We start from the raw sequence: 254,986 nt of genomic DNA, 5'->3' as shown, positions 1-254,986 counted from the left end.
GTATCAAAACATTAGTCCAAGTGTCTGACTCCACTTCAGCTATTTGTGTTTGAAATTTTGTATTTGCAAACAGTTTGCTCTTTAAAGTTGGTGAACATTCCTTTTATAATTTGTTTACACTGTTTGTTGGACAAGCTACTAATATTACTGATAGAGCAAAATTAAAATTAAACTAGCCTCACTCTGATGGTTGATTATAAATCCCAAATTAGCGAAGTCCAATTAATGAGGTTTTATTATCTACGTATATATGTGTATGTATACAGGGTTACGTGTATGTGAATTAAGAATGATAGCAATTTAGAACTAGAGGGACACAGAGAAATGAATTCTATTTAAAGCCTACATTTTTGCAGATGAAGAGATTTGCAACTGGTAAATTGTTCTTCTTTTACCCAAGAGACTAGTTCTATATTTAAACACAATCCAGAAATACCCTCCTTTACAGACGTAACTTGCTATGACTCCACAGCTCCACTGAGCACATACATATTATGTAATGCTCTCACTTCTATTAGCTGTGTCTTATCACCTCCCATAAGTCTCCAGCCACTTTGAAGACAGAGATTTTATTGTCTTTGCACAATCCCCACAATACCTGTCCCAGCCCATCCCCATGTCTGATACTGGATTGAGCATCAATCAAACCAGTAGGCAGCCATGATCCTGCACTGAAATCAAGGAAACAACCATTAAGGTGATAGATCTCTTGTGAGCTTTGCAAATTTTCTTCTGCTCCAGTACATCTGACAGTTTCCGCAGATAACCTTGTTTGCTATTTGGAGTCCTGTGGTCTCTACTCTTCTCCTGATAGTAGGAAGATGTGCCCTTATGCTAAGCCTCTCCCATCTCGTTGTTTCCCTACTCTAATACCAACAACTGCAGTGGGCTGCACTGGGTTTGCCATTCTCTGGTTTGGATGCAATTTAGAATTGCCGCCACTCCCCAGTCCCCTTTTTGTGGTGCCCCTCAGCTCAACCTCCTCCATCCCGGCATGCTGGGTGGTAAGTAATGCAGGCAGCATGTGTAATCCCACCCTGAGATCTAAAGCTGTTGCTTGCCTGGCACTGTTACATAATATAAATGGATATTGAATAATTCAAAAGAGTGAATTTGGACATTAATTATTCACTCAACAAATATTTATTGAGTACCTAATATATACCATACCAGACTTTTTCCTGGGTGCTGGAGATGCAGCAGGTAACAAGATCAAATTTCTGCCCTCATGAAGGGCATTCTAGTCAAGAGGGATACAATAAACAAATAAATTAATAGATAAATAATATAAAGTCACTGCTAAAGAGTAAGTGCTGTGAAAAAACAAGAAGCAGGGAAAGGGAATAGGAAATGACATCACTAATCAACATCACTAATCATCAGGGAAATACAAATCAAAACCTCAATGAGCTATCACCTCACACTGTCAAAATGGCTATTATCAAAAAGACAAGAAATAACAGGTGTTGGTGAGGATGTGGAAAAAAGGGAACCCCTGTGTATTGTTGGTGAGATTGTAAATTGGTGCAGGCACTATGGAAAACAGTGTGGAGGTTTCTCAAAAAATTAAAAATAAAAAAAAAGAGGCATTGCCGCTGAACGGGAAATCATTATTATTGTGACAAATGTTTCTGAGAGGTCATAGTTCATTTATTGAGTGTCTTTCATTTGCTGGGTACTTGTTGGGCATTTAAGATTTAGAGATGGATACGACACAGTCCCTGCCCTCAAGAAGCTCCAGGACCGAACTGTGAACAAATCAAAATGTCATGGAACGAATGCAACAAAAGCATTTACAACTCTCCAAGCTTGCTTTATTGTTCCCACTTCATACATTAGAAACCAAGACTCAGGATGAAATGATTTGTTCTGTATTATACCACAGACAAAACTGAAATCCAACATGGGGATAGGGAGTTAAAACCTAAACCCTTCCTGTCATTCTATACAACCTTTCTCAGAAAGTGAATGCAGAGGTGATCCAGTCCAATACCTCACTGGAGGCTGGAATCCTTGTAATCTTAAGTAGCAAAAAGCCAACATCTTAGTGAATTGGGCCCCATGATAATGGATGTAAAATGGATTACATATGCTTTGTCCTGCTTTATAATTCTACCCTTTTTACCCATTGACTTAGATTGCCCATCAAAATAACATTTATAACATTAAGTAGTGAGTTAGATTTGCATACCTATCCTGGGCTAGTAGAAATCTGAGATGTCCACTGGAGGATACTTTGGTCAGTTTTTAAAATATCTGAGTCACAGGACATAGCCTTTTAGTGGATTGAATTTTTGTTAATATAAACTATTTTGATGATAAAGGCAAAACCGAATAGATCATTAGGTCATCCATTCCTGAGAAGTTAAAAGGATTGTGGACAGTAATATGGTATCCCGAGGGCTGGAGTGTATGTATAATTACAACTTTCAGCTCTGTTAGCCACTATGAAGCTATTACTATAATCTTCTATATCAGTATTTGTTAAGTGTGTCATAACAGTTCCAATATGAAATGGCTCTTCATATCTGTTCAGAAAAAATATCTGTGAGCTAATTTTTGCAGAACATTTACCATAACTCTGTTAAGACAAATTATAGGTACCCTACTATTGTTCCCATGTTAAGAAAGAGAAAGTAAACTAGAGCAGGAAATAAAAAATATGCGCTTCACTTGGGTACAGTAATAAGTCATTCGAAGAGTCCAAGATAGGACAGGATTCTAGTGGCTACTAGTGTGGATTAATAGAGTTTTAGATTTTAAAACAAAACTTTTGGGGAATGTTAAGGGCACAAAAACAAACCCACCCACTAAGGCTTAATTTTCTGTAGCCTATCAGAGAGAAATTTAATGAGCACATTTAATGCTCAGGCAAGAACTGGGATAATAATGAAAACTAGAAAGGATTAGAAAGCTTGGTGAATCAGAACAATGTTTCTGTGCCATCATTTTACACTGGAGGATGTTTTCATTTTGTTCATTTCTTATAGTGAGTTTCATATTGGCTACTTGAGGTCTGGTGTTTGGTTTACTTCAGTTCCAGTTAGCATAATACTGAACGCCAATGTTTCGTTACTTCAGTTTTCCCTCCTTTCCCGATTCCCAAGCTTGTCAGCACTAGAGGAAGACCTTCCATGGAAGCTCAGTATTGAAAGTCTGTCTCAGTATTAAGGGTTTCTTACACCAACAGAGACCCTGCAGCAAAGCTGCAGATGTTGCTTTCCCACCTTGGTGGTGGAGCATTGGAGCTGAGTTGGGCCTATTCTTCAGGTAGCCTTCACTGCTGAATCTGCTAGAAAACACTTTCAATAGACCTCTGGTGGAATCTGGAAAATAATGACAAGAAAAAAAGTCACTCAACTGCAGGTCTAGATACTCAGAGAATGTTTTATTTACAGTGGGCAAATATCCTTAAGAGAGTTTTAGGAGCTGTTCCCACATGTGTGTTTGATACAGAAACAGGATCTCAGTTATTTCTATCTCTGGAGGGGATATTTGTTTACACAACAGAAGGGTGAGGTTTTAGAATGTTTTGTCTATGAACCTATGTGAGCAGGCCCCTAGTATAAGGAATTAGGTCTATTAGGATCTATCCATTATTACTATCTAGCTATTAGGGTCTATTAGGAATTGATACATTTTCTTTTTATTATTTTTCTTTTTTGTCTTATTTTTAAAAAGAGAAGTGGATGGAAAAATGTATTGGCCCTCTTCCTTTGGATCAGAAGGTAAACATTCTCTCGTTATGGAATAAATTATTTGGAAAAGGGTAAATTGAAGAGTTAGAACAATTTGAGATGGGAACACCCAGCCTATTTCTCTGCCAATAATGGACATTACCTCATGACTATGTTTGAAATTTTCCTCAGCCTGCTTGTAAGGGCTGGAATTGATCAATTCAAGCATTTCCATGACACCAACTTGATTTTTCTCCATCTGAATTTCACACAGTTTTCTTCTAGCTAGAAGGTAATTTGTTTGGCTCATTATAAAAAATGTTGAAATGGCAAAAGTTTCCAAGATAATGTCTATTTTTTTCTTTCTTTTGGTAAAACCAAACTGCTTCAACAGTCAATTGCCTAGTTAAATGATTAAATTCTTAATTATTCCCATGGCTTGCAGGATTATGGTTGTAAAAACATTAAGTCCTACAGAAAACTTATGTAACTTGTACTAACATCTTTTGGAAATGAGATCCTTTCTTCTTTAAAAATTCTGCCATTTTTCTCTTCCATAGAGATTGAATTACTTGTTTACCCTTTTTGTTTAAAGGCAGACTATTCGATTTCTCTCAATTATTACATCCTTTATTATAAATATGACTCAGCTGAACATTATTGTGACCTGTTTTTTAAAAATATCTTTCTTCCCTTTATTTTGGGGAATTGAGTTGGTGTGCTAGTGCTTTTCTTTCCCGTGAAGGAGCCTTATTGTTCTTGTGGTGAAGGCTTCTAATTTACTTGGACATCTTAGGACATAATTTGATTCTTTTATAGTGGTTGGACTTTTCTGTCCTTTGGACCAATACCTATTCTGTACCTTTCCCTTTTTGTACTTTTTTCTACTCATTATTCAGATGGTCTTTCTCTTCTAGTATCATATTATTTTAATGATTGTAGCTTTGTAATATATATTTTTAAACATCTTTATTGGAGTATAATTGCTTTACAATGTTGTGTTAGTTTCTGCTGTATAACAAAGTGAATCAGCTGCTTGTACACATATATCCCCATATCCCCTCCCTCTTGCGCTTCCCTCCAAACCTCCCTATTCCACCTCTCTAGGTGGTCACAAAGCACTGAGTTGATCTCCCTGTGCTATGCAACTGCTTCCCACTAGCTATCTACTTTACATTTGGTAGTGTATATATGTCAATGCTACTCTCACACTTCATCCCAGCTTACCCTTCCCCCTCCCCGTGTCCTCAAGTCCATTCTGTACGTCTGCATCTTTAGTCCTCTCCTGCCGCTAGGTTCATCAGAATCTTTTTTTTTTAGATTCCATATATATGTGTTAGCATATGGTATTTGTTTTTCCCTTTCTGACTTACTTCACTCTGTATGACAGACTCTAAGTCCATCCACCTCACTACAAATAGTTCAGTTTCATTTCTTTTTATGGCTGAGTAATAATCCATTGTATACATGTGCCACATCTTCTTTATCCATTCATCTGTCGATGGACACTTAGGTTGCGTCCATGTCCTGGCTATTGTAAATAGTGCTGCAATGAACACTGTGGTACATGTCTCTTTTTGAATTATGGTTTTCTCAGGGTATATGCCCAGTAGTGGGATTGCTGGGTCATATGGTAGTTCTATTTTTAGTTTTTTAAGGAACCTCCATACTGTTCTCCGTAGTGGCTGTATCAATTTACATTCCCACCAACAGTTCCCTTTTTTCCACACCCTCTCCAGCATTGATTGTAGATTTTTTGATGATGGCCATTCTGACCAGTGTGAGGTGATACCTCATTGTAGTTTTGATTTGCATTTCTCTAATGATTACTGATGTTGAGCATCCTTTCATGTGTTTGTTGGCAATCTGTATATCTTCTTTGGAGAAATGTCTATTTAGGTCTTCTGCCCATTTTTGGATTGGGTTGTTTGTTTTTTTGATATTGAGCTGCATGAGCTGCTTCTAGATTTTGGAGATTAATCCTTTGTCAGTTGCTTTGTTTACGAATATTTTCTCCCATTCTGAGGGTTGTCTTTTTGTCTTGTTTATGGTTTCCTTGCTATGCAAAAGCTTTTAAGTTTCATTAGGTCCCATTTGTTTATTTTTGTTTTTATTTCCATTTCTCCAGGAGGTGGGTCAAAAAGGATCTTGCTGTGATTTATGTCATAGAGTGTTCTGTCTATGTTTTCCTCTAAGAGATTTATAGTGTCTGGCCTTAGATTTAGGTCTTTAATCCATTTTGAGTTTATTTTTGTGTATGGCGTTAGGGAGTGTTCTAATTTCATTCTTTTACATGTAGCTGTCCAGTTTTCCCAGCACCACTTATTGAAGAGGCTGTCTTTTCTCCATTGTATATTCTTGCTTCCTTTATCAAAAATAAGGTGACCATATGTGCGTGGGTTTCTCCCTGGGCTTTCTATCCTGTTCCATTGATCTATATTTCTTTTTTTGTGCCAGTATGATATTGTCTTGATTACTGTAGCTTTGTAGTATAGTCTGAAGTCAGGGAGCCTGATTCCTCCAGCTCCGTTTTTCTTTCTCAAGATTGCTTTGGCTATTCGGGGTCTTTTGTGTTTCCATACAAATTGTGAAATTTTTTGTTCTAGTTCTGTGAAAAATGCCATTGGTAGTTTGATAGGGATTGTATTGAATCTGTAGAATGCTTTGGGTAGTATAGTCATTTTCACAATATTAATTCTTCCAATCCAAGAACAGGGTATATCTCTCCATCTGTTTGTATTATCTTTAATTTCTTTCATCAGTGTCTTATAGTTTTCTGCATACAGGTCTTTTGTCTCCTTAGGTAGGTTTATTTCTAGGTATTTTATTCTTTTTGTTGCAATGGTAAATGGGAGTGTTTCCTTAATTTCTCTTTCAGATTATTCATCATTAGTGTATAGGAATGCAAGAGATTTCCGTGTATTAATTTTGTATCCTGCTTTACCAGATTCATTGCTTAGCTCTAGTAGTTTTCTGGTAATATCTTTAGGATTCTCTATGTATAGTATCATGTGATCTGCAAACAGTGACAGTTTTACTTCTTCTTTTCCAATTTAGATTCCTTTTATTTCTTTTTCTTCTCTGATTGCTATGGCTAAAACTTCCAAAACTATGTTGAATAATAGTGGTGAGAGTGGGCAACCTTGTCTTGTTCCTGATCTTAGAGGAAATGGTTTCAGTTTTTCACCATTGGGAATGATGTTGGCTGTAGGTTTGTCATATATGGCCTTTATTATGTTGAGGTAGGTTCCCTCTATGCCCACTTTCTGGAAAGTTTTTATCATAAATAGGTGTTGAACTTTGTCGGAAGCTTTTTCTGCATCTAGTGAGATGATCGTATGGTTTTTATCCATCAATTTGTTATCCATCAATTTGTGGTGTATCACACTGATTGATCTTCATATACTGAAGAATCCTTGCATTCCTTGGATAAACCCCACGTGATCATGGTGTATGATCCTTTTAATGTACTGTTGGATTCTGTTTGCTAGTATTTTGTTGAGGATTTTTGCATCTATGTTCATCAGTGATATTGGCCTCAAGTTTTCTTTTTTTGTGACGTCTTTGTCTGGTTTTGGTATCAGGGTGATGGTGGCCTCCTAGAATGAGTTTGGGAGTGTTCCTCCCTCTGCTATATTTTGAAAGAGTTTGAGAACGATAGGTGTTAGCTCTTCTCTAAATGTTTGACAGAATTCACCTGTGAAGCCATCTAGTCCTGGGCTTTTCTTTGTTGGAAGATTTTTAATCACAGTTTCAATTTCATTACTTGTGATTGGTCTGTTTATATTTTCTATTTCTTCCTGGTTCAGTCTCAGAAGTTGTGCTTTTCTAAGAATTTGCCCATTTCTTCCAGGTTGTCCATTTTATTGGCATACAGTTCGTTGTAATAATCTCTCATAATCCTTTGTATTTCTGCAGTGTCAGATGTTATTCCTCCTTTTTCATTTCTAATTCTGTTGATTTGAGTCTTCTCCCTTTTTTTCTTGATGAGTCTGGCTAGTGGTTTATCAATTTTGTTTATCTTCTTAGAGAACCAGCTTTTAGTTTTACTGATCTTTGCTATTGTTTCCTTCATTTCTTTTTCTTTTATATCTGATCTGATCTTTATGATTTCTTTCCTTCTGCTAACTTTGGGGGCTTTTTGTTTTTCTTTCTCTAATTGCTTTTGGTTAGGCTCTTGATTTGAGATGTTTCTTGTTTTTTGAGGTAGGATTTGTATTGCTATAAACTTGCCTCTTAGAACTGCTTTTGCTGCGTCCCGTAGGTTTTGGGTCATTGTGTTTTCATTGTTATTTGTTTCTAGGTATTTTTTGATTACCTCTTTCATTTCTTCAGTGACCTCTTGGTTATTTAGTAGTGTGTTGTTTAGACTCCATGTGTTTGTATTTTTTACAGTATTTTTCCTGTAATTGATATCTAATCTCATAGCGTTGTGGTTGGAAAAGATACTTGATACGATTTCAATTTTCTTAAATATACCACGGCTTGATTTGTGGCCCAAGATATGATCTATCCTGGAGAATGTTCCATGAGCACTTGAGAAGAAATATGTTCTATTATCATTTTCTTAATTGTTTTGGGTTTGTTTTTGTAGGTCTTTTCCTTCGCTTGTGTTTCCTGCCTAGAGAAGTTCCTTTAGTATTTGTTGTATAGCTGCTTTGGTGGTTCTGAATTCTCTTAACTTTTGCTTGTCTGTAAAGGTGTTAATTTCTCCGTCAAATCTGAATGAGATCCTTGCTGGGTAGAGTAATCTTGGTTGTAGTTTTTTCCCTTTCATCACTTTAAATATGTCCTGCCACTCCCTTCTGGCTTGCAGTTTCTGCCGAAAGATCAGCTGTTAACCTTATGGGAATTCCCTTGTATGTTATTCGTCTCTTTTCCCTTGCTGCTTTTAATATTTTTTCTTTGTATTTAATTTTTGATGGTTTGACTAATATGTGTCTTGGTGTGTTTCTCCTTGGATTTATCCTGTATGGGACTCTCTGCACTTCTTGGACTTGATTGGCTATTTCCTTTCCCGTGTTTGGGAAGTTTTCAAATATAATCTCTTCAAATATTTTCTCAGTCCCTTTCTTTTTCTCCTCTTCTTCTGGGACCCCTATAATTCGAATGTTGGTGCATTTAATGTTGTTCCAGAGGTCTCAGAGACTGTCTTTAATTCTTTTCATTCTTTTTTCTTTATTCTGCTCTGCAGTAGATATTTCCACTATTTTATCTTCTGGGTCACTTATCCGTTCTTGTGCCTCAGTTATTCTGCTATTGATTCCTTCCAGAGAATTTTTAATTTCATTTATTTTGTTGTTCATCATTGTTTGTTTGCTCTTTAGTTCTTCTAGGTCCTTGTTACACGTTTCTTGTATTTTCTCCACTCTATTTCCAAGATTTTGGATCACCCTAACTACCATTACCCTGAATTCTTTTTCAGTTAGACTGCCTATATCCTGTTCATTTATTTGGTCGGTGGGTTTTTACCTTGCTCCTTCATCTGCTGTGTGTTTCTCTGTCTTCTCATTTTGCTTAAATTACTGTGTTTGGGGTCTCCTTTTCACAGGCTGCACGTTTGTAGTTCCCGTTGTTTTTGGTGTCTGTCCCCAGTGGCTAAGGTTGGTTCAGTGGGTTGTGTAGGCTTCCTGGTGGAGGGGACTGGTGCCTGAGTTCTGGTGGATGAGGCTGGATCTTGTCTTTCTGGTAGGGCCACGTCCGGTGGTGTGTTTTGGGGTGTCTGTGAACTTAGTATGATTTTAGGCAGCCTCTCTGCTAATGGGTGGGATTCGTTCCTGTCTTGCTAGTTGACTGGCATGGGGCATCCAGCACTGGAGCTTGGTGGCCGTTGGGTGGATCTGTGTCTTAGTGTTGAGATGGAGATCTCTGGGAGAGCTTGCACAGATTGATATTACTAGGGGCCGGGATGTCTCTGGTGGTCCAATGTCCTGATCTTGGCTCTCCCACCTTAGAGGCTCAGGCCTGACACCAGGCCAGAGCACCAAGACCCTGTCAGCCACACAGCTCAGAAGGAAAGGGAGAAAACAGAAAGAAAAAATTTATTAAAATAAGAAGAAAAAAAAAAGAGAGCAAACAAACCAATAAACACACCCACCAATGATAATAGGCGCTAAAATATACTAAGATAAATACAAAAATCAGACACAAATCAGTCATTGACAGCCGACCCCAAGTCTACAGTTGCTCCCAAAGTCTACCACCTCAATTTTGGGATGATTCGTTGTCTATTCTGATATTCCACAGATGCAGGGTACATCAAGTTGATTGTGGGGATTTAATCCGCCGCTCCTGAGGCTGCTGGGAGAGATTTCCCTTTTTCTTCTTTGTTCACACAGCTCCTGGGGCTCAGCTTTGGTTTTGGCCCCACCTCTGCATGTAGGTTGCCCTCAGGCATCTGTTCCCACCCAGACAGGATGGGGTTAAAGCAGTGGCTTATTAGGAGGCTCTGGCTCACCCATGCTGGGGGGAGGGAGGGGTACGGTAGTTATAACTGGAATGCAGGGTGAGCCTGCAGCGGCAGAGGCCGGCATGACATTGCAACAGCCTGAGACGCACTGTGTGTTCTTCTGGGGAAGTTGTCCCTGGATCACGGGACCCTGGCAGTGGCAGGTTGCACAGGCTCCCCGGGGTGGGGACTGTGGATAGTGACTCATGCTTGCACATAGGATTCTTGGTGGCAGCAGCAGCAGCATTAGCATTTCATGCCCATCTCTGGTGTCCGAGCTGATAGCCATGGCTTGCGCCCTTCTCTGGAGCTCATTTAGGTGGTGCTCTGCCTCTTCTGGGCAGACAGGGAAGGAATCCCCTCTCCTCACGCACCCCTAAACAATGGTCTGTTGCCTCTTGCGCAGGTCCAGAATTTTTCCTGGACTCCCTCCCAGCTAGCTATCGTGCACTAGCCCCCTTCAGGCTGTGTTCACACAGCCAACCCCAGTCCTCTCCCTGGGATCTGACCTCTGAAGCCCAAGCCTCAGCTCCCAGCCCCCACCTGCCCTGGCGGGTGAGCAGACAAGCTTCAAAGGCTGGTGGGTGCTGGTTGGCACTGATCCTCTGTGCAGGAATCTCTCCGCTTTGCCCGCTGCACCCCTATTGCTGCGCTCTCCTCCGTGGCTCCGAACCGTCCCTCCCGCCCAACCCCCATCTCTGTCCATGAAGGGTCTTTCTAGTGTGTGGAAACTTTTCCTCCTTCACAACTCCTTCCCAGAGGTGCAGGTCCTGTCCCTATTCTTTTGTCTCTGTTTTTTTCTTTTCTCTTTTGCCCTACCCAGGTATGTGGGGATTTTCTTGCCTTTTGGGAAGTCTGAGGTCTTCTGCTAGTGTTCAGTAGGAGTTGTTCCACATGTAGATTTATTTTTGATGTATTTATGGGGATTAAGGTGATCTCCACGTCTTACTCCTCTGCCATCTTGAAGGTCCTCTCTGTAATATATTTTGAAATTAGGATGCCTCCAGCTTTATTCTTCTTTCTCAAGATCTCAAGATCAAAGTAGCTTTTGGCTATTCAAAGTCTTTTGTGATTTCATATGAATTTTAGAATTATTTTTCTATAAAAAATGCCATTGAGATTTTGATGGGAATAGTATTGAGCCCTGTAGATTGCTTTGGGTAGTATGGGCATCTTAACAATATTAAGTCTTCCAATCCATGAACATGGGATGTTTTCCATTTACTTGCGTTTTTAATTTCTTCTTTAATTTCTTTCTTCAGTGTATTACAGTTTTCGATGTACAAGTTTTTCCAACTACTTGGTTAAGTTTATTTTAAGTATGTTATGCTTTTTGATGCTACTGCAAATGGGATTGTTTTCTTACCTTCCTTTTTTCATGGTTCATTGTTAGTATATAGAAACGCAACTGGTTTTTGTATGTTTTTCTATCCTGCAACTTTACTGAATTCATTATTAGTTCTAAGATTGTTTTTGGTGAAATCTTTAGGATTTGCTGAGTATAGGAACATGTTATCTGTAAACAGAGATCATTTTACTTTTCCCTTTCTGATTTGGATGCCTTTTTTTTGTTGCCTAATTGCTCTAAGACCTTCAGTACTATGTTGAATAGAAGTTCACTGCTAAATTTCAATCAATTACAAGTCACAGTGATTCAATCTCTGAAATATATTTTCCTTTTCTCTCTTTCATTCCATCACTGCTGCCACTCTGGTTTTTGTCACTTCTATCTCTGCAATAGCCGAACTGATCTCTTCTTGATCCTAGGTTGCTCCTTTCAATTCTTTTTCCACCTGCCAATGGAGTGAACTTTCAGCAACAAAAATGCTCCCTTTCTTAAACACATTAATGGCATGTATTCCTATAACTTTTGGGACAAAAATAACATTTTGTTTTTTAGCTTAGCATGTAAGGCCCTTCACAATCTGATTTCCACACACCTCTCTAGTTTCATCTTTTACCAGTCCTTCATACAAACCATTTACCAAAAAGAACTCCTATCATCATCTAAATATTGTGCACTTTCCTACTTCTGGGCTGTGGTGCAAGCTCTGAACATCATAAGATCTTTTCTAGAATATCTTCTCCGAATCTGCCTCTTATCCTTCTACTCATTCATCATCAGTCAGCTCAGTGTCATTGCCACCCAACTTCATTCAATGTCCTTCTTTTGTGCTCTTATAGTGTGCATATCATACATTCGTCTTTTTAACTAGATCACATGCTTCTAGAGTTGTTACTCTATGCTTTAATATATTTTCTAGTATAGTCATTGATTATTTTTACATTCTAACAAAATAAAAGAATTGAGGGGATATCTATTGAGGGAATTGGTGATGTTGAGCTGCAGAAGAGAATGGTGTGGAAGGGTGAGGTGGGCAACAGAGGGGTGGTGGATCATGATACCTGTTTCCACATCTGAAGTCTTTCATAATGAAGGGTTTATATGTCCATCTTGGGGAGATTGCAGGGGAGCAGATTTTCTCTTGATGTAAGAAAAATGAACAGAGTTTTCTGAAGAAAGAATAGGCTACTGGGTCAGGAGGAAGTGAATAAATCACTTCTGGGTCTGTTTAGAGAAATGCTGGACTGTTTCTCCTGATTGAGTAATGTTTCTGTTGAAGGAAGGAATTCAGCCTCTTCTGGAGGGTTTGATCAGATGGCCTATGACATCTCTTCCAACTTTTACATTCCACCATTATTTTCTAAAAATAAATAAATAAATAAATAAAAATTACAGCTTCTTTAAAAGAACAACGAGATACCACTATATAGCCAATAGAATGGCCAAAATCTGGAACACTGACAATACCAAATGCTGACAAGGATTTGAAGCAACAGGAATTCTTATACATTGCTGGTGGGAATACAAAATGGTACAACCACTTTGGAAGACAGTTTAGTGGTTTCTTACAAAAATAAACATACATCTCCAGTAAACATATAATCCAGCAATTGTGTTCCTTGGTATTTACCCAAATGATTTGAAAACATAGGTCCATATAAAAAACCTCCACACAGATGTCTATAGTAGTTTTATTTATAATTTCCCAAACTTGGAAGCAACCAAGATTTCCTTTAGTAGGTGAATGGATAAATAAATTGTGGTACACCCAATCGAATATTATTCAGTTCTACAAAGAAATGAGCTATTAAGCCATGAAAGATACAGAAGAAGCTTAAATGCATATTACTAAGTGAAAGAAGCCAATATGAAAAGGTGACATACTGTATGATTCCAACCTAATGACATTCTGGAAAAGGTAAAACTATGTAGACCATAAAATGAAAAGTGGTTGGGAGGAATGAATAGGCAGAGCATAGTTTGTTTGTTTTTAAGGTAGTGAAAGTACTCTGTGTAATATTATAGTGATGGATATATGTCCTTATACATTTGTCCAAATCCATAGAAGGTATAACACCAAGAGTGAAACCTAAGGTAAACTATGGACTGTGGGTGATTATGATGTGTCAATGTAGGTTCATCCTTGGTAAAAAAAAAAGTACCATTCTGGTGAGTGATGTTGATATTGAGAGAGGCTGTGCATGTGTTGGGGCAGGGAACATAGGGGAAATCTCTGTACCTTCCTTTCAATTCTGTTGTAAACCTAAAGCTGCTCTAAAAGATAAAGTCTTTAAAAAACTAAATAGGGCTTCCCTGGTGGTGCAGTGGTTGACAATCCGCCTGCCAATGCAGGGGACACGGGTTCGAGTCCTGGTCTGGGAAGATCCCACATGCCACGAGCCAACTGGGCCCGTGAGCCACAATTACTGAGCCTGCGCGTCTGGAGCCTGTGCTCCGCAACAAGAGAGGCCGCGACAGTGAGAGGCCCACGCACCGCGATGAAGAGTGGCCCCGCTCGCCGCAACTAGAGAAAGCCCTCGCACAGAAACGAAGACCCAACACAGCCATAAATAAATAAATAAATAAATAAATAAATAAATAAATAAATTAAAAAAAAAAAACCAAAACACTAAATACAGCTTCTTCACACTTAAACCTTGAAAACAGATTGACCTACATGGTACTACTTAGAAGGTTACAGTGAAGCCAAAGGAGCACAGGCCCCTCTCAGAATTCAGGTTTGAACTTATTTATTGCAAAGGTGTTTGATAGTGTGGCTTCCTGATTTCTGTCGTTCACCCTTTTCCTCATCAGTATCCCATTCCTGATGGCCAACATCTAACAGTACAATGATCAAGGAACAATGTTTTATGTATCCTAAGATACCTATCTTGTGTTACATTCCTTTTTGTGCTTGAATATCTACCCAATTAGATTGTGAACGATGTCTTAACTTTTTACGTACCCTCTGTAGCTTTTATATCTGTCCTTAGAGAGAATTCCACAAATGATTGTTAAGCTGAATTGAATTTAGGCTACAGGATGAAACAGATTCAGCTAATCCATTCTAAAACATTGTAGTAATCTACCAGAGGGATAAAAATAGGGGGGGAAAAAAAAACAAACCATGAACATGGGACCTCAGGATACTCTGGCATTTCAGTTTCTGAAATGTGGCAATTTGGTAGTACTGGCAAGTTGGGAAGAGAGGTATGCCAATTACAGGGTGAGGAGGTGAACAGTACAGCTGAGAGTCAAGAGGAGTGACACGGACTGAGCACCTATGTCCTGACTTAGCCCCAAGTGGTCCTCAGTAGAATCTAACAGGTGGACCCTCCTGGGGATCCAGGAAATACTGCAAACACAGGGAATTCAGTCCATTGTTAATGTTGGCCAGATCACAGACAGTATGAGTTAGGAAATACCAGAATTCACAAAGCAAGAATGTTTCTGTCTTTTTCATACGCATCTAAAAATGGAATTAGCTACCAAAGAGAAAGAAAGAAACAACCAGATTTTTCAAGAGGAGGAGGAGAGGTTTTAATTCCTCTTTTTTTTTCTTACAGATTTTTCTATGGCTGGCAAAACTATGCTTGTCAATCCTTTGGTGTTGACAGCAAAGTATCCCACAGTATCTGCCAGGTAGCTGTTGATATGTAAATCATCCACCTTTTCCCAGACTTATTGCCTCTGGAGGGCCCCTGTGGGACAGCATCCTGCTTGAAGCTGAAAATAATTGCTGATCTTTATAAAGGCAGAGAGAGGCCTGAGGGAAGGAATACTGGACATAGAGACTAGTGGCATTGGGGAAAAGGGAGCTGACCAGTTTGCAAAGTAAACTTTTCCTCAAAAATTCAATTGAAAGCATTCACAAGTCTGCACATCCAGCCTTGTTGGCTGGTCATCTGCGGCAGCAGAGTTCAGATATGATGCCAGAGCTATGTGAATCCTGTGTGGAGAGACGTTCCTGTGATGTGCCCTGTGGGACCTACTGCCTTCCCGCTGACAGCATCATCTGTTCCAAAAAAAAAAAAAAAAAAATTATGCTTCTAATTAAGACTGAAGCTGAGAAATTTTCCTGACAGGGGTGGAAGTCGTAGCATGCATGGCCCATTAGATTTGCATTCTTTGTTCAGTGGGACATGAAGTCACTACTTTACCAACAAATTGAAACACCGAGGATATTCTCTCTCTCTGACTTTCCTACATACAATCACTACACCGCCCCACACACATGCATGAGACACACACATCCAGTTGCTACTTTAGAGTAAGCTCTTTTTTTCTTTTATAGTTTCAGGTGGAATCAATCAGTCAATCAATTTCTCTGTGTGTCTCTGTCTCTTTCTCTCTTTCTTCAATATTTCCCAGACTTGTGGGGGACTTTCCCTCCAGATTTGGTGGTTTTAAATTCAGGACAACCCTGATAGAATAAACACTTTTTACCACTAAGGAGATTTGAGAAAAATATGCCTCTGTCCCTAAAGGAAATAGCGAAAGTTCATTCCTAACAATTTTTTGAATGGGCATTAACTGCTGAAATAAGTGAAATAAGTTGACAGTTTCCCACAGTGGCTAATTTGAAGGGGACAAGAGGTACCTAGAAGTACAGAGTTTGGTGCATTTGGTAAAAGTAAAACAGCCTCCTTACTTTATAATGACAGCTTGTGTTATAGATTTCTTCCTAAAGTAGAAATGTTGCCAAGGCAATACCTTGGCAATCTTCTACATGGCTGCTTTTTACATTAATCCACACAGGCTTCATGGACGTTAATCTTTACAACACACCTATGCAGTCCAGAAAGGCAGAATATATTGTTTTAGTCTGTTTTTCATGAAGGGAAAGAATAATAGAAGACAAATGTTTCTGGTCTCCACTCGCCTTTCCAGGACGCGCTGTCAATGACCAGACCTGGGATTTTGAAATGGCCTTAGGACCTCAGCCCAGGACTGTGGAGAAAAGAGAGCAGGAGACCTAAAGAGAATGAATGCAACAAGCCAGATCAAGGACGCAGCTGATGATCAGAGCTGGAAGGTCTGCCACTGAGACAACGTGGAGGCCAGGGGGCAGAAGCCCAAAAGGAACCAGAGCCAAAAGTCACAGTTAGCAAAGCTCAGAGCCAAAGCACAAGACAGGAACCAAAGAAGCAATCAACGCTGAGCAAGAATGTCCAGTGTCAGCATTCAGAAAGTGCCCTCGTGACCTCCCTTGGTGCAGTAGCACTTCCTTATCCCCAGTGTGGGCAGCCCCTCTGGAAAGCAGCCCCTACAGCTGGGCTTGAGGAGTGATTAACCTTGGAGTCAGGGGGAGCTGTTTCAATTTTTACTAGCCTTCCACTATGAGGAGACAGAGACAAGATCTTTATGCCCAAGATGTCTCTGGAGTCATAAAGTTCACCAAAGTGGTATCATAGGGGCAGGGCTTAGACTAGGGTGGGCAAGTGAGGTGCCTAGGGTGCCAACCTTAAGGAGGCATTCACTCGTAGTGTCAGACAAATGCAGGTCGCTGAGCCTCAGAGAGGGGAACGATGCTTCCCTACCCAAGGCTGGGCAGCACTGGCCTTGACACCCGATGGCCTCTGTTTCCCTTTGACATTGGTCCACAAGTCCATTCTGAATCAGAGTCTGGGGACCCCATGGTGTTTCTTGAAACAAAATATATGATTAATATTTAGCTTCTCCCTGGCATTTAATAATGTAGGATGGATGAAAATAAACTCCTAAATCAATGTAACAGAAAAATGTTGGTTAACACCATGGTAAAGACATTTTCTGTTATCCATTGGCTGGCCAGGAAGTTCTAAATACTTTCCCAAGAGTATTTGCTTCAGAAAGAACAAAGAAAGTTACTGAGAGACCCCAGCAAATGTTTGCTGAATGAATAGATAATGAATTAGAACTGACAACAGGGAGAATAGGACTCACATGAACCCCATGAAAATATTCAGTATTCTTCATTTTAGTTCCATCTGGTGGTTAACAGGCTTGGTTTATTTTATATACTAAATTTTTTCAAGCGATATCTATATTAAGTGCCCACAAGCTTTTCCTCTGAAACTTATCATTTAAATCACTTTAGTTGACTCTGATCTCAACCAAGTAAGATGTTAAGGAAAGAACAAGTACAAGAGAAATAGTATAAAACTTTATCCAAGAAGACTTGTTGGTTAATTTTGCTTTGGGGTGGTTGTGAAGAGCTCCCTCAAATCCATATTCTAAATCTAAATAGGAGTATCTTCAGTTTTTCAGTCAAGAGTGATTTTCTTTCTTTCTTTTTTTCCACTGGGCTCCACAGATTGGGCTGTCTTCTGTCTGCTTCTGAGGCTGTCATCCATCTCCAGGGTTTATAGTTGCTGACAATGTGCTTCAATAATTCACAAGGAACAGGACCCGTTTTGTGTTCCCCCTTTTCTCAGTTGGCTCAGTGATGCAAAGCAGATTAAAAGCATGCTTTTTGTCAGTGAAGTAAGTCGAGAGGTATCAGAGACACCCTACGAGGAATAATAACTGAAGGAGTTACTGCTATTAAATGTTTTCCACCAAAGCACAACTGGATAAAACCAGAAACGCACTGGGGTCTGCCCGGCACCCTTGAATCCTGCTCGCCCGGTGACTGTACTCAAGACTCCCCTGTCTAGCCTCCAAAATGTGGAGTGGATTTTTTCCAGCTCTCAAGGTTTAAGGAAGGGAAATCTAAGGACAAAATGAAATTCTAAATTCACTCACTCAATTTATATAACCTGTGGCATTTGTTTGCTAATTATCTTGGTAAGATGTTTAAGTAGCAACTATTATGCATTCTTTCCATAACTCTCTTCCAAAGAAGATGCCTTTTATTTCTGGGTAGCCTCAGACAACAGAGCAGGAAAGAGAAGGCCACACAGCCATGACTTTCACTCTTCAGAGAAGAAGCCTCCTGGGGACGTGCCGTTGCTCGTGTGTCTTTAATATTAGATGTAAAAAGTTCTGTGTCAGGCTGAAGTCCCCAGACTGGCTTCATCTCAGAGGAGGCCGGAGCCTGTCAGGGCTCCCATGTCAGGGCTCCCATGTCCTGACTTTGTTGACTGATTTCTGCTTATTGAAATTCAGCAGCAGCAGCAGCAGCAGAAGCTGCCTCCTCCCTGTTGCTAGCTCCTAGCCCTGTGCAAATAAGACTGTGGCTCAAAGGCTTTGTAAACCACGATTTCCAGGGCCAATTCCAATACCCTGGTGCCTCTCTGAAGCCAATAACCAGACACACACCAGAAGGTGGACACACCCCTCCAGATACAGAATGGACTTATTTAGGTTCATGCAGAAACCAAAGAGGAAAGAACAGGGTGGATGATGCAGTCCTATACTGGCCCTTGCAACCGAGCTGAGGGCTGCTTCGTGGCGCCTGGCTGACCACCGCAGCTGCTCGTGTACACATAGCGCGCCCTCTGCACGACCTCGGCCTGCCTTGCATCTTCAGTTTGATTTTGGCATTAGTGGTTTTCATAGATTTTTCTCCCTCATATTTTCCACATATCTCATATCATTATTAAAAGTGTATTTTGGATAGACTGGTCCTAGCCATTGAGTAAAAAATTCTGCTTTTGAAAAGTATATTTGTAATGGAATATTGCAAGGCTCACGATCTGGAAATCAGCTGACATCTGCTATGTCCTTATATGTCAATACATATAAATGTACACAGATATACAGATAGATAGTTCTACACATAAAATATTAACTATATTTACATGCGGTTTTCTTTAGGTAAGTAAATACAAAACTTAACCTCAGTTCCACTTGGCTTTTGGCAAGAAGTTGGCACCTAGTTTTTCATCCAATTGGCAAATGCACATAATTAATAAATGAGTTTAAAGGATACAATTTTTCCTTTTGTTTTCTTTAAAATGCAATTTGAGATTGGAGTAAAACAGAATAAATATCAATGGAGGCCCAAAACCTTACAAAAACTTTAATAGGATAAGCCTGTGGTAGCTGGAACCATAGCCCTTGAGGTCTACACTGATCCAGAAATTCCAGTCATCAAAACCTGACTTTTTTTTTTGTTTGTTTTTGCTTCTTCATCATATTCTGAAGCTTGTGGTAGCCCTAAAAGGGTTGCCAGTTCACTCTTACAACTTTGCCCCAGGCTGAGGAAAGAACTGACTCCAAAATGTGTTCTGACAATGACACCGTCACAAAGGTGAGTCTTCTTGGTGTTAAAACTATCATGGCTGCAGATACAGGGGATGTGCTCTTAGGCTTCACTGCAGGGATGCTGGGAGCAACTAGCTTCCCCAGGTGGATGCCACATAGACACACCAAAACGCAGGAGTGGGTACGTGACTGTGAGAGGCACTGGTCCTATCACGTACTGCACCATCAGAGACTCTGGCTCAGCAGAGCACTGGAGTGGTACATTCAAGGCATAGCTGAGGCAGCAGCTTTGAGATTAGGGTAAGGAGGTGGGGGTCATCAGCTAGGGTGCACTGTGTACTTGATATCAACGAATATTATATGGTGTGACATCCTCAGTAGGTAGAATACATACTTCCAGGAGTTAGGGGTCGGGGCAGCAATGGCCCTGCTTACCATCACTCCGTTACCTGCTTGGAGAATTTCTCTTCCTCTCCTTGTTTCTCTGGGTTCTGTCCTGGTTTCTTGTCCTGGTTCCCTCTGGTCCTTCCACCAGAGGACACAGAGACCGATTAAACTATAATCGACAGCTCGGCACTTTGGGTTCCTTGTGCCAAGGGACCAACAGGCAAGAAGGGGGTGACTCGTGGCATCAGGAGGAGATTGGGAGACTGTCTGTCATACAGCGGAAGCAGAGAAGAATATATTTGGCACCCAAGTGATTTTTTTAGGTGCCTCTTGGTACTACTTTGCCCAATGTTGACAGTAATAGGCCAGTTCAGAAACCTTAGTCAGAGAAGGACGTGGTGACTGGGAGCTCAGACCCCTCTGGTCAGGTTCATGCCACCAGGTAAGATACCCAGACCTGTGGAGGTGCTAGGTGAGGTTGAGGAGAATATAGAATGGAGGTGGAGGAGGAGACAATGAGTTTCACTTGTGATCCCAAGACTGGCTGCTCAGCTGGGGCTGTGTTTCTTGCCACTAAACCTCAGTAAGTTTACCTGAGGAAGAATACACCACTGTCTTAACAAAGCTGCCTCCAGAATGTATACAGAGCAGTGGATTCAAAGGGTGGACTCGTGAACTCCATGAAGTGCTACCTAGACCCTCATTCAGTACCAAAAATACCTGTTCCCCAAGCTGCTGGGAGTGCTGCAGACAGATAGCTTTTGCTGTCAGCTTACTTTGGGAATTGTCTCAACTGAAGAGAGCCACTGGCATCCAGGAACTGGTTGACCTGGGGATGTCAAACTCGTTGCCTCTTGCTAAAATGGTATATCTCTATATCTTGCAGCTTCAGAACTCAACTGTGCGGTTTGCTGAGGTTTTTGTTAAGACTGCAGTTGTAGCCCAACATCTTCACGTACTGCACCATCAGAGACTCTGGCTCTGATGTATCTTCATCCACTCCTCTTATTTTCCTTCTTTCCTCGGGTGTTGATCAAGAGAACCTCTAATAAACTTCCTACATGCAAACCACTCCTCAGTCTCTGGCTCCTGGGGAACCTAACTTGCAGCAGTGTTAAGAAAAAAATGAAACAGGGAAATGGAATAAATATCAGATATCAGGAGGGGCTGCTCTAGTTAAGATGGTCAGGTAGGACTCCTCCAACAAGTTGATATTTGAGCCGATGTGTGAATGATGAGAAGGGGCACAGAAAGATCTGGGGGGAGTAGCCTCCCAGACAGAGGAAAGTATGAAGACCCTGAGGGGAGAATGAGTTGGACATGTTCCAGAAAAAAAGGAAGGCCAGTGTTACGTGTGATAAATGAAAAACAGGCCGGTAGAAAAAGCTGCTGGATCATGGAGTTTGAACTTTATTCTAAATACAATAAGGAATTATTAACAATAATTTAAAATATTACTTTGACTTCTGTGTAGTGAATGACTTGCAGATGTTGAAAGGAGAGTCGGGACGAATGGTGAGTTATAAGGTCACCCAGGAAAGAAATGGGGCGTTTTGGACGAGGGTGGTGATGGTGGAGTGTGATTGATTTTTGCTATTTATTTTGGAGGTGAATTTAAAAGAAGTTGTGACGGGTTACACGCGGGACAATGAAAAAAGAATAATTAAAGATGACCCCTAGCATAGGCCTGAGCAACTGGGGCCACGTCCCTAATTGGGATCTGAAAGACTAGCAGAGGGGAATGTTTGAAAGGAGAAATCTAAAGCAACCTGAGGATGGGGTACAAAGTTCCCAGAGAAAAGAACAGATTCAAAGGTTATATTACCTAATTAAGTAGTGAATTCAACTTTGTCAATCTTTTCCATCCTTCTGTGCTTCAGTTTCTTAGTTTTCCAGTCTTTCCTAGGCAGTTAAGAGATTTTGCAGGCCTCAATCTATAATTATCTATAAACTGGTTTAAGTTTCTCAGAGATTTTGCATTTTCAGCCACCTCCCAAGTGACACTGATGCTGTGGTCAGAGGACATTTTGAACATCAAGGTTCCAGTCAGACAGACCCAGTTTTGAGTTATTTCCCAGTCAATTATTAGTTGTATAATACTGGGGAAGTTTAAATCTTCTCAGAACTTTCATTTCTTTCAAAATAGGAACAATATACCTACTTCATAATGTTACTGAGAGAATTAAATGATGTCATGTCTGTAGAGCATAAAGCAAGCAACCCAGCTCCTGACTCACAACAGGGTTCACTAATTTAGTCTCCCTCCCACTCCATCTCAAAAAGGGTGTCTATTCACAAATTATATTAGAATTAAAAAAAAAATCATTATAAGGCCATTGGCATTCAGAGAATTAAGATGTGTGGTTTTGACTACAGCTAAGTAACTCCAGTGGTCCACAGAATGTAGTCTTTTGAATTTTGCTGAACTACATATGTAAGTCCTATACACTGAGGTGACGGTCATTGGCAGTAGTGAGTCACTTTCCTGGGGTGAAACCTATCCAAGGTCAAGCATCCTCATCTCAGACCAACTTTATGGTTCTTAGCTCATCGTCCCATCCATGCACCTTTTGTGAAGCAAGAAAATCTCTGTATTTTATGGAAAATGCCCCTGCTAAACAAAGGCACAAACAGAAAAAAACAAACAATTCGAACCAACCAGTGAAGAGTGTTGGCATGAAAGTGAGGAGAAAGGTAAGAAATCTAGGAAATAGATGATGCTTATACAGCAAAATAGGAGTTTGGGATAAATTATGGAGTGGGAATGCCACATTGGCGGTGGTTTGGATTCACGATATGAATGCTTTTACCGTGTGCCCCATAAGGAAATAAGGAAAAGTAATTCACAAACTATTTCAATAAATTTTCCAGACAGAATTCATACTATTTGCTTTATAAATGAGTCTACTCCTCTATTTATAGAATTATGAAGGTCTTAAGGGGTCAATTAAAAGTTTTTAATGATGATTGACTGAACTTTACAGAAAAAATTCTATGCTACAATGGTATCTGTGATTTGGGGAATTTGTAAATTGTAAAGTAGAAATTGTTAACCATCGGATTGGTAATCTCATTGTAAAGAGAGAATTGGCATCTTTAATTTCTTGATTTACAATAAGACCATGGTGTTTGTCAATAGATATTCAGCACCATGTACACAAAGTACAGGGGCAAATAAGACATGGATACTGCCCTCTTTTGAGGAAGGGAAAACACTGGCTCCATGATGCAAATATAACCCTGAAAATTAGGAGGGTAAATTGTCTTGGGGAAAGAATATTGGGATCTATGACTGGCAGATGCTCATAATATAGGTGCATTTAAAACAGCTGTTAATCCCCTGGTAATCAAAGAGACAAAAGGGAGATATAATTTATTATGATACTAAAGCACTGAGCTAGCTCTAAGAAATCTGACACATCCTAGAAGTGATCAGCAAATCTCAACACTTTTGCTTTCTCTCAAGTCACTTAACTTTGACTGGATACTCTCTGTGGTAGCTAGGGCTAAAACACGCCTAAAGATAGATATATTTCCACAAAAAAATAATTTTTATACTCACATCCATAAAAAAAGAAAAACCAGCAGTCTCACTTTCACAAGGCTCCGATCAGTCTCAACACCATGGTGTTCCTTTCATTTGAACCTTGTAATCCTTGTAGGATGGATGATCCCACATTCCATGGTTGTTTGAAGAGTCTTGAGTTGAATTCTGTGGACGTGTTGGTCTGTGTTGCAGAAAGACTGGTATTTCCTAGGTCAGGTTAAAGGGAGTGAACCACAGGATTGATTAAAATTCAATTGGACACTAATTCCTTTGTATTATCTTCTGGAATCCTCACTTAAAATGCAGATGTTCTAGGGAGGGTAATACATTAAAGAGCATTAAGGAGTAACACTATCAAGAGAGCTGCCAAGGTCAATTTCCATCCTAATAACTTCCACAGAATGTCACTCATTCTTAGAAGGCTGTTCAAGACTTTTTCAAGAATTCACTTGAAAGTCTTATCAGAGAGTTCCTGGTCTCCTGAGTGGAGACAGGCTAACCACTTGTATTGCCCCAGTGAAATGGGGGGAAAAAATGTAGTATGGTATACAAGCAGTCTTAATCAAAGGGGGGAAATAAACTCTTGTGAGTGTCTCCCATTTCCCGGGCTCTGTCCTATGAGCTTTTGCATATGGCATCTCATCAAATCCTTTCTCCAGTGTCATTATGCTCTTTTTTTTTTTTAACATCTTTATTGGAGTATAATTGCTTTTCAATGGTGTGTTAGTTTCTGCTTTATAACAAAGTGAATCAGTTATACATCTACATATGTCCCCATATCTCTTCACTCTTGCATATCCCTCCCTCCCACCCTCCCTATCCCACCCCTCTAGGTGGTCACAAACCACCAAGCTGATCTCCCTGTGCTACGCGGCTGCTTTCCACTAGCTATCTATTTTACGTTTGGTAGTGTATATATGTCCATGACACTCTCTCACTTTGTCACAGCTTACCCTTCCCCCTCCCCATATCCTCAAGTCCATTATCTAGTAGGTCTGTGTCTTTATTCCCATCTTACCCCTAGGTTCTTCATGACCTTTTTTTTTTTTTTCTTAGATTCCATATATATGTGTTAGCGTACTGTATTTGTTTTTCTCTTTCTGACTTACTTCACTCTGTATGACAGACTCTAGGTCCATCCACCTCACTACAAATAACTCCATTTCGTTTCTTTTTCTGGCTGAGTAATATTCCATTGTATATATGTGCCACATCTTCTTTATCCATTCATCCGATGATGGACACTTAGGTTGCTTCCATGTCCTGGCTCATTATGCTCTTATTTCTATCAATCACCGTTTTACAGATGGGAAACTGAGGCTATGGGAGGTTAAGTAGCTGCCATGAGGAGCTGATCTTGGAGTCAAGGTTGCCCTATCTCCTTTCAAAGCTCATTAACCCAGGAAAAGAGATCTTACCTAGGAAATTTGGTCTAAGGCATTTTGGTTCTCTCCCTCACCACCCAGGTCCATATAATTCTGACTTGTACAGAGGCTCTTCAAGAGAAGGAATGTAGAGGATAAAAGGTTAACATGTTAAGTATTATGAGACTTATTATTGAGCAGGACTGGAGTAGCAATGGAAGGAAGGCTATTTCCCATGTCCTATTTTGAAGAAATGCCTCATTTCTTTATTTTTAGAATGTTTAGAAAATTATTCTGTGACAAAGCTAAACATAATCTTACCATATGATCCAGCGATCGTGCTCCTAAATGAGCCAAAACTTAGGTCCACATAAAACATTGTGCACACATTTTTACAGCTGCTTTGTTCAAAATTGCCAAAATTGGAAGCAACCAAGATGTAATTCAATAGGTGAATGGATAAACAAATTGTGGTACATTCAGACAATGGAAAATTATTTAGTGATAAAAAGAAATGAGCTAGTGAAAAAGACATGGAGGAAACAGCACATATGGCAAATGAAAGAAGCCAGTCTGAAAGGCTACATACTATATGATTCTCACTATATGACATTCTGGAAAACAACTTTAAACAGAGTAGAAATATCAGAGGTTGCCAGGGGTTCAGTGGGGTTGGTGGGGTGGCGGAGGGAGCTGAACAATTGGCACACAAAGCATTTTTGGGGCAGGGAACTATTCTGTATAATACTATAATGGTGGATACATGACTATGCATTTGTCAAAACCACAGAACTGTACAACACGAAGAATGAACCCTGATGTAAGCTATGGACTTTAGTTAATAATAATGTGTCAGTATTGGTCCATCGATTGTACACACCAATGTAAGATGCTAGTAATAGGGAAACTGTGGGCAAAAGATGGGGTGTCTTGGAAACAGAGTATATGGGAACTCTCTGTACTTTCTGTTCCATTTTTCTATAAACCTAAGACTGCTCTAAAAAGTACATTAATTAAAAAAAATCATTCTAGGTCTAGACAATAATATTGTACTATAATTATGTGATGTGATAAATAGTGCTACAATGGCAATCATATTACAATACAAAAGTGTATCAAAGAACATGTTGTACATCTTAAGTTTATACAGTGTTATGTGCCAAATATATTCAATTAAAAAAATCATTCCAGGACTTCCCTGGTGGTCCAGTGGTTAAGACTCTGTGCTTCCACTGCAGGGGAAGTTGTTGGGGAACTAAGATCCCGCATACTGTGTGGCATGGCCAAAAAATTTTTTTAAAAATTCAAATATTTAAAAACAAAACTTCAGGTGGATACAGTCTATGGACCACCACTTTGTGATCTCTACTGAAAATGTTTAGCTTGGTTTCCAGCACTCAATAAATGCTAGTGTTCAACAAATTAAAAAAAAAATAGAAAGTAAAAAATTAAAAAAAAAAATTCCAGAACTATTCCATTCTTCAAATGTCTTATTAAACTATAACAGATATAGGTAGAGAGAAAAGAAGGAATAAGAATAGTGTAAAGGAAAGGAAGAGGCAGAAAAAATATGAGAATTATAATAAGCTAAAAAGAAATTTGTGCCAGCAGGGGGAAAAAAACGAGATTAGAAATTTATAGAGCCTTCTCTTTGTAATCTTCTTTCTTCTTTTCTTCCTTTGTTCTTTTCTGGGGTATGGGCTGGGTAGAAAGACTTCAGCAAGCTTAGAATGTGGAATACGATGACAGCATAGACTCGTAAAAATAGTCTATGCACATTCCCCCAGGCAGGCATTTTACTTAGGGCTGATGGAAGCCTAGGATATCTGGAACAGTCTATATTTATGAGATGATTAAACTTGAGATGGTTAAACTCTAACTTCTGGGTGGTTGGGGGAAGAGAATGTATAACGTGCTGCCACTGGAAGAATCATGGGGCTGAACAGTGGGGAACCAGCTTTCAGCTTGGACTCCAAGCGTAAATAGGGCAGATGGGGGGGGAGGGGTGCAGGGTGCTGGAAATCAGCGGTAGAGGCGATATGGAGGCTCAGAGTGAGTGAGAAGAAGGAGCTTAGAGGATTGGAGAGGTTCTCTTCCAAACAACTTTTCTTTTCTGTTGAGGAATAATATTGCTACAATGGCATATATATATACACACACATATATATATATAATAGGTATTATACATATATTAAAGTGCATGAATCTTAGGCATATAGTTGGTTGAATTTTTATCTGTGAACATACTCATGATCCACAAACCGTATCAAGATACAGAATATTTCCAGTATTTCAAAGAGCTTCTTTGTGCTCCTTTCCAGTCAATACCTCTGTCCTCAGAGGTAATCACTCCGATTTTTATTATTAAAAATAGTGCTACTATGAACATTGGGGTGCATGTATCTTTTCAAATTAGAATTTTTGTCTTTTCTGGATATATGCCCAGGAGTGGAATTGCTGGATCATATGGTAACTCTATTTTTAGTTTTTGAAAGAACCTTCATATTGTTCTCCATAGTGGCTGCACGAATTTACATTCCCACCAACAGTGTAGGAGGGTTCCTTTTTCTCCACATCCTCTCCAGCATTTACTATTTGTAGACTTTTTGACGATAGCCATTCTGACTGGTGTGAGGTGATACCTCATTGTAGTTTTGATTTGCATTTCTCTAATAATTAGCAATGTTGAGCATCTTTTTGTGTTGGCCATCTGTGTGTCTTCTTTGGAGAAATGTTTAGATCTTGTGCCCATTTTTTGAGTGGGTTGTTTGTTTTTTTGGTATTGAGTTGTATGAGCTCCTTTTCTTCATTTGTTTAGTTCTATATACTGTTTACTATCATTGATTCATTCTTGAACTGTGCCAGAAATACAAATCTCTTTAAATATATTCAATTACAACAGGTAACTATCACATCATTTTTTTTTTTTTTTTTTTTTAAAGACATCTCTCTATTCCCCTTCTAGTCTGGACTGGCTGATCTCTAGGCCTGCCACACCAATGTTGCCAAGGAATTTTCAGTCATTACCATTTTTGGGATTCCCTTTGCCTCTCTCCTATGTTGGATCCATTGTTTCCTAGATCCTGTGTCTTCTGCTTTCTTGCTTTCCTCATTGTTTTGATGGAGCACACCTTGCAGCTTCCTAGGAAAGAGTTCATAGGAGATACATTTTTTGAGAACTTGTCATCTTTATTCCAGTTTTATAATTAATCAATCATTTGGTATCTTGTTACAATGAAAAGCATTTCCCTCAGGATTTTGAAAGCATTGCTCCAGCATCTTCTAGATTCTGATATTTCACTTTATGTTATTTTGCAGTAGTTGTAACAACATGATGTAATCAGTGTGAGTTTGCTTCCTAATCTTTGTATATTTTTCACTCCCTGGAAGGTTTTAGGACTTCCTATTTGTCCTTCGGCTCCTGAAATTTCCTGACTGTAGGAACTGATGTGGATCTTTGCTCAAGTATTGTGCTGGGCATTCTGTGGGTCTTTCCATTTGGAAGCTATTTTTTTTTTTTTTTTTTTAGTTCTGACACATTTTCAAGTTATTTCTTTAATAATTTCTCCCTGTTTTATTTTTTTCCTGTCTTTCTGAATATTCCATTAAAAGGATGATGGACCTCCAGGTTGATTCTCTAATTTTCTTATCATCTTTCCTATTTTCTCTCTCATGAACAGATATGTCATACTTTGTACTTGATTTACTAAACTTTGTCTTCGATCCCTTCTATTAAAATGTTCATTTTTGCTCTTTTTTCCCTTATTCCCAAGAATTTGTTTTTGTTCAATAAATGTTGCTTTTTTACAGACTCCTCTTACCTATTTTATTTTTATGAGGATTAGTTACAGTTTTTTTTTTTTTTTGAAGTTTTCTTCTGTTTCATTCAATGCCTCTCTTTGTTTTGTTTTGGTCTGCGTCTTTCATATTGTAGGTCTTTCTCAGATTTACTGTTATTATTGGCTGTGTGTTCATTATTATTATTAATGAAAAAGGTTGCTTCTAAGTTCTGAATGAGTAGGGCGCCTTGCTGAGTAGTGGGCTTCACTCTAAGATAATCTGGCTGAGTGTTTTCTTAGAGGAACCCCAACTGTCAATATCTGCAGATCTTTTTGCTGAGTCAGTTTCCCTAGATATGAATCTTCCAATTTCACGCCTGAGGGTTATGAGTTCTTGCAGCATTCTGGGACTGAGTGGGAGAAAGTGCTGCAACGGGGGTGAGGAGGGTTCACCTTTCAGAAATTTCACATTTGGCCTGTTTTCCCTGTATTTAGTAGAGCTCTCTAGCGAGGTGAGGCTATAGCTCACCAGTGAGCAAACCTTTTGTTTCCTTTTACGGCGGGGGAAGAGGTGGTCTGAGGAGGCTGACGAGGGAGATCTATGAGGTTAATTTTTTCTTATACAGATTTTCAACTAAGCTTCTGGTTTTCAGCCTCACCTGAACACCCCACCTTCAGAGGTAATTGATACCCCAACTACTGAGGCTTTCGGTGGTTTTTGTCACATGCACCTGCTTATTTCTGGAGCTACCTTGAGGCTTCTCCAGCTCAAACCACTTCCAGGCTTTCTCTAGTTTCCTAAGTTAGTAACTACTCATCCATAAGACTTTCAGCTTTCAAACTTTTATTGTCATTTCTTTTCCTGTTCTCTTTATACTTGTGGATTTATATGTTTTATTGCCTTTACTGCCTCCTTAGTGAGGTTTCTGGAGGGAAAAGAGTAAACATTTGTGCTCAATCTACATTTTAACTGAAAGCTGGTTAGTCAATATGTAAGAATTTAAAGTCAGTTCTGGATGTCTCTGAAACATAAGTAAGTATTGCTACTTTTTCACCATTGTTCTAACAGCAGACTGATAAATAAAAGTGCCCATACTCGGTATGTCCCTTGGGGAATGTTATAGAATGAAATGGGAACCAAGAAATGGATCATTGCCAAGGAGACATTTTGGGACTGACTTTTCTGGTCATATTTAGGATCAAATCCCCACAAAAAGGTGGCAACATTATAATATAAAACTGCTGTTCTGGATCTGTTGGCTTGACTATTACAGGAAAAGAACAAAAGAAATAACAGAATATAATAATTATCAAACGTGGTATATTTTTAGGAATGATTATTTTACTCATTTGATGCAAAGACTAGAAACCTAATCTAAGATTCCAATGGAACGTTCAGATTTTATTTACCAGAAATCCTCCAAGTATGTGAGCATATTTTAAATACATTCTACTTATGCTTTTTAGTCTTCATGGAATTATTTCTATATTTTACAGATAAATGTCCCTTGTGTTACAACCAGTCATAGGTGATGATTCTGGTTATTCAAAAAAATACACATCTGTTAAGAAACCTGACACCAATTTGTGATAGTGGTTTCTTTCTTCCATTTTGCTTTGTGCAGCTGGAAAATTAGGCTACTTTTTCTTTTTTTTCTTTTTTTTAAAGAATGGAATAAACCCCAGCAATTGAGGGAGTTTACTGACATGTTCCTCACATGCCATCATTCCAGAGCCTGATCTTGGATAACTACTTTATTAGCCTCCAACACTATGAACGAAGATTTATTTAGCATCAATAGTTGATAGTTTGCCACTGCCAGATTTAGATGCTGCTATAATATTACATGGCCAAGAAAAGTACGAGATAGGAAGAAAATATGGGAAAGTATGTTTGAGCCTAGCAAAGTAATAGGGTAGATAGAAAACTCCTCTAAAGAGACTTCAGAAATTTTGAGTTTTTCAGACTATCCAATTACATGGAGCATTTAAAGGTGAGGAATGTGGAGAGAAGCTGAATGGAAATTATTATTTCAGACATGTGAGGCTGTATGCAGGAGTTGGGAGTGAGAGAAAAGAATGAAGGGAGTGAAGATTAAGTAGAGGAAGGAGATGCGTAAAGTGTGCTGAGTTGGGTGGGGAAGAGCCTAGACACCGAGAGTGTCTCGTGCGTTATGTATGAACTGTGAGCTTTTTAGTGAATGGCAGCTGACGCTGTAGCAGAAAAACTGACGAAGTGCTGTAGAATTTAGAGTCTGGAGCTGATGTAATACTTAGAAAGCTGTGACGCACGTGATCCAATCCCTAAGCCGTGTCACTTTACAAAAGTGCAGTAGAAACAGGCAATCCAAGCTTTAATATAGTTCTCAAAAATATTTGAGGAAGCACAAGTATGTGACCCAGAACATATTTTACTAAAGTCTTTTCTAACCTGCAGTCTCCAATTCCCAGACGGTTATGTGTGCAGGGCTATTGACTCATCTGTCTTTATTGAGCAAATTGCCTAATAAATGAGAATAGAATCTGGTTTCCAATATTATTAGCAGGTTTTTGAGAAAGGCATTGGTATAAATATTGTTCAAATAGCTTCTGGATTACAGAAGGCTTTCTGCTGGCTATCCTTTTCTTTGCATCTAACCAAGTTTAAGGGGAAAATGAGCCACCTGTGTTTCTTGACCTTCCCACAAATAGTCTGAATTCCATTGGTTGCCACAGCATAGCCTGTGTCTTTGTGATAGAAGCTTTACTGGAGTGATAACCGTTGTTACTGAGAGAACCATGACGCTCCAAGTCCTTCTCCTTGAGTTATTATCTGCCCAGGAAGGATGCTGAGTGGAGGATTTAAAGAAAAAAAAATGCTTTTTTGAAGGATCCACAAATCCCTATTGTGTATGCCCATGTGAACACCAATCCAATGGAAAAAATTTACCATGTTGCCCTTTTTAGCAATAAGGGCTTTTGTAAAGTGTTAATTGAATGATTAAAATCTGTACTAAAAGTGTATGATTAGAAAAATTCCTCTAAAAATCAGCACATCTGAAATAAACCAATTGATTTAGTAATTCAGCCTAAGGAAATTTTATCTTGATAAGTTACAATTGTGAGAAAAGTTCAAATTTGTTTATCACAGCAGACTAAAGGGCAGATCCATTTCATTTTTATATTAAAGAATATTTTCCCAAACCCAGGCCATAAAGTCATGTATAATTAAAACATAAAATATGGTTGAGAAGTCTACAACAAAAATTATCCTTTAATTTTTCACCCTTGAGAAATCCTAGAGTAGATTTATAACTCTTTATAAAATCAAATCAGAAGAATAAATATTCAGTAAGCACATATGATGGGTCAGGCTTTGCCTTAAATCTTATGGGAGAAACAAAGAAAGTTCCTGTCTTCTTAAAATCTGGTAGAAGAATATCGTTAAGAACTGAAAGTTCGGGGCTTCCCTGGTGGCACAGTGGTTGAGAATCTGCCTGCCAATGCAGGGGACACGGGTTCGAGCCCTGGTCTGGGAAGATCCCACATGCCGCGGAGCAACTGGGCCCGTGAGCCACAATTACTGAGCCTGCGCGTCTGGAGCCTGTGCTCCGCAACAAGAGAGGCCGCGATAGTGAGAGGCCCGCGCACCGCGATGAAGAGTGGACCCCGCTCGCCGCAACTAGAGAAAGCCCTCGCACAGAAACGAAGACCCAACACAGCCAAAAATAAATAAATAAATAAATAAATAAATAAATTTATTAAAAAAAAAGAACTGAAAGTTTAAATAACATCATAATATATAAGTAATACTTTAAGACAACAATGGAAAAGCACATACAAGGCTAATTGTGAATACAAGTCAGATGTTAAAATTCCTTTGGGAATCAGTAGTTCAGCTCTTTGACTAAAGAATAGAGTTTCTTTTCTTTTTTTTTTTTTTTTTAATTTTATTTATTTATTTATTTATTTATTTTTGGCTGTGTTGGGTCTTCGTTTCTGTGCGAGGGCTTTCTCTAGTTGCGGCAAGTGGGGACCGCTCTTCATCGCGGTGTGCGGGCCTTTCACTATCGCGGCCCCTCCCGTTGTGGGGCACAGGCTCCAGACGCGCAGGCTCAGTAGTTGTGGCTCACAGGCCTAGTTGCTCCGCGGCATGTGGGATCTTCCCAGACCAGGGCTCGAACCCGTGTCCCCTGCATTAGCAGGCAGATTCTCAACCACTGCGCCACCAGGGAAGCCCAAGAATAGAGTTTCTAAAATGGTAGAGGAGACAGGCCCAGAAAGTAAAATTGTGTTAAAATTATGGGTCTTAGATGCCACGCTAAGATTTTAGAACTTGATTTTGTAGGGAAACCACTGAAAGATTTTAATTCTAAACTTAAATGGAGAAGTGACAAAATCAGAGCAGCATGTTGGAGCGGTGACTCTTTCAGTTGTGTGCAGATGGGACAGAGAAACTTCAGACACCGAGATGGCTTAGAAGGTACTGCCATTGGGACTTCCCTTGTGGTCCAGTCGTTAAGACTCTGCACTCCCAATGCAGGGGGCCCGGGTCCAATCTCTGGTCGGGGAACTAGATCCTCCATGCCGCAACTAAGAGCCCACATGCTTCAACTAAAAGATCCTGCACGCGGCAATGAAGATCCCGTGTGTCGCAACTAAGACCCTTTGCAGAAGGAAGGAAGGAAGGGAGGGAGGGGGGAGGAAGGGAGGAAGGAAGGAAGGAAGGAAGAAACTGCCATTTCCCAGGTTGTTTAGGTCCCTCTGTGGAAATGGAATGGACCTGCCATCACCCCAAGTTTAGTTCAGGGGTCTAGACTGATGATGCCACACACACACTATGAGAGCCTGAGAAGCGTTATTACTCACATAATGAGACTTTTAAAGGAGAGCAGGACAAACTCCCAAGCAGGTCCAAAGGCTTGGGAGATCCGGAAGGGACGACTGGGTTGGCTTTTTATGATGGTTAGAGTGTAGGGATGGAGTGAGTGTCCCCTCACATGTGCTGAGGCTTGCGTGACCTGAATTTCCTGCTGGTACCAAAGGAGGGAGCACCCAGGCCTCTTATCATCTGGCTGTGGGGCAGCAGGAGAAGAGGAACGATGTGGCTGGAAAGTTGTCAGCAGACATCAAAAATGGAGTCCGATTCTTTATAACGCACATATAGGGCGGAAAGAGTGATAGAGTGTCAAATGAGGGTGCTCTGTCAGTATTACACATGAGCTCTAAGTCTCCACCTGATAGAACCTGCACTGTGGGAGGGCAGGTCTCTGGAAGAATGGATTTCCATACGCATGTGGTTATATGACTTTCAATTTACAGGCCTATCGAGGGCCTTTGGAATGTCAAAGAGGAGGTCTCTAGGGCTTTGAAATAAATATCCCAGGAACTCTTGACCTTTTGTTCATTGCATTTCTTTTTAAAAAAAATATCTAATATATTGCTTATGTTTGGAGAAAGATTTTTTGAAAGATGCAAAGCTGAATGGGATTGTTTGCATCTGAGATCAGTCGTAGATTCTGTTGTTCAATAAATCAGTCTGTTTTGGTTTGAGCACCAGTTCCATGCTGTCAATCTATATGTACAGTAATAACTATCTAGAAAACTTGTTTAAAATGTCTGTTTCTGCTCTCAACCCCAGGGATTCTGGATGAGAGGTTTTGCGTGGATCTCAGGAATGAGCCTCACGACAAGTGTTGCTGATACAGGGGTTTACAGGCCTCACTTGAGAAGCACTGCCCCATGGTATACCCAGGACGGCACCAGGTATTGCAGAGGCTTCAGGCAAAGTTTAGCATGATCAAAATCAACAAGAAGCTGACTGCTTTGCCGGCTCTTTCTCTGCTTAATCAACTTATAACTTCTGCACCTATTAAGTTGGTAAAAGCAAAAATAAAATAAAAGCCAGGACTACGGTTCTGTTTAATTACTGTTCAGGAGTTAGCAGTGCTTGAGTGCTTACTATGAGAAAGGACTCTATATGCTTTTTCTAATTTAGTTTTCACAAAGTCAAATAATTATCACATTACACTGTAGGAAAATTGCAGCTCGTAGGATTAAGTGACTTGCCTAAGTCACACAACCACTAAGTGGTAAAGCCAGGTTTCAAACCTAATTTTGTCTAAATCAAACTTGTGTTATAAACCGTAACACTCTATTTACTGTCAGGAGCCCGGGTCTAGCTTTGCAGTCTCACCTGAGTGATGATGGTGGGAGGTGTCCCATGGCACTCAGAGCAGGGGGAATATTAGGCAGTTGCCTGCTTAGTTTTCCCACTACTGACAGTAGAATAATAGATGTTGGTTTGGTGTCCTAAGGGTCTCTGTCTCCCAGGGTAGAACCTTCCTCATTGACTGGCACATCAGCCCTTTCGTGAGCTTCTGGAAGACTTGAATTTTGTAGGTTGCTTCCCTGTAAGCACAGGTTGTCTGGTTTAGAAGAGTACTTTTTGGACCACTTTCAAGAGGCTGAGAGGAACTAGGGTGGCTACAGGACAGTGAGTGAGGGAAAGGGTGATGGGATTTAGGGCTAAGAATGTATACAGGGCACAGATCAGACAGAGTTTGGAGGTCATGGTCAGAAATTTGGTTTTCAGTCTAAGTATGGTGAGAAACACATGGAGTGTTTCACACAGGGGATTTAGTTCTCTGATTTTATGTCTTAAAAAATAGCCTTTTGGTTGCTATGCAGAGAATGGATGAGAGGGAACAAGAGTTGAAGTGGGAAGATGGGTAAGGAGGTTGTTTTACCTTTTTTAAAAAAATTTATTTATTTAATTTTTTTATTTTTGGCTGTGTTGGGTCTTCGTTGCTGTGCGCAGGCTTTCTCTAGTTGCTGTGCGCAGGCTCTAGGCACACGGGCTTCAGTAGTTGTGGCTCTAGAGCGCAGGCTCAGCAGTTGTGGCTCATGGGCTTAGTTACTCTGAGGCATGTGGGATCTTCCCGGACCAGGGCTTGAACCCATGTCCCCTGCATTGGCAGGCGGACTCTTAACCACTGCGCCACCAGGGAAGCCCACCCTCTGACTATTTTAAGTGTGGAAAAGTTCCTCATGAAGGAAAAGCCAACAAAGAAAGAAAACTGATAGTTCTAGGCTTAATGCAGCAGGAGCAGAGTAGAACTCAGAAAGAAATTTTTAGAGGCTCCCCCACCTCCTCCCCAAAGTAATTTTGGAGAGAAGGTAAGAAGAGGGAGAGAGAATCAGAACTTGAACATTTCAGATTTCATTTTTTGTTCCTTTTTATCCTTCTAAAATCCACCCCCGCCCCCCAAATATTTTTCTCCTCAACTTTAGCAGTGTTGACTCTGACAGCCTACGTGTCAGGCAGGTGTCTAAGATGATGATACTCTCGGTAGGAAATTACATATGTAAATATTCTTCCCTTGGAGAACTGAAGAAAAATATGTTTCTTGACGGTGGCTAAGAACCCAGCTCTGGAGTCATTCTCCATCACACAAATTACTCTGTAGTAGCTTGAAGGTGGCACACTCGGTGTCACAAGACAAGTGTCTCCTTGTCCAAGAAACATGACTCAGACTGCCATGAGACCAGAACAGAGTGGTGGTTTCATAGATGCTGTGCTTTTTCCACACATACTACATAGAACTCCTTTGACAGCAAGCTATAGAAACCCAACTTGAATTACTTTAATGAAAAAGGGTATTTATTGTACGCATAGAAACATGTCTCCTGGAAACTAAGGTCAGAAAAATGGCTGGGCTTCCGGAACAACTGGATTAGGCTCTTGAAAACCCTGACTCCTCACATTCTTTTTTTTTTTTTAACAGTTTTATCTACCTGACAGAAAGATAGCTGCTGAAAGCCCTCAGAACTTTAGCCACTTAGACAGAGAGAGAGAATGTGATGCTCCCAGTCCCAAGTCTAAAACTCCTGAAAAAAGAGCTTGTTGGCTTTGCTTGAGTTAGGGTCTTACCCCTGTGAGTAAGTGTCAGAGGAGGGTAACACTGGGCTAACAGAGTGGACTCTACAGCATCCATGGAGGTGGACAGGAGCAGCTCTTCGAGGAGAGTTGAAGAAACACATTTTCTTCAGAGGTCTCCAATGATAGATAGAAAGGTACTAGGTAAAAAGCCCCATACGTATCCACTGCACAAGAAATTTTGTGTATGTGAATGTTGATGGAACTAGTTCTCTTAATTAAATTAATGACCGACCTAAACTATCAAAAAGCAGGAGAACACTCAATCCAAAGAGATATCTAAACATCAAGAAAATAGAATGAATAACAAATAAAGGTTGGCATTGTATTTTTCTGTTAACTGTCATCTGGGTAAGCCATTTCAGAGAAGGATTGACCTCTTTGCCTTCTATAATTAAATGGTATCTTAATCTCCACGAGCTGGATTTTCCTACAATGAGGTAAATACTCGTTTACAAAGTATTTATAAAGTTTATAAGAGGGCAAAGTCCCTCTTAACCTCTCCCCGATCTTCCCAATCTGATGGGTGAAGACATTTACCTCCGTTAACATATAAATATATGGATAATCTACATAAATAAATCATGGACATTTTTACATGTCAATAAACAGAAATCCTACGTTTTTAAAAAATAATTTACCTTGAAGTAATTTCAAACTTAAAGAATACCATATCCCCCCATCCAGATTCCCCTTTATTAGCATTTTACCACATTTACTCCTTCATTTTCTGTCTTTATATAGATATAGAGATAGATATACCCATCATCATTAGTTTTTTCTGAATCGTATGAGGGAAAGTTGCAAACATGATGCTCTGTCATATTTAGATCCTTCAGTGTATATTTTTCCACATCATGTCCCCAAACAAGGACACTTTCCTACCTTTCACCATACAGATTTTCCAATCAGGAAATTAGCACTGATACAACTGATGACACTGCTCTCCAAAGCACAATCCACAGACGCCTTTCACATCTCCTCAATGGTCCCCAAAACATCTCTTTCCCTTTCTCATTCAGGACCCAATCCAGAATCAGGAGTTGCATTTAGTTGTCATATCTCTTTAATTTCTTTTATTTGGAGTAGTTCCTCATTCTTCCCCTGTCTTCCGTGGCCTTGACATTTTAAATTCTGTATCTGTATTTAATTCTATATTCATTCTGTATAATGTCCTTCAACCTTGGTCTGTGCAATGATTCCTCAGGCTCAAACAAGAATGCCCATGCATTCTTGACAGCAAAACCCCCAGAAATGATGCTACCTATGCTCTTCTCAGGGCACCACACAGGAGAAAATATGATGTTGACCCATCCCATCATGGTGATGTAAACCTTGATCACCCTCCCACCCATTTTAAGAATCACTTCTACAGGGACCGGGATGGCTGATGAAAGTGTGCTGCTAACCTCATTTTTGTTGTGCTGTGGAGGCGTGGGAAGAGGGACAAGGACTCTTCATTTAGATTTTAATGTTGGACAGACCTTCTGGAAGAATCTGAGCAGCAGGAACTCAAGATAAGGGCTTCAAGAAACACAGAGAATGGTCACAAGAGTGTCAAAAACTTACAAAACTAGAACTAACCTGTAAATTTAATGATTGCTCATAGAATTATAGAATAAAATAAAATTTTAGAGCTGGAAGGGACTGTCATAAACATTTAAAACAGATCTCTAGCCCATCAATTGTTATGAATTACTGATTGGTTTTGTTGATGGGCTTCAATGTTCCTCTCACCTCTTTTTCCTGGCACTGCCAGTGGGGAAGTTCCCAGTGAACCGCTGCTTTAGGCTGGGTTCTCCTGAGACTCCTGAGACTGGGAGGGTACAGAGATGCACCTGCCTCCTTTGGCCGGGCCCGAAGGGAAGGGTAGATCCAAAAGATGAAAACACTGGAGACACAAGGACAGTCCATCCCCATTCTTAAGGTCATTTATTCATGTTTTTTGTCCTTTGTTTCATTCCAAAAATTATTTAAGATTCTACCTGAAAACATTTATACAATGCTACAGGATAACTGAAGGAAACTAAAATAAAACCAGAGACAAGATTAACACACAAAATCCTTGAAATACATTGCCTGAAGAGGTCCCAGATTTGGTTCTGAGCTTCCTGGCTTCCAAACAAAATGAAACATGATTGATTACAATGTTTAGAGTGTCTAAAAATGAAAAATCTCTTTTTTCAGAGATGCACAGCTCTTCCTGATATTGAGAACTGAGAGAAACATCTCCTGTGATTTCCCAAGGAGAACGACATCCTCAACAATAATTTCTGTGATAAATAAAATGGCAAGTGTAGAATGACTTCCTCTTCTTACCTCCCTGGATGAAGGTCAAAGAGGCCCAATGCCAAAGCATAGCTAGTGTACAAGGGACCAAAGCGATGAAATCAAAAGCAATATTTTTCTTCCTTAGCTCTTTTAGATTCAAGAGGAAGGAGTGGATTCCTATAGCCTTATGGTAATCTTCCGTGAATGACATTTCTTAAAACTAAGCTTTTTATTAAAAAAAAAGTTCCACAAAGAACTTCACAGTATATTGTCTATTTACCTAACCTCCAGGTTACTGACAAAGGGAAGTGCCCTACATATATTTTAAGAATAAACTGAGAGAAAGGCAGGTTTGACATCTCCTTATGGCATTTTATGAATAATATGGGGTCTAACCAGGGCATGTGACTGCCCCAGGGCCAGCCCCAGCTTCACACAGGGGTTGGGTAGAGGATGTACCCTTAGGCAGGGCCAAGATCTTCCCCAGAAAGTAGTTAATTGTTTAACTTGAACACACAGACAACTCAGGCCTAGAAGCATTATGGGTTAATACATGTTCACAAAATTTTCACTGGAAAATGTTGCCATTAAGTGACATGCATCACCTAAAGTGTCCATTAAAAAAAAAAACACCTCAAAGACATAGTTTAATTTAAAGAACTAATATAAAATACTATTTAATACAAACTAATTAAAATTTAGGATCTCTGAGCTCAGAATGATAGGATTCTGGAATGGTCGATGTTCATTTGTTCTTTCTGGTTATAGAAAGCTGTTCTGGAACAGCTGTCCAGTTTATGACACCAAACTATGTCATCAATTTCCAGCTATGATGGAATACCTGTGTTCCTGCTGGAAAACAAAGAGCCATTAAAAAAAAAAGTCTTGTTGCAGCCCTGCCAAAGCAGTCAGGACCTAAGGACCTAAGAAAAGGGAACAGCAGAGAGGCGTTTTCTGATTCTCGATCTAGAGCAAGACATGAGACTCTGGGCAGAGGACTGCTACAAGGCACATGATTAACCAGCTAAAAACATTAACTCTTATAAAGAGATAATTAAGTGAAGAAAAAGTAAAACAGAGGCATATAGAAGTCACTAATCATATATAATTATGATATAATTATATGATATAATTATATATCAATGTCCAGCCACTGGATCAACATGTATGCCCAACTAGGGGGCAGGGAGATCAATCTCCCCTTCCCACAAGTGACCCCCAAGGGGCTGTGACCTTTGCACCCCAATGTACACACAGTACCCGGATCAGGGGTGGGTGAGAGGCTCACCCCCCCTAGAGTCATCTGCCTAATGCACTGTGGTACAGCCAGCCCAGGATGCCACCCTGGAGTGCACATCCTATCCCAAGATGGTGTGGAGCACATCAGTTCTACTTTACTTCTTCTGGTGGGAAGGGGCAGGAAGGGGAGGCTGGGCATGTCCTGAGGCACCAGGGAATGAGAGGGTGGGTGGTTGAGAGCCTGTCTGAGGGAGGGCAGTTGAGATGGGCCCTCCTGTGGGCCAAGCCTCCAAGCCATTCGTACATGCTCCATTGGCTCACTTATTTTTTTTTTTTAATTTAATTTATTTATTTTATTTATGTCTGTGTTGGGTCTTCGTTTCTGTGCGAGGGCTTTCTCTAGTTGTGGCAAGCGGGGGCCACTCTTCATCGCGGTGCGCGGGCCTCTCACTATCGCAGCCTCTCTTGTTGCGGAGCACAGGCTCCAGACGCGCAGGCTCAGTAATTGTGGCTCACGGGCCCAGTTGCTCCGCGGCATGTGGGATCTTCCCAGACCAGGGCTCGAACCCGTGTCCCCTGCATTGGCAGGCAGATTCTCAACCACTGCGCCACCAGGGAAGCCCTGGCTCACTTATTTTAAAAACATAAGTCAAAGATAAAATTAAGAATTTCAAGACAACACCATTAACCCCAAGCCCAAGACCCTTGTGAACATGGGGCTCTGTGACTGCATTGGTGGCATCCTTGGGAAGCAGGCCTTGGTTGGAAGTGTTGTCTCCAAGGTTATGGGGCCTGGTCATCATGTTACTTGAGTCCTCTTCCTGTGCTAACTTCTTTCCTGCTTCAGCCTTTGGTTTTCGATGTTTTGTGCTTTGTTTTAAAACACATCATTCTTTTTCTTGCTAGTAATTAGTTTTACCAGTTCCCCATGTCTGAAATCTTCCATAGAAAAAGTTGAATGAATGTGCTGCTAATTTTCAGGGATAGTCTGTCAATATTCTTAATTTAAATTAAAAAATACGTCTTAATTGATTTTAACTGGGTTGGGTTTAATTTTGTCTCTGTGATTCCCCATTCTTCTTTATTTTGATCATCAAAGGCACTATTTAATTCTCCAAGGGACCTCTTCTAACATACTAGTTTTCATGGTTTAAGTGGAAAATTAGAATATCACACTGGTTTGCAAATCTGGATCTGACGAATGAGAATATTGTAAATCGAAGCTCTACTTGGAAAAATACATTTCAAACTCCCAAAGAGGTAGATATGATTTTTTGTTGGTTGTTTTTATTTTTTCTTCAAGACTTCTGATAAAGAGTGAAGCCCAGAGCCAAATACTCATACTAAAAATACTTTGGGTTAAGATTGACTAATGCCTGTAAAGCCCCTCTTCTAGAAACTTGTATGAGATTCTCACATGGGCAACCAAGACAAGATCTTGAAATTATAACTTTTCATGGCACAGCTGACACTCTTTGTTTCCTGGCTCCAAAGAAAAGTATAATCTTAACATGTATCCAATACCTCTTAAAATACACTCTGACTCATCTCTCAAACTCCAGGCCCTATATTCCTGCTGTAAATTTGATATTTAAATACACATTGAAGCCTCAGGGGATGTGAGCTTGGTTAGCTGGGAGCCCTATTTATAATCTGCAAAGTCCATTTGTTTTTCTTATCTTTCTAAGAGATTTCTGGCTCAGTCAACAAAGCGGAGTTGGAAGCTTTAGTAAAGAACTCAGCAGCTTAGGCAATGTAATGAGGAAAAGAGGCCTTCAAGGAGGGAAGGTTATAGAATGCAAGTCCGTGCGCCCCACACAAAGTGAGGCCAAACAATAACAAAGTTTGGAGCAGAGAAAGGTTTATTGCAGGGCCATTTCAGGAGATGGGTGGCTCATGCCTTAAAAACCCTGAACTTCCCAAAAGCTTTCAAGCAAAGCCCTTTTATTGGAAAGGTGAGGGAGGGGCGTGGTTAGTTGTTGCACACTTCTTGGTATTAGATCCTTTGTTCTTGAGGTCAGTTCATGGTCAGGTAATGGTCAGGTCATGATGTTCCTGTCAACCTCCACCAAAACAGATGTTATTCTCTGTTCTGACAAGAAAGGGCAAGGTCACAAGGCTCAACTTTAGCCCTCCAAGGTCCTGGCCAAGAGGATGGGGTCCCTTGGCGGGCTGGTTACCCTGCCCAGGAGCGCTCGTCCAACTCCCAGTCTGGGTCCTCCCGCCAGTGTCCAGGCGCAGATGAGGAGGCAGATCTCAGCTGGTGGCACCCTCAGGGCCAGGCCCCCAGGCCCTGCCCAGCCGACGTCACTAAGGGAGCCAGGCACCCAGGACCCAGCCGGCCCTCAGGCTTTTCATTTAAACTGGAGAGAACCATTTGTATAGGATCAATAGGAATACACTTTGTAGCAAATATCAATCAGGTTAATTCCCAGCTCGCCACTAGTGCCCTTCTTTGACAATAGCCCCAACCATAGAGGTGGACCTGAAGTAATGACGTGCAATGTCCCTGCAACTTAACCCTGACCTCTGGCCACCTCCGAGGGGTAGACAGTTGATCTAAGCTGGACCAATGTTTGAAACTTGAGCAGAAAGACTGAAGCTTGTTGAAGCTGTTACCTTAATGGCAGTGTCCATATACTCCGGCTGCTGAGGCCTCCATGGACCACGACCCTCGGAGACAGACCCCGCCATTAGGTCGCGGAGGTGGGGATGGGGGAGAGGTTTGCTGCTGCTTCAAGGCCTGGGCCCGGCCAGTGGGCGGCTGTGGCGAGGGCTCTGGAGCTCTGCGGGACACAACGCTCAGTCTTCCCCGGGGCTCCCTAGCTCACCCGAGGCCAGAGGGCCTGGAGGGCCCCGGGGAGAAGGCCGCGATCCACCTCTCACCACACCCTCTGCCGCAGGGACCACTGGGAGCTGACTGTTGGCTGGGCAGAACCTCTAATCACTGCGCTCAGGGTCTCGTCCTAATGGTCTCGCGAGAATGGCTTCGCTCAAGGTCTCCCGCTGACAACCGTGCACCCGCCCCGCCCCTATTACAGGAATGCACACTTTGAGGGCCAGCAAGACCGGACATGAAGCCTGGACAACTGGACAGGGCAGTCAGAAGTCATTCTCTAATGACGCCTGACTTTTGCTCAGACCTCCAAAGAATACTTTGTTTTACCTGTCTAGTGCATGGGAGGGGTGGCAATAACTGAAATAATGTGGTATTGGGAGGTCGTGGTGACAGGACGAGAACGGGAGTTTCCAGAAGCTTGGCTGGGATGCCCCGATTCAGTGTTACGCTGGAGAAGGTTGTACTGGCTTGAGAGAATTGACCGTTAAATATTCTGGTAGCTTGAAAATGGCCACGGGAATTGGTATATACTATAAATCAAAGTCCCCCCACCCAACCATCCACTGGTCCAGGATTTGGTTTACCAATACTGGAGTGTCTGATTTTAAGCGTATACTGTTTTCTGGAAATGTTCTCTGGCTCCCTCTGATTGCCTGTGGTTCTTCCTTTGTGGCATTCTGACACCCTTATCTCCATTTATCACCGTTATTTATGCACCTGCTTCAATTCCTGGCCGTATAGGCCATAACGTCTAGCACATAATAGATGCTTAACAAATGTCTCTTGTATCAAAGGACCCATGAAATGCATATTTTCAGACTCACATTAAAACTAAGAAAAGATAGATCTTTACTAGCAGCATTTTTTTCATTCCTTTTTTCATATATGTAACATTTAGTGAGCTCCTATCATGTAACAATGTACCAGGTCCTGAGGATTTACCGCAGAGTAAAGCATGTTTCTTTTCTTCAAGAAGCTCACAGTTTTTTTGAGGAAGACATATATAAATAACCACACTGCACTTACATCTATATATTGATAATAAAATATGAACAGAGTCATGTTCAATTTTAAGAATGAGTGTGTTAGAGTATGAGTGTGTTTTTATAAGAAGTGTGTTAAGCATCACTTGTAATGACATGAAACTTGAAACATTATAAGTATCAATCAGTAAGGGACTGGTTAATTAAATTATGAACTGCCAATAAAATGGAATGGTATGCAGCCACTAGAATCAGGTACAGTTATGGATGCCGATATGGAAAGAATCTCAAAGATGTATTTTTCAAAGGAAAGAACAGCACAGTGAAAAGTTGCATGTATATAATAATCCTTTTTTTACTAAAAGGATATATACATAAATATATTTGCATGTAAGAATGCTATTATATGCATACACAAAATTTTTAAAGGAAATACAAGGTGGTTATCTTTAGAAGAGATTGTAGAGAGGTAGATTTTTTTTACTTTTTAGTTTTAATATTTACATATTTCAATTCTCTATTATAAATTTCAGTGGAGACTATGAGACCGTTTAGTTTTCTTCTTCATACTTTTATATAATAAATAACTCTAAATGTTGTTTAGAAAACAGTGAGGGACGCCATTAGTATGTTTAAATTTTATGTAACCATTTGGTAATACTTATCAAAAATTTAGAAGTGCCTACCTTTCATTCCAGTGTTTTTACTGCCAGGTATGTATCCTACCAAACAAGAGCACAAAGGTAGATGTACAAGGATGTTTGGCCCATCACCTAAATTGGCGAAAATCAGGAGTGAAATGCCCATGAAAAAGAGACAGGTTGAATGAATTATTACAGTGCATCTAAGCAATAGCATATCAGGCAGTGGTTAAAATAGATAAATAAAGTCTTGAAAAAAATGCTCCTGGTTGCAAAGCAGTGTATTACACCCTCATTATAATAGTGAAAATATTATATTCATATAGATAATAGAGTCACATCCAATGAGGGGATTCGGTCTTCAAGCAAATTCATCAGCTGAGAATCAACTACAATCAAACCTGCATCTACAAGCACTAGGACCACACTCAGCTGTGAGACGTTCACCCTCCACAGGCCTGGAAGCAGCTCTCCTGAGGGTCAGCGGAGTCCCAGGCTCTCTCAAGGCTCTGTGCTCCACGGAGTAGAATAAGTAGCCTGAACTTCTATTTATGCTGCTTTCTCTTTGCAATTTTCTCTCTTTCTATATATTTTTATTATATGTGCATCAGTTGGTTTGGTAGGTTATAATGCAACTCCAATACATAAAGGTTTATATAGAGTAAAATATCTGAAGGGCTCCACGGCAAAGCATAACCATTTACTTCTGAGAAAGAGGTGGAGATAGAAAAAGAGAAAATATTTTTTCTTTGTGCCTTTTGTATTGTTTGAGTGTGTATTATTTTATACATGCGAAAATATATATTTTATACTTAGTATTTTATACTAAAAAGAAATTTTAAAAATTGATACGGCTAACAAATTTAAGGAAGTGTGGAGGGTATGAGACAAAGGTGTGTTGGGAGATTGAATTTGATTCTGTAGATAATGAGAATCACATGGAGATTTTAACCTCGAAGGGTGGTGATATTCCAATGGATATTTTTGGAAGATAACGTATAGGATTGAAAATTATAGGTGGCACTGGTGAGAGGTAGACTGAGTTTATGAATTAGTTATCTTTTGGTTTTTATCTAAATAATGAAGATATTCCTCTACCTAGTTTTGCACTGGAAGTTCCTAGGGTACAGTATTTAAGTCCCTATGTGGCTATAAGAGAGACAGATGGTCAGACATTCAGTCCCCAATTCTATCATCTCTACTTTCATCCTCATCGTGTGTCCTGGCATCCATTAAGTGTTTATAGGTGTCTTGGCAAGAGGGAAATTCAGGCTCCTTCTGAGTCATATGAGTGGACCAACAGTGGTGCAGGGAAGAAAGCTCCCAATAGAGGTCAGCCTTGCTGGAAATGCAGAGATGGACAATCCCTGTTCCTAGAGTGGTCAAGGGTGTCAGGGTGCAGCTTGAAAGTTGTCATTTGAGGGTGACCTGGGTTGTACTCAGTGGCACTGACTCCCGGCTAATGGCCCAGGGCTCTTTGAGTTATAGTGATTTCAGTTCCTTCCCCTGGTGACTTTCGTAGGGTGCTAATCTCCTCCAGGGCAGGTTCAAATGAAAATCCCTGTGTGAATGTTAGGTGAATGAGAGTTCAATGGGGTACCAATCATTGGATTTGAAATACTTCATGTTGGGTGAAGTGGCCCAGAAACCCTCCAGCAGAAGAAGAGGCAGGAAGGGAGGTTATGCCTCATCTGAGTATTGATTTGACTCCAGAATGTTGTCTACTCTTGTTGGCAAATACTGCATGCTGTCCAGGAACATGGCTGTGAGGCTGGGTGAGGTCCTCTGCTTTGGCAGAGCCCTATCCTAACCCCAAAAAGCTTTTGGGGGAAGGTCACTTCCTGTCCCTTGTTCAGATGAGGTAGCTTTAGTCTATAACAAGCCTGAGGCCCGTGTTGATACCATTTATAGAGAATGTTTCTTTCATTATATACCTAGCCAGTTCCTAAGACAGGCCTTCTGAGGAAGGATGGATCAAGACCATGTCTAGTGTCTGTCACATCATAGAAATTAAACAACTATCCCCTTTTCTGTTTCTAAGTCAAATCCAGTCTACTGGCTCCATTTCTTTCTACCTTTCTGGTAAATTTATTTTGGACTTTTGTTATCCTCTTTGCCACTTACCTTGATTGGTAACACCGTAAATAGATCTTTCCAACTCATTCATTCATTCATATCTTCATTCATTTATTTTTTTGACAAGTACTGTGTTTGTTGAGTGCTTGTGTGGGTCAGACTGTGTGAGGCATTAGGAATATAATGATGAACAAAGAGAGTCTCGGTCCTTACTCTCATGTTGCTTAAAGCCTAGAGCAGGACTGAAGTATGAAACAAAGAATAACAGTAAAACACAAAGCCACGACTGTGAGAAGGCAATGATGGAGTGGTACAAGGTGAGATTACATAAAAGGAGAATCATCTGGTGAGGAAAGTCAGAAAACGCTTTGCTGGGGAGGTGACTCTGCTGAGCTCTTTTTTCAGAAAAGCCTGGCTTTTGGCCAAGTTGATCAACTTCGTACCAGAAGGTGAAGCAACATTTCCAAAGTCACTCTAAAAGAATGAGAAATAAAGGTCAATGGCACTTACTTGGCCATATTCACAGAACTAAGGGCCATTCAAGTGACTCTGAAGGACACAAAAAAAACAAGAACAAAACAAAACTAAAGAAAGCAAACAGGTACCCTGCTCTATTTATTAAAATGTTGCTTAATATTGATATAATAACGCTGAAGGATATAGTCCCTTCCTGACACCTGAATCTGTGGAGTTAAAAAGACAACCATTTTCCACTTACTTTGGACACTTTTTCCCTCTGAATGTTCTGTTCTGTCACCAGCCTATTGAAGCCCATTTCCAGTCATGTTTTCAATTTGTCAAGGTCCTTCAGGATTTTGATGAGCAGTTATTTCTCTCCTCCTCACAAAGAGACCTGCTTTAAGTTGTCTATGACTAGAACAGATTGAGTTATTTAACTATCATGCTGAAGAAACTTTGAGAGGTAAATACAGGTGTCAGCAACACATTCTGCTTTCTGGAATCACAGGATGGAATTTCCAGCCATAAGCAAGGGTGCTAGTTAGCATTTCTGGTTGGAGAGTCTGACTAATGAGCTCCTTTCCCAGGAAACAGGAGTGCCAGTCGCCTGGTTATTAGCAGTTGTAAAACCGGGCCCCACGGGTGATGTGTTACAGACCTCTCTTCAGAATTCCCCCATCTAAAAGAAGACTCATGAGTCAGAATTTTGGGAACTGCACAGGTAGCCATCTTGAAATTTCGGGGAAATTTGTCTGGCTTACAAATCATAAAAATAAATAGATGCTATATATTTTGAAAGAGACACAAGGCTGTCTAAGTATGGGGGAGATTGAAATGGATACAAACATACATATACTAACTTCCTCTTCCTCAATGAGATCCTGAAAGATGATGGCTTCCAGGGCATCATCTGGACGAAAATGATCACAGTTAGTTTGAAGTGTTTAAGTCATTAGATGCTGTACAAGTCACAATGCAGTGGACTCACAAATTAAGCAGGATTGATTGGTAGTAAAATAAAAAATTAAGCAATATATGGAAATGTTCAACTGTTAAGAAACTGACCAACGCTAACATGTAGCAGTAATTAAAATAATTCCAAAACAATAAAGCTCATTAATGTTTAAAACAGGGAGAAACAGTTCATTTAAAGTGCATATATTTTGTACTTAAACAGTGTACTTATTTTTTCACATCCATTATTCCCTGTGAGCATTATTACAATCCCTTTTTTACATGCTGATATGAGTTTATTTCTCATTTCTGATTATAAAGAAAACACGTTTTTCATGAATAATTCAAAGAGATAGAAGAAGTGATATAAAGTTAAAAGCAAAATTCACAGGAAATCCCAACTGAGATCACTATTGTTAAGGATTTTGTCAACATCCTTGCAGACGCTTCTATGTATATATACAGTAGATACCCGTGTAATAATTTTGCATTTGCTACCAGGTTGATACTTTGTAGTATATACACAGTCAATAAATATTTTCTTCCTACTCCCTGGGAAGGAAATTTTGTTCACTTAGTATTTTCTTCTCTCCCTACCTTATTATTCAGATTATGGTAATTACTACCAAAGGAAGAGGGAAGAGGGACTGGAAGAGAAGGAGATGATCAATTTGGGAGCAAAGTTTGTGGATGAGACTGGAAAAGCTGTTGGGGAGAGAGAGGCTTCAGGAAGGAGCTATAATATTACAGCGTGAAAGAGAACAGGATGAAAAAGGTGGGTTGCAAAAGATATTTTAAGATATGGTACTGTGAGTTAGCAACTGTACGTCCTTTAATGTTTTCTGAAAGTTGAGAGCAAAGACTGAAATTGCTTGGTAAAGCCTTTTGTTAGCTGAGCTGTTTCTGTGAAGGTCATGGTGCTGAGACTGGATCTCAGAGGGATATGGGATTTATTTGATTTATATACAAAGGGGATTTTATCAACTATGCTGCCTTGTAATTCCTTTTCTCTCAAAAATACGTCATGGCGCTTCTCCTCAAGTCAACAAATATAAATTTCCATGATTCTCTTTAGTGGATTCTCTGGTGGGAAAACACCATATCTTTATAAACGGGCCCATGTTGGTGGATGTTTAGGTTGTTTCTAATGGTGATGAACATCTTTGTGCATCTTTACATGTTTATGTGACTATCTCATTGGAATAGACTATTTATTAGATATAACATTTTACATTTTAAATTTTATTACATAATGCCAACAGAAAGTCACACTAACCTATACCCTCACCGAGTATAAAAGTCCCATAGCCACCCAGATTCATTCTTATCATCTTATTTTTTTGGAGAGGATTACCACAATTTGGACAATATATCTAGAGCATACATCTTAAGAAGCTGAAACACAGAAAGACTGAGGGACCCTCATCTAAGATGTTAGAACTGAGTAGTTCTAGTCTGGTGACCTCTCTATAGGTGTCTTGTGCCTGGAAAAGCCAAATGACAATGACGTCTGTTAGGCCACACGGAGACTAATGCCACCCAGAAGGTAAAGAAAGATAGTGAAAAGTGGCGAATGAAACTATTTTCAGTTCAACTCATCTGTGTAACCGGGGTGCACACCATGGTGATGAGATGATGTGTATAAAAGTACTTTGTACATCGCTAGACATTGAGGTACCACTTGGGAAAACAATTGCGCCCTTCGTCTGTACAGTTAGGGCTATGTGTGTTTAGCTAATTGAAAAATCATAAGCATTGTGGTTTGACCTTGCATCTCAGTGTCATTTTTATCTTCTGCAACCTGATATACAAATTCCCAGTAAAAGAAGCATTTGATATTACAAAAAAGTGCTGACAGGGTCATTGCCAATCTGGACCATGTTTCCTTGTGATATCCTGCTGATTCAAAGCCAGAACGTCCAATGCTGTGCTGTCTTGTAGCAAATGTACTATAGACAGTATCTTTCTCTGTCAATTTGTGTCCCCAGGTTGCCTCTGACCTTGGCCTATATTGATTCTATGCTTATTTATATTCATTTTGTCTCTAGAAAAGTGGGTCCAGACAGCCCTCTCTGAGTTTATTTTACCAGCTCAGATCTTGCCTGACTTTTAAGGATTCCAGTCACCAGAGCAGCTGTGTTTAACCTTGTCTGTTAGTCCCTGCCCAAGAAACCCATCCGAATTGGCAATACTTCTGAAAACACAAGTGAGACTAAATTACAAATGGAGAAAGCGTCTGGGTTAAAATAAACAGTCACCAGACAAAAGCTATCTGCTTCCATGTTCTTTTTTCTGTAGGAAAAACAAGGAACCAGATCTGATTTTATTCTTAGGTGAGATTTGTTGTTCTATTTAAAAGCACTTATCTCAGAATTTCTGAGTAGCAATAAGAAGTGGCAGTGGGAGGAGTGGTTTGCAGTGCAGTTGTCTGCTTGTAGTAATAAAGATTCAAATCTAGTTTCTGCAGTTCTGCCTTTGGTATCTTTATTTTGAACTAGAATAGCACAGAAAAAATGGATTGAAGACCTTGTAATTGGAGCATGTCTTATGTTTCCTAGTTACAGGGACCTTCAGAAGATTAGACTTTTCAGGATACTTAAAAGCACAGAAAAGCAAAAAAAACCTCCTACCTCGCTGGTAATTCCTCTGTGAGGACAGGACAACCTCTAAGGTTGGAAACCTAGGTGAGGGGAGAAAATCATTTCTCTTAGCAGAGGATAATAAATAGTAATTATTTTCAACTATGTCTGCCCCTAAGAGATAGTCTCACCATCCCAGAGACATGGTCAATGGGAAGTGGTCTCACTCAGTATGATGAATTGCATTCTGCTTTAATTCTGGGGACCCTCAGATAAGTACACACTGGCCTGCTTATCTTCAAAAGTTGCCCATGCAATCTGCAAGTTAAGAGAAGAGGGCCAGGAGGCCTTCAAGATGGTGGAGGAGTAAGACGTGGAGATCACCTTCCTCCCCACAAATACATCAGAAATACATCTACATGTGGAACAACTCCTACAGAACACCTACTGAACGCTGGCAGAAGACCTCAGCCTTCCCAAAAGACAAGAAACTCTCCACGTACCTGGGTAGGGCAAAAGAAAAAAGGGAAAACAGAGACAAAAGAATAGGGATGGGACCTGCATCTCTGGGAGGGAGCTGTGAAGGAGGAAAGGTTTCCACACACTAGGAAGCCCCTTCGCGGGCAGAGACTGTGGGTGGCCGAAGGAGGAAGCTTCAGAGCCACGGAGGAGAGCACAGCCACAGGGGAGCAGAGGGCAAAGCAGAGAGATTCCCGCATAGAGGATCGATGCCGACCAGCACTCACCAGCCCGAGAGGCTTGTCTGCTCACCCGCTGGGGCGGGCGGGGGCTGGGAGCTGAGGCTCGGGCTTCAGAGGTCGGATCCCAGGGAGAGGACTGGGGTTGGTGGCGTGAACACAGCCTGCAGGGGGCTAGTGCGCCACAGCTAGCCGGGAGAGGGTCCAGGAAAATGTCTGGACTTGCCTAAGAGGCAAGAGACGATTGTTTCAGGGTGCGTGAGGAGATGGGATGCAGAGCACCGCCTAAACGAGCTCCAGAGATGGGCGCGAGCCGCGGCGATCAGCGCGGACTCCAGAGACGGGCATGAGACACTGAGGCTGCTGCTGCTGCCACCAAGAAGCCTGTGTGCGAGCACAGGTCACTCTCCACACCGCCCCTCCCAGGAGCCTGTGCAGCCCGCCACTGCCAGTGTCCCGTGATCCAGGGACAACTTCCCTGGGAGAACACACGGCGCACCTCAGGCTGTTGCAACGTCACGTCGGCCTCTGCCGCCGAAGGCTCGCCCCGCATCCGTACCCCTCCCTGCCCCCAGCCTGAGTGAGCCACAGCCCCCGAATCAGCTGCTCCTTTAACCCCGTACTGTCTGAGCGAAGAACAGATGCTCTCAGGCAACCTACACGCAGAGGCGGGTCCAAATCCAAAGTTGAACCCCGGGAGCTGTGCGAACAAAGAAGAGAAAGGGAAATCTCTCCCAGCAGCCTCAGGGGCAGCAGATTAAATCTCCACAATCAACTTGATGTACCTGCATCTGTGGAATACCTGAGTAGACAATGAATCATCCCAAAATTGAAGCGGTGGACTTTGGGAGCAACGATATATATATTTTTTTCCTTTTTCTCTTTTTGTGAGTGTGTATGTGTGCACTTCTTTGTGTGATTTTGTCTGTATAGCTTTGCTTTTACCATTTGTCCTAGGGTTCTGCCTGTCCGTGGTTTTTTGTTGCTGTTGTTGTTGCTTTTTATTTTTTCTTTTATTTTTATTTATTTATTTATTTATTTATGGCTGTGTTGGGTCTTCGTTTCTGTGCAAGGGCTTTCTCTAGTTGTGGCAAGTGGGGGCCACTCTTCATCACGGTGTGCGGGCCTCTCACTATCGTGGCCTCTCTTGTTGTGTAGCACAGGCTCCAGATGCGCAGGCTCAGCAATTGTGGCTCATGGGCCTAGTCGCTCCACGGCATGTGTGATCTTCCCAGACCAGGGCTCGAACCCGTGTCCCCTGCATTGGCAGGCAGATTCTCAACCACTGCGCCACCAGGGAAGCCCTTTATTTATTTACTTATTATAGTTTTTAGTGCTTGTCATCATTGGTGGATATGTTTTTTGGTTTGGTTCTCTTCTTTCCTTTTTTCTTATTATTTTTCCTTTTTTATTATTTTTAATTTTTTTATTTTTAATAATTATTTTTTAATTTAATAACTTTATCTTATTTTATTTATTTATTTATTTTTTCTCTCTTTTCTTCTGAGCCATGTGGCTGACAGGGTCTTGGTGCTCCAGCCAGGTGTCAGGCCTGTGCCTCTGAGGTGGGAGAGCTGAGTTAAGGACATTGGTCCACCAGAGACCTCACGGGTCCACGTAATATCAAACTGCGAAAGCTCTCCCACAGATCTCCATCTCTACGGTAAGACCCAGCTCCACTCAATGACCAGCAAGCTAAAGTGCTGGATACCCTATGCCAAACAATTAGCAAGACAGGAAAACAACCCCACCCATTAGCACAGAGGCTGCCTAAAATCATACTAAGATCACAGACACCCCAAAACACACCACCAGACGTGGACCTGCCCACCAGAAAGACAAGATCCAGCCTCATCCACCAGAACACAGGCACCAGTCCCCTCCACCAGGAAGCCTACACAACCCACTGAACCAACCTTAGCCACTGGGGGCAGACACCAAAAACAATGGGAACTACGAACCTGCAACCTGTGAAAAGGAGACCCCAAACACAGTAAGTTAAGGAAAATGAGAAGACAGAGAAGCACACAGCAGATGAAGGAACAAGGTAAAAACCCACCAGAGCAAACAAATGAACAGGAAGTAGGCAGTCTACCTGAAAAAGAATTCAGAGTAATGATAGTAAAGATGATCAAAAATCTTGGAAATAGAATGGAGAATATACAAGAAAAGTTTAACAAGGGCCTAGAAGAACTAAAGAGCAAACAAACAATGATGAACAACACAATAAATTGAATTAAAAATTCTCCAGAAGGAATCAACAGCAGAATAACTGAGGCACAAAAACGGATAAGTGACCTGGAAGATAAAATAGTGGAAATAATTAACAAAGAGCAGAATAAAGAAAAAAGAATGAAAAGAATTGAGGACAGTCTCAGAGAGCTCTGGGACAACATTAAACACACTTACATTGAATTATAGGGGTCCCAGAAGAAGAAGAGAAAAAGAAAGGGACTGAGAAAATATTTGAATGGATTATAGTTGAAAAATTCCCTAATATGGGAAAGGAGAGAGTCAATCAAGTCCAGGAAGTGTAGAGAGTCCCATACAGGATAAATCCAAGGAGAAAAGTGCCAAGACACATATTAATCCAACTATTTAAAATTAAATACAAAGAAAAAATATTAAAAGGAGCAAGGGAAAAGCAACAAATAACATACAAGGGAAGCCCCATAAGGTTAACAGCTGATCTTTCAGCAGAAAGTCTGCAAGCCAAAAGGGAGTGGCAGGACATATTTAAAGTGACAAAGGGGAAAAACCTACAACCAAGATTACCCAGCAAGGATCTCATTCAGAGTCAACGGAGAAATTAAAACCTTTACAGGCAAGCAAAGGCTAAGAGAATTCAGCACCACTAAAGCAGCTTTACGACAAATGCTAAAGGAACTTCTCTTGGCAGGAAACACAAGAGAAGGAAAAGACCTACAAGAAAAACCCAAAACAATTAAGGAAATGATAATAGGAACATACATATCAATAATTACCTTAAAGGTAAATGGATTAAATGCTCCAACCAAAAGACATAGCCTGGCTGAATGGATACTAAAACAAGACACGTATATAGGCTGTCTACAAGAGACCCACTTCATATGTAGGGACACATACAGACTGAAAGTGAGGGGATGGAAAAAGATATTCCATGAAAATGGAAATCAAAGAAAGCTGGAGTAGAAATTCTCATATCAGACCAAATAGACTTTAAAATAAAGACTATTAAAAGAGACAAAGAAGGACACTACATAATGATCAAGGGATCAATCCAAGAAGAAGATATAACAATTCTAAATATTTATGAACCCAACATAGGAGCACCTTAGTACATAAGGCAAATGCTAACAGCCATGAAAGGGGAAATCGACAGTAACACAATCATAGTAGGGGACTTTAACACCCCACTTTCACCAATGGACAGATCATCCAAAATGAAAAGAAATAAGGAAACACAAGCTTTAAATGATACATTAAACAAGATGGACTTAATTGATATTTATAGGACATTCCATCCAAAACCAACAGAATACACTTTCTTCTCAAGTGCTCATGGAACATTCTCCAGGATAGATCATATCTTGGGTCACAGATTAAGCCTTGGTAAATTTAAGAAAATTGAAATTGTATCAGGTAACTTTTCTGACCACAATGCTATGAGACTAGATATCTATCAATTACAGGAAAAAATCTGTAAAAAATACAAACACATGGAGGCTAAACAATACACTAGTTAATAACCAAGAGATCACTGAAGAAATCAAAGAGGAAATCAAAAAATACCTAGAAACAAATGACAATGAAAACACAATGACCCAAAACTTTTGGGATGCAGCAAAAGCAGTTTTAAGAGGGAAGTTTATAGCAATACAATTCTACCTCAAGAAACAAGAAACATCTCAAATAAACAGCCTAACCTTACACCTAAAGCAATTAGAGAAAGAAGAACAAAAAACCCAATGTTAGCAGAAGGAAAGAAATCATGAAGATCAGAACAGAAATAAATGAAAAAGAAATGAAGGAAACAATAGCAAAGATCAATAAAACTAAAATCTGGTTCTTTGAGAAGATAAACAAAATTAAGAAACTCTTAGTGAGACTCATCAAGAAAAAAGGGAGAAGACTCAAATCAATAGAATTAGAAATGAAAAAGGAGAAGTAACATCCAACACTGCAAAGATACAAAGGATCATGAGAGATTACTACAAGCAACTCTATGCCAATAAAATGGACAACCTGGAAGAAATGGACAAATTATTAGAAAAGCACAACCTTCCAAGACTGAACCAAGAAGAAATAGAAAATATAAAGACCAATCACAAGTACTGAAATTGAGAATGTGATTAAAAATCTTCCAACCAACAAACGCCCAGGACCAGATGGTTTCACAGGCGAATTCTATCAAACATTTAGAGAAGAGCTAATACCTATCCTTCTCAAACTCTTCCAAAACATAGCAGAGGGAGGAACACTCCCAAACTCATTCTACAAGGCAACCATCACCCTGATTCCAAAACAGGCAAAGATGTCACAAAGAAAGAAAACTACAGGCCAATATCACTGATGACATACATGCGAAAATCCTCAACAAAATACTAGCAAACAGAATCCAATAGCACATGAAAAGGATCATACACCAGATCAAGTGGGGTTTATCCCAGGAATGCAAGGATTCTTCAATATACTCAAATCAATCTATGTGATACACCATATTAACAAATTGAAGGATAAAAACCATATGATCAACTCAATAGATGCAGAAAAAGCTTTCGACAAAATTCAACACCCATTTATGATAAAAGCCCTGCAGAAAGTAGGCATAGAGGGAACTTACCTCAACATAATAAAGGCCGTATATGACAAACCCACAGCCAACATCCTTCTCAATGGTGCAAAACTGATACCATTTCCACTAAGATCAGGAAGAAGACAAGTTTGCCCACTCTCACCACTCCTATTCAACATAGTTTTGGAACTTTTAACCACAGCAATCAGGAAGAAAAAGAAATAAAATGAACCCAAATCAGAAAAGAAGAAGTAAAGCTCTCAGTGTTTGCAGATGACATGATACTATGCATACAAAATCTTAAAGATGCTACCTGAAAACTACTAGAGCTAATCAATGAATTTGGTAGAGTAGCAGGATACAAAATTAATGCACAGAAATCTCTTGCATTCCTATACACTAATGATGAAAAATCTGAAAGTGAAATTAAGGAAACACTCCCATTTAACATTGCAACAAAAAGAATAAAATACCTAGGAATAAACCTATCTAAGGAGACAAAAGACCTGTAAGCATAAAACTATAAGATACTAATGAAAGAAATTAAAGATGATACAAACAGATAGAGATTTATAGCATGTTCTTGGACTGGAAGAATCAACATTGTGAAAATGACTCTACTACCCAAAGCAATCTACAGATTCAATGCAATCCCTATCAAATTACCAATGGCATTTTTCACAGAACTACAACAAAAAATTTCACAATTTGTGTGGAAACACAAAAGACCCCAAATAGCCAAAGCAATCTTGAGAAAGAAAAACGGAGCTGGAGGAATTTGGCTCCCTGACTTCAGACTATACTACAAAGCTACAGTAATCAAGAAAGTATGGTACTGGCGCAAAAAACAGAAATATATATCAATGGAATAGGACAGAAAACCCAGAGATAAACCCATGCACATATGGTCATCTTTTTTTTGATAAAGGAGGCAAGAATATACAATGGAGAAAAGACAGCCTCTGCAATAAGTGGTTCTGGGAAAACTGGACAGCTACATGTAAAAGAATGAAATTAGAACACTCCCTATCACCATACCCAAAAATAAACTCAAAATGGATTAAAGACCTAAATATAAGGCCAGACACTGTAAAACTCTTAGAGGAAAACATAGGCAGAACACTCTATGACATAAATCACAGCAAGATCCTTTTTGACCCACCTCCTAGAGAAATGGAAATAAAAACAAAAATAAAGAAATGGGACCTAATGAAACCTAAAAGCTTTTACACAGCAAAGGAAACCACAAACAAGATGAAAAGACAACCCTCAGAATGGGAGAAACTATTTGCAAATGAAGCAACTGACAAAGGATTAATCTCCAAAATTTACAAGCAGCTCATGCAGCTCAATATCAAAAAAACAAACAACCCAATCCAAAAATGGGCAGAAGACCTAAATAGACATTTCTCCAAAGAAGATATACGGATTGCCAACAAACACATGAAAGGATGCTCAGCATCAGTAATCATTAGAGAAATGCAAATCAAAACTACAATGAGGTATCACCTCACACCAGTCAGAATGGCCATCATCATAAAATCTACAAACAATAAATGCTGGAGAGGGTGTAGAGAATAGGGAACCCTCTTGCACTGTTAGTGGGAATGTAAATTGATACAACCCCTATGGAGAACAGTATGGAGCTTCCTTAAAAAACTAAAAACAGAATTACCATGCAACCCAGCAATCCCACTACTGGGCATATACCCTGAGAAAACCGTAATTCAAAAAGAGTCATGTACCAAAATGTTCATTGCAGCTCTATTTACAATAGCCAGGACATGGAAGCAACCTATGTGTCCATTGACAGATGAATGGATAAAGAAGATGTGGCACATATATACAATGGAATATTACTCGGCCGTAAAAAGAAATGAAAGTGAGTTATTTGTAGTGAGGTGGATGGAGCTAGAGTCTGTCATAGAGATTGAAGTAAGTCAGAAAGAGAAAAATAAATACCACATGCTAACACATATATATGGAATCTAAAAAAAAAATGGTTATGAAGAACCTAGGGGCAGGACAAGAATAAAGACGCAGAGGTAGAGAATGGACTTGAGGGCATGAGGAGGGGGAAAGGTAAGCTGGGACGAAGTGAGAGAGTTCATGGACTTATATATACTACCACATGTAAAATAGATAGCTAGTGGGAAGCAGCCGCATAGCACAGGGAGATCAGCTCGGTGTTTTGTGACCACCTAGATGGGTGGGATAGGGAGGGTGGGAGGGAGACACAAGACAGAGAAGATATGGGGATATATGTTTATGTATAGCTGATTCACTTTGTTATAAAGCAGAAACTAACACATCATTGTAAAACAATTATACTCCAATAAAGATGTTTAAAAAAAAGTAAACATCACAAAAAAAAAAAAAGAAAAAAGAAAAGAGAGAAGAGGGCCTTCTAATTCACTGGTCTTGATAAAAGTAAAATAGAAGCAGGCTTTCAAGTATCCCTACGGAGGGCACTATAGGATTTGTGTTAGAAATGGTTCTAAAGACGGAGAGATTAGTAGGTGAGAGATGTAGACAGGCTGATCCTCTTCCAGCAGCTAATTTAGAGCTAAGCTTCTGCCAAATGATGCTTTTAGCTCAGCATCATCATTGCCCCTTTCTGTATTCTCTCCTGCGTCACAGGAGGGAAATCTAGAATGTCATTTTCCTGAATTTCTTTCCAGTAGAATTTGGGTTAAATCTGCCAATGATAGGAACTTAGGTGAGATTAGGTAGGAGAAGAGGAGAAGGTGTTTTTCTCTTGCGACAGACATGGGTAAGGCGCTAGGATCATTGCTAATGGCTTCCCTACGCTACGGGAGGAGGGTGGGGGGGACTTCCCTTTAAACAGGCAGCTGAAGTCATCGGCAGTGGATCTCCAGCCATCACTGCATCTCCAGCTCTTCTAGAGTGGACTCTTGATCTTTGCTCCCTCAACTCTTCCAATTCTTTCTAATTTTCTATGTTAAATATCTCTCCACTCAAAATGCATAGTCATTTTTTTCCCTCCCTGCATAATCCTGAATGACACAAAGGTACAGAAACAAAGGCCCAATACTTTGGTCATTGATATTAATAAACCTGAATTTTGATTATCACCAAATTATAGACCAATATATGGCTTACAAACATAAAAAAACACATACAGTATAATTTCATTTTTATAATGTTCAAAAGCAAAGTGTTGGGTTGGCCAAAAAGTTCTTTTGGGTTTTTCCATGCGATCTTACAAAAAACGAACTTTTTGGCCAACCCAATAATTTGTGGTGTTAGAAGTAAGGACAGAAGTTATGTTTGGGGAAGCCCAAGAGGATCATGATTGGGTGAGCCACGAGGAGTGCTTTGGATACTGGTAACGTTTGATTTCTTCATCAAGGTTGTTCTTAGATGGTTGAGTTCTTTTTGTGATAATTCTTTCAAGCAAGAGAACTATAATTTATGACTTTTCTTTAGAGATGTTCAACTTTAATAAGATATTTATTAAAAAAATTTAAGGCTGGTAGGAAATCTCATTTTTTAGTGTCAATCCTAAAATGACAATGTTATCGTTAAGTTCAATCTTACTCTTTGACAGTTGCTACAACTGAGGCAGCAAGAGACCCAGTAACTTACTTGCCCAAGGTCTGCCTTCAAGTCCAGTCTTCTACCTACTTATAATCTGATTTAACGTGAGAATTTTAACAATCAGATTATCTTTTTCCCATTAAAAAAAAATTATGGTTAAAATGAAATCAACATTACATAAAAATAGGTAAGAGGAATCAATTTGAGCTAATTTGTCATCTCAGGCACTACTTAAGAAATATCAGGGTCTCCGGTGAAAAGGTCTGTGGGTGACATGGGTAGAGAATGTGCAGACCTTGCCAAGGTATTTAAAATTTAGGAATAGGAAGCAGAGACACTGCTTCAACAGTGGCCTATTGTGAATTGGATGTGGTTCTAAATCAAGCAAAAAACACACATTGTAAAATGTCACCAAGAAAGGTAAATTGGATACTGCTTGAAAACCCACACTAATTTTGTCCATTTATTCATTTCCCACAGCTTCTGCTACCACTGAGCTGCCTAGATAGTCAACTCTCAGTGTGTGGGATTCCTAAGGCCTAATGGACCCAACACCTGAATGTTACCTTCCCTGCTTTTCTTGTCCAGAGAGTATGGATTGACCCATGAATGCCCACTGAATGGATCCTGAGTTTTACTAAAGGAGGGCTAGTTCCTGGAGAGCTGTGGATTCATAGATAACAAAAGATAAGAAGGTTCTTTTTGCAGAGTTCTCTCTCGACAACTCCCCCCACCACCGCCAACCCTTGTAGGATCGAAATCTTAATATATTCTAGGACATTCTAGGTTCATTACAACATACATATAGTTTTGAAATCTTTTAACCCATGACTTTCAGAAATCAGCAATAGTGTGAGCTTTTGAGCTCCTTGGCTTTTTCTGAACTTGCATCCAGCATAATTCAGAAAAGACTACTAGACTACTCCTTACCATCTATTTATTCAACTTCCACTATATGCCTGGCAGTGCGCTTGGTGCTGAAGTCATATGATGAATAAGATATCATCTCTGTCCCCAAGAAGCTCTTGATTGGTTGCAGAACAGTCATGTAAAATAATAGTTTAGTTATAGGAATGAATTTTGGTGCTGGTTAAAGCATATCATATAAGTCCTAACGATGACTTTTAAAATCTGTTTTCCTGATAGCTCTTTGCTGGTGACCTTCCAATATAAGGCTAACCTCTATTTTGGATAAAAGGACTTTTTGGAGAATTCATCCTGCTTGACTTCATTTAAATGTACTAAAACTGGGCATAGTCTGGGAGCATCCCAAGTTCAGAAGATGAAAAGAATATACATATAAGAATTGGGCTGGGACTTCTTGCTTGAAATTGATACTAATTAAAAGTCTTAGGAGTAGGGAATTTTATGGCAAGAAGCTCCTATAATACTGACTTGTAAACTAAGATTGAGAAGATTCTGAAAGACATAGATGTTGTATTGAAAGAAAGGTCAAAGATACTGTCCAGTATGTTTAATTGTCACCTGTCCATCATCAGACAATACTTCAGGGATAACAGCTTGCAGTATGGAAATTAAGGTAGTGTCTCTAGTCTCTGAGGTTCTATATCTTTCCAGAGCAGAGACATTCTATCCCAAATCAAGAGATACCTACTTGCAATTATTCCTGATTTTTTAGTCTGGGAGATAAATTATATGCCAAATTTGATCAGAGACTTAAATCAGAAAAGATTATCAGTCACTCGAGATTTTTTTATCTAATATTTATTGCCCTTGGGTTCAAATGAACCCGAATTTGGTTAAAAACCCTGCTGAAGGACTCTCCTTCAATCCTGATGGAAAGATCTGTTGATGAATATCAAAAAGATCATCGGGGCTTCCCTGGTGGCGCAGTGGTTAAGAATCTGCCTGCCAATGCAGGGGACACGGGTTCGAGCCCGGGTCTGGGAAGATCCCACATACCGTGGAGCAACTAAGCCTGTGAGCCACAACTACTGAGCCTGCGCGTCTGGAGCCTGTGCTCCGCAACGGGAGAGGCCGTGACAGTGAGAGGTCCAAGCACCGCGATGAAGAGTGGCCCCCGCTTGCCACAGCTGGAGAAAACCCTTGCACAGAACGAAGACCCAACACAGCCAAAAATAAACAAATAAATAAATTTTAAAAAAAAATCAGGAATCACAGGTCATGTGACTTCGGCTGGATGATGGGAGTGGAGAGAACTGGGTGGAAGTTGGGGCTTCCCACCTTGAGTAAAGAAGAAACCTCTGTTTGGTTGTGACTAATCACTGTATCTAGGACTACAGGTCTAGTGAGTTCAAGAGAACCTACTTTCAATAGAAGCTGCATATGTCCTTGGGTTTTCCTAATTTTTAATTGTTGTCAATTAATTAAAAAACTAGAAAAAGGTGAAAGGAAAAGACTTTTGCTTCCAGCTAGGATCTAGAGGCATATGAAAGCCCTTTGCTTCCATGGTAACAAAAAGAAAAATCCATACAAAATTTAAATCATACTTTTCCATGGGGCAAGCACAGAGCAGTGGACACAAGGAAGCCTTGATGAACAGAACTGGCTCAGTAATTCTCCCTCCAAACCAAATTTTGCTGAGAAGGCAACAGTAAAGAAGAAGGATGGTAAGTAGAGAGGAAATAACAGAAAACTTATGTTCCTATGGTAACTGAATTCCAGGACCCTGACTGAGTTGAATCTAAATGTGAGCCAAAATTACCTGCAAACTTTCTTGTAGCTCACATACTGACAAAATCAAAAAGGCAGTGGCAAGGAAGGTTGGGTTATGCTCAACATCAATTTTTATCAGAGAAATGCAAATTAAAACCACAATGAGATGCAATTTCAGACCCACTAGAATGACTAAAATTAAAAGTATGACATCAAATGTTGGCACGGAGGTGAAACCATGGGAACTCTTACACACCGCTGGTGGGAGTGTAATTACTTTGGAGCACTCATTGGCAGTTTCCTGTAGTGTTATGTATACCTATCCGTGACAAAGTCATTCTATTCCTGTGCATATACCTGAGACAGAAAAAAGTTTGTCCACCAAAAGATTGTACAATAATGTTCTTTACAGCAGCTTTATTCATAGTAGCTGGACGTACTTCTGAAAATATAAGCTTAGTAAAAATGTAAGTGCCTGGGGCTCCAGGCACACTTTCAGAATCAGAAATGGCATTGAGGAGCATTGTACGTAGAACAAACACCTGGTGATTGCTATCATCAAGGGACCACTGAATTCAGTAATTACATTCTGTAGTGGATGTGTTTACCTTCCTAAAGAAAAGCACCAGGAATCTTTGCACTTAAAATAACCAGGCACTTAGGGGGTCAAGGGGTGGACTTTGATTCCATTGGTTAACATCTGGGTCATGCAAATGGCATTTTCTTGCAGTGTTCTCTTTAATAAACAGCAAATGTTTTCCTCCTGGCAATCAACACTGGAGAGTAGTCTGCTTTCTAGCTTGCATGGATCTGGGGTTAAAATAAGTTTGAAGTCCTCCTCTACAAAAACAAGTTTAGCAAACATCAATCCTTTCAGAAAACCATTGAGATTTAAATGGCACCTTAATAGTATTCTTCCATCTTCCAAACAGTTGGGCTGGAAGATTTTTGTGGGAATGCAAATCTGAAACCCAGGGGTAGGGGCTGGGCTGGGGAGGCAATTTTGCAGGGTCTGGCAGATAAGAGTTGTCATGCCAACCCACATTTGTAGTGTTTCTTCCTATTCACTGAGGTTAAACTAGAAAAAAAGTATTTTTTCTCCAAACATTTCTCCTGATCACTTTTATGTGATTGGCACCTTTTCATCTTGTGCAGAAAGTCGGAGCCCAAAGAACAGACTTCATTTCTGTGCTATTGATTGAAAGAGAAAAGGTGTGCTGAGTGCCATAGGAACTTCCGTCTAAGGAGACTAATCATCTTTTATTTCTGCTGAAGAAATAAAAAAGCAAGGGAGATAGGTAAAATAGATTTTTTTCTAAGCCTACCTTGTGAGCGCACGTGTGCACATGTGTGCCTTCATGTGCATGCATGTACAATCACAGACATGAACCAAGCTGAGGTTAGCACCCTCCAGATTACAATGGGAGGCCTGGAGCTTTCCCTATGGACTCTGGCAAATGAGTGTGTAAGGGTGCAGGGCAATGGCTGACAGATCGCTGTCTATTCTTTTCTGTGATAGTAGCCTGGCTGGTGTGCCGAGGCCCTGGGAAAGTGCTGCTACAGGTACCGAAGTGTAGCCAGTGAAGCTTGTCAGGCTGATGGATGGGAGTGAATCTCAGAAGTCCATCAACCCTGCCACCTCGCCTTCAAATGGAAGACACACCAGGCTGGCTCAACTAATAGCTCAGCATCACCCAGCAGGTAAGGCAGCTGGAGGAAGTGAAGGAAGATGGAAGGGGGGCAAGAGTGCTGGTTTACATGGGAAGAAACTGATGACTTGTTAGGCCTGACTTATTTTGGCAATCAAGGCAGTTTGTCCTGGTGTCTTCTTAATTACCTTCTGTGCAAAGGGGGAAAAAAGGCAGTAAGTGGCAACAGTTAATTTGCACTGTCAATTGATTATAATTTTTTCTTTCTAGGAATTCTTCTGATGCACAAAGCATATTCTATAACTTTCCCCTAAAGATGAATTCTGTTAGATTCAGCCATTTCTGTCTCCTCAGAAAAGGTACTAACATTGCCAATACTGAGCATCTGTGTGTGTGTGGGTATGTGGGTGTGTGAGGATGTGTGTGTGCATGTGTGTGTGGGGGATATTTGGTGGTTTTATTTTGCACACAGGTAAGTTTTGTGTCCCTTAAGGGAACCCTTAAAATTTCTCTTGCTTTCTGGTCTCCAAACTCCAATAGCCATTCGTACTTAGGACCAGATGCTCGGCAGAAACCAGAACCAAAACTTATTTTACTCTGGGGGCTTAGAAGGAAAGAGAACTTTTCTCAAGGTGATGATGAGGAATTCTCACAAATCAATGCTTCAGAGGAGATGTGAGTTCTCACCTGAACTGGCACCATCCTTAGAAGGCACATCACTTATCCACTCAGTTTTGACTTTTCTAAGAAAATAGAGAGAGCGGTGCATCCTACCTCTTTTTGGAAAAAAGAAAAGAGCAAGAATGAACACAATCATCTCTGCTTTTCTACTTTCTGATTTCTCCTTTTTGCTTATTTCACACTCTCTAATAAAGGACCAATGGGAATATTTTATACATTTATTTAGTATTTATTTACTTATCCATTTATTTAACATTTATCCATTGACTCAGCAGTTTCCGCTAATGTCTGGGTAGGAAATGTATCTGCACAGGTGTGGCTGGGGGCAGTGGACCTGCCCAGGGAGGACCTGGCTTACGGCGGTCTGCTCAGAGCCCACCATCATGAGTAAGCTATGTCTGAAGTCAGGAAAGGAGGGTGCCTGTTTGTAATGTGATATATTAAGTGGCTTATAACTGACTTCTTTAAACTCCCCTCCCACTCAGTCCTTTGGTTTTGGCCCCTGAGGACACTGAGCCCTCTGGTTTCCTACACATGCTTGAACCAAAGAACTCCCAGACCAGGGCAGGCAGCAGAGGAGTTGCGTGGTCTCCACGCATGTGACCAGCCTCCCAGTTCTCCTGGAGACCGCCACCTTCACTCCCCACTCTCAGTAAAACCTAGCATCCTGTCCTGTGCAGAGTAAGGACTGAACTGTTTGTTGGGTCAGTGAGAAAGTGGATGAAAAAGCAGATTCACTTGTTTGTGGCGCCTCTGCTCTCCTGCTTTTAGTCTGAGTGAAGATGACTCAAGAGAACATTCTCTGACACAGATGAAAGCCAGCAGGCATCTGTTTTATGCCCTAGAGAACAAGCAAGGAGCTCTGAGGCAAAGCCCTCGTGCGAAGCCCTGAGCTCCTAGGGCTGCTGATAACGTTGTGATTTCGAGGTAAGGTCAGTGGACCAGAACCCTGAGAAAGGATCCCAAAGGCCTTGGGATCCCGGGCTCTCCGCTCCACTAGCCAGGACATCCTTAACGGAGCATTAGTGGGGAAGAAGGCAGCTGTCAAAGGAGAAGAAATTCTCAGTTCCACTCAGGATTTGGCAGCGTGGTTTATGGAAGAGACAACTTTAAACAGCAAACAATAAAGAAGGGTTGTCACTGCATTTACAGGAAAATTCTGTGGGCTCAATCTAAGAAGTGGATTTGTGCTCTGACTTTAGAGCGAGCAGCGCCAGGGCTGAAGGGAGGTTTCATGCCCAGAAACACGAATTCAAGTTTTGTAATAGCACGCAGGGTTCTTCTAATGGCTAACCTTTGGACGCTGTAATGTGGCTCTTTCCTGACCTGCTATGTTCTTGCTGATGGTAGAGACCTTCAAGAATCATCTCCGTAGTAGCTCCTTGCTTACTTACAAACTTCCATGGACACCAAGTTGCTTCTGTGATTCTTGTAAAAAATAGATAAGCCATATGACAATTAGCAACTCATGGTTCTTTAGAGATCAGCAATGTGGAAATATTATCTATCGTTTTTATCATTTGAGTTCTAAGAGGCATCTGAGAATCTATAATACGCTACACGAAATGTAACACAAGAGCAGTTAGTCTTTCAAGGAGATATCTGCTTATCAACTCTCCAGAGAGGCTGTGGGAAAGGCTATCTGTTTTGGATTATTCCCTTTTCCAGACAAGCAAAGTTTTGTATGCCCACAATAGCTCACCTCTTTGGGCTCGAGTCATTCTGTAGATTCTTCCCTGCTCCTAGCATACCCTCTTCTCACTGAGCCGCTCTCTTCATGCCTTTAAATGTTAACATTTAAATCATGTCCTCAAGATTTCGGCCTCCTGGTAGACTTTTCAGAAAACCCCTCTCTAAACTCTTCACTTTGGTTGGCTCAGCCAGCACTGGTTTGAAGCCCTAATAAGCTGTATCTGTGATTTCTGTTTATTATTTGCACACTGTCATGTCTTTGCATTTAAGTTAGACTTTGTATCTGTCCCAGGTGGGCAAGGAAGGTCTTTGATTTTGCCATGATCTTGAGACGCATGTTCTGCACATCGCAGATGATGTTAATGGGGTCTAACTGATCAACGAAATGGGGGGGCAGGTTGAACCTGGCAGAGGGGAAATGAGACATGAAGCCCTGAGAGTGGCTGAAGGAAAGGCAGAGTTATCCCAATGGACTATGTTCCATTGAAAGGTTCCTGTTGAAATATAATAGAGAACAGCAGGAATTCAATGCACCGGCATTCACCATCTGATGGATATTTGGTTGTTTCCTGCTTGGGTCTCTCAGTCCAGCTCCTGGAAGACATATGCCCTGCAGACTGCAAGTTCCAATTAGCGGGGAATTACATCTTTAAAAAATACAGTTTCCAGAAATATAACATAACTAAATAAAATCTAGTACTGAAGGCAGGAAGAAACACCCGTCTCCTAATGCTTAGCTGGAATAGCTTTTCCTCCAGCACATGGGACACATTTTGTTCAGTTCCTTCATTGAAGACAGATTGGAAAAATGAGAAACAGTTGAGTTTGGGAAATTAATTATTGTATCTTTGTGTCAAATGTGGTAACACTTTTAATGTAGAATTAGATGGACATCATATGGGGACCAGGAGCTGAGAGGCACCATAAGATAAATGAAGAAAACAAAAGCAAAATATTTTTGAGTCAGTCATTTAATCGTCCCCCTGGACAAAAGATAACCTTGTGTTATAAGCGTTCAGGTTATAGAGTGAAAGATGCGTTTTACACTCTCATGGAAAGGCATAATCTGTAAGGGCATAATCTGACCCAGGTGTAACCCAATCTGTGAATTAAAAAAGTGCTTTATAACAGGATTTAATTGTACTTGTCGGAATTTTGCCCCTCATTCCAGTTGTGGGATTTAATTAATCGTTACCCAGAGGTCAGTCACCTCAAGGCAAATGCCATAAAAGGACAAAAAATTATCTTAATGCGGGTTAGGATTAGATGCAGGCAGTTTCCATTTTATTACTATTATCAATTGTTTAAAGAGCTTTGCTGAATGATCTCATTGTACGTGTGCCTTGAGGCTTTCTAGAGCAATTTGGAAAATACATTATAGAACAAACCACAAGATTATTAAAATGACTTTAAACAGTATGAGTCCATTTTCCAAAGGAGGTTATAATACTCATATTTACTCATATTTCGTCTCCTTATATAATTATTCTCACTCCATATTTCGAGAATAAAATTTATAAGAATGTGTCCCCATCTAATTATCCCACCCCCCCCTTTACTCTTTTATTTCTGTTCTTTTTATTCTATGAAGCAACTTTCTGGCTTCTAGCAAGAGCTCACAGGGAGATCTAAGAACAAAAGGCTGAGTGATCTAGATGAAAACACCAGAATCCCTCCTTCATGTGCTTTCCTTTCAATATATCTAATTTTTTCCCCATCAAGGAATACCTTTTGAACAAAATAAAGTGGGTTTGTCCTCACCACTGTTGGCAAAGGATTAAATACGTGGTTTCTTCCTGCTGCTCTTTTATTGCCTGTTTCTGCCCCCGTGTTCCCTGAAGTGTTAGAATTTGGGCTAGAACCTCTGTTAACTGCCACTGAGAAAGATTAAAAGGAGGGTGGAGTAAGGAACAGGTGCCCCAAGGACATCTGCTAGTGGTTCCAACTTACTGTGATCCCAGGGAGCTAGAGCAGCAGATTTGAGGTGATTTGCCTGAAGAGGTTGCCTCCTTGTAACCTGTTTCAGACCAAACATACCAAAGTATTAAACATGAAACTTGAAAGAAAAGGACATTCTAAATAAAGACCACCTTTTCATCACTTCATCAATATATTTTCTTCTTCTTTTCTAATTCATCTTTTTTGTTTCTCTCCCATATTAATTATCATAGGTATATTTCAAATCAAGATCTCTATCACAATCCCTCTTTTATACCTAGATAAAATGTTGGATGTGGAAGGATGATTTGTCATAAAAATATGAAATAACTTGCCTGTCTACATTGCTAAGATAGAAAGAGTGCTGGATTCCATCTTCAAGTGTTCAAGTTACAGTGATGCTATTAACTACTGCAAATAACCACACCGTGCTGTAAAGTAGTATAATATGATACTTTAAACCTCTTTCTATTTCACAAAGACTGGGTGAGGCTGAAGTGAGATAGATATTGCATAAAAGTTAAAATGTAAAATACATACTACAGAAATATAAAGTCTAGTGCATGGTAAAGAGCAGTGTCATAACTTGATCTTGTCTTTTGTTTCTTGTTTGTTTTTTATTTTGTTTCTTGCATTATGCCAAGCAAATAATAATAGCCAATATTTATGTTTCAAGCACTGTGCTAAGTGGTTTGCATATATTATTTGTTTACATAATTATTGGGTACTATTACCATCTCCACTTTACATACGAGGAAACGAAGGCACAGAGAGGAAAAGCAAGTTGCCCAAGGTCACACAGCTGGTAATGGGGATCTGTAGTAGGTTGAATTTTGTCCCTCAAAAAGATACGTCCAAGTCCTATCCCCTGGTACTTGCGCAAGTGACGTTATTTGAAAAAGGGTCTTCCTATATGTAATCAAATGGACGATCTTGAGATGAGGTAATCCTGGATTAGGATGGGCCCTGCGTGTAATGTGAGTGTCCTTATAAGAGACAGATGGACACACAGACTCAGAGGGAAAACAACCATGTGAAGATGGAGGCATGGATTGGAGAAATGCTGCCACAGGCCTGGAGATGTCTGCGGCCACCAGAAACTAGGAAGAGACAAGGAAAGATTCTTCCCTAAAGACTTTAGAGGGAGTATGGCCCGGCGGACAGCTTGATTTAGGAACTTGAAGTGTCGAGAACTGTGAGAAAGTACATTTCTGTCATCTTAAGCCACCCAGTTTGTGGTAATATGTTACAGCAGCTGTAGGAAACCACTATAAGGCCCCAGGATTCAAAGAGAGGGAGTCTGACTCCAGAACGTAAACACTTGGCTGTTTTCTTTTCATTTACTGTTTTATTTGAAGTACAAGTAAATTTGGGAGAGAAGGATATTATCAACTGAATGTGGTATGATTGTTTCGGCGAAATGAAATGGTTAACTTGTGGGAGTGTTCTTACACAAGCTAAGACATCAAAATCATTGTTCTGTGGGCATGGGGCTGTTGGAACTCTAAGTTTTTCAAAATATTTGGTCCAGAAGTAGTACAATAATTTAGTTTTAAAAGATTAAAAAATTAAAAATCCTTTCAGAAAGAGAAAATAGTACATTAACACTCAGCAAAGATAAACAAACTCACTAACAAGTAAACCCAATAAGAGCAGAACACAAGAACATGCTAGCTGATGAGCTGAGATCTGTGCTATTATTATCAATAACAATGTCCTGTGCTATTATTATCAATAACAATGACAATGTCAGTTTGGGATCAATACGTATTGTCTTGTGTACTTAGAGAAAAAAACCAATTTCTTAGAGATATTGGGTTTCTTGGGCCAGACTAAAACGTCTCTGAACAATCTAGCATTTCCTAGCCTGGCTAATATATTTTACTCATGAATAAATTTATGTTCCATAAAATATTCTCTCCACTTCCACCGATTTATAAATACACCATTCAAAAGCTGTTATAAATATAATTCTTTGGCGGTTGAGAAAAGCTCTGGTCAAGGCTGCCTCCTCTCTTGCCTGGGCTCTTGGACATCAGCTTTGCATGATGACAGCTCAGCTAGATGACTCAGGAGCCACGCTCATCCTTCGCCTTCCTCTGAGAGACATGGAGGACCAATGAGCCTCGGGAAAAGAGGAAGCGAGCGCCACAGCCAGGATGCCAGCCCATCTCTGGAAGCATCAGGAGCAGCTACTAAGCTTTGTCTTTTTATGTTCAGTAAAAGTTAAGTCTGCCTGAGCTAATTCCCTAACTCCGTCCCTGAGGTCTCCCCTAAGCTCTAATTCCATGTTTGCGACGGTTTTTTACAACCCTCTCCTTGGTTTTCAGTCTAGTCCATCAGATTCAAATGTCCTTATTGTGGCCCTTCTTTCCCCCTCCCAATCCGATCTCAACCTGGGGCTTCTCTGAGTTACTCATGCTGTTAAGGGCAACACCATTCTCCCTGGAATCAAGCTTTGCCATCATCTTTCATCCCGATCCCCCATTATTTGTGCTTCCAATCATTTAGCAAGGGCTGTTAAGTATACTCCATAAATGTCTTTCACATCGAAACTGTCCTCTCCATTCCCACTGTCATTACCTTGCCAAGGTCAAGTTATGACACTTCTTTTATCGCATTTCCACAGCTTGCAAAACCAGTTCTCCCCTCTCTGCATGCCTGAATTTTATCCCACACAAGCCCCTCTCAGATTCTACTTCTTCTAGGATTCCAACACTCCCACCTGAAATAGAGGTAAAGTACTGTATACCAAAAACACAGAGAAAAAAAGACCCCCTTTTCAAGGTTTTACAAGAGCGAGGAGGTAGATAAGTAAACAGACAACCAAATCTGAGGCTATATGAAATTAGGGTACTTGATTTGGATGGAAACAAGATCAGGGCTCCAAAACGGGCAGATATTCAACTGGTTCATACGGTGCGTGTGTACCGGTTTGTGAGCTACTGAAGTAGTTTGGTCTTGGTTGTTAAGTAGCTGCTCTGATGCCCGGCTGCCTGGGCCCAGTTCTGGTATCTCCCCAGGATCCAGCCAGGCAGAAAGTCTCCAGTATCTGTGCCAAAGCTCTGGCCCACATCTGTTCCGGTTTGTCAGACCTTGCCGTCTTATTTATTAAATATTTTAAGTATCTCCACGGCCTGTCTCACTAACTACAGGTGAGAGCTTGGGATTGACAGAGATGGGGAGGGAAAGAATCAAACCCACTTGGCCAGGGCATCACCCAACTCTTCCCAACTTGGTTACTCTTCCAGGGTTGCCACTGTCATCCGGAGTCAGAGCTCTGAGATCACAGACAACCCATCTTGCGTCTTTTTCCCTTAGGATGTTTCTCATCTTCATAATTTCCCATTATTCTGCTATTTTCAACATTTCTGCATTTCTTCTTCTTTCTTATGCATTCAGGACCCTGCTCTAGGCTTCACATTTTTGGATGTATGATCGACAAACGCAGCGAAGTATTTGAATCTTACAGATTTCACCTGTGACTTAATTATGTCTTTAGCAGGAAGGCGCTCACCCACAGATGCCCCTTTCCTTCTAGAAAGGAGAATCTCTCTCTGATGACATGTCTTGCCCCAATTATTGCCCTTCCTCCTCTGTGTCCTCTCTGCCAACACTGGACTCTTGACATCCAAGTAAATCAAGAGACCTCGCTGGAATCACTAAAAGAGTTACTGTTTGACTTGACAGTCTCACTATTGTCCGCCGAAATTTTACCAGTAAGTTCAAGTGACAGCTGGGGAACATAGCAGAGAAAAGGTTTCCATTATCAGAGGCCTTAGTGAGATGTGCTCATGATCAAGGTTCAGAGGGGCTGGAAACTCAAAGAGGCTGAGTCGGGGAGGTCAAACATCAACCGACTCTCAGCACACTGTCGATGCTACGGACTTGCCAGGTTTCTTGTATAAAATGCTGCTGTTTTCTCTGAAGCAGTTTATGTGCTCAGTGGTAAAGCTAAGGCGTACTCACAGTTTGTTCGTGCCTTATTTTAGGACCAGGGCTTAACCTGCAGAGGCCTCCATTAATAGTCCTTTCACTGGGTAAAGCTCTAGGTGTCTTGCAGGTTGGACCAGTTCCTGGCCCCTCGGCTGACTTGAGGACTCTAGTAACCAGCTCCGCTGGTCATTATTTCCCACTGGCTTCTCCCCTTCCCCTGCCTAATTCTGGAATGAGAATGCAGGGCTGGTACCACTGTCCTCTAGCCTATTGGTACCCTGTCCTTTTCCAGAACATTTTCTGATAGGCAACAACAAACACAACAAAACAATTGCAGCATCAAAACTCAAGGAAGCATAGGATAAAATGACGTATCTGTTGTGTAATCAATACCTAGCTCTTAAGGGTGTTGCAAATTGAGCTCCTATCCTATTTTCATCTTATTTTTGAAGCCCTCGTGCTCCAATCTTTATTCTTCTTGTTCTGCCCCCTCCTTGAGATTGGAGCTTAAGCTCCCAGTTCTGACAGGTGGCTCTCCCAGAGATGTTTCTCTTACATAATCTATCATCTATCATCTATCTATCTATCTATCATCTATCTATCTATCTATCTATCTATCTATCTATCTATCTATCATCTATCTTTCTATCTATCATTGATCTTCTCTATTTTTATCCTTTGCTTGTCTTTGGAATTCTCTCATAGATCTCTTAGCACTATGCCTTACTTTACTTCTGCATAACTGGTGTTTATTAGAAATAAATCACCAACATTTTTTATGATAGTAGGATCATCTCTTCCCCTCTATTTGCAATTACAGCTAAAAGTAGCACCCAATAGATTAAATAGCTCTAGCAGAATAGCTTGCTTTCACATCATTTGGTCAAAACTACTCTCCTTGAGTGAGGTAATCATGGTGGATTTTTGTAGATCACCTATTTGTTGTTGCTGTTTCTTTGAAGCAATTTTGTTCTTGATCTTTTGATATCAAAACACTTTATTTAATAATTTGACTTATCCTAATATATTTAAAACACTTCTTTTCTGGAATATTTTCCTGAATTAAAAGTTTCACTGAATATAATTGACATACAACTTTATATTAGTTTCAGGTATACAACGTATTTGATTCAATATTTATATACATTGCACAATAAGTCTAGTTAATATCCATCACCGTACATAGTTATAAATTTTTTTCTTGTGATGAAAACTTTTAAGACCTACTCTCTCAGTAACTTTCAGATATGCAATGCAATATTATTAGCTATGGTCACCATGCTGTACATTGCATTCCCATGACTTACTTATTTTGTAACTGGAAGTTTGTACATTTGATCACTTTCACCTATTTTGCCCATAATCTGTATTTTAAAAATTCCAAAACAGACTGGGTTTGAACTGACTGTTTCACCCCTGCACAGGTGTCTCTTTGCCTGACACTTATCCCGTATGTCTCAGCCTGAGCCAAACTAGAAACTTCAGCGTTATTCCCAACTACTCCCTTTCTCTTTAACCCACTACATTCCGTTTGTGGTCAGTATTGCAGATTTTGCTTATATCTCCACATAGGTCCCCTTTTTCCACGTCCACTGGTCCTGCCTTGGTCCAGGTCCTCATCACGGTTCACCTGCACGAGTCACCTTCTGTTGGCACCATTGCAACCAGTCGGTCTGATCACCCAACTCCACTCCTTTCTCCTCCCTGCTCTGGCTGTGTTCATTTATCATTATTCTGTGCCTTTACTTCCTGCTGTTTTCTCTGCCCTCAAAGCACTTCTCAGCTGGGAACATCCCAGTTCAAAATTGCTTTAAATCCTTTTTGGCACGTGGTAAAATATGAAAACAAAATAAACCGAACAGCGCAAACAACCCAAGAACAAAAGTCTACCGGTTCTTTAGAATTGGGTTCCAAGGTTATGTTCTCAGAGCCCTTCCTGATCCCCCTCAGCAGGGCAGGCAGTGTCTTCCTGGTGTCCCCACTGGACTGTGGTCACGGGGTTAGAAGTTGGTCGACTCTGGAGGTCAGGGACCATGTCTTACCCACCCTTCTTTCCTTCTTTTCCAATTAGTGTTTCACAAGCCCACGTTGGATGGGTCCTGCTGCGCCCAGGGTGGGCTCCATTTGACTCTGCAGCCCCTCCCTGCGCTCCTGAGGTTCCCCCTGAAACTCAGTGCCTGGAAGAGAGAAGTATTTTTCCTCTGTGAGCCCCAGGTTCTTCCCCACTGGCTTCAAGCCATGCACTTTCTGTTGCCATCTTCTTTCTTCACTGAAAATGATCATGATTCTTGACTAAAACACCTGTGTTTTCTCCAGAATCTGGACTGTGTCTGATATGAGTATAGGTTCTTGCTCTCTGTCTGGTATTGTGATTTGTAAACTTTCTGGGTGAGCTTGTCAAAAATGCAGATTTCTTTGGCTTGTTCCCCCAACATTGTGATTAATACCCCAGCAAACTGTAATATATGTTTTCCCATTCATGTCTGGGGTCAAGAAAGGGCTTCCTTTGCTTCACCAGAAAACCCACATCATTAATTCTGCTCTGATTGGCAATGCTCACCCCCAAACAAATCCACTGGCCAGGGTGATATGTGGAATACAGCCACCCATGCTATTGATTGTCTGCATGATTCAGAGCAAAGAGCTTAACATCTTTAAGCAAACTGACAGACTTTAATTTAGTTTTGTAATCCATAAGCCCCAGTTTTGCAGAAAAGAGTGGGAGGTGTTTGAAGCCAAAGGAGTTGAAAAAGGAACAAGGTTTTCAGAAGAGAATCATTGGTGTTCATTGTTATTCACTATGCCTTCTCATTCATCTTTATGTCTAACCACTAGCAGATATTTGCTACATGGTTAAATCTCATTATGTGTTTTTCGAGTGAATGGATAAATAAGTGAATATATCTTTATTGTAAGTACTTGAGATGTGTTGTAGTAAATTCATCTGGTCCTCTAGTGTTTCATTTACTTTAAATTCCATAAGGTTTTGTGTTGATGTATTCTGTCCCATGCTGAACATCTTTATGGTTATATAATCACAATCCTCTCCATGTAATCTAATGTTCTAGAAAAATCAAAACATTAAAATAGTCCATCACAGAGGAACACAAAATTGAAGACAAAAATGTCAAAGGTAACAATGATAAGACTCCCACAATAAGAATAATATTATCATTTGAATTGGCCATTAGTGCTATGCTTTTGTTATTAATGTTACTGTTTTCAATTTTAAACATGCAGAATATTGATTTAACACAGCTTGTTGCAAAACACCAACATCAAATTTATGTTTACTGCAAAATACCCCATCTCTTAAACTAAATCTGCTTTCTTGGATTTTGAAATTGATATTGAATTAGGGAGAAATTACTTTTAATCCACAGATTGCCACCTATAGCCTGTGGCAAGTTGATGGTATCAGTTATATACCGCTGCTTAATAAACCACTCTAAAATTCACTCGCTTAAAACAACAATAATTTATTTTGACCATGAATCTGTAATCTGTCAGGGCTCAGCAGGGACAACTCGTTTGCTCAGTTGGGGGTCAGTTGGGGGTCAGTTGGGGTAGCTTGACCAGGTTCATGTGCTGCTTGGACTTCCTGATAGCATGGTGGTTGGTTCTCAAATGTGAGAATCCCAAGAGAGAAGAAATGAAAACCCAGTGTCTTTAAGACCAGTGTATGAAAACTAGAATAGTGTCTTTACCTCTGAATTCTATTAGTCAAGCAGTCATAAAGCCCAGATTTATGGAAAGGACACACTTATGGCAATGCTTATAAATGTCACAGTGACCTCAGTCTCGGCTCTTGCCCATATAAGTGAAGTTTCACTGAAATATTGAATTGTTATAACATCAATTTTTTAAGACTATCAGAACTACTTCAACTTCTTAGAATATTAGACATCTCCCTTTGATTCCAGAAATCTGGCTCCAATTCTTCGATGAAACAGTTCCTAAGACGCACAGATTCCCCTTGGAACCCGTGTTAGCTAACTCTCTTAGGTTAAGGTGGCCCTGGTCGCTGCACTCAGCTGGAATTTAGCTCTTAGCTATGGTACCCTTCCCTGCAGCTAGAGAAGTGAGAGGTGAGCTTGCTGAAAGACCTGTCAGCCAAGTGATGCCTATTCTTCTTGTGTGAAAAGTGGCCCCTAGCTTGGAACACTTCAATTCTTGCCAGAAAATTGTCCAAAACAATTCAAATGTGAACTCTTTACAGTACCTCTTTGCTTGAGTTAGTTGGAGGTGTGGCTTAAACACAAAGTGAACACATAAACAGCTTCCTGAGAAAACAGAGATGCTATTCAGTGCATCCCCAGGAAACACAACTCTTTTTGAATGGTTGGATCTCCTCCTGAGAAAAGACACAATCAGAGATCACACAAGCTATGTTCCCCTGCCAGGGAATTATGCCAAGTAGGGAGTACATGGGGGTGGGGTGTGTGTGGACATGGGGAGTGTGGACATGGGGGTGGGAGAGAATGGGGTGGATTTCTTTGTAATAACCAGAAAAGTTTAACGTGTCTCCCTGGTATGTGCATATTCATCTACAATGCAAGGCTGTACAATGGATTTGCGAAATCCTCTCTGGGGACCCAGCATGATCTAGGATACAACAGAAAGAAATGTACCTTTTAATTTTACTCTTCTTGCTGTTTCTCTGCTGCTAAGATGACTGCTGAAGGCTTCCTCATGAAATGACAGAAAGCAGTGCTAGTCAATGTGTTTGTTTAGTACATGGCGTCCAGTCCCTTGAAGTACTTGGGGTCCTAGAGGGAGGCAGAAAGGGGGATGAAGAACAGTGGATATTGTCACTGGCCTTCGTCTACTCCAAGACTTACATGACCTGGGAGGCGTAAAATCCTGGAGACTCTCCTTTTCCTAAAGGGAACCTTCATTTGTCAAAGATGTACATAGTATTCTGGACATTGCGTAGGAAAAGTTTTTTAATGTGTAAGCGCAGGGTGGCACTCTCAGTATTTGCAAAATGCCATTCCCCCAGATTTGGCCAAGATCAGGTAATGCAGATTTTTATCTCCTACCTACCCTTTTCTCATGGTTTGACACTCCCCTGGGATGTTCTATTCTTTGAGCACAAATTTATGCCAACATTAGCAGAAAAAAACCTGTTTGCTTCCTTGTGTGATGGTGGAAGAATGTCAGGCAGAACACAACTTGGTTATATTTCCCTTTCAAGAAAGACCCACAGTGAATTTGTCAAGGGAACTGGAAAGAAATCCAGGTTGAGATGATTGTTAATTGGCTTTTAATTAATAATTCTGAAAAACCTATATTTATGAACAACTGGTTCTTGGAGTCATACCAAGTTTATTCAAAAACAAGAAGCAAATATTCTTATTACCTTCGAAATATATTGTTCCTGTATCTTCAAACTTGAATATGCTTTGAAGCTACCTCCAAAGAATTCTCACATAAATAAATTTATTGTGTCTCTTTTTAACCTTACACATTTCTTGTGCTAATGCAGTCCTATTTTAATCTGCTGTTATTCTTTTAAATATCAGATTTCAAAATGCAGCCTATAAAGAAGAGCTACGCAGTTCATTATTATTATTATTTTTTTTACAAGCTAAGAATGTAATCTGCCTACAATACCTGCTGTCTTGGTGACTGGGTTTTCTTTTTCTCTGTGTTCAGTGTGGACCCGTAAGGTGCAGGAGTTGCATCTTCAGTTCAGTTGGGCAGAGAAGGCCGTTTCTCTGCCACTGGGACATAAAATTCTACATTTTATTTATCTTGTTTCTTGTTTCAAATATCTGTCCTATGCTTCCAAGTTTTAGACTTATTTTTCAATTTTCTCTAGAAGACACTCACAATTTTGTTTTCCAAATCTTCTTTTATATTTTATCTATAACATGGAATGAGAGTACCATCTTCTTCATGGCTAGTCTCTCCATGTCCTTCTCTTTCTTTTCTTTTTCCTGATTGTCTTGTGTTTACTTTTACTGACTTCCTAAACTGGATTATCCAGGCTATCCCCTTTATTTATGAATCCTGAGGTAGTGTTCTCTTGCCCTCTATCAGTGGGGAGCTGTGGAGTGGATGAGTGACTTGTAGACATGGAACTGGAATGCAGTTCTATACATATATTAAAAAGTGGGGCTTCTCTGGTGGCGCAGTGGTTGAGAATCTGCCTGCCAATGCAGGGGACACGGGTTCGAGCCCTGGTCTGGGAGGATCCCACATGCCGCAGAGCAACTAGGCCCGTGAGCCACAACTACTGAGCCTGCGGGTCTGGAGCCTGTGCTCCGCAACAAGAGAGGCCGCAATAATGAGAGGCCCGCGCACCGCGATGAAGAGTGGCCCCCGCTTGCCGCAAATGGAGAAAGCCCTTGCACAGAAACGAAGACCCAACACAGCCATAAATAAATAAATAAAATTAAAAAAAAAAAGTGTACTGACAGGATTAGAAGATGTGGGATAAACTGAATTAAACCACAGGAGCTATTTATCAGACAAATGTGAATTATTTCCAGGAAATTTGCTTGTAATGTCTGTAGAGAGAGGGGATGCTGAGGTTAAGGGCCCAATGATGAAGATGCCAGATGAACACCTACAAAGGCTGAAAGAAAAGGACTGCATCTCTATGGTTATGAAAATCTAGAGGGGAAAAGACTAGTCATCAAAGAAAGAAGGAACTTGAACTGGGGTGGAGGGCAGGGGTGAGTTTAGGTCACAGGGTTCCAATCGTAAAACCCAGAAGATGGAGCAAATTGGTATCAATGATACAGAAAGGGATTAACATTAGACTCAAACTAAGGAGAGTGTATCTGATGTCCCACAGATATACTCCGGAACAGGGGAGTATCTCCAGAACAGGGGCAAGAAGCAGTTTGAAAATGGAAAAAGCCAAACTTGGGTGTGTATCCTGCAGACTTAGCAACTGGCTGAATACCTACGATTTAGGTCTTGGGTAGAGTTCATCACCTGAAATAGCAAGGCCTCCAAGACAGAGTAGAGTAATAAAGTACAGGGATTGATGTTTGAAGATGAGTTTTGAGCCCTGACTATATGTACTTAACACCTGGGTGGTCTCTGCAGAAAAGGGAATTTGGGGAGCTCAGTGTTTCAAGGGGTCCTAGGCAGATACTTTTCATTATTCTTCTTTAACTTCTTCTTCATTTTGCTGCATCTATACTCTGAGTCACCTAGAGTAATTAAAGTAATTCCTGCATCTTTCTCCTTTATTCTGTCTCCCACTCGTCAGGAATGGGGACATTGTAAAGATGAAATGAGACATGGTATTTAGAGGCACTATATGAGCAGAGGAGCATAAGGGTTGGCAGTGGCCCATCTAAATTGGGGTTGGTTTTCTAGGATGCTCTGACACCCTTAGTTCTCACCCTCAGAGTGTAGCATCCTAAGGTTTTTAGATGATATGTTTTTCAACAAACATTTATTAAGCCTGCACTAAGTATTTGTATCTGGTGTAAACAATGGAGCTACCAGATGAAGACCTGGGGCTGCTACCTAGGTCTGCCGGGGAGGCCGGGGGCAGCCAGGCTTATAAAGCCTAAAGTTTATGTGATTTGCAGGGCTCTCTATAAGAAAAAAAAAAAAAAAACCAACTTACAAATATAAATTGAAGTATAAAAGAGAAATTTTATTTACTTAGAGTGAGAAAAAAAATCCAACAAATTTAAATTTTAAAAATCAGACAAATAACACAAATATCATAAAATCCAGATGGGAAAAAAGATATAGTATTTTTATTAACTAACTCCATAGCAAACTTCTATTACTTTTTTCCCTGTATTTTTTGACCATATAATCTTTGATCTCCTTTTCATATGACAGTGATTTTTTACAATTATTTTGCATAGAAAGACAGAAATGTAATTCAGTCTTTCCTGTAACTCAGTCCAGTGAAATTTGTTTTTTATTATTGATCTTTTTGGCTAGGTGTGATTAAAGGCTGAATCACTCACTTAACAATTTTATGTATTGAAAGACTGGAAGACAGTTTGGTACATCTCGTTTCACTTAACTGCCCTCATGGCCTGTGCCCAGCATGGCAGGCTGCTCTTGTTATGGTGCAGCCCCTGGCCTCGCTCCTGAGTGTCATGTTACAGGGTGAGTAACAGGGTGAGTCAGCCCTGTGAGAAGGAGTATTCCTGGAAGCCATTCCTACACTGGCACAGCTAGTGTCACTTAACTATACATGGAAGTGTTTATGAACCACATAAATACACCTGATTAAATCCAAATAAATGTCTCTCTAGCTCAACTCTCTCCAGACTGGATCTCCCAAATGTCCTCAGCCTTTCCAAGCTACCCAATATGAGGAGACATATGTAAATTGGGGTAAGGGCAGTCAGAGTGGGAAAGAGACAGTGGACTTAACTCATTACAGTTAAAATAGATTATATCTGCAAATTTTACAAAGATCTATGACCTCATGAACGCATGAGGCCCAGGGCCTTTGCAAATGAAGTGCCCTGATGCTTGAGTTTTATTAACCTCCATGTAAATCCACCTGTGGGGAGGCAGGTGGGTGACCTGAGTGAGTGAACAAAGACGTCACAGTGGTATCGAACTTGGAGCCAAGTCTTGAAAGATAAGGAGACGTTTTTCAGCAGGTCAGTGGGAATGGCCAGGCCTTGTGGGAGGTGCCAGTCAAAGAGACAAAGAAGGAATGGTAAGAGTGAAAGAAGGAGAATCAGATGAGAATGGTGCCTTTGGAGAGTTTTAGAGCAAATTTCAATAAGGGATGGTTAAGTGCGGTGCCAAGTCCAAGCAGTGAGAACCTAAAGGGGCCTATTTGATTCGGCAGCTAGGAAACCACGTGGTGACCTTCACCACCCGCATCTCAGTGCTGTAGTGGGCGTCAAGGCTGACTTCCACGGCCCGAGGAGGGAATGGACCACAAGGAAGCAGACATTTTGATTCTCTTCCTGGAAAGAGAAGTGTGCCTGGGAAAGGAAGACGAGGCAGAGTGCTGTACCTTTAAGAAAGCATCAGGATGAGGGACTCTTCATTAGTACTGTTTTTTTATTAAAGAGGAGCGTGACCAAGCATGTTAAGGATGCCCCGTAAGGGCAGTTGGTAAAGACAGAGAAGTTGCCCTGGTCTGAGCAGAGGGCACGTGGGCTCCATCTGCTTGTAATGTTGCCCACCTGCTTCTCACGACTTGAAAGTTCTCTAGGATGGCTTCCTAACACGAACGAGCTGAGCAAGTGTGCAGGTCCTCAGAACAGTCTCTATGTGCTCATCCCAACATCCCAGATGGTGGCCGCAGCTCAGCCCTGCCCTCTCATCCCACATATTGAAAGTACTGAGTTCACATTCGGTTCTCCTCCAGTTTCTCATCTTCTCATCTCACCCTTTCTCCCAACCCTCTGCCCCTGTCCTGTATCTGTCTCCACCCCCTTTCTTTTCCTTTTCTAATATGGAATATTTCTCATGCCATTACTCTTCTTAGAGATATAACTCTTAAATGGCTGCATAATATTCTGTAACATGGATTAGCCATTACTTAGCCTAAATCTCTTGTTGGACATTTGGTCTGTTTTAAGATGATTGTTCAGTTATCTAAATTTTTATGTATAGTAGTTGCTTATTCCCTGAGGATCAATTTCAAAAAAAAAAAAAAAAAAATTTCAAGAAATGGAATCACTTACACAAAGGTATGCATGTTTATATGGTTTTTGACATATATCACCAAATTGCTTTCCTGGTCTCTCAAATGTTTGATGATAATGAAGCACTGAGAGATCATAGGCATTTTCATTTGGTGAAACACATTTGAATAACATGATAAAATGGAAAATCTGAAGTAATCATCGGACACATTTGGGTAAAATCTGGATTTGATTGTTTTTGTCCATATTTTGAATTGACTAAGTAAAGGAGAACTGGCCTCCACATTTTCTACTTATTGTCAAAATTTATTAAGATAAATTAAAGTGCTTCAGACTTGCAGTTGGATTTTCCTGGTTCTTAGACTGTGGTTACTGCCCTGACTGGTCAGGCTGGGGTGAAAAACACTTCCTGGCAGTCAGCAGGCTCTATTCTGGGATATAGAAACATGAGAACCAAGGAGAGGAAAGCTAATCCACCAAATAAACAAACAGGCATGGTGGACTCATAAAGGGCAGCCAGCCCAGGACAGTAAATTCACCTCAAGGAGAAAGGCTGAAAGACCCACCTCCTGCCTTGTACCCCAGGGGGTCCTGAATCCTGACCCCTGCTGTGAGAACTGAGGATGCTTGCCACCTTTCTGGCCCCTTCCTTGATCCCCAGGTTCTAGGATCTTGCTGAATAGCCTGAGGATAATTGAGATGCTAAAAACAGAAGGAGAGCTTTTCAGAGGCTTCCTCTCAGAAGATTTTGCCAAATTTCTGGGAATACATAAGAAGTTTGGGCCAGGAAAGCCTGGGTGATCTGTGAATATAAACACATCACTAGGGGAAATCCAGCTTTATATTTTTTAACAAAAGCCCTTTTAAAAAAGTCTTGGATTTCAAAGTGCTACCTTCTCCAGATTATAATCATATAGTGGCATCAAACAAGAAAGCTCTTTGATAAAACCCTGCCTATTTTGGGAAGGGTGGAGATGAGAAAGATGTGGGTGGGAGCCGTGCTTGGTCACAGCTTAAGATGCTGAACTTTGATCATTTGGCAGAGAAGGGGCAAGACCATTATGACTCCAACTCACAGACTCAAACTGAAACTCGTTAATAAGTCATGTCTCACCCACTCCATTAATGCTCAGCAAATGGCTGGAACTCTGGCCAAGAGGCCCAGACTTCAGGACAGAGTGTCAAATAACAACTGACACTATCAATTAAAAATAGTACTTTGGATTTAAATGGGTGATTCAGACTTGATTTCCTTCCTTTGCCTGGGATAGTACTGTACATAGGAGGGCTGTTTTCAAATGTTTCTCTTTTATGTGAAAGGAAGGTTTTATTGCAACCATCTGGGCAGTGAGCTCAGACTCAGCTCTGTGGGAGTTGGATGCAGCCACACGTCCACCTCCAAGGCTGATGGCACTTGGCACTGCTGGCCTCCTAAGCACATGTGTGCACTTGACTCTCCAGACCAGGTCACCAAGAGCAAGAGGATGGTTCAGGAAGTTATGTCAAAGTTTTCCACCATTTCCAGAAACTCCTCCCATTGTACTCTTCCCATCATTCTCCTTCTTCGTAAGATGAGAACAATTAAAAAGCTAACTAGTCAATGATGAATGACACAAGCTAAACAACCCAGGATACTCTTTGGCAGAGGTGATAAACTGAAGAACCAAATTTATCTTTCCAGAATATGCCCATACACATAATGACTTTAAGTGTGTTGACCAAATTGACCAGATAGATAATTTTAAAATAAAGTCTACAATAAAACATACATTTGTTGTTCATAGGATATGATTTTCTTTCATCAAATTTGTTCATATTGGCTAATCAGATTGGTCAGTGTGCTCTTCTGAATTTCAGTCAGTACCACTATACGTCAGGCCAATGAAGGATGTCTAAGCCGTGCATTCTCAAGGTTTTGGCCACTATGAAATGCATGCCCCTTGAATGTAGATGAATTTCTGTTTTGTGTACAAGTTCTCCTCCCCTTGGACATTTTCCCACCACACAGCCAATTACCAGATCCCATTATATTTAGTGACATACAATGTGTCTACACTCCCTGCCTGGTTATTGGTGTCTTGGGCACCTCCTACTCATGAGAACAGAGAATGGAGCCTGGAGAAAATTATGTGAGTCAGTTTTCTACAGGGATTGCAAACTAGTAGTACATGTTCAGAACCCAATTATCAGTTCCAAACGGGACAGCACAGGAAGGGGCTTTCACACTGTGGTAGAAACTAGAGCAGAAGATGAGAGGAACCCACATGTGATGACGTCAGAGTTTAGACCACGAGGCTTCAAGAGAATTCCCCAAGCCAGGAAATCACAGCAGCTTTACAGCAGCTTCTTAGTCCTCAGGCACAGGTGCGGGAGGAGCACTTAGAGAGTGGCTGCGTGGCAGACGTAGCCAGTGGGAGGCGCTAGACTTCGAAATCTGAGCCCCTAACAAAATCTCACTAAGAGTTTCCAACCTATAGACCCCAGTCCAAATACACTGGACTCTTCACACAGGCGTGCAAAGAGTACCGTGGGCCTAAGTGTTTTAAGAATGTACTAGAAACGTCAATAACACCGTCGGTTCATGGTCTCACTGTGAGACTGAGGCTAGACAGGCCTGTGAGCTGTGAAAGCCCGTCTTTGGTGGCCCGGGGCCCCAACAGTGGCCCCAGTGGCCCGGGGAGGAGTGGGAAAACCCCTCCAACCTTACTTCTGCCCAAACTCTGATCTCTTCTCTTCTCTCACCCTCACCCCTTTCCTTTCTCCATCAGGTCTCAGAACTGTCATCAGGTTCCTAAATCCCAATGTTAAGACCTGTAGAAACCCCTCAGGTGTGTCTGCTGAGTGGCCAGTCTCTGCAAGTGGACACTTCGGCTGGTCTGGTGGGACTGAGGCCACTCTACCCTGTCTTTCCTTACGAGCATCCACGTGAAGACCCCACCGCTGATACCATCTTGTTCCAATGATGGTTTTGGATCCTTGCCAAGAGAGCCAGAGCTTGTGCCGCATGCAGGGAGCATAGCTCCTCCCTGGAGATGCCTCTTCCTCGCCAAAGGAAGAAGAGTGGGCAGTTGTACAAACAGGAATGGAGAACGTGTTACGTGCTCCAGGAAGGTCTGTCCCCTAGGAGGGAGAAATGACACTCACTGGTCAAGAGAGATCAGCTGTGCTTCTACTGGCTCTTTTTCATCTGTCTAAAGGCAGGCTGGGTAATGGGTTCTCAGGAGAGAGATGGGAGGGAAGGGGAGGGAGAGAGAGGGAGAGATAGGCACCTCAGGGGGTAACCCCTCATCTTGTTATTTCAGAAGAAGTGCCACGGAAAATAGCAATGCCTGAGGAAAAGTAAATAAGGCAGCCTTGCGGTGAACGATGGGACTCTCTTGTAAAATCTGAATGGTGCCAGTGGAAACTAGTGCTGAGTTATGCAGGCTTGTAAGCTGTGCAATCTTTCAACAGGTTGGAGGGTGGACAGGTTACTTTCAGGAATTTCACTCATTCCTTGAATTCTTTTCTGAGTGGATCTGTGATAAACAACTGAATTACAGTGCCAGGCAGGAGCTGCAAAGCAGCCAAAGATGATAAACAAATGTGAGGGAAGACCCAGGAAAGGGTCTGAGTGTTCTGGCACCAAAAGAAGAGCCTGCAACCTAGATCCTATTATTCTGCCAGTTTTTACAAAACCATGGCTACCTTGTCTAGTTGACACCTTGGAATTGCACTTTATTATAAACTTTTGAATAATTCTAGTATAAAATGAAATCAATTCCTGATTTGTTAGACTCATTACAAAAATACTGATGGTATTCAGAGTTCTAGAAGACACATACAATAATATTATAAAGGTCTAAAAGTGTCTTGGCAAACTCTAGTAAAAGTTATGTCTCTCTTAGAAAAAAGTATGATCCTCATGTGAGGTTTTCTTTCTTGGACATTGATTTAACAGCCCTTTGACACTGATTAGATAAGGAGGATGATGGTAATTATGAAATTTTAATACACAAATGGCCAAGGAAGTAGAATTTTCACTAATGGAAATAGGGAAGTCCCCAGAAATGACTGGCGTGAGAGAAAGCTGATGTATTTCACATGAAGTGTGAGATGTGGATAAGACACCAAGTTAAAAACAGCACCTTGGAACTGGGTATAAACTTGGAGAAAGTTTTGGTAATTAGTCATATCGCAGAAGCCAAGGAAGTAGATGTGATTGAAAAGGGAGGGTTGGTGAGGAGGCAGAGGAGGAAGATCAAAGAGCATGCGGAGAACCCAACTGCAAGGGGATCAGCTGAGGATAAGGTTCCTGGGGGAGGAAGCAAAGGAAGGAACTAAAGAGAGAACCAGCACAAAGCATTTATGGAGGCCAAGGGGCAATGTGAACAGCAGGGCTCACAAGGTCCAAGATGGCCTGAGGTCTAACAGCTCTTTGACTTGTCTTCTATGACCCTCCCCGTAACTTCCTCCTTTCCTGTGCACTGGCTTCCTTGCTATTCCTTAAACGTGCAGACAGGTCCCACCTTAGGGTGTTAGCACTGCCCGCGCTCTCTGCCTGGAGTACCCTTCCTCAGCTGTCTACATGGCTGCCTCTCACCTCCTTCAAGTCTCTGCTTGATTGTTACCTTCTCAGTGATGTCTACCTGCTCTCCCTTTTCTGTTTTCCCTAGGACCATTTAATATACTAGATAATTTACTTGCTCATTTGCATACGTAATAATATTTGGTTATTTATGTTGTTCGATCTCTGCCCCCTAATCAAATATAAACTTCATAAGGGCACCTTTCCTGAGTACCTACAACAGCGCTTGGTATGGAGAAATACCGGAAGACTATTTGTTGAAGGAAAGAATGAACAGTGTTGGACAGAGCTGAGAAGACAAGGAGGCAGGCACGGGAGAATGGGCAAGGTCATCAGATTGATGTTTGGGAAGTCCTTGGCAATCTAGTGAGAGTCGTTTGGGGACAGTAATTGGGGGCTGGGTAAGTGGAATTGGGGGCAGGGTAGAGGAAGTGGAAGCAGCAAGGTCAGAGAGCTAACTTGTAGAGCAAATCAACGTTTGGGTATAATATTTAAAACTCCAGAACTGTAAACAACTAGATCAGATCTTCTCGATGCTGGTTTTGGAAGACAAATCAAAGGCACACACTGGGTTGGCAATCACAATAGGCTGGCCTGTGTGGAGTTGCAATTTAGAGGGCGGGATGTGACCCGCAGTGTCTCCAAATCCATGTGACATTGAGCTGTTCTACAAAGGAGGTACACAGCCTGTTCAAGTACCACCTATTTTAAGACAATCCAATTTTCTGCAAAATCCAAACCTACAGATCATAGGAGTCAAGGGTGATGGATTGCAGATGGAGATAAGAGAGAAAGGGGAAGTGGGAAACTGAGAATGCAGCTAGGGCTCCACAAAAAGCACAGGAAGAGACAGCGGGGAGAAGACACCCCCTACTGAGGAAAGGCGACAGTCTGGGCCTGCCCCAGAGAAAACAACTGTGTCCAAGGGCCACAGGGGAGGAAAGGGCGCAGGGAAGAGACTGTCCTCGGAAGGGAAGACAGCCAGAGGAGAACAACAAGCTCAATTATAGAAAGATCCGCAGGAAGAGGATCTGCTGGAGGACGGAGTAATTGGAATTTGAGACAGTGAATAGCCAGAAATCAAGGAGTCAAAGAGGAGAGGGAAAGAGAAAACCCTGAGGGCAGCCAAAGGAGGAGTTAAATCCATTTCAAGAACAGGCTCCAAGAAAAGGAGAATAGGCAAAGCCACAGAGACAGCTGAAGGAGGAACTTGAGAAACAAAATAAAAAGTAAATGGAAGAGGGGAATGGAAAATCTGAGGGTACCTTTTGTACGAGAAACTGGGAAGCGTTCAAGTGTGTGTAGAATTTGTCTGATGTTGGGTCATTAATTCATTCCGCTGTGCCATGTGTTTGCATACATAACACATCAGCACCTTGTGAGGGACAAATGCAATGCAGAGAAGTGGGGCCCAGGAGTGGGAGAGGGTGTCTGAGCCAGAGCCACATGATGTTCACGTAGTTTTCAGTAGTGTTTGATCCTAGAGAACCTGGAAGGTGGGCTCACTAGGGGTCCATTATCTGGGGGACATTGGAGCCACTTGGGAAAAATTCACAACACTTTCTATCTGGGATATAAGGCTTGATCAGTGAGCTAGAAAATACTTCCTTTGGTTGACATCAGCAGTAGGCAGCACTGGGGTCTCCAGCAATTGTTGGGTGGTGGCCTCCCTGTGCCTTAGGCCTTGGCAGGGGCAGGGGCTTGTCTTAACCACAATCACACCAGAACAACAATGGTTAACATTTATTGGGGGGGTCCATGTCATGTGCTGTGCTAAGCTTTTTGTGGAATTCCATATTTGCCTACTTGCTAGAGTATTCGTGACTCCAAAATCAATACTCACAGAGCTTTTGCGGTCATTCAGGGACAAGGGCAGAACAGAGAAAAATTTGAGTCCCCTGACATGTGTGTTCCCAGCTGAGGTCAAACAGGGTGACATTCTCTTCTTGTTTCAACTTTCATACTGTAAACAAGTGTCCTTTTTGTAGTCTATGTAGTACCATGTTTTTTGCATTTTTGTGCTTTTTCTTGGTGATTTCACTGTTTGAAATGGCCCCCAAGTGTAATGCTAAAGTACCTTCTTGTATTGCTAAGCACAAGAAGGCTGTGATATGTTTAAGAGAAAAAAAGTATACATTAGATAAGCTTTGTTTCAGCACGAGTTATAACGCTATTGGCCATGAGTTTAACATTAATGAATCAACACTGTATATTAAACAAGTTATCTTTAAACAGAAACACATATAAGACAAGATTATGTATTGATTACTTGACAAAAATGTGACTAGAGGCTCTCAGGAACCTATCTCTGTATTTCTTCTCCTAACGACAGTTCAGTATTTGCTAATTCAGTGTTTGTGGTGACTCTATAGACTCTAATTGTCGTGAATAATGAGACTTGACTGTACGTTATTTCACTTAATAGTCATAGTTCCAGAGAGTAATTCTACAAAGGTCACATTTTACAAAAATTTAGGCCTAGATGAATTTTAGGCCTAGAGAGGTTAAATATTGTATTCAAAGCTATAATACTGGCAAGGAAGTGGAACCCAGTTCTGACTCTGGATCTCCAGCTTGTGATGTTGGTGCTACCCTGGGGTGAAGGTAGATGCAGAGAAGCGGTGGATTCTCCAAAATGTAGGAGGATTTTATTCGTGAACAAACATAAGTTTGCCTGAGGAAACTCCTCAAAATTATTTGATGGGAATTTCAAGTAGAACTGGAATTTCTAAAATCACAGGTAGAGAAATAACCAGGAAAATACTGTTTGTTGTTTTTTGCTATGACCTTAGTTTATATTCCAGAATGGGATGGCCTGGGGAGACTTGGGTCTACACGAGGTTGTGACCATGCTTTGAAGAGAATAAAACACTATAAAAATAAGTGATTCATTAGGAAAACTGAGCTGGGAGCAGGAAGTTCTATTCTAGTCCTAATTCTGCCAGTAACTGCTGTCAGGCTTTGAGAAAGTCATCTTCACAGCTCTACACCTTTGTTGCTCCACCTGTAAAATGAAAGTATTGGCGGCTGATTCCGTCTGCTCTAAGTTTTTAGGCTCTGAAAACTGTATAGGTCTACGTGGTTTCTAACTGGCTGTCTGTAGGTCCTATTTTGCCTGGAAGAGACTTAGTTTACACCTTTTGTCTTGGCATAATTATTAATAGCATCTTTTACTCTCAAAAGTGTGTCACTTTGGACAATAAGTTATAAGATTGTCCTGTTCTCAACCAATATTTGTTCCATGTATTTTCTTGGCTAGCTCAGATACAAGAAAGCCCTTACCCTGTCTTAGGAATGGAGACCGGCTGGATTACTTCTTCCAGATACAGTGGGTTCCTGGTATCAGGTCATTGAGCTACTTGGCTCTTACCTGTTACCGGGTTCCTGGTCTACCCAAACTGGCTCTTGCCTCACATCTTGGGTCTCTATACCAGATGCCCTGATGCTTAACCTGGGAAAAAATTCTGTTTTGGTTTTTGATTCCCTAAAAGAAAATTGTGTCCGAAGGACTGTAAAAAGAAGAAAGTCTTTAATACAGAGAAAAAGTAGTTTGATATAGCACTGTTGATTCAAGGACACAGTATGACTCAATAAAGTCATTCCTAGTCATATTAGATGTGATTTTTCTTTCATCAAATTACCTACAATCATAATATAATTCTATTGATACTGATTGAATATAACAAAAATTAATTTTCAAATATAGAAATAAAAACGCTAGACTGAGAAGTGAAAGGTTGAAACAAAAGCTTCTGGCAGTCTTTTGAGTCTTCCTAAATGTACTGTTTGTCTTTCTAAACACTGTTTCATCCTCTTGTTGTCATGTAAGAAAGTTACATGAATCACTATTCAAAAAAATAAGTAAATAAATAAATAAACCCTTCACTATTGAACAAAATATTACCTTTTCCTTCACTCATTCAAATTTTATAGAAATAAAGCACAAAAAAGAAAATAGTTATACCCTATTCTTTTTGGTAGGTTAAAATCCACTAGATAATTTTATTACACTGTTAATTTGCTTAGCAAAGCATTTCTTCCCAGAGAGTGAAATAGAAACTTTAACACAGGCCAGATTAAATAATTCTAAACTTTCTGAATGTAGTTTGGAAAATGAAATGATCAATTAATCTAATTCTCTAATCTGTGTTTCTGGTTCCAACTCTCCTATCTTTCTGGGTAACCTTCAGCTATTCAATCCGGAAAATGTAATATGTTAATGATTGAACCAACACCACCAGACTGGCATCTTAATTGAAATCCTTCTTCTGCATGCTGCTCACAGGTTAGGAGTGAACAATTTCTCAGTAGCAATTGCTTGCTTCCTGGAAAGAGCTCTGGTTCAGAAAGGAGAGCTGGGGGAGAAGTTGTACTTGGTGCAAAATTGATTGACTGACTTGTGTCTATTATTACAACTCTTTGGGACAATATTGAAATGGATTATTGGCTAAAAGATCAGATTCCTTGGAACTTGCCAGCCAGAAACTCGAATGGAAGACTGCACCCTGGATGCTCTGAAACAAAGATGCCAAAGTAGCCCTGGGTCCCTCCCTCCACGGGGCTTGCTCTGTGGTCAGGAAATGACCCAGGGAAGGCCAAGGCCTGGCAGGGACTCTGCTGGTCTACTCCCTGAAGAGGAAGAAACCACCAGCAACTTTTATCTGGTTCAGTTCGGAGTTTAAAATATCATCCCCTGTCGTCGCCCAAAAGGGGCAATCTGATCTTATGAGCAAACAGCAAAAGGCATGCATAAAAAGAAAAAAACATAAAAAATCTGTCTGTTGTTGGTTTCTTACAGTTTCCACAATTATCTTAATTTGAAATGTTAGATGTTGTTAGGACATTTTTACTTTGCTCCTGATACATGTTAAGTAAAATCTCTCATGATGTTGGGCTTTTATGCTTAATCTGTTTTCTGTTAATAATCCTTCTCATTTGATTATGAAAAAAATGAAACAAATGTTGTCTCTTTTCTTGGTGTCTGGTTCAAGATATTTGACTTTTAAATGTTGGCCCGAGGAAGGAGAATGTGGTTGCTATTTGCTGAGCCTGGATCAAGGAATTTGCTATGTGTTAGTTGAACGCATTGGTACTACTGCTTACCTGCTACCCAGTTTCCTCCCCAGCCACTTTATCATTCTTTAAATGTTTCACCAATATGTACCTCATGTTTGGGCATAACTGCATGCACAGTTTCATCTTCCTCTTTTATCCAACATTTGGGGTAAAATAAAAGTTATGTGGTAACCAGTTCACATCTTGAACTATCAGCAAAGATTGACCAGGCCAGGCCCAGAGACACAGATCATATTTAAGACCAAGACACAGAGGCAAGGTAGGTGAAGAACCAGGCTCAGAGCTGAGAGGCCACGGGCTTGAGGTGGTGACATGAAGGATCACCAATACCCCACAGACTCTGCTCTGGAGTCAGAGCTGTTCCTTCATCCTCTTCTAGATTTTCTACTATGAACAGGTGTCTTTGGGCCCATCTCAGGTGAGCAAACCTCCTGGGAGTGGAAGACCGGAGGTGTTCTCTGCCACTGATTGGAGGTACTAGGTGCAATTCCTAGGAATCTTGGTGAGTTTTTTCCTTCATAACTTTTATTTTCTCATGGTTAGAAACAAAACTAAACAATTTAAGTAATTCTGTTTAATGGAAATCAGGAAAGAAAAAAAAAGGTAACTAGGAAGTGTTTCATACCGTGCATGGACCATAACATTCTTATAAACCAGAGAGGATGTTAGGAACTGAGAACACTCTGTGTAAGGGAATAATAGAAGCAAGACCTGCAAAACATTCTGATGAACCCAAATATATTTAAAGTAACAGAGATATGAAGAGTGCCCTTTTTCAGTCACAAATTTGACAGGTTATGTAAAGAACTGGTTCTACGCTTACTGTACGACGTTGTTAAAGGGGGACCGCTGAGACAGTTCATCAAATGAGTTTAGTGAGTCAAAGAGGACTTTTTCCTGATTGGAAGGAAGCTATCAAGGGTGAGAAGCCCAGGAGAAAAGAGATATATTTTGACCACGTTTCTTTTTTTTGTCCCCATGGTCTGGCCTTGAAAAGACAGATCACAGAATGTGGAAAAAAAAAAATTTTTTTGTAACTTCCCAAGAGGTGGGTAAATATCAATAGCTCTTTTTCAGAAAAGGAGATGTTATTCCTGAGCCTCAACAGGTGAAAAAATGAAACCTCTGTAGGTTTCTAGGAGGAGGGGCAGGAAGAGAAAGAGCAGAGGGAATTTCATCCTCAGCTACTGTAGGTCCCACAGACAGGATAAGGATCTGGGACCTGAGTATGACCTGTGGGTACGTGTGATGAATCAAAAGTACCCTGGGAGGGGAAAAGAAAGACTTGGTCTTTTTGCAGTGGCTGTCAATCATTGAAATGTGACAAACAGATTGATAAAGAGATCACATATTTAAGTGTATTCTTTCAAGTTTTATTCTGTAATATATTGTGCCATATGTATATAAAATAGCTTAATCTGAAAATGAAATTGCTTTTGATAATTTTTTTTAATTAAAAAAATCCTAATTAGCTGTTTTCCTGTTTCTGCCAGTTTTTTTCTAATTAAGGAAAGCTGTCTGCAGACCTTCTGCCCCCGTAGGAGACACCAGTGTTTACATGATGCAAAATAATTTCAGATTTAGTGCACAAATAATCAGGCCCCATACGACTGGCCTTGAGCATCTATACTTATTAAGTGATGGCAAATGTTAAACCCTAGGAACAACAAATGCTCACTTAGATCATCATATGGGAAAAAAATGCAAGCTTTGGAGCCAGAGAGATATGGATTCAAACCCTAGCTGCATTGTAACCAGCTGTGTCATCTGTAACCTCTGAGATCTCAGTTTCTCATCTGTATCAGCTATAATTTCTAATAAGCTGTACTGTTGTAGGAATTAGCTATAATATATGCCAAGGGCTAACACAGTGCCCCCAGAGCTTTAGGGCCTCAGCAAGAGCTCATTACGGTTATTACAAGACTGTGAGACCATCCATATTTTTATTTTTAATTTTTATTTTTTTTGATAACTTCATTGGAGTATAATTGCTTTACAATGTTGTGTTAGTTTCTGCTGTATAACAAAGTGAATCAATTATATGTATACATATATCCCCATATCTCCTCCCTCTTGGGTCTCCCTCCCACCCTCCCTATCCCACCCCTCTATGGTCACAAAGCACTGAGCTGATCTCCCTGTGCTATGCGGCTGCTTCCCACTAGCTATCTATTTTACATTTCGTAGAGTATATATGTCCATGCCACTCCCTCACTTCTTCCCAGCTTACCCTTCCCCCTCCCTGTGTCCTCAAGTCTATTCTCTACGTCTGCATCTTTATTCCTGTCCTGCCCCTAGTTTCTTCAGAACCATTTATTTTTTTTAGATTCCATATATATGTGTTAGCATATGGTATTTGTTTTTCTCTTTCTGACTTACTTCACTCTGTATGACAGACTCTAGGTCCATCCACCTCACTATAAATAACTCAGTTTCGTTTTTTTTAACGGCTGAGTAATATTCCATTGTATATACGTGCCACATCTTCTTTATCCATTCATCTGTTGATGGACACTTAGGTTGCTTCCATGATCTGGCTATTGTAAATAAAGCTGCAATGAACGTTGTGGTACTTGACTCTTTTTGAATTATGGTTTTCTCAGGGTATATGCCCAGTAGTGGGATTGCTGGGTCGTATGGTAGTTCTACTTTTAGTTTTTTAAGGAACCTCCATACTGTTCTCCATAGCGGCTGTATCAATTTACATACCCACCAATAGTGGAAGAGTGTTTCCTTTTCTCCACACCCTCTCCAGCATTTATTGTTTCTAGATTTTTTTTTAAATTTTATTTATTTATTTATTTATTTATGGCTGTGTTGGGTCTTCGTCTCTGCACAAGGGCTTTCTCTAGCCGCAGCAAGCGGGGGCCACTCTTCATCGTGGTGCGCGGGCCTCTCACCATCGAGGCCTCTCTTGTTGCGGAGCACAGGCTCCAGACGCGCAGGCTCAGTAATTGTGGCTCACGGGCCTAGTTGCTCCGTGGCATGTGGGATCTTCCCAGGCCAGGGCTCGAACCCATGTCCCCTGCATTGGCAGGCAGATTCTCAACCACTGCGCCACCAGGGAAGCCCTAGATTTTTTTGATGATGGCCATTCTGACTAGTGTGAGGTGATACCTCATTGTAGTTTTGATTTGCATTTCTCTAATGATTAGTGATATTGAGCATCCTTTCATGTGTTTGTTGGCGATCTGTATATCTTCTTTGGAGAAATGTCTATTTAGGTCTTCTGCCCATGTTTAGATTGGGTTGTGTTTTTTTTTTGATATTGAGCTACATGAGCTGCTTATAAATTTTGGAGATTAATCGATTGTCAGTTGCTTCATTTGCAAATATTTTCTCCCATTCTGAGGGTTGTCTTTTCGTCTTGTTTATGGGTTCCTTTGCTGTGTAAAAGCTTTGAAGTTTCATTAGGTCCCATTTGTTCATTTTTGTTTTTATTTCCATTTCTCTAGGAGGTGGGTCAAAAAAGATCTTGCTGTGATTTATGTCATAGAGTGTTCTGCCTATATTTTACTCTAAGAATTTGAAAGTGTCTGGCCTTATATTTAGGTCTTTAATCCATTTTGAGTTTATTTTTGTGTATGGTATTAGGTGGTGTTCTAAGTTCATTCTTTTACATGCAGCTCTCCAGTTTTCCCAACACCACTTATTGAAGAGGCTGTCTTTTCTCCATTGTATATTCTTGCCTCCTTTATCAAAAATAAGATGACCATATGTGTGTGGGATTATCTCTGGGCTTTCTCTCCTGTTCCATTGATCTATATTTCTGTTTTTGTGTCAGTACCATACTGTCTTGATTACTGTAGATTTGTAGTATAGTCTGAAGTCTGGGAGCCTGATTCCTCCAGCTCTGTTTTTCTTTCTCAAGATTGCTTTGGCTCTTTGCAGTCTTTTGTGTTTCCATACAAATTGTGAAATTTTTGTTCTAGTTCTGGAAAAATGCCATTGGTAGTTTGATAGGGATTACATTGAATCTGTAGATTGCTTTGGGTAGTATAGTCATTTTCGCAATGTTGATTCTTCCAATCCAAGAACATGCTATATCTCTCCATCTGTTGGTATCATCTTTAATTTCTTTCATGAGTGTCTTATAGTTTCTGCTTACAGGTGTTTTGTCTCCTTAGGTAGGTTTATTCCTTGGTAGTTTATTATTTTTGTTGCAGTGGTAAATGGGAGTGTTTCTTTAATTTCTCTTTCAGATTTTTCATCATCAGTGTATAGGAATGCAAGAGTTTTCTGTTCATTAATTTTGTATTCTGCTACTTTACCAAATTCATTGATGAGCTCTAGTAGTTTTCTGGTAACATCATTAGGATTTTCTATGTATAGTATCATGTCATCTGCAAACAGTGACAGCTTTACTTCTTCTTTCCCAATTTGGATTCCTTTTATTTCTTTTTCATCTCTGACTGCTGTGACTAAAACTTCCAAAACTATGTTGAATAATAGTGGTGAGAGTGGAAAACCTTGTCTTGTTCCTGATCTTAGAGGAAATGGTTTCTCTTCTTCACCATTGAGAATGATGTTGGCTGTGGGTTTGTCATATATAGCCTTTATTATGTTGAGGTAAGTTCCCTCTATGCCTACTGTCTGGAGGGTTTTTATCATAAATGGGTGTTGAATTTTGTCGAAAGCTTTTTCTGCATCTATTGAGATGATCATATTGTTATTCTCCTTGAATTTGTTAATATGGTGTATTACATTGATTGATTTGCTTATATTGAAGAATCCTTGCATTCCTGGGATAAACCCCACTTGATCATGGTGTATGATCCTCTAATTTCATTTATTGTGTTGTTCATCATTGTTTGTTTGCTCTTTAGTTCTTCTAGGTCCTTGTTAAACATTTCTTGTATTTTCTCCATTCTATTTCCAAGATTTTGGATCATCTTTACTCTCATTACTCTGAATTCTTTTTCTGGTAGATTGCCTATTTCCTCTTCATTTGTTTGTTCTGGTGGGTTTTTACCTTGCTCCTTCATCTGCTGTGTGTTTCTCTGTCTTCTCATTTTGCTTATCTTACTGTGTTTGGGGTCTCCTTTTCACAGGCTGCAGGTTCATAGTTCCCGTTGTTTTTTGTGTCTGCCCCCAGTGGGTAAGGTTGGTTCAGTGTGTTATGTAGGCTTCCTGGTGGAGGGAACTGGTGCCTGTGTTCTGGTGGATGAGTCTTGATCTTGTCTTTCTGGTGGGCAGGACCACGTCTGGTGGTGTGTTTTGGGGTGTCTGTGACCTTATTATGATTTTAGGCAGCATCTCTGCTAATGCGTGGGGTTGTGTTCCTGTCTTGCTAAATGTTTGGCACAGGGTGTCCAGCACTGTAGCTTGCTGGTCGTTGAGTGGAGCTGGTTCTTAGCATTGACTTGGAGATCTCTGGGAGAGCTTTCGCTGTTTGATATTACATGGAGCTGGGAGGTCTGTGGTGGACCAATGTCCTGAACTTGGCTCTCCCACCTCCGAGATACAGGCCTGACACCCAGCCGGAGCACCAAGACCCTGTCAGCCACATGGCTCAGAAGAAAAGTGAGAAAAAAAGAAAGAAAGAAAGAAAAAAAGAAAATATAAAAGTTATTAAAAAATTTAAACATATATTAAAAATTAAAAAATTAAAAAGTAATTAGAAAAAAAGAAAGAATGAAAGAAGAGAGCAACCAAACCAAAAATCAAATCCACCAATGATAACAAGTGCTAAAAACTATACTAAAAAAAAAAGGACAGGCAGAACCCTAGGACAAATGGTAAAAAGAAAAGCTATACAGACAAAATCACACAAAGTCCACCACCTCAAGTTTGGGATGATTTTTTGTCTATTCAGATATTCCAGAGATGCAGCATACTTCAAGATGATTGTGGAGATTTAATCTGCTGCTCCTGAGGCTGCTGGGAGAGATTGCCCTTTCTCTTCTTTGTTCGCACAGCTCCTGCGGTTCAGCTTTGGATATGGTCCCGCCTCTGTGTGTAGGTCGCCTGAGGGCATCTGTTCCCCACCCAGACAGGATGGGGTTAAAGGAGCAGCTGCTTGGGGGGCTCTGGCTCTCTCAGGCCGGAGGGAGGGAGGGGTACGGATGCGGGGCGAGCCTGCGGCGGCAGAGGCCGGCGTGACGTTGCAACAGCCTGAGGCGCGTAGTGCATTCTCCCGGGGAAGTTGTCCCTGGATCACGGGACCCTGGCAGTGGCGGGCTGTGCAGGCTCCCAGGAGGGGAGGTGTGGAGAGTGACCTGTGCTTGCACACAGCCTTCTCGGTGGCGGCAGCAGCAGCCTTAGCATTTCATGCCCGTCTCTGGTGTCTGCGCTGATAGCCATGTCTTGCAGCCATCTCTGGAGCTCGTTTAGGCGGTGCTCTGAATCCCCTCTCCTCACTCACCCTGAAACAATGGTCTCTTGCCTCTTCGGCAGTTCCAGACTTTTTCCCGGACTCCCTCCCGGCTAGCTGTGGCGCACTAGCCCTTCAGGCTGTGTTCACGCAGTCAACCCCAGTCCTCTCCCTGGGATCTGAACTCTGAAGCCTGAGCCTCAGCTCCCAGCCCCCGCCCGCCCCGGCGGGTGAGCAGACAAGCCTCTCGGGCTGGTGAGTGCTGGTCGTCACCGCTCCTCTGTGCGGGAATCTCTCTGCTTTGCCCTCTGCACCCCTGTTGCTGCTCTCTCCTCCGTGGCTACAAAGCTTCACCCCTGTGCACTCTCCCCCGCACCCCATCTCCACCAGTGAAGGGGCTTCCCAGTGTCTGGAAACTTTTGCCTCTTCACAGCTCCCTCCCAGAGGTGTAGGTTCCATCTCTATTCTTTTGTCTCTGTTTTTCCTTTTTTCTTTTGCCCTACCCAGGTACCTGGGTGAGTTTCTTGCCTTTTGGGAAGGCTGAGGTCTTCTGCCAGCGTTCAGTAGGTGTTCTGTAGGAGTTGTTCCACATGTAGATGTATTTCTGATGTATTTGTGGGGAGGAAGGTGATCTCCACGTCTTTCTCCTCCACCATCTTGAAGGTCTCTCTCCCATTAGAAATGTGGGTAGTCTATAGATGGAGTGTCTTAAACCTAGTGATTTTTAAATCTCTTTCATCTCCTAAATACAAAGCCATAATTCAGCATTCTTGAAAATGTTTTTTGGAAATATTAAGAACTACAACATTTTAATTCAAACTAGAAATATTTTTGGCCTCACCTAGGGTAACCAACTGGCCCGGTCTGCTCTGAACTGAAGGAGTCCCTGGGATGTGGGACTTTTAGTATAGAAACAATGAAAGTCCCAGGCAAACCAGGATGAGTTAGTCACTCTAGCCCCACCACAGAGGTATTTGGTCCTTTAACTACAACTGGCATCCTCAAAGTGGGGTCCTTGGACCAACAGCTTTACCTGGAAACCTGTTAGAAATCAAATCCTTGAGTCCCAACCCAGACTTATTGCATCAGAAACGCTAGGGATGGGGCCCAGCATTCTGGGTTTAAATAAGTTCTCCAGGTGATTTTGAGACATGCAGCATGCTAATGTTTGAGAATTATTTGTCTATAATATGTGACCTATGACAGACTAAGACATTTCACAGAGAAGAATAGAAAGAAGCAATGTATTAAGCCTATTTCAAGTTAAGACACAGGAGTCAATATTTTTATAGCTCACTGTTTCTATTATTAATATTCCCCAAGTTCTCTGTCATTTCATCACTGAGCTCTGATCTTAAGGAATAAGGAATGAGAAAGAAGATAAGATACTATAACCAGTGCAATAGTTCAGCTCAGGAAGGAAGCGGCATCTGGTTAAAACTTTGAGGGAAGGCTGGTAGGAGAGTGGAGTTATGTAAACGAAAACACGGGTTCTAGTCTAATAGTTCCTCCACCTTTGCAAAATGTCACACAGTCAGTATCCAGGACTGGGTATAGGGCAGGAAGTATGTGGGTAGGGCCAGATAATATCTGTGGAGGGAAACACCCAAGAGGCTTCCAAATTAATGCCATTTTAGTTCCTTCAACAACCACACAAGTCAGTTCCTCAGAAGGCTCTGGTAACTTTTGCAAAGCAAACCAGGGGAATTTTCATAATACCTGTCACTATATATGACTTCAAATATTTGAATGTCTAGGACACAGGATTCGGCAACAATCCATTTTATCCAATACTGAAATCTTCACAACAAGCCCCTCAGCAGCTAACAGAGTTTTCTCAGTGAAGGGCTACTGCTTTTGGCATGGGGTGGGGAGGGATGAAAGAGCAGCCAGGTAACATCATAATGATGGGTGTAAGTGATAAGCAGAATGAATGGAAAGTCATTAAACTCTAGCTGTTACCACTGTTCCAGTGGGAATTGTGAGAATGTTAGCAAATGACCAAGGAGGTACGACTTGGTTTTCATTGATTGCCTTGATTTTTGCATACAAATATGACATAAGTACTTATCATTGTTAGATTTGCCACAGATCCTAATTTTTCCTTCAGTAAGAAGTCTAACCATGCCCTTTTTCCCAAGAAGGACAACCTCTGTTTGATCAGGGATGAAATCAGCCGAGGCTTCCTCATCTGGCACACTTTTCTCCATCTCATTGCCAGATCCTAAAGGTCAAGTCCTTTTCTTGCTAAACCTAAGAATCACAAAAGCCAAAGTTGCTGCTAGAATGGACTAACTTCTGTCTCAGTTGAAAGCATATAACTATTCTATCATGCTATTGTAGGTCTTTCTGTCTGAAAGACAGACAGATAGATCAATAGATATTCCTTTTCATATTCTTTTCCATTATAGGTTATTACAAGATATTTAATATTGTCTTTTTACCCAGTTCAGCAAAGCAAAATATTCTCAATTTTTCCTTCAGGATTTAATTATTGTAGGATACAAATGTAACTTTCTCTAGAAAAAACAAAACACTAAACAAACAAACAAAAATTCAGAAACAAAGTTTCAGGCTCGTTACATTGTTTTTGAGAGACGGAATGGAGGAGATTCATGTAGGGAAGATGCTGGGAGGTACTGTGTGGTTGAGCCTGGCAAACACTCAAGACATTAAGTCTGGGTTTGAATCCAGACTAGAAAATCATTACTTTCTGAAAGCCTTGAGAATTTGGGTCCAGAAAAGTCTAGATGAAGAGATATTAGTTTGGAAAGAATTTATGATTTTGCAAAACCAGAAAAAAGTTTCAACTATTACCTTTTCTGTCCCACTGCAGAACATCTTTGTTCCATCTCTGTCTTGGACCAGTCCAAGCTGTGTGTAAGAGCAGCCATATATAATTTTTGGCCTCACTGGCCAGCACGTCAATTCTAGAAAAGGAGCTCAAAACAGTCCAAGGAATTTAGCTTTTCACCATAGCAGGCTTTGAAGTCTGCTTCTGAGTTAAATCCATGCCTTCTGGAAGGCCTCTTATAAATAAGTATTAAACATGACCATTAAAAATTATTCATCCTTTAATAACTTATCTTACATAAAACGTGGTGACTATAGTTGATAACACTGTATTATATCATTGAAATTCATTAAGAGAGTAGAACTTCAATGTTCTCATCAAAAAAAAAAATTGAAAGAGTAACTTGGGAGGACAGAGTCAAGATGGCAGTGTGGGAAGACACCAAGTTAGCATGTCCCCACAACTAGGGCACCTGCCAGCCACTGATGGTGGATGCTGACGCCCAAGGAGATGGGAGAAACCCCCAAGTGAACCTGTAGGACGTTGGGGGACAGAGGGGGGAGAAGTGGAGGCCAGAACTAAGGCCAGGGAGATCAGAAGAGGTAGGTGGGAGGGGCCCTCAAGGACAGGAGGAGCAGGAGTAGCAGGAGAGGAGGGCGTTTGCCCCACCCACTCAATCCCTGGAAGCCTGCTGGGCTCCCAGGTGAGGTCCCCCACCCTCTGAGACCAGGGGTGGGGGGCATGCCTGGGCCCCTTCTGTTCCTTGAGCCTAAGCCCCACCTTCCACAGCCCCCAGGGCCTTTTCCAGCCCTGTGGGTCCTGAGCATAGGCCCTGCCCACTGGCCAAACCTCACCCTCGCTTAGGCCCCACCCTCCACAGCCAAGGCCTTTTCCCCATTTTTTTTTCCTCTTTTTCCTCCTCCTCTTTTTTACTACTGTGGTACTGCTGTACCTTCTCGTTGTTGATTCATCTATATTTTTATTTTTATATTCTTTCTAACATATCTGTTAGTTTCCTATTCTAATTTTATTTTTTACTTTGTTATTGTTCTCTCTTTTTTTTTTTTTTTCTGCCACCCCACGTGGCTTGCAGGATCTTGGTTCATGAGCCGGGGGTCCGGCCAAAGCTCCTGCAGTGGGAGCTCTGTGTTGGAACCACTGGACTAACAGAGAACCTCAGACACCAGGGAATATTTATCAGAGTGAGGTCTCTTGGAGGTCCTCATCTCAGCACCAAGACCCAACTCTACCCAGCAGACTACAAACTCCAGTGTTGGAAGCCTCAGGCCAAACAACCTAAGACAGGAGCACAATCCCACTCATAAAAAAAAAAATAAGAAAAGAGACGGAAAAAAAATACGTCACAGATGAAGGAACAAGGTAAACCCTACAAGACCAAATAAATAAAGAGGAAATAGGCAATCTACCTGAAAAAGAACTCAGAGTAATGATAGTAAAGATGATCCAGAATCTCAGAAATAGAATGGAAGCACGGATTGAGAAAATACAAGAAATGTTTTAGAAAGATCTAGAAGAACTAAAGAACAAACAGAGATGAACAACACATTAACTGAAATGAAAAATACACTAGAAGGAATCAATAACAGAATAACTGAGGCAGAAGAATGAATAAGTGAGCTGGGAGACAAAATGGTGGAAATAAGAGGCGCAGAATAAAGAAAAAAAGAATGAAAAGAATTGAAAACAATCTCAGAGACCTCTGGGATAATACTAAATGCACCAACATTCGAATTATAGGGGTACCAGAAGAAGAAGAGAAAAAGAAAGGGTCTGAGAAAATACTTGAAGAGATTACAGTCGAAAACTTCCCTAACATGGGAAATGAAATCGTCACCCAAGTCCAGGAAACACAGAGAGTCCCATACAGGATAAACTCTAGGAAAAACACACCAAGACACATATTAATCAAACTAACAAAAATTAAATTCAAAGAAAAAATATTAAAAGCAACAAGGGAAAAACAAAAAATAACATGTAAAGGAATCCCCATAAGGTTATCAGCTGATTTTTGAGCAGAAACTCTGCAGGCCAGAAGGTAGTGGCAGGATATACTTAAAGTGATGAAAGAGAAAAACCTACAACCAAGATTATTCTATCCAGCAAGGATCTCATTCAGATTCGACAGAGAAATCAAAAGCTTTTCAGACAAGCAAAAGCTAAGAGAATTCAGCACCACCAAACCAGCTTTACAACACATGCTAAAGAAACTTCTCTAGGCGGGAAACACAAGAGAAGAAAAAGACCCACAAAAACAAACCCAAAACAATTAAGAAAATGGTAATAGGAACACACATACTGATAATAGCCTTGAATGTAAATGCATTAAATGCCCCAACCAAAGGACACAGACTGGGTGAATGGATACAAAAACAAGACCCATCTATATGCTGTCTATAGGAGACCCACTTCAGACCTAGGGACACATACAGACTGAATGAGAGGGGATGGAAAAAGATATTCCATGCAAATGGAAATCAAAAGAAAGCTGGAGTAGCAATACTTGTATCCAATAAAATAGACTTTAAAATAAAGACTATTACAAGAGGCAAAGAAGGACACTACATAATGATCAAAGGATCAATCCAAGAAGACGATATAACAATTATAAATGTCTATGCACCCAACAAAGGAGCACCTCAATTCATAAGGCAAATGCTAACAACCATGAAAGGAGAAATCGACAGTAAAACAATAATAGTATGGGACTTTAACATGCCACTTACACCAATGGACAGAACATCAAACAGAAAATAAATAAGGAAATACAGCTTTAGATGACACAATAGACCAAATAGATTTAATTGATATTTATAGAACATTCTACCCAAAAGTGGCAGAATACACTTTCTTCTCAAGTGCACATGGAACATTCTCCAGGATAGATCACGTCTAGGGTCACAAATCAATCCTCAGAAAATTTAAGAAAAATGAAATCGTATGAAGCATATTTTCTGACTACAATGCTATGAGATTGAAAATCAATTACAGGAAAAAAGCTGTAAAAAACACAAATACATGGAGGCTAAACAGTGCGCTACTAAATAACCAAGAGATCACTGAAGAAATCAAAGAAGAAATAAAAAAATACACAGAAACCAATGACAACGAAAACATGATGACTCAAAACCTATGGGATTCAGCAAAAGAAGTTCTAAGAGGGAAGTTTATAGAAATTCAATCTCACCTCAAGAAACAAGAAAAATCTCAAATCAACAATCTAAGCCTACACTTAAAACAACTAGAGAAAGAAGAACAAAGAAAACCCAAAGTCAGTAGAAGGAAAGAAATCATAAAAATCAGAGCAGAAATAAATGAAATAGAAACAAAGAAAACAATAGCAAAGATCAATAAAACTAAAAGCTGGTTCTTTGAGAAGATAAACAAAATTGATAACCCCTTAGCCAGACTCATCAAGAAAAAAAAGGAAAGGACACAAATCAATAAAATTAGAAATGAAAAAGGAGAAATCACAACTGACACTGAAGAAATACAAAGGATTATAAGAGACTACTACAAACAATTATATGCCAAAAAAATGGACAACCACGAAGAAATGGACAAATTCTTGGAAAGGTACAATTTTCCAAGACTGAACCAGGAAGAATTAGAAAATATAAACAGACCTATCACAAGTAAATTGAAACTGTAATTAAAAATTTTCCAAAAAACAAAAGTCCAGGACCAGATGGCTTCACAGGTGAATTCTATTGAACATTTAGAGAAGAGCTAACACCAATCCTTCTCAAACTCTTCCAAAAAATTGCAGAGGGAGAAACACTCCCAAATTCATTCTACAAAGGCACCATCACCCTGATACCAAAACCAGAAAAAGATACTACAAAAAAAGAAAATTATAGACCAATATCACTGATGAACATAGATGCAAAAATCCTGAACAAAATACTAGCAAACAGAATCTAACAAAACATTAAAAGGATCATACACCATGATCAAGTGTGATTTATCCCAGGGATGCAAGGATTCTTCAATATACGCAAATCAATCAATCTGATACACAACATTAACAAATTAAGGAAAGAAAATCATATGATCCTCTCAATAGATGCAGAAAAAGCTTTTGACAAAATTCAACACCAATTTATGATAAAAACTCTTCAGAAAATGGGCATAGAGGGAACCTACCTCAATATGATAAAGGCCATATATGACAAACCCACAACAAGCATCATACTCAATGGTGAAAAACTGAAAGAATTTCCACTAAGATCAGGAAGAAGAAAAGGATGTCCACTCTCGCCACTCTTATTCAACATAGTTTTGGAAGTCCTAGCCACAGCAATCAGAGAAGAAAAAAAAATAAAAGGAATACAAATTAGAAAAGAAGAAGTAAAACTGTCACTGTTTGCACATGACATGATACTGCACATAGAAAATCCTAAAGATGTCACCAGAAAACTACTAGAACTAATCAATGAATTTGGTAAGGTTGCAGGATACAAAATTAATGCACAGAAATCTCTTGCATTCCTATACACTAATGATGAAAAATCTGAAAGAGAAATTAAGGAAACACTCCCATTTACCATTGCAACAAAAAGAATAAAATACCTAGGAATAAACCTACCCAAGGAGACAAAAGACCAATATGCAGAAAACTATAAGACACTGATGAAAGAAATTAAAGTTGATACCAACAGATGGAGAGATATACCATGTTCTTGGATTGGAAGAATCAACATTGTGAAAATGACTATACTACCCAAAGCAATCTACAGATTCAGTGCAATCCCTGTCAAACTACCAGTGGCATTCTTCACAGAATTAGAACAAAAAATTTTACAATTTGTATGGAAACATAAAAGATCCTAAATAGCCAAAGCAATCTTGAGAAAGAAAAACGGAGTTGGAGGAATCAGGCTCCCCAACTTCAAACTATACCACAAAGCTACAGTAATCAAGACAGTATGGTACTGGCACAAAAACAGAAATATAGCTCAATGGTACAGGATAGAATGCTCAGAGATAAACCCACGCACATATGGTCACCTAATTTACAAAAAGGGAGGCAAGAACATACAATGGAGAAAGGACATCCTCTTCAATAAGTGGTGCTGGGAAAACTGGACAGCTACATGTAAAAGAATGAAATTAGAACATCTCCTAACACCATACACAAAAATAAACTCCAAATGTATTAAAGACCTAAATGTAAGACCAGAGAGTATAAAGCTCTCAGAGGAAAACATGGGAAAAACACTCTTTGACATAAACCACAGCAAGATCTTTTTTGACCCACCTTCTAGAGTAACGGAAATAAAAACAAAAATCAACAAATGAGACTTAATTAAACTTAAAAGCTTTTGCACAGCAAAGGAAACCATAAAAAAGATGAAAAGACAACCCTCAGAATGGGAGAAAATATTTGCAAATGAAACACCAGACAAAGGCTTAATCTCCAAAATGTACAAACAGCTCATGGAGCTCAATATCAGAAAAAACCCCAAACAATCCAATTAAAAAATGGGTAGAAGACCTAAATAGACATTTCATCAAGGAAGACATACAGATGGCCAAGAGGCATATGAAAGGCTGCTCAACATCACTAATTAATTATTAGAGAAATGCAAATCAAAACTACAATAAGGTATCACCTCATGCCAGTCAGAATGGCTATTCTCAAAAAATCTAGAAACAGTAAATGCTGGAAACGGTGTGGTGAAAAGGGAACCCTCCTGCACTGTTGGTGGGAGTGTAAATTGATCCAACCACTACGGAAAACAGTATGGAGGTTGCTTAAAAAACTAAAAGTAGAACACCATATGACCCAGCAATCCCACTACTGGGCATATACCCTGAGAAAACCATAATTCAAAAAGAGTCATGTACCACAATGTTCATTGCAGCACTATTTACAATAGCCAGGACATGGAACCAGCCTAAATGTCCATAGGCAGCTGAATGGATAAAGAAGATGTGGTACATATATACAATGGAATATTCCTCAGCCATAAAAAGAAACGAAATTGAGTTATTTGTAGTGAGGTGGTTGGACCTAAAGTCCTACAGAGTGAATAACTCAGAAAAACAAATACTGTATTCTAACACATATATATGGAATCTAAAAAAAAAAAAAAAAGGTACTGATGAACCTAGTTGCAAGGCAGGAATAAAGATGTAGACATAGAGAATGGACATGAGGACACGGGGTGGGAGGGGGAAGCTGGGCGAAGTGAGAGTAGTGTCGACATATATACACTACCAAATGTGAAATAGTTTGCTAGCGGGAAGCAGCAGCATAGCACAGGGAGATCAGCTTGGTGCTGTGCGATGACATAGAGGGATGGGATAAGGAGGATGGGAGGGAGGCTCAAGAAGGACTGGATACGGGGACATATGTGTGCATATGGCTGATTCACTTTGGTGTACAACAGAAACTAACACAGTATTGTGAAGCAATTATACTCCAATAAAGATCTGTTTTTAAAAAAGTTACATATGTCCTGTGATGGGTGTGTTAATTAAACAGGTGGTGGGTTTAAAAAAATTATGCTTGACCATCAATTAGGGAAATAGTGTATTAATTTCACTATTGTATAAACATAAATGACCAAACACAGCCTCCTCATTTCTTTGGAAATCATATCCTGCCTGGTTTCTTAGGGATACAAATGAGAAGGAGAGGAAGAGAACAATTACTGTTTAAGTCCCTGGATGCCAGGAGTGGAATGGACCAAATGAATTAATTTTTAATGAGCGCCTTCTGTATACCAGCTGCTTTGCATATGGCATCTCAGTTAATATTTACAATCACTATATAAAGTAGGTATTTTTTCTTCCCATTTTAAATGAGGACACTGCATTTTGGCTCATTGCATTTTGTTAAAATACTGTAGCCCGGCAACCAGAAGGTCACAGGACCAGGATGAGAACACGTGTCTCATTGACGCCCAAGCCCAGGTGCTTCCTAGTGTGAAATGGTGCTTCCCAAAGCAGGGTGGAGGCTGGGCTCCAGTCCTGGGCTTGGATTTCCCAAAGCAGTGAACATTGGTAGAGCTGGGAAGTCGAGCAGGTTCCTGAGCTACTTCCATCCCAATTTTCTCCTGAAGTCTAATCTTCAACTTGCAGCTCTAACCCTGCATTGCAAGGCTCACATGGAGCTTGGATTTTCCTCATTGTTTTAGCATTTGCTTCTTGGTTGAAATGAGATCATTCCAGCTCTGGTCACTGTGCACTAGTTCCCTAGTCATTCTTCTTACCCACTTGCCCACAGTATAGCTGTTTAAAGCCCTACATTGAGGAGTCCTGAGCGATTGGACAGTCTTAACCGTGTTCACTCCTCTTCAGTAACATCATTCACAGTTCCTCGGTGTATTCATTCCTAGGGCTGCTGTAACAAATGACCCCCACCTGAGTGGCTTAAAATAACAGAAATGTATTATCTCAAAGTTCTGCAGGCTAGAAGTTCAAAATCAAGGTATTAGCAGGGCCATGCTTCCCCTGAAGGTGCTGGAGAAGTGTCTTCTTTGCCTCTTCCCAGTTTCTGGTAATCCTTGGCTTGTAGATACATCACTCCAATCCCTGCATCTACCCTGTGTCTCTGTCCTTCCTATTATAAGGACAAAAGTCATTGGATTTAGTGCCAACTCTTATCCACTATGACTTGGTCTTAACTAATTATATCTGCAAAGATGCTGTTTCCAAATAAGGTCACATTCTGAGGTTCCAGGCTGACATGAGTTTTTTTTGGAGGGAGACACTATTCAACGTAGTATACTCAGGGACCTACTGACCCTCATTCTCTGCCCAGATCCACCATACGGGGTCTCCTGGTGGTGACAGTGTTGAGAGCAACAAACTGTCTTTTGTCCTGGATTCCAAACTGTCTCAGAAAGACCTTGGAAGCCATATGAATATGAAGTTCTATTCCTTACTGTGGAGATTACAGCAGAACATTCGTTCTCCATGCTTGTTATGAAACAGGTAATAGACTTAACTAGCTGCAAAGAACATATTTTACCACCTGATATATGGTTCATTATACCTTAAAGCAATAGAAAAATGCCCCGAAGATATTGAAAATAAGGCAAAAAGCTTCTACGGCAGTCAAAGAAGAAGTACATCAGTTTAACAGATGATAGAAATAGCTTTCTAAAAAACTCCTGAACACACACACACACACACACACACAAAAGCTAATGAATTTTAAATCGTGCTTGCCAAAACACAGCTCTCATAGACAGCCAAGTACATGGTAATTTTTTTCCAGCTTGAAAATGAATCAGAGGTTTGAAGTCACTTGAAAGAAAGATTTTTTAAAAATTCAGTTACATCTAAACTTCCACGCACCTTCATATACAACGTCAACCGAAATTCTGACAAACTGGTCACACATGTCTACAGGCAGAATCAAGATTTTGTACTAAGTGAATTATATATAAGTGAATTATACTGGAAAGAAAGCAAGGACACTTTGCTTATTATCCTCCATTAGCCAAACTAGATTTACAGCTCACAACAGCAGTCACAAGAACCTGGAGAACAGACCAGAAACTTGGATTGATGGAAATTATCTCAATTTAAATAAACCTGAAGAAGCTTGCTGGATATATTGTTATAGTAGCCTTTCAAAGATCACTTCGCCAAGTGTGTTTATCTGAAAAGAAGTGAACCAGACTGGAAACAATCTGGAAAACCCTACTTTTGCTATATTTACCTTTTCCTGTGATGGTAGGAGGGCTCAGGGTAAGGATGTGCAGGGGACTGGAGAGATGCCATCCTTCTCTAAATCTAGAGATTTGCAAAGAGGTGGGAGAGGTAGGTATTGCTAAACAGGCAGAGTATGAACATCTTGAAGACTGTTTTAAAAGTGTACAGGCTCTCGGACTACAGAGCTTATCTAGCAGGCTACATTAATGTCTTAATGTTTGTCAGGAAGCATCATAGGTGATTAGTTAACAGCATGGACTTGAAAACCAGTCACACTTGTGAAGGAGTTCCTCCTGTCTCTATGAGTAAAGAAATTAATTTCCATACATTTCATCATATCAAAATCAAGGCTTGTGAAAGTATGTATTACATAAAGTTAGTATATGGCTTAAATAAGGTAACACATGCAAAATGAATCACACATAAATGTTCAGTGAATGTTGGCAATTACTAGAAACCCTTTTCTCATTGGTTTTGTTTTGTCTTTGGAATGTCCAGAGACTACTTTCTAATAACTTTGTTAAACACAATGTTTTACTACCTTTTCAGGGGAATTTTCACTTCAAACTTTGTAGGCATGATGCCCAGGGGGTTGTGTTCTTGGCCTTGAGGTCTCCTTAACTGTTGTGTAGTGGGAGGAATGATGAATCCAGAGTTAGCAGATCTGGATTGGAGTGCTAATGCTGCCACTAACAAATCAGCCCAACCTCTCTGGGACTGATTCCTATCTGCAAATGGAACCCATCCAGCTCCAGAATGCTAGGTATGTATCCATACCTGATATGACAAGTGAGCCTATAGAGAGAACTGGTGAGAGAACATAGAACTGAATGGGGGCTGTGGTCAGTGAGGTTAGAATACATATAGATGGTGAAGTTTAAGGGGAAAAGGGAAGAAGATGAAAGAAGAGGAGAATCAACTGGTCATAGAGGAAAGGGATGAGGAAGACAAATGAAGAAAAGAGAGGGAGAAGGAGGAAGGTGAGTAGAAAGAAAGAAGAAAAGAGAGGGTTGACTGGGAATCCCTGTTCTGCTTGATTATGTAAGTGATGGGCAGTAGCTGGATGCTTGTAAGCTGGCTGAGAGTTCAGGGTTATGGCTGACAGTGACCGACTGCCCAGTATGAGGAAGCCTTGTGAAGTTGGCATGGCTGTACATTTCCTTTCCAGGAATTAGGATTTGGAGACACCAAGTTTCTCCAAGGGGTAAGTGCAGGATCAGACAAAAAACTGGAGGACTGTTTGAAATGTTCTTAGAAAAGGGAATGGAAAACAGAAGGGAGGAATTATTACAGAAATAATGCAAGAAAATTTCCCTGGAGGACATAAGAATTCAGACAAAAGGACCCTTCAAGTGTACAGCAGCATAACAAAATGAAAGATACTACAAAGCTCATGATAATCCTGAAATTTTATGACATCCATAAACAATGAAACATATATTATAAGTTTCCAAGAAGAAAAAACAGGTCACACAATATAGATTAGGAATTAGAGTGGCATCAGTCTTCTCAAGGACAACACTGAAAGCTAGAAGACAATAGAACAATGCCTTCTGTTCTCCAAGAAACTAATTTCTGACCTAGATTTCTATCCCAACCAAATGCTCAATTAAGTATTTTCAGATGTAGTCAGTCTCAAAAATTGACTTGCCACACAGTTTCTTAGGAAGCAACAAAATAATGTGTTCTATGTAAATTAAGAAGAAGGAAGGAAGGAAGGAAAGAAGGAGGGAAGGAAGGAAGGGAAGAAGAAAGGGGAGAAAGAAGGAAGGAAGAGGGACTCAGGAAACACAGGAGAGAAGCAAAGGGAATTCCCAGTCTGCTGCTAAGGGTAAATCCTTAAGAGTCCTAGAAACAGTTAAGATTGGAACAGGAAGGCAAGGGACTTCGAGAAGGTTGTGGGAAGAAGAAATTGAAACTGATATCACCTGATACATTTGATCATGTTGAGAGACTCTTTGTAGTTCAGGTGGAGACTTGGCAAAGGAATTAATGAAAAGCAAATAGAAAACAGAATAAATACAAAACATAAAAATAACAAGTGGTGGTATGGGGGAGTTACCTAAGAAAGGAATGCAATCATAGTAAATTACAGGGCTCAGCTCTGGAGACGTTTATTGCCATAATAATATAAACACTGAATCCTTATGTAATCACAAACTGTGGTAAACTACATTGGGAGGATGAACGAGGGGAAAGTGTGTGTCTGGAGGGTGGGACAGCAGAAGTAAATTCTAATCTTTCAATTTAAGAATTCAATATATAATATCTAAGTGTGAGAAAACATCCAGAAATAGATACAAACATATTATAAAAATGGACATAAACAATTAAAAAGAGTTAATAGTAGTTGCCCCTGGGAGGCAGGAATCTGGAAAGAAACTTGCTTTTTTCATTATTGTTGTTTTGAGTCTTGCAGTAATATTTGACTTTTTAAACTGTACACATAAATTACTTTAAGGATTATAAAAATTATATTTAAAGTGTATTCAGAATGCAGAGAAAAACATACTTCACTATGATGACTGATGTGAAAACCCAGAAAATCCCTAACAGATAAGCATTATATGTTCACTTTACATGGGAAGAAATTGAAGCCCAGAGAGACTGTACAAGTTGACATAGTTACTAAGTAGCAGAGCCAGTGATCAAACCCAGTCTTTCTGATTTCCTATTTCAGGCTTCCTCACAATACCTTCCTGCCTCTCGTTATCTTTTACCTTAAATTTGTCATATTGCTATAAATAATATCACCCACACACTAGCAACTAAAAAAGTCTGAATATACAAAATGACATCCTTCGTTAGTCGTGTCTGAGCTAACTGAGCAGAATCTAATGTCACCGTCGCATCCTTGGTATGGAACAGAGACGAGCATTCAGGTGGACAGTAGGTACAGCTTTGGGGTCTAAAGATTTTCCTAGTGGATAAATGTTTCTCTCTAGAGCAACCCAAGGCACACGAAACTAATCTCACTGCTTAACAAATCTTCACAACTGGATTAAATGCACCTGGGAAATAACATTTCTATTTGCTCTCAAGACATGATTGCATTAAACCTTAATGATGTACCTGACATGGGGGTTAGACAAGAATATTTTAATTGAGTGTTAACTATATCACTGGTGCACTCTTCTACATTTGTTTTTCAAAAAGCTATAAGCTTTGATGAACTCTCAGTTCCCATCTATTAGTTTGAGATAGCCCCTGATTAATGTCGCCTCCCTTCCACAAGCACAAGGCATCACCAGCCTTCTCCTTGGTAACCAGATATTTTTTGCATCTTTTGGTACTAGTTTCTGAAAGTGTCGTTATGATGTCTGCAATTTGTAGAATTCAATGGCAGCTCCAGTTAAATAAACAAAATCTAATTACGTCAAGATTGGACTTGGCCTGAAGTAGGATGATTTGTTTTCATTCTATATAATATGTGAACACCTGCAAAAGTGGTAAATGTCCAGATGTTTCTTAGAAAACTTTATGAAGAGAATTATAGGGGAAATTTAGATTGAGTTGCTACATATCCTATCAATTTGACCTTTCTAGTCTAAGTTCTTGGGTTTTAGATTTATGAACCCTTGGAATTTTATGGAAAATGGTGCATTATGTGCATTTTGAAAAAAAGATGGTCCATAACTTTCATCAAATTAGATGAAAAGCGAGGTTCATAACCCCCAAAACATAAAGAATCATTGCTCTACATAAAGAAATGAAGTCCACGTGGAACTCTTTAATTAGATTCTTCCTAGTGGAAACATAAGGATTATTACAAAGGGTATTAGTAAATTTCCAAGAGATAGAAAGTATTAAATATGTCCTTCATCATTACTATTCAATTCTTTTTCTATTTCTGGAGCCATGAATCTCAAAGTTCATCTAAGACAAACTTCATTTCCCCTCCCACCCCATCCCCTAAATTTCCTTTTTTTTTCTAGCTTTTGAGGGTTCATATGAGATTATCAATAGACAGTACTTTTCACTGTGGCTTCCAAGTTGAGTTGAAGTTCCTACTTCTTTCTCTGCATAGTATACTGAACATAGTTAATAGAAAAGTGAAAATCTAAAGCATTATATTATTCAGTGATGCCAGTGGTGTAACTGTTCATCTTTTCCCTTGCTCTTTCATTGATCAGAAGCAGCTTTTGTGCCATCTCTGCTAGAGCTCTCAAAAGCCATTTTCCACTAAGCAATTGTAGAGAAAATAAAGGGTCAACTCAATGATAGGTGTGTGGCCTGGATTTCTGAAACTTTTTAAGAGATTTCATCATTGTTAAATTTAATCTCTAGCAACCTGGAAGCATCACATAAAACTTCCAGGAAGGACATTTAATTGATTATTCTGGTTAAGAAACATTTTTATTTAATATTTTTAAAGATCAACTATAGAATAGTTTAGATCATGAAGAAACAGGACACATACTCTCAAAAGCTTAATAATCTACTGAGAACATCCTGTGGAAAAGAGAAATAATATGTAGGTCAAGTCAGGTCTTCAGGTAAAGTGATGATAGCAGATGAGTCATCACATTATGGAATCACTTTCTTACCTTTTCACATAAAGAAAATAAATTTTAACAGTGCATCTAGGCTTATTAGTTTCTTACATAACAAGTCATGCTAACCAAATCAATGAAACACTAAAGTATAAATCAGATGCATGAGTATTTATCTGTGGGAAGCAGAGTATATCTATCAATGTTGATTATAATTGTTTCTTTTACTTTCAATATCCACTTCTTGGAATCTGGGAAACAAAAACAGCTAACAGTTGAAAGCTGAGCGTAGAACTGTAACAGAGAAAACTGATTATGGGAAAATTCCTAATAAACAATCTTGACTTCACTAAAAACACAGCTCTCAGACATGAGTGGTTTTATAACAGCCTGGCGACTCTTGGGCCAGGTTTCCTTCATTTGTAAATTGAATCTGACACTTTCTTGCAATGAACCATTGGTTGAGACAATTAGCTTTTCTGAGCCTCATAGAAATAACAGTATCTACCTCTTAAGGTTGTTATAATTTTGACTAAGATAATTTGTGTAAAGAGCTTAGCATTGTGTTGGCACATAGTTAATAAATTAGATCCATAGGCCCTCTGTTGAATTTCTTTTTCACTTTTACCCTTGTGTGTTTTCCTTTTTCTTCTTCCTCTCATTCTTAAAAAACTACATCAGGGGCTTCCCTGGTGGCGCAGTGGTTGAGAATCTGCCTGCCAATGCAGGGGACACGGGTTCGAGCCCTGGTCTGGGAAGATCCCACATGCTGCGGAGCAACTAAGCCCGTGCGCCACACCTACTGAGCCTGCGCGTCTGGAGCCTGTGCTCCGCAACAAGAGAGGCCGCGGCAGTGAGAGGCCCGCGCACCGCGATGACGAGTGGCCCCCGCTCGCCGCAACTAGAGAAAGCCCTCACACAGAAACGAAGACCCAACACAGCCAATAAAAAAAAAAAAAACCTACATCAATTTTTCCCTTAAAAAATGAGATAAACATCTAAGAAATACTTCGTGTTATTATTATTATTTTAAATAAATTTATTTATTTTATCTATTTATTTTTGGCTATGTTGGGTCTTTGTTGCTGCGCGTGGGCTTTCTCTAGTTGCAGCGAGCGGGGGCTACTCTTTGTTGTGGTGCGTGGGCTTCTCATTGCGGTGGCTTCTCTCGTTGTGGAGCGTGGGGTCTAGGCGCGCGGGCTTCAGTAGTTGTGGCACGCAAGCTCAGTAGTTGTGGCTCGTGGGCTCTAGGCGCACGGGCTTAATTGCTCCACAGCATGTGGGGTCTTCCTGGACCAGGGCTTGAACCTGCGTCCCCTGCACTAGCAGGCGGATTCTTAACCACTGAGCCACCAGGGAAACCCACTTCGCGTTATTTTATGTGTATGGTTTTAAAACTTTACATAAATGACATTATGCTCCAATCTCATTCCGTGTCATTCCTTTTTCACGTTACTATATGAGAATCTACTTCATTGGTTCTGTTACATAATATCCTGCTATGTCTATGAGGCATATTTTATTTTTCTGCTCACTTAGTGATGAACACAGGTGGCTTGCATCTCTTTGCTTCTCCCAAACAACTCTGTGATCAACAGACAGGTGCATAGTTCCTTGTGAAGGTACAAGATTTTCTCTGGGGTATATGTCCAGGGGTAAAATTGCTGGCTCATAAATGCATGGGCTTCTATATGATGGACGTGGAAGGACAGCTCATACTTTTACATACTTTTCCAGTAGAGCAGGGAGGGGAATGGGATTGGAGATGGGAGATGAAGAGGAAAGTAATGAAACAAATCAAGGACCTTCGTCAGATGGATGTGGACTAATGAGTATGATCACCTCAGTCTTATGCACCTGAGGTCCTTAAAACTGTAATAAAAAAGAATATGACTTAATGCATTAACAATATAAATACAACGCTTACTACAATGGCTTAGCATTGCCATCTCTGCTCCAGAGCCAGGATGTCAGCCTCCCATTACGCTATCAAGATGCTGCAGAAAATCATTAGATGATGTCTGTGGGGTCCATAAAACTCGTGAGACTTAGGTTCTATACGAACAATGCAAAATGTTAACTCTGAAAAGATAGCTCTTGAAATTCTAATTATAGACCTCTTTTTAATCAACACTGGAGATAGCCATGACTGAAATGGTCTCTTTAAGCCTGACTATTGCTGATTCCCAATTAGCCTATAAAGATGTCTCATAAGTGGACACTTGTGACCATTTCATCCAATCAAAGAATGCAAGGTCTCACAGTAAGGTCACATATGATTTAGACACATATATTAGCAAGAGGTATAGAATCAGGAGTTTTGAAGTAAGCAGTCAGTGCAAAAAGAAATGTCAAACAGGGTTCAAGTGTTAGTTTAAATTTACACTCATAAATGGATATGGCTTTAAAACAAAAGAATAAAATATCACTCAAACTCTTTGTCTATGTCAAAAGATTGAAATAACTAAACCTTTTATTTTCAATAGCATTTTTTGCTTTTTTGTAGGTCTAGTGCCAAACAACAAGTATGACAGCTTTTCCTGCTTATTTCTTCAGGAACTAAGGAGAGACAGACCTGAAAAAGGGGTCATAATGATTTTCTTCAGAAGTAATACGGGAACTAATGTGAAAGTTAGGAATCTTTGAGAAATGTCCACGGGCAGCTCAGTCCTTTAATTCAGAGCAGGATTATTTTACTTTTTAATAGTTTAGGATGTAATGGATAAGTTAATTAATTTAGTTGATTTTGCTCAAATTATTATATTAATCCACTGTTATTTTTGGTAAAGCATGTCACTATAATTCTAATACTATTTAGAAGCCAGGAATACATAATGGAAGAGGACATTTAGAGGTAAACATCACCACTAAATTTTAAAAACCTTTCCAATTTATGAAATTGAGTTTTATTTAAAATTTTTGCTCTCCTTTTATCTTTGTCAATAGTTGTCTAATATATTTGCATCCCTAAAATCTGATCTGTGTATGTTCTGTTTATAATATTTAAATATACACATTTTATGTTAGTAGTCTATACAATAATTTCCCATGTATTCTAGATAAAAGACATTGACAATGTAGGTTACAAAGGATTAATTTTATGTATAAACATCATTCTTATTCAGTTATCTTTATCTAAGAGAAACAGTTCTTCATTTGTAAAACCTTTAGGAGAGTTCACTGTAAATATACCAGAGCTGAAGGAGGGGATTTGGGACAATAATTTGTGATTAAATCCAATCTTTTAATCCGGCTGTTGGAAGTTTCCCGTGAAACCCCTGTCCTCAGAGATTTGCCCCTTTTAACTCTAATTAGTTGCATGCTTATTGATTTAGGGAACAGGAAAATTCACCTCCTCAAATAGGGCATTTTCTGAATTGAAATGCTTTTAAAGGGGTGTTTGATGTGTCAGATAGCTGTGACCCTTTTAGAATTAAGTAACCGCTGGTATAAAAATACCAGTTAAAACTCATATTCACCTCTGTTCTACATATAGAATGTGTTTACATACCTGATATTGTATATCTGTAGTATAGCCTAATTTTCCAAATCTAATCTAGATTGATCCCACTTTCTGGGGCAAGAAAAGCAACTTGTAATATAATCTTTTTGTCTTAACCCTCAAGAAGTATCTTCTGGGCTTGAAAGCATGATGGAGGTTCTATGTGTTGGGTCACACCTCAAGAGGAAGTCTGCACCCAACTCGCCTCTCTGGTCCCTCCATCACACCAAGAACTACACCCTGGAACATTCACCAGATTGTCTTAATTCACCAGCCTCCTGCCTTGGGTCACTCAACTCTAATGGAAGAACTTGAACTGTTTATAATAGAGATACTTTAATTCTAGAATTAAAAGATTGGAATTTGCCACACACACAAAAAATCTACTTTTTCTAGCTCTAAGAGTTCTGGTGAACAGTTAAGGAACAGTTTTTAAATTTTTTGTTTTTAATATGAGCCAGCAATTCTGTACCATCTTCTTTACAAAGCAAAGCATTGACAATCACCCACTTGCTGACCCCTTCTCTGCCTTGGGTCATCTGAAGTCAATTACTGCCGTCCTTGGAGGATGGTGGAAAATGCCAGTGAAATCGTGCACTAATTCAATGACATGTCCATTGTTCCACTCATTTAAGAAAGCAGTTTTCTGAACAGCGAAGCATTTCACATGTTCCTGGCTGTACTAAATTAACTCGGAAAATGTAAGGATTAGACCCTTTGCTGTTTATCTCTAGTTCTCAGCTGTCATCCTGGGTTGCAAGACCCCAGAGTCTTCTTGATCATGAGAGGACTTGTGAGCATTCAGAAAAGCCTAAATGGACTCTCGTTAGGTCACAGGGACTTGGAGGTAAGAGCATATTCTGTGGCATTTGTGGTTCTGCCTTGTAGAATTGATATCCTTAATTATAGGCAGCAGATGGAGCTGTGAATGAATGAATGACCTTCTAAGCTCCATTCCCCAAGTAGACTTAGTGCTGTCACAGCTCAGAGGCAATCACTGTCAATCAGCGCCAGGTCAGCTTGTGATGGGGCCAGGGGCCTGGGCTATCGGAAAGACTGGCTAGGGTAGAACAAGTAGTTTCCCTACTCCCATACACAGATACACAAAAGAGGGGCTCATCGCTTTCTAGAGCTTTAAGTTCTTAGGTGCTGATAGAAGCTACCGTTTCCTGGATTTGGTGCATCTGGGAAAGAAAGGTTACTCTGGGGTATAAGATACTGAAATTCAGCAGCTGATGAGGATAAGAAAGGCCAAATCACAGAAAGACAAACACTGCGTGATTCTACTTATAAAATAGTCAAATTCATAGAATTGAAGAGAGGAATGAATGGTGGTTGCCAGGGGTGGAGGCAGGAGGAAATGGGGAGTTATTCATCAACGGGCTTAAAGTTTCAGTTAAATGAGAGGAATAAGTTCTAGAGATCTGTCCAACATTGTACCTGTAGTCAACATGCTGTACTGTACACTTAAACATTTGTTAACAGGGTACATCTCCCATTAAGTGTTCTTACCATATTAAAATAAAATTTAAAGAAAAAAGACCAGCAGAGCCAGATTTGTCAATACTTGTTTAGCAGATTACAGGACCCAAGAATCAGTATCAGTGACAGTCTAAAGCATGACTCAGGCCAGAGGGAACAGACAATAAAGAGAAAAACCTTTCTCTTTTCAGAATAAGAATTCTCTGTCTTCAGAGAACACTGGATGCCTCTTTACTGCACATCCCTACAGCAAAATGCTTTTCTCATCTACAAAACACTGTGGTTTACAGTTTACCTGAAGCTTGTTATTGTTCCTCTACCTAGTAACCCACATTTACAATTTCTTCTACAAGAGCCACATAGATGAAGATGGAGTATAACACCTGAAATAATAGGATTTTACGGGAAATAATGTAAATGAAGCCGTTTGCCCTTAATGACCCATAATAAAATGCTCTTGTTACCAAGCTCTGCAGGCAAGGCCAGTGCAGGTTGCCATGGTAATGTGCAGCTGCGCCTCCTCACTGTTGCTTAATCATCAGTGTGATGTCAGGCCCTTGAGATAACCACAAGCTTAGAAAATCTTTACAGCCACAGTGACAGCCCGCTTGGGACTTCAGTTAGGTCTGGATGAGGGCCTCTGTGTCCAGGTATAATTAAAATACACTCAAGACTTATGATTAGAAATGATTTCAGCAGAGAATTAGGTCATCTTTTTAATTCTCCATTCACTTCCATTTCTCCACATGACTGCCCAGTCAGAAGTGAGCCAGAAATGGGGCAGCCCCAGTGCATCACTGAGAATGGTGCTTCTACAGCTGTGCAGGGCTCACCCTTTGCACGGGTGGGATAAGTGGCTGGTCTACCCCAGTCCACATCCAAAAAGGACACGACGAAGACCTTCTGTCCCCTCTTCCCATGCTCCCTGCATCTACCTTCCGCCATGACTGACCCTGAAATTCTCACTATGACTCTTTACTCAATTTAGACAAAAAAGTCGGGACATTTTACCCAGAGTACAATTTTCAAAATTTATTTATTATCTCGGAGGAAAAAAGAGGCCCTGAGGTATCTGTCCTTTTTCTTCTCTTTTTTTAATTTCTTTTTTCCTCCCCCCCCCCCCACCACTTTTTGTTCTGTCTTAAAAGTGTTTATTAGGTACCATTATCTGCCAGGCAATTACCAGGACATGAGGATGAATAAAGCTCAATACATTTGCTCTAAGGAGCCCACAGGTTATCAAGTGGGATGTGGCATGTAAGCAAATGTGCAAGCTAAAGAGACAGAGGCATGCACAAGGCCCACGTGGATAAATTCTACCTGAGGGAGAGCAGGACAGGCTTGGAGAGGAGGTGATACTTGGGATACCTCTCAAAAGGAAATTAGTGGGATTGGGGGAGGGTGATAGAGGGGACAATGTGAGTAAAGACTGAAGGCATGGAATGATCTTGAATGTTTGGGGAACTGCAAGCAATTCAGAATGGCTGGAGCTATGGCCTTGAGAGCAGTCTGGGGGAGAAATAAGACAGATGTAGGTAGGTCCAGATTGTAATGAGTTTTGGCTTTATTTTGCAGGCAAATAGGAGCTACTTAAGGTTTCAAGGAGGGAAGGCAGAGAATTTATAATTGCTATTTAGGAAGACTATTCTTCTAGCAAAGAAAAGCATAAACTGGAGAAAACATGGGGCAATTAGGAAGTTATTGAAACAGTGTGACTATAGAAGACATTTAACTTGTTTCATTTTGTTTTGTTTTGTTTTTGTCTGTCTAGCATCTGCTTTTTGAAAGAGAATTGCCCTGTTATCAACCCCTGGCCCACCCTCACACTAATGGACATAAGACCCAAACCCAGCGCATTATAGTACCCTAGCCCTGGTTCACTGTAACTGGTCCAGGGGTAGGCACATAATCCAAGCAGCACCAATCAGACTTCTCTCATGAAACTTCACATATGGACTCCTGGATATACGATTCTTTTTTCTCTCTTCCTTCCTTCCTTCCTTCCTTCCTTCCTTCCTTCCTTCCTTCCTTCCTTCCTTCCTTCCTTCTTCTTCCCTCCCTCCCTCCCTCCCTTTCTTCGTTCTTTCCTCCCTTCCTTTCTTTTCTCAGGTGAAAGGATGCAGCCTTTGGTTTCCAGAAACCACCTCTCCTGCAATATAGAGAGGGCACTTTGATCATTAAGCCAATTAGAGGAAAATACACTAAAAGATGGGGAAACAGAGATTTATTGATATTGTTTGAGCCCCCTAGAATCTAGGACCTAGATCCAGCTGTGTTGAAACCGGTATACCAGTGGACTTTCCAGTTACATACACCAAAAGATTCCTTTTTGCTTGAGCAAGCTTGAGTTAGCTTTTTGTCACTTGCAACTGAATGTTTCCTGAATAAGATACCAGGTAAAAATGGTGAGTCCTTGAGTTGAGGCTATAGATGATGGTTTCAGTGACATTAATGAAGCTACTCAGGGCTTAGAGAAATGGGCTGAGTGAAAAGCGCTAACAGAGACACCTACAAAGTACTGGGGGAACACAGAGGTTGGACCCACCAGCCATGAGCCTCCAACTCCTGCACAAGCAGGGGTTGAGAAGTTTCTGCTTTGGCAAGTGGATTGGTGAAGAGCATTTCTTCTTCTGATGGAGGCTCTCTCTCCTTTGGAGTGACCAGATTCATAGGAGTTTAATTTTATGTTGATTCTGTCTTCATGTCTCATTGGCCCTGATTCTATTCGTCAGATTCCTACAGAATATATTCAGTCTTTCTTTTACAGAAAATCCCTTCTACATTTTAATAAAGCGTTTGCATATCTCTTTCATCTTCCCCTTTCCAATCTAAACATCGTGTCTCTAGTTCCCTTCCAATGTGCTTCACAGGACATGGTTTGGATGGTTTTTAAAGTAGTACTTACCAGTATGTAAGGTTATCTTTTCAACTATTTGTTTATCTTCTGTTTTCATTAAATCAGTCACCTCTGTGCGAACAGGCACCTTGAGTGTTTCATCCACCATTTGTACCCAGCACCAGAATCAGTGACTGAAACAAAGTAGGCACTCAATAAACATTTGCTGGTGAGTAGTTTCTAGTTTCTAGTCCATCACCATCTCAGTGGATCTCTTGTTTGTCTATAGCCAACTAATATGCGGTATCCAGTGCAGGATACTCTGATATCAGTAGAACCATCGCAGAATAGAAGGGGGTAGTTGCCAATTTTTTCTGGATCTTTATATGATGCGCCCCAACATTGCATTGGCTTTTGGGGGAGCTACATCACATTGTCACTCTATATCGCTCACCTCAAACCATTAAGTCTTTTTTATGAAGCAGTCACTAAGCCTTGTCTTCCCATTCTGTAACGGCCTTGCTAGGTTATTATATTTTTTGATCCTTAGTCCAGAATTTCACATATACCCCTGCTAAATTTAGCCCAATGAAGGTCGCATGGATTTTGCTTGTGATAATGTCATCCAAACTTTAGTTCTCCCAGCTTTCTACCAACAGCATAATCAATGAGTCTGACTAGTCTTCTGGAGGTCAGGCTTTCTGCATCACCCATCTCCCCAAATCCTGGCATGTGGCCTGCTGTCTAGAGCATACTCAGTTAAATGTTTATTGGACAAACTTGAAAGGCATACCTTCTATATTTTTCAAGTTTTGATTAAAATGTAAAAAAGGACAGAATATTTTAGCTTTCTTCCAGAAACATCCTTCTTTTGGTATCTATCTCTCAATGTGTATTAATCCAAATGTGTTTGGATTCAGCTCATTTTTCTCCTTCATCTTTGTCATAAGGAAAGTTTTGGGATATTTGGCTGTTATCAAGATACAATGTACTTACACTATAGAAACAATTTCAATGAAAGATGAGTTTAGATTGACATAACTTGATACTAAGGAACGTATACTGGCGCCCAGTGATTACCAGTTCCTCTTCTACAGGTTCCAGAGCCTCCCTTTCTGGGCAGAATGCTCCATGAGCCCACTTGTAGACATTCTGGTGGGAGACAGAATTTCTAGGAGTCCATTGTAAAACTACGTTGACCTTTCAGGTTGCTGCAGCAGATCAGGATGTGTGGGGAGAAGTTAGAGGAGAGAAGCAGCTACCAAAACCCCAGAGGGTATATTTTTGGACTAGATAAATTCTCATTTTGTTTAGAAAAGCATCACATATCCATATATAATCAAAATATATCCACTGATGATTATAATTAGGGACGTTCAAGGTGGTGTCTCTACCCCCTGTTTAAGCAAGAGGACAATTTCTGGCAGGCTGCTCATCCTAGGTTTGGTCCCATAGGATGCTGAGTGGAGGAGGCAGGAAGCAGGAGTTGGAGATTACTGTGCTAAGGCCATCTGAGTTGACTACATTGGTTACATCAGCACTACTTTTTCCTCAGTGCTATAGTAATGACTTGGAACACTATGAAGGACCTTCCTTAGATTTCAATGTCCTTTAAAACCAAAGAGCGTATTGCAACAGACCAAGCCAACAGCCCCTTTCAACATAAATTGGCATGATCCTTCTCTCTTGAATGGTTTCGTCCAGAATCCATGGCATAAAGAGCCACGTTTCCTTGAAATGTACAGGACATTTAATAACAACCACAGTATCTCCTACATGATCTATGGCTGCCTCTTCTCTGTGGATTTTGGTAGGAAGAAGGGAATTCAGATTTGACTATACGTGGGGGCAGTTCAACAAGCTTGTAGCATCATTTTGTTCAAGTTATTTGAGGAGGCTGTCACTTCCTTCCAATCTGTGCCAGTTAGTATGCTTACTATCACATCTCTATTATCACATCTCTATTCTCCATAGCCAGCAAATTAGGAATGGAGAAAAATGCAGACAGTTCACAGAGATGTTATTTTTTCTCATCTTTTTCTCTTTCAGGCACTCTTAAATGGCTTACTGAAAAATGTTGCCAAACCTTATTTTTTGCTTCATAAGGCATAAAAGAGTTTCTCCACCCCACCTATCCCTGCCATCCCCATTTTCTCCCCCTCTTTTTTTATTTCTCTCTTTACAAAATGCTCAGAAAAGCATGAGCATCTTAGGGTCAGAATATCATTATTTTTTGCTTCATAAGGCATAAAAGAGTTTTTCCACTCCACCTACCCCTGCCATCCCCCTTTTCTCCCCCTCTTTTATTTTTTCTCTCTTTAGAAAATGCTCAGAAAAGCCTGAGCATCTTAGGGGCAGAATATCATTACAAAGTAAATTACTACTAAAATGAGCTAAGTGGTAACCTCAGTGTCTTAAAGAGTCTCTGCCTTGTCCTATGTGTTGAATTGATTGCTGGAAAATACTACACTGTTGGGGAGCTTTTAAATGTGTAATATTTCACAGCCCTTCCTGGGCCAAGGACTGAGTTTGGCTAATTTGAAGTGTATTGAGCTTAATGGTACCAAGTACCTCCCTCGATGAGTACTATTTGAATAAAAATAATGCATAATAATAACAGCTCCATAAACATTTGCTGACTGATGCTTTTATGGATTCAGTGAAGAAACTCTCCATTCATCACTTAATTTCACTGATTTCCTATTTCTCCACCAGATGGCAGAAGAAGGGCCAGGTTATTGAGCTTGAGATAATTTTGATTCTTAGATATTAAATATGAGATGGTATCAAATATAGGAAATAAACCATGAAATATATTGCTATGATTTTTATCATATGTTCTACATGGAAATATCTTGAAATAAAGAAAGGGTTGTGGAGAACTTAGGTGAATCTTAGAATTTAGGTTGGAGATTACAAATTAAGCCAGGGATTATAGACCAAGGGATATATTAATCCTCTTTCTGGTATCCTGATGAAATGGGCAATGGGGATGGGGAAAGTACTCAAAGGGTGTTTTTCACCCATCGTCTCTTTGCATTTGGAAATATAATAGGAAAGACATGTGGATATGAGAAACGCTCTTTTATCCAGTACTGCAACGGATCCAGGCCTTTCAGGAATTATATCCTCTACTCCTATTTAGTGTTACTTTTGAGGCTAAACCCTTAAAATCCATCCCACTGGATGGTTAAAATGTATGAGGAAATAAAAAGGGTCAGTCAAGGACCCAAGGGCCATCAGCCAACAAAAAGAAGAGTTTGCATTCTTACAGCCGGTAAATGTTTAACATCTTGGCACTGTCAAGTGTTGCCCAAGTTTATTTACCAAGTTCTTAAATAAACTGGGAAAAATATTTTATTATTCCTGTATAAATAGATTTAAAGGGGGAGATTTGAAAAAGACAGTGTGTTTCAGTCAGAAAACAGCTCCATTCCCCTTCATTCTCATTGCCATTTCTCATCCATACCAAAAACCCAAAGCATTTTTCATGATTTACATAGTCTGTCTTTTGAGATAAAAGGCCATTAGATTACAGTTGTGAGAGAAAGGGGGTGAATTGTAAGAGATTGTTTTGAGAATAGTCTTTTCAGATAATAACCTGCATGCTAGAAATGGAAAATTAATTTTAAGACAGTGGATCAAAGATTTTTTCATCCATATTTGAGAAGAATATTTTAAGAAGCATACACATATTTATGATATTTTATTGCACAGCCACTTTGTTTTTTGAGACTTTGGCTTTAACCTTTTCTAGTCACCATGGCAACGAGGACACAAATACAACATCCATACTAAGAGCTGAATATGTGAGGTGGAACTTCCACTGATACACATAATATGTATATTTGACCTAAGCATTACAAAAAGAAATTAATGTAACTTTAAACATAGTAAATTGTCTGAGTCGTAAAATGGAAATAGTGTATATGACTAGGAAAATGTAATCTCACAAATGATCTGAGGGAAAATAGTGTTGGATTCCCCTTCTCTCTAGAAACTCCATCTTGCATTCTCCCTTCTCCCTTCCTGATGTAAAGAACATCATGGGAAACTTGAAGAAAATCATTCTAAGACTTAATTTTTCTTCTTTCTAAAGTCTAAGCCTAAAATAAATGATTTATTTTTAGGCAAATCATAAACCAGTAATCTGAGACACTGGTCTTACAAAAACTCTTCAGCACTTCCAATTACTGGCTGTAAATTGCTTTCGTAAAAACCCTTCTAAATGTTCACTCTGCATTCTGAAAGAAGAAAACAGATGCTGAAATTTTATCCCTATAAACTCCAACTACTGGCTTGGTTGCTTCTCACACAGAATCCTGTGAAAGCAGGGGGAATGCATAGATTCTACAGTGGCATAAAGGCTAGATCCATGCCCAAAGTTCTGCCCTGGACTTTGAATAACATCTTGGAAGGAACCAAAAAGAGATCCTGCTCTGGCTGTGACAAGGGTAACACCAGCTGTGAGATGCATGTGCATTGGGGAGTTTTTTGGGCAGGGGTGAAGGGCCACAGAAGAGAAGCAGGGAAGTGTGAACACCAGAGACACAAACAGAAGCCCCTGCAGAGAGCCTCACACAGATGCTTAATAAATGCTTTTGGATATGACTGAGTGATCAAAGGGTGGTGTTAGCATCAGGCAGTCTTAGTACCATCGCCTATGGATGCCTTTGGCAATCCAGATCCTGGGTTATCTGGGGCAGTTGGACAGCCAAAGGGATGCCGTGCCCTTGGGCTTGTTATGAATGGGCCATTCCTCTTGCTTGAGTCACACTCCTCCGTTGTTGGAAGCCTGTACTGAGCACTTTCCCTATGAAGAACCGTCTTGGGTGTATTTTTCAGACTCTATGGGAGTTGCTGTAACCCAGCTCCTCAGTTTTCTTATGTCTAAAATGAGATACAAATCCACTAATAATAAGTAATAAATTTATGTACAAAATCTAACTCATAATATTGCGTGATGCTAAAGAAAAAAATTTAAGCAGCTGTTGTAAAAACTTAAGGTCCTTTTCATCAGAATGTCCTTCTCTAGCATCCATCGGGGAGGTAGTATAGCAGAGTGGGCAGAATGCTGGCCTGAGAGGCCAGAGAAGCAAATTTAAGTTCCAGATGGGTGGCGAACTGCTGTGAGAGCTGACAAAACCTCACAGCCTGTCTGGCGTCCAGTTTTCTCATTGGCAAAAATAAGATGCTGGTCTAGAAGATCTTCTATCAAATATTTTATTATTCTAGAGAAAATTAAGTAAGGAATTGAGAGCCTAGTGTCCCTGGGAAGGTCAATTTTACTTCTGACTCCCTCAGATAATCCTCTAGGCACCTGGAAAAGGGGAAGAGACATTTATATTCAAATTTTCCAGTTGGGTTTGGGAAATCAGAATAAAAGCCAACATATCTTACATGCTAGAAACATGGTCCTAGGGTGGGAAAGAGAGAAAGGCAACTGCTATACAGTTAACACCAGCCCTGTCTCTGCCCCTGACCTGCCCTGGCCACACCCTTGTCTAGGTAAACCAATTGGGATTGCTGGCAACCAAACAGCCATCTGCATAAAGGGTGTGGGGATGGGGGCAGGTAGGGGAAAGAGAAAAAAGACTTTTCTGGTCCAAAGGTAAATAGGATTTCTTTGGTATTGAGTGGAGAAGAATAGGCATTACTATTGGTTACCTAAGTCCAACTTTCAAGACTTTCCAACTCTGAGACTTTTTCAGTTAAAAAACAATGTGGTGGGGAGACCTTCAAGATGGCAGAGTAAGACGTGGAGATCACCTTCCTCCCTACAAATACATCAGAAATACATCTGCATGTGGAACAACTCCTACAGAACACCTACTGAATGCTGGCAGAAGACCTCAGATTTCCCAAAAGGGTGCGCGAGGCGAGGGGATCCAGAGCACAGCCTAAACAAGCTCCAGAGATGGGCGTGAGCTGCGGTTATGAGCGTGGACCCCAGAGACGGGCATGAGACGCTAAGGCTGCTGCTGCCACCACCAAGAAGCCTGTGTGCAAGCACAGGTCACTCTCCACACCTCCTCTCCCGGGAGCCTGTGCAGCCCACCACTGTCAGGGTCCCGTAATCCAGGGACAACTTCCCTGGGAGAACGCATGGCGTGCCTCAGGCTGGTGCAACGTCACGCCGGCCTCTGCCACCACAGGCTCGCCCCACATCGTACCCCTCCCCGCCGTCTGAGTGAGCCAGAGCCCCCGAAACAGCTGCTCCTTTAACCCCGTCCTGTGTGAGCGAAGAACAGACGCCCTCAGGCAACCTACATGCAGAGGCGGGGCCAAACCCAAAGCTGAACCCCAGGAGCTGTGCAAACAAAGAAGAGAAAAGGAAGTCTCTCCCAGCAGCCTCAGGAGTAGTGGATTAAATCTCCACAATCAACCTGATGTACCCTGCACCTATGGAAGACCTGAATAGACAATGAATCATCCCAAAATTGAGGCGGTGGACTTTGGGAGCAACGATATATATGTATTTTTCCTTTTTCTCTTTTTGTGAGTGTGTATGTGTATGCTTCTTTGTGTGATTTTGTCTGTATAGCTTTGCTTTTACCATTTGTCCGGGGGTTCTGTTTGTCGTTTTTTTTTTGTTTTTTTTTTTTTTGTATAGTTTTTAGCGCTTGTTATCATTGGTGGATTTCTTTTTTGGTTTGATTGCTCTCTTCTTTCTTGCTTTTTTTAATTTCTTTTTAACTTTTTTATTTTTAATAATTGTTTTTTATGTTTTATTTTAATAACTTTATTTTCTTTTCTTCCTTTCTTTCTTTTTTTCTCCCTTTTCTTCTGAGCTGTGTGGCTGACAGGATCTTGGTGCTCCGGCTGGGTGTCAGGCCTGTATCTCTGAGGTGGGAGAGCCGAGTTCAGGACATTCTGATTAAAAGCAGCTTTCCTTTCTCGCGACATTTGCCTCTCTCTCAAGTATGGATTGAGCAGCGAGCAGCCAGACCTGATTTGGTAACAAGTCATTTTTCAAACTGCTAGTTTGTCATTTTTTTAGGTTTCAGCTTAAATAACATCTCTTCAGATAGGTTTTCCTTATCACCTTACCCAGGCAGGATTTTCATCCTCAATTACCTGTTGGATTGTCCCATTACCCTATGCCAAACAACTAGCAAGACAGGAACACAACCCCATGCATTAGCAGAGAGGCTGCCTAAAATCATAATAAGGTCACAGACACCTCAAAACACACCACTGGATGCAGTCCTGCCCACCAGAAAGACAAGATCAAGACTCATCCACCAGAACACAGGCACCAGTCCCCTCCACCAGGAAGCCTACGTAGCACACTGAACAAACCGTACCCACTGAGGACAGACACAAAAAAAGGGAGCTATGAACGTGCAGCCTGCGAAAAGGAGACCCCCAAAACAGTAAGTTAAACACAATGAGAAGACAGAGAAACACACAGCAGATGAAGGAGCAAGGTAGAAACCCACCAAACCAAACAAATAAAGAGGAAATAGGCAATCTACCAGAAAAAGAATTCAGAGTAATGAGAGTAAAGATGATCCAAAATCTTGGAAATAGAATGGAGAAAATACAAGAAATGTTTAACAAGGACCTAGAAGAACTAAAGAGCAAACAAACAATGATGAACAACACAATAAATGAAATTAAAAATTCTCTAGAAGGAATCAACAGCAGAATAACTGAGGCACAAGAACGGATAAGTGACCTGGAAGATAAAATAGTGGAAATAACTACCACAAAGCAGAATAAAGAAAAAAGAATGAAAAGAATTGAGGACAATCTGAGACACCTCTGGGACAATGTTAAACGCACCAACATTCGAATTATAGGGGTCCCAGAAGAAGAAGGGAAAAAGAAAGGGACGGAGAAAATATTTGAAGAACCTATAGTTGAAAACTTCTCTAATATGGGAAAGGAAATAGTTAATCAAGTTGAGGAAGTGCAGAGACCCATACAGAATATCCAAAGAGAAACATGCCAAGACAAATATTAATCAAACTATCAAAAATTAAATACAAAAAAAGAATATTACAAGCAGCAAGGGAAAAACAACAAGTAACATACAAGGGAATCCCCATAAGGTTAACAGCTGATTGTTCAGCAGACATTCTGCAAGCCAGAAGGGAGTGGCCGGACCTATTTAAAATGATTAAAGGGAAAAACCTACAACCAAGACTACTCTACCCAGCAAGGATCTCATTCAGATTGGACGGACAAATTAAAACCTTTACAGATAAGCAAAAGTTAAGAGAATTCAGCACCACCAAACCAGCTTTACAACAAATGCTAGAGGAACTTCTCTATGCAGGAAACACAAGAGAAGAAAAAGACCTACAATAACAAACCCAAAACAATTAAGAAAATGGTAATAGGAACACACATATCAATAACTACCTTAAATATAACCAGATCAAATGTTCCAACCAAAAGACATAGACTGGCTGAATGGATACAAAAACAATACCCATATATAAGCTGTCTACAAGAGACCCACTTCAGACCTAGGGAAACATACAGACTGAAAGTGAGGGGATGGAAAAAGATATTCCATGCAAATGGAGGTCAAAAGAAAGCTGGAGTAGCAATTCTGATATCAGATAAAATAGACTTTAAAATAAAGATTATTGCAAGGGACAAAGAAGGACACTACATAATGATCAAGGGATCAATCCAGGAAGAAGATATAACAATTGTAAATATTTATGCACCCAACATTGGAGCACCTCAATACATAAGGCAAATGCTAACAGCCATGAAAGGGGAAATTGACAGTAACACAATCATAGTAGGGGACTTTAACACCCCACTTTCACCAATGGACAGATCATCCAAAATGAAAATAAATAAGGAAACACAAGCTTTAAATGATACATTAAACAAGATGGACTTAATTGATATTTATAGGATATTCCATCAAAAACAACAGAATACAACAGAATACTTTCTTCTCAAGTGCTCATGGAACATTCACCAGGATAGATCATATCTTGGGTCACAAATCAAGCCTTGGTAAATTTAAGAAAATTGAAATCATATCAAGTAACTTTTCTGCCCACAATGCTATGAGGCTAGATATCGATTACTGGAAAAAATCTGTAAAAAATACAACACATGGAGGCTAAACAATACACTACTAAATAACCAAGAGAACACTGAAGAAACCAAAGAGGAAATCAAAGAATACCTAAGAACAAATGACAATGAAAACACGATGACCCAAGACCTATGGGATGCAGCAAAAGCAGTTCTAATAAGGAAGTTTATAGCAATAAAATCCTACCTCAAGAAACAAGAAACATCTCAAATAAACAGCCTAATCTTACAGCTAAAGCAATTAGAGAAAGAAGAACCAAAAAACCCCCCCAAAGTTAGCAGAAGGAAAGAAATCATAAAGATCAGAACAGAAATAAATGAAAAAGAAATGAAGGAAACAATAGCAAAGATCAATAAAACTAAAAGCTGGTTCTTTGAGAAGATAAACAAAATTGATAAACCACTAGCCAGACTCATCAAGAAAAAAAGGGAGAAGACTCAAATCAATAGAATTAGAAATGAAAAAGGAGAAGTAACAACTGACATTGCCGAAATACAAAGGATCATGAGAGATTACTAGAAGCAACTCTATGCCAATAAAATGGACAACCTGGAAGAAATGGACAAATACTTAGAAAAGCACAACCTTCCGAGACTGAACCAGGCAGAAGTAGAAAATATAAAAAGACCAATCACAAGCACTGAAATTGAAACTGTGATTAAAAATCTTCCAACAAACAAAAGCCCAGGACCAGATGGCTTCACAGAGGAATTCTATAAAACATTTAGAGAAGAGCTAACACCTCTCCTTCTCAAACTCTTCCAAAATATGGCAGAGGGAGGAACACTCCCAAACTCATTCTACAAGGCCACCATCACCCTGATACCAAAACCAGACAAAGATGTCACAAAGAAAGAAAACTACAGGCCAATATCACTGATGAACATACATGCAGAAATCCTCAATAAAATACTAGCAAACAGAATCCAACGGCACATTAAAAGGATCATACACCATGATCACGTGGGGTTTATCCCAGGAATGCAAGGATTCTTCAATATACGCAAATCAATCAATGTGATATACCATATTAACACATTGAAGGAGAAAATCCATATGATCATCTCAATAGATGCAGAAAAAGCTTTTGACAAAATTCAACACCCATTTATGATAAAAACCCTCCAGAAAGTAGGAATAGAGGGAACTTACCTCAACATAATAAAGGCCATATATGACAAACCCACAGCCAACATCGTTCTCAATGGTAAAAACTGAAACCATTTCCTCTAAGATTAGGAAAAAGACAAGGTTGCCCACCCTCACCACTATTATTCAACATAGTTTTAGAAGTTTTAGCCACAGCAATTGGAGAAGAAAAAGAAATAAAAGGAATCCAAATTGGAAAAGAAGAAGTAAAACTGTCATTGTTTGCAGATGACATGATACTATACATAGAGAATCTAAAGACGCTACCAGAAAACTACTAGAGCTAAACAATGAATTTGGTAAAGTAGCAGGATACAAAATTAATGCACAGAAATCTCTTGCATTCCTATACACCAATGATGAAAAATCTGAAAGAGAAATTAAGGAAACACTCCCATTTACCATTGCAACTAAAAAGTAATATACCTAGGAATAAAACTACCTAAGGAGACAAAAGACCAGTATGCAGAAAAATATAAGACACTGATGAAAGAAATTAAAGATGATACAGATGGAGAGATATACCATGTTCTTGGATTGGAAGAATCAACATTGTGAAAATGACTATACTACCCAAAGCAATCTACAGATTCAATGCAATCCCTATCAAACTACCAATGGCAGTTTTCACAGAACTAGAACAAAAAATTTCACAATTTGTATGGAAACACAAAATACCCCGAATAGCCAAAACAATCTTGAGACAGGGAAACAGATCTGAAGGAATGAGGCTCCCAGACTTCAGACTATACTGCAAAGCTACAGTAATCAAGACAGTATGGTACTGGCACAAAAACAGAAATATAGATCAATGGAATAGGATAGAAAGCTCAGAGATAAGTCCACGCACATATGGTCAACTTATTTTTGATAAAGGAGGCAAGAATATACAATGGAGACAAGACAGCCTCTTCAATAAGTGGTGCTGGGAAAAGTGGACAGCTACATGTAAAAGAATGAAATTAGACCACTCCCTAACACCATACACAAAAATAAACTGAAAATGGATTAAAGACCTAAATGTAAGTCCAGACACTCTCAAACTCTTAGAGGAAAACATAGGCAGAACGCTCTATGACATAAATCACAGCAAGATCCTTTTTAACCCACCTCCTAGAGAAATGGAAATAAACAAATGGTACCTAATGAAACTTAAAAGTTCTGCACAGCAAAGGAAACGATAACCAAGACGAAAAGACAACCCTCAGAATGGGAGAAAATATTTGCAAATGAAGTAACTGACAATCGATTAATCTCCAAAACTTACAAGCAGCTCATGCAGCTCAGTATGAAAAAAAAACAACCCAATCCAATACAGGCAGAAGACCTAAATAAACATTTCTTCAAAGAAGATATACAGATTGCCAACAAACACATGAAAGGATGCTCAACATCACAATCATTAGAGTAATGCAAATCAAAACTACAATGAGGTATCACCTCACACCAGTCAGAATGGCCATCATCAAAAAATCTGCAAACAATAAATGCTGGAGAGGGTGTGGAGAAAAGGGAACCCCTCTTTCTCTGTTGGTGGAAATGTTAATTGATACAGCCACTATGGAGAACAGTACAGAGGTTCCTTAAAAACTAAAAATAGAACTACCTTACGACCCAGCAATCCCACTACTGGGCATATACCCTGAGAAAACCATAATTCAAAAAGAGTCATGTACCACAATGTTCATTGCAGCTCTATTTACAATAGCCAGGACATAGAAGCAACCTAAGTGTCCATCGACAGATGAATGGATAAAGAAGATGTGGCACATATATACAATGGAATATTACTCAGCCATAAAAAGAAACACAATTGAGTTATTTGTAGTGAGGTTGGTGGACCTAGAGTCTGTCATACAGAGTGAAGTAAGTCAGAAAGAGAAAAACAAATACCATATGCTAACACATATATATGGAATCTAAAAAAAAAAAAGAGGCTCTGAAGAACCTAGGGATAGGACAGGAATAAAGACGCAGATGTAGAGAATGGACTTGACGACACGGGAAGGGGGAAGGGTAAGCTGGGATGAAGTGAGAGAGTGGCATGGACATATATACACTACCAAATGTTAAGTAGATAGCTAGTGGGAAGCAGCCACGTAGCACAGGGAGATCAGCTGGGTGCTTTGTGACCACCTAGAGGGGTTGGATAGGGAGGGTGGGAGTGAGGCGCAAGAGGGAGGAGATATGAGGATATATGTATATGTATAGCTGATTCACGTTTTTATAAAGCAGAAACTAACACACCATTGTAATGCAATTATACTCCAATAAAGATGTTAAAAAACAAAAACAGAAACAATGAGGTGTGTACACACACATATGCACACATATATACAGGTACATATTATAGCTTACATAAAAACCCCAGGAAAGTTCTCATCTTCCCACCAGTGGTCTTGTCTCTGATTCTATATGTTACTATTTGTCTTTTGCCATAAGGCACAAACCCAGTGAAATACAGAGATTTGAAATGTGCAGAACTCTTTCTAGATGTTCTTCTTGGTGTGAACACTCCCTTCATCCTGCCCTCTGCCCTAGTGCTCCCACCAAGAAAATATATAAGGACAGAACTTGAGAATTCTAACTAGTGTGGGCAATTGCAATTGCCCACACTTTTTACATTTGCTGCTGTTCCATGACAGATTGTCTTCTTTTCAGGAGAAAAGAAAATTTCTAAAAGATCATTATTACATCACTTTGAAGGATTAAAAAAAGATGGTGGCTCTAGGAACGTATTAAGAGGGAATAACACTGTATGCATCTAAAATTATTTATAAAATTCCTCAAGAGCTTCTAATCTGCTAAATTTAAAGTTCAATCTTCTCCTGTGTTTCTTTTTATTGGCACAGAATACAAAAGAGTAAATATCTTTTGAACTTTTTGGTGATACCATAGTCTGGATTCATTGATGTGGATCATTGCTGAGTGATATATTTTATGCTGAAGAGGTAATTGCTATTTTGGCATAGAATAAGATGCTATATCTATATCTTTATCGTAATACTCATTCAGACTAAATTTCTCTTTGCCTTCCCTGTATTATTCTACAGTTACTCTCACAAGGATTTTACAATCATCAATCTATTTGCCAATTCTTTCTGTAATTTCACCATCAGTTTTGATTATCCTCTTAGAAACTTTTGTGAAGTGATAGGTTAATTTATATCCCAAAGTGATATTGCTCCTCAGCCTAGACACACAGGATTTGATACTTTCAGAAGACCTAGTTGAGAATACATAGGCCAACACACACACACACACACACACACACACACACACACACACACACACACACACACAGGTTAACAGCAATAACAAAAATGACTCTCCTCTCCTCAGTCCTCACCTGTGTTTCTCTTATGGATCATCTATCAATAAAATTAAAGTTCTCTTGACCATACCTTTATATAAGGCAGCTCACAATTAATTATTGACAACTGTGAATGAGTTTATCATAGTCTCTGGGTTCTGACAAAAGAGACAGATAACTTGATATGAACCACTAAGTATCTGAAAAGGGCATGGGGAATGTTAGGAGGAAAAATTATGTGAGTGAGAAGAGCATGGAGGGAAGAAAAGAGAGAGAAGGAGTTGAAGAAAACTCTACAGTATCATATGGAGTCTAAGAGGACTGGATCCAAATTGTAGATCCTTCATTTAATGCTTTTTTGTATACTTGAACCAGTTATTTAATCTCTATGATCCTTAGGTTATTCAGCTGTAAAAAGAATACACCACTGGATTGTTTTGAGAATTATGTTAAACTATAAGTAAGTATAAAGATAAGTATATAGCATAAGTATGAAGCATATAGTATAATTCCATTAAAAATAATTGTTATTTTCATTAATTTGTAATTTCCCAAGCATAAAAACAATGTCCATATGACTGTGGAAAAATTCTTGAAATATTTCTTTTTTGAGGAATGGTAACTAAATGAATTTCTTATTCTAAGGAAATAGTTAAGTGTTTGGAAGGAAACTATACAACAAGGCTTAATGCTAATATCTAACAATGGAGAAAATAAAAAGTGAATAATAGCAGGTTTATCCTACAAGGGACACCTTTTAGAGAGAGGTACTATGTAAAGAGTAACCAAAAGAAAACAGGAGTGGCTGCACTAAAATCGGACAAAATAGACTTTAAGACAAAGGATATCCTTAGGAAAAAGAGGGGCATTTAGTAATGATAAAAGGAAAGCAGAAACATATAACAGGAAGATATAACAATTATAAATGTATATGCTCCTCACAACAGAGCTTGCTCCAAAATTCATGGAGCAAAAACTGACAAAATGATAGTAGTAATACACAAGTCAACAATTTTAGTTGGCGATTTAAATACTCCTCCCTCAGTAAGTGACAGAACTAGAAAGATCAGTAAGAAAGATTTGAACAACATGAACCAAATTGGCCTAGTTGACATATATAATGCACTCCACCACCAACAGCAGGATGCACATTCTTTTCAAGTATATATGGAAAATTTCCGAGTATAGATATTATGACAATTCCATAAAACAAATAGTGATAAATTTAATAGGGTTAAAACTATACAAAGTAATTTTCTGATTACAATGAAACGAAATTAAAAACCAATCACAAAAAGAAATCTGGGAACGCAAATATTTGGAAATTAAAGAGCACAATTCTAAATAACTCCTGGGTCAGAAAAGGAATCACAAAAGCAATTAGAAAATATTGTGAACTAATTAAAAATGAGAACATATCATATCAAAATTTATGAGACACAGCTAAAATAGTGCTTAGAGGGAAATTATAGTGATAAATACTTACATAGTATTAAAAAGAAAGAAAGAGATAAAATCACTAATCTAGGTTTCCATCATAAGAAACTAGGAAAAGAAGAGCAAACCAAACCCAAAGGGAGTAGAAGGAAATAAAGATCTGAATGGAAATCAGTAAATTAGAAAGCAGAAAAACAATAGAGAATTTCAATTACACTAAATTTTGGTTCTTTGAAAACATTAACAAAATTGATAAACCTTTACTTAGTCTGATCAAGGAAAGATGGAAGTAGACATAAATTACCAAAATCAGGAACAAAAGAGACACATTAACATAAACCATGAAGAAATTAAAATAGTTATAAGGGGATATTATGAATAACTTTATTCTAACAAATTAGACAATTTAAATGAAATGGATAAATTCCTAGAAAGACACAAATTACTAAAACTGACTATAAAAGAAATAATAAATCTGAATAGATCTACGTTAAGTAAAGAAATTGTATTAGAATTAAAACTCTTTCCACATAGAAAAGCTGAGGCCCAAATGACTTTACTGGTAAAATCTATGAAGTCATTTCTTTTAAGGAAGAAATAACACCAGTTCTACACACACTCAGAAAATAGAAGAGGGAATACTTTTCTACTTATTTAATGAGGCCAGTATTACCTTGATGTCAAAGTAAGACAGTTATCATAAGAAAAGTGAATAAATAAAACTATGGAATAATAACATTCATTCACTAATAATAACTATGGAATAATAACAACAATTATTAACAAAACATCAGCAGATCATATCCATCCATGTAAAAAAGGTTTATAAATGATGAAAAGCAGGGATTTGCAAGAGTAGTTTGAAGTTCAAAGATCAATGTAATGTACAATATTAAGAGGATAAAGGGCAAAAACCATATAAACATCTCAATAAATGTAGAAAAAGAATTGGAAAAAAACACAACACCCATTTATGTTAAAAACTCCCAAGAAACAAGCAGGAAAAGAGAACTTCCTTAATTTAATAAAGAACATCTACAAAAAAACCCCTACAGTTGGGACTTCCCTGGCAGTCCAGTGGTTAACACTTTGCCTTCCAATGCAGGGGGCGCAGGGTTGATCCCTGGTCAGGGAGCTAAGATCCCACATACCTCAGGGCCAAAAAACCAAAACATAAAACAGAAGCAATATTGTAACAAATTCAATAAACACTTTAAAAATGTTCCACATCAAAAAAAATCTTAAAGAAAAAAACGTATAGTTGATATCATACTTAGTGGTGAAAGACTAAATTCTCTCTCCCTTAGACTGGGGAAATTCACTGTATATTAGATACTCTATCCAGTGAAGCAAGGCAAGGAAAAAACCTAAAGGTATATAGATTAGAAAGGAAGATGTGAAATGTTTTATTCACAGATGAAATGATCTTGTGTGTAAAAAATCCTAAGGAATCTAAGAAAAAGACTGTTAGAACTAATGATAAGAGTTTAGCAAGGTAACAGGAAGATGAATATACAGACAGCAATGTATTCCTATATACTAGCAAAAAACAATGTAAAAATATAATTAATAAAAGATTCCATTCACAATAATATCAAAAAGAACAAAATACTTAGGAATAATTTATATTTCTTTAAAAATATAAGACCTCTCCGTTGAAAATTATAATACATTGCTGAAAGAAATGAAAGAAGACCTAAATAAGTGAGAAATATATCATGTTTGTGGATTATAAAACTTGATATTAAGATGTCAATTTTCCACAAATTGATCTACAGATTCAAAATGATCCCTACAGAATTCTGGCTGGCTCTTTTTTTATTAGATTCAATTAGTCGATCCTAGGAAGCATATGTAAGTGCAAAGGACATAGAATAGTCAAAACAATTTTGAAAAAGGGGTGCAAAGTTGAAGGACTTACACTACCTGATTTCAAAGCTCAACACAAAATAATAGTAGGCAGGACAGTGTGATGTTGGCATAATGGTAGACATAAAGATCAATGGTGCAGAATAGTCCAGACATAAGCTCACATGTATATGGTCAATTTATTTTCAACAAATGTGCCAGGGTAATTCAATGGGGAAAAACAGTCTTTTCAACAAATGGAGCTGAGAAATTAACTTTAAATTGATCACAGACTTGAATGTGAGAGCTGAAACTCTAAGATATGTTGAAGAGAACACAGGAGAAAAATTTTTGTGATTTTAGGTTAGTAAATATTTCTTAGATATGACATCAGAAGCACATGTATTAAAAATGTGATAAATTGGACTTCATCAAAATCACAACTTTTGGTCTTCACAAGATACTACTAAGAAAATGAAAAGATAAGACAGAGTCTGGGAGAAAATACTTGCAAAACAACTGATAAAATAATTTTATATAAATAAATAACTTTTACAATTCAATAATAAGAGAAACAACCAAATTAAAAATAAGAAATGGTTTGAATAGACATTTCTCCAAAGAAGATATACAAATGAGTGCCACTCGTCATCAAGGAATGCAAATTAAAACTACAAGAAACCACTACACACTCACTAGAGTAGCTTAATTAAAAAAGACTGAAAATTCTAAGTGTTGGTGAGGATGCGGAGGAAGTAGAACCCTCATACACTGCTGGCAGGAGTAAAATGATACAACCACTTTGAGAAATACTTTGATAGTTTTTTTAAAGTTAAATATAAACTTATCAAACAGACCAGCAAGTTCACTCCTAGATATCTACCCCCCCAAAATGAGAACATATATCTATACAAAAACTTGTATGTGAATGGTCATAGTAGCATTACTTGTAATAGCCAAAAAATGGCAATGTCCATCAAATGATGGATGTATAAACAAAATGTAGTAAATTCTTATAATGAAATATTATACAGCAATTAAAAGGAATGGATTACTGATACATGCAACAACATAGATGAACCTCATAAATGTAATGCTAAGTGAAAGAAGCCAAATGCATTAGACTACAATGATTACAGTTTGAATAATTTCTATAAAAGGCAAAACTGCCTGTGGCTGGGGAGAGAGCAGGGATTAAATGCAAATAGTTCAAGGGAATTTTTCCATTGATGGAAATGTGCTAAAACTGGATTGTTTCTGAATGTTTATAGCATCTTTTTTTCATAATCACTAAAAACTGGAAGCAGCCAAGATATTCTTTAAGAGGTAAAATGGATAAATGAACTACAATACAGTCATATGATGGAATATTATTCAGCCATAATAAGAAATGTATTATCAAGATACAAAAAGACATGGCTGCGTCTTAACTGCTATGTAAAAGGAGCCAGTCTGAAAGAGCTATGTACTGTATGATTCCAATTATGTATATAACATTCTGGAAGAGTCAATGTTATAAAGACAGTAAAATACTCAGTGGTTGCCAAGGGTTCAAGGGTGTGGTGGGGGGGGAGTATTGAATATGTGAAGCACAAAGGATATTTTAAAGTTTTGAAACTATTCTGTATGACACTGAAAGTGTGGATACACGGCACCATGCATTTTGTCCAAACCCTCTGAACTTTAAAGGACAAACAGTGAAACTCAGTTTATGTAAACTTTTAAGAAATCATTTAAGGTGTCAGGGGATACCAAGGAGGAGTGTAAGCTGTGACGAGAGACTCTAACAGTATTACAGTGTATGAAACAACCTCACTAAGTCACGTAGGGAGAAAAGGTGCTGATCTAAGTGATTTAGGAAATGAATGGAGTCTGTAAGAATTAAAGGAAAAAGAACTTGCACATAAGCACTGTACTCTGATTGGTAAAGTTGCTTCCAGTAGGGATATGGGTTAATGATTCTGAAACTACTATACGTGTATATTGGAACTGAACAATCAAGTAAATGGATGGCAGATGATGAGAGTCAGATTTCTCACTGTTAGAGTGGATGTTTACAGATAAGCAAGGGGAGGAGGCCACAATGAACCATGTGATAACGGATTAGTTTTGGAGACATCGGTATGAACTCATGTTTAGCTTAATATAGATATAGATGGCTATAAAACAAAATATTTTTAGATATGTGTAAATACATAGGTTAGTATACACACATATATTTCTTTGCTCTGTCAGCTGAGAGGACCCAGAAGCACCAACACCCCAGTAGCAATAAACACACCTTGTATCCAGATCTTGGTTTCTAATACCGTTCCCAATAAAAGGAGCTAAGACTCCTTGGGGAAATGGCTGATTCTAAGGCTGGGTCAGGAAATAGACGAGATCTTACAGTCCAGAAAGTAAGGAAGTGTCCAAAAAACAAAAGCAAAAGCAAAACAAACAAACCCCATAATAAGGGAGATATTCCCAAGGGATATAGGAGTCAACTGAAAGGGCTCCCAAAGTCCAAAGCTGGAACAGTGCGGGAAAAAAATCAAATAAAGTAATATTGGATTATAATTCAAAGTATGAAATAAACATCCATGAGCACATATTGATATAAAGAATTGAATAGATAAATAAATGGGGTAGAAGGTAAATATCTCCCATGCAGAAGAATTCCACATAATTTATGTAGATACTCCACCCTCAAGAAGTGGGGCACATATCCCCACACCTTAAGTCTGGCCGTGTAGTCAGCACACAATGCCTTCCTTTAGAAGAGTACGAAAAGAGGGGATAAAAAAATAACTTTGCAGTGCAGAAACCTGATAAACACGACCTCAGCCAGGTGATCACGATTAACAGCAACAGTGATGTCATGTGGGTAGTATACACCCTTAATATAATGTGATGAAAAACGGTACTTTAACTCTGTGGTCTTCCTCTCCAAAATCCACAATCCCAGTTTAACCATGAGAGGAAAATCAGATAAATTCCAACTAAGGGTCATTCTACAAAATATCTGACAAATACTCCTCAAAACTGTCAAGTCATCTAAAACAAGGAAGGTCTAAAAAACTGTCACAGCTAAGAAGAACCTTAAGGAGACATGACGACTAAATGTAATGTGGTGTCCCAGACGAGATTCTGTAACAGAAAAAAGAAATTAGGTGAAAACTAATTAAATTATGGACCTTATTTAATAATAATGTTTCAACATTGGCTCATTAATTGCAGCAAATATACCATGCTAATATACGAGGCTAACAGAGGAAAGTAGGTGTGGGGTATATGGGAACTCTCTGAACCATCTTCACAAATTTTTGGTAAATTTAAAATTGTTCTAAAAAATAAAGTTTATTTTCAAAAAATGAAAATTATTCTCTTTCCTGTGATATTACAAGACAGATCGGGGAAGATCTATTTTTAAAAGTCTGAGATAAAATGATACCACACAGATAAGTTCCAGAAAAATGTGTTCCATTTGGCTCTGTGCTGGCTTAGTGTTGAAGTGGCAGCCAGAAGAAGTTCAGAGTTAGAATTATTATTATTACATATTTGGCAGAAATTTCCATTATTGACAGCTGAAAAAACATGACATGGGACCCTTGAACAGAACTGAGCAGGGAAATACAAACTCTCTCAACTTTGTTTTCTGTATGCAGCTGACATCTCCTATGGAACAAATGGCTGGATTTTTCTTTGTAGAGCCTGCAAGATATTTCTTTTAGAAAACTCTTGCTTTAATAACTGTAGAATGCTGTCCAATGTTCAAAGACCCCTTAACTCACTTGATGCCTAAAAGGACTTTGTGAAGTGGGTTTTGTTATTACTTAGAGGAAGAAACAGGTTCAGGGAGGGTAAGTAATTTGCACCAAATATACATCTAAAAAGTAGTGGAATTGGAACTTAAACCCAGGTCTTGCAAATTAACACCAAATACCCTTTCTACAACTAAATTTGTTTTGAAAAAGCCTTTGTCCTGTTCTTTGGCACATGTTAGAAAATACCAGGCATCTTGAACAAGGTGTCATCTGTTGAGTGAGAACACCACAGGTGGGCTTTGGCCTTCTAAGTGGGCATGGGTACAAACAAACCTCAAAATTCTTCTGCCCATCACTAAGTCTCAATTCCAGTCATTTAATTTCTTCTTTCAACCTGTCCCCCAAATGCTTTCACTGTCTCTACTTCTTGTATGAGTCTGATTAGAACTTTAGGTCTCTCATTCCTGCTCAGCTGGTAAGCAGTCACTCTGTATCTTACTTGATCCTGCTTCCACACCATAATTCAGCTTTCTTTTTAAATTTTTATTTCTCTTTCTTTTTTTTTGTGATAACATTTAAATTCTCTTTTAGCAACTGTCAATTATACAGTATAGTGTTATCAACTGTAGTCACCATCTTTTACATTAGATCCTCAGACCTTATTCATCTTACAGTAGAAAATTCAGCTTTAAATTCCTCACCCACTTGCCTGATGCTGAGAACTTGGTCCCTATGCCTGTTTTTCCTTGGTTCTGACCAAGAGTGACACATGACAAAGAGCATCAGACTGCTAGAGACGACCCAAATGCTATTTTAAATAGGTTCTCTGTACTATTTTTAAAAGCTCACTGAAAAATGAAGTACTTGAGAATTCACAGAGTTATTATGAATATCTAATTCTACCTCATCTCTCTTCTCAGGGAGATAAGTCTTAATATGTGTCACTTCTATTGAAGAAGATGAGGAATTGGGTCATTATCTTCAATTTCACAGTAATATTTCACTGACCTCTAAAAATACTTACTATTAAAATGATATAGAAACTAACTCTTTAGCTGAATCAGTCTTTAATAGAAGAGAAAAATAAAACTGCACGTTAGAAGAGCAAGCTTTTCTTTAGGAAGGGACCTTGGGTTTTAACAATCTAACCTGTTCAGGTACAGGACACCATGAGATGTATTTAGCTCCTATCCTTGTACAAGTTATTGTGGAAGAGATTCACATATCACATGATGGTGTGGAGGGCCTCAGGAAACAGAATCGATGACTTTTGAAGTCAGTCTTTTAAATCTATGTATCAAATGAGATTTCATATTGGTTCACTCCAGTCCATTAAAACTCATCTCATTTGTGTTGCCAGAGTGATATTTTCCCTGCACAGTGCTTTATCAATTCTCATTGCTTTTGGCTCATAATTCTGAATTTGAGTCTACATGCTCCTAGGGAGATTGAGAGCCTTATACTTCTAAAGGTTGCAGAGCCAGTGGCTTTGTCTCCATGTGACCAGGCACTGAATGGCAATGTTCTCTTACCCCCTGAGGCTGCCAGGTAGGCTGGGGAAGAACATCCTTGGAGGGACAAAGACTTAGAATAAGGGAGCAGGGAGAAGGGTCCAGCTACAGGTGCTGAGAAGTATAGTCTAGCAGAGAGAACGCTGTCTCAGAGGGTATGGAAATAAGCCACAGGTATGGGGGAAGGGCATTGGAAGTAAGAAGACTGACCTGTGAAGAAGGTCAAAGCAAAAGAGCAGGGAAATTATGAGAGACAGGAAGAGGAAGGCAGTGGAGACTGAGGTATGAAGGGTTACTCAGAAGTCCAGGCAGGCAGAAAATATAAAAAATTTGTTAGCAAGTAGCAGGGCTTCACCTCTTATGCCGAAGTTCAAAAGCAAGACTCTAGTTCCTTACTGGTCCTTGTGGCTTGGGAACAAAGAGGTGGGCAGGCAAGAGCAAGACATGGCTCAGTATAAGAGACAATGGCCAGCAAGTAGAATACAGGGGCCATGGGGAGGAGGGGAATGGGGAGTTAGTGTTTCATGGGTACAGAGTTTCAGTTGGGGATGATGAAAAAGTTCTGGAGATAGATAGTGGTGAGGGTTGCATGACAATGTATAATGTGAAAATACTGTGCATTTAAAAATGGTTAAAATGGTAGATTATGTGTTATGTATATGTTACCATAATAAAAATTTTTTAAAAGAAGAAAAAAACTTTTTAAAACAGAGAGCATCAGGTTTCCAATGCAGGAACTCAGACACTAGGGACAAGGAAGAAGCCAGATTCTCAGAACTGGCGCCTGAGGTGGAGACTAGCTCTTGGGGCTAAGACAGAAGGGCCTGTGTACAAGGGCAGAGCTGGACTGGGGGCACACGTGACTTTGTGCAGAGACTCAGGGTGTGTTCTGGAACATCTTGCTGCTGTTTAAGCCTCAGAAGGTTGAGCCTGAAACTGGGCTTAAGTAGCCTCAGCTATGGAGGGAGAAGAAGCCTGAAGAGGCTGGATATTGGGCAAGACTAATCCATGTTGGTTTCCTGTGACCTCATTTTCCTCGCCCAGAACTCATGTTGGAGGTGACAAGAAGAAAGTCAGCCCTGAGGAAAACCAGAGCCCCCACTGAAGGAAAAAATTTGAGAATGAACAGAGTAGAAAGAGGATATGGAGTTTCTAATATTTTAGGCCAACTCACTAACGGGTAGACAATTCTTCCTTTTGAAGAACTCTACGCCTTTTCACTAATGAATTCATGTCCCCATAGAGCCATAAAGGATGAGAATTTGGCCCAAATGTATACTTATACTGGATCGCCTTGTAAGGATGCTTTAAAAAAATAAAAGGCAGCACCTGTGACCTATTAAGACTGTTAATGTACTCCCTGACATAAATACCTGAAGGGTTTCTACAACAGCTGGAACATAACTCAAAGATCTTTTGTGTCTGCTTTTTAATGTACTTCCAAAGTGACTTCATAAAACTGTAACCACTACTACCAGTGGGACTGAGGTTTTGTTTAACTCCCTGAGTCCATCTTCCAACACTATTGATATTTAGTGATTATTAATATTGCCTACTCTAAATGTCTTGAAGATAAAAATCAAACCCCACATAAGTTACCAATTGAGAGACAAGACTTGACTTAGGCAATCCAAACCCACATGTCCTTGCCCACAACTCTCACAAAATGGCATTTTTTCTAGCTCTACCCTCACACAATTCTGTAGAAACTTCAGCTCCCTCAAATTCTTCCCATGAGGGTCTTAGTAAGGCCCAGATTCTTCCCATATGGCACCTCCCAAGGGTTCAAACAACTAACCTTCTTGGCACTCATGGGACCCCAGTGTGTCTGAACTTCCATGGTGCTGCATCTGCCTCTGTTGTGCCTGAGAGGAGAGCCTGGCTTTCAATGCCCACCAGAGAGGCTGACTGTTCCAAATGTCCACACCGAGGCTGATGGTGATCAAGGTAAAGTGAACCAATATCCGGGCCACTGCATTTAGTCATGACAGACTCCATACTGTCATCAAAGCCAACTTGCCACTCCACTTCCACCCCATTGTCCTTGAGCTTTGTTCAGTCATATGTATTCTTTCAGTCCACAAATGTTTATTGAACATCTATTATTTACAGAGCAATAAAGTGGGCTTATGGTGTACAGTTATGTAGGAAAGAAGCATCATGGAGCTTAGATTCTCATGTGTAGACTGACAGTCAACAAGCAAACAAGTTAGTAGATGGACAATTACCTACATGAAGTGCTGGGAAGGAAATAGCCAAGGTGTTGTGATAAGGAATGAGAGTTAATGGAATTGTCAGGAGGTAGCCTCATTCAGGAAATGACATTTAGATTGAGAGCCAAAGCAGGGGAAGAAAACAACCCATTCAGGATCTGGGTGAAGATTTTTCCAGGCAAAGGGACCAGCAAAGTCCATAATGAATAAAGAAGCATGGTATATTTGAAGACCTAGGATAAATATGAAATGAGTGTGGCTAGAAAAGAGACAGTCAGTGACAGAGAGGCAGAGTGGCAGGAGGTGGGGTTGGAGCAGTAAGGAGTAGCCAAGCTATGTTTGGGTCTGTGGGTTGTACTGGGGTAGCCATTAAAGAGCAGAGCAATGGAATAATTTTCTTTACATTTTGCAAAGGTCATCTTGACTCTATGTGGGGAATTAGCAGTCAGAGTCTAATTAGCAACTAGAGGGGAATAAGGGTGCTAGTAAGGAGAGTAGTAAGGATGCAAGTTGCAGCCAACTGTGTAAGAGGTGATGGTGGCTTGAAGGAGAGTGATACTGGAGATGGTTATAAGTAAATGGAAGATGTATTTTAGAACCAGGAAAATTTGCAGATAGAGTCAACATAGAGGTATGGTAAGGAGAAGAATCCAGATCAACTACCAAGATTCTGGCTTGAACCTTGGATGGATGCTGATGCATTTACTAAGATGAGAAAGATGAAAAACAGACTTTGAGGGGAAATCAAAAGTTTACAACATATTCAGGTTGATGAGTTACTGGAGTGGGGCACTGAGGCATTTGCGTACACTCATCTGTTGATTTAACAATATTTGTGAATCTCAACTGTACACTGGAACTGGGCTGGATTCTGGGGGTAAAGCCATAAACAAAACAGAGGTGGTCTTAGCCTTATGAAATTTATAAGCAAGTAGGGCAGACATTGAACAAGTAACTAACACGATGTAGGTATTGATGTAGAAATCAGGGGGCTTAGGGAGGGAAGAACAAGAGGAGACGACAATCTGGGTGGCTCGAGCAAAGGTTTCCTAGAGAAGTGATATTTAGACTCAACTCTGAAATATAAATGAAATAGGTGGAGAAAGAGTTTCAGGCAAAACATGTGCAGAGCATGTGTAGAGGCCTGGAGGCAGGAGAGATTAGTCTTTCCAGGAACGAGTCTTGTAGTACTAATTCTTTCCCCAGAGATTCTCAGTCTTCACGAAAACAGCTTGTAGTGGGCTGGCTCCACCAATCCTCCAGACATGTTGACCACGGGGTCAACAGTTCACATTCCAGCCAGGACTCCCACTACACTGCGTTTAAAAGATCTAAGTCCAGGCTTTCAATCCACAGTTTCTTGAGCACCTAACCATGAATTATGGTACTCTAGATGAACTTCTTGCCTTTAAGAAAGAACTTGTCACTTAGTAGAGGAGTAAAAAGTATTATATTAAAATTATGTATAAAGAACAATGCGAAAATTGAACAAGAAGTGACTGACTCACCCCGGAGGCCACAGAGAAGACATCACAGAGGGGAAGGAGGGAGAGAGAAAGAAAAGGTAACACTGACATCGGGATGAGCTCACGGAAAACATGTGTGAAGGAAAGAATTGTGTGCTTAGGAAATGACAAGCAATTGGTGAAACAAACCATTCTTATGTACTTGATTTACACAATGAACATAAATAATTTCCTCTCAAATACATTTTCTTCCCTAGTGCTAAGACTTCTCTGCACTTAGCAATAGCTGTGATTTTGTAACTGGTGAGTTTCTCCTAGGAGATAGAATTGAAGGCTAAGGAAATAAATGATCCAGTTCCAGTGGTCATATGAGTAAAAGAGGGAGGAATCCCCCAGCAGCCAAGCTGAGACCAGAAAGCTTTACTCCCCCTCGACACATTTCAGCTGACTTCACAGGTAGTCAGGGAGTATGGGATATAGATCCTCTCCTTACCAGGAAAGAAGTCATTCGCCTAGCAGTCGCTCTGTCCCCATCCCCACGGAAAGACCCCCAGCCCTTTGGTAGCACTCTATATTCCCTACCCCACCCCCTATATTAGAGCATCTGCCATTTGGAAACTTTCAAGCACAGCTTTCCGCCGTGACTGATGGGAAAAATCCATTTGCTTGTGGCCATTTCTTAATTAAAGTGGCATTACGTAAAAACAGATTTAGAAATTTCAGTAACTCAGACCTGTTAGAAAATGAAGACAAGAAAAGGGAAAAAAGTGGGAGTAGGGAGAATCCTAGAAAGAGGAAATGAATCTATGTGAGAAACTATTTCCCAATGAGCCCCCATATTAATTACAGCTTTCAGGCAGCAGCCTCGGAGACCACAGCTGGGTGATAATTAGGAACCAAGCAATCATTCTGAAAGGAGTACAAGATGGAACATTATTAGGTGATGTGGTTTTTTTTCTTTCTTTTTTTAACTCAGAAATGTGCTCCAGTTCCTTAATAGCTTTGAAAAGCAAGAACATTATACATGAAGGCAATGTGTCAGGAGCAGTGGAAAACTAAAGCATGGGCTTTCTTATGTCTGTCCTAGGAAGAGTCTAGTCACCTAGTCACATTAAATTAAAACACTCCAGCAGTTGCCAGGGTTTTTTTAGAAGGAGAGGGATGAATAGGTGGGGCACAGGGAATTTTTAGGCCGGTGAAACTATTAGGTATGATATTCTAATGGTAGATACATGACACTGCATATTTGCAAAATCCATAGAAACGTGCAACACAAAAACTGAACCCTAATGTACAGACTTTAGTTAATAATAATGTGTTAATACTGGCTCATCAATTGTAACAAATGTACCACATCAATGCAAAAGGTTAATAATAGGGGAAACTGGAGAGGGGAAAGGGACTATATGGGAACTCTGTACTTTCTGTGCAATTTTTCTGTAAACCTAAACTTGCTTTAATAAATAGTCTTTTAATTAAAAAAATAGTAAGATACTCCAAAGGTTAATTGCTGAATTTGATCTCTTTTAGTTTATTGACTATTCCAGGACATTTATGGAATTTCTACTACACGCTATTTCCTATTTTAGGCACTCAGGACTCAGCATTTAGTGAGACAATATCCCTGCCTTCTTGGAGTTTTATTCTAGTTGGGAGACAGATAATAAACTCATAAAAACACAAATAATGTCAGGCAGTAAATGCTATGGAGGAAAATGAATGAGTATAATGCACAGGCAGGGGACGTGGAAGCAGTGCTGTGTTAGATGTGGTGGTCAGGGAAGTGTTCTCTCAGAAGGGACATGTGATGGAAGCCTTGAGAGAGGAAGTGAGGGAGGGACCATGCGGACCACTCAGAGAGGAGTCCTGGAGCCCTGGAAAGAGAGGAGACAGCCCCCTGTGACAGAAGCCTGTGTGGCTGGGGAGTAGTGAGGAGGAGCTTAATAGGCAAAAAGGCCAAAGTGATGGCTAGGGGTCAGATCATATAGGGCCTTTTGAGCCATATAAGGACTCCAGATTTTATTCCAAGCATGACAAAAAGCCATGGGAGAAGCAACCCAAGTGTCCACAGACAGATGAAAGGGTAAACAAAATGTGGTATATACATTATATACAAAGGAACATTATTCAGTTTCTAAAAGGAAGGAAATTCTTGGGCTTCCCTGGTGGCGCAGTGGTTGAGAATCTGCCTGCCAATGCAGGGGACACGGGTTCGAGCCCTGGTCTGGGAAGATCCCACATGCCGCGGAGCAACTAGGCCCGTGAGCCACAACTACTGAGGCTGCGCGTCTGGAGCCTGTGCTCCGCAACAAGAGAGGCCGCGACAGTGAGAGGCCCACGCACCGCGGTGAAGAGTGGCCCCCGTTTGCTGCAACTAGAGAAAGCCCTCGCACAGAAACGAAGACCCAACACAGCCAAAAATATAAATAAATAAATAAATAAATAAATAAATAAATAAATAAATAAATAAAAAATAATTAATAAAAAAAAAGGAAGGAAGGAAATTCTAGCACATGCTACAACATGGATAAACCTTGATAATATTATCATCGTCATTGGCTAAGTGAAATAAGCCAACCACAAAAAGATAAAAACTGTGATTCCACTTATTTGAGGTACCCAGAGTAGTCAAATAGTCAAATTCATAGACAGGAAGTAGAAGGGTGGTAGCCCAAGGCTGGGAGGAAGGGGCAATGGGAGTGGTGGTTAAATAGGTATACAGTTTCAGTTTTGCCGGATGAGAAGGGTTCTGGAGATTGGCTGTACAACAGTGTGAGTGTACTTACACTACTGCACTATTCCAACTAGATCACAACTTCCACGTGGCTGACAGCAATTCTAAGATGCCATGATTATTAGATGCATCCGATCTCAAAGATGTTAAAATGTAAAGAAAAAAGTGTTATCTGTATCTGTTTCCTATGGCTACTGTAATAAATTGCCACAAACTTGGTGGCTTAAAACATCACAAATTTATACTCTTACAGCGCTGGAGGCCAGAAGTCAAAATGGTCTCACGGGGTTGAAATCAAAGCCACACTCCTTCAGAGGCTCTAGGGGAGAACTCATTTCCTTGCCTTTCCCAGTTCTTAGAGCTGTGATCCTTAAATTCCTTGGCTTGAAGCCCCTTCCTCCATCTTCAGTTACATAACGTGTTGCTTCGGTATCACATTACCTTCTGTGTCTACAGTCAAATCTCCCTTGCCTCCATCTTATAGGGACGTTTGTGATGACATTTAGGGCCCACCTGAATACCCTGGGCAATCTTCCCACAAGAAGATCCTAAACTTAACCACATTTGCAAAATCCTTTTTGCCATATAAAGTAACATTTACAGATTTCAAGGATTAGAACATGGATATCTTTGGGGGCCATTATTCAGCCTATCACAGAATCTTAGACTTGATGAAATATGTAGAGGTCACTTAAAGCCACAGTCTGGATGAGATCATAAGGGAGTGAATATGGACAAAGAGGAGTCTGGTGACTTGCCCCTGTGCATTCCAACATTCATAAATCAAGAGAAGGAAAGGGGAGACCTTCAAGATGGCGGAGGAGTAAGATGCGGAGATCACCTTCCTCCCCACAAATACATCAGAAATACATCTACATGTGGAACAACTCCTGCAGAACACCTACTGAACGCTGGCAGAAGACCTCAGACCTCCCAAAAGGCAAGAAACTCCCCATGTACCTGGGTAGGGCAAAAGCAAAAAGAAAAAACAGAGACAAAAGAATAGGGACGGGACCTGCTCCACTGGGAGGGAGCCGTGAAGGAGGAAAAGTTTCCACACACTCGGAAGACCCTTCACTAGCAGAGACGGGGGGATGGCGGGGGGAAGCTTCGGAGCCACGGAGGAGAGCGCAGCAACAGGGGTGCGGAGGGCAAAGCAGAGAGATTCCTGCATACAGGATTGGTGCCAACCACCACTCACCAGCCCAAGAGGCTTGTCTGCTCACCCGCTGGGATGGGCGGGGGCTGGGACCTGAGGCTCGGGCTTCAGAGGTCGGGTCCCAGGGAGAGGACTGGGGTTGGCGGCGTGAACACAGCCTGAAGGGGTCTAGTGCGCCACGGCTAGCCGGGAGGGAGTCCAGGAAAAGGCCTGGACCTGCGGAAGAGGCAAGAGACCATTGTTTCTGGGTGTACGAGGAGAGGGGATACAGAGCACCGCCTAAACGAGCTCCAGAGATGGGCATGAGAAACTAAGGCTGCTGCTGCCGCCACCAAGAAGCCTGTGTGCGAGCACAGGTCACTCTCCACACCGCCCCTCCCGGGAGCCTGTGCAGCCCGCCACGGCCAGGGTCCCGTGAGCCAGGGACAACTTCCCCGGGAGAACACACGGCGCACCTCAGGCTGGTGCAATGTCACGCCGGCCTCTGCCGCCGCAGGCTCGCCCCACATCCGTACCCCTCCCTTCCCCCGGCCTGAGTGAGCCAGAGCCCCCGAATCAGCTGCTCCTTCAACCCCGTCCTCTCTGAGCGAAGAACGGATGGCCTCAGGCGACCTACACGCAGAGGCAGGTCCAAATCCAAAGCTGAACCCCGGGACCTGTGAGAACAAAGAAGAGAAAGGGAAATGTCTCCCAGCAGCCTCAGGAGCAGTGGATTAAATCTCCACAGTCAACTTGATGTACCCTGCATCTGGGGAATACCTGAATAGAGAACGAATCATCACTAAATTGAGGCAGTGGGCTTTGGGAGCAACGATATATATATATTTTTCCTTTTTCTCGTTTTGTGAGTGTGTATGTGTATGCTACTGTGGGTGATTTTGTCTGTATAGCTTTGCTTTTACCATTTGTCCTAGGGTTCTGTCTGTCCGTTTTTTGTTTTTGTTTTTAATATAGTTTTTAGTGCTTGTTATCATTGGTGGATGTGATTTTGGTTTGATTACTCTCTTCTTTCTTTTTCTAAATTACTTTTTAATTTTTTTATTCTAAATAATTATTTGTTATTTTTTATTTTAATAACTTTTTATATTTTCTTTTCTTTCTTCCTTCCTTTCTTTGTTTCTTTCTTTGTTTTTTTTCTCCCATTTCTTCTGAGCTGTGTGGCTGAGAGGGTCTTGGTGCGCCGGCTGGGTGTCAGGCCTGTGCCTCTGAGGTGGGGGAGCCGAATTCAGGACATTGGTCCACCAGAAACCTCCCAGCTCCATGTAATATCAAACAGCGAAAGCTCTTCCAGATATCTAGATGTCAACGCTAAGACCCAGCTCGACTCAATGACCAGCAAACTACAGTGCTGGACACTCTATGCCAAACAATTAGCAGGACAGGAACACAACCCCCCCCACTACCAGAGAGGCTGCCTAAAATCATAAGATCACAGATACCCCAAAACACACCACTGGGTGTGGACCTGTCCACCAGAAAGACAAGATCCAGCCTCATCCACCAGAATACAGCCACCTGTATTAGTCCCCTCCACCAGGAAGCCTACATAACACACTGAACCAACCTTAGCCACTGGGGGCAGATGCGAAAAACAACTGGAACTACGAACCTGCAGCCTGTGTAAAGGAGACCCCAAACACAGTAAGTTAAGCAAAGTGAGAAGACAGAGAAACACACAGCAGATTAAGGAACAAGGTAAAAACCCACCAGAGCAAACAAATGAACAGGAAATAGGCAATCTACCAGAAAAAGAATTCAGAGTAATGAGAGTAAAGATGATCCAAAATCTTGGAAATAGAATGGAGAAAATACAAGAAACGTTTAACAAGGACCTAGAAGAATTAAGAGCAAACAAACAATGATGAACAACACAGTAAATGAAATTAAAAATTCTCTGGAAGGAATCTATAGCAGAATAACTGAGGCAGAAGAACGGATAAGTGACCTGGAAGATAAAATAGTGGAAATAACTACTGCAGAGCAGAATAAAGAAAAAAGAATGAAAAGAATTGAGGACAGTCTCAGAGACCTCTGGGACAACATTAAATGCACAAACATTCGAATTATACGGGTCCCAGAAGAAGAAGAGAAAAAGAAAGGGACTGAGAAAATATTTGAAGAGATTATAGTTGAAAACTTCTCTAATATGGGAAAGGAAATAGTCAATCAAGTCCAGGAAGCACAGAGAGTCCCTTACAGGATAAACCCAAGGAGAAACATGCCAAGACACATATTAATCAAACTATCAAAAATTAAATAGAAAAGAAAGAATATTAAAAGCAGCAAGGGAAAAACAGCAAATAACATACAAGGGAATCCCCATAAGGTTAACAGCTGATCTTTCAGCACAAACTCTGCAAGCCAGAAGGAAGTGGCAGGACATATGTAAAGTGATGAAAGGGAAAAACCTACTACCAAGATTACCCTACCCAGCAAGGATCTCATTCACATTTGACAGAGAAATTAAAACCTTTACAGACAAGCAAAAGCTAAGAGAACTCAGCACCACCAAACTAGCTCTACAACAAATGCTAAAGGAACCTCTCTAGGCAGGAAACACAAGAGAAGGAAAAGACCTACAATAACAAACCCAAAACAATTAAGAAAATGGTAATAGGAACATACATATCGATAATTACCTTAAATGTAAATGGATTAAATGCTCCAACCAAAAGACATGGACTGGCTGAATGGATACAAAAACAAGACCTGAATATATGCTGTCTATAAGAGACCCACTTCAGACCAGGTGACACATACGGACTGAAAGTGAGGTGATGGAAAAAGATATTCCATGCAAGTGGAAATCAAAAGAAAGCTAGAGTTGCAATTCTCATATCAGATAAAATAGACTTTAAAATAAAGACTATCACAAGGGACAAAGAAGGACCCTACATAATGTTCAAGGGATCAATCCAGGAAGAAGATATAACAATTGTAAATATTTATGCACCCAACATAGGAGCACTTCAATACATAAGGCAAATGCTAACAGCCATGAAAGGGGAAATCGACATTAACACAATCATAGTAGGGGACTTTAACACCCCACTTTCACCAATGGACAGATAATCCAAGATGAAAATAGATAAGGAAATACAAGCTTTAAATGAAACATTAAACAAGATGGACTTAATTGATATTTATAGGACAGTCCATCCAAAAACAACAGAATACACTTTCTTCTCAAGTGCTCATGGAACATTCTCCAGGATAGATCATATCCTGGGTCACAAATCAAGCCTTGGTAAATTTAAGAAAATTGAAGTTGTATCGAGTATCTTTTCTCACCACAACGCTATGAGACTAGATATCAATTACAAGAAAAAATCTGTAAATATACAAACACATGGAAGCTAAACAATACACTACTAAATAACCAAGAGATCACTGAAGAAATCAAACAGGAAATAAAAAAACACCTAGAAACAAATGACAATGAAAACACGATGACCCAAAACCTATGGGAAGCAGCAAAATCAGTTCTATGAGGGAAGTGTATAGCAATACAATCTTACCTCAAGAAACAAGAAACATCTCAAATAAACAACCTAACCTCACACCTAAAGCAAATAGCAAAAGAAGAACAAGAAAACCCCAAATTTAGCAGAAGGAAAGAAATTATAAAGATCAGATCAGAAATAAATGAAAAAGAAATGAAGGAAACGTTAGCAAAGATCAATAAAATAAAAGCTGGTTCTTCGAGAAGATAAACAAAATTGATAAACCATTACTCATCAAGAAAAAGAGGGAGAAGACTCAAATCAATAGAATTAGAAATGAGAAAGTAGAAGTAACAACTGACACTGCAGAAATACAAAGGATCATGAGAGATTATTACAAGCAACTATATGCCAATAAAATAGACAACCTGGAAGAAATGGACAAATTCTTAGAAAAGCATAACACTCCAAGACTGAACCAGGAAGAAATAGAAAATAGAAACAGACCAATCACAAGCACTGAAATTGAGGCTGTGATTAAAAATCTTCCAACAAACAAAAGCCCAGGACCAGATGGCTTCACAGAGGAATTCTATCAAACATTTAGAGAAGAGCTAACACCCATCTTTCTCAAACTCTTCCAAAATATAGAAAAGGGAGGAACACACTCAAACTCATTCTAAGAGACCACCATCACCCTGACACCAAAACCACACAAGGATGCCACAAAGAAATAAAATTACAGACCAATGTCACTGATGAACATAGATGCAAATTCCTCAACAAAATACTAGCAAACAGAATCCAACAGCACATTAGAAGGATCATACACCATGATCAAGTGGGGTTTATCCCAGGAATGCAAGGATTCTTCAATATACACAAATCAATCAATGTGGTAAACCATATTAACAAATCGAAGGAGAAAAACCATATGATCACCTCAATAGATGCAGAAAAAGCTTTTGACAAAATTTGACACCCATTTATGATTAAAAACCCTCTAGAAAGTAGGCATAGAGGGCACTTACCTCAACATAGTAAAGGCCATGTATGACAAACCCACAGCCAACATCCTTCTCAATTGTGAAAAACTGAAATTATTTCCACTAAGACCAGGAATAAGACAAGGTTGCCCACCCTCACCACTATTACTCAACATAGTTTTGGAAGTGTTAGCCACAACAATCAGAGAAGAAAAAGAAATAAAAGGAATCCAAATCAGGAAAGAAGAAGTAAAGCTGTCACTGTTTGCAGATGACATGATACTATACATAGAAAATTCTAACGATGCTACCAGAAAGCTACTAGAGGTAATCAATGAATTTGGTAGAGTAGAAAGATACAAAATTAATGCACAGAAATCTCTTGCATTGCTATACACTGATGATGAAAAATCTGAAAGAGAAATTAAGGAAACACTCCCATTTACGACTGCAACAAAAATAATAAACTACCAAGGAATAAACCTACCTAAGGAGACAAAACACCTGTAAGCAGAAACTATAAGACACTCATGAAAGAAATTAAAGGTGATACAAACAGATGGAGAGATATAGCATGTTCTTGGATTGGAAGAATCAACATTGTGAAAATGACTCTACTACCCAAAGCAATCTATAGATTCAGTGCAATCCCTATCAAACTACCAATGGCATTTTTCACAGAACTAGAGCAAAAAATTTCACAATTTGTATGGAAGCACAAAAGACCCCGAATAGCCAAAGCAATCTGGAGAAAGAAAAACGGAGCTGGAGGAATCAGGCTCCCAGACCTCAGACTGTACTACAAAGCTACAGTAATCAAGACAGTATGGTACTGGCACAAAAACAGAAATATAGATCAATGGAACAGGATAGAAAGCCCAGAGATAAACCCACGCACATATGGTCAACTTATTTTTGATAAAGGAGGCAAGAATATACAATGGAGAAAAGACAGCCTCTTCAATAAGTGGTGCTGGGAAAACTGGACAGCTGCATGTAAAAGAATGAAATTAGAACACTCCCTAACACCATACACAAAAATAAACTCAAAATGGATTAAAGACCTAAATGTAAGGCCAGACACTATCAAACTCTTAGAGGAAAACATAGGCAGAACACTCTATGACACAAATACAGCAAGATCCTTTTTAACCCACCTCTTAGAGAAATGGAAATAAAAACAAAAATAAACAAATGGGACCTAATGAAACTCAACAGCTTTTGCACAGCAAAGGAAACCATAAACAAGACGAAAAGACAACCCTCAGAATGGGAGAAAATATTTGCAGATGAAGCAACTGACAAAAGTTTAATCTCCAAAATTTACAAGCAGCTCATGCAGCTCAGTATCAAAAAAGGAAACAATCCAATCCAAAAATGGGCAGAAGACCTATATAGACATTTCTCCAAAGAAGGTATACAGATTGCCAACAAATACATGAAAGAATGCTCAACTTCATTAATCATTAGAGAAATGCAAATCAAAACTACAATGAGGTATCACTTCACACCAGCCAGAATGGCCATCATCAAAAAATCTGCAAACAATAAATGCTGGAGAGGGTGTGGAGAAAAGGGAACACTCTTGCACTGTTGGTGGGAATGTAAATTGATACAGCCACTATGGAGAACAGTATGGAGGTTCGTTAAAACACTAAAAATAGAACTACCATACGACCCAGCAATCCCACTACTAGGCCTATGCCCTGAGAAAACCATAATTCAAAAAGAGTCATGTACCACAGTGTTCATTGCAGCTCTATTTACAATAGCCAAGACATGGAAGCAACCTAAGTGTCCATCGACAGATGAAGGGATAAAGATGTGGCACATATATACAATGGAAATTTACTCAGGCATAAGAAGAAACGATATTGAATTATTTGTAGTGAGGTGGGTGGACCTAGAGACTGTCATACAGAGTGAAGTAAGTCAGAAAGAGAAAAACAAATACCGTATGCTAACACATATATATGGAATCTAAAAAAAAAAAAAAAGGTTATGACGAACCTAGGGCCAGGACAGGAATAAAGACACAGATGTTGAGATTGGACTTTAGGACATGGGGAGGGGGTAGGGTAAGCTGGGACAAAGTGAGAGAGTGTCATGGACTTATGTATACTACCAAATGTAAAATAGATAGCTAGTGGGAAGTAGCCGCATAGCACATGGAGATCAGCTCATTGCTTTGTGACCACTTACAGGGGTGGGATAAGGAGGGTGGGGGGGAGACCCAAGGGGGAGAAGATATGGGGATATATGTATATGTATAGCTGATTCACTTTGTTATAAAGGAGAAACTAACACACTCTTGTAAAGCAATTATACTCCAATAATGTTGTTTAAAAAAAAAAAAAAAAGGAAAGGACCCATCAGAGGAGACTGCAGAGTAGCAGCTTCTGAAGTCGGAGACAAACTAAACAATTACGTGTCTTTGTAGCCAATTAAAGAAGGTTTTTTCAAAAATTAGGAAATTATCACTTGTATTAAATGCTGCTGAGTAAGATGACAATGTGGAATTGACTATGTACTAGATTTGGTGCCTTTGATAAAAACAATTTAAGAGGAGTGGTGAGTATAGTAGCCTGATTGTGTGGGTTTAAGAGAGAATGGTTGGAGAGGGAGTGGGGAGAACCAGCAGAGAAAACTAGAGTTTTTCTATAAATAGAAGTGGGGTGAGGGTGAGAAAGTTGGTGTTTTGCCAGGTCTTCAAAATGAAAGGGAAGGGGCAAAAACATCAGGTGGGAGACAGGGATATTCTAATTATGGGCTGTGGATTCTAAACAGAGGGAGGTAAGTTGAGGACAGTGGTTGTAAGTCAATATGGCAGAAGTTCTTGTTTACGAATAATCGTTAAAGTTGTGATACCAGAAAAATCATGCTGATCCGTGTCCAGGTCATTGTGCCACAAATTAATTTTGTGTTTGTAATCATGATGACAAAGAACTAAGCCTACACTGAAGTCTCATTGCATTCAAATGATAAATGGAATACAAATCATAATTACAAAGGACACACTGCATTTGATTTCCTTTTTTCTCAACCTTATAATGTTAGTTTCATTTCCCCATGAGAAATTACTAATAGCTCTTGGGACGATTATTATGAATTCTTTTAATGAAAACATTTTCTCCCTCTGCTGATTTCACATGACTCTTCTAATATAAAAATTAAAAGTTCATTCTGAAAGAATCTCTAAGGCAAATTGTCTTCCACGTAAATGATTACATGACAATAAGTAACTCGATATACATTATTATCCTGGAGGTTTGAGAAAGCGATAACAAGAATACCGATTATTTATTGAGACCCTATTTATGTCTATCATTTTGCTAGGAAATTTCTAACCTGTGCAACAGCATTGCAAGGTAGGCATTATTATCCTCATTTTACAAATGAAGAAGCAGAGACTCAGGCAACATGACTAAGACCACATGGTTAAGAAGTGACAGAACCTGGGAATCTGAACCCTAGTTACGATGACTCTAAGACCCCTTCTCACTCCTCCACTCTTCCTTTGTTTCTTCCGTACACTCTGGTATCATCTGCTTGGTGAATTACAACATCACTCTCTGATGGTTCAGTGTCTTTGTTGTGGGAGGGCAGGTTAGTGTTTTGCTGTAGGTCGATAACCCAAGTAAAGAGTCTAGTGGTTGTGGTTGCTCATTATTCACTCATTTCACATAACCACTTGCTATAGATTATGCACAGAATAGCACTTTTCCACCAATGCTACCATGTTGTGCTGTCTGTCATGTAACTGATGCACCGGTGAATTTTCAATAGCTGAGGAAAAGGGGCTACTCAATTCTGCCACCTTATTTTCAAGATTTCAGCAGAAAATGATTAATATCACCTGCCTCTCAGTCATGTATCCTTTTACCAAGTTACACTGAAAGATCATAGTGCTACTAGATAAATGATCATATTTTTAGAGTGAAATAATAGCCCACTTATTTTCTAAAAATAAGTGAGCTATTAATGGTTCTCTTCCTCTTACACACACCCACACTGACATTGCAGAACTTGTTTTCCAGTACCTTTCTCTTTGGTTTCAACTAACATCTTGCTGGTAATATGATCTCATGGTTTATTCCTTTCCTCCTATCACTTGGTTTCCAGCATGACTACAGTGTAGTCATCTATTAAAAATGTGGTTGTCAAGTAGTCGGTTTCCTAACTTCAAGTTGTTATTTTATTTGGCAGAGGAAATATAATGCTTCTTTGATATTTAAATATTTTTTCATCAAAATGATATTTAGAAGTAAAAGAAGTTCAAAAGTTCAAGTCATCTACATTTTTAAGAATCATAGGGTACCTTATATATCAAATCAACTCCCTCTCTGATAACATCAATGAAAGCTGAACAAATACTGAAATGTAGCCATTTGAAAGCATTAGAGAATAATCAAGGGGGAAAGGAGTGAGGGGACAAATATTTGGAAAGAAAGAAAACACAATGAGACAAGCTGACACTTTGTTGCTTTTCACTTTGAGACATTTTACCACTGATAAGCTGTGCAAGGTGAAAAGATAAGGAGACAAACACAATGACACACATAAGAAGTTAAAAACTCTAGCAAACTTTTGTTGATATCATGGTACTGGGAAGACACAAATTGGAGCTTAAATCCCAACCAAGGATGAGAGGCAATGGTCAACATTCTATTCTTTGAGTTGAGACCCATGAATAACTAACTACATGCTGAGACTAAAGGCAAACTGGAAATAGACAAGCCCTCACAAAAATGGAAATTCAACCTGATTTCTCCCAGTTGCCCACTGAATCAAGGTTACAGGGTCCTACTCTAACTGCCTGCCAAAAGAAAAATAAATCTTTTATGGAAATAGATAATAACACAAAAGTCTCTACAAGTTTTCATAGGTAATACCCATTATTCAGTTGAAAATTACTAGTGTGCCTGGAGACAGGACCAAATGACTGAAAATCAAGAAATAGAAAGAAAATAATAGAAATAGATCCAAAGGCGACCCAGTTATTGGAGTTATCAGAAAAAACTTAAAATTAACTATAGTCAATATTTCTGAGAAAACTGATGACAAGCTGGAGAATAGGATACTGGTATCTTTCAAATAAAGAATCAAATAGAAATTTTTGAATTGAAAAATACAGTATTTTAGATTAATAACTCAATAAATGAGTTTAACAAAATTAGATAGAGCAGAAGAGAGAAATATTGAACTAGAAGATGAGTAAGTGAATAAAAATTCAGATTGAACCATAGACAGGGAAGAGGATGAAAAATACAGAAAGACTGTAACGTATATGAAATACAAAAAAAAAAAAAAAGACCTAATATTTGTGATTGGATTTACAGAAATAGAGAAGAGAGAAATAGGACAGGAACAATATTAGAAGAGATAATGACTGATCATTTCCAAAACCTGATGGAACATATCAATCCATATTCAAGAAGCTCTAAGAACCCAAAAAGATTAAATACAACAGCAACAACAAAAAACCCAAAACCCAAACCCAGACACAATGTAGTCAAACTGCTGTAAACTAAAAACAAAAACAAAAGCAATTTAAAAGTAGCTGGAGAAAAAGACTCATCACTTTCAAAGTAACAATTACAAATTGATTGCTTCTCAACAGAAATAACAGAAGTCAAAAGACAATGGGGTCACATCTATAAAAAGCTGAAATAAAATAAAATAACTCTCAACCTTAAATTCTATACTGAGTGAAAACATTCTTCAAAAATGAAGGGGAAATCTATTTCTCCTTGTATGTTTTCATACAAAGTCTTAGAGCATTAAGTACCAGCAAAACTACTAATAAATATTTAAAATGTGGTTTTCTCTGGGTATACGCCCAGTAGTGGGATTGCTGGGTCATATGGTAATTCTATTTTTAGTTTTTTAAGGAACCTCCATACTGTTCTCCATAGTGGCTGTATCAATTTACATTCCCACCAACAGTGCAAGAGGGTTCCCTTTTCTCCACACCCTCTCCAGCATCTGTTGTTTGTAGATTTTCTGATGATGGCCATTCTAACTGGTGTGAGGTCATCCCTCACAAAATGCAGTTTTGATATGTATTTCTCTAATGATTAGTGATGTTGAGCAGCTTTTCATGTGCTTCTTGGCCATCTGTATGTCTTCTTTGGAGAAATGTCTATTTAGGTCCTCTGCCCAGTTCATTGCAGCACTACTTACAATAGTCAGGTCATGGAAGCAAGCTAAATGTCCATCAACAGATGAATGGATAAAGAAGATGTGGTACATATATACAGTGGAATATTACTCAGCCATAAAAAGGAACAAAATTGGGTCACTTGTAGAGACGTGGATGGACCTAGAGACTGCCATACAGAGTGAAGTAAGTCAGAAAGAGAAAAACAAATATCATATGTTAATGCATATTTGTGGAATCTAGAAAAATGGTACAGATGAACCAGTTTGCCAGGCAGAAATAGAGACACAGATATAGAGAACAAATATATGGACACCAAGGGGGGAAAGGGCGGGTGTGATGAATTGGGAGATGGGGACTAACATATATACACTAATATGTATAAATAGATAAATAGTGAGAACCTGCTGTATAGCACAGGGAACTCTGCTTCACTTTGCAGTACAGTAGAAACTAACACAACATTGTAAAAAACTATACCCCAATAAAAAAATAAATAAATATTTAAAAGAATTTTTCAGGAAGAAGAAATAGCCGATAGAAGTCAAAAGAGAAATAAACATACTCACAATTATATGAGTTGGAGATTTTGACTCATTTCTCTCCCTAACTGGTAGAAAAAAACTAGATAGAAAATCTTTAAAAATATACAAGATTGAACAACACTATCATCCAAGTGACATAATTGACATCTGTAGAACTTCCACCCAACAACAGAAAACATATTCTTTTCAAGGGTACACAGGACAATCACTAAGACCACACTGAGTGCCATAAAACAAATCTCATTATTTGCAAAATAGTTTAAGACATACAAAGTATGTTCTCTGCCCACAATGAATTAAAGTAGAAATCAATAACAGAAAGATATCTGGAAGTTCCCCTAGAATTGAAGATTAAACAACACACTAATAATTGATGAAATCATGAAGTCCTATGGTATTGGTCAGGCACCCATCATCTTTTAATACTAGGTATAAATTACTCTTGTTCTTTTCCTGGGTAAACTGTAGCCACATTGGCCTCCTTACTGTTACTCAAATAAGCTACACATTTTTTCTGCCTGAGACCTTTGCACTGGCTGTTCCCTCTTTCTAGAAAGCTTGTCTTCTCCCATAAATTTTCATGGCTCATTCCCTTGCATCCTATAGGTCCTTGTTCAAATATCACCTTCCCTGAGAAGGTGGCAAGTGAAAACTTCCCTGAGCCATGATTTCCCTGATTAATTTTTCTACCTAGCACCTCCCAGCTAAGTTTTTCTATTTAGCTCATATTTATTTTCCCACCCCCACTAAAGTATAAGCTCTATGAGGGCAAGAATTTTGCCTAATTTGCTCACACTGTATTCCTGGAATAATGCCTGGCACATAATGGGGCCAAGCTACCTTTGCATACACTTCCTGCCACCTGGATGGCTCCTTCTTACCACTCAGTGTTTTAGGTTAAATACCACCTCCTCAGAGAAGTCTTCCCTGACTACATTATTTAAAGTACCCCCATTCCATCCTACTTGTTCTTTCCACCTTTAAGATTTCTTCATGTGCTCATATTTCTCTGAAATTATCTTACTATTTGTTTATTTCTTTGTTGTCAACTTCTTGCTGTTGTAATGCACGTTACACCGTACACCTTGTTCAAAGCTGATTCCAGAACCTGAAACAGAACACTGCCTGCCGCATAGTAGGTGATCAATAAATATTGGATGAATGAATGAATGTGCTTGAGTCCTTTGTGCTTTTCATTACCTTTGCTGGAATGTTCATATTAACCAACCTCCAAATCTTACTTTATGACTTTTTGCTCTGAATAATGTGACCTGTAGTTTCTATACAAAATATAACCTTGTGTGGTGACCCAGTGTCTTACAGTTTGGTAAAACACTCCAGTCTTAACATAAACAACAAAAACAGTAATAGCAAAATCCTAATTTGAGAATTTTATTCAATTACCCTGGGGCTAATAAAGGTAAGTTCCTCCTGTTCAATCTCCTATTGTTCCTCCTAAAGTCATTCTGCTTCTGAATCTGTCACCTTTCTAAACTGAATGTCCTCAGCAGCAAAAGTGAAATCCTTTAATCTTCCATTTTGGAGCCTATGTTTGAAATGGATTAACGAGTCAAGCAAAATTAGTTTCCAAGTCTTCAATTTTCCAGGCCTACAGGCACTCTCCCTCTCACTCAGAAATGAAGGTGGCTTTGAGCCTTCTGTTGCTTCCTGTGAAACATTTCCCTCAGCTGTCACTGCTGATTGTTCTACTTCTCTTCTTATATAGGAGAAAAAGAAATTTTAAAAGAGAAGGACCCTCTCCCCTCCCCCCAAAAAAGACATCTCCTGGCCACCTATATGCACAGCTTTGTTTACTGGTCCTCTAGTTTTCTTGGGACACCTCGCCAACAAGAAGCTCCATTTAGCTGACAACAGCCATTTCTCATTAAACCCCCAATTTAAACATGACCCAGAGTGGAAAATTGCAAAACAGGAAGCTTGCAAATTGCATCAGAGTAATGCTATTAGACATTGGTGTAAAAGACCCTCTATGATGCTGGCTTTGGGATGAGACCTAAATTCTATAGGAGGAGTTTAGGGTTTTGTGTGCAGGGCTCCTGTGGGAGCTGGTTCCTCTTCATTGAGTTACATGTATCATGGAGAAACATGTGCCTACAGGCAGTAACCCAAGTTCTTTTGGGAACGCTGACTAAAGGTAGAGTAACCATGTACCCTGATATGCCAGCAGGGACAGTCTCATATTATGCTTGTTGTCCCAGGGTAATTATTAGGAGTACCTCCTTTCTCTCTCAAAAGTTTCCCTGTTTGTCAGAAACAGTCTCACAGACATAGAGAACAGACTTGTGGTTGCCAAGGGGGAGGAAGGGTCAGGGAGGGAAGGCCTGGGAGTTTGGAATTAGTAGATGCAAACTATTATATATAGGATGGATAAACAGCAAGGTCCTACTGTATAGCACAGGGAACTACATTCAATATCCTACGATAAACCATAATGGAAAAGAATATGAAAAAGAATATATATATGTATAACTGAGTCACTTTGCTGTACAGCAGAAATTAACACAACACTGTAAATCAACTATATTTCAATAAAATTTTTTAAAAAAGTATTCCTGTTTGAATAATCAATTCTATCTATGGGCATCCTAACTAAAGATTAATTTGGCTGATGAAACAATAAAAAAAAATCCTGTTCACATCTGTGGCAAATTGCAAACTTGTTTGGATGGCAAAAAGAAATCCTGCCAAGTTTCAACAGTGTTCAACCAAGTGCATCCACTGATTGACTTTGGCTGGCTGGCATCTTGGACAACCCATTTCAGACAGTTTGAATCCAGGCTTCCCAGCTTTGGTGTCTAAAAACTGAAGACAATTAATTCCAGAGAAGCATTTACAATTTGCCTCATGAGCCATCCTGAGAACTGAACTTCGTCTTTTCTCTTATTTGGCTTGTTCTAGAGCTCTATGCTGTCTGATGTGGTGGCCACTGGCCATAGATGACTCTCGAGCACTTGAAATGGGCTAGTTCAAACTGAGATGTTTCTAAGTATAAGATGCACAGATGAATTTGAAGACTGTTCCAAAAAAGGGGAAAATATCTCTTTAATAATTTTAATATTGATTAAATATTGAAATAGTGATATTTTAGATATATTGAGTTAAGTAAAATATATTACTAACATTAATTTTACTCATTTTATTTTCACTTTTTTAACGTAGCTACTAGAAATTTAACATTATCTATGTGGCTTGCATTGTTTTTCTATTAGACAACACTGATCTAGCCATTTTCATTTTTATCCAAGGAGACCCACTGAACTGGAACTAAGGAAGAGATCTGGCTTTATTTCAGCCTGCTGTTGGGCAATCTTTGTTTTCCTTGGGTCAGGGATTTACTAACACGTCCAGACTTAAGTTAGATAACAAATATTCATCATCCATTTCTATGGCTAGAAACTCAATAGATAATAATGAAATTCTGCTTCCCTAGAGTGACTGATTTAACCTCTCTTAAACAATTATGGGTTTTGCCACAGAAAACACACCCCTCCTATTTAATCAATAAGGAAAAGACTGCTTCATATGAATTCATCTTGTCAATCATTTTTCCATATTCCCTTACTTAAGTGGATATTACTAGCAGCTTTTTTAGGCGATTTGTCTCATTTGCACCTATATTTATATGGGTGGAATGTGAAATACACATATGTTCTATTGGTAAAAGTTGTTGAAATTATCAGGTTGGGTAAGCTGTGAGTGTGAAATATGATTCACAGTCAGCGATTTAGGTGGAATTTAGTGAACTGAAGAGCATAAATAAATAAAAATCTATCTGTACTGTTTTAAAAATTGGAGACAATTTTTCTAACTTGTTAGAAATCTTTCAGACCAAGAGTGTTGGTGGATTTTTGAACACATTTTTTAAAAATGTAAGAAGTGCAGCACCTTCCATGTTACGGGAAAAATGGATTGATAACAGGGAAGGGCAATGTAAACATTTGGAGGAACACCCTGTACGGCTGATAAGGGACTCTGGAGACCCAGGGGATTATTTCTGCTCTTTGGGTCCTAAGACTGTCCCTCCTCCCTACTGATCATCCAGATTGTTCAGGTCATTTCTTAAATATGAGATAATAAGGAAGGTGTGTATAATGCAGGGTGGCCTACAATTATTTTATGCCAAAGAGAACTTCAATTAATAAATAAAAATCAAATCTGTAAATGTCTCCTTATAGTTGCATTTAAAAAACCTGTAGCTGTCATTGTCTTTCTATTTGTAAATCTGTTACTGATTCTAACCTGATGTGAGAATTAGTATGAACAACAATTCTTTCAACTCAGTCCCAAAGCAGCAACCGTGCTCAGATTCAGTGATAGCAATTTTCATAGCCAGCTAACATCAGCATTCTTCTAAAGAACTTTTATTTACTTGGCCGTCTCTCCTTTTCCAGAAATACATTAAATAAAAACAATAAATCTCTGCATAAACAAAGCTGATGTTAATTCTATCTTTCTGTTAGGTTCTGAGGATCATCTTCGAACACTGGTTGTAAATTGCTCCAGCCTTTTCAAGCAAAAATGCTCATTTTGCTGTGATATTTTTAGTGTGCAATTAAGCTAGGACACCTGGAACATTATTTCTTTCATTCAATGCGCTTCATTTGGATGAGTGGACATCTATTTCTCATCTCTTTATTTTATAGATGGAAAAACAGAAGTACTCTGGTATTGAAGAATGTATCCAAGCCTCACAATGAATGGATAACAGATTTCTCTAATGGAATCCGGTTGCTATGCTATTTACGCTTCTCTCGTGTACAATACCTTCCACCTCCTGTATTTTAGCAGCTAGTATTTGTAATACATTGTTTTATTTAATTGCTTTTTAAATTTAACTTCTCTATAGCAGACGGACTATTGGTTTAGAATGGAGGAATAACAAAGTCAGAAATGAACAGCTGCTGTCTCCATAAATAATGCTGTCTCTAATAATAATGGCCAATAATAATGGTCATTTTGATAACCTTGATTCAAGATGTGACAAATTTTATCATGAAAGTTTTGCTAGGTTAATTATATTTCATGCTGCAAGCATTGAAACTTAGATTGCTTATTTACAGTCATTTATTACAGTCAGGAAGTACTGTCATCAAATTTGATTCAGATGGATTTTCTTGGGTGGGAGGGAGTGGGTTTAATTGAAAAAGTTTCTATTTTAAAACACACTAGAGTTTTCTATTCTCTGGTTTTGAACATGAAAGGGCTATGTCTGCTGCTCCTTCAATATTTCCTGCATGTACTTGACTTAATTACATTGAGTAATGAAACATGTAACCAGAACAGAAATTTCAAATTAGAAAGGTACAAGAAAATCACAGTTAATTGAAGAGACATAATTGTAGCAGTTATATATCAACACATCCTCAGACAGGATAATCTTCTACATTAAGTGAATTCATATCTTTGAGCCAATGCTCTTAAACAGTCTCAAAGGAATCAAAAGATCACATTTGTATTAGAAGGACTAAGATCTTGATTTCATGAAAATGTGTGAAGCCATATTGCTTCATTGCACACTGAGTATACAGCTCCCTATCTCCATCAGTAAGTATTTGTTCAACACAATGTGCCTGCAAGTGTACTGGGTACTGTACAGAATGCACTGGAGATTAGAAGGGACCAATTTCACCTGAGCATCAGTTTTATCTGATGAAGAAGGCTCATTTAAATGACATCAAAGAAATCAGAAACAGACTCAATCCAATACAAAACTAGCTACAAAGATTTCTCTACTTCATATTTATTTTTCAAAGAGAAGTGCTTTTTTGTGAAACCAAAGGTCCTTCTTAATCTGAACATCCTGTTACTCCAGTCTTCTCCTTCATGGTGTCTTACTTCAAAACCTATGTGCCTGCTGTAATGCTTTCTCAGTCATGCCATTCTTCACCACACCTCTGAATCTCTACTTATAACAGCCTTTTGGGTGGGAATTTCTATTGCTCTTCTTTCTCTAACTCTGCCTGGTGAATGCCTACTCAGCCTACAACTCAACCTTCAGATAATCCATGAAGGCTTTTGTAAAATACCTTTACTTCCCACGACTCAAAGAGAATTTACCACTCCCTCTGTATCAGTTTGTTAAGGCTGCCATGACAAAGTACCACAGATGGGGTGGTTTAAACAACATAAATTGATTGTCTCACAGTTCTGGAGGCTAGAAGTCTGAAATCAAGGTGTTAGCAGTGTTGGTTCCCTCTGAGGGCTATAAAGGATGGATTTGTCCCAGACCTCACTCCTTGGTCTCTAAATGGTTATGTTTTTCCCTTCTCTTCACACTGCCTCCCTCCGTGCATGTCTGTGTCCAAATTTCTTCTGCACAGAAAGATAACAGTCATATTGGATTAGGGCCTGCCCTAATGACCTCACTTTAACTTGATTACCTCTGTAAGGACCCTATCTCCAAATCAGGTCACATTTTGAGGTGCTTGGGGTTAAGACTTCACCAAAATTCATGTTTGGTGTACACAATTCAACCTATAATGCCCTCTTTGATTCCTTTCCCCCTATTTATGTTGTAATAATTTCTTGCACTAGTGTATTTTTTTTCTGCCCGACATCTTCCATTAGTTCATAATCCTTTACATAGAGGGAACCACATTTGGTATTTTTCTGTAGCCTTGACTTAGTATAATTCCTAGCACAAGAGGATGCTTATTAAAGTCAGTTGGTTGGTTTGCTGATGGAATGATGAATAAACAAAGGCCCGAAATGATAATAGTAAAGCCTCTCCCTTTTATTTATAGAAAGAACTATAGAAATCAGTGTCTGGAATTCCACATTTACCTTTTTTATAGGTCCATCTTTCTCACCAGACAATGAATTTTTTGAGGACAAAAACCATGTTTCAGTCTTATTTATTTATTTATTTATTTATTTTATTTTTTTGGCTGTGTTGGGTCTTCGTTTCTGTGCGAGGGCTTTCTCTAGCCGCTGCAAGCGGGGGCCACTCTTCATCGCGGTGAGCGGGCCTCTCACTGTCGCGGCCTCTCTTGTTGCGGAGCACAGGCTCCAGACGCGCAGGCTCAGTAGTTGTGGCTCACGGGCCTAGTTGCTCCACGGCATATGGGATCTTCCCAGACCAGGGCTCGAACCTGTGTTCCCTGCATTGGCAGGCAGATTCCCAAGCACTGCACCACCAGGGAAGCCCCCAGGGAAGCCCCCATGTTTCATTCTTAATTGTGATAGAAATCATTAATTAGTGGCTTCTTTAATATCCACCCTACTCCTCCTTTTTGAAAATAGAAACTAAATTTTGTTGGGGGAGGCGAGGTGTCTCAGGCTACCTTGCAGATACGCGAGGTTATATGATGGCGTTTTGGCCAATGAGATGTAGGTGGATGTGTACATAGGACTTCCAGGAGAAAAGGAACAGATTCAGCTGGCATGGTTTTTTGCCCTTGCTGTTTCCCTTTTTCCTACCCAGAATGCAGAGGCAATCCTCAGAGGTGAAGCAACCATTCTGTGACAAGGCAAATAGCATATTGTAAGGATGGCTAAGCAAAAGGATAGAAAATATCTTTACTTTACCTCAATCTTGAAAGAAGTTTTCTTAGTATCAGATTCTAAATTGACATTTATATTCCCTCAGCATGAAGAAATTGATGCCATTGTTGCTTTTGAGAAGTTAGCCACAATGATAATTGCTTTTTGTTTGTAGTGTCTTCTTGCTGACTGTTTCTTTAAAATCTCTTTTGTGTGTATTTTGTTTCACTGTGATATGTTTAGATATAAATTTCTCTTGTTTATCATACTTGTGGACTCATTGACATTCTTGAAAAACAGCATTAGTCTTTCAACAGTTAAGGAAAATTCTCAACCATCATCTCTTCAAATATTGCCTTTTCCCCATTATCGTGATTATTGTCCTCTAAAACTTTAATTAATGTGTATAAGATAATCTTACTTTATCATCTATGTCTTTAACATCTCTTTCATATTTTCTATCTCTTGATCTCTCTGGAATGTATTCTGTATAACTTCTTTAGCTATATCTTCCAACTGATGAATTCTCTCCTTAGCTGTGTCTATCTTATCTGTTGTTTGTATTGCCTTATTACTTTGAGTTTGTCTATTTATTACTTCTAGAATTCTAGAAATTCTCTAGTGATTCTTTTACAAATATATTTGGTTCTTCTTTTTCAATTCCTTATTCTTATTTATATCCTCAAGCTTTTCCTTTATGTCTCAAAACTTTAAATATAGTTTATCTTTAGTGTCTGATAATTTCAATATATGAAGTTTTTGCAAGTCTGATTCTCCTGTTTATTATTTTTGATGGTTTTCATTCATGATGTCTTGGTTCTTTATGTGTTTTGTGAATTTTGGCTGTAGGCTGATCATTCTTCTTATCACATTATCAGTGGGAATTCTTTGAGGACTGAGTTGAAATCCCTCTAAAAAGAATCAGATTTGTTTTACTTACATAATATGCTTAAAGGCACCACTAACTTGGTTCACTTTATATTCTTTACTTGATGTTTTCTGAAACACAAAGACATCACATGAAATAGATGCAAACCCCCATGAAGTCAGGCTTATTGTTTTGAATTTTCAGGAGACATTACTATCATCCTCTACCCAGCACCCAGACTGAGACAAGTAAATTTATTTATTTTCCTGTCTGGATAGTGGTTTTGCTTCTTGTTTACTGTTACATTGAAGGTATAGTCCTTTGGATGTCAGCTTTATGCTGGGTGTTTTCTATTGGCTTCAGCTTCTTGTATGGATGTTACTTTTTACTTCCTGGCTCCTGCATCTCAGCAAGCAGTAGCTCCTGCATCTCACCAAGCAGTAGCTCAAGTTTTCCTGGGTTCAATAGAAAACCTCAAAAGGAAAGACAACTTTGTCAGTCTCTTGTTCCACCAGGTCTCTGCATTCTCTTTGCTTTTGACCTCTGAGGATTCTTTCTTTGTGAACCAGTTGATACACTCTAGGTTTGCTCCAGCATTCTGGATGTTTAAATTCAAAGTTATCTATCTGCCATACTACCAGAAACAGAAATAAAAATAATTGTTTACATTGCTGAAAAATTCTAAAATAAGCTGAATATCTACCACTAAAAAATTGGGGGTACATATACACTATAAATGTCATGAAGCCGTTAAAATTAATGTGGTAGATGCACATATACTGACATAGAAATATCTCTAACAAATACTTTGAAATGAAAAAAGCTAGTTGCTCAACAGTATGCATAATATAATTCCATTTTATTTAAATAATAAGAAATGTACATGTTTTCTAAGGACCCATTTTTAATGTAAATGCACAGAAAAATATTTAGATATTTACATACAAAAATTAAAGAATTTTCTATGTATTTTTTTGGCTCTTTGTGATAAGAATGTATTTTTGCACTACTTGGGTTTATTTGAAAATAATCGCAAGGGGGGGGGCACCTTCAAGATGGTGGAGAAGTAAGAGGTGGAGATCACCTTCCTCCCACCAAATACATCAAAACAACATCTACATGTGGAACCACTCCTACAGAACACGTACTGAACGCTGGCAAAAGACCTCAGACTTCCCAAAAGGCAAGAAACTCCTCACGTACCTGTGTTGGGCAAAAGGAAAAACAGAGACAAAAGAATAAGGACGGGACCTGCACCTCTGGGAGGGAGCTGTGAAAGAGGAAAAGTTTCCACACACTAGGAAGCCCCTTCACTGGTAGGGATGAGGGGTGGGCAGGGGGCAAGCTTCAGAGCCACGGAGGAGAGCGTAGCCACAGGGGTGTGGCGGGCAAAGCGGAGAGATTCCCCCACATAGGATTGGTGCCAACCAGCACTCACCAGCCCGAGAGGCTTGTCTGCTCACCCACTGGAGTGGGTGGGGACTGGGAGCTGAGGCTTAGGCTTCGGAGTTCAGATCCCAGGGAGAGGACTGGGGTTGGCTGCATGAACACAGCTGGAAGGGGGCTAGTGCGCCATAGCTAGCCAGGAGGGAGTCTGGGAAAAACTCTGGACCTGCCTAAGTGGCAAGAGACCATTGTTTCAGAGTGCACGAGGAGAAGGGATTCAGAACACCACCTAAACGAGATCCAGAGAAGGGCGTGAGCCACGGCTATCAGCGCGGACACCAGAGACCAGCATGAAACACTAAGGCTGCTGCTACAGCCACCAAGAAGCCTGTGTGTAAGCACTATCCACACCTTCCCTCCCAGGAGCCTGTGCAGCCCGCCACTGCCAGGGTCCCATGATCCAGGGACAACTTCCCTGGGAGAACACACGGCGGGCCTCAGGCTGTTGCAACGTCACATTGGCCTCTGCCTCTGCATGCTCACCTCACATTCCATACCCCTCCCTCCCCCCAGCCTGAGTGAGCCAGAGCCCCTGAATCAGCTGCTCCTTTAACCCCGTCCTGTCTGGAAGGGCAACAGATGCCCTCAGGTGACCTATACACAGAGGCGGGGCCAAATCCAAAGGTGAACCCCAGGAGCTGTGCGAACAAAGAAGAGAAAGGGAAATCTCTCCCAGCAGCCTCAGGAGCAGTGGATTAAATCTCCACAATCAACTTGAAGTACCCTGTATCTGTGGAATACCTGAATAGACAACGAATCATCCCAAAATTGAGGCGGTGGATTTTGGGAACAACTGTAGACTTGGGGTTTGCTTTCTGCAAATAATATGTTTCTGGTTTTATGTTTATCTTAGTTTAGTATTTAGAGCTTATTATCATTGGTAGATTTGTTTATTGATTTAGTTGCTCTCTTCCTTTTTTTATTTATATATATATTTCTTTTTTTTCCTTTTTCTCTTTTTGTGAGTGTGTATGTGTATGCTTCTTTGTGTGATTTTGTTTGTATAGCTTTGCTTTTGCCATTTGTCCTAGGGTTCTGATTGTCCTTTTTTTTTTTTTTTAGTATAGTTTTTAGCACTTGTTATCATTGGAGGATTTGCTTTTTGGCTTGGTTGCTCTCTTCTTTCTTTTTATCTCTTTCTCTAATTACCTTTTATTTTTTATTTTTAATAATTTTTTCTATTTTAATAACTTTATTTTACTTATTTTTTCTTCCTTTCTTTTTCTCCCTTTTCTTCTGAGCCGTGTGGCTGACAGGGTCTTGGTGCTCAGGCCGGGTGTCAGGCCTGTGCCTCTGAGGTGGGAAAGCTGAGTTCAGGACATTGGTCCACCAGAGAATTCCCAGCCCCATGTAATACCAAATGGCAAAAGCTCTCCCAGAGATCTCCATCTCAACCTTAAGACCCAGCTCCACTCAATGATGAGCAAACTACAGTGCTGGACACCCTATGCCAAACAATTAGCAAAACAGGAACACAAACCCACCCATTAGCAGAGAGGCTGCCTAAAATCATAATAAGTTCACAGACACCACAAAACACACCAATGGACATGGTCCTGCCCACCAGAAAGACAAGATCCAGCCTCATCCACCTGAACACAGGCACCAGTCCCCTCCACCAGGAAGCCTACACAACCCACTGAACCAACATTACCCACTGGGGACAGACACCAAAAACAATGGGAACTATGAACCTGCAGCCTGCAAAACGGAGACCCCAAACACAGTAAGTTAAGCAAAATGAGAAGACAGAGAAATACACAGGAGATGAAGGAGCAAGGTAAAAACCCACCAGACCAAACAAATGAAGAGGAAATAAGCAGTCTACCTGAAAAAGAATTCTGAGTAATGATAGTAAAATTGATCTAAAATCTTGGAAATAGAATGGAGAAAATACAAGAAACATTAAGCAAGGACCTAGAAGAGCTAAAGAGCAAACGAACAACAATGAACAACAAAATAAGTGAAATTTAAAATTCTCTAGAAGGAATCAATAGCAGAATAACTGAGGCAGAAGAACAGATAAGTGACCTGGAAGATAAAATAGTGGAAATAACTACAGCAGAGCAGAAGAAAAAAAAAATGAAAAGAATTAAGGACAATCTCAGAGACCTCTGGGACAACATAAAATGCACCCACATTCGAATTATAGGTGTCCCAGAGGAAGAAGAGGAAATAAAAGGGACTGAGAAAATATTCGAGGAGATTACAGCTGGAAACTTCCCTAATATGGGTAAGGAAATAGTCAATAAAGTCCAGGAAGTGCAGAGAGTCCCATACAGGATAAATGCAAGGAGAAACACGCCAAGACACATATTAATCAAACTATCAAAAATTAGATACAAAGAAAATATATTAAAAGCAACAAGGAAAAGCAACAATTAACATACAAGGGAATCCCCATAAGGTTAACAGCTGATCTTTCAGCAGAAACTCTGCAAGCCAGAAGGGAGTGGCAGGACATATTTAAAGTGATGAAAGGGAAAAACCTACAACCAAGATTACTCTACACAGCAAGGATCTCTTTCAGATTCGACAGAGAAATTAAAACCTTTACAGACAAGCAAAAGCTAAGAGAACTCAGCACCACCAAACTAGCTCTACAACAAATGCTAAAGGAACTTCTCTAGGCAGGAAACACAAGAGAAGGAAAACATGTACAAAAACAAACCCAAAACAATTAAGAAAATGGTAATAGGAACATACATATCGATAACTACCTTAAGTGTAAATGGATTAAATGCTCCAACCAAAAGACATAGACTGGTTGAATGGATACAAAAACAAGATCCATACATATGCTGTCTACAAGAGACCCACTTCAGACCTAGGGAAACATACAGACTGAAAGTGAGCGGATGGAAAAATTTATTCCATGCAAATGGAAATCAAAAGAAAGCTGGAGTAGCAATTCTCATATCAGACAAAATAGACTTTAAAATCAAGACTATTACAAGGAACAAAGAAGGACACTACATAATGATCAAGGATCAATCCAAGAAGAAGATGGTAAAATTTTATGTACCCAACATAGGAGCACCTCAATACATAAGGCAAATGCTAACAGCCATAAAAGGGGAAATCTACAGTAACGCAATAATAGTAGGGGACTTTAAGAGCCCACTTTCACCAATGCACAGATAATCCAAAATGAAAATAAATAAGGAAACACAAGCTTTAAATGACACATTAAATAAAATGGACTAATTTTTCTTTATAGAACATTCCATCCAAAAAGAGCAGATTAAACTTTCTTCTCAAGTGCTCATGGAACATTCTCCAGGAAAGATCATATCTTGGGTCACAAATCAAGCCTTGGTAAATTTAAGAAAATTGAAATTGTATCACATATCTTTTCTGAACACAATGCTATGACTAGATATCAATTACAGGAAAAAAATCTGTAAAAAATTCAAACACATGGAGGCTAAACAATACACTACTAAATAACCAAGAGATCACTGAAGAAATCAAAGAGGAAATCAAAAAATACCTAGATATTCATTGCAACTCTGTTTACAATAGCCAGGACATGGAAGCAATCTAAGTGTCCATTGACAGATGTATAGATAAAGAAGATGTGGTGTATATACACAAAGGAATATTACTCAGCCATAAAAAGAAATGTAATTGAGTTATCTGTAGTGAGGTGGATGGACCTAGAGTCTGTCATACAGAGTGAAGTAAGTCAGAAAGAGAAAAACAAATACTGCATGCTAACACAAATATATGGACTCTAAAAAAAAATGGTTATGAAGAACCTAGGGGCAGGATAGGAATAAAGACGCAGACATAGAGAATGGACTTGAGGACATGGGGAGGGGAAATGGTAAGTTGGGACGAAGTGAGGGAGTGGCATGGACATGTATACACTACCAAATGTAAAATAGATAGCTAGTGGCAAGCAGCTACGTAGCACAGGGAGATCAGCTCAGTGCTTTGTGACCACCTAGAGAGGTGGGATAGGGAGGGTGGGAGGGAGATGCAAGAGGGAGGAGATATGGGGATATATGTATATGTATAGCTGGTTCACTTTGTTATAAAGGAGAAACTAACACACCATTGTAAAGCAATTATACTCCAATAATGATGTTTTTTAAAAAAGAAAAGAAACACAAGTTTAAAGGAATAAATTAAATAAGACATATAAAGCACTTACTATAGTACCTGACACATCATAAAAACTTAATAAATTTTCACTTAAAAGTAAATTTATTGATGGGGTACAGCAGGATATGATGGTGATTTGCAATTTATTACAAATCAGTTGCAGAGCTTGAGTTGGAAACTTTATCTTTTAAATAAAAGTACTGATCTACTCTCAATCTATAATTTATAGATCAGTTGCTTCACTTACAGCTTCCAGATATTCCAAAAAATGAGTGTTAAAGTGTGCTCTGTGATCAAATGAATTTTAAAAGTTCTGGGTTATACAAAGTATCATAGTTTAGTTTTGTTTTTTAACAGAATGAGTTGTCAGAGCTGTAAAATCCTATTATGCATTGTGAATTTCAAAGAGGGAATTCCTGTATGAAACACTTCCCAATCTTACTGAACTCCAGAATCCCTTCTCCGAAGCACCTCCAAGGGCTTCTCTTCTGTGAAATGCCTTTTAGGAAATACTTCACTAGCCCATAACACAGATAAGAAATATCACAATATCCATTTACTGACTCTGAACAAATTGTGAGGTTTTACAGCCAGTTTGTCATGGTGTTTAATGCATAGCGCAGTCTCTTTGTGCTTTAATTTGTCTAGAACAGATTCCAAGAATAAACACTAACTTGTTTTGTAAGGGAAGGAAAGAGACCTTCCCTGTCTATGCCCCATTCTTCTTCGGATTAGCATTGGTTAATGGATGGAAAATATGATGCATCAGAGCCATTACTCGGCATCAAATTACCTAAGCCAAACAACAGCCATGGAAAATAAGAGGAGAGAAGAACAAGACCCCTGATGTCCTTGTTTCTGTTGACTGTTACCACAACCAAGGACCCTGCTGATGGGGAAAAAATACACTGCCATCTGTAACTGGATGAGAAAGTATTTGTTGCACATGCTTGGACTGCATAAAGGAAAACTGCATGAAGTCAGAAGATATCAAAACAAAATATGTAATTGCTTAGCTGTGAACTATTAATAATGAGTGTAAACATGCTAAATATCTCCTTTCTCCACCTTTCACGTCTGCCAATTGCACCACATTGGCAGACAGCTATTGTCTTGGCATTCTTCATCCCTTTGAAAATGTGCCCTTCAATTTGTAAACTTGTTCTTACAGCACCAACTAATCAAAGGACAGGCATGGAAGAGGAAAGAGAACAAGAGCCCTGATGTCCTTGTCCCTGCTGACAGTTAACACCTTCAGATACAGCCATCCCCAGGACACAAACATTTTGAAGAGAGACAGATTACAAGCTGGATATTCAGAGTAGGGACTTGTGATTTAGACAGAGAGGAACTGCTTCCATTTGTAATATCAGGGGTTAGCGTGGCTTTGCTCCTACAGTATGCTAACTGGTCTTGACTTAGATTATTCCAGATTGTGGCAAGCAGAGACTCCTTACCTCGATGAGATGTCTGCAAACCAGAGAACCCTCCGTGAGACATAATATTTTAAAAAGGCTTCTAGAAGGAGAAGATCTTTTTGGTGACATCAAAAGGGCTTCTTTCTTCAAATCCATGAAGAAGTTGAATCGAAGAGAAGCTTTTCCACTGCGTGAAATTATACCATGACTTTTTCCTTTTCAATTATGAAAAAGCAAAAAATTGGTGATGTGGATTTTTTAACTCTTTAACCATGGAAGTGCTAACAAAATTCAGTGTTTCCTGACCTTTGCTTCTGAGTGGGTGTGATGTAACAAGGGCACTGGTAAGGACGTATATGGGTTACTGTCTGTGTCCAGGAAATTCTTGGTTCTGGTAAAGCTGAATTTGATCATTCAGTTATTAACAAGTGACAAAGCCTGGAATATGTCTTCAACTGTCCATATTTGTTAAAAATTTTCATCTCTGTTCTCTTGCTACTCGTGAAAGTGACAGTGAAAAATAGCTGTCCATTAACATGAAAGCAAAATGTTATGCAGTAACGATGCTTGAAGCCTTCTGCAGTGCTGGAATTTTTAGAAATCATTAATAATAAGTTACCAGTGATGACATGAGCAACTGATAGGTCTTCTCTTTGGTAGGTAAAACTCTCCATTATAAAATGATAATACACTAGGTTAATATGTCACAGCCTTCAGCAATTTTCTTAAAGTTACTTTAACACCAGTGTCGCCAACGTTAAATTCATTTTACATATAGAAAAACTGAGGCTATTCTATCAAATGATTGTTCAGAATGAATCAGAGTATTTCAACTAAGATCACCAGCTTAGCTCCAGATTTAATTAAGGCCTCTGGCATATTTATTGATATGACAGGCACAAGTAAAAGTCATTGGTTAATGAGTTGGGGTTGGAGTGGAGATGGGGTTCCATTAATCACAAACTCTGGGTCATTTGTTTCATCCATCAAATTCAAGAACAAGCAACATGATAAATTATTAAAAGGTAGACTTGACCCATATTTCTCAATATGTGATTGGGAACCACATGGGGAGTAAGCAAGTGTTATCTTAGAGGAAAGGAAATAAACACGAAGCTTGAGAATGTGAAAGCAAAACATTCTAGCCCAAGATCCTTGCTTATCAGCTCAAGAGCTTCATACTCTGTGTGCAGAAGGGGTCCAAAGCAAGGGGCAAGTTCAGACATGTGCTGAGATGCTTCCCTCCTCTCATTTCCCTCAATTCCACTCAGCCACAAGAACCTGGTGTCTTCCTCCTAATTACAGGGTCTGCAGGAATCCAAAATGGAAATAAAATGGCCCAAGCACATCCAAAGCCCAGAACCCATCGAGAGGGGCTTCATGTAGGATAGTTTTTCCCAGTGCTATCATTTGAGACTTTCTCTTTGTAATATTTCAAATCATTCCCTTAGAATAAAGACTAGCTCAAGCGCTAGGTTCTTTGAATAAAATTCACAAGAAGGTGAATTCTGAGATACTAATCACATGACTTTTACCAGGTCACTTCCCCTCTGGGTCTTTGTTTCCCTATGGGTAATGAGAGGTGGGGAGTATTAAAACCAGGATCCCAAATCACAGCCCTCCAGAGAGCTCTGGATGACCTGATGGCTTAAGATCCTCCGCACTTCAAAATTCTGTGGTGTTTTGCCTTAGGCAGCAGTGGTATTAAGCAAAGTCATGGCTCTTTGACCCAGTCCTAGACTACATATATATAGCCTTTTATTTTATAATTTCCTAAGATGATAATCTTCAAACAAATCAGAAATACAGAAAATCACATAAAAGAACAAGTTCCTGAATATCTACCACCTGAACATCTACCACCTTTCCTCCTTTGACAACTTAATTATGTTCATAGCTTGTGAAACAGCTATAAATCATCTATCTCCTCCTTCATACATTTACAAAACTCAAGATTCTATTACAAGTAAGGAATTGCCAACTCTTGAAATTGTAGGCAAACTCAATGCTTGGAGCAAAATTTTAAAATTTAAGCTGTCAAAGAACAACACATAATTTAATCGTCATAAAGTCTACATACCTCATTCCAATCAGATACCATAACCAAATTTTTTATCAGATATCAACAGATAGAAAGCCAATTTCTTCTTTTAAGTCCCAGCAGAACTAAAGGATATATGCAAGCAGAAGAAAGAAAAAAAAGTGTTGAAAAAAGGCCCAATACATCCTCATAATGTTACTGGTCAATGAGAGAGAGAGAGATAGAGTCATGACTACATATTCCCTTTCTCTGGATGTGAACTGACTTTGCACAGGCGGTCATATTCACTGTGTGCTTTCTCATGGAAAGGATTTCAAGACAACTTGCCATCAGGATCTCAACCACCCTGGAGCAAGAGAAATGGCACCTCCCATCTCAGAGCTCTAACAGGAAATTGCTTTGAAAGAGTTGATTGGCTTCTTTCACATGACACCTGATTCAAATCCTTGACAGATTTAACTTTCAATGAAGGGAGAGCTCATTAGTGTTTCTCTGAAATGGCCCTGTGTATTGAGAGCCAATTCTTCTAAACTTGGCTTGCTCATCCTTGTGCAGCATCTTCAAGAAGAGCAATCCTGGCACATTAGGTGGCCTTTGTTAGCCAGAGCCAGGAAAGTTCCCTGACACATTTGGACTCAAACTGGGGTCAGTGTCTGACATCCTGCAAGCACTCCTGGGGAATCTTCACAAATTTTCCATCTTCTCTCTTGCTTGCATTACTCTCCAGGAAGGTTCAAATTAGGCAAGCACCAATATTTGTATGCAGTGACATGATAAATAACTACAGTCTGAGCTTGTGATTGTATTTTTGAAGTGTTAGACTGGAGGAGGTAAGAAAAATAAATAAAACAAACCAAACACCACAAAGAATAATCAATTAAGAATATGGAAAAGACATTCTACAGAACAAACTCTTAAAGAAAAAATCCTCCATCTAAATACGTCCAAAACTGAATTTATAATTTTCCCTCTAAAACCTGGCCTTCTATCTGTGTTTCTTGTCTCAGAGAATGTCATCACTGTCAGACCCACTTGCACAAGTAAGAACCTGAAAAGACACCCTTGATGTCTCCCTTGCCCTCAGTCACCATGTAAAATCCTTCTCCAAGTCCTGTTGATTTCTATTTTCTACTTTCTTTTTGAATTTTATTTATTTTATACAGCAGGTTCTTATTACTTATCTATTTTATACATATTAGTGTATACATGTCAATCCCAATCTCCCAATTCATCCCACCACCACCCCCACCCCCCGACACTTTCCCCCCTTGGTGTCCATATGTTTGTTCTCTACATCTGTGTCTCTATTTCTGCCTTGCACACTGGTTCGTCTGTACCATTTTTCTACATTCCACATATATGCGTTAATATATGACATTTGTTTTTCTCTTTCTGACTTACTTCACTCTGTATGACAGTCTCTAGGTCCATCCACATCTCTACAAATGACCTAATTTTGTTCCTTTCTATGGATGAGTAATAGTCCATTGTATATATGTACCACATCTTGTTTATCCATTCGTCTCTCGATGGACATTTAGGTTGCTTCCATGACCTGGTTATTGTAAATATTGCTGCAATGAACATTGGGGTGCATGTGTCTTTTTGAATTATGGTTTTCTCTGGGTATATGCCCAGTAGTGAGATTGCTGGGTCATATGGTAATTCTATTTTTAGATTTTTAAGGAACCTCCATACTGTTCTCCATAGTGGCTGTATCAATTTACATTCCCATCAACAGTGCAAGAGGGTTCCCTTTTCTCCACATCCTCTCCAGCATTAATTGCTTGCAGGTTTTCTGATGATGCCCATTCTAACTGGTGTGAGTTGTACATTTGATAAGCATTTCTCTCATAATTAGTGATGTTGAGCATCTTTTCATGTACCTCTTGGCCATCTGAATGTCTTCTTTGGAGAAATGTCTATATAGATCTTCTGCCCATTTTTTGATTGGGTTGTTTGTTTTTTTAATATTGAGCTGCATGAGCTGTTTATATATTTTGGAGATTAATCCTTTATCCATTGATTCATTTGCAAATATTTTCTCCTATTCTGAGGGTTGTCTTCTTGTCTTGTTTATGGTTTCCTTTGCTGTGCAAAAGCTTTTAAGTTTCATTAGGTCCCATTTGTTTATTTTTGTTTTTATTCCCATTACTGTAGGAGGTAGGTCAAAAAAGATCTTGCTGTGATTTATGTTAAAGAGTGTCCTTCCAAGGTTTTCCTCTAAGAGTTTTACAGTGTCCGGTCTTACATTTAGGTCTTTAATCCATTTTGAGTTTATTTTTGTGTATGGTGTTAGGGAGTGTTCTAATTTCATTCTTTTACATGTAGCTGTCCAGTTTTCCCAGCACCACTTATTGAAGAGACTGTCTTTTCTCCATTGTATATGCTTGCCTCCTTTCTCATAGATTAGTTGACCATAGGTGCATGGGTTTATCACTGGGTTTTCTATCCTGTATTTCTGTTTTTGTGTCAGTACCATATTGTCTTGATGACTGTACCTTTGTATAATAGTCTGAAGTCAGGGAGTCTGACTCCTCCAGCTCCGTTTTTTTCCCTCAAGATTGCTTTGGCTATTCGGGGTCTTTTGTGTCTCCATACAAATTTTAAGATTTTTTGTTCTAGTTCTGTAAAAAATGTCACTGGTAATTTGATAGGGATTGCATTGAATCTGTAGATTGCTTTGGGTAGTACAGTCATTTTCACAATATTGATTCTTTGAATCCAAGAACATGGTATAACTCTCCATCTGTTTGTGTCAACTTTGATTTCTTTCATCAGCGTCTTATAGTTTTCTGAGTCTTTTACCTCCTTAGGTAGGTTTATTCCTAGGCATTTTATTCTTTTTGTAGCAATGGTGAATGGGTTTCCTTAATTTCTCTTTCTGATATTTTGTTGTTAGTGTATACGGATGCAAGAGATTTCTGTGCATTAATTTTGTATCCTGCTACTTTACCAAATTCATTGATTAGCTCTAGTAGTTTTCCGCTGGCATCTTTAGTATTCTCTATGTATAGTGTCATGTCATCTGCAAACACTGACAGTTTTACTTCTTCTTTTCCAATTTGTATTCCTTTTATTTCTTTTTCTTCTCTGATTGCCGTGGCTAGGACTTCCAAAACTATGTTGAATAATAGTGGCCAGAGTGGACATCCTTGTCTTGTTTCTCATCTTAGAGGAAATGCTTTCAGTTTTTCACCATTGAGAATGATGTTTGCTGTGGGTGTGTCATATATGGCCTTTATTATGTTGAGGTAGGTTCCCTCTATGCCCACTTTCTGGAGAGTTTTTATCATAAATGGGTGTTGAATTTTGTCAAAAGTTTTTCTGCATATATTGAGATGATCATATGGTTTTTATTCTTCAATTTGTTAATATGGTGTATCACATTGATTGATTTGTGTGTATTGAATCCTTGCATCCCTAGAATAAATCCCACTTGATCAAGGTTTATGATCCTTTTAATGTGTTGTTGGATTCTGTTTGCTAGTATTTTGTTGAGGATTTGTGCATCTATATTCATCAGTGCTATTGGTCTGTAATTTTCTTTTTTTGTAGTATCTTTGTCTGGTTTTGATATCAGGGTGATGGTGGCCTCATAGAATGAGTTTGGGAGTGTTCCTTCTGCTGCAATTTTTTGGAAGAGTTTGAGAAGGATGGGTGTTAGCTCTTCTCTAAATATTTGATAGAATTCACCTGTGAAGCCATCTGGTCCTGGACTTTTGTTTGTTGGGAGATTTTTAATCACAGTTTCAATTTCATTACTTGTGATTGGTCTGTTCATATTTTCTGTTTCTTCCTGGTTCAGCCTCGGAAGGTTATACCTTTCTAAGAATTTCTCCGTTTCTTCCAGGTTGTCCATTTTTATTGGCATAGAGTTGCTTGTAGTAGTCTCTTATGACCCTTTGCATTTCTGCTGTGTCCATTGTAACTTCTCCTTTTTCATTTCTAATTTTATTGATTTGAGTCCTCTCTCTCTTTTCCTTGATGAGTCTAGCTAAATGTTTATTAATTTTGTTTATCTTCTCAAAGAACCAGCTTTTAGTTTTATTGATCTTTGCTGTCGTTTTCTTTGTTTCTATTTCATTTATTTCTGCTCTGATCTTTATGATTTATTTCCTTCTACTAACTTTGGGTTTGTTTGTTCTTCCTTCTCTAGTTCCTTTAGGTGTAAGTTTAGGTTGTTTATTTGAGATTTTTCTTGTTTCTTAGGGTAGGATTGTATTGCTATAACCTTCCCTCTTAGAACTGCTTTTGCTGCATCCCATAGGTTTTGGTTCATCATGTTTTCATTGTCATTTGTTTCTATGTATTTTTTGATTTTCTCTTTGATTTCTCCAGTGATCTCTTGGTTATTAAGTAGTGTATTGTTTAATCTCCATGTGTTTGTATTTTTTACATACTTTTTCCTGTAATTGATATCTAGTCTCAGAGCGTTGTGGTCAGAAAAGATACTTGATACGATTTCAATTTTGTTAAATTTACCAAGGCTTGATTTTTGACCCCATATATGATCTATCCTGGATAATGTTCCATGAGCACTTGAGAAGAAAATGTATTCTGTTTTTTATGTATGGAATGTCCTATAAATATCAATTAAGCCCATCTTGTTTAATGTATCATTTAAAGCTTGTGTTTCCTTATTTATTTTCATTTTGGATGATCCATCCATTGGTGAAAGTGGGGTATTAAAGTCCCCTGCTATGATTGTGTTACTGTTGATTTCCCCTTTTATGGCTGTTAGTATTTGCATATGTATTGAGGTGCTCCTTTGTTGGGTACATAAATATTTACAATTGTTATATCTTCTTCTTGGATTGATCCCTTGATCATTATGTAGTGTCCTTCTTTGTCTCTTGTAATAGTCTTTATTTTAAAGTCTATTTTGTCTGATATGAGAATTGCTACTCCAACTTTCTTTTGATTTCCATTTGCATGGAATATCTTTTTCCATCCCCTCACTTTCAGTCTGTATGTTTCCCTAGGTGTGAAGTGGGTCTCTTGTAGACAGCATATATATGGGTCTTGTTTTTGTATCCATTCAGCCAGTCTGTGTCTTTTGGTGGGAGCATTTTATCCATTTACACTTAAGGTAATTATCGATATGTATGTTCCTATTATGATTTTCTTAGTTGTTTTGGGTTTCTTATTGTAGGTCTTTTCCTTCTCTTGTGTTTCCTGCCTAGACAAGTTCCTTTAGCATTTGTTGTAAAGCTGGTTTGGTGGTGCTGAATTCTCTTAGCTTTTGCTTGTCTCTAAAGGTTTTAATTTCTCCATCAAATCTCAGTGAGATCCTTGTTGCATAGAGTAATCTTGGTTGTAGGTTTTTCCCTTTCATCACTTTAAATATGTCCTGCCACTCCCTTCTGGCTTGCAGAGTTTCTGCTGAAATATCAGCTGTTAACCTTATGGGGATTCCCTTGTGTGTTATTTGTTGTTTTTCCCTTGCTGCTTTTAATATTTTTTCTTTTTATTTAATTTTTGATGGTTTGATTAATGTGTCTTCGTGTGTTTTTCCTTGGATTTATCGTGTATGGGACTCTCTGTGCTTCCTGGACTTGATTAACTATTTCCTTTCCCGTATTACGGAAGTTTTCAACTATAATCTCTTCAAATATTTTCTCAGTCTCGTTCTTTTTCTCTTCTTCTTCTGGGACCCCTATAATTCGAATGTTGGTGCATTTAATGTCCCAGAGGTCTCTGAGACTGTCCTCAATTCTTTTTATTCTTTTTTCTTTATTCTGCTCTGCAGGAGTTATTTCCACTATTTTATCTTCCAGGTCATTTATCCATTTTTCTGCCTGAGTTATTCTGCCATTAATTCCTTCTAGAGAATTTTTAATTTCATTTATTGTGCTGTTCATCATTGTTTGTTTGCTCTTTAGTTCTTCTAGGTCCTTGTTAAACGTTTCTTGTATTTTCTCCATTCTATTTCCAAGATTTTGGATCATCTTTACTATCATTATTCTGAATTCTTTTTCAGGTAGTCTGCCTATTTCCTGTTCATTTGTTTGCTCTGGTGGGTTTTTACCTTGCTCCTTCATCTGCTGTGTGTTTCTCTGTCTTCTCATTTTGCTTAACTTACTGTGTTTGGGGTTTCCTTTTTGCAGGCTGCAAGTTCGTAGTTCCAGTTGTTTTTGGTGTCTGCCCCCAGTGGCTAAGGTTGGTTCAGTGGGTTGTGTAGGTTTCCTGGTGGAGGGGACTAGTGCCTGTGTTCTGGTGGATGAGGCTGGATCTTCTGCCCATTCTGTTTTTCTCTTTCTGGCACTACAATTATACATTTATATATGATAATTTATGATGTCCCATATATATCTTATCTTCTTTTTCTGTTTTGCATCCCTTTTTCTTTTTGTAGTTTAGTCTGGATATTTCTATTGACTTACATTTTGGTTCATTATTTCTCTCTTCAGCTACATCTAATGTGCTCCTAATTCATTTATTGAATTTTTCAATTTTATTTATTGTATTTTTTGGTTCTCTGATTTCCTTTTTATTCTTTTTATAGATTCCAGTTGTCTGTTGAAATCCATCTAGTCATTGATTTTCTTGAATATAATTAACAGTATTTAAAGTATGTGTCTGATAACTCCAGTGTCTAAATAGAATCTGTATCCACTATGGATCTATTTCTATTGTCTTCAAATGATTTTTGGTCATTGGCTTATCTCTTCGTACACTAGAATTTTAAAAATTGAATACAGGATTTATTTTATGAAAAATTATAAAGATAATTTGAGGCTCTAGGTGATGCTGTCTTTCTTCATAGGGGATAACCTCTAGGTAGTTAAGCTAGGCAAATCGCCTTAATCCAACCTAGGGTGAAGCAGCTTTTAGTTTTTGTGAGAGCTAGTCTGTACTTACTTTGTCTTTACTCAAAGAGTGTTGCCCTTTAGAGCTCAGAACTGAAAGCTGGTAGTGTTCCTCAGTGTTCCTTCTCCTTAGCAGGCCATGAACTCTAACTTTGTCCCATGAGATTGCTGAAAACTATCTTCAGCCACTTATGATCTTACAAATGTTTCCAGGAGAAAGTAGAGCTGCATTTTGATCTTACCTCTTTGTATTTACCTTCTCTCTAGAATCTTGTCTACTAATAACCTTGCTTCCTTGGTAGCTCTCATATTCCTTCAAACAGATTTTTAAAAAATATTTTATCCAGTTTCTCCCAATTTTTCTTTGTGGAATGATTTGTCTGATAAAAACGAACCTGTCCTAATTACAAAGTAATGTCTGTCTTTAAATAACTACTATTTATTGATCATTTACTCAGAGGCCCTATTATTTTCTCACAGCACTCTGAGTTTTCCCTTTGTAGAATTCTCTGCAATTTGTAATTAATTATTTTTATGTTTCCTTGTTTGACATCTGTCTCCCCTGCTAGATTGTAAATGCAATGAGCCAGGAGGGGCCACAACTGTTTTGATCACCTTGGTATCTAGCTGATATTAGGCACTCAACAACTATTTTCAGGGAATGAATGCAGGCTTTTGGGCTAAGAATTTTAAGTACATTATGCCATCTTCATCATAACCATGTAAGGCAGGTATTTTTATGTCTGATTCACAGAAGAGATAAAAGAAAATTAAAGAAGTGAGCAGCTTCCCAAGGTTACCATATATTAAATGTTCTGTAAAACTCCTCTTCTTGGACACTTAACTCATTATGCTTTTGAAACCTGTACATGCAGCCAGCTTTTTATTTTTCAATATGTAGGCTATTAAAGCATCCTTTACTTCCTTCTCTTCACTGTCCCCTTCCTCCTTTTTCATATTCCATGTCTTAATTTTGAGGGCTTCAATGCTCATAAACATTTCATTAGGGAGTAAACTGGAAAAATAAAAGACTATGAAACTCACAACAGCTGAGGAGGTATCCGTGCACCAACACATCAAAAGAAGGGCACATCCTCCCCTCCCCTCATGCCTCAGAGGACAGCTTTGGGATCTGGGCTCATTCATTTACATTTTTTAAAAGTGATTTTATTTTATTAAATAGGCTTTACTTTTTACAGTAGTTTTAGGTTCCAAGCAAAATTGAGCAGAAAGTACAGAGCTCCTACCTCCCACCACCTACACACACACACACACACACACACACACACACAGCGGTACGTTTGTTATCCATGAACCCACATCAACTCATTCATTTTTATCCTGCTGTGTGAAACCATCTGGGATTGTGTGTTTGCCCAATTTCAGCCATCATGTGTTAAAAGTCCTCTTTTGACCTACAGTTAAAATAAAAAACCTCTGTCTCTTTGTCAGCATTTATTCCGTTCTCAACATGCTGCAGTAAAGTTCACTTACCTCTGAACTTTGGCCCTTTCAGTGCATTTCAGTGTTTGCATGCTCAAAGCCAGGCAATTACTTTTAATATTGCCTTCTTAAAGGAAATCAGGTATAATCTCTCAAAGCCATAAATGATCACACTGTCAGGGTGAGTCTGGAATCTTTGAGGTGCTACCCACACTCATGGTACTCTCTCCTCCTGCCCACCCCACCAAGGTCTGGCTCTGCTCCTACCACATCTGTGAAGCCTGTCTTCACAAGCTCCATCCCACAATTATTTTCTTCTCTTTGGCACCATACCCGGCATCAAACTATCCTTGAGAAAGTCATTAACCCCTCCTGAGCTTCAGTTCCATCATTGGGAAGTGTGAATCAAAATACCTCCATACAAGTTTGTAGGTAAATTTAAATGTATCCAAATTTATTCATGCCCGACGTACAGTAGATATGCAGTAAACATCAGTAATCTCTCTCCTTACCTGCTCAGGTGTGTTTGGAGGACAGGTGCACAATGGGAGAGACAAAACTATATAAAAACGTGCTTGGACATAGGTTGTAACAGAGAGCAATGTCTCGGGGATATTACATTTTTCCTGGGTTTGTGAAGAAGAAGGACTGTGAAATAGCCAGAGCAGAGAAGCTGAAGTATAGTGAAGCTGCCAGGGAAAAGTCAAAGGGAAAGTGGGGCCTGGGGACACCATTTTGCCCAGGGATATCATGTTACCTCCAAAGGGCAAAGGGAAACGGAGCACAGAATGATTGCTCACCAAGATAGATGACCACATGCATATCTTGGTGGAGGCTGTGCTTCCAGCTCAGAGGACACGGGTAATATTTGTACACACATCAAGGAGGAGGGGAAGGATTTCTGAGAGGGGGATGCAGAGGGATCCATAACTCTAGGCGCCAAGTAAAGCTATTCCAGGACTATCATAGGACAATGAGTAGACCCATTTGGCAGCAGTGGGGTCCCTGGAAAGTCAGGAGGAACCTAATAGTAAAGCACCTTGAATGTCCATTGAGGAGGATGGAATTTATCCTGCAATCACTAGGAGCTATTAGGAAACTAGCTAGACTACAATGTAATGACTGGGGTACTTGGGCAGCACAGACTGCAGGGGAAAGAGGCTGGAGGCTGGGGAACAAATATGAGGTTCTTGCAGTGGTCTTGGTAGGAGCTGACAAGGCCTTCTATCCAGCGGCATCAGTGGGAAGAGAAGGGAAGGATTTGTGTTCAAGCACTGTTTTCTAAAATATTCCTGTGGCCTCTTGTTTTGGATTTTCCCCCTCTCACTATTATATGAGAGACTGTAGGTGTTTAAATATGCTTTTTTCACTTGATGGGCATTTAAAGTCTATTTAAAAGTAGAAGAAAATAATAACATGGACTTGATTCTGAGAGCTTACTTTTAAAATATTGTAAGGGAATGAATTAGCAAACCCTCCTCTGCCACCCACCATCAAAGAGAGATCCATAATATAGTATAATTAATTATAAATAATGAAATATAATCAAACCTGGTGCTGTTTCACTCAGGAAGCATAGAGCATAACTATGACAACCATTGTGATTTGTCTTATAAAGTAGACAGACTCAGCACAGGCAGAAACAAAGGCTTCGTCATGTTAGTGAGTGTTCCAAAATGGGTAAAGTGAAAGTCATGGTAATGGAGAAATAAAGTGACCTGGTGTGGTTCTCTCAGGGGAGGGGGAGACAGAAATGCAGCTGGGAGACCTTCACACTTACCCTTGATCCTGTAACCATAGCCCAGCCCTCACCGCCCTGCCCTCGGTATACATTGACTGAACAGGGGTGCGTCCATGAACATCCAACCGAAGAACTTAAGGAGGAATACGTGGCCGCGTTTCAAGGGGGCAGAAAGGGATCAAAAAGCGAATCATCCACTTTTGGAAAAAGGTAGAAATTTCTGAGAGCAAGGGTTTGGGGTGACTGCACTTAGAGACTTGAGAGGGGGCTGTGTGGTGAGGGGGGCTGGAAACGGGAGGGTCACATCAGGAGTGCAGGAAGCACGGCTACCACTGGCTGAGACCCTATCTGTGCCAAGCCCAAGTCCTCTTCTGCTGCCATGTCACCTAAATCTCCCCTCCGGGGTAGATTGGGGGACACTCTCAGCCCTATTTTGTACATAATCGTGGTGAAGCTCAGAGACCTGCAGGAGGTCATCCACAGTCCTACTTGGTAGAGCCAGGAAAGAAATCCAGGAACACCTCCCGCCAAGGATCTATCTGTCTGCCCTTGTTATGCCCTGTTATGACATTCGATATTATGAAACAGAAGGCTTACCGAGGGGGAGAATGACTCCTTCATGCAGTGCCTGTGTTTTGTGTATTGTTAACCTCATCTGAGTCATGTTTTTGTGGTCCAAAACCTAACACTCCTCCCCCTGCAAAGCTGCCTCTACCTGGCCCATGCCTTCTTGGGAAAAGCTCTTTAGTACAGCTGGCAGGACTTTGGAACTACATGTTTCTGTTAAAAAAAATTAAAAAAAAATCTGAGTGAGGAATCAGCCTCACTTTGGACTCAGCTCTTTGGCTTGAACAGAGGGAAGGAAGTCCAAGTCTCTGAAACCTAGAGAGGGAAGTTTCTGCTACGCCAATGCGGCTATTCAACAAGGAACACCTTTACTGAGGCAGAGGATGGACCATCTCCCCACTCTCCACTGACTCATCCTGCTAAGCATTCAGGAAGTCCCAAATGAGGGGTTGCCCCTCCAGGCCCCTACCCTCCCCACCTCCCAGCTGGACCCAGGGCCCCTCCCTGTGTTCCCACCACGCCGGTGCTTCCCCTGTCATCACGCTTGCTGTTTATGTGACTTCTTCCCTACTGAACTCTGAGTTACTTAAGGTCAGGTCTTATTCCTCTAAGAATCCCTAGAGCTTTAAACCCTTAATGACTGTTTACATGAGTAAATACATGAATGAAAATGGCTAGTCTAAGGCTTTGTGGGGAGTATAAAAGTAGGAGCCAGATGTGAATTACAGAGAAGGTCAGACACCTCCCACCCCAGATTCCAGAAACTTCTCCCCTCCTTTCTTCATCCTTCAGAGTGTGATTCTTTCCCAGCCATTCCCAAGTGGGAGGACACAAAGGAGCTGAATGTGTGATTTGTGTCCATGCTTCATTCTTCTTTTTCTTTTTTAAGAAACATGATGGTCCCATGTTGGAGATATGTTCAATTAGCTCCAGATATGGCCTCCTCTACCTTCTTTTATTCTTCAAATATTTAGTCCTTGTCTTCCCAGCAGGGAGGAATAAGAGTGCGGCTTCAGAATCCTTCTTGATTATATTTATTTCAGGCAGTTACGGTGAAGGGTGCTTATGGGTAGGAAACAAGAATAGAGGATGCCCCCTTTCCACTCTATAGGGTCTCAATCAGCGTGACCTCCTGGACGTAGCGCCAGTGTTTCAGAAGCCCAGATTAGAGGTGGAGGGAACTTGCCAGCCCTGACTGACACAGCACAGGGTGAGAAGACAGAGCTGGGGAAGAAAGCTCCTCTCCCTGCAGCAATACGACGAGGCAAAGGGTACATGGGTGTGTGTGGGGCTGCCTGCCAACTCTTCCCTGTTCAACTTTCTGCCAAGTGTCTCCTGTGTGCCATCCCCAGGGCTTGGACGGAGGCCAGGAGCTGCTGCCACCACGAAGGGGGGTTAATTGCCCACTTGGCTTCTCTCCTTTATGAATCTTCACCTACGGGCTGCACAGCTGGCTCAGGGCAAGGTAGAGCCTCCTATACAGAGTTCCAGGTACCTGTGCAGTGCTATCACCCTGGGCTTCCTTCCTTCTCCCTCCATGTGCTCTCCCTGTGTCCTCTTTACCAAGGATGCACTAGATAGTACAGGAAGCAATTGCAAGGGGGGTTGGTGGCCAGACTCAAGGTTGAAGTGCCTGCTCTTGCATTTAGGCAAGGTACTTCTTCTCTCCGGCTCTATTTTTTCCCCCTCATCTATCAAATGAAGCTAAATATCTCTACGTGGCACACTGTCATGGTCATTAAAGCTGTGGTTCTCAATGTAGGCTGCACATTAGAATTCTCTGGGAAGCCTTAAAATGCCAATGCCTGGGCTTCCCACAAATCAATGAAATCAGAGCCTTTGGAGGGTGGGCCCAAGCATCAGTATTTTAAAGCTCCCCAGGTGACTCACATGGGCACCCAGGTTGTGATCACTAGATTGGAGGTGATGTATATAACCTGAACAACATAGCAGCTTCCGAATATAATAATAGTTAATAAATGATACCAATAATACTATTATTACTCTTTTATTATTCCTGCCCTTAATCTTACTTCTGCCAAGAAAAGAAGTCTGGTTATATTGAAATTGTAAATAACAGAACACTCACAAGTGATTATCACTAGCCTCTAAGCTGCTCAGTGAGAATGAAAGTGACTTGAAATAGCCAGTCAGCTGTGAAGACCCCGTTCTTTAAAATAAGCACATGTGTTCCCTCACGTCCCATGGCATGACTTCTCACCCAGCACGCTTCATCCAGCCTGGGTCTGTGCCAATGGAAACACTTCCAGTTGAAGAGCCCAGTGCCCTCATTTCCAGGTGCGGATGGCAGGCAGCTGTCTACTTTTACAGCCCAAGTTACCTTTGCTCTGCAGTAAACAGATGAGTCACAGTTGGTTGGTCCCAGCAGGTCAACTAACAAGCAGCTCTGGGCCATCCTGTCTGGTGGCTTAGGCTGTTGAGACCATGCCCTTGGTGCCTATGAGGGAGTCATAAAGTTGGGCTTGACACACTTTAAACTTATCTTTGCTGATTGTTTGGCTAGAGGGACTCGTGTTGAGTTATTCCTGGCGCCTATGGGCCCTGGATGATAAGCATAATTAGGGTGAAAGGCAGGCAAGCAGCCCTTCATTAGCTGAAGCAATGGGTCAAGTAGATTAGCACAGACAATTGACATGGGTAGACAACCACCTAGCTCCACTTTGGATATATGTTTTCCATATTTCTCCAGACTAAATATGTTTTGGGTGTTCTTAGCAGAAGAGCAGGTTGAAGGTTAAGGTTTCTACCTGTCCCATCCCTATCTGGATGGCGGGGGGAGGTTAGCTTTGGTTTTAAGCCTACTGTTTACATTTCTCTCAAATCTACCCATTTCTTTGCCTCCAAACCACCGAAGTGTGGGCCAGAATCATCAAGAGATGGTGCATTAATGCTTCTTACCAGGATCCTACATTCCCTCTGGCCTCACAGAGCAGTCAGAATGATGCTTCCTCATCTCAGATGGGATCATTTCCCTTCCCTACTTGAAACACTCTGGCGATTTCCCCGTCATTCTCAGGATCAAGCCTCACCCATTGAAATGCCTCCAAGCCTATATCAGAATCTGGTCACCAACCCACCTTTCCATTTCTTTTTGCTACCAGCTCTTTTCCTTCCAGATCTCGGAACCACAATCTTTCACCTGCCTGCAGCACTTTCTCAAGTGCAGCTAATACCTAGAATCCTTCACTTTCCAGCTTAAACTTCATTTCCTTAGGGAAACATTTCCTTCTTCCTCCTGTGAGTTCCTGACACATAACTCCCTCACACTCTGAGTTTCCAGCTCTAACACTTCTCAGGCTTTGTTGTTACCTCTCGTCTAACCAGAATTTAAGTTCCATGAAGGAGGGACCCCATCCACACTCTTATCTGCACCTCCCCCCTCTCTATTCTTAACATCTAGTGAGTGTATGCATTTCGAATGAACCCTGTAAAGACTTGCCAAAGTCTTTGTTAGCCCTTCAACAGGTCCACTGGGAAAGGTCAAAGCAGTGGAAATGTCAAAGGAGCAGAATATCATTCAGAGAAGCAACACAGGTTATCATTCTACATAGCAGTCAAAGAGCCAATAGTTACCTATATTGTGTGAGATCCCTACAACATGTAAAGTACAATGTTAGATTTTTTAAAAACAGCTCTGTTGAAATATAATTGATATACAAAAAAAAAAAACCCCAAATCACAATGATATATATATCACCTCATACCAGTTAGAATAGCTATTATTTAAAAAAAAAAAAAAGACAAGTGTTGTCAAAAATGTGGAGAAATTGAGACCCTTGTGCACTTTTGGTGGGAATGTAAAATGGTGCCGCCACTATGGAAAACAGTGTGGAGGTTCCTCAAAAAATTATAAACAGAACCACTGTATGATCCAGCAATTCTACTTCTGGGTATAGATCCAAAATAATGTTAGATATTTTATCTTTATGAAATATGCACTTAATGGGTCATTGTAATTGTCTTCAAAGAATTCTTTGCTAGACTATCAAGAGGTGAGACCATTGTTAATTACTGAGAAGAATGGGCATAATAGCTGACAATTATTTAGTATCTACAGTGTGCCAGGCACAACTACGCTACGAGGTAGGCACTATTATTACTCCCATTTTGTGGATGAGGAAACCGAGAAGCACAGGGAATGAAGTCATTGCCCAGTTCCATAGAGCTGGTACATTGAGACCATATTTGAAACCAGACATTGCTGTTCCAGGGCAGGCGCCAGTTATACTGTCTCCCTGTGGAACTGCCTGCCCACTGCCTTCCAGAACTTAGAGTCTCCCACGTTGGCAAGAAAATATCACAGGCTGAGGATGTACAATAGATGTTCCATCCCCCTTTCAAGAGCTAGAGCAATTGCTAACAGCTCAGAACATAAGAGGTGAGGCTTCATTTCTCACCTCTGTGAATTATTTCTGAGGAATTTATTGTATTCTCAGTGACTAAGGAACTGAGGCCATGAGGACATATAAAGGTATATCATTATAGATGGTGTAATCTTTAACTTTATTTAAAGGACCTGGAACTCTGTGGCTTCCCACCCATTTTGTGACCCAGAATTGTGCTTATCTGAAGGTGCTGTGTGACTTTGGGGAAGTGATTATCAATCGACATAGCTGCAAGTCCTCTTGCAGGATCCAAGGAGGCCCACAGTGTCCGGCTGTTTCCACGTCAGCCTCCTGGTCTGGAGAATTTGCACAATGCTTTGCCTCTCCAATTTAAGTCAAGAACACAATGGCTGTGCCACTCTCTCACCCTGTCACATCTTACCTCAGACATATATACACTACCAAATGTAAAATAGATAGCTAGTGGGAAGCAGCCACATAGCACAGGGAGATCAGCTCGGTGCTTTGTGACCACCTAGAGGGGTGGGATAGGGAGGGTGGGAGGGAGGGAGATGCAAGAGGGAAGAGATATGGGGACATATGTATATGTATAACTGATTCACTTTGTTATAAAGCAGAAACTAACACACCATTGTAAAGCAATTATACTCCAATAAAGATGTTTAAAAAAAATTAATTTAATTAGACATTAAAAAAAAAAAAAGAGCACAATGGGACCACTATTACAGGCCTTTCCACTTTAATTAAATTTCCTGCAAGGGGCGTCTGCTAGTTTTTTCTAGTTTTGCTGGCACCACTTGTGTGGTCAGAGTAGATCCACTGCCACTGAGCAGGGTTATTTGCCTACTAATTATTAAAGGAATGTAGATGCTCCGAGGGATCAGCTGCCGACAACCTTGTGATTATTACTATTTATTGGTTAGGTGTCCTCTTCCCCATGCTTTGTAGGCCTTGATATAGGCGTCACATTGACTTCCACTAATAAAATCACTTTCTCTGTCACTAAGCCTGGTGACAATTCCTGTTGTGATTAACTCTTTCCTATTTCTTGAACCTGAGAAATACATTATTCTACTACAAGGAGCTCAGAAATGTTAGGTATATCCTCCTTTTGATAATAGCACATTTTTATGAAGAGTTAGATACTTTATAGGCACTTTCTCATTTCACTTTTACAACATCCTTATGTGTACTTACTGCTATTGTGTTCATTGTATAGATGAGAATACTGAACACACAGGGTTTGCTTGTTTGTTTTTAAGTGACCTATCAAATGTCACACAATCAGTAAGTAGCAAAACTGGGATATAAATGCATGCAACTGATTTTAAGAGCCTACAGACTTAACCACTGTGCTGTGCTAGTCTATCTTACTTCCCTGTACTGTTTTTGAGTCATTTTATCCATTAGAGTTGTAGCCATGAATACTTGATTGTTTGATCATCAAAAATATTGTCCTGAGTATCATTCAATTTCTGTTACGCACATTCTTTCCCCACCCCCAGCACGCACAACTATGCCCACATATACCCCCCAAATTCAGGCATATAAACTTTGACGCCTTTTCCATTTCATAGAATCAAATTGTTCTTTCTCATACACAATCACCTTACCAATTCTTCCAAGGTGATCTAAAACCTATACCTTGTAAACCTTTTTGGAAGTTAGGGTGACCTTTTTGAAAAGGGGAGACGCTTCCCTGAAAACAATATGAAATTCCTGGGAAAGTATATACAGGGTCTAGAGAGATGGTCAGACAGTGCTTGTCTCTTCATATAGGTTGAAATCATGTCTGAAACCTCTTAGGATTGATTTCATTTCACCTTGGAAACTAACCACAGGACACACTGGGTTGGATAAACATGTCCTCGGCATCTCTGGAAGCAGAGGAAGTGCAAATTTCCTCCTGTGCCAATAAGGCAGTTGCAGGCAATATGACAAGCAAGAGACCTAGACCTGAGCCAAGCCTCAGCTTCGCTCCTTACTAGTCTTGTGACCCTGAGCACATCACAACCTCTTGGAGTCTCGGTTTTTATTTCTTTGACGTGAGCCTGACAATACTTGTTCTCCTGCCAGACTCTTCAAAGGGTTCAATGAAATAACATGAGAAAGCCGCCTAGCATGGTGCCTAGCACAGAGCAGGCCCTCATGAAAAGTGGAATCTTAACCTAATGTATTAGGGAGGCTCCTTAATATTCCAGGAAGTGTCTAAACATTCTCCCTGTAAGATAATTTGTTAAAATGAGCACATCGCTGGGTCTCAGATCCCCAGATTCCCAGAGGTATACTAGAAGTGAAGTTTCAGTCACTTTGCAATGAAACAGCAAAGAACAAAATGGGAAAATAAGTGACTTGAAGACTGTCAGTGAAACAAAGAGGTAGTCGCTAAGAAACTTTTTTTTTTACTTTTGGGTTTTATTTATTTATTTATTTATTTATTTATTTATTTATTTATTTATTTATTTTTGGCTGTGTTGGGTCTTCGTTTCTGTGTGAGGGCTTTCTCTAGTTGTGGCAAGCGGGGGCCACTCTTCATCGCGGTGCGCGGGCCTCTCACTATTGTGGCCTCTCTTGTTGCGGAGCACAGGCTCCAGACGCGCAGGCTCAGTAATTGTGGCTCACGGGCCTAGTTGCTCCGTGGCATGTGGGATCTTCCCAGACCAGGGCTCGAACCCGTGTCCCCTGCATTGGCAGGCAGATTCTCAACCACTGTGCCACCAGGGAAGCCCCTAAGAAACGTTTTTTTTAAGTTAATTTAGTTAACTTTTTTACAGTTGGACAACTTAAGGTTAGGAGGAGTGAGGATAGACAAAGGCTAATGATCATTTGACGACAAGACAAAAAGTGTAAATCATACTAACTGTAACAGAATAAAATTTATTTTCCCCACTTCAGGACAGTGGCTACTATATGGGCAGAGCCCAGAGAAAACACTTTAACAGCATTGTTTGCTGAACAGAATTCCTGTGACTAAATCAAAAACATTATAATCATGGGTCATCTACCAGGGCAGAGAAATAATTTTGTCATTACAGGCTCAACTTTCTAGAGATGATTTTGGGAGAGGATTCTGTGAATGGTCACTTTTGTATTTTAAAGATAGATGTTGATAAATACACTGAGGAATCAGCTTCAGAGCATATGTGAAGCTCAGACTCAGCACGTACATGATCTGTGTCTTTTTCCCCTGAGAAATGCGAACCTCTCCTATGTGTCTGTGCTGTTGTAATGAAACAACATTTTACTTTCTGTCAAGCCGGGTAGTAGTTTGAGGGGCGGACCCCATTCCATCATGTTTGATCTTCCAGCCCTTTGCCTTCTTCCTCTCCGTGGAACCACTGAGGCTCCTGCGGAAACCCATCAACAGAACCCCTTCCCCCATTATTCTGGACTTGCAAAGGGGTTATTTTGTTGTTAGTGGTTAACAATTTACTAGAAGAAGGTGAAAGATAATTCTACACCTCCGTGGCTATTTAGCTTCTTGAGAATTGTTTGTTTATGAAATAAAGCAAGACTACAAGGGGATACTCTGTGACAGTGAAAGAGGCCCAGGATCAGTTATGTTAACTGGTAAGAGCAATGGTGACGGCCACAACATGCAGCCACTTGAGACCATGACGACATATCTGTGTCACTGTCTGTCTAAATGTCATGGTAGATACCGGATTGTGGGTAGGGTATCATTTTGTCTTTAGAAAAAAAAAGAAAAGAAAAGAGTACCTAAAATATCTCTGCTAGTATTCATTCATTCATTCCTGAAGTATTAATTGAGTGCCTATCAGTGGGCAAAGGTCTGTGCTAGTTGCTATGGTGATCAGAGCCAGGACCCAGGGAAAGGCAAGTGAGGCACTGGCCTGAAGCACAACATTTAGTGATGCCAAAAAACTCAGAAATCAAGATAAATAACACATGAATGCAATTTTTTTAAAAAAATCAAAATTAATGCAAAAATCTATGATAAATGACATATTAAAATTTCCAAAAAAGACATAATCATTAACACTGCTGGGCCATACTGGAGCCTGAGGCAAAAGGGAAAATCTGAAAGAAAAAAAAAGAGAAAATAAAAGGAAAAATACTGATCCAGTCTTCATTGAAAAATTTGATATTTTGTTCATCATGGATTTTTTTGCACTAATTTTTATTTTTTAAACTGTCATGTTATGATGTTATTTATTGTGACTGGGTTTTGGGGGGGCCCCCTTAAATTTTGCATCTGAGGCCAATGCCTCAATCATCTCACATGGTCCCAGCCTGTTGGGGATTTGAAGATCCCTTATCACTTTAAAAAGTGATACATGCAAGTAGAAAGGTTATGGAGAAACATCAGGAGCTAAGAGGAAGGAGAGCTTATTTCCACAGTGGGGGTCAGTGAAGGCTTTGGACAAGCTTGTGTTTAAACAGGACCTTACCATGCTATGGCATGAGGCAGCATTAATAGGGAGAAGATCCCAGAAGCCCAATCATGCTTTTAAATGAAGCAAGAAGCATTACTAGGTCAGAATAAGGGAAGGGAATTCTCAGGCTGTAAATGGAGGAGGTGTGCCAGGTGATGAAAAGGTGTATTTACACAGCACAGAGTGCATCTGGGAGTCCTTCCCATGGCAAGGGAGGAGGCCTTGCAGGGACAGATTCAGCTTATGATGTCTTTATATAATCAAGACCCCTTTTTCCAGCTCTGTGGATGGAGACAGAAGCCAGTGTGTGGAAACGAGTGAACAAATCATGCTTGTGAATGGTGAAGGAGATGCCTTGCACCTAAAAGGTATCTTCATTCAGCAAGTGAATTCTCACCCCAAGGACTGGTTTCTGACTCAGCAAGCAGAATTCTGTTGTGGTCAATATCTGGATTAATGCCCACGCCAATGAGAAAAATCCTGATATGGAAAACCAAACCGTTATAAGCCACAAAAACATAGAGGAGAAAGCATGAATTTAAAACTGTCTAAAAATTAAATTAAAATTTTGTCTGAGAAAGAATCAGAGCTTAGCTAGAGGGCTTGATTCTGAATCCTGTAATTCATTCAGGCTCCACCATCCTTTATTGACTACTCACCAGGTTCAGAAACAGAGATTTCAGAAGGTTGTTTTGACTCAGTTCTCTTTTTTGAATGAGCAGAGTCATTTGTGCATCTATACCAACCCAACCCAGAAGGGGCAGACTGCTGGCAGAGAGAAGGCACTTGATATTCAAAATGAAAGGGAGTGTTTCAAATAATTATTAGAAGTCACCTAATGCACAAAAAGTCTAACCTGGACTGTTTGGGCACAAACAGTGGTATGGGTTACCATAAGCAATTCTTTGTTGAATTAATAAATGAACAGCACACGACCTACAGGTTGTGCTGCAGCTCACAATCCTATAATATTTAAATTAGCTCACAATCCTATAATATTTAAATTAGCTCACAATCCTATAATATTTAATTGAGACTGGGAGAATAAAGCCCACTTTTTTGTTTTCATCTTTCACCTAAAGATGAAATCTATGGCATTTGATGCCCTTAAAAGATGTTCACATTCCTCTTCCAAAAGGAGTCATAGTTTTTGCCTTCAACTTGGTGGGCTTAACACCCAGGTCATTAAAGCTTTTACCACACCCAGAGGCCCTACTTTCTCAGAAAACCAAATGATAAAAAGTGACTAACCAGCAAAATGATCTATTTTAAGAACGCAAAAATTGTGGCCTAAAGTGTATTAGTTTACTTACTTTCAACAGAGCAATGGAAATAGGTTTCCATAGACTTCAGGGATGTGAGCACTGAAAGGGCATGTGGGCAACACTTAGTCCAATGGCTTTCAGACGCTGTATAGTGCTTTCTCCCAGGGAGGTCTACCTGCTCCCCCAGCATATAAAACAGACCAAGGGGAGCTGCCCTGACCGAAGTGGGGCAAGGGGCTAGAAACCTCAAACCGAGTCTTCCCCTGACACCAAATGAAGCCAGGTTAAAAAAAAAAAAAAAAGAAAATCCCTGAAGGAAAAAAAATCCTGGAGGAAACAGAAGCCCAGAAAGTTCAGATGATTTATTCAAAGCCACACAGCTGTAAGGGATGGGTTTGGGATGCAGCTTCTGACTCCACGTTCCTGCTCTTCCTGTTGTGCCCACAGATAGGATGCCAAATCCAAACAGAGCCATTTCCCATTGCAGTGTGCGTGCACCCATGTTTGTGGTTTTGCCCTAATTTGACTAGGTCAGTGCCCCCTAACTTTGTTTATAATAGGACCCACATACAGTGTCTGTGAGGCACGCTGGGCAAACAGCCAGACCACTGGCCCAGGGGTTTGGGTAGTTCCAGAGTGACAGAATTCCCCTATCAAAGTGGGAAAATTCAAGCCTTGTTAGGGGAAAGGTTTGCTTTTTGATTTGTAAAGGAACAGGGGCCATGGAAAGGCACACTGGAGAAATGGGGCAGGCTAAGACTATGGAAGGCCTGGAGTGCTGTACCAAGGAGACTGGATTTTATCCTACACAGGCAGACGTTGGAGATATTGTAGGTTCATTTCTAGACCACCCAAAGGAGCAAATATTGCAATAAAGTGAGTTTCACAAAATTTTTGGTTTCCCAGTGCATATAAAAGTTATGTTTATATTACAGTGTAGTCTGTTAAGTGTGCAGTAGCATTATGTCTCAAAAAACAACGTACGTACCTCAATTAAAATATACTTTATTGCTGAAAAATGCTAGCTGTCATCTGACCCTTCAGTGAGTCATAACATTTTTGCAATAGTAACATCAAGGATCACTGATCACAGATCACCATAATAAATATACAATAATGAAAAAGTTTGAACTATTGCAAGAATTACCAAAATGTGACACAGAGACACAAAGTGAGCAAATGCCATTGGAAAAATGCCGCCGATAGACTTGTTCAATGCAGGATTGCCACAAACCTTCAATTTGTAAAAAACACAACATCTGCAAAGTGTAATAAAACGAGGTATGCCTGTATTCATTCGAGGACAAGATATTAGACACTCACTGGGTGCTAGGCACTATGGTAGGTGTTGGGGATGCAAAAGTAAATTATAGTCTTAGAAGTAGGAGAGTGATCTAAAGAAGTAAAGTGTCATAAGTACTATGATTGAAAGCTGTATCAGAAATAATAGGTAAAAAGTGAGGGTGGTCAACTCTATATGGAGCTTAGGAACCCCTCCAGGGATGAGGTGGGAGGAGGCATTGAAGTTGTTTTTTTTTTTTTTAATGATGGTGTATTTTACTGTATTTTATTTTATTTTTTAACATCCTTATTAGAGTATAATTGCTTTACAATGGTGTGTTAGTTTCTGCTGTATAACAAAGTGAATGAGCTATACATATACATGTATCCTCATATCTCCTCCCTCTTGTGTTTCCCTCCCTCCCACTCTCCCTATCCCATCCCTCTAGGTAAGATTTAAGAAAACAGGACTGCTGGGCCAGGGATATGATTAGAGCTGCACTTTAGCAAGATCGCCCTCACTGGGTCATGCGGGATGGTTTGGAGAGAGGAGCAACTGGAGACAAGGATCCTGGCTGGAGGTCATTGCGTGGTCCAGGAAAGAGACAATGAGGGTAGTGGCAGCAGCGATGGAAAGGGAGACACTGGTGGATCTGGCTGGTCCAAGTGTCAAATCAGATCCTGCATTGCTTAGCAACTACCTACAACAAAGTCTAATTCACATAGTGAACCTATGAGAGCAAAGTTATGTCTACTTCTCTGCCAGCTATGTAGGAGTGCCTCCAAGGACTGATACAATCATATAGTCCAACTTATAGAACGTTCCCCATCCCTGTAATGTAAAAATAAATCCTAAATAAATGACTCCTCTTTCTAAATATATCCCTTTTAAACCAAATTACCAAAATCCCTTTTAAACTCATCTCCCGGTATTTATACTAAGAATATTTACCTATCCCTCCACTCTTAGTTTCCAAAGTAAATAAATCTTTCCAAAGAAGATTAATGGGAACTAGGATATTTATCTTCACATATTTGAAGATTTAATCATGAGGCTTAGATCCATTTTTCTGTGTAAATGGAAGAACAAATCTTTCTGCCTCTGACCCCCAGGGGTTTGCTATACATAATGATAGTAAATCCAATAAATCCCTCAGCAAGCCTGTAGGCACATCCCCCCCCCCATATATATTATAGCGCTGAGATGAGCGGACAAAGATACTTTCAAAGAAATTAACCGGGAGAGCAGGGCCTCAGATCTTAGAGAAGCTGCTAAGAGTGGGTGGACTCAGAAGCAGCCTTTTCCCTCCTCAATATGTGAGAAGAAGGTCCCTGATGGTGGGTCATGGGCAGGGCAGGCATATGGGCTGTATTTGGATCCGTGAATGTGCTTTGTGCCTAAAATGGTATAATTTGTACATAGTAGTCACTCAATAAATATTTATGGAACTGAATTTTTCAAAGATTTCAGATGAATATAGGGAAAAACTTCCCAACAATTAGAGCTGTTTAACCATGATGATTGGAGAAGCAAAAAAGCTCTCCACCATCTTTTTCTCCTCCCCTTCCTCATCTTCATCTCTTCCGCTCTTCGTCCCCCTCCTCCTTCTTCTTAACAACATTATGATTGCAGATACCACTTCATGAGAAAGACCATACTGGAACTACAGGGAATACAAAGTCCCAACTGTGTGTGTGTGTGTGTGTGTGTGTGCTTGTGTGTGTGTGTGTGTGTGTAGTTGGGGAAGGAGAGGGGCAAGAGACCAGAGAATTAGAGATAATAATATACAGAAATGTCTGCTCATTTTATGACAGAAGAGTTCAAAGGAAGAATGATTACATCGGATTGAGAGAATCTAGAGATACTTTTTGGAGAAGGATGAATAGAATCTAGAAGGACGGCTAGCATTTTAATAGAGTGAGGAATGGATGAGCAAAGAGAAACACAGACACCAGTTATCTATTATACTTTGGCTGGGGCACAGCGTACAGGGAGTAGAAGGTAAGATTGGAAAACTTGTTGGGATCATAAGGCAAAGTTTATTAGGGGCTAAGGGGAGGAGTTTGCGTCGATTTCCCCTTTTATGGCTGTTAGCATTTGCCTTATGTATTGAGGTTTACACTGGATCTGGGTAGCTATTTAGGGTTTCGTTACAATAAAATGATTTAAAAGGATTTAAACTGCATTTTGGGGAGACTTATCTGGCAGCAATGAAATAAAAAGAATATAGGGGAAAGAGGAAAGAGGCAGGGAAACAAGTGAACAGACAATGGCCCAGAAGTAAGATAATGATGACCTGAACTAAGGATGGAGAAAAGAGAACAGATGTGAGAGAAATAGTGAAGTATGAGGAGGCACTAAAATGGCCCTGAGCTGCTAAATCTGGATAACTCTAGGTAAGTTAGCTCTATAGATGGAAATAGAACACAGAAGAGATCCTCATAAAAAAGAAAGGATTAAAAAGAGAGGAAAATGCAGAATTGTTCCTTTGGAAATGTGTTGACATATATACCCACCATGCCTGCTTCATTTTGATTTTAAACATCATAGTATCACTTCTTTTGTATCTTGCGTATAGTTCATTGCAAATAATGGTGGCAATGCTGAAGTTAGCAAATGATGTCCTATTTTATATAAATGAGTATGGATTCAAAGTTATGGTTCTAATAACCAGAGTATTCACTTGCATTCTGATAGGCCTTCTGAAGTGAAAGAGAAAAGAGTGTAGATGTAGCAAATTTATCACAGCCCTGAGTATACCCTTGGGAGCGCGTCATTCATTAGAACAAAACACGCCATTTATTTCACACAGGAAAAGTGAGATAAGCACTGGTTTAAGAGATTAGAGCCTGTGAATTTCTCTGAATACTGTCAGAGTGTTTAGTGAACAAGTAAGAAATAAGCTCTCTGTGCCTGCTTCCTCCAAAAAGAGGATGAGAGTACCACCCTCAGAAGATGGTGGTGGGGATTAAAGGGATGATGGATGCCAAGTGTCTAGCATGGCACTGACAATAGGAGCTCAACAAGGAAGGATTCTCTCCGACCTCTCAGCCCACCCCCCAGAAGTGGGATCAATATCAGGTTCTAAGCCACAAGGGGGACGTGAAAGCTCACCTCCAGTAACCCAGGCTCGCCCAAACTGAGAAAAAGGGACTTTTACTTTAGACATAGCTTTGAGGAGGAAAATTGTTTCTCTTTCAACTAATATGAATATATTTAATATTTGAGATGTTAGCTAAATCTACTTTTAATACTATTTTAAAAAATTTAAGGGGCTTCCCTGGTGGCGCAGTGGTTGAGAATCTGCCTGCTAATGCAGGGGACACGGGTTCGAGCCCTGGTCTGGGAGGATCCCACATGCCACGGAGCAGCTGGGCCCGTGAGCCACAACTACTGAGCCTGCGCGTCTGGAGCCTGTGCCCCGCAACGGGAGGGGCCGCGATAGTGAAAGGCCCGCGCACCGCGATGAAGAGCGGTCCCCGCACCGCGAGGAAGAGGGGCCCCCACTTGCCGTAACTAGAGAAAGCCCTCGCACGAACCGAAGACCCAACACAGCCAAAAATAAATAAATAAATAAATTAAGTAGCTATAAAAAAAAATAAATAAAAATAAAAAATAAAAAAATTTAAGCAATTGCAGACCAGACATTGAGAAATTAAGACTTCTGCAGACATGCTAGCTCAGCCCCACTACTGATCCCGTGGACTTTCTGCTTAGAGATTAACTGTAATGGTTTCATTTCACACTTTCCCATTTAAAATGGTGTGTGGCTAGCCTAATGCACTTAACATAGCTATTTCCTATTTGGTTTTCCATTTCTATAAATACTATATAAGATATTGTACTATTCGCTGTGTGAGCTATAATCAGTCATTATAATTTTGCTGTGTAAATTTGTGTAACAAACGACCCACAAAGACATGCTTCTAACCAGTTGTGTGACCTTAGCAAATTTACTTCTCTTCCTTGGTCTCAAGTCTTCAGCTGAGACAATAGTTTTAATAATGTCCCATTGTTATGAAAATTAATTGTTGGGAGGATTGAGATAGGTACATAAATTTCCTAGCATAATCCTCTTCCCGACTTCCTGTGATAAAGCAAGATGACAATAATTCAGGTTCTGAATGTGCCAGAACTCTTCTAAGTGCTTTCTGCACTAACTCAATGTTCTCAAGGACCTTATGAGTTAGGAACTATGATTATCCCCATTTTATAGAAGAGGAAACTGAGGCACAAGGAGGTTAAGGAACTCACATAAGGTCACTTACAAGTGAGCATGGTCAAGTCCAGATCATTGGTACCAGGGTTTGGATTCATATGCTCTATGGCTCTTGCCACATTTGGGTTCATGACTTTAACATTTCTGGTGATTTCATGTCTGTGATCCATAAGTTTTCATGAAGGAAGGTGAGGATCTCTATTAAAAATAGAGTCAAAATGCTGGATAGACGTTTAAATTTCTTTTGGTTTGATCTCTTTTTCCAGGTAACACTAGTAGAACTAAATCAAGCCAGTAAATAGCTGCCCAGCCCTCTCCCCATACTTGATAAATGTGCTCTTAATTTAACCAAGGCTTCAGAAAAAAACAAAATCTGCCCTTTGAGTCTCAAATGAATCGCCTCACATTCCCATCTGAGGGGCCTTACACCCCTTTTGCCTCCTGGATTCTGGATGCAGAAGGAAGGTATGCTTTTTGATATTGCTGGTCAAGTTCCAGTTCCTCCCATTGAAACACTGACTCTGTGTATCTATGTGTACATCATCTCATTGTGCCCTTGGGGCTTTCTCTAACAAGGGGGTGTGGATGTAGAAAATCCAGAATAGTCCCTTGATTTTCACACACACACACACACACACACACACACACATTGTCTTATATGTATTTGATATAATTTATAAGTACTTTATGCTCTTTTACTGAAGACTTAGATAAATAGAGGGGTTTACATCATACCCATGCAAACAAATAAAACAATTAATATTTATGTGATATAAATATTTTTTTCCATCAACTGAGACTGACTACCACAATATTCTCCCCTACCTCTTACCTCCACCCTCACTAATAAAAAATATTATACTTTCATTTTTTTAATACAGAATTCAGCCTTCTCCTTGTTCTCTTTTCTTTCCATAACTCACCTGGGGCTGAACTTTTCTGCTCAACTCTTCACATCAGGCTGGCTCATCAAGGTAGGAGAAATTCTGAGGCCAGGTGCTAAGATAGTCTATTCCCATTCTGTTCCATTAAGCTTGTCCACAACCTTAGTGAGGAATGCATCTCTGTGAACAACCAACCTTGACAATGAGGTGGCAAGTGCTAACATCTCACCTCAAATCCCCTTCTTCTGCCTCTTGTCCTATGTGCAGAAGCCCAGAGTGTGGGATCCATCCAGCCTGACATAATATTCCATCCCAGAGACTGCTTCTTTGCGAAGAAGCTGTTTTTAATTTTCTCCCACTCCAGAGGCGATTGGCTGGAGGGGAAGAGATTGGAACTGAGGCAAGAGAAGTGTCACCATGGAGGGCTCTTTGCACCACGGGGTGGGAAAGAAAGGTGCTGATGGAAGGACGAATGAGCAGAGTTTAGGGGGCACCACCAGGGGCGAATCAGAGAAGGGATTATGGCAGAGAAAGACCCGGAAGCTTCAGTTAACTGAGAGCCCTACAAAAATAAGTTGGAGACTGAGAATCAGGTCCGGGTCTACTGGATGATCACCCCTGTTTTATCCTTTGCTCATGGGCAGCAAGCTACCATTTTTCTCTCCCCTCCTCTATGTCTTTTACCTCATGGTCAGCATTTCCAATTAATATTTATTTAACACCAAGGATGGGGTAGATATTTGGAGAATAGACTAAGAAGAAAAGCCTGGATCCTGCCCTGGAAAGCTTTTGGGGTCTTTCCCAAAGATGACATCTGATTTTTCTAGAGCTGCTGTACTAGGTAACTTGAGAGCAAGTGGGAAACCCATTTCGCCCAGATTTAGTCCCAGCTATCTTCAAACCAGGGTGATAAAGAACACAATATGAATTAGTAAAATTTCCAATTACGCCAAATACATGGACTTTGGCACACAAAAGTCAAAAATGTCTCGAGAAGGTATACACTTCCTAAGCAGAAAGCTGTTGAGCGCCAGGAGAGTCAACCCCTGGGAGTGTGGACAGTCTGGGCTCTGAAGGAGGGTGTGTGGCAGCTGTGAAGTCTTCCAGCAACACTTCAGAGTCAACACCATCAGCCAGTTTCTCTTCATGGAAACCATTTTGCCATCAAAGAAAAATTCTATTTTCCCCTCATTTAATTACCTGGACTTTGCTAAATTAAATGCACTAAGAGACTGGGAGCCAACATCTACAAATGGGAAATCTCAGCCTCCTCTGTTTTCTGCAGATCCGTGCTTCCTTGAAAACAGACACTGGGCAATGGAAAATATGGTAAAAGTTTTAACATCCGTGCTAAAAGGAAAAACACCTTTCCTTTCCTTTACATTGGCCAGCCACACCTGGCAAGGCAAAGACCAGCTGAGTGAAGAGTCACTTGTGCAAAATCCAGCTGAGCTGTCAGTTGAGCTCAGCAAGCAGTGACTTGGGAACAAAAAAATCAGGGGAAAAAATCTTCAGCTTAAGATATATTGCAGTTCTGGTGTTAGAATATATACATTGGGTTGGCTGAGAAGTTCGTTCGGGTTTTCCGAAAGATGTTACGGAAAAACCTGAAAGAACTTCTTGGCCAACCCAGTATTATATATATTTAATTATATGTGTTATGTACATAATAGTCAACTTTTTTGAATTGACAAGAAGTAGGTCATTCACCTTCAAAGAAATGTTCTCAAGAAAATATCCCAAAGTATCCAATTTTATTTTATATTGTATTAATGCCTAGCACACAATACAAGAAAACTAAAAGCGGTGAAAACAATTCTCTGTAAAGCAGAAAATATTTGCTCTAAAATTTCCAATGTGATGCCAGTCCTTTGTGGAAGCTAAGTAGAGGAGGAGACAGGAGACAGGGGCACCTTAATAATCCCTTTAAGTCTTCTCTCTAATTTGGCCAGAAAGGAATTTACATCTTTGCTTGATCTAAAACATGTGTTCCCAGGTGGGAAAAGAAGTCTGGCTGTGGGGAGAGGAGGTAATGCTACTCTTTGCTTTTCCACATGGCTTTAGTCAAAACCTGCTTAACTTTTTTGGAAACAGTTTCTCTATTTGAGAAATAGAAACACAGATGCTTCCTAACAGACCCTGATTGTCACATGTCTTGAGATTGAGGTGAGGAAAGTGGAAATGTTTTTATCTGTTCTGGAATGAGTGGGGTGGTAGCCCAGAGCCATGCCCCAGCAAACTCTCCCCCCCATCCTAATGCCCAGACCAACCTGAGATTCTTTGGAGTCTGTACATGGCATTAATGAAAGCTGAAAAAGCTTTCCTTAACATTCAATTCCTTAGTCAACTTCTGGGCCCCTTTAAACTGTGAACAAGACGACCCTTGTTCTGGAAAATGTATCACCTCTTGCCAACACACACACATATACAAAAACACAACTGTTGGGCAAATAAATCTTTCCAGAGAAAATAGATTCCTTTCCAATTCAGTCAACTGTACTGAGCTGGAAAGAGAGAAATGTTATTTTTCCAGGATGAAGGGAAAACAAGATCTCTCCTATTTACCCTGTCTAGCCCATTTCAAAAGAAGGTCAGTTTAGTGCCTTCGTAAAAAAAAAAAAAAAAAAAAAACTCAAGTGTTGTTTATCAGAAGACACTTGGTTCCTTTCAGACTGGGAATCACACATTGGAGCTCTATACTTTTTCTCTCTGACCTAAGATACACATGGCAGGGCTGAATTCCCTGCTGCTCTGGAGAAGTCAAAAGTGTTGGGAATGGGAAAGAAAGAGGGTGGGGACAGATTCTGATGATGCGGGATTCTTTGTTATGGGCCACCCTCTCTATCGCCAGCCTGTGTCTCACCCAAATCACTGAGCGTGACATATTGAGCTTATCAATTGATCTCCACTTCACTCAAGGCTGCACACATATTCTATGCTTACTTTTACCTATATTCTCCATGGTTTGTGGACCTGACTCATCACCTAGGAGACTGAGAAACATGGAGTAATGAAGTGCCTGGCTGAGGAGCATGGGTAGAATTTAAATTGGACATAAGACTGTACATTCCCCGGCATGTTCTCTAAAGCTTACTAGAGTGAGTCTCAAGGAAGTCCCATCCATGGCTCTGCTAACCTGAGACTGAAGATCCCAGCTTTCTAGCTCCCCAACAGGAAGATAGGCTTCATGTGTATGGCACAGAGAATATAATTGTTACTCATTTAAAGTCTGGTGGAAAAAATCAAATTTGTTTTTTGTGATGAATTTGGGAGACTAAACTTTAAAAAAATCTTATTAAAAAATGTTCACACAACAAGAATGAACCTTGAGGACATTATGCTAAGTGAAATAAATCAGTCACAAGAAGACAAATACTGTTCAATTCCATTTATATGAGATGTCTAAAGTAGTCAAACTCTTAGAAAGTAGAATGGTGGTTAGTAGGGGCTGGGAGGAGAGGGGAAAAGGGAGTTGCTGTTTAATGTGTATAGAGTTTCAGATTTACAAGATGAAAAAGTTCTGGAGATGTGTTTCATAACGATGTAAATATACTCAAAACTACTGAACTGTACACTTAAAAATAGTAAAGTTCATGGTATGTGTTTTTATCACACAAACCAAAACAAAAAACCAAAAAAACCTGTTGTCTACATAATTATTTTAGAAACTAGAGAATAACAGACTTAAAATGGATTTGAGAGAAGTCATCTTGTCACCCTCCCACCCAACGCAGGACATTGTATTAGATTTGGCAGAGAAAGGAAATAAATTCAAACTTTTTCATTTGTTTCAAGTATTGTTAATACTTGTCTTGCCCAATTTGTGGTTACCATAAGCTTATGCAATATGTGTTTCTTTCCTCTCTGTTTCATTCCAAACCAATTCCAAGCAGAATAAATGATCTGCTTGATTGCATTGGAACGTGAGTGGGCCCCAAATGGAAAAAGTTGTCTCCTCCCTTCCCATTTGTTTAATGGCTGCTGTGGTTTGGATCTTCCCAGGTCTGGGAGGGAATAAGATTTGTTTAAGAATTCAAATTCTGGCCTCTTTCGTATAAGCACAAGATGCAATAAGTAACCAATTAAAAAAAAAAGAATTCATATTCTGAACCCGAGGAGAAGAGTCAGAAAACCTGCAGTTCCTCAAGATGCAGCCAAAACTGCTGCATGGACTCCTGGTTCAAGAGATCCTTCCAAGGCCCCGTTTCAGCCTGGCTCCAGAGATTGGAGGGAAAGGAGGGAGCATTTGCAAAGACCTTCTTTCCAGAAGCACTAAAGGCCTAAAGACTGCTCCAAAGAAACCTCCATTTCTAATGACTGAGGCGGGGAAAAAAATGCTGTGTTGTTTCTTAGACAAACTCTTACCATCTGAGAATGATAGAGAGGAACTTGTTGATTTTAAAAAGAATGTTTAAATAATGCAGGATTTAAAACATTGTATCTAGACCTGTGCTATTCAATGCCACAGCCACTAGTGCTTACTTGTTGTTAGTAAGCACTTGATGTGGCTCATCTGAATTGAGATGTGTTCTAAGTATAAAATATACTGTATTTTGAAACAATGAAAAGATATAAATATCTTGTTAATAACTTTTATATTGCTCACATGTCAAAATTATATTTTGTATATATTGGGTTAAATGAAGTCTATTATTAAAATCCATTTAGCCTGTTTCTTTTTATTTTCTTAACATGGCTACTAAACATTTTAAGTAACAAATGTGACTTGCATTATACTCTTATTGGACAGTGCTGATGTAGACTACTCTGTGTAGAATTAATAAAAGAAGAATGGAAGGTAAGGGTCTACGGTGATATGATAATAATAATAATGATAATAGACAGCCTTTATGATACATCTACTGTGTCCAAAGCTTAACCTATATGATTTTATTTAATCCTAATAACACTCCTGAAAAGTAATTATTATTATTCCACTTATTGAAAGGTTAAGCATCTTGCTCAAAATTGCATAGCTTGTTAGTGGTATTTAAATTCAGGTTTTCTGGCACCAAAATACATGACCTTCCAGTTTGAAATGATGTCTCTTGGACTGTCATGTTTTTGTTGTCATTTGTCTCCACATATTTTTTTATTTCCTCTTTGATTTCTTCAGTAACCCATTGGTTGTTTAGTAATATATTGTTTAGTCTCCATGTATTTTTTTTTTTTTGCAGTTTTTTTTCCTGTAATTGATTTCTAATCCCATAGCGTTGTGGTCAGAAAAGATGCTTGGTATGATTTCAATTTTCTCAAATTTACTGAGGCTTGATTCGTGGCCTAAGATGTGATCTATCCTGGAGAGTGTTCCATGTGCACTTGAGAAGAAAGTGCATTCGGCTGTTTTTGGATGGAATGTTCTGTAAATATCAATTAAGTCCATCTGGTCTAATGTGTCACTTAAGGCCTATGTTTCCTTATTGATTTTCTGTCTGGATGATCTGTCCATTTATGAGAGTGGGATACAGTAAGTCCCCTACACACGAACCTTCAAGTTGCGAACTTTCAAAGATGCAAATGTGTGTTCATATGTCCAATCATGTAAGTTAGTTCATGTGTCTGGTGTACATTGTCATGTGCATGCATCCTCTACAAGTGGTTGTGCTTTTGTGCACTTTACTGTACAGTACTGTATAGACTACAATATCTTTATTTCAAGCCCAGTATGTCCAGAAGCAAGCATAAAAGCAGTGGTGATGTAGCTGGTACTGCTAAGAAGCAGCAAGCAATAATGATGGAAACGAAAGTGAAAATAATTGAGAGTGGAATGAGAAGAAAAGATGGTAGACGTTGCTTGTTCTTATAACATGAACTGTTCAACCATCAGCACAATTCTAAAGAACAAGACAAGATCATGGAACATGTGAAGTCTGCTGTGCTGCTGATGTTGACAATAATATTGAAGAAGCATGGAAAAGGGATGGAGAAAATGGAGAAACTTCTCAGTGTGTAGACGAAGTATCAGCATCAGCGTTGAGTCCCACTCAGCTTAATGCTGATTCAAGAGAAAGCTAAAAGCCCTTATGAAGATGTGAAGAAGAAACATGACAAAGAATCAGAGGATGCATCTTTTAATGCCAGACATGGCTGGTTTCATTGGTTCAAGGCTAGAGCCAGCCTTCACAATGTAAAAGTAAGTGGCGAGGCAGATACGGTAGCTGCCTGGGAATCTCCTGAAACACTTTGAGAAATTATTGATGAAGGCACGTATTTACCTAAGCAGGTTTTTAATGTGGATGAGACGGGACTGTACTGGAAGAGGATGTCAGAGCAAAGTTACATCAGTAAGGAGGAAAAGTTATTGCCAGGCCATAATGCAACAAAGGATAGGCTAACTCTGTTGTTTGGTGGCAATGCTTCTGGCAATATGAAACTGAAGCCTCTGTTAGTTTTATCATTCACAGAACCCAAGGGCCCTTAATAACATAGTTAAGGGCTCCCTTCCTGTTGTGTGGAAGAGTAACCCCAAAGCCTGGGTTACACAGGCCATTTTCCAAGACTGGTTTTCCACCACTTTATCCCAGAGGTAGAGAAATATTGCTTGGAGATGGACATCCCATTCAATGTTCTTTTGCTGCTTGACAGTGCTCCAGGCCACCCTCCATTCATGGACAACTTTCATCCCAATGTCAAAGTAGTGCATCTTCCACCGAATACTACGTCACTCATCCAACCTATGGACCAGGGAGTTATAGCGGCTTTCAAGAAATATTATTTATGTCACACTTTTTGTCAGGCAGTAAAGGCAACTGACTAATCAGGAACAACCCCTGCAACAATTTGGGAAGGACTATAACATCTACAAGGCCATAAAAACATTGACTTTGCTTGGCATGAGGTTATGGCCATCACCATGAATGGGGTTTGGAAGAACCTTTGCCCAAAGTTTGTTCACGATTTTCATGGATTTGAGAAGGTGGATGAGGAGTCCAAAGAGGTATTCGGCAACTTGGTGACCCTCAGCAAGAAGCTGGAGCTAGATCTGCAAGAGGATGACTTCATTGAACTCCTTGCTGTGCAACATGAGGAGCTTACTAATGAAGACCTGACAGAATTGAAGGGCCAGAGAAAGGACAAAGAGAGACAAGAGGAAGAAGTAACTGAAGAACCAAAGAGATTCATGACACAGGAAATGGCAAGGGGATTTTCTTTATTTAAGGAGGCACTGTTAGGTTTTGGGGCACAGGACTTGAATGTAGAATGGTACATGAAGCTTGCAGCAGCCATTCAGAATGCAATCCAGTGCTACCATGTCATCTATGATGAGAAGAAAAGAGCTACTACCCAGATATCACTGGATCATTTTTTCAAGAGGGTAGATAGAATTGAATCCAGCAAGGAACCAGTACCTGTGCCACCATCGTCAGGCATGAGTGAAATTGCAGCTTGCCCTCCGTCTCTCTCCTATTGCTGATGATCCTTCAGCTCTACCATCTCCCACCTCCTCTTGCCTGTTCACTTGATGCCAGCCCCTGTATGCCAGCTGTTGCACTGTACCACTGTACTTTTCAAGATACTATACTGTAAGATTAAAAATGTTTTCGTTACTTTTTGTTTGTTTGTTTTTTATGTATTATTTGTGTAAAAAGTATTATAAACCTATTACAGTATGGTACTACATAGTCAATTGTGTTAGTTGGGTACCTAAGCTAACTTTGTTGGACTTACGAACAAATTGGACTTCTGAACATGCTCTCGGAATGGAACTCGTTTGTATGTAGGGGACTTACTATATTAAAGTCCCTCACTATTATTGTATTACTGTCGATTTCTCCTTTTATGGCTGTTAGTGTTTACCTTATACATTGAGGTGCTCCTATGTTGGGTGCATATATACAATTGTTATATCTCTTTTCTTGGATTGATTGCTTGATCATTATGTAGTGTCCACCTTTGTCTCTTGTGACATTCTTTATTTTAAAGTCTATTTTGTCTGATATGAGTATTGCTACTCCAGCTTTCTTTTGATTTCCATTTGCACGGAATACCTTTTTCCATCCCCTCACTTTCAGTTTGTGTGTGTCCCTAGATGTGAAGTGGGTCTCTTGTAGACAGCATATATATGGGTCTTGTTTTTGTATCCACTCAGCCAGTCTATGTCTTCTGCTTGGAGCATTTAATCCATTTACATTTAAAATAAGTATAGATATGAATGTTCTTATTACCATTTTGTTAGCTGTTTTGGATTTGTTTTTGAAGGTCTTTTTCTTCCCTTCCTCTTTTGTTTTCTTCTCTTGTGATTTGATGTCTGCCTTTAGTGATGTGTTTGGATTGCTTTTTTCTTTTTTGTGTCTATATCTATTGTGGATGTTTGGTTTGTGGTTCCCATGAGGTTTTTGGAATGATGTCTCTTAAGCATTCCTTACATCACTTTAAAAAATATGCCCAAGAATGTCGACATTTGGCGACTTGGAAAAAGCAGGGATATCTTCTCACTTAGTTCCTAACTATAGCTTAAAAGTTTTGATGATCTAAAAAATCAGCATTATCTATTCATTCTTCTATTATTGAGAAGGGGTTAATAGAAACATTGGTCCTTCAAATACAAAAACTAACAGTATTTAAGTTCAAGAAAATTGCAAATTAAGATTCAATCTTTCCTAAACACAGAAGAAAAAGGAAATTTATTTGATGGGGGAGAAGTTAATATTAATTGAGTACCTACTAATTCCATCAGGGTGCCCCATAAGTTCATAATTCTTAAAAGGTCCAAAATGGAAAACATTATCTTTATCCTCAAAGAAGCTCCTCCTCTTTCTTCATTCTCTGTCCTGGGCACTGTCACCTGAATCTATGCAGTCAATGATTAAGCCAGAAGCCTTGTTGTTTTCTCTACTCCTCTCATTTCCTTACCATCCTATTAGTCTTGCCATTTTATATGACACAGGTTTACTCACTTCCTGAACAATACAGATTGTGCTTCCCAATGACTGTGCCCATCCTTACTCCCACCAGCAGGACTTATCCCCATATCCAGCCAACACAGGGCATAATTCAGCTTTCTAATTTTTTCCAGTCAAATAAGTATAAAATTATATCTCACTGTTATGTTAAGTCAGCAAGTTACTTATGACTTGTTAGCTTTTTGAATTTATTTTCTGTAAATTGCCTGCTGATATCCTTTGCCTATTTTTCTATTGAAGTTACTGTCTTTTTTCTTGTTGATTTGTATGATTTGATTTCTTGTTCATTTGACTTGATTTCTTGTTTGATTTGTGTTCTTCTACATTCTAGATGGGAATCCTTTGTCCATTTGAAACATTTTAAAGGCTCTTCACCAATGTTTCTAACTTTATCCATGTGTAACCTTGATGTATTCAATAATCAATTTTATACCATATTTTTTTGAAGTTTTTGCTTAAGAGGTCCTATACTGCCTCAACATCAGACACATTTTAAAATACATTTATTGTGGATCTCAAAGGTCTAGCTACAATTTTAGTGGAATTACATTGTATTTACGAGATAATTGTGGGGAGAGTTGATATCTTTACAATATTAAGTCCTCTCATCCGAGAACACGGTATGTCTCTTAATCACTCAGGTTTTTTTCTATGTCTTTTATTACAATGTTTAAGTTTTCTCCAGGAGGCCTTATGTATTCTTGGTTAAGTTAATTACCTGACAATTTTTAGTTGTTGTTGCTATGTGAATAGTATCTTGCTTTTTTAGTTGTTTGCTCTTAGAAATGCACTTATAATTTGATTATACATCCACCACGTTCTTATAATTTACCTGTTGATTTTGGAGTAAATAAGTATATCATCCTGCAAAAACCAATGGTTTGTTTCTTTCTTTCCAAGCCTCTTATTTCTCTTTCTTTCCTTCAGTCTTGACCAGGATTTCCAATATTATAGTATTGGTTGTAATATACAGTGGTTTCTGACCGTAAGAATATGTGTTTCCATTCTTAATGGGAATGCACTTAAAGGTTCTCCAATAAGTATAATATTTACTGAGAATTTTGGAATATAACCATCATTCATTTAAGGGAATTAAAGAAATCCTTTTCTACTCTTAGCTTACTAAGAATTTTTAATCATAAATAAGTAAAGAACTTGTCAAATACTTTTTCTGCATCAATTAAAATTATTATGAGATTAAAAAAAATTAATCTATTAATGTTCTAAATTATATTGGCAGAATCCTAATGATGAACCATTCATTAATCAAGCTGTATTATTTTAAAACATACTGTTAGAATCAATTAGCTAGCATTTTAAAAGATTTTTCATCTTTTTAAAAAGAGGATAGAGTTTTCTTTTTAATATACTGTGTTCATCTGATTATACCAATATGAAATGAGCTTGGCAGCTTTGTGTTTGTCCCTTCTGGAGTAACCTGGAAACTTATTGTTCCTCAAGAGTTTGGTAAAACTCACCTGAAAAACCATTTAAGCCTACAATTTTCTGAGAGTGGAGGTTGTTAATTGCAATGTAATCTCTTTAAAACTGATTGGTCTATTCAAGTTCCCTGTATCTAATGCCAATTTTGGCATTTAATATTTTTCCACTTTGTCTAGGTTTTTGATTTTTTTAGTTCATAAATCTTTTAATGTTTTAATATTTATTTTGCATTTATTGATTACAAATACATCCCCCATAGGATTCTGCACACAATGAGAATGGGAACCCTATTTTTCATGTCACTACAACTAGCCTGGTTTCTGGCATCTCTTCCAAGCTTATCAAATGTTTATCAAGTGCATGATTGAGGAAATGAATGAATGTGCAATGCTATGTGCAAACATTGTTCTAGGAGCTACACACATTTTGTTTATATGATCTTCCTTAGACCCTTGCAAGGAAGATAGTACCATCCCTATTCTACAATTGAGGGAACTGAACCTGGAGGTAAATAACTTGCCCACGGTTCAACAAACGACAAGTGATTAGCAGGATTCTGGCACCAGATCTGTCTAACTCTGATACCTGCTCGTTTTCCACTGTACCCCACTGACACGAGAACAAATACCCCAGAATAAAGGCAAGACAAAAATGCAAAAGGGCCAAAAGAAATACCAAGGATCTGCAGTTCCTTCTTTGAACAAGTGTTTAGTAAATTCCTCCTAGACACCAAGTGTTGGGAGATGAACTGGGTTTCAATGTTTCATAGACAGGGCTCTCACCTTCAATCCCTACAGAGCAAACAGTGAAACATGGTGACTTGGGGTTAAGTTCTCCTCTGGAGTTGGGGCGGAATGAAAGGGAGACATGAAAGAAAGAAGAGGGTTCTTAAAGGCTTCCTACGTAAAACAGGGAAAAAAGAAGGTAGGCAACTGGAGGAGGGAGGGACCGTGATCTACATCAACAGTAATGAGAAGAAGGGACCCCATGGGGGACAGAAGCAGGGCTGCATTCTGGCTAGTCCTCTCTCTAAAACAGTACCCGTTTGGATCCACCAATCAGGAAAAAATGCGCTCTCTGGGCTGGCCAATTAGAAGTTTCCCCTTCGTCCTGCTGCATGCACCACACGGGGAGCTGAGCAAGAACAGATTCCAGCCGCTCTTGCATCTGCTTGGCTGGGTGCCCTTGTCACCACCGCCCTGCCTCCTGGGGAGAAGCTCCTGGTAAGGCTCTCCTAACCATTGCTCACTTTACTTAAGGTCACTTTAACAAGGCTTTAGAACAGATCACAGTTGGCTTTGTGATATCTGTCATTTAAGATGAACAAATATGTCAATAAAAAGAATTATTACCCAACCGGCGGTTGCGGGGCTGGCAGGATAGCTTATTTTCTGGTGATCTGCGTATTCCCAGAAACCCCAATTAAGAATTTCAGATTTCTTAACACCATTTTCAAATATCGCCAATTCTCTAAGAAGAAATGTATTCTGGTGGAGGGTGTATTAAAAAGAAAACATGTTGGGATCCTGTCTTCATGGTTTTTTTTTTTTAATTCTGAATTTTTGTTGAAGTATAACATATACACAGAAAAGTGAACAAATTATAAGTGTACAGCTCAAAAGTTTTCACAAAACGAAAACATCCAAGTAGCCAGCACCCAAGTCAATAAACAGACTTCGTACTAGTACTCCAGGGACCCCTTCATGTCTTCTAGTCACTGCTCGCCATCCACAGATAACCACTGCTCTGACTTCTAATGCCTCAGGCTCGCTTTGGCTGTTTGTGAACTCGTGTAAGTGGAATCATTCAGCGTGCACTCTCTTCTCTCTGGCTTCTTTCTCTCAACCTTATTTTCATGAGATTGATCCAGGTTGTTGCCAGTAGCAATAGCTCATTCATTCTTAATGCTGTATAGTATGTCCTTGTAGAAATCTACCACAAATAACTTAATTCATTCTCCTATTGATGGACATTTGGGTCACTTCCAGTTTGGAGCTAATGTGAATGGTTGCCAGCCATTTTTAATGTTTGATTGTTGTTAACATACTCCTGCCAAAAGCCACACCAAATGTGAATGTGAAATTCAAAGGCTGATAAACTGTTGTGGTTGTAGGAAGCAAAAATAACTGTGAAAGATCGTTTTCCTTGCTTGGACAATTTAAAGGTATGGTTACTGTATAAGGCAGTTATATGCAAATCACTGCATAAGGCTAATAAGTCATTAGCCAGTGAGAAGCAAACAAGATTGATGAATTTGCAGGTAAAGAATACGAGTCTATGTGATCCCAGCAACAGCTGGTTATTTTTACCCTCTGTTTTTAGCAAAGCTTGGTAACTTTTTCATGATACGATAATGTGACACTCCTAGGATTTAACATATATACTGTGCTGATCAACTTAAAACTCTGTGAGGTAGATGGCAAGTGGCATGGCTCCTATGTTCCAGAAAAGGGAATTTAGGCAAACCACTTCACCTCCCTCTCATCCTACTCATGATAGCGAGTCAATATCAACTTCAGACTGAGCTGAGAGCTGTCTCCAGCAGTTCCCCCGCCCCCCAAACAGTCAGCCTGGCAGGTGCCCAAGATGTCGCTTCAAAGATCTCATGGGAAGAACCACAGCCTTGAGGTGGGAGGAATTCTATTAATACCTTAGACTTTTATAGTACTCTGCCTGTAGAGGACTTTGAGCGTCTTTTCAGAAGAGCTGGCCAAAGCTTGTGACTCATATGCCAGCATTAGGAGAAACTTCGCTTTGGAGATGGGCCTTCATATGGCTCTTGCGGTGACTTCCAGGCTCCTTATATGGGCTGATTTGTCATCTCCAGCTATTGTGTTCACAGTTCAAAAATATGACGAACTAGTCAAGGGGTAATTCTCTTTTCTCCCCTAACATCACTCACAGCATCTCAGCTTTCTTTATGTCTCCAAACAGGCTGTTCCCAGGGGCTCCTTCTCTCTGTGCCATGGATTCCTTTGGCTGTGTGGTGAAGTCTATGGACTCTTTCTCAGAATACTACTTTAAAATGTGTAAAATAAAATACATAGGACTACAAAGGAAATCAAGTATATAAAAAATACAGTTATCCAAATAGTAAAACAAAACAAAACAGATTTGTGATATAGTAATGTATTTGCTTCCTTTTTGACATATAACAAGATCTAGAGGTGGGGAAACAACATAATTTCAAAGTAATCATGAGTATTCACAATGTTTGAAGATATCTGGGACAACTCTAATGTGATATTAAAATATTTTTACTTCTATTGGTGACAAAGCCACAGATACTAATACTTCTGTGGTTTGCAGCCTATATTTACAGTTAAAAGGAATTTTAAATTTCCATTAAAGGATAATAAAAACTTAAGATGTATCCCCCTTTTCCATCTAAATTCATAGCTCCCCTGAATTCCATCACAATCCCCTGAAATCTATTCTCAATTCAATGCCTCAAGGATGGCCCTTATCTGGACACACACATACACACCTCGAAATAGCATTAGCTGTCTAGAACCCACTGGCCTCTCTTCAGAAAGCTGGATTCCAGGCCAGTCCTCTCTGTCAGAGAATAGCCAACTTCAAGCTTGTGACTATGATTCTCAGACTTTGCTAGTACAACCAGACAAGAATTGACATTGAATTTAATCCTTGCCTTCTCTTGTCAGTTTCCAGAATGACTCCCTGTGACAGGTTGAGAAACAGGCTTTCTTTCTTTTTTTTTTTTTTAAAGTCCTTTATTTTCCCACTACCTACTTCCCTTTTTTAAAAATTATCTATCTATCTATATATATTTATACAGCAGGTTCTTATTAGTCATCAATTTTATACACATCAGTGTGTACATGTCAACCCCAATCATCCAATTCATCACACCACCACCCCCACCCCCTCACCACTTTCCCTGCTTGGTGTCCATACGTTTATTCTCTACATCTGTGTCTCTATTTCTGCCCTGCAAACCAGTTCATCTGTACCATTTTTCTAGGTTCCACATATATGTGTTAATATACGATATTTGTTTTTCTCTTTCTGACTTACTTCACTCTGTATGACAGTCTCTAGATCCATCCACGTTTCTACAAATGACCCAATTTCGTTCCTTTTTATGGCTGAGTAATATTCCGTTGTATATATGTACCACATCTTCTTTATCCATTTGTCTGTCAGTGGGCATTTAGGTTGCTTCCATGACCTGGTTATTGTAAATAGTGCTGCAATGAACATTGGGGTGCATGTGTCTTTCTGAATTATGGTTTTCTCTGGGTTTACACCCAGTAGTGGGATTGCTGGATCATATGGTAATTTTATTTTTAGTTTTTTAAGGAACCTCCATACTGTTCTCCATAGTGGCTGTATCAATTTACATTCCCACCAACAGTGCAAGAGGGTTCCCTTTTCTCCACACCCTCTCAAGCATTTGTTATTTGTAGATTTTCTGATGATGCCCATTCTAACTGGTGTGAGGTGATACCTCACTGTAGTTTTGATTTGCATTTCTCTAGTAATTAGTGATGTTGAGCAGCTTTTCACGTGCTTCTTGGCCATCTGTATGTCTTCTTTGGAGAAATGTCTATTTAGGTCTTCTGCCCATCTTTGGATTGGGTTGTTTGTTTCTTTAATATTGAGCTGCATGAGCTGTTTATATATTTTGGAGATTAATCCTTTGTCCGTTGATTCGTTTGCAAATATTTTCTCCCATTCTGAGGGTTGTCTTATCGTCTTGTTTATGGTTTCCTTTGCTCTGCAAAAGTTTTGAAGTTTCATTAGGTCCCATTTGTTTATTTTTGTTTTTATTTCCATTACTCTAGGAGGTGGATCAAAAAAGATCTTGCTGTGATTTATGTCAGAGTGTTCTTCCTATGTTTTCCTCAAAGAGTTTTATAGTGTCCGGGCTTACATTTAGGTCTCGAATCCATTTTGACTTTATTTTTGTGTATGGTGTTAGGGAGTGTTCTAATTTCATTCTTTTACATGTAGCTGTCCAGTTTTCCCAGCACCACTTATTGAAGAGACTGTCTTTTCTCCATTGTATATCCTTGACTCCTTTGTCATAGATTAGTTGACCATGGGTGTGTGGGTTTATCTCTGGGATTTCTATCTTGTTGCATTGATCTATATTTCTGTTTTTGTGCCAGTACCATACTGTCTTGATTACTGTAGCTTTGTAGTATAGTCTGAAGTGAGGGAGCCTGATTCCTCCAGCTCCGTTTTTCTTTCTCAAGATTGCTTTGGCTATTCGGGGTCTTTTGTGTTTCCATACAAATTGTGAAATTTTTTGTTCTAGTTCTGTGAAAAATGCCAGTGGTAGTTCAATACAGATTGCACTGAATCTGTAGATTGCTTTGAGTAGTAGAGTCATTTTCACAATGTTGATTCTTCCAATTCAAGTACATGGTATATCTCTCCATCTGTTGGTATCATCTTTCTTTCATCAGTGTCTTATAGTTTTCTGCATACAGGTCTTTTCTCTCCCTAGGTAGGTTTATTCCTAGGTATTTTATTCTTTTTGTTGCAGTGGTAAATGGGAGTGTTTCCTTAATTTCTCTTTCAGATTTTTCATCATTAGTGTATAGGAATGCAAGAGATTTCTGTGCATTAATTTTGTATCCTGCAACTTTACCAAATTCATTGATTAGCTCTAGTAGTTTTCTGGTGGCATTTTTAGGATTCTTTATGTATAGTATCATGTCATCTGCAAACAGTGACAGTTTTACTTCTTCTTTTCCAATTTGTATTCCTTTTATTTCTTTTCCTTCTCTGATTGCCGTGGCTAGGACTTCCAAAATTATGTTGAATAATAGTGGTGAGAGTGGACATCCTTGTTTTATTCCTGCTCTTAGAGGATATGCTTTCAGTTTTTCACCATTGAGAATGGTGTTTGCTGTGGGTTTGTTGTATATGGCCTTTATTATGTTGAGGTAGGTTCCCTCTATGCCCACTTTCTGGAGAGTTTTTATCATAAATGGGTGTTGAATTTTGTCAGAAGCTTTTCCTGCATCTACTGAGATGGTCATACGGTTTTTATTCTTCAATTTGTTAATATGGTGTATCACATTGATTGATTTGCGTATATTGAAGAATCCTTTCATCCCTGGGATAAATCCCACTTGATCATGGTGTATGAACCTTTTAATGTGTTGATGGATTCTGTTTGCTGGTATTTTGTTGAGGATTTGTTCATCTATATTCATCAGTGATATTGGTCTGTAATTTTCTTTTTTTGTAGTGTCTTTGTCTGGTTTTGGTATCAGGGTGATGGTGGCCTCATAGAATGAATTTGGGAGTGTTCCTTCCTCCGCAATTTTTTGGAAGAGTTTGAGAAGGATGGGTGTTAGCTCTTCTGTAAACGTTTGATAGAATTCTCCTGTGAAGCCATCTGGTCCTGGAGTTTTGTTTGTTGGAAGATTTTTCATCACAGTTCCAATTTCATTGCTTGTGATTGGTCTGTTTATATTTTCTATTTCTTCCTCATTCAGTCTTGGAAGGTTATACCTTTCTAAGAATTTGTCCATTTCTTCCAGGTTGTCCATTTTATTGGCATAGAGTTGCTTGTAGTAGTCTCTTAGGTTGCTTTGTATTTCTGCGGTGTCTGTTGTAACGTCTCCTTTTTCATTTCTAATTTTATTGATTTGAGTCCTCTCCCTCTTTTTCTTGATGAGTCTGGCTAATGGTTTATCAATTTTGTTTATCTTCTCAAAGAACCAGCTTTAAGTTTTATTGATCTTTGCTATTGTTTTCTTTGTTTCTATTTCATTTATTTCTGCTCTGATCTTTATGATTTCTTTCCTTCTGCTAACTTTGGGTTTTGTTTGTTCTTCTTTCTCTAATTCGTTTAGGTGTAAGGTTAGATTGTTTATTTGAGATTTTTCTTGTTTCTTGAGGTAGGCTTGTATAGCTATAAACTTCCCACTTAGAACTGCTTTTGCTGCATCCCATAGGTTTTGGATCGTCGTGTTTTCATTGTCATTTGCCTCTAGGTATTTTTTGATTTCCTCTTTGATTTCTTCAGTGATCTCTTGGTTATTTAGTAATGTATTGTTTAGCCTCCATGTGTTTGTGTTTTTTACGTTTTTTTCCCTGTTATTGACTTCTAATCTCATAGCATTGTGGTCAGAAAAGATGCTTGATATGATTTCAATTTTCTTAAATTTACTGAGCCTTGATTTGTGACCCGAGGTGTGATCTATCCTGGAGAATGTTCCATGTGCACTCGAGAAGAAAGTGTAATCTGCTGTTTTTGGATGGAATGTCCTATAAATATCAATTAAAACTATCTGGTGTATTGTGTCATTTAAAGCTTCTGTTTTCTTATTTATTTTCATTTTGGATGATCTGTCCATTGGTGTAAGTGAGGTGTTAAAGTCCCCCTCTATTATTGTGTTACTGTCGATTTCCTGTTTTATAGCTGTTAGCAGTTGCCTTATGTATTGAGGTGCTCCTATGTTGGGTGCATATATATTTATAATTGTTATATCTTCTTCTTGGATTGATCCCCTGATCATTATGTAGTGTCCTTCTTGTCTCTTGTAACATTCTTTATTTTAAAGTCTATTTTATCTGATATGAGTATTGCTACTCCAGCTTTCTTTTGATTTCCATTTGCATGGAATATCTTTTTCCTTATCCTCACTTTCAGTCTGAATGTGTCCCTAAGTCTGAAGTGGGTGTCTTGTAGACAGCGTATATATGGGTCTCATTTTTGGATCCATTCAGCAAGCCAAACAGACCTTCTTTTAAATGATGTTCTTGCTCTTTGAAAAAATCAGGGAAGTTTAGATGATATCCAGGAATTATTGTTAATTTTAATTTGACGTTAATCAGGTTATTGAATGCATATGGTTATGAAAGGAAATGTCCAAATTTTTTAGAGATGCATTCTTAAGTATATAGAGGTAAGTAACATATTTGGGATTTGTGATTAAAATTTTTTAATTACTGTGGGTAAAAAAGGGAATTAATGAAACAACAGTAGTGAAAATTTGAAAATTCTGGACTCTGGGTGATGATTATATGGGGATAAAACTGTTTATTCTACTTTAGACTATGTTTAACTTTTTTTATTATTAAAAACCTTAAAAATAATTTTTGTACCAGAAAGTTAGGTAGAGAAAGCTTTTTAATAGCGCTGGTGTGCTTCTTTATAGTAATTATTATTTAATTTACTTTCATGCACAATATGACTCAATTGTATTTTCTCTCTTATAGTAAATACACAAGTTTTAAAAATTAATTTCATTCATACCTTTTGCCAGTTGTCAAGTATGGTCTTGCCCTCCAGGACTTTATATTCAAGTTGGGAAGAGATAATGCATATACATGAAACCGCAGTTGGGAAACAACATAAGACAGAGTATGGTATAAATGTCAAAACGTAATAAAGATGGAGCATGTGATAGGAGCTCAGGAAAGGGGGAGGTCAGTGAGGACTGGAGGCAGGGCTGCTAGCTTGGAGTTGGACAATGCTGCCTATCAGTCTCTGGGTTCATTGCCTCCGGCTAATTTCGGCTTCTTTCTTTGCACTCACTTCTTCACCATGGAATTACCTCTGGATTCTTAAAGCTCATAAGCAACAACATTCTTGCTCCCAGTATTTCCCTGTCCCCTTTCCCTTGGAGGCTGTGTTTGATACATCCTGAGTCTCCGTGGATGTGCGCCCTCTATTCTGCTCAGGGCTGCTCCACTTCATCTTTCTGTCCCGGATGGCAAACAACAGACCAGATGCTAAGTCCTACCATAAACATTCTTGCTCACGCATCCAACCCAGTGTGATCCCTGGCCTTGAGTGATGGTCGTAACGCTTGCCAGGAAGGCTGCCAGTGGACCACTGTGCCTGACCCCAGTGTTGCCTCAGAGGAGAGCCTCTCCCTGCCGAGTGCCGGGGAACAAAGCAGTAAAGCTTCACAAAGATCTGCCACCAGGGCACAATGAAAGCGAAGGGGTGGATGCTTAAGCATGACTCTGGAACCCGACTGGCAGCAGTTGCTGGAGCCAATTCATAGCCCTTGGAATGAACTAGAATGATCCCTCAGAGCAGGAGAAAAATAAATTCCTAGAAGCCATTCAAGAAGACCTACCTCCTGGATGATCTAATTTTTAAAAATTGTTTTACATTGCTTAGGTCATTGAAACCAAAGCAGGTTTTCCTTTTTTCTCTTCATTAATTCTCATTTTGTGTTACCTGAGGAATTGTGAGCAGGTTACCTGGCCAAGTTGAGTTGGCAAACAGATAAAGTCAGTGTGGAAGGGACAAGCGTATACCTGTGCTGCGATTCACGCCAAAGCTGGAGGCTGCTGTCAGTACAGCAACTTTTTGATCCTTTCGTGGCTTCAAATCACAAGTTTGAAATACAAGAGAAAACATCAAATCCATAGTGCTTAAGAGTGGAAGGATTCAAGGAATCTGTCCAGGACACACCCCTGACAGATATGCAGAACTTCAACCCAAGTGGCCATCCCTCTCTGGGACCTGCCTCCCCTAGCCACCATCTCTGTCCCACCTCCTTGGATAAGGGGACTCCATCGGAGACTCAGGTCTACAAGATTTCATTTTATTCCACCTCTCATGTTCAAGGGCATGAAAACAAAATGCTTTAACAACAACAACAACAAAAATAACTGCTGCTGTCCTGTGTCTGGGGAGAAGCTTCTCAAAGGAAAAGGCATCAGGGTGTGGCCTTGATTCATGAAAGTGACCTAGAGAGTGACCTGGTCTGACCTAGAGAGGCTGGGACAGAGAAGCACCAAACTTCTGCTTAATAAAGTAACCAGAAATCTGAGTTTCCTCAGGGAAGCAAAGGGACATCATAGGGTCTGAGACTCCAAGATCAAGCAGTGGTCTCTGGAGACATAACAGAAGGTAGCAGGACTTGAGGCTCAACGAGGGCCATGAAAAATTTCTTGGGGCAAGAATGGCTACGGCATTTTACAGAACAGTGGCATTTTTATTTTCTGTTTTAAATAGTTTCTCTTCTTCATTATCTTGTGACCCCTTCCATAACCTCCAGCCACTCTGTAAATCTGTTACACACAACAGCTTTGATTGAGGGGAGCTTTGGGGATGAGCAGAGATGCTATCCAGTGTGCGGGGAAGGAGGGATAGGTCAGCAATTGCAGGAGCTGTGAGTGGCCGTTAAGAACAGGCTACAGCGGAGAGAAGGCTGGAGCATGGGCCACCCCACCTCGTGAAGGGACGTGAGATGACTCCCTTTCACTCAAAATACACTAGAAGTAGGTGAACCTGATACGAAGGCAGGAAAGAAGCTAGTTCCTACTGGAGAAAGGGCTGTACTGGCAGGAGACACTTGGATACTTGGTTTACATATGAAAAAAAAAAACCACATTTCTCTGGTTTGGATGACAACCTCCTAGACACACACACACACACACACACACACAATTAATCATTCCTATTTCTTGGTTTCCTTAAAGTTCTATTTATCTTCTATTAGAGCAATTATCCCATTACACTATATTATTTCTGGTATACTCATATGTTTATATAATTATACTTGTGAACTTTATCTTTGTATCTTTTACCTGTCAAGCACCTGGCATGTACTAAGAAGTGTTTGTTGAATGAATATTTGAATAATTGGCTACTACACATATTGGTTAACAAGATGGAACCCTGAGTCACTCCGCAGAATCAAGTCTCATTTGTCATCAAGGAGCTGATGCCAGTTTTGTTCTTACCTTTCTGCTCATCCCTGAGGCATGCAGATGAACCCTGGACTTCAGGAAGCATTAGTTCTGGACCCTGGACTTCAGGAAGCATTAGAACGTAACGCTGGAATCTGCAACACTCCTCCATGTCCTGTGGCTTCTGGCTGAGGAGGAGGTGTGGACAGGCTGATGTGGGCATGTCACTGTCACTGGGCCTGGCAGAGCTGGCCCAACTGCACTGCCCAATACAGGGGTCAGCTTATCTCCAAGAGCAGCAATGGCCTGTGAGTAAGAAGAGTGGGTGTTTGAGTGCGCATGGCATTTGAGTCATTTGGCAAGTGCCTGGAAGGCTCTCATCACACAGCTCCCCACATTGAGCTTTCCATTTCCTGTCATAATACCCAAAATTCTGTCACCGTTATCTGTTCATGCTTTTGAGTATCTCAGAGATTCCAATTATTGAGTGATTTCTTTACTTGGTATCTGTGTAGGATTCTGGAATAGGGGGAGGTGGGGATAGGTAAGGAAGACAGAAAAAGAAATGGGACAGAGATATAAACAGACTTTGTCTCTCTTCTAGTGGTTCCCGGTGCAGGGCAATACTTTCCAGAATACCCTTAGCCCTTCCAAAGTTGCCCAGACAATATTGAGAAGCCCAGCAGGCCAGGACTCATAACACATATTCTTTTAAAAAAAAAAAAATTATTTATTTATTTATTTGGTTGCATCAGCTCTTAGTCACAGCAGGTGGGTTCCTTAGTTGTGGCATGCAAACTCTTAGTTGCGGAATGCATGTGGGATCTAGTTCCTGGACCAGGGGCTGAACCCGGGCCCCCTGCATCGGAAGCATGGAGTCTTAACAACTGAGCCACCAGGGAAGTCCCTCATCACACATATTCTTCAATACATGCTTTCTCTCCCAGCCACACAGCACCTGAAAACTCAAGCATTCAAGAAATAAGAGAGAAGAAGAACATCAAAACAATGTATGTTGCTTGAGATGGTACTGTCACTTTGGCATGCCCCAGGCCCACATTTCCAGGCTTCCTTCTCCATCCAGATAAGACCTAGAATCTGAAGTAGAATCCTTTTCTAGATGAAAACTAAGAATAAAAGGAAACACAGGACTGAATTTCCTAATCCCAAATTGGAATGTTGGTTCAGACATATATGTAAATTTTTTCTGTGAAGTCTTAAAGAAGGAAAATAAATTGCCTTTAGTTTACATATAATAAATCTCCTTTACTAATGGATTTAACTTTATTAACCCCTGTCCGGGAGAAGGCTGTTAATCAAGTTGTCCGCTATGCCGAGACCACTTCCGGAACTGCTTCTCTTAACCACCCAGGCCGTGGCCATATGTGCAGGCCCTGGAATCTGCATTCCATTTACCTTCCGTGACCAGCTCAAACCAGTGATTTGTTGTGCTTTCTCTTCTTATTGTAAATAAATATTCACTTTTGTACCTAATTTTGCATCTGTGGTTTTGTGTTCCTTTTCATCAAGAGGGCCCCCATGTTCTATAAGTTTCAGCACCCACAAAGTTGGATCTGCCCTTTCATACATCTACTCATATAGTGCACATGCTCTGTGTGCATAATTACATAGGAAATCTCAATTAACAAGGGTCCTGATAACTGATTCTTAATTAACCAAAATGTTCTCTGCATAATACCCTCAGATGCAAGTAATGAAATTGGAAGAAAAAAAGCAATTTCTAATCTTAGAAATGTAGCAAGTGTTCTACCTGGTCCCAAATCTTTTCTCCCTCTGCATGCACGGAAATACATGATAACAGCTAACACTGACATAATATTTACTGTGAGCTGGGCTCCTTTCAGTCCTCACAAGTACCCCCTTGAGGTGGGTACTCTAACTGTACTCATTTTATAGATAAGGAAACTGAGGCATAATTTCCCAAAGTTACACCTAATATACAGGCCATCTGCGTCCAGGATCTAGGGTCTCCACCTCTAAGCTATGTCACCTGTGTAGGATCATTGTTTATGTTAGAAATGATGACCCAGTAACACAGAAACAAAATGTTTACTTTGTTTTCAGCTGACAAATTGAAGCCCCTATTTCTCTCAGCATTCTGGTTAAAAAAGTTGTGGTTACTTTACTTTCGATTTCCTCTTTTCCTCAACTAGAAATGAGAAACATCCCTAGAAAACCAGGGTAGCCTGACACATGGTAAGGGATTATAATGGGCTGCGTGGTGCCCCCAAAGATATCAGTCCTAATCCTTAGAACCTGTGAATGTTATTTTATATGGTAGTTTTAACAGATGTGACTAAATTAAGGAGTTTGAGATGAGATTATCCTGAATTATCTGGGTGGGTTCTCAATACCACCAAAAGTGCCTTTTCAAGAGATTAGACACACGCAGAGGAGGAGGCGATGTGAAGATAGAGGCAGAGATTAGAGTGATGCAGCCACAAACCAAGGAACACCAGGAATGCTGGCAGTCACCAGAAGCTAGAAAAGGCAAAGAACTGATTCTCCTCTGGAGCCTGTGCAGGGAGTGTGGCCTTGCTGACACCTTGATTTCAGATTTCTGGCCTCCAGAACTGTGAAAGAATAAACTTCTGTTGTTTTTAAGCCATCAAAGTTGTGTTAGTTTGTTACAGCAGCAATAGGAAACTAATACAAGGTTCAATACATGGCAGCCAATAGTTAGAGCATAATAATAATCAGAGCTGCTGCCAGGCACTGCATCCTTATAATGTATTAGTTATGCACTCTGTGACATCTATTCCCCATAAGGTAAATGAAGAAAGTGAGGTCACACAGCTGCTAAGTGGCAGAGCAAGGATTTAAACCCAGGTCTAACTCCAAAGGCCATGAACAGAAACAACATATGGAATATACTGTCAATCCTAACACCTTACATGGAAATTACTAACCAAAAATGAGAGCCAAACTCCAACAGTTCTTAATGATTTTTCTGAGACTAGATTTCCTAAATAAACTTCCACTCTTTGCCCATACACCCTCTCACATTTGGTTATTTGTTGGTTCTTTTTAGTGCCACTTAAGAATGAGGTACAAACTACCGTTAGCCTATTTTCCAAATGAAGAAACTGAGACACAGAGAACTTATTTGCTGGAAGTCAACCCCCAGAGCCTGGCCTGGAAATGTTTGCCCTCATCACTCCTTTATCTATCCCTGCAGAATCTTGGTCTGGGTCTGTAAGAAAGAGCTGGCAACTTTCAATTTTTTAAGTGCCTTTTAGTTTCAGTAGGTGTATCAGCTCTGTGCACAAAGGTTAATTAAACCACTATAAAATGCAGAAGCAGCCAGGTCTTTGTCTCCGAGGTAATAAAATCACAAATGATTCCTGTTCAAAATGAACGTTGTAATAATCTGTTGCCAGTGGGTTGTGTGCATTTTTTCCGTTTTAACAACATGTACTTCTCTCTTCATCAGAAACATTAGGTCACAAAAGCCAATCTCATCTACATCTTTACAATGTTGTTTATCATCTTTCTGCATGCAGGAGATAGAACTGGTAATGAAGCAGCCAAATTGGATTCTAGGGAGGATTTGTCCTGACTTAGAATACTTTCAGAATCCATTCAAAATGCTTCTGATTTATCATTAAGCCCTCTGAAGCCATTTATTTGGATCCAGCTTTTCAGGGATAGGACATCAATTGTGTCCAGTTATCGGGAATTATAACACAGCTGATGAAGTGTGACAACACAGAGTCCACTGGATTTGCAGGAGATTATAGGAGGGTGCTATAGAAGTCAGCAGCTATTCCATGGAAAATGTTTCTGAGCAGAAAGAGAGAGCATGAAAATAAGGAAACAGATTCTATCCTGTCGCCTGACACCTCTCCTGTGGTCTCTGCGTTGAGCTTATGTGGGTTTCCACTCCCACGATTCCTTTTACCTGCCCCTGTACTTTGTTTGCATCTTCTCCGGCCCACTCCCTCTCTCCCTCAAGCAGGTACCATACAAAACCAGAAGCAGGGATGGAAGGCGGATTGATGCTTGTGGCTAAGCAAGGGTGGGTAGTATGTTTAGCCACATCATGGACAGTTATATTCTGAAAAGGGCAGGTGGCATGTTATCTAATGAGATTTTAGCTGAACCATAAAATCCAAAATACTTCACAAACCATGGATCATAGTATTGTACTCACAGCTGCATCTACGTGAAGGTATTCTAGGTCAGCCTGCCCCCTTCCCACACTACACATACTAGGCTCTGGAGAAGCTCGTGGGAGGGGCAGTGGTGAAGTGTTTCAACCTTGTTGGCAATATCGTCTAGAATTACCAATATACACACTTTGTGATCCAAACATTACACTTTTGTGATCCCACCCTAAGAGGAAAGAAAAAAATGCCCTAGTATGTACGGATTTATGTGCAGGGTGTTTGTTGCTCAGTAGTAAAAATCTAGGGTACAGACAATCTGCATTTCCTGCAATAGAAAATGGTTGAAGAAAGCATGAAAAAAATATATATATATAATGGAATATTATACAGATATGAAAAAGAATGAGTTAGATATATATGCATGAACTTGGAAGTATGTCCATATAGGTTATTAAGTGAAAAAAGTCAGTTGCAGTATAATGGACACAACACTGTATGATCCAGCTTTAAATTATTAGGGCTTGGTGTCTACAGAAAGAGTATCATGATATCAATATCATCTGTAAGTCTGAGGAAGGCTCATCAGCTTATCCATAATGCAAAAAAAGTTTGAATCCTAAATTAGGCTGGTTTCAATCCAATTAACTTTGGATGGACTTAATAATAATAATGCATACATGCCCTGCCCAAGCTTATACTATGCTGTAATCCTCATGAAGTAAAAATACCTTTTACCCTCTAGAGAAGTCCCTTAAAGTTGAGATTCTGTTGGGGAGTTAGGTTGAGGGGTAGGATGAAAGAAAGCATTTTAGAGCTGCCTTTTCAAAATACAATGACTATGTCTTACCCCAGCCCAAATGAGTCTGAATTTCCAGAAGGTTGGGGATGGGAGATGGAGAAGGGGGCCAGAAAGTGTAAAAGAGCCCCAGTTGATCTAGTCACTCTTTCCTCTCTTTTTTCTTTCCTCCCTTTTGTGACCCATTTGAAAATAACTGTCTTAATGTATGTGCCCTACTTCAATTATCAAGAGGTAGCTGTAATGATGATAGACAGTAGCATTTATAATGTGCCAGACATACCTAAAGGTATGAGCATAAACTAATTCATTTAATTCTCACAACAACCTACAAGGGAGGTGTTAATTATTATTATCCCCATTTTACAGATGAGAATAGACAAAGAGGTTAAGAATCATACTCATGATTACAGAGTTAGCTAGTGGTAGAGCTGGGGTTTAAAACCCAGGAAGTCTAGCTTCAGACTATATGGAGAGATGTGAGCCAGAGCAAATGAAATAGCGCAGGCTCACAAGCTCAATAAAGCATTTTTATGCCCAAGTTTCTCATTGATCTTGTCACGTGGGTGAGACCTAAAGAACTGTTCTATCAATACTTCTCAGTGCTCACCCACTGCCACACTCCTCATCCGTGAATTGCCCTGGCCCTTTGAATGGTTCACTGTATCTGAAGAAATGATTCTGAGAAAACATGCTCTTCTGTTTCTCTCCTTCCTCCCTCAGTCCCTCCCTTACCATGGAAACAGGCTCCTTTCCTAAGCAGAGAACTGTACTGAGTCTCCCATTAAAAGTCTGTTAAAAAAAAAGGGCTGAAATCCCATGATGTCTAGTTCTTCCCTACCGTGTTCCTGACAGCCATCACTTTCCAGACCTGTCTTTAAAATCAGGCTGAGTACTGGCTTGCCTGGAAATCCTTTGCTTAGGGGAGGAGGAGGTGGCGAAGGAGACAGGCATATAAATGTCCTTTTCTCTAAAGATGGCTTCTTCTCAGCCTACAACATGGAAATTCAGTCTTTCTTGACTTCAAGAATTAAGATGTTGTGGGAAGAAAAATATCCTAAGAGTTAAGGGCCAGTTCTGTCACTTTGTAACAATATGTCTTCAACCAAGTCAATTAACTTTCTGAATTTCAATTTTATAATTTGTAAAATGGGACAATTAATTGCTGCTCTACTTACTTTACAAGGCGGTTGTGCCACCCCAAACAAGAACCCAGATCTTCTGACTTTATGTCCGTGGTGCCCAAACATCTATCCATCCATCATCCTTTCATTTCTTCACTCTTCAATATGTATAGTATTTTCCAAGAGTTAGTGAAATGAAAAGTACATGTACGTTGGGAGGTTGGGGGAAGGAAAGAAGAGAGGCACCCCAGATTGGGAAAGGGCATTGAAGGCAGAGAAAATGAGGTGATTAAGAGCATGGTGTGATCAGGGACCTACAGCAGCCCATGACCCCACGTTCTATTTTACATGCTATTCCAATTCCTTTGAGGGCAACACTGTACGTGGCACAAAAAAAGAACTACTTTTTAAGGTTTCCTTAAGAAAGAGCCATTTTTAGTTCATCTAGCCAGGACTCTCTAGTTAACATCTTCTATCTCACCTTCTCTCTAGGCCCTTCTGCTAAAACGTACAATAACTGGTGAACAGAAGTGGGCAAGGCTTACAAGTCAGGTGGGCTCCTCAGATCCAGCCATAGGGAAAGGAATCTGTGAGGTGCTTTAAATCTACGTCAGATATAAAAATAAACCTTAGGTATGACATATTGTATATAAAGTGCAGATTCTACATGGCCTATTTTTAAGGTGTACATCTTGATGTAAGGGGCATATAGCAGTAATACTTTGAATTTGTAAAGTGTTTCTCCATGTACTATTAGATTTACCTTTGAAGTATCCTGAAAAGGTAAAAATATAAGAGAACTGGAAATGTTACTCACCAGCTCTAAATTATGAATAAAGGAACAGAGACTGGAAGCAACCTGTGATAGATTACACAGTAAAATCAGCAGCAAGAACTAGCCTTCAGGTTTCCTGGACTCCAGGGCGGAGCTGACTTCCCATCTGAGGCGATTACTGAGAATTCATCGTCAGATTATGGAGGACTTCTTCTATTCTGATAATATTGCTGATAATTCTAGAATTAACTCATTGATCCACGTATTCATCTCACAAACCCTTAACTGAGGAAAGGGAGTGGAAGGTGTCTAGAGACGGGGCTGGGGCAGTAATCAGAGGCCAGAGCCTCATGGCCGTGAATGCCAAGTTCAGTGTTAGGCCTGCATCTGAGGGTAATGGGAAATCCCCTGAGTTTTATGTAGCGGCATGTCCCGAGCATTTAGCAGCAGTCACTCTGAGCTACGGTGGGCCCGACAGGAATGGGCAAATCTTGGAGCAGGAAAGCAGTCAGAACGATGGCGACAAAGCACGTGAGAGATGGTGGTGGCAGCCTAAAAAGCGAAGTGAACGGATCACATCCAAATGTGAGAACCAAGTTGTCATTCCTTCCTCGAACCCCACTGTTAATGAATTTCTCCTTCTAGGACGACTGCAAATGTGTTTCTGGTAGGAAAACAGTCCCTGCTCTCTGCCTCCCCTTGTTCCCCATCTGTCCCCGCCCCTGGAACAGTCAGGAATGAGACAGGAAACAGAAGGCCGGGACCCCCGGGGTCTTGGTTACAGAGATCAATTGTCCCGACGCCCAGATTCCAGAGCCCAGGCTCGCTGAGGCCATTTGCAGCACGTCGTGACTTCACCAGCAGCCTGCTCTTCTCGCTAACGAGGTTTCGCCAGCCTCTTTACATTAAGGCCAGGCATCTCGGCGCCCGCGGCGAGCGCTTTGGCATTTGCTAAAGTCCCACAGGCTGCCGGGCTCAGGATTCTCTCACGACTGACCCGAGAACCCTCAGGCGCGTTCCCGTGCCCTTTCCCACAAGGCGTAGCGCGGCTGAGGGGGCAACCCCGCCCCTGCCGCCTCCCGCAGCCCTATTGGCCAATGCTCCTGCCACTCATCCGAGCGCCCGCCCGGAAGCGGGAGTCTCCTCCCCGCGTTAGCATCTTTTTGGTTCGTTGTTTCAGGTGCTTTTTTGCGCCTGGAGTAAGATGCCGGCCACGCCTTCGCGGCCTACAGCCGGCCTGAATAAACACTTTCTCTTTGGAGTCTAACCCTGTGAGATGGACCCCGGAGGCATATTCCAGTTTTACAGGCGGGAGGAATAAGGGTCACAGAGGTTGAGTGACTTTACATAGAACCACGAGCTGGGTTTTTAAAACGAGATTTTAATAGTGGTTCCAGACCCGCCTTTTCGGCTCCATAGCATTGACTCAGTGGTTTATCTGAATTTGTTTCTTCATCTGTGAAATTAGGAAAATAAGAGCCACCTTGCGGAACTGGTGTGAAGAATACATAAAGTAACAGGAGAAGAATCGGGTATGAGGACTGGCCCGTGTAGGCTGTTAATGAATAGTAAGTAGGTAGCTACAGAACCCCCCAGGTCTTCTGGCTTCTAGTCTGGGACTCGTTTTGCAAAACCTGTGATACTCAGAAGTCCAGAGAGCTCAAGATGGTCCAGGGACATATTCAAGGGCTTCAGTGAGTTCTTACATAGGAGACACACTGCTGGAAAACATACACCTCTAAGACAAATGCTAAACATTATCTACTACCAATAATATAACAGTATATTTTTTGTCAACTTTTCCCCAGGTATTGTTTTAAGTGCTTTATATACATTGAGTCATTTAATTTTCCCAATGACCTCTGAGGTACATCCTATTATAATTCCTGTTTTACAGATGAAGAAATTGAGGCACAGAGAGGTTAAATAACCTCTCCTTGTTTAAAAAGCTGTAAGTTGTTGGAGTGGAAATTTATACCCAGGCAATCTAGCTCTTGGAGTCACACACATTAATATTTGTCCTATATACAAGAGCTCTCTTTGATAATGAATACTTTTGTCACTATCTCCAAGATGCCTTTAACTTTTTACAACTCCCAAAAGGCAGGAGGTAAAAAGCAAAAACAATGCAGTGAGAGGAACCTACGTCCTGAATTGTGGAGAGACTATGTGCAGACTGATTATTAGAAACCCATGTGTGGGTGCTGTGTTTGGAATTGCATTTCAGCTGAGTCCTCTGGACTCTCACATCCTTCGGTGTCTCTGTGGACGTGCCCACTGTGGAAAAATGGCTGAATGACATGGTTGGAATGGAATGCAGTGGTCATCTTAACTGACCACACAGATACCTGCCAGAAGAGGAATGCCTCACTTCCTCGTGATATCTTTGAAGACTTTCTGAGAAGGTGATAATATCATCCAGTTACCTCACAATCACAAGTCGTACTGCAGTGACTGCAAATCCTGTGTGTCTCATTCAACAGGTGTCACAGAACAAGGAAGGAGGTGGGAGCTGGTAGACCTGAGGGGACCAAGGACTCAAACTGAAGGTTAAATGCTGTAAGATGGGAGCAGAAATTTATATGCCTGGCAGACAAAAAGGGATAACATCTACAGGGAAAAGCTGGAGGCAGTTCTCCCTGGGAACCAGATCAGAGTTCCTGCTAAAGTGACTTTGGCCTCTGTAGCTCTGGTGGCCTTGAACTATACAGCACACTTCCATACACAACCTCTGTTTATCTAGAGCAGTCCTGATTCTTGATCAAGAAAAATACCCAGGTTCTTGGGCTTCACCTTTCTTCTTCTACCTTCTCTTCCTTCACCTTTCCAGGTAAGCTTGGGAAATATGGAGTGTGAGGAGGGAGTAGGGATAGTGCTGGGGGTTAGGACCCAAGTGTTCCCTCAACATCCAGAGATGATATTTTGAGTGACCAGAGAAAATGCAGCCTCCATCAAAGAGGGAAATACAGGGCAATTTTGGTCGAGAAATATTGGTTGTGAGATTCTAGTGGTGAACATAAAGACATAGATGAGAGATAAGGCAAAAGGCTGGGAGCCAGTGATGCCATTTGCTTGGGAAATGGAGTAAAGAATGGTATGAGCAATAAAATCTTAGGCAGAGGCTGTGGATTAGATGTTTCAGAGGACAGCTTGGTTCTGTGGGTGTTAGCCACATGGGACAGGGGCGGGGCAGTGGAGTTAAAGGCCCAGGAACAAATATCAAAAAGTGTGACTCTCGTTCCAGAAAAGAAGGGGCTTCACCAAAACCATTATCCCTCAATCCCTCCATCCCAACCACCTGGAGAGTCTCATCATGATATGAGTAATATCCACTGTGCTGCTTAGTATTCATTCAGAGACATTTATTGTACGTACACTTTGTGTTGGGCTTTTGCTAATTGGCTATGAATGCTGACCTTTCATAAATGATCCTAAAAAAGATTATTTCTGCGCTGTGCTCCAAACATTTCTGATTTCAGGGAAAATGGAAGAAGCAGTGGGCTTAGAAGACACTCCTGAATAGCTTTGGAGACATAGGCCAGGGAGAAGATCCAGAATGAGATAAGGAAAACAGTCCTCTCTTTTGGAATCTGAAACATTTAAATGTAGGCTTTGATGTTCACCTTGGCACCGTCATTAATGAGCAGATAAGCATTAGGTTGAGCCATGTGAAGCACCGATATTCAATTGTTTTTGATGCACAGAAATGGTAGCTTCATATGACTGAATCTTACAGAATCCTGAGATAAATAAGATATACTAGGGGATGTTTAACTTACTTGATTGCAGGGGAAGAAATACTGAGGAATTTTGTCTAGGTCTTTGTAGGAGTGAGTACCGCTAATTGTAAACAATCCATTAAAAATTGTCTTGCAACAGTTCTATGACACAATTTCATTAATGTGATGCAGAAAGATATCACATTTTAATTGGATAAATGCTTGGATGTAAAGTAGAGCGAAAAGGTGTAAAATTGTTTTTCAGTTATTTTGGATGAGAAATTAAAGTTGCATAGTAAAAAAAAAATAGTCTTGCACTATCTCTAGCTAAAAACACGAGTTTTATTCATTTATTCATGCATTGTAAAAACAGCAAAAATCATTGAGCATCTCCTATATCTCAGTCACTGTGCTAGAGACAGAATGAAATGATGGTCCCTGCCCTGCGGGCACACACAGAATAGGAGTAAAGGAGGGAAGATGATGCAGTGGATGGCGTTATGGGGACCAGTCCTGGGAGAATAGCAAAGCAGTGCAGAGGAGGAGCAATGAAGATTCCGGGGAAGGAGCGGTGTGATCTTAATCAAAGGGTTTGCTGTAGGAGAGAGAAATAATGATTAACCAAATGGTTAAGACAGGAAAGAACATTCCAGGCAGAACTGGGGAGAGATGACCACATGATTTAAAGAAACAGGATGTGCTTAGAGTGAATTAAAATTTAGTAAATCTACAGAGAGGCATTTCTCAAAGGGCTTTAAGCATCAGAGAGTCAGAGAGCCTGTCATATTCTTGTTCATATACCCAGTGTTGAGTCCAAGGTAGTGCCTAGCACATAGTAGGTGCTCAGGAGATGTTGAACTAAACAGACCTGGAAAAAAGCCTGAGATTGAAATTGATCACATACTCAAAAGAACCTATCTTCTCCCCTATTCTTCTTAGTCCAAACTGATGGAAATTCAATGTGTTGCTTGAAATGTTATGCAAGACAACATGCACTTCAGCCTACCTCTGGAAAGAGATGTAGTTTTGTAACCCTGTTAATCTGTTCATAAAGTAGATGTCAAAAGAATGTCTTGCCTTGGAAACTTTTTCAGTTCCTTATTTTGAATATGTATTATATACTCTGTATAGGCAAGGTGATATGCCAGGCCCAGGAACACAGTGCTGAATAAGACTATTACCCCTGCCTTCAAGGAACTTAATATTTAATAGATAAAAGTTATTTAACTAATATTTTCTAATAATAATTGGGGTAAGTAAAATGGAAAGCCCATATTCAGATGCCATGGAAACATATAACTGGGGGCCTAGCCTAGACTGATGGGGGTTGGAAGGGTGCTCAGTATAAGCTTCTTTAAAGAATACACATTTAAGCTGAAATCATATGACAGGGAAGGAAGAGTGTTCCAAGAAGATGGAACAGCACGTGTGAGGACCATGAAGAAGGGGAGGCTGGCCTTCTAACAGGTATGACTGTGTGACTATAACTCTAAATTGATAAAAACATCTCATGTGATCCTTCTAAAGAGTAATTGTTTTGTCTGTCATTTTAATCCAGAAGATCCTAGTTCATAAGGAGGAAAACCACTTCTTTCATTTGTTCAGCATATGTTAAATAATTTCCACGTACCTGAAACTGTGCCAGGTACTGAAAATTAAGGACAGATAAACCTCATGAACCTCTAGACACTCACAGTCTCGTGAGGAAACAGATGAGCCCACACACCATTACAGTGCAGTGTGGTTGTTTCTGTGCTGGAGGTGTCACCTGCAGGACACAGGAGAGGTATGGTCATATTTGCCTTGGCGAGGCAGGGAGGGGTCTCAGACAAAGTAGCTTCTGAAGGATGAGGGCATTCCAGGAAGCAAGAGAGGCATTGGAGGAGACAGCATGATGTACTCAGGGAAGAGAAAGTGATGAGTCATACACAGGGCTGCTGGGAAGAAGAAGGAAATGTGAAAGGAGGTAAAGTTAGAAAGGTGGGCAGGGGTTAGATGTTGAAGCATCTTGGAAAGGACTTTTTATTTTATCCAGTAGTCAACGGGGAGAATTTTGAATAAGGAACCGGCATGATTGGTGGGCTGGAATAGTTGCGACTCGAGGTAGGAGACCAGTAAGGTGACAGTTGTCAATCAAGAGTCCAAGAAGAGATAAATGCCCAGGCCCCCTACCAGAGCCATATCAGGACCAGAGAGGAGGCGACAAAGGCGACAGAAGTGGGATGCTCAAGAGATACAACTGATGGGCTTTGAGAGTGACTGGAGCTGGGCACAGGAGAAAGGAGAGATGGGGGAATCTAGATCGACTCCAAGGCTTATAACTCAGGAAGCTAGGTGATAGGAGGCATCCAGAGAGACGAGGAGACTCCTTATTGTTCAGACCGCAGCACAGAATCACCAACAGAGCTGACTTATGAATAAGATGTTCGGGTTCTTGAATCACCAAATTTTTTGGAGTTTTAGGATTTTACATAGAGATTTTGCAAAGAGAACTCTGCAAAGACTAAAAAAAAAAGTCTCAAGAGGAATGAAGTCTTTACTTCTTAAGTCCCAGCCTCTCAAACACCTCCTCCTATCTCCCCCCAGTTGTAGAGCTGAAGCAACAATAGCCCCGGTGCACTGTGCCATTACCATGTATAGCCAAACAACTACATACCCACCAGAGAGCAATGAACATGGCCATAAAGGCACAGAGTAGCAATTGTTTTCCCATTAGCACCAGCCACACTAATATCAGCATAGAACAATTAACATTCCTAACCTCACGGTTAGGCTATAACCTCCACATGTCTTGCAGGAATAGATTGATGAATGGCTTAGGAGGAATAAGCAACAATAAGGCAGCTGAGCAGTGAGACCTCTGTATCCTGGCCATGCCTGTGGGAGATCAGCCATGCCATCAGGTGGAAAGGCAGTGGGAGAACTCGGTTTTGATTGCCACTGATCTAGCCAGTCCCCAGACAGAAAACATCTAATTCAGCTGCCCTTTCTTTGGGTCCCCAGGAAGGAAGCATTTGAGTGGGAGAAAAGCTATAGCAGTAATGACACAGCAGACAGAGTCCTTTGCATTTATATCTCTTTATTCTGTCCATCACTAGGCGGCTATTCTTTGTGTTTAAAACTACACATCATTCTACATTGTAACACCTTATTCTCTGAAGTAACCACCTTGGTTTGCAGCGTGCCAGGGGATATCCATTCTATTTATTTCTGTTTAGGTCAATCACAATGGAGACCAAGTCATTTTGAACCAATAGCCTGATTTAGGAATCTCTTCTCTGTGTTCTTGTAGTATCATGTTATAGTGGATCATAAACTCCATCGCAATTGCATATTTGTCCATTTTTCCCTCCAGACTACGACATCCTGGAGGGTAGGTCCTATGTCTTGTCTATGTTTGTAGCCCAGCACCTAACACAGCTCTCAGCTACATGGACAGTATTCCATAATTGTTGGTTGGATGGATGGATGGATGGATGGATAAGTGAATGTCTTCCCTGAAATTCAAGCTTTAGTGATTGAAAGTATGATTATTTGGTTTAAAGAACAGGCAAGGCTAATTGAATAGACTTGGCCAAGAAGAATTAGGCAAAATGTAAGCTAAAGAGGACTCACTGCACCAGCCTAGAGAGGTCTGATATGGATGAGCCAGGTGCCAGCTGCAGAGGCAAGGCCATTTTTCTCTTCTGGCTAGGAACAGCATGTGGCAGAGACTCACCCGGGGATCCGAACAGCAGAATCACATGAGTGCAATGGCTCATTACTGCACAGGCAAAGAAGGGGTGCTGTCTCCAAGTAAATGTTTATGTTTTAAGTTGGGTTCCCTAGAAGCAGAGCCTGAGACAAGGATTCTTGTCCAAGTGATTTTTTTAGTGAGGGCATGCTCTCAGGAGAAAGGGAGTGAGAGGAGCAGAAGAGGGCGGGGGAAATGCCAGGACGTGAGCTCAGCTGGAGACTAGCTGCAGCTTTATCACCATGAGCTTTGGGGTTGGTCCCACCTTAAGGCAAGGAGGCTAACTCTTTGTCTCTCTATATGGGTCGGTCATTGGCTGTGGGCTATCCCTTGAAGGCAGGGAACCATATCTGCCTAGTGAGCAAAGATCTTGTTTTATTGGAGGGTGATTCTCTCCATGGGCAGCTGTGGGTCATTGGCGCTCAATGCCCAGAGGTGGTAGTTTTACCATACACGCCATGACTGGTAAAAGTAGTCTGGGCATGGCACCAACAGCATCTACTGGAAATGGATAGTGTGAAATAACGTGGATTATAGTAATCTCTCTCAGTTATTGAGCACCTACTATATGCCAAGTGCTGTGCTAAATGCTATATATATATATATATAATATAAAATATAAAGTATAAAATATAAATATATACCTATGCTCATATAATCCTTGGAATATAGCTATTAGATAGGTAATATACTACCATTTCCATTGGACTGATGAGGAAACTCAGAAAACACCATACTTCATGCTTAGAATATTTCCTTTCTGTGTCTGCATTTTTATGGGTAGAATCAGGATATTGCACATCCAACTGGCCTGAATTCCATGCATTCATTCAATTCATGAATTTCACCAATGCTTTGGAGCACCTATTACGTGCCATGACTAGGCTAGGCCCTAGGGACATATCAGTGAACTGATGGTCTTGAACCCTGCTCTCAAAGGGTAGGACTAAACCTCAGGCCCAGTTCCAATACCCGTGTGACACAACTAAAAAATATTTTTGGACACCTGTTGTGTACGTTCTGCTCCATTAGGCCTTAATCAAGAAAGAATCTCGACCCCAGGCCTCTATAACAATCCCCTTGAATTCCTCGCATACAACATGCTACTAGATTAGAAAAATCAGTTTTCAAGATTATGTACAAACCAAGCATCCCTGTGCATGGAAGAGATTGAACTTGGTGAGCTCTGAATCCCCTTCCAGCTCTCGCATCCTGGGATTCCTTCTTCTGATTTACACCCTTTGTAGGGGACCGTGATGGTCAGCTTGACGTGTCAGCTTGGCCAGGCTATAGCCCAGTGATTCAAACACTAATCTAGGTGTCACTGGGGAGGTATTTTGTATACGTAATTAACATTTACTTGAATTGATTTAAAGTAAATATTATCTTTGATAATCTGGGTGGCCTTCATCCAGTGAGTTGAAAGGCCTTTAGAGCAAAACTGAAGTTGCCCTGAGGAGGAAGAGATTCCATCTGTGGACTGTAGCATCAGCTCCTGTCTGAGAGTTTCCAGCCTGCTGCTGGCCGGCCTTACAGATTCCAGACTTGCCAGCTGCCCCCATAATCACTTAAGCCAGTTCCTTGAAATAATTCTACATGTGTGTGTGTGTATGTGTCTCTGTGTCTCTGTCTCTGTACACATACACACACACACACATATACAATCCACTGGTTGTTTCTCTTGAGAACCCTAAATGACACAGGGACCCACCACGTCCTTTTTTTTCTTGTAATATTGTCTGGTGTGTATAGTCTTGTATCTTGCGTGTATAGTTATGGCCCCCATTTAGATTACTAGTAGGCAGATGAAGCCTGTGCTTAAAGAACCAGTAAAATAAGAGCACAAAAACATGAGAAAAGTTCATCTTGAATTCACTTAACTTGTCCAGAATTTTGCAATCAGAAAATCCAGAACTTTTACACACATGTAATAAGCTCTGTGTTTTACACTATAGGTTTGTTTTTTTATTTTGACCTGTAAACGGGTGGGAGGGGTCGTATCTTTTCATGTCAGAGCCTCTAAAGGTATTCATGCAGCTCTGTATGTTCCCAAGTAGAATGTAAACTCCACGAGGTCAGAGGCCAAGTCCTAGTTTTTTTGTGACCCTATAGTACCTGTATGGTGCTTAACAGAGACTCATAGATACAGGAGGTGTTGAATCAATCTATTTATTTTCCTTTTGTTTCATTTCTCCAGAATATGTTACCTTTGGGAAATGAGAAACAGGATCAGAGAAATGTCGGTTGGTTGGCTGGTTTTTAGGCAAATCGATTTACCATCTCCAAGGGAGAGGCTGCTTCCTCAGTATAGTTGGGAGATTTATGATCTGAAGAGCATTCCAGAGACTAGCCCTTCTCTTGTTTCTGTGTCGTTCGTAGGGAGCTGGGGGTCCAGATGACTGATGTGCATCAGGCTTTGCAAGCATTTTACAGAGATTAGTTTTCACAGCAGCACAGGGGAAGGCTGCCCCAAGCCAGCAACAAGCACTGTTGGTAGTGGGAGGGATTACAAGGGACTGTTGCTGAGACTCAGAGTCTGGACTCTTTCGTGGACACAATCTGGAATAGCTGTGTGATGTGTAAACAGCAAGCGTCCAATAAATCTTTGATCATAGGTTGGCTGACTCTTGACCCTCGGATTATTTACACTGTTGGTGGAGAAAGTGAGGAGAGGTGCAGGTTCAGAGCAGAGCTCTTTTCAAGGCCACCTAGAGAGTACTTTCATTTATCACCTTTCACAGTAATGATCTGGAAACAACCATGGCAATTACCCCGGAGGCAGATGTTTGCGGGTATGGCGTCTGAGGATGCTGAGTCATCAGAGTTACACCAAGGAAATGAGCAGTTCTCTGGAGAAGGACAGACATTCACCGTTAGCCCGAGGTTGGTGAGTTCAGCACCAGGCGGAGGCTGCTTATTGCTACGAACGCCTGGCCTGAACCTTCGTCAATGGCCTGAACCTTCCTTTGGCTGTTGAACAATATTCAGACTCTTTCTTGAACACACCCTGGAATAGTGATGTGAAGTATAAACAGCAGGTGTCCAATAAATTTGTGTTCATAAGCTGGCTGAGACCTGACCCCTGGATTACTAACACCCCCGATAGAGAAAGTAGGGATCCAAGTCCTCACACAGATAACTCTAGCTTCAGCTGAGAATTTGTGAACTTGAAAAGAGAAAACATAAATTAATTATTTAGATCATAAAGGAAGGACTTCAAGTTGAGTCCAACCCATGATGTGAAACTTCCATTAACCAGAGTGTGCGCCCTGGGATCTCTCACCCCCAACCAAGGACAGAAAATATTGTACACCTGGACACTGCAGAAATAGAGGCAGATCTCAGGGCCCAAGAAAAATGTGGGGAAAGACTTCCAGAATAAGCAGATTAAGACAGTCAAATTATAAAACAGCTGTGTGTAGTAATGCCCCAAAAAGCACTGAAAAGAGAAAAGAAAGAAATGTGAGGGTGGAATAGACCGCATCTCATGTGTCTCTGAAAGCGTCTCTTCCAGCCCCATTAATTCCACCACTTCCTCACTTGTCTCTGCTTCCTGCCTTCTCGCTTCCATCCACTCCCCTCCACACTGGCCAGTGACTCTCTTCCTGTCCTCTCCCCTGTTAAAGCGTTCAGTGTAAAAGCCCACATCCTTCACAGGACACTCAGAAGCTTCCCGAACTAGCACTGGCCTCTCTCCAGCCACATCTGTCACTCCGCCTCCCTCCCCCTATTCTTTGTTCACACAGCTACTGCACGTTCCTTTAACTGCTCCCTGCTCTTCCAGCTTCCAGGCCTGAAATACCCTCAGCAAACCTTTCAGGAGCTCACCAACCCTGCCAGTTCCATTCAAATCTGGGTCCCGTCTCCTCAGGCTGAGTCCATCCATCCTTCCCTGATGCTTCCCCAATAATTCCCACTCTCCATGTGCCACTGTACTCTAATTACTTATCCAGTGTATTTGTACTTTAATTCTCTCTAGCGTATGAACTCCTCAAAGCCACAGGCAGAGGTTTATTCTTTTCTTTAAATTCTCGGTGCCTCATTTGGTACCTGTTACTTAATAGGTCCTCAATGCATGGAGTTGGACGAATGAATTAAGTAATCAGTTAAGCCACTTAGATCTCTAGGCCTGATGTCCAGCTTGCACTCAGGTATTTCTCTCATGCATTCTCTACGCGCTGCTGCTCTGAGAATCTGTGCTCATTGCTATGTCCAACTCACACCACTGCCTCATAGTTCCACGTATTCCGTATATTCACGGTGACTTCTGTGCATAATCTGTACTCATGTTGTAGGAAGTAAGCTTCCCAAAGACTGTAAAGCACCAAGCAATGAATATGGGATGGCTAATAAATACTATTTAATTATGTCAACAAGTTGTCCTATTTTCCTGCCATTCAGTTCTGTGCTTTGAAAAAAGAGAGACTCACACGCAGGGTCCCAGGCTGGTCTGAATTCCAGGGAAATCCACTTGTTAGCGGGGTCGGGACCTGCATGCACTTACTGCCTTCCTTTGGTTATTCTCCATCCGCTGCCGGATCATGGCCCCCAGATACACAAGGACCCCCCTTCCAGGCCCCGTTTGGGGAGGGGCTGATTAGTGATCTCCTGGAAATCAGGTACAGCCTTTGGGCCAAGAGAGAAGCCTCGCTGGGGCCAGTGCGGGGCAGGGAGCTGCTCTTCAGAGTGGAATCATGCCTAAACTGAGGCATAATTTGGCTTAATTCAGCGTTCTGAGCAAACAATGACAAATGAGAGCTTTTCGTTGTTACTGTAGCTCCATGAGCAAGCTGAACTAAGCAATTAGAGAATGATGATTGTGTACAATCAGAAGGGGAGAAGTGTCAGAACGAGGCCAGCAGAAGCAGTGACACGATAGATAATTTATTAGATGTTGAATGGCTGTTTTTCTCTGTCCAGGCCTTTGTGAGAGAAACATCCAAATGCCACAGGTACATCCCCAGGGAGGCTCAGGGTGGCAGGAGCCCAGGCTGTGGGGACATAATTGCCTTTTATCTGCTCTGATTTGGGCTTTATCAAATCCTCTGGCTTCCAGGGCATTCTGTAGCAGAAGCGCTCGTGGTGTTCCAGCACTGGGCCCACTTCTGCTGGAACTACCAGGGGCCCGAGAACCTGAGGGACCGCAGGCTTCCAGCCCACGCTCTTCCTCCCAGGCCTTGGGGCCTGTGCTGGCCACTCTTCTGATAAGCCCTGATCTGGCTTCTTGCTAAGTTCTTTGGGGGCTCCAGCCTTGTCTCTTTTCATCCCAGACTGGTTTTGGTCTGGGCTCTGTGCCCATGGGAGACTTGCAATGTTAATAATAAACAAGTAGTCACGGTAAATGTGACTTTTGCCCCCTTAGGGAAGTGTGGTGGGGCTTAAAGGCTTTTGTAGGACTCAGGACCCACTTGTCCATCTGTCCATCCATCCATCCTTCCAGTAAAGCTCTGTTGCATTCAGTCTGCTCAGAGAACAGGGAGATTTTGCCCTGAGGTAGCTCACAGCAGAGAGGAAATTAGACCAGACACCACATAAGCACCATGAGTTGCTTGGAAGGTCAGAGATCATACCCCTCTACCGTTAGCTTGGAGGCCCTAAGGAGGCGTGGAGACACCCCACACTCCCCAGTGACCAAGCAGCAGTTGATCCATGGGGTTTCAGCTTCCCAGGAAGATTTGAATAAGTGAAACCTACTGTGGCCAGTGGTTGGTCATATAGAAGACACTCTGAAATCTTTGGTGACCAGCAAAAGCTGGCGGTTGTCAGAGACATTCAGGGCTCTCTATCCTTCCCCTGCCTTCCCTCACCCCCCATCCTTCTCTCCCTCTCTCTCTCTCTCACACACACACACACACACACACGCACACACACCCCTTCCATTTGCCCCAGGCGTATGCAGGTATTGCTGCTCTTTGACACACTAGGCTGTTTCATCCCTTTGTCTTCACGTTCTGTCTTCCAAGTGGTCTGCCGGGTGAGCCCTCCTGGGTAGCCTCAGGACCTGCATATGTAGACACCTCTGCAGAAACCCCTGGGCAGTGTCAACCATCCCCCTCACTGCACCCTGTCCACACCTACTCCAGTGTGTGCGTGTGCTCACAGGCCGACTAGTGAATACACGTGTGGAACGCTCACTCATCCTTGCCTCCTTGGGACCCAGAAGGAATGCCATGAAATGTGTTGAAAAGGAATCAGTGTTGAATATTCAGGTATCTTCCTGTTAAAATATTCTTCTTTGTATCTCTCATATTCATTCATTCCTTGATTCAATTTCAGACATTTGTTGAGCACCTACTGTGTGCCAGGCACTTGGTTCAACCCAACTGTCATGGCCTCTTCCTTTAAGAATCTTCTAAGTATTCTTAAATTAACCTTGAGACTTGTGCAAATAGTGTGTGTTCAAGTCTTGAAGTGAGTTGGAGAAAAAAAAATACCATCTTATATTTACACAAGTGATTTAGTACATCATGAAGCATTTGAAAGTCCTTCGATGAAGACCTCTCGCGGTTGAGTAAGGAGGTTCACACTCATCCCTACTCCAGGGGACCGTGGGAGGCAACATGGTTCTAAAATCTGAGCGGTGTGTTTTCTGTGGAGCTAGCACGTGTTCACCAGCTCCTGATGCCACTTTGAAGCAGAGATGGGTGACAGATGGCATCGGTGCCACTCAGAGGCTTGTGGGTGGCACTCAGCCACTCCTCTGCATCACTATTATTTTGTGGACTCATTTTCTTCCTTTCCCGTCTTTCTCTCTCCCATCTCTCTCCTGCTCTCTGTCCCTTTCTCTCCCCTTTCCCTCTGTCTTGAAAAAAAATTTTTGAATTTTTTTATACAATTTTTAAAGGTTACTTTCCATTGGCAGTTACTACAAAATATTGGCTGTATTCCCTGTGTTGTACAATATATCCTTGTAGCCTATCTGATGACTTTATCATTCCGTACATATGTACCCTTAGGCATTGCTTAGTATCTGACACTTGGCGCTAAAAAGGCTTACGTCCCTTCACTACCAAGCTGAATCAAACCCCAACTCCTAAACGTGGCCTGGGGAGATTGGGGTGGGGGAGGGGATGGACAGAAATGGCCCAGCCTCTGTGTTCCTTCGGCTGTTAAGGACTCTGCTCCATACCAGACCCCCTGAGGTGAATGAACTCAGCCAGCAGCTCAGCCTGGGCTACAAACTAGGAAAAACCCAGGCAAGGGACGGCATTGCTTTGTCTGGTTTAAGCAAAAGAACTTGGAAGATACGCTTAGCTTTGTGCAGGTCAGACAAGGGCCTGGAAATGGAACCTGGGCTTTCTGCTTAGGGTTTCACACCGTTGCAAAGCCAGGCAATAGGAGCAGAAAGACAATGCTTGCTTTTTACCCAGTGCTTGCAGAAAAGCCCCCTTATCCCAGCATCAGCTTCCCCAAACCCTGCCAAGCGTACCATGAATCTTGCCTGGCGCTGATTTATTGCAGGAGAAGAGGAAAAGAAACAGCAGGCCCTAAATGTCAAGGTGAGGAGGAGGGTAGCCTGCGCAGAAAGGGAACGTAGAGTGTTCTCTGGGGTGTAGCACGTGACTGGGATCTCAGGCCTGGAGGGACCAGGAGCCAATTCAAGTGGGAGGTGTCGGGAATGCAAAGTCGGCTGTAGACTCAGCACATTAAAAATGTCAAGAACAAGGCAGGGAATAACACAAGGAAAAGAGTACCTTCTGTTTTGTGGGAGGCGGGTTACAGAATGTCAGAAGCGCACGTTTGCTTTCATGTGTCTGCTTGGTTGCAAGTCGAATCTGCTGTCTGCTGGAACCCAGGAGGACTGATGGGCAGATGGCATCCAGGAACCTGCTCCCGCCTCGGGGAGTGCTGGCTCTGCCTTCCCAGGCTCCCAAGATTTCCACGGCCGCATTAAGAGGAATTTAGAGAGCAAGGCGATGCAGGCCTCCCCCGGGAAAGGGAGCATTTATGGCGCCGCTCACCAGGGCTTAAAGGAGTGAAGGAGTAGCTGAGGCCACACCTGCACGGAGTCCATGTCGTTGGCAAAACAGAAGATAAAACAGCAAAAAAACCCCTCCAGGCTTGCTTCAACTTGGCATCGTTTTTAAAGACCCTGAGCTCAGTTCTCTATTTCTTACCCATGCAGCCCTGATGCAGGGCCTCCCCTGGATACATAGGAAAAAAGATTCTTCCAGCAGGTAGAACTCCATCATTATTTGTACCAGAGCCACAGGCTTCCTGTCCGATGGCTGAAAAGGAGCAGTGCTCGCCAGGAAATGCACACTTGCCACTCTCAGCAGGAACCCGGCTGTGTTGAAAGCCCACCACGTACAAGGTGCTCCTGGGGGGCAGGAGTTAGTTAGGAAGCCACTGTCTTAGTTTTCATGCCTGAAACAGAAATCTGGTTGCACAGAGCTTATGGGAGAGGTGATCCCAAGAAACGCAGTGAGGGATGGGGGAAGCAAGACAGAGAGGGGAAAGCAAAAAGGGGGATGTTATGAACAGGCTGCTGCTGAGAGCATTGGGGTTCACTCCCACTGGGGTCCCTCTCAAAGACCCCATAGAAAACACCTCAATTGTCTTATCGAGGGGCAAGGAACCTGAGACATTTATGCCCAGCTCCATCCCCCATTGGTCTTAACCAATGCCAGAGGACCATTAGTTCTGGGGCTCTTCTGGGCCGCCTCAGCCCCACCCAGGAGCTCAGCAAGTTCCTGTGGCCAGAGAAAGCCTGCAGGACGCAGAAGCTTGACGTAAGAAGCCACAGTGCGTCCGGAAGCTGCAGGTGACCTCGAAGGGGATCTGCTCCATCCACCTGCAACAGCCGTCGTGGCAGACGGTAGTCACGGCTGTTCACCTGTGAACCCAGGCTTGTGTGCGTGTGAGTGTGTGTGTGTGTGAGTGTGAGTGTGTGTGTGAGTGTGTGTGTGCGTGTGAGTGTGTGTGTGAGTGTGAGTGTGTGTGTGAGTGTGTGTGCACGTGTGACTGTGTGTGTGCGTGTGAGTGTGTGTGCGTGTGAGTGTGTGTGTGTGCGTGTGAGTGTGTGTGTGAGTGTGAGTGTGTGTGTGAGAGTGTGTGTGTGTGCGTGTGAGTGTGTGTGTGTGAGTGTGAGTGTGCATGCACAAGTGCACACACAGATACTCGCAGCATTGCTCCACTCCCCTCCCTCTCGGTTGCATTGCCCTCACTGCAGCCTCATAAGCAGCGAGCCCCCAAATGGTCTCAGCCCTACCGAGCCGCGCAGCCTCACCTTGCTGTGCAAGCAAGTGGAAACAGCGCCTGCAGCCTCCTGGGCCCCAGACACGCCAATGGAAACCCATGCCAGCTTCCAGCTCCTGCCCAGCCGGAAGGGCTAGCGCTTGCATCTGATGTTTTGCATAAGCCCTGCTGAAGTGCAGCATGGAGTAATGGGAAAAAACTGGAGCAGATGTCAGGAATTTGAGGTGTCTCGTCTCAAGTCCACCAGTAACTTACTTAGTTGACTCTAAGGCAGTTAACTAAACTTTCTGGAACTTAGTTTCCCCATTGGTAAAATTGGAGTAATAACACCTGCCCTGTTTACCTCCAAGAGTTGTGGTCGGACTCAAAGGAGGCCACTGTCTTAGTTCTCGCACCTGAGTCAGGGGTGGTACCTGGAAGCACCTTCAAACTTCAGATTGCTCGTGCTCAGCCTTGACCTCATTACTTGGTTTTAGCCCCTAAGGCATGGGTCTTGCTGGGTGACTCTCTTGGTCCAGGCGGACCAAGTCCAGGACTCGACCACTCCCGGAGGCACTCTCCCCTGTCTGGGGACAGGCCGGGCAGGCTTGCTTGCTGCCTGCGTGGGGCCTGACCCCTACTGTCTCTAAGTTTAGTTCCATGTCCAACAACGGATTCCTGAATCACTATACAAAGTGATAGATGGGGCAACGCAACCTCCCCAAACCACGACGGGGACGAGGGAGAACAGCAGCTACTGTGCTTAGCATGTATCGTTAAGTCTGACGCAGTGACAACAGAGAAGCAAATGTCAGTTGGACCTGACCCCTCCAGCTAAACCTGGGAATGCTTGTCAGTCGCTCAGGGAGGGCCGCCCCATGGGGTGAACACCACGCCAGGGCTGGAGAAACCGACTATTCGGGAAGAAGTCTTAAGGTTTATCTCACAAATATTGGGGACAAGGCTTGGGGCTGTAACAATGGTAACAAAGCACATTGTACTGTTCAGTGTGGGCCCCGCCAACGTGCTGGGGCAGTAATAGTGTGTGTGGCGGGAGCTTGCTGAGCCCTTCTACCCGGGCTCCGGAGGAAAAGCTCGTATCATCCTCCAGTTACGAACAATGAAAGCAGAGTGACTCTCTGCGACAGAAACATGCTGTTGGCGGTGGGGGGAGACTTGCGGGAAACTGTAAACAGTTCCCAGAATAAATCCCCACATAAATCCAAAGAATGCTCGTGCGGAGAAGCTACCACCCCCACCCTCTTTTAAGCCAAATGATATCCTCCTGCCGGAACAGAGTTGTTCTTGGCACTTGGGAGTACATGTGAGGAGGGAATCAAAACACGACACCTGAGAAAGGAATCCATAAGGAATCTGCGGCCAGAGGCATGGTGAGAAGTAACAAAGAAAGATGAGTTGGTGGCAGGAACGAAGATTAACTGTACCCGGGAGATGGCATCTTGGCTCCTAGAGCAGGGATTGGGGCGGCCAGCACTCGGAGGCGCGGCTGGGTCAGCGAGCTGCAGAGACACGCGTGCCCTTCCTGCCCTCTGCCTTTGCTCTGAGGGCTCAGAGGAGGGTTCCTGCCCAGCTGCTTGGCAGCCCCAGGGCAGGCTTCTGGAAGCTGAGGCCCCAGGCCCTGATGCCTCCTTGTACCAATTCTGGAAGGACATTCCATACCCAAATCAGTGCGGCTTCACCATGTGATGCAGAAGATCAACAGAGAAAGTAGTGAAACCTGGTGGAGAAAGTCCTCCCTTCCCTCCACCTTCAGTTACACAGAAACTGCCTCCGGGGACTTTGGCAAGTTTGACAAATGGCAGAAGAATCTGGAAGAATTGCTTTGCTGGCCAAGGGGAGTCGATGATTGGGCATATACATGCTGCCATAGTTGTTTGTACAGTGGAGCTCTGCAAGGCAGGCACAAGTGCCAGATTCCTTTCAACTCTTTCCGCATCTAATCCCCGCACACTCCTCGTGTCGATAGCATTCGGGTAAAGATGAAGTTCTCTGCCATGGCCAGAACAAATTCATCACCAACACTGTACGTTCCAGCTAAAGGCATCACTGTGTCCACATGAATCATCAGGCAGAGACGGCTACACTTGCCCGACTCGGAAACTCTTGACTCATGGAACACTTGTACCGACTAATGCCCACTAGTTACGCAAGCACCTTCTCCAAGTGGCTCGAAGCAGTTTACGAGCTGCTGGCTCATTCTGCGTCCTGTCGCTTGGAGGGAAAACACAGGTGGGGAAAGAGGAAGGGTCGACATGATCATCTGCATTGTATATGGAGAAACTGAGGCTCAAGCCCTCAAGTGAAATGCCTAGACATGTATGAGTCAGACACTGCCCCTGGAGGAGCCAACATGAGCTGTCTGAATCCTAAGTGGATTATTTTCCTGCCCAACAATGTCATGCAGCTGTTCTGACACAGCCTCGGAACAGGCGAGCCAAAATGCAGGCTCACAGGATTTTATGTTTATAACCAATTCCCCACCCCTCACTCCATCTCTGAGTCTTGCTCTATTTCTATTGGATTGACATTAGAGGCCTCCCAGCCCTCCTCTCCTCCTAACCTGCTCCCAGTTCTTACGGGCCCCTTATTCCTGACATTTACTCCGTCCTTAACTGTTACCTGATCCCCGATATCTCTTCCATGTTGAACCTCTACCATACCTTTCCCCGATCCATACACCTTGACGCCCGGAGGTAGGATTGGCAATAGGACAAAACTCGGGGCTAGGGTGAAACTCAAAGGTGGAGTATAAAGTGCCCATTTTACTCATCATTTAATTAAAATTCTCTTTTATTGAAGTATAGTTGTTTTACAGTGTTATATTAGTTTCAGGTATACAAACATAGTGATTCAATATCTTTATAGATTACACTCCATTGAAAGTTATTATAAAATATTCCCTGTGCCAAAAAACTAACATTTATCAGCTTAATTTTTAGGCCAAATCGAAATATCCTCATGTCTAAATAGCCACAAAAAAAGTGGCTCTATTAAAATAGCTGCCTCCAACGAACTGAGAGTTTGGATGTCACCTGCTTCTGGCACCTGACTTTGGGCCTCGATTGTGCAGCTTTGCCTTCTGCTTCGCTGTATGCCGAGGTGTGGTTAATCAGAAGAGGAGCTAGCACCAGGGCCTCTTTTAATCCTCTTGTTCCAAGTGAGGACTATGTAGGTGTCATAGATGAAACTCATCTGAAAGCCGAACAGGATGCTAATGGCATGGTCACGTGTCTCCACCTCCCCGGGAGGCACCCTGGCTGGCATCAGTCCTCTTCCCAACCTCTTTCCTGCCCCCACTCACCCATGAGCTCTTATTGGGTCAGAAATGCAATTCTTTGATGGTGCCAGACAGCCAGATGATGCTGGAACAAAGGAAAGAAGAAGCAAAAGCAGATTTCTAAATTAAGCACAAGCCTCGTTTATAAAAATAAATAGCCACAGCCTAGCAACATGCTCACAGCTCAGCTTCCCTCTGTGATGAAGCCTCTGTGGCTAGAGCCAGGGATGACACAGCCTTCAGGGGGCCCCAGGCCTGGCCCCTCCCCATGCATAGTACTCATCTGGAAAGTGCCGACAGTGGCACGTTGAGGGCCTGGCCCACCCAAGGGCCAGGCCCCAAAGGAGCAGAGAGGATCCAGAGCTTCCAAACCTTAATGAGGTCCCTAAACACCTACAGACTCTTGGCAGTAAGAAACATACCAGAAATAATAGCAGGTGAAGTTCCTTGGGCTGCTTTATTGAAACAGAAGCTGCTCCTTGGGATCGGGTCTTCTGTGTTCACCACTGAATGCACAGCACCCAGCTTAGCACATGGCACACAGTGGGCAGT

The 254,986-nt window shown here is 40.3% G+C and overlaps 2 protein-coding genes across 3 annotated transcripts; one reads left to right on the top strand and one right to left on the bottom strand.

Annotated features, from left to right (window-relative positions):
* Positions 1-65,690: 65,690 nt before the first annotated feature.
* On the bottom strand, positions 65,691-227,795 carry LOC309615689 (uncharacterized protein). The gene is made up of 4 exons (XM_082365751.1): positions 227,737-227,795; positions 121,625-121,749; positions 68,279-68,345; positions 65,691-66,064 (listed from the first exon to the last, which is right to left on the bottom strand). Exons 2-4 carry the CDS (start codon positions 121,722-121,724, stop codon positions 65,926-65,928), a joined length of 306 nt encoding a protein of 101 aa, XP_082221877.1. The 5' UTR covers positions 121,725-121,749; positions 227,737-227,795; the 3' UTR covers positions 65,691-65,925.
* On the top strand, positions 211,360-238,515 carry LOC309615664 (tigger transposable element-derived protein 1-like). 2 transcript variants are annotated; one of them, XM_082365729.1, is made up of 3 exons: positions 211,360-218,267; positions 227,756-237,874; positions 237,987-238,515. In XM_082365729.1, the coding sequence occupies exon 1, from the start codon at positions 213,540-213,542 to the stop codon at positions 214,110-214,112; it is 573 nt and encodes a 190-aa protein (XP_082221855.1). In that variant the 5' UTR covers positions 211,360-213,539; the 3' UTR covers positions 214,113-218,267; positions 227,756-237,874; positions 237,987-238,515. The 2 variants fall into 2 exon arrangements, with proteins under 2 accessions (XP_082221855.1, XP_082221854.1); XM_082365728.1 differs by having other exon boundaries at positions 227,756-238,515.
* The last annotated feature ends 16,471 nt before the right edge of the window (positions 238,516-254,986 follow it).

This window comes from Balaenoptera borealis (assembly GCF_965194805.1).
Source record: "Balaenoptera borealis genome assembly, chromosome: 18".
Classification (NCBI taxonomy): Eukaryota; Metazoa; Chordata; class Mammalia; order Artiodactyla; family Balaenopteridae; genus Balaenoptera; species Balaenoptera borealis.
This window is presented reverse-complemented; position numbering and strand designations above follow the sequence as displayed.

What these genes read in the sequence shown, in the direction of transcription:
- LOC309615689 (XM_082365751.1), bottom strand. Translation starts at nt 121,724, where the DNA reads ATGGTGGATGAAACACTCAAGGTGCCTGTTCGCACAGAGGTGACTGAT. An exon ending in AAAGATAACCTTACATACTG is followed by an intron (nt 68,346 to 121,624) that starts GTAAGTACTACT and finishes GGTCTGAAACAG; the next exon opens with GTTACAAGGAGGCAACCTCT. An exon ending in TCTAGCTCCCTGGGATCACA is followed by an intron (nt 66,065 to 68,278) that starts GTAAGTTGGAAC and finishes ATTTTTTACAAG; the next exon opens with AATCACAGAAGCAACTTGGT.
- LOC309615664 (XM_082365729.1), top strand. Translation starts at nt 213,540, where the DNA reads ATGGCCATCACCATGAATGGGGTTTGGAAGAACCTTTGCCCAAAGTTT.